The 288,358-nt window shown below is 33.9% G+C and overlaps 16 protein-coding genes and 1 long non-coding RNA gene across 36 annotated transcripts in view; 8 read left to right on the plus strand and 9 right to left on the minus strand.

The window, feature by feature from the left end:
- The first annotated feature begins 502 nt into the window (after positions 1-502).
- Positions 503-16,919, plus strand: pkp1b (plakophilin 1b). The gene is made up of 13 exons (XM_051113204.1): positions 503-796; positions 2,001-2,098; positions 4,531-4,952; positions 5,027-5,168; positions 6,270-6,474; positions 7,824-7,992; positions 10,372-10,489; positions 11,536-11,712; positions 11,855-12,025; positions 13,158-13,311; positions 13,585-13,783; positions 14,089-14,173; positions 16,316-16,919. Exons 1-13 carry the CDS (start codon positions 613-615, stop codon positions 16,388-16,390), a joined length of 2,199 nt encoding a protein of 732 aa, XP_050969161.1. The 5' UTR covers positions 503-612; the 3' UTR covers positions 16,391-16,919.
- On the minus strand, positions 16,623-25,370 carry tnnt2b (troponin T type 2b (cardiac)). The gene is made up of 12 exons (XM_051113205.1): positions 25,235-25,370; positions 24,216-24,263; positions 23,827-23,853; positions 23,644-23,665; positions 23,490-23,550; positions 23,048-23,164; positions 21,908-21,985; positions 21,558-21,665; positions 21,368-21,480; positions 21,132-21,222; positions 20,837-20,877; positions 16,623-17,458 (listed from the first exon to the last, which is right to left on the minus strand). Exons 1-12 carry the CDS (start codon positions 25,353-25,355, stop codon positions 17,413-17,415), a joined length of 873 nt encoding a protein of 290 aa, XP_050969162.1. The 5' UTR covers positions 25,356-25,370; the 3' UTR covers positions 16,623-17,412.
- A 2,860-nt stretch (positions 25,371-28,230) lies between these two features.
- On the minus strand, positions 28,231-28,860 carry LOC127167276 (uncharacterized). The gene is made up of 3 exons (XR_007827972.1): positions 28,626-28,860; positions 28,471-28,513; positions 28,231-28,324 (listed from the first exon to the last, which is right to left on the minus strand). It is a non-coding gene; the product is annotated as an uncharacterized LOC127167276 (long non-coding RNA).
- A 5,893-nt stretch (positions 28,861-34,753) lies between these two features.
- Positions 34,754-37,207, minus strand: tnni1b (troponin I type 1b (skeletal, slow)). The gene is made up of 5 exons (XM_051112827.1): positions 37,063-37,207; positions 36,694-36,825; positions 36,343-36,432; positions 35,370-35,546; positions 34,754-35,288 (listed from the first exon to the last, which is right to left on the minus strand). Exons 1-5 carry the CDS (start codon positions 37,069-37,071, stop codon positions 35,196-35,198), a joined length of 501 nt encoding a protein of 166 aa, XP_050968784.1. The 5' UTR covers positions 37,072-37,207; the 3' UTR covers positions 34,754-35,195.
- A 4,271-nt stretch (positions 37,208-41,478) lies between these two features.
- Positions 41,479-150,261, plus strand: nav1b (neuron navigator 1b). Of its 11 annotated transcripts, none has more exons than XM_051112804.1 (31): positions 41,479-41,495; positions 71,209-71,933; positions 72,085-72,173; positions 85,745-85,847; positions 92,588-92,950; positions 115,127-115,265; positions 119,742-120,045; positions 126,482-127,229; positions 128,432-128,836; positions 130,398-130,439; positions 130,522-130,676; positions 130,777-130,953; positions 132,784-132,836; positions 133,050-133,073; positions 133,296-133,373; positions 136,466-136,549; positions 137,155-137,266; positions 137,378-137,499; positions 138,821-138,981; positions 139,080-139,242; positions 139,357-139,534; positions 139,641-139,732; positions 141,159-141,254; positions 141,368-141,536; positions 142,878-143,113; positions 144,137-144,291; positions 144,378-144,449; positions 144,843-145,039; positions 145,154-145,272; positions 145,363-145,560; positions 146,528-150,261. In XM_051112804.1, the coding sequence occupies exons 2-31, from the start codon at positions 71,236-71,238 to the stop codon at positions 146,612-146,614; spliced, it is 5,619 nt and encodes a 1,872-aa protein (XP_050968761.1). In that variant the 5' UTR covers positions 41,479-41,495; positions 71,209-71,235; the 3' UTR covers positions 146,615-150,261. The 11 variants fall into 11 exon arrangements, with proteins under 11 accessions (XP_050968761.1, XP_050968760.1, XP_050968759.1 ...); XM_051112803.1 differs by lacking the exon at positions 41,479-41,495 and adding an exon at positions 52,303-52,388; XM_051112802.1 differs by lacking the exon at positions 41,479-41,495 and adding an exon at positions 53,926-54,117.
- On the minus strand, positions 43,976-49,806 carry csrp1b (cysteine and glycine-rich protein 1b). Its single transcript, XM_051112822.1, has 6 exons — positions 49,676-49,806; positions 48,922-49,031; positions 46,334-46,502; positions 46,128-46,257; positions 45,714-45,807; positions 43,976-44,257 (listed from the first exon to the last, which is right to left on the minus strand). Exons 2-6 carry the CDS (start codon positions 49,028-49,030, stop codon positions 44,181-44,183), a joined length of 579 nt encoding a protein of 192 aa, XP_050968779.1. The 5' UTR covers position 49,031; positions 49,676-49,806; the 3' UTR covers positions 43,976-44,180.
- A 1,890-nt stretch (positions 150,262-152,151) lies between the features above and the next one.
- On the plus strand, positions 152,152-167,654 carry mybphb (myosin binding protein Hb). The gene is made up of 12 exons (XM_051112814.1): positions 152,152-152,562; positions 154,752-154,886; positions 155,896-156,063; positions 158,152-158,240; positions 159,245-159,440; positions 159,529-159,668; positions 160,495-160,654; positions 161,163-161,299; positions 163,304-163,490; positions 164,875-164,929; positions 166,504-166,545; positions 167,356-167,654. Exons 1-10 carry the CDS (start codon positions 152,304-152,306, stop codon positions 164,904-164,906), a joined length of 1,503 nt encoding a protein of 500 aa, XP_050968771.1. The 5' UTR covers positions 152,152-152,303; the 3' UTR covers positions 164,907-164,929; positions 166,504-166,545; positions 167,356-167,654.
- Positions 167,655-176,069: 8,415 nt separating this feature from the next.
- LOC127167021 (synaptotagmin-2) lies at positions 176,070-217,801 on the plus strand. Of its 4 annotated transcripts, none has more exons than XM_051112815.1 (10): positions 176,071-176,371; positions 176,471-176,581; positions 202,931-203,171; positions 204,100-204,260; positions 208,047-208,178; positions 210,053-210,220; positions 211,903-212,070; positions 212,206-212,323; positions 212,408-212,541; positions 214,225-217,801. In XM_051112815.1, the coding sequence occupies exons 3-10, from the start codon at positions 202,958-202,960 to the stop codon at positions 214,438-214,440; spliced, it is 1,311 nt and encodes a 436-aa protein (XP_050968772.1). In that variant the 5' UTR covers positions 176,071-176,371; positions 176,471-176,581; positions 202,931-202,957; the 3' UTR covers positions 214,441-217,801. The 4 variants fall into 4 exon arrangements, with proteins under 4 accessions (XP_050968775.1, XP_050968772.1, XP_050968773.1 ...); XM_051112816.1 differs by having other exon boundaries at positions 176,071-176,250; XM_051112818.1 differs by having other exon boundaries at positions 176,070-176,581; positions 208,056-208,178.
- A 1,725-nt stretch (positions 217,802-219,526) lies between these two features.
- On the plus strand, positions 219,527-222,204 carry manbal (mannosidase beta like). 2 transcript variants are annotated; one of them, XM_051112829.1, is made up of 3 exons: positions 219,527-219,625; positions 219,892-220,050; positions 221,807-222,204. In XM_051112829.1, exons 2-3 carry the CDS (start codon positions 219,901-219,903, stop codon positions 221,918-221,920), a joined length of 264 nt encoding a protein of 87 aa, XP_050968786.1. In that variant the 5' UTR covers positions 219,527-219,625; positions 219,892-219,900; the 3' UTR covers positions 221,921-222,204. The 2 variants fall into 2 exon arrangements, with proteins under 2 accessions (XP_050968786.1, XP_050968785.1); XM_051112828.1 differs by having other exon boundaries at positions 219,553-219,706.
- Positions 222,205-222,855: 651 nt separating this feature from the next.
- On the minus strand, positions 222,856-233,411 carry LOC127167018 (nuclear factor of activated T-cells, cytoplasmic 2). Its single transcript, XM_051112813.1, has 10 exons — positions 233,126-233,411; positions 231,730-232,600; positions 231,310-231,478; positions 230,535-230,737; positions 229,444-229,616; positions 228,615-228,755; positions 226,771-226,826; positions 226,565-226,697; positions 225,945-226,481; positions 222,856-223,184 (listed from the first exon to the last, which is right to left on the minus strand). The coding sequence occupies exons 1-10, from the start codon at positions 233,220-233,222 to the stop codon at positions 223,138-223,140; spliced, it is 2,427 nt and encodes an 808-aa protein (XP_050968770.1). The 5' UTR covers positions 233,223-233,411; the 3' UTR covers positions 222,856-223,137.
- Positions 233,412-236,838: 3,427 nt separating this feature from the next.
- LOC127167022 (E3 ubiquitin-protein ligase RNF182) lies at positions 236,839-245,207 on the plus strand. The gene is made up of 2 exons (XM_051112820.1): positions 236,839-237,305; positions 243,352-245,207. The coding sequence occupies exon 2, from the start codon at positions 244,030-244,032 to the stop codon at positions 244,771-244,773; it is 744 nt and encodes a 247-aa protein (XP_050968777.1). The 5' UTR covers positions 236,839-237,305; positions 243,352-244,029; the 3' UTR covers positions 244,774-245,207.
- Positions 245,208-245,804: 597 nt separating this feature from the next.
- On the plus strand, positions 245,805-248,284 carry zgc:109913 (regulator of G-protein signaling 9-binding protein). Its single transcript, XM_051112821.1, has 3 exons — positions 245,805-246,677; positions 247,207-247,440; positions 247,564-248,284. Exons 2-3 carry the CDS (start codon positions 247,239-247,241, stop codon positions 248,097-248,099), a joined length of 738 nt encoding a protein of 245 aa, XP_050968778.1. The 5' UTR covers positions 245,805-246,677; positions 247,207-247,238; the 3' UTR covers positions 248,100-248,284.
- A 45-nt stretch (positions 248,285-248,329) lies between these two features.
- On the minus strand, positions 248,330-253,682 carry ube2c (ubiquitin-conjugating enzyme E2C). 4 transcript variants are annotated; one of them, XM_051112824.1, is made up of 7 exons: positions 253,577-253,682; positions 252,892-253,002; positions 250,982-251,009; positions 250,816-250,902; positions 250,492-250,696; positions 250,218-250,277; positions 248,330-248,509 (listed from the first exon to the last, which is right to left on the minus strand). In XM_051112824.1, the coding sequence occupies exons 2-7, from the start codon at positions 252,990-252,992 to the stop codon at positions 248,472-248,474; spliced, it is 519 nt and encodes a 172-aa protein (XP_050968781.1). In that variant the 5' UTR covers positions 252,993-253,002; positions 253,577-253,682; the 3' UTR covers positions 248,330-248,471. The 4 variants fall into 4 exon arrangements, with proteins under 4 accessions (XP_050968781.1, XP_050968783.1, XP_050968782.1 ...); XM_051112826.1 differs by having other exon boundaries at positions 253,609-253,631; XM_051112825.1 differs by having other exon boundaries at positions 253,520-253,623.
- A 231-nt stretch (positions 253,683-253,913) lies between these two features.
- LOC127166825 (deoxynucleotidyltransferase terminal-interacting protein 1) lies at positions 253,914-260,600 on the minus strand. Its single transcript, XM_051112413.1, has 13 exons — positions 260,203-260,600; positions 259,033-259,103; positions 258,821-258,917; positions 258,637-258,735; positions 258,468-258,533; positions 258,272-258,328; positions 256,274-256,335; positions 256,145-256,190; positions 256,003-256,061; positions 255,808-255,868; positions 255,656-255,727; positions 254,882-254,937; positions 253,914-254,797 (listed from the first exon to the last, which is right to left on the minus strand). Exons 1-13 carry the CDS (start codon positions 260,275-260,277, stop codon positions 254,680-254,682), a joined length of 939 nt encoding a protein of 312 aa, XP_050968370.1. The 5' UTR covers positions 260,278-260,600; the 3' UTR covers positions 253,914-254,679.
- A 181-nt stretch (positions 260,601-260,781) lies between these two features.
- pcif1 (phosphorylated CTD interacting factor 1) lies at positions 260,782-272,250 on the minus strand. Its single transcript, XM_051112412.1, has 16 exons — positions 272,119-272,250; positions 270,317-270,459; positions 270,111-270,235; positions 269,261-269,395; positions 268,983-269,122; positions 268,689-268,843; positions 267,751-267,898; positions 267,565-267,648; positions 267,387-267,486; positions 267,131-267,293; positions 266,798-266,973; positions 266,622-266,708; positions 266,351-266,535; positions 265,916-266,009; positions 264,565-264,740; positions 260,782-263,876 (listed from the first exon to the last, which is right to left on the minus strand). The coding sequence occupies exons 2-16, from the start codon at positions 270,438-270,440 to the stop codon at positions 263,606-263,608; spliced, it is 2,163 nt and encodes a 720-aa protein (XP_050968369.1). The 5' UTR covers positions 270,441-270,459; positions 272,119-272,250; the 3' UTR covers positions 260,782-263,605.
- A 3,054-nt stretch (positions 272,251-275,304) lies between these two features.
- pltp (phospholipid transfer protein) lies at positions 275,305-286,184 on the plus strand. 3 transcript variants are annotated; one of them, XM_051112394.1, is made up of 16 exons: positions 275,305-275,462; positions 280,236-280,367; positions 280,449-280,548; positions 280,879-281,004; positions 281,855-282,010; positions 282,148-282,211; positions 282,301-282,364; positions 282,448-282,539; positions 283,817-283,993; positions 284,078-284,137; positions 284,222-284,386; positions 284,472-284,539; positions 284,623-284,665; positions 284,765-284,828; positions 285,408-285,484; positions 285,576-286,184. In XM_051112394.1, the coding sequence occupies exons 2-16, from the start codon at positions 280,259-280,261 to the stop codon at positions 285,669-285,671; spliced, it is 1,461 nt and encodes a 486-aa protein (XP_050968351.1). In that variant the 5' UTR covers positions 275,305-275,462; positions 280,236-280,258; the 3' UTR covers positions 285,672-286,184. The 3 variants fall into 3 exon arrangements, with proteins under 3 accessions (XP_050968351.1, XP_050968352.1, XP_050968350.1); XM_051112395.1 differs by lacking the exon at positions 275,305-275,462 and adding an exon at positions 275,469-275,605; XM_051112393.1 differs by lacking the exon at positions 275,305-275,462 and adding an exon at positions 278,429-278,578.
- Positions 286,185-286,703: 519 nt separating this feature from the next.
- ctsa (cathepsin A) overlaps positions 286,704-288,358 on the minus strand; it is a 5,899-nt gene continuing 4,244 nt past the window's right edge. The window contains exons 11-15 of the mRNA XM_051112396.1: positions 288,349-288,358; positions 288,178-288,253; positions 287,988-288,077; positions 287,472-287,573; positions 286,704-287,148 (exon numbers count right to left, since the gene is read on the minus strand). The exon at positions 288,349-288,358 is cut by the window's right edge and continues 139 nt beyond it. Coding sequence (XP_050968353.1) covers positions 287,065-287,148; positions 287,472-287,573; positions 287,988-288,077; positions 288,178-288,253; positions 288,349-288,358 — 362 coding nt within the window. The 3' untranslated portion in view covers positions 286,704-287,064. The remainder of the gene's footprint in view (positions 287,149-287,471; positions 287,574-287,987; positions 288,078-288,177; positions 288,254-288,348) is intronic.

Genomic DNA, 288,358 nt, shown 5'->3' on the forward strand with positions numbered 1-288,358 from the left:
GTTATTAGTATTAATAATAATTATAATAGAAATTAATACTATTAATTTTAATTACATAATTGAAATGCTAAAAATACGCAAGATGAAAACTAATAATTTTTTGTCCCCCCATAACTATTGTTTTTACTGGAATAACTTGAGTATACCATATAATACTATATACAAGTGTATATATAGAGAGAGAGAGTCCTTTTTTGTCTTTGAGTAGCCTATATTATTACATATTAAATGAACAAAAGCAATATGCTTTTACGATGCTGTTTTTGTGAATAAATACACCCTCCGCGCCGTGCCTAACTACGTCTTTGTAATATTAAATTAAAAATCGAGCACTTTTAAAGTATATCTATTATCCTTATTAAAAGAGCATTATTTGTTCTGTAATTAAGCTTTCGTAGTGTAATCGGGAGGAGTGAGAGGAACGGAAGAACAGGTGTTGAATGGGCTTTCGTTCCCTCATCGGGCGTCATATGGGCGTGTAGGAGGGCAGGACCAGGTGAATCTCTCTGTGAGTCAAACCCTGAATCAAACCCAGAGCAGCCAGACGGAGCAGATAGTTGGAGCTTTACGAATTGGACCTCACCTGTCTCTGGAGCGGAGACAAAAGCCAAAATGATGCCCGAACCTTTAAAATCGGCTCTGTCCATCGGCGACGTGGAGGACACGTCTCTCGCTCTTCCGTCCGACCGAGAGCTGAGATCCGCGCAGCAGCGAGTTCTGGAGCAGGTTCACACCATCAAGAGGAGCAAGTCCAAATACAGCAGCAAGAGCGTGTCCGGACTCACTTCTCCCACCAGTGAGTGCACTTCAGCTCATACCACACGTGTTTTACATGTTGTTTTAAATTTGATATGGGAATACCATAGTAATCATCTTCTCTGGACTTCATTTTCAAAAGCGTTTCATGGTGTTACCCTTTTTTTCTGTGATATTTTATGGTGAAATCGAGGTACTTATCACAGTTTACACTCTTAGTAGATTTTTTTTTTAAGTAGGTAGTATGTACATGCTGAAAGGTGGGTTTAGTTTTAGCTAGGGTACCATAGTAATGTCGTGTTTTATGCATGTACTCATACCTAACCATGAAGTAATATATAAATAAAGAATAAAGGTTTTTTTTTTTTTTTTTTTTTCTCTGCCATAAATAGCCCAGATAAACAACTCCTCTCTATGTTTACTGGTAGTATATTTGCATACTGAAGGTTAAAATCTCTTGATATTTTTTCTTTTTAAATTTTTTCTCCCAAGAGAACAAAAAAAATTGACACCATAAGTGTGGAATTAATATTACGCATGTTAAATAGTTGATTTCTAATAAAAACTCTTATTATTGAATGAACCGTAATGTAGGAAATTTAATACTGTGAAAAGTGAAAATTAGTAATTGTTTTTTTTTTTTTTTTAGAATTACTTAGTTTCATTCAGTCATTTAATTGTTTCAGCTGAATAAACCATTTAATTTAGAATTACATTTTGGATGTAATAAAGTTGATTTCTAATATAAACTCATTATTTATGGCCAAACCACATATATAAGCAATGCAATACTGTGAAAATCACTTATTTTAAACCAAGGTGTTTCGGTTTCACTTAGTCATGTTAAATAATACAAAACCAGTTAATTTAGAAATACATTACACATAATAACTAGTCCATGCTTTCTAATGTAAACTCTCTTGATAAACCCGCAGGCGATTCTATAATGTAAAAAGTGAAAATGTGCACTTTTTCTTTCTAGAAAAAAACTTTGATTTTAAACCAAGGTATGTGGTTTCATTCTGTCATGTTAAATAATTTCTTTGACTTGGATCAGACCATAATAAAGTGCTTTTTTCCTCAGTAAAACTGTGATCTCTCATTTTGTTTTGGAGAAGTGCCAAAACACGTACCTTACTATATTACGTGAGGATAGTTGTAGGTTTTATATTTCTGTTTTATTAATAATTCAAAATGTCCCTGAATGCATATTTTATTTGCCATATGTCATAATTTCATTCCAGGCCCTGAAAGTGACAGCGTGTTTTACGACTTCAAGTTTTCTCCAGGCGCGTCTCTCAGCGGACCCTCGTTCAGCAGAGGAGGAACCATGACAAATGGGGTAAATATCATCAAATATGTCCATTTACTGTATTTGTTCTATGTGCACTTTGCATGTGCTCGCACATATATCTTTGTACATCTTCAGGTGTGTGTATAATTCTGAATTTCAGTTTCCCACGGTTGGGTGGATAAAGAACATTTTTGTTCATTACTCACTCAGTCTAACGCTTCTCACTGAGTCATCTTTCAGGATAACAATAGAAACATGTGAAATGTCATTTAGCTTGGTCTTAAGTCTGGTCACACGTATATTTTTCTGAATTTTAAATGCTATTCTTAAATGCTATACAAAAACAACAATAGTTACTAGGATGTGAGAGCTTAAAAACGATCCCTCAGACGTCAGTGGGTGAAAAGGAGTTAGTGGCTTCACCTAAGTTTACATAGTTAGTCTGTAGTGTGTCTGTATACGTTCACTATTATCCCACTTGCATAAAAAAAAAATCTCAGATTCGCGACGTGTTCACGTTTTCTAGTCAGTGATATGCAAGATAAAAAAGAAAAAGGCTAAATGAAACCACTCCTCTCCTTCACTTTTTATGACTCATCCCAGTGTTGTATTACAAAACGGCCTTGTTTCAAGGTATTCTGCCAGCCCTTCTTTACATTTGGGTGTATCCGCTGGAATCTTAGTGCTGTCTGCATTTTAAATGGCTTGTTTGGCTTCAGCGGAGCGAGTAATCCTGCGCCACTCTGTTACAAAAATTTTTATGCAATGCATGAATTCCTGTTTTGACATTCTGCAAAAACGGTTTTGTTTTGAATTATTCTCAGACATACTCGTATACAAATCAATCAGTTATTTTCTCACAAACGACACGCTGTTGCTTCATAGTTTGACTAGAAGGAGAGCTACTTTGCTTGCGTTTTCATCCGTGGACATATCTATAGTTATACTTTCGGGCTAAGACTCTTGTTCAGGCAAAACCGTGGCGGGGATTAAATTAAAATTATGGGTTCAGAGTCATTTGCAGTGTGTAATTATGAGATTAAAATGGAAGTATGCACAATATGAAAGCACTAGGTAAATGCACTTAATTTTGCATTATAAATTAACATTTGCGTTGGTATTTTTTGTTTTTTTTTGGATTACAAATAATAATATCAGCATGAAAATTAATTTTGAAAAATTTGTTTTCATGTCCAAATTGTGCATATGTATGGTGTTTTTTAGTCTGATAGCACTAGTTAAAAATTATAAAATGCTTTAATTATAAATTAAAAGTTGCATTTAATTTTTTGCATGTAGATTTTTTTTTAAATTGCACGTTTTATAGCAATATGACAATGCAAGTGAAAAATCAACTTGTTTTTATGTTCAGACTATGCTAATTAAAATGTTGGGTGCAGAGTTGAAGTTTTCGTAGACTAAAACTAAATCCTGTTTAACTAAAATCTAATAATACTAGTTAAAATGCTCTGTGTTGCATTTAATTCTAAATTAATATTTGCATTAATTTTTTTGTGTTAATATTTTTAATTTGAAATTATAATATTAACATGAAAATTTGAGTGAAAAATTGACCAGAAATGAAAAATGTCCAGACTATGATGTTGTCTGTGTATAATTATAAGATTAGGGAAGAAGCATACGGAGTCTGATAGCATGAGTTAAATGCTTTATTTTGAAAGTTAGTTATAAATTAAAAAGAATAAAAAATATAAAAAATATAAAAAAATAAATAATAATAATTTTGATTTTTTTATTACGAAATTGATATTAACATAAAAATTTGCATGAAAAATGAACTTTTTTAAAATTTGCATTAAATAATACATTACAATTTGCATTTAATTTTGATTGCATCCAGATTTTTTAAATCACAAATTATATCAACATAAAAAAATTTGAGTGAAAATTTTACTTTGTTTCTATTTGCATTAAATAATACATTACAATTTGCATTTCTTCGCACAATGCATTTAATATTGCACATTATATTTTATATCAGTATGAAAATGCACATGAAAAATTGACTTGTTTTTATGTTCGGACTATGCTAATTAAAATGTTGGGTGCACAGTTGTCTACGATGTTTTCAGTGTATAACTAATATCTAATAATACTAGGTAAAATGCTCTGTTTTGCATTTAATTCTAAATTAATATTTGCATTTAATTTTGTTTGCATTTAATTTTTTTGCATTAATATTTCAATATTAACATGAAAATTTGAGTAAAAAATTAACTTGTTTCTGTGCCCAGACTGTGATGTTTTCGGGGTATAATTATAGGATTAGGAATTAAGTATACACAGTCTGATAGCACGAGTTAAAATGCTTAATTTTGCATTTAGTTATAAAATTTGCATTAAATTTGAAAAATAAGTAAATAAATAAATAATACATTACAGTTTGCATTAAATTTTTTTGCATCCAGATTTTTAATTACAAATGATGATATCAGCATGAAAATTGTTTCCATGTCCAGGCTACGCAAAGGCAAGGTTATGTGCGCCAGTCCACCCACTCCCGCAGCTCCAGCGGTCAGCGGGTGGCCAGCGGCTCAGGCAAGTTAGATCGCTACTTCTACAGCACTACCAGGACCCTCCCTGCCCAAACCCGGAGCAGTAACCAACTGTACAACTACCAAGCCACCCGCAGCGCTCCAGACCTGGGCTACCAGTCCACCTCCAACGGCGGCGCCGCCACTCTACGCACCCAAACCAGCCGACAGACCTTCAGCAGGGTGCAGAACCCTCAACCTCCCCAGGGTCTCGGTAACGGCACCAGAGTGTCTAACAGCAATCAGGTCAGCACCATGCGGCCCGTCAGACGCCCGTCTTCCCTGCAGTCCAACGGAGAGTCCAGGTATTCCATGGTCAGGAGCGGACAGGCCAAGGATGTCTCTGGGTGAGTTTTGTAGGGTTACCTTGATGATGTATTGATCTGTGAATGGTCTCTCACTCACTCGTGTGTGTCGACAGGATGAACGCAGAGAGGCTCATGGCCGATATGACGATGCAAGATGCGGTCGAATATCTGTACAGCCTTGATGAGACCCACCAGCTGTGTGGAGCCGCTTACATCCAGCACAGCACCTTCACCGATGACAAGGCCAAGAAAGAGGTCTGGACCATAAACTAGCATGGTTTTACCATGTTTTTTAGACATGTGCTATAGAAATTATGTGTTTTGGGACATTTACCATGGTATTCCTTTAAATATAGTATTTTAATTACATCTAATAACATCATGGTATTACAATGGTGTTTCCGTAGTATATTTTAATGGCAATCTTTGGAATGACAAAAAGTACCGTGTTATAAACACCAAAGGGTACCATGGTATTACCATGTTTTTGAGACATTGACTATAGTATTTCTTTAAATATATTAGAGTACTGTATAAATACAGTAGTATTTGAATTATATACTAAATAAATGACTGGCCTGAGTATTTTTATTATGATGGTACAGTTTCTATGGATTGCCAAAAATGTATCATGGTGTTATAAAAGCTGCCTTGGTATTGCCTTGTTTTTAGGCATGCATTATAGAAGTTATGTTTTTTGGACATTTACCATGGTTTTAACATGATATTCCTTTAAACATATTTGATTACCATGTCAACACAAACACACTACTGTGTATATTTATTATGTATGTATATAAATACACATGTATGGATATTTTTACAAATATTTTATCGTTATATATTAAATATATATATATATATATATATATATATATAATTATATTAATAAAAATACAAAAATTGCAAAAATATATACTGTATGTGTGTGTATTTATATATACATAATAAATATACACAGTACAAACGCATATATTATGTAAACAAATACTTTTATTTTGTATGTGATATATATAATTTTTTTAATAAGCTTTTATTTTATATTTTCATTTAAATTGTAGTTTTTTGTCATTTTGTTATATGCTTTTGTCATTTTTATTATTAAAAAAAATGTATAATTTTTTTATCATTTTTATATTTCAGTTTTAGTGTTCATTTTAGTTCTTCAGATTATTTTATTTAAATTTTTGATTTTTTTTTCGTCACATTTTTGTATTTTATGTTATTTCAGCGGTTTTTCCATTAATTTTTTAGTTTCAATTTCAGTTTCATTTTAATCGTCTGATTCATCACTGTACTATGGTATCGCCACCGCACCTTTAACCGTCTCATTTCTCTGTCCGTCCTGCGTCACAGGTGCAGGCCCTGAAGGGAATTCCTCCTCTGGTCGGCCTGTTAAGCAGTCCAAGTTCTCAGGTCCAGGAGACGGTGGCTGCCGCCCTGAGGAACGTGGTCTTCAAAAACCAGGCCAACAAAGAAGAAGTGCACCGCAACGAAGGAATCACACAGGCTGTGCAGCTGCTCGGCGCTTCCAACACTGAGACACAGAAACACCTGACAGGTGGCGACCGTCTCTGTTTGCATCATGTTTATGTCACACACACAAGCGCTGATAAGAGGAATATGTCGACACAACCATTCAGAGCATGTGACAGGATACTAGACAACACTTTATGTAATTATATGATGGTTTTTAGATTAGTTTACATGAGTTTTAATGGTTCATAAGTGGTTCGTAATTCAATATTATCCTGATGAAAATTCAGCATTGCATCACAGGAATAAATTGCATTTTAAAATATATTTAAATAGAAAACCGTTATTTAAAATTGTAATAATATTTCACAAATTTTACTGTATTTTTGATCAGATAAATGCGGCCTTGGTGAGCAGAATAAGTCGTTTTTATTTAGCTTGTGTTTGTAAGTTAATGAAAATTTAACTTTGCCATTACAGGAATAAATTACTTTATAAAAAAATGTATTTAAGGACTAAACACTTATGCTAAATTGTAATACGATTTCCCATTACTGTTTTTACTGTGTTTTTGATCAGATAATTGCAGCCTTGGTAAGCAGAAGAGACTTTTGTCCAAAAAAATGTAACTTTAATTCATAAATATAGTATTGTTAATTCACATATGTTTAGAAAACATTATCTAATGTCCATTTATGCCACTTAAAATGCTAAAAATGTATTATATGCATGCGAAAATGTTCAGACGACGTGAACAAAAGTTAATTTATGCTATTTGAAATGCTCAAAATGCATTAGTATATTAGTAGCAATAACTATATGCAATAACCAAAAATACTAGGCTGTTAGAATACTATAACCTAGATTAACAAAAGCTGTAAAAATGATAATAATATTGCTCATTATTAGTTTATGATACCTAATTCATTAGCTAACATTAATTAATTTAACCTTTTTGAAAAAAATTAACCATCAAACTTATCAAGTTTTAATTCATATTTAATTTCGTAGGATGATTTTTAGCTTAGTTTTTAGCAGTTTTAATAGCACAGAAGTAGTTTTTATGTAGCTTGTGTTTGTAATTCAACATTATCCTGCTGAAATTTCACATTTGCCATCACAGGAATAAATTACTCTGTAATAACATGTATACGACATGTTGACGACATGTTAATTTATGCTATTTGAATAGCTAAAAATGCATTATTATAGTAGTATATTAGTAGCAATTAACAAGATTACTTAACAAAAATTAATGTTTGTGTTTAATTGTAATAATATTTCACAACATTACGGTTTTTACTGTATTTTTAAGCAAATAAATGAACATAAGACTTCTTTCAAAACACTTTTAAGCAGTAGTTGTTTCCATCTCAAGCTTTCTTGGATTGTGTTCGTATTAAACTGATCTGTGTTTGTGTTCTGTGGTCGTAGGTCTCCTGTGGAACCTCTCCTCCGCGGATAACCTTAAGCTAGATCTGCTCCGCATCGCCCTGCCCGTGCTCAACGAGAAAGTCATAGGGCCTTTTACAGCAAGCACAGATGATAACTCCAACACCACCCTGGAACCAGAGATTTTCTACAATGCCACGGCGTGCCTACGGTAACCTCACACCTGCTGCGTTCTGTTCTGACTGCTGTATGTGATGTGTACAAGGCAAACGTCAGCACTGACTCCGCTCATAATACTACTATTGTTGCTGGAGCCCGTGTTTGACCCTGCCTATATTTTTGCCAGTAAGCTTTTCAAAGATTTAATCTGGATTCGTATTGACTGTGGCACACCTACAGACCACCTAGCGCTTGATGTCTGGTGGAAACAAAACTGTAAATCACTTTATTGAATTGACAAGTGCTAAATTGATTGCCTGGCATTATCAAGTCAAGTCAAGTCGAGCTTTATTGTCATTCTGCTACATGTGTGGACATATAGTGGAACGAGATGTCGTATCTCACAGGAGCGCGGTGCTACATACTAGTTAAGCATAATATAAACGTACAACAGTACAGTACAAGAAAAGCAATTATAGACCTATACAACGGTTAACCATCTGACTATACAAAAACTGTAAGTACTATAACTATAATAAATAGTTGACTACACATACAAAACTAAGACAACAAAAACTTTACATAAGTACTGTACATGACATTTTACAAAAGAGACATGCAAAAGAGATATTTTGTGCATTAGATTGTGCAGAAGAGAGATTTTGAGGGAAGCAGCGCATAGTGCAGAATGATTCATAGTGCAATGCACAAATAAACATATAATCCTACTGAGTCTTTGTAGCAGCGAGTGTTTATAGAAACTGTCTAATGTACATAAGTGTGTTACTACAGGTGGTTATGCACAGTTCCTTTGAGGTGCACTTTTTTTTTTTTTTGATCTTCTGAGGATGTTGAAGTTTGCCAGATTGCTTATATTACGGCAAAACACCACAGGCAAACCATTGGTTTTTCATGCAATGATTAATTTGGCTATTTTGTTTCAATAACATGTCTACTTCAGACTAATGGAAAGAACATGTTTATTTTTTTACAATTTATTAGTTACAGGCTTTAAGTTTTCATCTTTACTTAAGCAGCACTTACAAACAACCAACTTTTATCATTTTATTCCTGTTTATATTCTGCAAGTTTTATTTTATTTTATAAATTAGCTTTTATTTTTTGTCTAAACTTCAGATTCATTTAGAGAACATGTTTATTTTTTCACACTTCATTAGTTACAGGCTTTAAAGGCTGTTTTTATTTCTACTTAAGCAGCACTTACAAACAACCAACTTTATGGTTTTATTCCTGTTCATATGGTGCAAATTTTTGCAGAAGTGCTTGTTAATGTATAATTCATCTTTATTTTATTTTATTTTATTTTATTTTATTTTGTTTTATTTTATTTTAAATTGGCTTTTTTATTGGCTTTTGCCACTTTTATTTTTTATAAAAATATTTTTTATTATTTTATATATTTTTAATAATTTTAGTTTTAGTGAAAATTTTAGTGTTAATTTTAGTATTTCAACTTATTTTATTTTAGTTTTCTAATTTTTTTGTAATTTTTTTTTTTGTATTTTGTTACTTCAGATTTATTTAGAGAACATGTTTATTTTTCACACTTTATCAGTTACAGACTTTAAAGGCTGTTTTTTTTTTTTTAGGTTTTTGCAGAAGAACTTGTTAATGTGTAATTCACCTTTTTATTTTATTTTAATTTAATTTAATTTTATTTTATTTATTTGTTTATTTATTTATTTATTTATTTTTGGCTGTTGACAATATTTTCTGATTTAATGAGTAATAAAAAAAGACATATCCAAAAACTTTAACTGTAATATGTCAACAAAATTAAACTTGCCTTTGTTTTCAGATTTCTGTTCTGGAAATGTATACAACTTAGTATGTATTTAATTACATGCCTTTAATTAGAATGCCTCATTTACATATTTAATATTTTCAAATATGTACAATGATACATAACATTTGTGTGATTAACAGTGATTAATCAAGTGGGAAAGTGTAGTTTTTTTTTTTTTTTTCCCATCTTTTCAAGTTTCATCTTGCCTTAAAACCCAGTTTTGTTTTAAAGAGATAGGTCACATAAAAAAGAAAAACCTGTCATCATTTTCTTCTTTTGGAAACACAAGAAGATATTTTAACTCATACAGGTTTGGAACAACTTAAGTAAATAATAAAGGAATTTTAATTTTTGAGTGTACTGTTCCTTTAAGTTTTCGGACCAGGTTGGTCATTTCACATGCCAATCATAAGTTATTAGCTGTGCAATATTGACATTAGGTATATTTACATTGCCTGACTGTGTTGTAAAAGTGGCAATGAAGTAATTGGCTACAATTTTTAAAGGCTCAGATGATCAAATTGCAACTCGGTTCTGTTTTCAGATTGTATTTTGCTTTTGTGAATTTAGAGATCAAGTTGACGGCAAAAACACAATATGACAATTTCTCCTGTTTGTCAACAGCAACTTAAGCGCCTCCAAACTGGCGAACCGACAAGCCATGCGCAACTGCAAAGGCCTCATTGATGCGCTCATGCGCTACACAGAGAACTGCGTCAATAACGGGATGCCTGACGACAAGGTAAACATCTGGTGTTTATACTGTATAAAATTTTTAAGGGATTGTTTAACAGGTCCGGAAAGAGTGAAATTTGCTTCTGCTGCTTTGTTTAAACTTCAGTCTTGAATGACCCTATTCTGATTATTTTAAAGCATGTAATTAAAGTAGGAAAAGTCAAAAAGTGTGGGAACCTTGCATCGGTATTTTCTCTGTAATTGTGCAGTAAATAAGATTTAAGATGCCATGAGATGCCAAGATTTTTTTCCTAAGCAAGCATCTTTTTAATCTGGGTGGAGAATGCTGGTGTGGCGGGGATGATCTAAAGGTGTTTTTATAAAGGTATTATGTAGTGGTGCCTGAAACGTTAAAACTCCCTGAAGGAAAGCGTGTATGAACACAAGGCGTTTCCAGCATCTAAATTCATGCAGTCAAACTATTGTTGTGGCTAGAAAAAACTCTGCATTACTCACTTTTAATTGATGGCCAGATTTGATCAGAACCTCGTGAGCATGTTTCAACATCTGCTTTTGGTTTTACTGGATTTCTAGACAACCAGTGCGTGTCAATTTCCTAAACAAACATTGTTACAGACGCTTAGAACAAACTTGCACGTACTTAAAAATCTGGTTGCACACGAAACTTGGAACATAACATGACCATGATTTTTGAGTGCTTGGGAATATATATTAAAAAATAGAAGAAGAAGAAAAAAAAAAAAAAAAAATATATATATATATATATATATATATATATATATATCCTGAGATCATAATTTATATTTTAAATAAATAAAATGTATTACAAATAAATTGTAATATTTAATAAAAAAATAACAAAATATTTAAATATTTAAAAATTGAATTGAAAATTTTTTTTTTTTAAAAAAAAAGTACAATATTTTTTATACCGTTTTAATTTTTGCATCCTGTGGTGTTACTAATGCTATTTTAAAAGCAAATATCACATGTAATCTTTTTAAGATGGAGTAAAACACATTACAAGACACTGCTGTTGTTGCTTAAGCCAATATTTTTAGCATAATATTGTTTTTTGTACCTGTTTTCCAGTCTTTGGAGAACTGCGTCTGCATTCTGCACAACCTCACCTACCAGCTGGAGACAGAGATGCCGTCTCTCTTCAATAAATTAAACGTACTGGCCAGTAGCACTCGCAATCGCGCCAGTGCATCGGATGTCGGTCCTATAGGCTGCTTCAGCTCCCAGAGCCAAAAACTGCAGCAGGAGGTTTGTGGTTTTATGGCTCATTAAAGCGAACTTTTCACTGTTTGACTGACATCTTAATATATTTCAGTTGAAGTGTAAGGCATTACATTGCATTGCATTACTATGGATGCCACTGATGTTGTCACGTTTGGTTGTGTTGCAGAGCGGCTTTGACTTTCCAGTGATGGAGGACAACAATCCTAAGGGTGCCGGCTGGCTCTTCCACTCCAAAGCCCTGCAGATGTACCTCAATCTGTTGAGCTCCAGCGAAAAAGATGCCACACTTGAGGCCAGCTGTGGAGCACTGCAGAACCTCACAGCCAATGATGGCATAGTAAGGCATCAGTCAGTCTGTTTTAGCCTGCACCTGGTCATAGGTTTTTTTTATTATATTTTAATAAAAAATATTACAAATATTTTTATAAATATAAATATTAATTTTAATATATTTTTAAATAATAAAACTTAATATTTTAAACATGTTTTGTTTTATTTTATTTTATTTTATTTTATTATTTTATTTTACTGTAAGATATCAGTCAGTCTGTTTTAGCATGCACCTGGTTATAGGTTGGATGCAGAGAAAATCAAAGTTTTTAGTATATTTTAAAATAATAAAGCTTTATATTTTAAGCATTGCTTATTTTATTTTGTTTTGTTTTATTTTATTATGCACCTGTTCATGGGCTGGACTCAAAAAAAAAGTTTGTTTTTTTATTGCATTGTGATATATATTTAAATAATATTTTATTTTATATTTTATTTTATTACTTACTTCATGCACCTGTTCATGGGTTGGACTCAAAGAAAATAAATGTTTAGTTTAATTTTATTAATAGTAAGATTTTAATATATTTTAAAATAATAAACTTTATATTTTAAGCATTGTTTTTTCATTTTTATTTTATTTTATTTATTATTTTATTACACCTGTTCATGGTTTTTTTTTATTGTATTGTGATAAAACGGCCTAAATATTAAGCCATTTAATTTATTTATTTTGCATACATCGGTTTATGGGTTGGGTTCAAAAGGAAAGCAATTATTTTATTTCATTATGAGAATAATTTTTAATAAATAATGTTGCATATATTAAGCATTGCTTATTTTTTTATATTTTTTTTATAGCATGCAACTGTTCGTGGGTTGAGCTAAAATAAATTCAAGTATTTTATTGTATTGTAGTTTATATACTTAATGTTTTATATACTTATAAAAATTAATAAGAATTACGCATTATTTTATAAAATGCTCCTGTTCAAGGGATGTATAAAAAAATATGTATATAAAATATATTTTATAGTATTGAGATATACATTTTAAATAATAATGGTTTATACATTAAGCTTAATTTAATTTAAATACATTTTTAGCATGCATCTCTTTATAGGTTGATTATGATTAAATAGTGTTATTTTGGGGGAAAATTCCAGGGAAATAAATGTGCCCCATATCTTATTTTCTAGGTATCGAACGTGTTGAGTCATACAATCGTCCAGAAGCTCAACGGTCTTAAATACATCAGTCCGTTGTTGCAGTCGCCCAATGCTGCTCTACAGAACAGCGCAGTCGCTCTGCTCGGGAATCTGTCCAGATCCGCACGTACAAACAAAACCATGGGTGAGTGAACGCGTGCCATCACTCAAGCATAAGACAACTTAACTTTCTAGTGTTATTGTTTGGAAGGAGTTGCATAATGGTTAACAGTCTGAGAGTTTCAGTGTTTTAACTGGTTGTTTTTGCATCACTTCTGATTGCTTTGGATTAAGATTGCAGTTTTTGTGTTCTGTCTGGTTTAGCATTGTTTTTGACACAGTGATGTGTTATTAGCATGGTGTTTTGGATGTAGCATGTGATTTGCGGTTGTTCTGATGAATGTTTTTGTTGGTGAAGCTCGTCAGACTCTCCCGCAGCTGGTCGGTTTCCTGAACTCGGGGCTCACGAAGGGCGACACCTCGCCCGAATACGACAGCAAAATGGCGTCAGCTCTCCACAGCGCACACACCATGATGAAGGTCGACCCTGATATCACCAAGAGTCTGCTCAACAACAGCCTGATTAACTCCCTCAACAACCTGAGTCTCAATCAATCGTGAGTGCACACTTCCTAGTAAACAGGGTTATTCTTGATGTATGAATTGGACTACTTTTAGGAATGCAAGAGAAAATAGTATTTTTTTTTTAGCTTTTTTCACAACACCCATTGTTTCAAAGCAGCTGAGGAAAACTGAAAAATAAAGAATAAAAAGAAAATTAAAAAAAAAGTATTTATAAGAAAAATTTATAGTAACATTATTATGAGTAATATGTTTATCTATTTTATTTAAAAAATATTTAAAAAAATTTTTTTGTGTTTTTTCAATGCCAAATGTTTGTCATTTTTTTATAATATATCAGGGGTCTGCCAAAGTCCAGCACTGCAGCAGGGGTTCTTCTTCACAGTCTGTGGTCGGAAAAGAATATTCAGAGTTTCCTTAAAAAGGTAAGACTGCAAATATAACCAATATTTGCTAGAAAAATGTTGCTAATGTAAATAAAAATACCTGGAATCAAAAATAAAGGATAGGACAATATTTGGCTGAGATCTGGGATCTGAGGGTGCAAAAAAAATCAAAATACTGAGAAAATCGCCTTTAAAGGTGTCCAGATGAAGTTCTTAGCAATGCATATTATTAATCATAAACTAAGTTTTGATATATTTAAGGTAGGAAATTTACAAATGATTTTTGGCATAAAAGAAAAATAGTAATAATAATAATTTTGACCCATACAATGTATTTAGCTATCGCTACAAATATACCCGTGCTACTTAAGACTGGTTTTGTGGTCCAGGGTCTTCAGCTGTTATATGTTTTTCTGGAAATGTAAAACGTTATGGATGATTCAGATCAGTGCTTGGTTTATTGATTTTTACTTATATAGTGCTTTATACAATACAGGTTGTTTTAAAGCAGCCTCACATTAATAAACAGGAAAATAACAGTGTAAATAAAAAAAGTCATCAATTATGAAACAAAAACTCTTTACAGAAAATAACAGTGTTATTATTCGGCTCAGTTTAGTTCAGTGTCGATGCTGCAAAGTTCAGCTGTAAGCAGCTCTGTGGCAGACAATAGAGTCATTTATTTTTTTAAATAATTAATAAATATTCAGTATTATTAATAATTAATCAATTATTATTATTAAAATAATTAATAATTAATAAAGTAATTTAATTAATTTCTTTTAGAAATATTGAGCAATATTTGATCTGTTTTTTTATTACAAAATCATTTTTTCCCAAGCCAAATGTTTCTTTTCAGCTTTTAGCAGCTCTACAGAAGATAATAGTGTAATTATTCAGCTCAAGTCATTTAATCTTGAGTATAATGTTGCAAAGTTAGTCTTGATCCAGTTTAATTCAGTTAAAATTTTGCTCACCATAAATTACAATAAAATAATTATGATTTAGTTTTTTTTATTTAATTATAAACAACATTTTATCTATTTTCATTTAAATGTTATTCTATTTTTATTCTATTTAAAATGTATTTTTTAAATGCCAAATGTTTCTCATTTTATCTTTAAGAAGACTTTTTTTTTAAAATGAATTTAATGTTATTTAATGTAATTTTATTTTATTTTATTTTATGCACCTGTTCCTGGGTTGTATTGAATAAGTAAATTTCAAATAATAACTGTTTAAATATTAAGCCATTTAATTTTTTTTTTCCATGGGTTGGACGCAAAGAAAATCTATTATTTTATTTCATTATGATAATGATTTTGAATAAATAATGTTTTATATATTAAGCATTGCTTATTTTTATTTAATTTTAATTCATATATATATATATATATTTTTTTTTTTATAACATGCACCTGTTCATGGGTTGAGCTAAAATAAATTCAAACATTTTATTGTATTGTATATATACTTATATATATATATATATATATATATATATAATAGATTTTATTTTATTACTATTGTGTATAATATTATTCAGCTCAAGTCATTTAATGTTGATTCATTTGTTAACATTACAACAGTTAAATAACTGTTGTAATGTTAGTCATTTCAGTAAATAAATAAATCTTACTGAATATTAGTTGTTTTTTAAACTCCAGCTGAGTAAGCCAAAGGTGACAGTGAGAAGAAAAACACCTTTTTGTTACCTGTATGTTAAGTGTGAATATAAAAGAAAAAAAACAACAGTTTTTCCTCCAAAGTGATTAAACCTGAAGTCAGTGAATATCAGATGTCTCATTCCTGAGGCTGCTTGTGGGAAATTACTGTGTTTAGTTTGTGTGTGTGTGTGTGTGTGTGTCAAGCGGTTATGGGTTTTGGGTGTGGTGCGGAGAACTAGCCGTGAGTTGTGTGTGAGTGCTTGCGGGTGAAAACAAGCCACACCTCACCACACCGACCCCGCAGTCGCGACAGAGAAGGGCGGCTTTGTATGTATACATGACCTGAAGAATCCAACCTCACTGGTTTCACTCAGTGATCAGACTCAGATAATGTCATTCAAGCTGTGAAGTCTGACTTTATATAAACGTATATCGGGCGTGAGGCCATGTTTACTTATATTTGCTATTGATTTGTGTTATAATACTCGCATATGTGTTTGTGTTCATCTTGCAGCAAGGCTTGAGTAAGAAGTCCTTTGTGAATGACATAACGTCGGCAGCTTTCAAATCTCTTCAGGTGGTCGACTAAGAAGCACTTTACAAACAAACTGCATTTTAATAGCATTGCATTTTAATTTTGGTTGAGTATTGCAGAAGAAATGGTAAGAATGAGCTTTATTTTTTCTTTTGGGGCAGTAGATGCTTTTTGTAACAATGCATAACAGATGCAATGACAACATGCTTTTTCATTTTTTTTGTATTTCTCAAGACCGTAGTATTTTCATTCAGTTAAGATTTTATATGCCATTGTCTTTATAATGTGTTCTGAAATGCAAATGATTTTATGAGAGTGTTACAGGTTGTTTGTGCAGGTTTAAGATATTATACTGTACTGTATGATATATTATATATCAAGTCATATATCAGACAATATGAATATATTATACAAGTATGTCAGTCAGTTAGTGAGTAATAATTTTTAGGAAGTTTCTTTGGCTCATTTTGATGTTTGTTCATCCTTACAGATATTGTGGTTGTTATGTTAAGGGTGTGGATCAATCTGTATGTTTCATCTCACAATGACTTCAAGCAAAGTTTCAATAAAGTTTTCAACAACACCAGTCTGTGTCACGCTTTACTGTTAAATATTCATAACCTAACGCCATAAGACAAACACTGGGACATACAAAAGCATATGCTGTTAGCCTGAAAACTAATTTATTCTAATATATATACTTACGTAAACATGCTTGCAATTCTCTGAATATGCATGCAATGTTTTATGTATTATGATTAATTAACATTAAATCTAGATAATGCAATTATAAATGACAGCTGTAAACATCATGCCACTTTGCACATAATGACATGCATAAAATTAACATTAAAAAGAGTCATTCATTTCAAATTATCAAATTATTTTGACAGATGTGGGCTGTTTTTTTATTAGTCACTTTAAAACCAACTTTAGTTTCATCTTTCATTCAGGCAGCTGTTTCGATTTTTTGTAGCGCTTCAGAAAACATTACACAAGAGGATCAAAATGTATATAATTATATTAAAGCATATTAGTTATGCAAACATCAGTTCTGGTGTCTTCGTGAAGCTGCTTTATTTTCGTAGTCCTCTCTTAGAGCCTCTCCTGGAGCCTTTGGTACTAAGAGAGAAATAAGAAACATTTGTAATTATGTAAATGATCAGTGCACAATTATAAAGTTGCACTATTTTATGGTCATGGCCCACAAGGTCATTTTGTCAATGGCTTTAGCCTCAGTCTTTTTAGATCTGTTTAAATCCTTTATTTTAAGATTTTTAAGACAACAGTACACTAGGTGTTAACAAAATCCAGCTTCCTTTATTTACCAGCCCCAGATTAGACTTATTTTGTTCAGGTGGATTTTCCACATGTGTGGTCTTAATCTCCGGCAGTAGCGAGGTCAGATGGATCAAATCTCCCATTCTTCTAGTGCTTAAAACGGGATCTTCCAGGAGCCCCGGGTCTGTCTGACCCTCTATAACTTCCCCTTCAACCCTTGAACAGCTGTTGGATCTGTGTTCATTCTCCATGTGCCCTTACCCATGCCAGTCAGGTAATAACAGAGAATGAATTGTTTTGGAACAGAATTTGCCGCTGTAGTTATCTATATAAATCCTTTGTTAGACACCTCTTATTCCCACAGATGAGCCTGATGGAATATCACAGTTGTATTTCGGCTCAGTTCATTACTGGGCACATTAGCCAAAACAGCTCTGCAAGTCCATACAGATTTGACGTGAGTCAGGCAGGAGTCATGCATTTGGCATGAGATGCAGTATATCAGTATATCTGACTTCAGGGTTTTGTTAAGTCCGCTGAATGATGGGTTTGAGTGCTGGAACTGGAATAGCAGTTTATCAGCTTTTATGGTGATGGTGGTCTATTATTAAACTACCGGATTTCCACATGGCTTAGTGTTGAGCAACTGGCCACACGCTTACAAAAAGTGTCTTATTTATACTACCAGATATATTTTGCAATCAAATTAGACTAGTCCCATATGGACTGTAAGAAGTTAAGGTTTGCATTACATTAAATTGTTTCTGTTGCATTAATGTGATCTGTCAGATCACATACAGTGTATATTTTTACATTTTGCACACAAAAACAGGTAACACTTTACAATAAGGTTCCTTTAGTTAATGTTAATGTATCAACTAACATGAACAAACAATGAACAATATATTTATTACTCTGTGTATTCATCTTTGTTAATGTTACTTACTGAAAATACAGTTGTTCATTGTTAGTTCATGTTAATTTACAAAGCATTAATTAATTAATGTTAACAAGCACAACTTTTGATTTTAACAATGCATAGTAAATGTTAAAATTAATATTAACTAAGATTAATAAATGCTATGGAAGTATTATTCATTCTTAGTTCATGTTAACTATTGTTGTTAACTAATGAACCTCATTGTAAAGTGTTACTGAAATTTTATATAAAAACATGGTAATACCATGGTTTTGGGAACTAACAAGATGGTATTTTAAAAATAAATACTAAATATGGTATATAAATATGATCATTTGGTGCAGGTGTTTGCTCATTTTCCTGATTATTAAATTCTTTCTGTTGCATTAATGTAATATTTTCAGACTGATTTGGTAATATTAAAATAGTTTTTTTACTTGAATAAAACAAGTGATTTTATATCAATACATTTTTAAGTTACCTGACGAAACTTTTATGGTGTATATTTTTCTATTTTGCATAAAAATGTGGTAAAACCATTTTATTGGCCAATAAAATTATTGTAATACCATGTTATTCTTTGAAATACCTTATAGTACAATTTTAATACCATGTAGTATATGAATATGATTATTCAGTGCAATTGTTTGTAACAGATTATTTTCCTGATCATTAAATTATCTTTGTTGCATTAGCCAAATTGTGTCAGATTTATTCAGTAATATAAAGTTATATTTCACAGTTATTTTACATTAATTTATTTTTTAAATTATCTGACAAAATATTTTACAGTCTATATTTTCATATTGCATAATATAAAAACATTTTATATATTGCATTGTATAAAAACATGATAATACACTGTTTTTGGACACTAGCATGATGGTATTTTTGAAGTACAGTTTAGATTAATATATTTTAAATTGACAACAAACAGTGTAAATTTTCAATTTTGCATAAAATATATTAAATATAAACATGATAATGCTGTTTTTGGACACTACCATGGTATTCTTTGAAGTATCTTAGATTGCCTTTAAATACCATATGGTATATAAATATGACAATTTAATACCATGATATATATCAAAATACCAGGGTATTACCATGTGCTACTGACATTGGACCATGCTTCTTTTTCTGTTTGCTTGCAATGTACATTGCATGCAAAAAAAAAAAAAAAAAAAAAAAATCCTTCAGCTATCTGTTTGTTTCCTTTTGCAAGGTCTCTGGCTCACTATCCAGATAAAGGTCATGTTAGAACAAAGCAGCATCTGTTATTCCACACAGAAAGTTCTGGAAATATGATGCTATGATAGATTAGCTTAGTGGCATTACGCGTCTTAGCTCGGTCTTTACCAAGGCCTTTCACACACCGAGGTCAAAACCGTGCGTTATTTCAGGACTATTGCTCATCACTATTCATATCTGAGCTGAAGGTAACATGTTTTATTGTTCAACAGATGCTTGATATTTGATATTTAACACCTGTAAGGCTAAACAGGTTTTTGGCTGTTCATGCAGTTGAATGGGGCACAAATTGGGTTTATTTTGGTCATAGAATCACACTGAATTCAATCTGAGCTACCTTCATATCACGTTGTTTGCAACATGACTTGAGTGCAATTTATATGCAAATTTCAACATTCAGCACAATGACATGATTGATTTATTGCTGGGGTGAATCATAAAATAACTTTTGAAGTGCACTATATGAGGTACTGTACAAACTGTATGTTTACAATATTCAATATTATATCCAAATGTACACTTCCATTCTTCCATTAATTTAAAAAAAAACAAACATTTTATTTAGTAAATGAAAGCATTTATAATATTACAAAATATAACTTATAATGTTACAAAAGATTTTTATTCTAATAGAAATCTAAGATTTCTAATCAGACTGTTTTTTAAGCATCAAATCAGCATATTAGAATGATTTCCGAAGGATCATGTGACACTGAGGACATGAGTAATGATGCTGAAAATTCAGCTTTGCATATAATAATATTTCACAATATTACAGTTTTTACGGTATTTCTGATCAAATAAATGCAGCCTTGGTGAGAATAAGAGACATCTGATGTTCAAAAACATAAAACAAAATAGCTTTTGAATGCTAGTGTACATTTCTAGGCCTAATGTTAAAAATATGATGTTTAGTGTCTAAAATGTGGGCCAAGTTTAATAGGTCATGTGAACAACCTCACAAAAACAGGAAAAACTCTAAACTGGGCACTTTGAATGTAGCTTTTGATAATGCATTAGTAAATCAGCTCCACTTCACAGCATCTTACTTTTTCTGATGGTCACTGACTCGATTCCTTAGGACGGTGATCTGTGAGAGATAAATCAAGTGTATGAATCAGTCTCGGTGAATCACTGCCGCACAACTTTGCTTCCTTCTCATGTCAATCAAACAGCATCTCTGGGAACCGGCCTGGATGATTGTTCTGCCAAGTCTGCACTGGGTGTGGCTGCATGTATGTATAATTGATAGTTGTATTGTACTGTACATCCCATAAACTCATCCTTTCCTAATGTTAAGAGTCCTCTAACACCATGTTAGACTTCGTCTGCGTAATACCTCACCTCGTATTTCTGGCACGTGTATCTGTATTGCATCTCGAACTTCTCGGCTTCAAGTTGACGCATCCACTTCCAGAGTTCGTTCGCAGTTTCTCTGCATGAAAGCATATGAGTAATATGAGTAACCAGTCCATGAATGTGAACAGCCTGTGGATTCATGTCACAACGCATGTAATGCTACTTCATTCTATTTCATGTTGACAGAGGTGTGCGCCGTCGTGTTGTGATAACCTCTTCACCTCAGTTTATCAGCGCTCTGGTTTTCGATGTTCAGTTCCTTACGGCGTTCGCTAAGAATCGTTTTCTTCTTCTCCCTCTCTGTTTGCTTCCTAGGCCCACCCCTCTTCTCTGTCTGTCAATTAAAACAAAACAAAAAATTTGCAATTGCAGTGACTGTGCACCGTGAGCTTTGACCTCTGAGCTCATTACCCTTTGCATGTATCCGGTGAACTGGAAGCTTGCAAGAACCTTTTTCTTCTTAGCGTCATCATCGGCCTTCCTCTTAGCCTCTTCTTCCTCTTTTCGTGCCTTTTCCTCCTAAAAGAAATGAGAATTAATTAATAATCATATTCGAAATTTCTTCCTATCTATCTTATTTTTAATGTAATTGCAATGTGCGAGACTTCTGGTGTTATTGCTTCCAGATATTGCAGCAAAAACAGACCATTATTCTGCAAAGTGGTATTTGTTGTCATATATTAATTTATTATCGTATGTTTTACCATTTACTGCACTTGGCAAGACTGATGATTAGCATCAAACCACTTTAATGAACTTACGGCTAGCTTGTTTTGACGCTCTTTCTCCCGCTCAGCGCGTATACGGTGTTGCTCCGCTCGTTCCGCCCTGCGGTTCTCCTGATGGTCACAACATAAACAGGTACATTTATCCAACTTTGAAGGTGAACTAATCATATTAAGCACATCTAAAAGCACATCTACTCAGAGTTTAGTTTGAGGCACTTGCAATGTCAGTTTGGAATATAAGATTTTTAATGTTTTTGAAAAAAAGTCTCGTTCCTCACCAAGGCTGCATTTATTTGATCAAAATACAGTAAAAACAGTAACATTGTGAAATATGGTTACAATTTAAAAGAAATGTTTTCAGTTTAAACATATATTAGAGTCTTAAGTGTCATGTAATCCTTCAGAAATCAATATGCTGATTTGCTAAGAAATATTTATATTATTATTATCAATATTTCTTAATATTTTTGTGAAAATATTTTTTTCTTCAGGATTCTTTGATAAATACAAAGTTCAAAAGAACAGCATTTATTTAAATCAGAAGTTTTTTGTAATATTATAAATGTCTTTACTGTCTCTTTTGATCAATTCTATACGTTCTTGATGAATAAGAGTACTCATTTCTTAAAGAATTGTACTGATTCTTAAGTTTTAAATGCACAGTTTCCATGCGGCTCTATTTTGTATTAATATATGTCACATCTTATCAAATACACTCACATGAGTGCAATAATTTCCAGAAAACTCACATGTAGTTTGATGTGGTTTTGTACTTTAAGCCATAATTACATAGTATATTTTGCTTAGGGGTTTTTCTTTCTGGTTTTTTTTTTTTTCTGTTTTCTACACAGATGTTCATGGAGTCATGCCTTTATTTTCAAGTATTTATTTATGTAGTCAACAGTCTGGCTCTGTGAAACCAGTCCTATTGGAAAGAGCAGAGTAAAGCACACATGAGTTTCCATGCTGGTTAGACCTGGTTTGTTGCTAGTCTAGTTTTTAGGCCAGTATAGCCTTGTTCTAGCTGGTCAACAGCATTTTTCAGCAGTGTGATTTGAACAAGATGTTTGACTGGTTTCATTATAGTTGCAGTGGATCTTTTTAAAAGTCTGTAATGTATGATAATTTTAAAGAACTGTATTTATTTTATAAGATGATTGTAAAATGTCTTACAATCCGTTGGGTGAGGCTGATTAGCTCCTCTTCTTCTTTCTTTCTGCCCTCGAAGTGAGCCTCGATGAGCGTCTGTAGCTCCGTCAGGTCTTTCTCCATACGTTTGCGGTGAATATCCTGAGGATACAGTTTTGAAGGTAATTATGTAATAGTGGTAATGTACAGTACAGCAAAAACTACTCCTAGCGTGTATTTTATGGCCGTGCATGTCATACAACACTGTTTAGCTTAGTAACAGAAAGTTCAGAGTGATTTATTGACATGACAGTTAACATATATTTGTATTGTGTAAGCATTGGCAGCATTGCTGCTACAAGGACAACAGTGCAGTTGCAGTAGTAAATAAATTAATGCAGTGTATATAAATTTTAAAAAAGTGTATACTACAATAATGAAATGAAATATAATGCACCATAAAATAAAATAGAAAATAAGTACTCACATCAAAATCAACTTTCTCTCCATCAGGAATTTTGGGAGGCACCAAAGCTGGCACAAAGGGTCTAATAATAAACAACAAAGCATTAATATACTTTTTTTCCACACTAATGGTCTTACATTTGAAAATGCATACATAAATGTAAATGTTTACTCACTTATGCTTTGGTTTTGTTTCTCCTGCATCATTCAGTTGGCAGGAGGGTAAAGAAAAAACATAAATGCATGATTTACTTGGTGGTGATTTTATCGTTGTTACTTTTAAAGGGGGTCAAAGTTCATCAGGGCTCAATTTCTAGGGTAAAACCAGTTTTAAGTGAGTCTGATGTTATCGCGTTTACCTTCTTCCCCAGGTTCCTCAGCAGCATCTACATAACAAAAGACAGTCTTGTCAGCTATGACAGCAATGTGAAGGTCCACAGGATTGACGCAAGACCCGAGAGATACAGAAAAGCCCCTAAAGACACGTCTGTTATGAGAACCTAAAAGGTAGTTTGTCTAAACCGTTTCAAAAAAATCTGGGTGGCCACCAGAGTATTTCAGCTTAAATATCTGGAAGTGCTTGAAACTTCTTAAATATGATGGATGTAGTCCATTGGGCTGACAATAGCTGTCATTGTTCTCAACTTCATCCCAAATGTGTCACTCTTCAGTGACTTTGTGAAAGTATAATTATTTGGGTGTTGTTGATTGTAGTATAAGCACTTGCTGAATAATTCTGTTTTATTACCTGCATGATGTGGATTGGGTGTTCGCTTCCCACTCGCTTCTACAAGCCCTAAAAAATAACACATAAACAGGAGGGTTTACCTGAGAACACATTATGATCATTTTGAGGTCTTGCCCTGCATATCATTACACACAATTTGTGTACATTAACTATAATATAAATTCTGAAGTACTCATATACTAAAGAAAAATTCAATTCAAGTATAAACCATTAATCTTTGTTTTAGTTACAATTTCAAAAAAAAAAAAAAAAAACTTTTTTACAGTTATTTAAAATGATACATATTTCACTTTTATTTATATTAACTTGAATTATCAATTTTTTAAAAGCACACAGCTAAGAGGGTTATTTTTTTCAAGGAAATATCTGGGTTATAGTTCAGTCCTTAATCAAAAGAAATAGCTAAGAAATTATATTATGCATAAAAAATGGCCTTATTATGGCTTAAAAATTAAACATTATTTTCATTCTCTTAAATTCATGAATGAAATGTACATTATATTTGTTTATGCAAATATAATTTATCCTTATTTTATTTTAGGATGTGATCTTGACAGACTCAATGAGATTTACCCAACAACATTGTTTGTTTTATTTTGTGTTAATTATGCCAATCCTATGGAAATGCCCTGTTTTCATGACAAAAAAAAAAAAAAAAATCTTATTGCGACTTTTTATCTCACAGTTCAGACTCTCTCCCAAGTTTGTCTCACAATTCTTATCAGAATTACAAGATATAAAGTCAGAATTGTGAGAAATAAACTCACAATCTTATTTTTTTACTCTGTTGCAAAAAAAAAATTGAAATGTAATCTTGGAATTCTGGGGAAAAAAAAAACAGAATTGCAAGATGTAAATTTGGAATTGCAGGGGGGAAAAAAGGAATTGTAAGAGCTGTGTGATGAAAAGTAACAATTACCTTTTTAATTTTTTATCTTGTGGTGGAAGCAGGCTTCCATACAAGCTTAATTTATTATTAGCTGTAGCTTTAGCAATAGCATTAGCACAAGCGACACTACCTTCCTCCACCTGCTCCTCTACCTCCTCAAGCACCTCCTCATCCTGCACCTCCTCTGTGCAAAGCAGACGCAGACAGCGTGAGAACAGAATCATGCATTTGGTTGCAAATGAGCAGTGCATGCATGCAAAGTACACACACTCTCGAACACATGCATATCTGAATCTAAATGAGGACATATGTTGTGTTTATTGTTATTGTTACTGTTTTTTAACAATATTATATATATATATAATCATTTTGTCCATTTGAGGATGTTGCTCACTACTAGGGCTAGTTTTGAACAGTCTAACTGTTTGAATACATATGAGTTGTTTGATGGTAGATGAAGGAAATCAGGCTTTATTTAAACAGTAAAGGATTAGACTCATGAACATGAATGATGTCACGTAGTGCTATTACATAATGTCTTTTGGGAAACTGCTGGTCTTGATACTCCACCCTTAAACTAATCCAGCCGCACATAAACACACCCGTCACCAGCTCCTCTGATATCGGCTTCTGCTGCCAAAGAACATGATCTCACGACACACCCACCGCTTATCCGCTCTCATTCTCCTGTTCTTTAATGGATGTAGGGTAGGTTCACAAATCAAAACAGCCGAATGTCCTCACAGAGCTGGCACTTTCACATATACGCTTCAAAACAGGAAGTTAAAATAGTAGTTTTTTTCAAAAAAAATGATCATTGAAAGGAGGTGCTTCACAGTCAGATTTATTTTTAAACTAAGAGGTTGAGTTAAATTTATAAATAAGCTCCATGAGGTTTTTTTGAGGTCAGAATGGGTACGCATTTTATGTGAGCAATTATTGGACATGTTTGACAATAACAGGTTTGGAAATGTTTGTCTATCATTATAGTTCGGGACAAAACGTTACCCTAGTAATAAACAGTTTCCCATGTGGATAAACTGTTTCCCATAAATTAAAGAAAGTATTTTAAATACAGTATACATTTTTATTTTTCTTAATGAGAATAAATATTTTCATTATATATAGGTATGATATAAATAATTGTTTATATTAAGAATTTTTATTGAGATTACTTATTTGTCTATCTATTTATAATGTTATTATCATTAATATACAGTTTTTGTTAATATTTTAAATTAGATTTTTAATTTCTTTTTAGAATTTGTGTTTTTTGTCATTTTTATTAGTTTTTTTATTGTCTTTAGTTTTTATGATTATTTTTTATTTATTTATTTTTGATAGTTTTAGTTTATTTAGTTTTTTTTTAGTTGTTTTAGTACTTCAATAAACTAAACAAATATTAGAAAACTTGCCTTGGCAGCTAGCTGAAAAAAAAATAAACAAAAATATTATTAATATGTGACCCTGGACGACAAAACCAGTCATAAGGATCAGTTTGAATCATAAATAAATAAGCTTTCCATTAATGTATGGTTTGTTAGGATAGGATTTGTTTGGTCAAGATAAAACTATTTGAAAATCTGGAATCTGAGGGTTGAGAAAATCAACTTTTAAGTTGTCCAAATGAAGTTCTTAGCAATGCATGTTACTAATAAAAAAAAATAAAGTTTTCATACATTGCCGGTAGGAAATTTACTAAATATCTTCATGGAACATGACCTTTACTTAATATCCTAATGTTTTTTGGCAAAAATCTATAATTTTGACCCATACAATGTATTTTGGCTATTGCTACAAATATACCCGTGCTACTTATGACTGGTTTTGTGGTCCAGAGTCACATATTAATAATATTTCCTTTAAGTAACTTTTTTTTTGTTTTATTTAATAACTATAACCCTGTGTATTTCTGTAGAATAACTATTTTAAGGTGACAATAAATGTACTTACTAGCTGTTTTGCAAAAAATAAAGTAGTAGGATTTGTCCCTCTAATGCTTCAAAAAGTCATGGGATGTCAAAAAAAGGTCCTGTTTGTGGAAAAGTGCCAGCTAAATTCTTCTCCTGAGCCCTTATTTGTTTCTGAGGGTCTAATTTCAGTGGGCCAAATGCACATTCCTGTCACACGGTTTGTATTCAAAATACATGTCTTTGTTCAAAGCAACCTTGTTCACTCTGAGTCTCACCTAGAAAGTCACTCTCTCCTCTACCGCTCGATAAAGCTAACATTTAACTAAGGTATCAGAGTAAAAGCCAAGAAGCCGATGTACAAACCGGATCATCTACAGGGAGGAAACCTGATTCCCATTTGGGCCAGCCGAGAGAGGGAGAGACTGAGATTGCCATTGTGCTCCAAACAACAGCTCTTCGCAACGGCCTCAAACACACGAACCTTTCTCTGCTTGAACACAGACTAGAATATTTTAACTTAAGTTACTCCAGGACAGTTTGAAGAAAAACTGCTTTTTAATCCTTATGAATAATCAGAAGAATATTCAAATGCCATTTGTTAAAATGTGTCTCTAAATAATGTTTACCTGTGTTTACACTGAGTCATGCATGCATGTTTAGTAAAATCAGTTATTAGGTGAAACATCACTTTAGTGCATTTATGCATTTGATCCCACAATAGCATAGATTTAGTTTATAGCCATAATTATAAATGTCCAAAATAATCACTAAATTTGTGTAATCAGCAAAAAGCTCGTTCCTGCCAGATAAAAACCATCATAATAATGACAAACAAATCATAATGACAAAGTCAAAACTAATAGTTAAAATTATAACAAAAGATTTAGATATCTTTTAGCCGTAATGACTTTTAATGTCAATGATGAGTTTTTAATTTCATAATTTCTTCTTTGATGTCAGAAATTTGTCATTATTATGATTTAAAGCTTGATTTTCTTTTCTTACGTTGTGGAAATCACTTCAATAAAAGCTGAAATGTTTTATGCAATCGGTCGTTTATGTGAACGTCTTTTAGAAATCTAATAAATTATGACAAAAGAGCATGACTTATTTCTTATGTGGCAGAAATGGGCTTATATAAAAGATACTGAATTATTATAATATTTGTATATTTTTTACTTTGTTTTGAGGCATTTGATTTAAAATAAGTTGGCTTAATGGACAAAACTATGGTTTTGAGATCTAACCCAATGCAGATTTGTTATTGACAGAAGAGCAAAACAGATGAAAACTTACCCTCTTGCTCCCTGCACAGAAGCAAACGAGATGGGGACAGTATTTAAACATTTGCAATCACTATAAATGTGTCACTGACTGATCATCATGCATTTATTCTCAATATGTCATACACAAAGCATATAAATGCTCTTAAATGAAGCACAAAGACACTTACTCATGCTCACCGTCCTCTCTGTATGACATGCTTGGATTAAGACCTGTTCCGTATACAGATTATGGAAGATTTTGTCAGCTTTTACAATGATTATACAAATGAAACGATCAATCCCTATCATGCTTTTAGTGGAGATGTGCAGATATTGCTCCTACCTGTCTTGAGGTTGGTCAAGATGAGTTACTCACCAGTTTCCGAAGGCTGTTTGCTCTTGAAACTGAACCCCGATGATATATAAATTGTCCCCAGATCACATGACTATATACTGTATCTAAGTAATGTTTTGTGTTAATCGAGGATGGGCTGGACGCACATGCCACTGCACATACATGCACCTATGAACACATATAGTACATGCATAATGAGAACAATAGACACATTCTCTGTGTCTGTGCGTGGTTCCTATTAATAGATTGGCTGACAACTGTGTGCTCATATGATGATCTTAGAGCTCTGACTGTTTTGGAGTGATAAATTTATACATAAAAGTTACATAACAACAAGCTTGTGAACATTCAGTCACTTTGAGTCGACCTGCAGCTCATTTCCTGTGCCTGTCTGAAGGGTCGCACCCCGCAGGTAGAATATTAACACGATGACAGTCTCTATTTAGTGAGTAATGAATGTGACAGGTGTGACCTGCTGGAGATTCTCTGCTCTTTATCACCTCACCAGGTCTCTTATTAATTTGTAGAATGCTGTTAAGTCACGTACAATGTCTAACCAGACTTTTGCACATGTATTATTTTTATGAAAAGTGCTTTGTTATTTTTTTGTTGTTTTTCAGTTCTACATTACCAGATTTTTTAACGTTTTTTTTTTTTTTTTTTTTTTTTTAAGATTTCTCTTCTGCTCACCAAGCCTGCATTTATTTGATCCAAAATACAGCAAAAGCAGGAATATTGTGAAATATTTTTACTATTTTATAACTGCTCTCCTTGAATATATTTTAAAATGTATTTTATTCCTTGATCAAAGATTAATTTTCAGCATCATTATTTTCAGCATCCTTCAGAAACCATTCTAATATGCTGGTTTGCTGTTCAAGAAACATTTTTTATTATTATTATCAATATTTAAAACAGAATAGAAATATCCAAAGATCAGCATTTATCTAAAATAAAAAGCTTTCTTAACATTAACATTTTTAACCTTTTTTTTGGAAAAGAAATGATAGAAATTAATACTTTTATTTAGCAAGGATGCTTTAAATTGTGTTAAAGTGTTGATAAAGACATTTATAATGTTACAGAAGATTTCTGTTTCAGATAAATGCTGTTCTTCTGAACTTTCTAATCATCCAAAAAAATAAAAAATAAATAAAAAAAATGTAACTCCGCTGTGTTCAACATAATAATAATAAATATTTTTTGAGCAGTAAATCAGAATATTAGAATGATTTTCTGAAGCATCATGTGACTGGAGTAATGATGCTAAAAAATCAGCTTTGAAATCAGGAAAAAATTACATTTTAAAATAAATTCAAATAGAAAACTCTTGTTTTAAATAGTAAAAATATTTCAGATTTTTACTGTTTTTGCTGTACTTTGGATGAAATAAATGCAGGCTTGGTGAGCAGAAGAGACTTCTTTAAAAAACATTAAAAATCTTACTGTTCAAAAACTTTTGACTGGTAGTATACAATTAGTTAAATATAACTAAACTGTATCTAACATGTCAGTTCGTCAGTTAAATAAAACTGGCAACTTGATGTAAGCCACCTGTCATCAATATAAAATCTGAATTTAAAAAATATAATTTATATGATAAAACAAGCTACACAAAAACTTTCAAAATCTTGATTTTTATAAAATAATAATTTAACAATATTTAAAAAAAACAAAACAAATTTTCTATAATAAAATAACATTTATAATATGTGTAAGGTATAAAACATAAATGCTAAAAATTACCTGCAGAATTAAATGCATATTATGTAGTGCTTTTAATGATAATATTATGACAAAAAGGTTTATACTTAGGTAAATAAAAAAAAATCTCATCCTAATAAAAAGACACAATTATAACAGCACAAACAATATATTATAAATTAATATAATAATAAATTACTAAAAAGGTACTCTGTAGAACTGATAGTATATTATAGCTGATAAAGAGACTTTCTGTCTTCACTTGCTCATTCAACAAGAAACATTTTTAACTGACCTGCTCTTAAATCATGTTATTTACTCGTTGTTGTTTGATAAAAGAAAGCTGAATGAAGAAACCTTACACAATGAATGCAGAACTATACTGGGTTGGAGACACTATTCAGACGGATAATCCAGCACTAGAGTAAAACGTCATTATGCTATAGTGAATACAGAGGTAATGTGAGAGACGTAAACGCAGATCTTTTGTATGTCAGAGGTGAGTCTGAGAATGGGTGAAAGTCACAAAAATGCATTGCAGCTTTCTCCTCTCTGGTGAAAAGGAGAGTTGGTCAATCTGGTTGAAATGTTTCGCCTTTCCACCTCCTTGACACTATGACCTTGTGTGCGCGTCATGGACATTAAGTGAGCAGTGTTTTGCCTTCTACAGCTGGTCATGTATGTGTTTAGACATGTTTTGGATGAATGGCCTGTTCTTGTAATACACTTTTTCGGTTTCGTGGCATCACTGTCAAGTGTTTATTTTTAATGCACTCTTAAGAATAAAGGCTCTTCAGTGGTTCTTTTTTTTTAACAGATCGTCTGCAGAGATTAAAAAGTTTATGACGTTTCATTTTCAGGTTCTTAACATCAGGGTTTCTGGGTTCTTTAAAGCTTTATTTATGGAATGTCTGTCTATCTTATCTATGTTTTTCCCCTGTTGAATCATTCGGCAAATCCCTGTTTGGTTATAATTTGAATCTTTTGAAGGGTATTATGAGCTGTTGTTTACATTAAATACAATTTTCATTGCATTCATGCTACCCATTACTTTTAATCAGTTCTTGCTTTTCCTGGGAATCAAATTGTGGTTGTTAGCGCCATGCTGTACTGTTTGAGCTGCAGGAAAGCTATTAAATAAATATAGATCATATAATGTATAAGTAAATAAGTATAGGTCGTTTGTTTTAATATATATATATAAGCTCTAGCTGGTAAACATTGCCCTCTAGCAGCTGGTAAGTGTATGAACATCAGTTTCTTGGAGGCCTGTTGGTTACCGGTGCACTGTCGGCAGACTTCCAGTGTTTGTTTGTAGCAATTATGTTGTCAAGTTTTGCAACTTTTCAGACTGACCTAGCAACTTTTTCTACCAAAAGCACCTCGCAATAAATATTTTTAAAATGTATTTGGCAAAAGGCACACATTTTCCATCTAGATTGCACAAAAAGAGGAAATTAAAGATGCCTAGCAGTACACACATCACATTGATTTAATGATCATAATAATAATAATTGATTAATTCAATAATTGTTAATTTATGACAGCTGCACCTTGTTATAGCTTGTACATGTGCGTATTGATCAGTTCGTACACTGTAAGAAAAATATCTAGAAAAATGGAAAATTCAATGCGTAATTTAAAATGCAGGTAAATAAACGTGGAAAATCAATACGGAAAATTCCTTTTTTTTTAAAGGGATGTTGTCTCTAGACCTCCTATTGTAACTTTCTGGAATAGCTGTGTTGATGGTTTGATATGGCATAAAATCTGGAAACTACCTCATAAATATTTAGTCACAAATAAAGTAAAAGAAAATTCTTTCAAACTCATTCATAAATACTATCCCTGTAACTATTTCCTTTAAAACAGATTTAACTGTGATATTGATACTCTGTGTACATTTTGTGGTCTACACACAGAAACATTTTTTCATTTATTTTGGAGTTGTCCTTACTCAGTCAATTTTTGGTCAGATTTTTGCTCATTTGTTAGAGATCATATCATGCCCAGCTTTCAGCTTTGTTTTGAAAATGTTCTGTTTGGTTTTTTCACTTACGACATGTCATTCCAGAAGGAACATTATTTGATTAATCTGTTACTTTTGCTGGCAAAGTTTAGTATACATAAATGCAAGTATGGCGATTATAAACCATTGTTTTTCATTTTGAAATCAGAAGTTAAGCAATACCTAAAATCGAATTACAATCTGACAAACAAGAAAGCTGTTAAATGTATTAATGTATGTAAACATTTTCATGTTTTTATGTAATTTTCTTTCTTTTTTTATTTTATTTTATTACTATTATTTGTTTTTATATTAATTTTTTTTTTCCTAATTCATTGTAATTTTGCATCTCCTTTTCTTTGTATTCACCTCCTGGCTTCTGTAAAATTCAGAATTTGAATGACTCAATAAAAAAAAAAAAAAAAAAAAAAAAAAAAAAAAAAAAAAAAAAAAAAAAAAAATTTAGCGACTTCAGCAAATTCCCCTGAAAATTAGTAGCAGTGTTGCAAAATCCTTTTCAGACTGACCTAGCAACTTTTTCTTCCAAAAGCACCACAATAAATTTAGCTATTTTTAAAATGTATTTGCCAAAAGGAACACATTTTCCATCTAGATTACACAAAAAGAGGAAATTAAAGATGCCTAGCAGTACACACATCACATTAATTTAATGATCATAATAATAATAATTGATTAATTCAATAATTGTTAATTTATGACAGCTACACCTTATTATAGCTTGTGCATGTGCTTATTGATGAGTTCGTACACTGTAAGAAAAATATCTAGAAAAATGGAAAATTCAATGCGTAATTTAAAATGCAGGTAAATAAACGTGGAAAATCAATACGGAAAATTCCTTCATATTAACATAGTAGACTGCGTAATTACACCCTTTTTGGAGTGTAGCACACTAAATAACTACAAATATAATTGTTCAGAATGTTCAAGTTTTACTAGTTTACTAGCTAATAAAAAAAAACTTAAATTGTAATGGTTCAAAAAGGTTTGTTTATTAATTAATTGAATTATTGGACAATAATTCAATTTTGTATTAAAATTATTTTAATTTTAATATTATATTTGCATGATTCTTTTTTTTTTACGTACAAACCTAAATTAACATATATAAAATATATATTTGACTGAGATTTGATGTAGTGACAACTCTGCGTCTTGATTACATAATGACCTCATTGCGCAATGAAATCACAACGTCATTTAGTGACTTCAGCAATGAATCAACCTTCCTTTAGCAAATTCCCCTGAAAATTAGTAGTAGTGTTGCAAAATCCGCTGCTTTTCCGCTGAATTAGGCTTCTTTCATTCTATTGCCGCGGTTTGAAGCGACTCCAATTAGTAATATTTAGCCCCTAGGATGCTAATTTTACTAGAGGAACCCCACCACAAAACATGTATTTTACCCTCCGGAATGTGATTTTTACTAGGGGACCTCCTTGAAACACAATTGGGCTAGATTTGGGTTTGTTTTGAGTACCAATTGAGTGGGTTTTGTTGTGAAAACCTGGCAACCCTGAACACTGCAGACTTCATATGTGACCCTGGACCACAAAACCAGTCTTAAGTCGCTGGGGTATATTTGTAGCAATAGCCAAAAATACATTGTATGGGTCAAAATTATAGATTTTTCTTTTATGCCGAAAAACATTAGGAAATTAAGTAAAGATCATGTTCCATGAAGATAAATATATCAAAACGTAATTTTTGATTAGTAATTTGCATTGCAAAGAACTTAATTTGGAAAACTTTAAAGGCCATTTTCTCAATATTTTGAATTTTTTGCACCCTCAGATTCCATATACTAAAATAGTTGTATCTCAGCCAAATATTGTCCTATCCTAACAAACCATACATCGATGGAAAGCTTATTTATTCAGCTTTTAGATGATGTATAAAGCTAAATTTAAAAAAAAAAGACACTTATGACTGGTTTTGTGGTCCAGGGTCACATATTTACTCTCGTCCGCCTCGTAGCGTAAAGATGCTTTACATTTCCGGTGTCTGGTGTTTCTAGTCACATTAACGTACATTTTTATATTTAGTTGCATTCAAAAGGTTGTGATTCAGTTAATTCAGTCGATCTTTCTATGGAGACCGGAACAGATGGCATCCAATCGGAAGTAATGGCGGTGCTCATCGGTTTCTCAGGGAAAAGGTGGATATAAGATCAAACAAGACTCTATAAAACACATTGAGAAAATACAATCTTTTGTTCATATGATTGTAGTGTAATGACCATAAATTTTTGATTGGTAACCTGAGAAATATGCAGCCAAACCACTAAAAAAGTCATTTTGGCCTTATCAGCACATCCTGTTTTCCAGTAACGTTACACACATCATATGTACTTTTTAAGGTTGAAAGGAGTTGTTTTTAATCAGGGTAATGAATTTCCAGTTTATTTCACTTCATCAGTCATTTTCTCCCTTATCAAACATTTGTCCAGTAAAAACATTCACATGATAAAACATGATATCTCCAGATTACACAGTTTATTTACAGTACAATGTTGATGACACTTCTAACAAGAATTTTAACTCTTTCCTACAATTTCATAACAGGGCTTTTGATTTGACATGTTCAACACTGACAAATAACTTGACAACTCCCTTTTTTCATTATGGATTTAAAGCTTTTGAGGCACGTTAACAAAATGAGGGAGTATTTTTAATCCCTGTAGTTCGGCTCATTCTGATTAACAACAGCCAATATTACATCTAAAAGCTAAAAAGGATGTGTGCTGGGAAAGTAAATATGTTTTCATTTTGAAATTAATTCTCTTGTACACACTTGCATGTTGGCAGATCTTGATTGTATTCACTTGTTTACTGTGCCGCATCAAACATTTTCTTCCTTCCTTCCATTCCAGACATGGCCTCCACATTTTTCCTCCAGTCACTGACCTCCACGGTCTTTTCCTACAAAGGAATAATACAGCTGTGAGTAATGCTAAACTCTTCTATTTCAGTCAAGATGGATGCCGTCGACCTCCAGCCCACCTTCTCTGTGTCTTCCTTCTTGACGGACTTGAGATTTGCTCTCAGGTCCATGGACACCTTGTGTTTGGAGCCCAGCAGAGAGCGCAGGATGGCGTCAGCTGAGACTCGGACTCTCCTCAGGGTGGGTCGCTTGAATTTGCCCCTCAGGTCTAGGACTTTGATGTTCAGATCCTTGATCTGTAACACGTTTGTTTAAAAGTTTCATCATTTGCAGGTTTCTACTGAGCAAGTTGGTTCCTGTATGAATAATAAGATGTAATGTCATACCTGAATAACATTCCAGTGTTATTTTGGAATAATAATAGATCCTGAACAGCTATGTTTTTTTTAAGCAATGCATAACATGAAATTTTGTCGCCTGATTTCTGTTTTTGTGTAGACGACAGCAAATTGATTTGTAATTTTGCTTCACAAATTGCAAATGCAAAGCAAATGCATGCTTGTAAAAATTTGTCCCTGGATGTTTGAGTGATGTTTTTTTTTTTTTAATTTGAACTGTTGTGCTATATTAAACATAAAATCAATGCCGAAGTCAAGACAGATTCCTACACCCTTTATTTATTTTTCTTCCTTAGCTAGTAAAGGCAATTGCAATGCATTGGGATGCATATTTATTGCCTTTTTTCTCATCAATTTTTCATATAATTTTCTGTTGTTTCTTAACGTATTTTTCACTTTTTTAAAATGAAATAATTTGTTGCAATTCATCTTGCAACTCTGGATTTGTTTTTTTTTAATTCTTCAGAGAATATGAATGGTAAAAATGCTTTCACAACCGAGGTTTAATATTAAATCAGTTCTGATTTAATACATTTGTTGGACAGTGTTTTTGTTTTTAACGTGGACTGACAAATTAATACTGGAAACTTGTTATTTTGTGTCTGATTAGGGGAGTTGCTCTGATTGTGAATTTTCTTAGACACATGGTTTTTTTGTTGTCTGAGCTATATGAAGAGTAAAACTGGTTCTTTACTTCTCTTGTGTTGTGAAGCACTTTAGCCTCAATATCATAGCGCTCCTCGTCCACCACATCGATTTTAGCATGTAGTTCCTGACACAGCTCCTGATAGAGAGAACAAATAGTGTTTATAGGCCTGCTGCCGTTTCTGCTGGTGATGAAAGCAAATTTTTGATGCCTTGATGCTTTTATATTTACAGAACAATATTATTGGTTCTTATAATGGTTCTTAAATAGCACTGTAATTTACAAAAATATTGTTTTCCTTGTTATATATTTTTGGTAAAACCATGGAACTTCTTGTAATGGATATATATCTATATTAATACATGTAGTATATGAGAGTTTTGTGAGTTGTGGATGTACCTGAAGCTCGGCGAAAGACATGCCACCAGTCTGTAGCGGAGGAGCTTTCTCAGCCAGATATCTTTCCTTTTCTACCTCTTTTTCTGCCAGCTCCTGCTCTAACTCATCCTTTGCTTTAGCTACCATAAGACTCTGATGAACATATAAACATGCACTCTTTAAGATCTAATAAATACTGCGAGCAAATCACAAAAATAGGTTTGAATGCACTTTCTAAATTTGTGGTGCATGCTTTTAAAATTTTTAAGCAACCACCCAAAACACTCTATTATAAAAAAAATTAATTAAAAATAAATGAATTAAAAATCTTACGACGTAGAGTATAATGCTAAAACAGTTGCAGAAAAATATGTTGCAATGCAATTGTACCTTTAACATCAGCTTGCGAGATGCAGAGATCTTGGACTTTTTCTGTCAAATTTGAAATAGGGATTGTTATATATAGCAAACATTTTGTAAGCTTCTCTAATTCTCATTGTTACAGTACATTCGTTTGCTGGTAGATCAGAAATAATGTATTGAAAAAGTGGCTATCAGTGGAAGCTTGTCACTCTTACCTCTTGCCTGCAAAAGAGTAAAAACACATAGATCATTAAATATCATAATTCTTATTAACAGTGAAGATTTTATAATTAAGGCATACAATGATGTCCAAAAGTCTGAGCCCACAAGAGAAAATGCTTCTAATTAGCATTCATTTCAAATTTAATACTTTTTAAAATTAATACATTTTTAATAATTTATAAATTATTTTTCAAAATGATAAATAAAGCAGATTTTTTTTTAAAGTGTATATATATATCCTTCCTTTTGATTACTTAAGATGACATAAAACTGGATTGTCCAGGTTATCCAGCATGAATTGAGAATCAAGAAGCAAGAAAAATATAAATGTTACTCATTTGCATTATTTATAATTTATAAATTAGTGACTTAGAAATAATGTTGAATCTTGATTTTTTTAAATCATAACTTTGTAATTAGTTTTTTCGGACTGTGAGTGTTGTCTCAGACTTCTGGACTCCATTGTAGTCCTAATCAGCCTTCATTAACACAGAAGCCTTGAGTTAAGACGACACAGCCGGTAAATCCAAGAATAGAGCACATTTGTCAGGACAGCCATAAGACGTCTAGGATGACGAACAGCAGAAAGCAGAGACACAATATACTCACTCGGGCATCTTTACAATGGTGATTCAACCTAGGAGATAAAAATAAAGGCATTTGTTTCCAAAGACCAGGACCATTGGGAGGATCTTCAAGAGGCTTAAGTATCAGACAGCTTTTCCAGAATCAGACGTGCTAATCAGATGTTATTATTCCTATGTTTACTCTAACAGCAGTACTCTCACGTATTTGACTCTTGAAGTTATTGCCATTATGATATATCATGTGCGTTTTAAAACAGATGAACCGATGCTAATTGATGGATGAGGCATCTGTTCTGCATCTGTTAACCACTTCAAAGTCCTGACAGTGGCTGCGCACACAGATGAAGTGCACCCATAGGAAAAACAGTGTTGGCAGACGCCTATCGTGGCGCTGTGATTTTGGCATGGTAACTATGCCGCACAGATAACAATCCCAGCTTTCTCTAACCCATATCCACTTGCAGTGCACCATAAATAGACCCACACCAGAGCTTCAGAGGCTTTAACCTGGCCCAAGTTTCCCCTCAATGATGTGAAACCGGTCGAGCGCACTTAAAAAAAACAAATACGGTAAATTATGCAATAAAATGAAAGAGTGTAGTTGAATGCCAAAGTAATATTTTCACAATCTTCTGGTTTAACTGGTGTTACGCAATTTAAATTGAGGTTTTATGCATCTCAGAATTGGAAAAGTTGAACGTACATGTTTAGATCAGATTGATGAAGTGGTGATTTTGTAATTAAATTATTTAAGAGATAAAATCAAAGTTATTTTGGGAGATGGGAGATACATAAAATTAAAAGGAAAGTTTCACCACAGATATTGACGCCCCCCTAAATAAGCGTTTTTTTTCAATTACTTTTTTTAACCATTACGTAACAGTAATACTAAATATTTGGTTACACACTTGGCAATATTAACAGATGCTGACAAGGACATGTCCATGCAATATTTAGATTTTAACTTTTTTTCTACTTAGAAATTACATATATTAAAATTGTAAGGCAAGCTATTGTTCCTTAACATGGAAGCAAACTGAATGAACTTACCTTGCGGTGCTTAGATGGTCAGAGAAATGATGCTCTAGAACAATGCATCTCTTTTTTAAGACACCCTCTTATTGTTCATCCTCGGCCTGTTACTGGATGATATTATTAGCACACACAAACACACACACATAAAGCTTTTATCCAGCACTTGTGGAGGGCTCTTGTTGATAGGCCTTGTGCGGCGCTTATCAGCCCATTAGACAGCTGTGGACTGTGGTTCCTCATGATGCTTCAAGCCTGTTGCACAACCTTATTTAGCTTACTAGAAGATAAAAGAGTTTCATTTGAAGAAATTTCCATTGATCTTTTTAACAAGTCCACAATGAGATCACTTTTATATCTCAGTCGTTGCTCCTAGACAGTGTTGTAAGAGCAAATCTTTTGGGAAAAAAAACCCTCTGGTATAATCACATTGGTTTTCGATCTGAAAGAAGTCTTTGGTTTTCCTAGAAGATGAACATTATCTCTCTGTGCATCAGTAACAGTTTGCTTTAGGGATGAACTTTACTTTATGAGTAGTTTTTGCCTTTTTCATACAGTTCATTTTAAGCACATGTGCTGTTTCTCCTCAGAAAAACCTCTACACTGTAAAATAATTTTTAATGTTTTAAAGTCAAAAAGATTCTTAGAGTTTGTTTTACAAGAAAATACTACTGTGTTTCAGTAAGCTATTTATACTTCTAAGTTTCATGTTTTACTTCAATGTTACCCCTAGACAAAAATAAATATAGTAAAATGTATTTCAAATACATTTATTTCATGCTAAGTATACTACTAAAGATATACTTAAGTATATTTGATTGTGCTAAAGTGGAACTATTGCAAGTATAGTTTAGGTACACTTTAAATATTTTGCATTTAAAGACATATTATACAGTCCTCATCAATAGTGACATTAAAACATATTTTAGGCTTAATTTTAAGAAATGTGCATTGTGCACAAGTACTCCAAATAAAGTTTAATTGCAATTTTTATATCAAGCGATATGCCAGTAAATATGTTAACAGACTTGAACTATACTTAGTATAAAATAAATACATTTAAGGGATTACTATGCGTTTTGTGGAAATAGTTTCAAAGTAAATGCTACACAATTTTTACTCATAAATTGCTAGGAAATTTCAATAAATAAATGACAAGTAACACATTGTATTAAATATTACATTTTGAGATTTCTTATAAAACATAGTTCAGTAATTTTTCTTTACAACTTTTTACAATGTACTTTATAGCTCCAGACTTACTGTATGATAAATATTGATCTCATTTGTTTATGTTTTTCGGAAGGAAACATCTAAAAGGAAGTTGATACTTAAATAACTGAGAAAAAAATGTTTCATGAAGTATAAATAAGAGAACTTTGAGCATTAAAATCTTCCTTTGAGTTTCTCCGAAGATGAACATTATCTTTCATAATCTGTTGGTCAGTACAATTTGCTTTTAGGGACAAACTTTACTTCATCGGTATGAGTTTTTGCCTTTTGTATTATCATTTTTGCATATTTTAAACACTGATTCTGATATGTTTCTCCTGAGAAAAAGCCTTTAGCATTTGCATGGGTTTCGGAAGAGATCTCAGTAATGTCTCAAAAATTGGCCACAAATCCAAAGTTTGTTGTCAAACGCCAGATATTTGAAACATATCTCATTAAATTCTTCTAAAATCAAATTTTCTGCAATCTATATTACTTTTATAGCCACAAACGTACTGTATGATAACTACTAACTAGGAGAAACATCTGAAATCTAACAAAAACTAACATGATAATTAAGTGAAGTCTCATATGCTATAAAAGAGCAACATCTGAGCATTAAAACCTTCCTTTGAGTTTTTTTTCATAAGATGAATATTATCGCTCAGAAGTCTGTTTTTCCCTTTCCTATAATCACCTTTGCAATTATATAATCATTTTATATGTGAAGGAAAGGGATGAGGTGTTTTTGTGAGATTATTTTTTTTATTCAGAGACATTGATTTACTGTATTTTTCCTCGGTGGAACCGTGCTCTGTGTTTGACCCTATGCTTGATTAAAATATTAACTGTAGACAACAGTAATCTCTGTGAGAGATTATGACAGGAATGCAAAGTTGCCCATACGTTGGCTTAGCTAAACATAGAGCGGTTAGACAGCTGTTAACGCCACTCTGGTGTTTGTGAGATACTAAAAGCTATTTTGATGTGTCATGATAAAAATGCATGCATGCAACGCTTTTATCTGCGCATACATTTTGCTGGCTTTCTCCAGGTGTGATTCACAGTTACACCACATCCTGCCAGTTATCATAATCACAGAGATTACTGGCTTCATCAGGCCTTGCTGACGTCTTATAGCTCTACTTTCAAGGCAGAGTGTCTTGAATTTGCATATAATAATAATCACTGAATTTGCATTCCTCCTTGTTTTTCTCTCTGTATCCACGTTACCACACTCTGGTTGCAGAAAGCATTCGAACAATGCCGTTTCTTGGCTGTATTGTTTTGTGTGGGTGTGTTGATGTGTATTTTGGCATCACTTTCTCTTATCTGCATGTCGAGCATCATTTCCAGGACCTGCTTTCTGGGACGCGCATGATGTGTGGGTGATCGTCAAACATGCAGGTACTGTGACATGACGCAGATGCTGTTATTGTGCCTAAATGGCTTTCTAGTTTCATCTGCAGGGTAACTAGCTGTAGAGAGCTCTAGAAGGGTCAGCCTGTGGGCAACACCTGTCCTGTTTACTCTCATGATGGGCTCTGCTGGATTTGGTTCTTGGCTGATGTGGAAACCCAGGATTATAGATGCTGCATGGCAGTCATGACCAGACCGTATTTAGAGCCGCTGTTGATATTGAACGTTGATCTGAGAGCATTTAGCTTCATTTAATATGTGTTCATGTTATTTTTTGCCTGTTGGGGATTTTTTTTTATGCGTGGTGAAGACCGGGGCTAGTTGTCACACTTTTTCCAGGGTGGGTTTATTTATTGCGAGTTTCTGTATACACAAAAAACTTGAAGTATTGTCTAAAAAAAGCTATTTATCATTTCCATTTAACATTTATAAGCAAGAACAGTTAATATGTCTTCTGATAGTGGGGCATGTTGTCACATATATGAAGCAAGATGTTGATTTGAGAACGATACCTTTTTTGAAATGTGAAATGCAATTTACATTTACATTTAGTCATTTTGCAGACGCTTTTATCTAAAGCAATGTGGGAGCAATCAAAGTCAACGAAAGTCTCCGTTACACATAGCAAGTTGTTTTTTTTTTTTTTTTTTTTTTTGCTTTTTGTTGTATAATATATAATAAATACATTAAAATATAAATAAATAAATATATATAAATAAATTTGAAGGTAATATGTATGTGTTTATTTATTATTTCTAAAGTATTTATTATTTTATTCATAATATTTTTTATTTATTTATATATTTATAAAAAATATATGTATATATTATTAATATCTATGAAATAAATGGAATAAATATAAAATAAAAAATATTGTTATAATATTATTTATTAAAATAATATTTATATTTTAATGTTTTAAAATAAATCTTAGTCTCTTTTCAAATCCAATTATGTAATTATTTTATTTATATATATATATATATATATATATAATCCAATTATGAAATTATAAACTAATAAACCTGTAACAAGCTGGGTTAAAAATAAAACGCATTTATTTTATATTATATTATATTATTAAGTTTTACAATTTATATAATATATATTTTTTATTTATATATATTTTTTATTTATAAATAATAAATATAAAATTAATTTTACATGATAAAATTGTAAAACTTAATAAAAATAATATAATATAATGTAATATAATATAATATAATATAATATAATATAATACAATAATATAAATTTGTTTTATTTTTAACCCAGCTTGTTACACGTTTATTAGTTTAAAAGATTTAAAAGGACAAAATATGTCAGTTTTGCACTGGGTATTTTTCCCCCTCAAAATCTCATCTTTACTGACATAGACCTTCCCTGTGTGACAACTAGCCCCGGTCTCTCTACTGTAGTTTAATAGAATCATTCTTCACTCTGGGTCTGTTAAAAATTCAGACTCCAGACAGCCAATTATCACCTGCTTTTTATAAACAGTTGAGCACTTGTAAAAACACAGGCCAGACGCACGTCTGTGTAGAGAGTGAGAGAACTTTTATTTCTGCCCAGTTGTACTGTATTGACCAAAGAAAAATATACAAATTGTTATTTGTGTGTTGAAAACACATGAAATTCATAATGTCACCGAAATTTCAAATTGAATTTTCACTAGTAGAACAAAATGTGGCGCCATCTGGTGACAACTCTATACTTTTTCATTGAGAAATAGTGTGTTTAATATTTTAATATATCTCATTATTAAATCAAACTGCCAAAAGCTGACATTTTTACATTAAATAATATGTGAATGTAGTATTAAATGTTACAATTTTTTAAAAACTCTTTAAATTAAACATGCAACATTTAGTAGTGAGGTCATGTGACCTTGACTCAAACACACTGTGCATAATGTGTATTTCTGCATAATATAGGCTATATTGATTCACACACTATTTCTAGACAATAGTAGGCATAAATCTGGCAATAGCAGTACACTGTTGCATTTTTAGCATAGTTTGTGTTTTTGCATCTGGCAGATGTTTAATTGATGATGATGTTTCCTCCAGCAGCTGCGCTGAGACTAGTTTTGTTTATTCGTTTTCATTGTTTAATTTTGTTTGTTAGTCTTTAGTCTCTAGATGAAAGCATTACGGTCTCTGTGATGGTGTTAGGCTTCTCTGTGAGTCTGTGGTCTCATTAGATCAGGTCCGTAACAGGCTCAGACACATAAACACAGCTTTGTTCTCATCACACTTGTGTTTTTGATGTGTGTGATGTCATGGACAATACAAGCCAGTCATCTCAGAGCGTACTCAATGCCGCTTTCAAACCAAGTCTGTTTACAAACATTTTTGACTCATGCTTGTTCAAATTACAATTGCATTTTTTTTTTCATTTTTAGTTATTATACATTAATGCATGGCATAGCCCAGTTAGAGAAAATAATAAAAAATAATAAATCCCAGTAAGCTTAAAAATAACCCAGTTTTATTATTGCAAAAATGTCAGTTGATAATAATATTTTTGGATTCATAATCAAACAGTTTATTGGATTTAGTACATACTGAGCACCAAATAAGGCACTTTTGTGCTTGTGTAACATTTATCAAACATGTTTGTCATGAAAGTGACCAGTCTGTCCTCCTGGGTTCACCAATGTCAGCTGTATTTCTACTGAGCGTGAGCCAAAGCACCAGCTCCCTGACCAAAGCCAAAGCCCTTCGGTCCAAAGTTCTTAGCATAGCACGCTGTATAAATATAAATATAAATATAAATATAAATATAAATATAAATATAAATATAAATATAAAATTATATAATTTATAGAAATATAACAAAGAAAAAATAAATAACATAAACAGGAGTTTAACTATTATGTTATTATAGAAATGTTATTAGAAATGTAAATTATATAAATGTAAATATTAATAAATAGAATATTAAATATAAATAAATTATATCAAAATAATGTTATATGAATAATAACTATATTAATACAGATGAAATAAATAACATTTATAACATAAATGTAAGTGTATTCTGTTATAAATGTATTCTGTTTTAAATAAAAATAATATATATAATTATAAATATTAAATATAAAATGTGGTCATAAATATTCATCTTAGAAATGTACAAATAACATAAATTTTATATTTAAATATAAAATTTTATCATTTATAGATATAGAAAAAAGAAAAAAGAAATAACATGAACATGGATTTTAAATATTCTGTTATTATAGAAATGTTATTAGAAATGTAAATTATTGAAGTGTATATAAAAATAATGTTATTTTAAATTATAGAAAAATAAAATAGAAAAAATAAATAACATGAACAGGAGTTGAACTATTCTGTTATTATAGAAATGTTATTAGAAATGTAAATTATATAAATATAAATAGTAACAAATAGAATATTAAATATAAATGATTAAAATAATGTTATTTGAACAATATTTATATGAATACAGATGAAATAAATAACATTTATAATATAACTTTAAGTATTGTGTTATAAATAAAAATAATATAAATAATTATAAATATTAAATATAAAATGTGGTCATAAATATACATCTTCTAAATGTAAAAATAAAATAATTGTTATATTTAAATATAAAATTATATAATTTATATAAAAAAGAAAAAATAAATAACATTTTTTACTATTCTGTTATTATAACGATTTTAACTATTCTGTTATTATAACGATTTTAACTATTCTGTTATTATAGAAATGCTATTAGAAATGTAAATTATATATATATAAATAGTAATAAATAGAATATTAAATATAAATTATATTAAAATAATGTTATTTGAATAATAATTATATGAATACAGATGAAATAAATAACATTTATAATATAAATGTAAATATTCTGTTATAAATAAAAATAACATATAATAAAATTGTAAATATTAAATATAAAATGTTATCATAAATATACATTTTATAAATATAAACATTATATAAATATTATATAATATTAAATATAAATAATATTAAAATAAATAATGGTATTATAATATAAATTGTACACATATAAATATACATTAAATAAATAATATGAATATTTAATCATATATAATGTAATTAAATATTTAATTAAATATCTATTGTTTATATTTCTATTTTTGAACAAATCCTCAATATCTTAATATTGAATAAACACACATACCTGATATTTGATACTGACCTTTACAGTAAATCTCTCCATCTTTATCTGCTAGGGTTGTGGACTCCAGACTCTTCCCACACTTCGCACATCTGAAGCAGCTCTTATGCCAAGACTAAACGAGATGAAATGTGATGCCCAAAATGTTATTTTGTCAGTCAATTGATTTTTTTATTTTTTTCTGGTCAAGTTATGCTGTGTTGCTTTATCTGAAACATCAAACATGCTTGATTTGGCAGTGATTTTGTCAGTTTTCTGCATTATTTGGCTTTTACATGAGGGCAGGTAAGGACGTGATGCTATTATGTTGGCATAATGAGAGTATTTTGGCAACCAAGCCAGAACAACAAACGTTTTCTCCAAATTAATACAGTTTGGTAAGGCCCAGGGCAAAGTGACTATCTCCACAAGTCTAGTCAAGAAAAACAAACTCACATTTCCCCCTCCAACCACCTTCTCTGCCGCGTACACGGCGGTTCCACAGCGAGGGCAAACATCAGAACCGCCGAGCTTCTGCGCAAACTTTGATGGGTTAGGGTTGTTGGTTGGACGATGGGATGTTTGTCTGTGCGACAAATTCAGAGCAGCTACTTTAATGCACATTAGTAAAGACACAATGCAAAAGAAAACATCCTACTAACCCGGCCGGTTTGATTCCCAGAGCTTCGCCCGTGTCCATGCTGAGGGTTCCCGCTCCTCCACCAAAGCCATAGCCTTTTGGGCCGTATTTCTTGCCGTAGCAGGATTTGCAGTAGATCTCGTCCTGATGCACCGCTACTGTTGTGCTGTCCAGGTTCTTTCTGCACGCCACTGCAGTGAACACAGATGTGCATACATAATCAGTACACTGTTATGCAAAGACAATTTGCTTTGTAGATCATGTTGCACTTCAAAGCAAAATAAACGCTTGCTCTTTCATCACAGACTTCTAATTCTCACAGAAACCTGATTTTTCTCAAGAGGTCATTGTACTGTAAAATCATGCTAAACTATAAGTCTCATAACTTAAAATGTCAAAAAAAAACAGCTTTTATTGAAACCAAACTACCAAAAATGACTCTGTTTGCACTTCCAGCAGCTGTTTATTTTCAGATATGTGAATGTCTCAGTAGAGCAAGTCAAGAATCAGAATATTAGAATGATTTCTGAAGGATCATGTGACTGGAGTAATGATGCTAAAAATTCAGCTTTAAAATCACAGGAATAAATTACATTTTAAAATATATTTAAATTGAAAACTGTTATTTTAAATAGTAAAAATATTTCAAAATTGTACTGTTTTTGCAGTACTTTGGATCATTAAAAAAACATTAAAAAACACTTGATTAAAAAACATATGATTACTTAATCTCAGCAGTTGTAATCAGTGATGGGCAGTATACATGTATTTGAAATACAAAATACTATTTTGCATTTAAATACATTTAATCTTAGTATTTTTGTATTTTTAAAATAACATAAAATACTTTTTGGCAATAAACCTATTTATTAAACTGCTGATTTCCTGTATCAACAAGTATACGTAAATACCGCTATATGAATAATAATTCTATAAATACAGATGAAATAAATAACATTTATAATATAAAATCAAATATTCTGTTATAAATAAAAAATATATAAATAATTATAAATATTAAATATTAAATGTTATCATAAATACACATTTTATAAATATAAAAATTATATAGATATTATATATAATATTAAATGTAAATAATATTAAAATAAATAATGGTATTATAATTATAAATATACATTAGATAAATAATCTGAATATTTAATATTATTATCTATTGTCTATCGTAAATACAAAAATACTAAGATTAAATGTATTTAATAGATACAAAATACATTTGACTTTTTCCAAAGGTATTTAAACACCTTATGTATTTTGAAAATAGAAAAATACTTAGATTAAATGTATTTAATCAAAATAGTATTTTGTATTTCAAATACATGTATTTGAAATACTGCTCATCCCTGGCTGTAATATTCTTGATCTGAGCTGTAGACACGGCAGAAAATGGCTTTTAATTTCTATACTATGACAGTTTTTGATGTAAAATATCCTTAGAACATTATGTTTGCACTTAAGGAAACATCAAAAAATGAATAAATGCAGTTCATGAACCTTTAAAGTCAATATGAAATCAAAATTGATTAAAAATTACTCTTGATACAGCAAGAGTATATAGTATATGAGCTATTAAATGGATGTGTATAGCATATCTCAGTTTGATCATGTTAGAAGATTTTTATAAGAAGTTCAACCCTGTTGAGATCTTGTTTGAAACTCTAGAGGATGCAACTGAGTACTTTTTCTCTAGAGAAACATCTGAAAAAAATTGAGGTATTCAAAACATATACACGTTCCCTACTATTTGGTGACATAATACTTATGCATTTGATGCATCATCAGTGTAAACGTGTGTGTTAGTGTCATCTACACATGAACATTCATTTGTTCCACAGATATGCAGTCAGACGCAGATGATATGCAGCCTTAAAAGGCAGACGAATCCACCGGGATGTTCTTTTGTACAGCACCTAATATGGACACACTGTTAAACAGGAAAGATTTACTCGCTGCTGAGTTTTGTATCCAAACTCATGCCAGCTTTCCAAGCACTCCAAGTACATTATAGTTCAGAAGCAGAAACCACTATTTATGATCCAACATTTTTTATTGATTTACTAGAATAACTAAAACTAAAACTGAAACAACAATGAAAAAAACATCTAAATTAATAAAAGCTATCTCAATTCTTATAAAACAGACTCATCATAAATGAGATCCGCTGGCAACCAAATGTATAACAAAGTAATCATTTCCTCTGGGTTGATGTCATGCTATCGCATTCACACCTGCCAGTTTTGTTCAAAAACAGTATATTATATTTTCCATGATATATATGACCATCTGCATGAATAATTTTCCATTTTCCGGTTAACACCCTCTCTCCGCAGGACAAACCCTCACCGCCTATTTCCACACGGAGAATCTCACGCTCACATGCACATCCTTTCTGCTTAAAATACTCCATTAGTGCACTGGAGGTGTCAGGTGAACGTCTGTGTCGATATGTGTCTGTCTCTAATAGATTTCCCCACTTGAGCTCCAACATCTGCTTCCATCTCTCACGTTAGTTCACATATTGTGATGTGAATACAGCATCAGTAACAGACAGAGTTACAGCAGGGTTTGGGTCAGCTGTGTGCGACTTACTGCACAGAAAGCAGGACTTGTGGAAGCTTTGTCCTTCACACTGAACCTCCTCTGCGAAATACACTGTCTTCTTACAGCAGCCACACTTGTTTCCTCCTCCCAGCGGCATCCTGACAGTATCAATGCATGCAGACATGAAAACATGCACAAATTACTTCAAAAATGCACATAAGGCCTCAGTGATTTTTGTCATTTCAATTCAGTTTTCTTCATTACTAGGTAAATTCTTACTGGATAAAGGATCATTTTTCATTGCTTTCAGTGTTTTTAAATTAAAATCCAAGTCTGCTGTTTTTTGGAAGTCATGGAAGAATATGCACATAATCATAATTTATGTTACTCATTAACACTTAACAGTAAGATTTCATTGGTTAGCCTTAGTTAACTACATTAGTTAACATGAACTAACAATAAAAATACTTCTAAAGCAGTTATTAATCTTCTAAATTTCAACATTTACTAATACATTTGTGAATCAAAAGTTGTATCTGGTAACATTAGTTAACAGTAACAAAGAACTGTATTTTTATTAACCAACATTAACTAAGATATAGAATGTATTGCTAACTGATAATTTATTATAGCTTATGGATTAGGCAACTTTAACCAGTTGAAGCTTATTGTACAGTGTTATAAACTCTGTACAGACTGTGGATCTGATATGAAACCCGGATAAAGGTGAAAACACGGGTGTTTTATCAGCCCCATTGTTACAAAAACATTGTTTTATGGAGAGTAATAGTAAAGCTTTTACCTGTAGTGATAGTTAGTCTCTAGAAGAGAGAGTCTGGAGTGTTGGAGAGAGTCTGAGTCCTCGTATGAGTCCAGAGAGGATGAGACTGATGAAGAGATGAGGAGCGGGAGGGAAAAGAGATGCAGGACACGACAAAGGGAGACAGAGAGAGAGAGAGAGAGAGAGAGAGAGAGAGAGAGAGAGAGAGAGAGAGAGTCATTTCTAACCTATCTGGCTCTTCTCAAATGACCATTTGACAGTTTTCTTTTATATTTATGTCTGTTATGTTATCTTTTGTCAGTTGAGCATAGCAAGTTGATACTGTATTATTTATCAATCTAGCATCAGTTTGCTATGGCCAACTAACAATCATTAGTCAATGTACGTCTCTTACTTAATCTTTAACATTTGAAATACCAAACAAACTAGAATCACTATGAATCATTTTGTATATACTGTACAGTTGATGTCGGTTATTTTCAGAACTGTAATGCTTTCAGAAAGACATGCAGTGTTGTAGTGACCCGTGAAAAATGCTTACACGTGTGTTTTGACCTTAAACGGTGTTTGTTAGGAGGACTAAAATCCCTCACCCACCTCATACCAAACACAATGAGCAACAGCCAGACCTGCTACTGGAATGCAAAACTCAGATCTTGTCAGGAAATGAGAAGCGGAAGAATGTCAGCTAGTTAGCTGGTTAAAAAATAATGCAGATTAGTCGGTTGGTTAGTTAGGGACTCGAGCTGGGGTGCATTTCCCAAAAGCATCGTTAACCAACTATGGTCGCAAGTTCTGCTGAACTTGAACTTGTTAGTTAAGAAATAAAGCCATTTAATAGCTAGTTAGTTTGTTAGTTAGGAAATAGAACTGATTGGTTAGTTGAGAAAAAATCTAGTTGTTACTTAATGAATAAAGCAGATTAGTTGTGAAACAAAGCTGCTTGTTAGTTAGTTACTTGTTAGTTAGGAAATAAATCAGATTAGTCAAATAAAGCTAGTTAGTTTTAGTTAGTTATTTAATTAGTTTAGAAAAATAAACCAGGTTAGTTGAAAAAAGGTTAGTTAATTAGTAAGTTAGTTAAAGTTAGTTAGTTAAGAAATAAAGCAGATTAGTTAGACCGTCAAAAACTAAAGCTGATTAGTTAGTTTTATTTAGTTAATTAATTAGTTAAGAAATAAATTAGATTAGTTAATTAAAAAAAGTTAGTTGTTAGGAAATGAAGCAGATTAGTTAGACAGTTAAGAAATATAGCAGTTTTTTTTTTAGTTAGTTCAGAAGTGAAGTAATACAGTTAGTTTTAGTTAGGTTTACTTAGTTTACGTAAATTAGAAAATAAACCAGATTAAGTAGTTGAGAATTAAAGTTAGTTAGTTTTAGTTAGTTAGGAAATAAAGCAGATTAGTTAGACCGTTAAAAACTAAAGCTGGTTAGTTAGACAGTTAGGAAATAAAGCAGGTTATTTTTAGTTAGTTCAGAAATGAAGTAATACAGTTAGTTAGTTAGTTAGTTCTAGTTAAGTTTACTTAGTTTCCGTAAGTTAGAAAATAAACCAGATTAGTTAGTTAAGAAATAAAGTTAGTTAATTCGTTTTAGTTAGTTAGGAAATAAAGCAGATTAGTAAGATAAGAAATCAAGCAGGTTAGTTAGTTAGTTTAGAAATAAAGCAGGTTAGTTTTAGTTAGTTCAGAAATAAAGTTAGTTAGGTTTAGCTAGTTAGATTTAGTTAGTTAGAAAATAAACCAGATTAGTTAGTTGAGAAATAAAGTTAGTTAGAAAATAAAGCAGATTAGTTAGATAAGAAATCAAGCAGGTTAGTTAAGAAATAAAGCAGGTTAGTTAGTCAGTTAGGTAGGTATTTAGTCAGGAAATAAAGCAGATTAGTTAGACAGTTAAGAAATAAAGCAGGTTAGTTTTGGTTCGAAAGCGCTTGTCTGCAGTTTTGCATGTGTCTTCCATGTTCACATCTGTGCATAAATACTACACATCTGTCCTCGCCAAGTAAAAAATAAAAGGTAAATATGGATATTGGTTTGGATTTATCACACCAAAACAAAGCCAAATCATACTGACAAAGATGTAATGTGGTAATATGATAATAAAATGCTATTCTTGTGAGATATGGTAAACAAATTGTGCCTGGTACTGTATATTTCAAAGCACTAATATTTTACCATGGTACCACATTACTCTCTGTAAGTTTTACTATAATTTAACTCCGGTTTCTCCTCGTGTTGCATGTTCACAGCTGCACATGAATATTACAGCACACATCATCCGTCTCTGCCAAGAGGCCATGAGCCTGCTGATGGTGCTGTTCCTCCGGCACAGATTCATCCGATCCAATCACTTCCTTCGATTGTCGATGAAATGAGGGTGTTGGAAACTGATCCATAGCCTGGAGACTGAGCAAAGAAAGTCCTAGCGCTCTGCTTCAGCTCTGTGTGTTACAGAAGCCTTTTTATATATGGCCCTTTGGTCACACACAGGAGTCTGTCTCCTCTGGACATCCGCTATGAGCATGAATGTGTGACCAATGCATTAATCCACCGTTGGGGAAACAGGAGGCGAGGACAGGAAGGTTTTTTTATGTAAATTTAAACATGTGTTTGGGTCTGAGAGAGAGAACGACTCGTGTGCTGTGAAGTTAATGTAACGGAAATTTAGACACTGCTGCTTCATTTATTTAATATTCGGCCTGAATAATATTGTCAGCGGCTCTGCGTCAGCATCTGTGAGTAAATTATTATTTTATATTCAATAGTGCATTAATTTCCATGTGTTTAATTATGCTGTTGGTTTTTTAACCTGTGAAAACAAATGAAATTAGTCATATAGATTTTATAAATCACTAAGAAACAAATTCAACTGTTAAACTTAAATGTGAATTGATTTTGCTTAATGGTTTGTTGAACTGGCATTAATTAAATAAGTAAACGTAATCATTTTTTAGTGGTATTGTATAATTTTGTAAGTATCATGGCTGTAGTAAAGCATCTTAAAGGGATAATTTAACTAAAAATTAGAATTAAAATTCATCATTTACTCACCCTCATGTTGATTATTAGGATTTTAAAAGCTACTGAACACAAAGCTATTGAATGGCTTCGGAGGACTAAAATATAGTCCATATACTGTACAGTTTTCACTTTTTTAGTCTTTTTGTGTTCCTCAAAAGCAGAAAGTAAGTCATACAGTTTTAAAATGACATAAGTGACAAACAGTTCATTTTTGGGTTCATTTTTACCTCTTTAAGGGGGAAATTGATTTAAGATTTGTTGCATTCATTTGGATCACTTACAAATCAGTCAATAATGTTTCTAAAATTAGTTTTGCAAAAATAGTCTAAAAAAGATAGTGACTAGGATTTTAGGATGGTTTGGGGAGCAAATAATTATGAATTTAAGAAATAGCCATATATAAATGAAATAAAATAAAAAGGAAGAGCTCATCTGCTTTTTTGCACGTGTCTTGCGTGTTCACGGTTGTGCATGAATATTATGCATCTTTAGGTAACTTGCATGTCAGTAAATAATACTTTAGAAAATATTTAAGAAAATATTGACTGGGATTTTAGGATGTTTTGAAGGCAGAAAACTAGGAATTTAAAAAATAATACACAGAAGTTGTCATAAATACAATTACAAATACAATTATTTATTTTGATTTTTTTTTTATTTTATAAATATAATTGCATGTGTTTTGCACAGCTGTGCATGAATATTATGCTGCATCTGTCCTTGCCAAGTAACAAATAAAAGGTAAATATTGGTCTTTGCGCAGTTTCAGAGAACGGCCATTAGAGGGTGCGCTCACTCTTCTGCACTGACTTGATGTATTGAGACACACCCTTTCTCGGTCGCATGCTGTTTCTCGCTTTTCTTTCACAATCACTTGCTCTTGGCCTGTAGGGCATTAACTGAAATCATACGTTTATCATAGCATCATAATTTTTGCTTCAAACCGTCTGTGCTTGAAGTATATCTTTCTAATCTAGATTCTGTTTTTCCTCCTTGTACATGTGCATTCACGATTTCTATATTTTCCCACCGCAAAACAAACAAAGCACGTGCCGAGGCCGCATATTTTCTCTGCTGCTCTTTATTTTGCGTGGGAGTCCGTCACTATAATTATGACTGTGGTCCTAATGGAATAAGCAGAGTTAAAGAGCATTAGCTGAGTAAACGTAACCCGGCTGATGTGAAACAGAGATGTGATGGTCGGCGCGTATGTGTGTGTGTGTGTGTGTGTGTGTGTGTTGTAGATGGATCACTCCATCGTGCACAGATTAGATTCAGTCCAGTAAAGCCTGATAAACGAGCGGCTGCAGCTGCAGTTCTGTCTTTAATGCGGCTGAAACTTGAGCTTGTCTGCAGAGAGACTCACCCTCCATATAAAACACCTCACACTGATGGATGACACACCACTTTATTCATCACCTTCATCATCAACATCACATGCAGGTAATAATTAGCATCTTGATGTGATGTTAATACTGTGTAATGTTGATGATGATGATTTTCAGGTTATGTTGGGGAGGATGAAGATGATGTCCAGGTTGGCCTGTCTTATTGCATTGTTTCATTATAAATTGTGATATGAAAATGAAAGTGTTGATCATGATGATTACAATTTATTATTAATAATGATAATTAAATTAATAAGAAGTCACAAATAATGAGATTAAAAGTCCAAACTATAAGATACTAAACATAATTGTCAATACCAGTACCAGTGACATACCAAATCAGAATTACAAGTCAAAAGTCAAATTACTAGATTACTAAATTACTATAATAAATTACTAGATACTACTAGTCATAATTACTTGTCATAGTTATGAGGTAAAAGTAGAAATTAACATATTAAGTCATGATAAAAAGTAAAAATTATGAGACTGAGTCTTAATGTCATAATAATGTCATGTTAATGTCAAAATTATGAGTCATAAATGTGAAATAAAAATATAATTCTAAGATAATAAATGATAAGATACTAAGTCATAATTATGAGTCAGTGATGAGATAAACAGCTGAAATTATGACAGTCAAATTTGTAAGATATTAAGTTGTGCCAAAAAAAAATTATTATGAGATACTATTTGATCTATTTGATTAAGAGATAAACAGTTGAAATTATGACAGCCAGATTTATAAAACTAAGTTATTATGACATAAAAAATTTAATTATGAGATACTAAGTCATGAGTCCGTTATGAGATAAAAAGTTAAAATTATGAAAGTCAAATTTATGAGATATTAAGTTATGACAAATAGTTGAAATTATGAGTTACTAAGTCATAATTATGAGTCAGTTATGAAATAAGTTGAAATTATGACAAATTTATGATATATATTGTTATGGCATAAAAAGTTTAAATTATGAGATACTGTAAGTCATAATTATGAGTCAGTTATGATATAAAGTGAAATTATGACAGTCAGATTTATAATACTAAGTTATTATGACATAAAAAGTTGAAATTATGAGATTGAGTCTTAATGCCATAATGATGTTATATTAATGTCAAAATTATGAGAAGTCATAAATGTGAGATTAAAATATAATCAGAGATAAGAAATTATGACATACTGAGTCATAATTATAAGTCAGTGATGAGGTAAACAGTTGAAATTATGACAAAGTCTAATTTATAGGAAATGTTATTATGGCATAAAAAGTTACTAAGTCTTGAATCAGTTATGAGATAAAAAGTTGAAGTTATGAGAAAGTCGAATTTATGAGATATTAAGTTATTATGGCATAAACAAAATTGAAATTATGATACTAAGCAATAATTATGAGTCAGTTATGAGATAAAAAGTTGAAATTATGACAGTCAGATTTATGAGATATTAAATTATGACAGAAAATTTAAATTATGATACTAAGTCATAATTATGAGTCAGTTATGAGATAAAAAGTTGAAATTATGACAGATTTATGAGATATGTTATGGCATAAAAAGTTGAAATTAGCAAGTCATAATTATGAGTCAGTTATGAAATAAAGTGAAATTGTGACAGATTTATAATACTAAGTTTAATATGACATAAGAAGTTGAAATTATGACATACTAAGTCATGAGTCAGTTATGAGATAAAATATTGAAATTATGACAAAGTCAGATTTAGGAAATATTAAGTAATTATGGCATAAAAAGTCGTAATTATGAGTCAGTGATGATAAAAATGTGAAATTATGACAGTCAAACTTATAAGATATTAAGTTGTGCCAAAAAAAATAAATTATGAGATACTGTAAGTCATAATTATGAGACAGTTATGAGATAAAAAGCTGAAGTTATGACAAGGTCACATTTATGAGATATTAAGTTACTGTGGCATAAAAAGTCAAAATTATGAGATACTGTGTCATAATTATGAGTTAATTATGAGAGAAAAAGTTTAAATTATGACAGTCAGATTTATGAGATACTAAGTTATGACAAAAAGTTGAAATTATGAGATACTAACTCATGAGTCAGCTATGAGATAAAAAGTTGAAATTATGACACTCAAATTTATGAGATACTAAGTTATGACAAAGTGTTGAAATTATGAGATGCTAAGTCATGAGTCAGTTATGAGATAAAAAGCTGAAATTATGACAAGGTCACATTTATGAGATATTAAGTAATTGTGGCATAAAAAGTCAAAATTATGAGATAAAGTCAATTCTGAGATAAAAATGTAATTTATGACAAAAAGTCATAGTTATGAAATAAAAGGACAAAATTCCTATTGTGTCATAATTTTTAATTTTACATAATAATTCTGATTTACCAAAGCATTTTTTAATGTGGTGAAAATGGGCTTAATATTTAGTATCTCATAATATCTCCTTGATAGATTTCCTTCTGAAAAAACAGCTTAAACCATTTTGCTCCAGCTTTAGTTCCAAGGTGGTTTAAACTGGTTTCAGATGGTTAGGTTGGTTAATGTTTCAAGCACACCAACTTTACTAGTGTAGTCATAATAGACAATCAGCCAAAAACAAAATGCCAGTACTACCCTGCAAACCAGAGATGTGATGGTTTAACTGGTAAACTGGCTGAAACAGCTCATCTGAGATGTTTGTTTTCAGTAGACTGGTGGTGTATGACAAGGTAACAGTGATAAAAAGTAATTTAACATTAAAAATGTAAATGCATCCTCAAGTGTAAGTGTAAGTTTGTGCCATCTGACAGGATCAGGCCGTACCCTTCACTTTAGCAGCACTTCCCTCTGAGAAACACTGTGTATGTGTGAGTGTGAGGAAGAAGGCATGAAAAATGAGGAACATTTCAGACTCATTTAAAGAGTCATTTAAAATGTGACCGCTTAACAGTTAGAATGTACTTTAAAGACTTGCTGTAGAAAGGAACAGCCTGCACATAATGATCTGAAATAACCAACGTGATCCATTTAAATCCGAACCGAACGTGGCCTGAGAGCTCTAGACATTCAGGTAGGATCCATATCCACTGCTAATGGCCCTCAGCGTGGGTCTATACCTCCGTTCAGGCTTAGGTAAAAATATCCATCCAACCTGGACGTACGCCAGCTCGTCCATTTACTAGTAAAGAGAATATGTATTTCAATAAAGGCGCTGGGAGAATATTTAAGAAGAGAGACTGGTTCCTTTCAGAGCCTGGAGAAGAGATGGTGACTCTCCTCTGAATCACTGCAATGTTGTAATTATGATACTTAAATGAAGGTTGGAAGCTTTACTTAGTATCTTGTACAGTATGCAACTAGCAAGACTGTCTACGCTGGATCTGTAACATTTCTCTGTAAGTAGATTTTTCTCTTTCGTAAGTTGGTTAACGGTGCATCTAGTTACAGTATGTATGTTATGCTATGTTAGCACATCTTGGAGACTATTACATTGTTTTTGGCACGTTTCTAAACTGCCTGTGCTAAACTAAATACACACTAACGAGCTTTAGACAGATAATGTTTACATGGCTGGCTGCAATTTGGGTTTCGAGTCTGAGTTGGATTTGCTTTCGGCAAAAACCTGTGATCTTAACATGTGCCACACTTTTTGTTGCTTGTAATTTGGTGTTTTAAAAACCACACACAGTATTAGGATGAAATCACTACCCTAGTATATGATGATGTCGTGGTGCCATGATGTCATACAGATGTAAAACATCCAGATGGTGCTAAGCTAACAGTTCAACCCTCTAGTAGGCATAAAAAATACGATGAACATGAATATTCAATAAAATACAGAATTTTTTATGATATTTTACTATTTATGTAGATGTATGTTTGTCAATGTTAAATGTAAATTTATATATATATATATATATTTATTTATTTATTTTATTTTTTTTCTTGTGTGTTGTTTATACTTTGTTTCTATAAATTTTGAATTAGCTTTTATTTGTATATTTTTAGTTTTCACTTTGATTTTAGTTAAAAGTTTTGTAATTTTGTTATGTGTTTTTGTCATTTGTATTAGTTTTTGTTGCCTTTTGAATATTACTATATAGTTTTTTAGTTGTTCAAATTTCTATTTATTTTTAATATTTTAAAATGAATTTTTATTTAATTTTTGCTAATTTTTATTACTTTAACTCATTTATTTTAGTAGCAAGACAGGTTTTTTTAATTTAAATTTTTTCATCTAATATTCATGTTTTGTATTATTTACACATTTATAAAAATTTTGAATTAGCTTTTATTTGCATATTTTTAGTTTTCATTTTGATTTTAGTTAAAAGTTTTACTAATTTTGTTGTTTTCATATTTTTATTTTAGTTGTTTAAATATTGCTATATTTTTTTTTTGTTGTTTAAATTACAATAGAATTTTTTTATATTTTATTTTTTGCTCAGTTTTAGTATGTTAACTCATTTACTTCAGTAGCAAGACAAGATAGGTTTTTTCATTTTAAATAGTAAAAAGTTTTAGTAATTTTGTTGTTTTGTATTTTTTGTTTTGTTGTTTAAATATTGCTATATAGTTTTTTTAGTTGTTCAAATTACTATAGAATTTTTTAATATTGTAAAATGATTTTTTATTTAGTTTTTGCTCAGTTTTAGTACGTTAACTCATTTACTTCAGTAGCAAGACAAAATATATTAATGTTTTGTATTATTTACATATTATTACAATTTTGAATTTGCTTTTATTTGTATATTTTTAGTTTTCATGTTGATTTTAATTAAATATTTTAGTAATTTTATGTGTTTTTGTAGTTGTTAGTTTTTGTTGTCGTTTCAGTATTACTGTATAGTCTTTTTTAAACTATTCAATTACTATATAATATTTTTTAATATTTTAAAATTTGCTTTTTTATTTTTATTTCATTTTTGCTCATTTGTAGTACTCTAACTCATTTACTTCAGTAGCAAGACAAGAATTTTATTTTAAAATTTTATTTAAAATTTTTAATCTGATCATTTGTATTTTTTTATTTGAAATTTGTTTCAGTTACTGAAAATTATTTTTAATCATTTTAGCTCTTTTTTTTGAAGTGCCATTTAGGTGTTTTTACACAGGCTCTTTAATGCTGATCAGGTGTGGCATAGATGCATTTACACAGCAATTATAGCTGTGTCTGAGCTGGCAAATTTTAGGATGCCTGCTATGCAACATTGCCACTTTACACTAAATTTTGAGCAGTCACAGAGCAGCCTTAACATAACTGTGTCAAGGCAAAAAAGGGTGCATACATTGCTTCCTTAGCGTTTGGCGTCTTAAAAAACAGTATAATGATGCTGCATTGTTTTTGTACCAGCTTTCATGATGTTTTAAATGCTGTCCAGGTAGGCAGTATACTTGCTTTTGGAACAGAACTAAATAGTCTTCCGCTGTGCATGACCTCAGGGAGCGGTGTAATGTAATACTGGTCTATATTCAATAAATTCCATCAAACAAGACAGCTGTTTAAACGTTCAGTAAAGTCACATGTGTGAGCTTTATTATCTTCGAAGTGAAGTTAGAATTGTATTTCGATTTGCGGAGCCCCTCAGGAAATGTCCTTTACAATGACGTTTAATGACATTTTGATGTTTTACGGCCCATTAATTACATTGTCCCTTACAAGATTGTTATTCCAGAAAAATGATGCGCAACTCGCATACAAATACAGAGTTACACCCATTTCAACATGCATTTACCACTAAACGAATGATATACGGTAGCTGAGGGAATTTGGTGTTGTTGCACAGTTTATTATTTTCCTGTTGGTTTAATCTAGTAAAATCAAGCCATTAAAGTCTCTGGACTCTGTTGGTTTCAGGACGCTGGTAAAGCTACTGGAGTCTGCCACAATATTGGTTTTTAAACCCTGAGCCCGTGCCTAGTTGTCAGATGACTCATCGAGAGGAAAAGTTGAGTCGTGGATTATAGCATGAGCTGATCTCTCATGAAGGCTTCCATAAACTTTTGGGCTGATCTTCAACGTCATCTAGTTTCTAGGCTTTAACGCTCAAAGTAACTTTAAATTTTCTGTCTTGAGTGTGTCTTTAGTATTGAACATTTTCAATACTAAAACTAAATTTGTACAACACAGTGTCATAATGATGGGATTCAGTAGTGATTGATATTAAAATACCTTGACAAACGCTCTCAGAAAAACCAGCTCTGTTGAATCTGGGTCAGCCGTGCCAGGGTGTGCTGGATTTAACATATTGTAGTTGGATCTAAAAGAGCAAGCCCCTCAGGGTGAAACATCAAGACTACTAGATTTGTATGATTACTACAACGGCTTTGCACTTGTTAATGCCTGCCAGACTGACAGACAGCGTTTGCTAGTATCAGTACAAAGTTTTTTAGTTCATATGTCAGATATGAAGCTCCTGTGATTTTTATTTCAATATGAATTTTATCTTGCGGTTTTATAAAACAACGAGTCTTGATCTTGTGGTCTCTGTCTTATGTCTTGAGACCGCAAGAACGTAGCTTTGGTTTGAGTTTCATTATTTAAAGTCAGGTCATAAACGAAGTCCCAGACCACAGTCTATTTCCAGCGTACTAAAGGCGATTATTACCTAAACCACTAGTTGGCGCAATATCTTTAACATTGTGCTTTGTCTTTGAAATAAACGCTTCTTTTGCATTTCTTATTACGGTGAACATTCTGGTTCTTGGTTTGGATCTGAACTTATTTTGATTCTCAAGTGGTTCTTGGTTGAAAAAGTTTTAGAATACTGATTAAGAAGAATATTATTTGTATGCGGTGTGGGCTGTACTTTCAGATGGTTCTCAAGTGAGGAGAAATCTTGAGAACATGAGCTTTAGTGAAGTCATCTGGGTGGAGTGTATTTGTTTATAGGTCTAATCAATATTTGTGTCTCTGATTGTCTGCAGACAGTAGCTCAGATTATACTGTTATGGCTCCAGAACAATTAGGACTGTGTTACTTTGTTTTGTTATAAAATTGGCCTATTAAACTACATCTATTAAAAGACTTTCCCTGACAACTTTCCCTCATTAACTTTCACTGCAGCTCGTTCTGTTGCTGAAATCAGTCTAAACTCCTGCTGTGATTTATAACGTACGTAATGTTTTGTCCAGAGAAGGCCTGAGCAGGCCAATTAAACTTCTGCTTCGGCCTGTTGCTCATTTAAAGAGAACAGTTAGGACTGCAAACCAAATTATTTTAGGGCCGGGCAATTGCTGAAAATCTGTTAGAAAATGTTCATTTAAACATAATGTAAATGTGGAAATGCTTTGATACTTTTTTTTTCATAATGTGACCAGAAAATTGAGGCTTAATTTGAGACTATAAAGACTATAAATTTACATAAAGAGACAATAATGACTCATTTTATAGTTTTGTTTGTCTTTATTTATACAAAAATAGACGCAGTGGAAATTCACTGAAAATTTACAATACATGACCAGAAAATATATGTAATTATGCTTATAAGTAACATTGTTCTTTATTTGATAAAAACAGGTGCAGTGGAATGTAATTATAAGTAACGTTATACTGTTATGCTGCCTTTTATTATTATAATATACATTTCATGGTTTTTAAGAATTGTATTTGTCATTATTTAATATAAAAACAGGTGCAGTGACAATTCTTTAATAATTCACTACATATACGTTACCAGTCAGTGGTTTTTAAAGAAGTCTCTTCTGCTCACCAAGCCTGCATTTATTTGATTCGAAGTACAGCAAAAACATAAAAATTTTGAAATATTTTTACTATTTGAAATAACTGTTTTCTATTTGAATATATTTTGAAATGTAATTTATTCCTGTGATTTTCATTCTAATATTCTGATTTTCTGATTTTTATTATTATTATATTGAAAACAGTTGAGTATAATTTTTTTCAGGTTTCTTTGATGAGTTCAGAAGAACTGCATTTATCTGAAATGACATTATAAATGTCGTTATCATCACTTTTGATCAATTTAAAGCATCTAAATAAAAGTATTAATTTCTATAATTTCTTTCCCCCACAAAAAAATAAATAAAAATAAATAAATAAATAAAATTATACTGACTCCAAGCTTTTGAATGATATAGTGTATAATGTTACAAAAGTTTATTTCAGATAAATACTGATCTTTGGATCTTTCTATTCATCAAAGAATCCTGAAAATTATTAAAGAATTGTCACTGCACCTGTTTTTATGTTAAATAATGGCAAATAAAAAGAGCAATGTTACTTATAAGCGTAATAACATATTTTCTGGTCATGTGTTGTAAATTATCAGTGAATTTCCACTTGTTGCACTTATTTTTATATCAAATAAAGACAAATACAACTTTAAATGGAGTCACTATTGTCTCATTTGTACATACAATTTTTTATGTAAATTCATAGTCTCTTGTACTGTTCATAGTCTCAAATTAAGTCATGTTATGAGAAAAGTATCAAAGTATAGCAGAAAAATATAATCAGCATATTAGAATCATTTGATCATAAGAATAAATTACATTTTAATATAAATTAAAATAGAAAACTTCTTTTAAACAGTAAAAATTTTTCACAGTTTTACTGTTTTTGCTGTTCTTTGGATCAAATAAATGCAGGCTTGGTGAGCAGAAGAGCCTTCTTTAAAAAAACAAAAATCTTACTGTTCAAAAACTTTTGACTGGTAGTGTGTATAGTGAATTATATATATATACATATATATATATATATATATATATATATATAAATGACCTATAAAGGTGTATTAGAATAATAAAAGGCAGCTAAATGTTGCTTATAATTATACATGCATACTTTTATCTGGTCATTTTTTATGTATAACAGGTGCAGCAGGAGAAATGGATTTTATTTCCAAATTGGTAACTTGGTCACTTGTCGCATTAGAAGGCAGCTGTCTATGTAGATAGTAGACAACGATATGGTTTGGAACAGAGCCGCAGTGCAGTGTTTTTGTGCAGATGGGACAGTATGCAGTGGAATGGACCATTAAGATTCCTGTGGGAAACAGCATCAAGTGTTTAAATCATGTTAGTTGTATGACAGACAAGGGTGTGGGCCGGAGTGAATTGGATTAGGAGTGACTCGCTGTAGGAAATGCCTGTGGATCGTCAGAGCCCCGTCTCGCATGCTGGATCCTTTTAGCTCACCAGCACAGAGTATTACAGCTCTTAATGATGTCATGCTATCGTGCTGTTTTCCTGATCTCAGAGAAATACACACTGACGGGGCGGTTGGAAATTGTTGTTTTTCCTTGCATGAGGTTGTTTTCCATTGATAATTGCATGCACTACCTATAGTAATTGACATTTCAAAAATATTAAATATAATTACTAGCTTTCCCGTTTTATTCCTGGCTGGTTGTTAGTAATAGTGTCTGTGCTTAAGGCAAAAGATGACTTAGGTTTAGTTTGATTTCATGGAAACGTGTACCAGCTTGTTGAATATGGATTTGAGCCCATTTAAAACTAGTATATATAATGGTATTATATAGAATTTTTATTCTTTTATCCATCAACACTGCATTTATTTGATTAAAAATCAACACAATTAATATTAGTTTGTAGTTTGAATATGTTTTAAAATTTAATTTATTCCTGTGATCAAAGCTGAATTTTCAGCATCATTACTCCAGTCTTCAGTGTCACATGATCCTTTAGAAATCTTTCTAATATGCTGATTTGCTGCATAAGAAAGTTGCTGCTTCATATTGTTGTGGAAACTGTAATGCATTTTATTTTTCAGGATTCTTTGATGAGTAAAGTTCAAAAGAACAGTGTTTGTTTGCTGTTTTGCTGTCAGTTCTAATTCACTTAATGCATCCTTGCTAAATAAAATTATATAATTATTAAATATTAATTAAATAATTATTAATTTTTTATGTTATTTTTTCCTTTACTTTATGTGTTTTATTATTTGTCTCCATCACCATATTTTTTTGGTTCTTTGCTGTCTCACCACAGGCTGTTGGATAAATCAGATCTGAAGCATCTTCTGGCTGGTTTGACCCAGACTCTCTCCTTCTCTCTCTCCCTGACAGACTCAATCTGACATAGTGAATTGGTCGTGTAGAAGTGGCAAAAAATAAATAAATTATTGAATCTGGGTCTCGGGTCTAAATTTAACAAACAAAACCAGGTCTGTTATATAAAGCCGAGACCAGTCACATAAGGACAGTGGCTGCTGCAGTATGAATATTCTGTGCTTAAGATCCAAAATCCCCTGTCCACACTGATGAGGACCAAGCCTTCATGTATTTCACAACTACTGATTAAATGTTAAGAACAAAATGCGGTCAGTGTTTACACAGGCGAAATTGGGTGGTTGCCAAGGTGTTGATACGCATTTGTTGAAATATGGGTAGTTACAAGGACATCTCTAAGTGGTTACTAGAGTATTCTAGGTGGTTGCTAGGTAGTTGCTAGTTGGTGTATGGGTTGTTCAGAGAAGCTGTATGAAAGTATATAGTTGCTAGGATTTTCAGGTTGGTTGCTAGGGCATTGCTATGGTGTTGTAAGTTGTTGTTGGGATGGTGGGAGTAGTTGTAGAGGTAGGTTGTTGAGGTGGTGGGAGTAATTGTATGGGCGTTGTTTGGTAGTTGCATGGATGTTCAAGTATATTATAGTGTTGTAGGTGGTTGCTAGGGTGTTGCTAAGTCATTGGATGATCAGGGTGTTTGCTAGGGCATTGCTATGGTGTTTTAGGTGGTTGTTAGGGTGGTGGGAGTAATTGTATATATGTTAGGTAGTTTCTATGATGATTATATATGCTATAGTGCTGTAGATGGTTGTTAGAGTGTTGCTAGGTCGTTGCTAGAATGTTCAGGGTGGTTGCTAGGGCATTACTGTGGTGTTGTAGGTGGTTGTTGAGGTGGTGGAAATAGTTGTATGGATGTTGTTAGGAAGTTGAACGAATGTTCTTGTATGCTGTAGTGTTGTCTGTGGTTCCTATGGTGTTGCTAGGTTATTGCTAGGATGGTTGCTAGGACATTGGTGTGGTATTATAGGGAGTTGCTAGTTGGGAGTAGTTGTATGAGCATTGCTAGGATGTTCAGGGTGTTTACTAGAGCATTGCTGTGTATGTTATAATGTTGTAGCTGGTTGCTAGGGTGTTGTTAGGATGCTTACAGTGGTTGCTAGGACATTGCTATGGTGGTTGCTATAGGGTTGGTAATTGCTAGGTAGTTGCATGGATGTTCAGGTTGGTTGCTAGGGCATAGCTACGGGTGTGTAAGTGGTTGCTAGGAGGTTGCTATGGTGTTGTAGGTGGTTGCTAAGGTGTTGCTAGTGAGTTCCTAGGATATCAGGGTGGCTGCTAGAGCATTGCTAAGTACTCTTATAGTGTTGAAGGTGCTTGCTAGGATGTTCAAGGCGGTTGCTAGGGCATTGCTATGGTGTTGTAGGTGGTTGCTAAGGTGTTGCTAGGGCATTGCAATGGTGTTGTAGGTAGTTGCTAAGGTGTTGCTAGTGAGTTCCTAGAATTTTCAGGGTGTTTAGGGCATTGGTACAGTGTTGTAGATGGTTGCTAAGATGTTGTAAGGGTGTTGCTAAATACCCTTCTAGTGTTGAAGGTGGCTGCTACAGTGTTGCTAGGATTTTCAGGGTGGTTGCTAGGGCATTGCTATGGTGTTGTAGGTGGTTGCTAAGGTGTTGCTAGTGAGTTCCTAGGATTTTCAGGGTGGTTGCTAGGGCATTTCTGTGGTGTTGTTAGGGTGTTGCTAGTGAGTTCCTAGGATTTTCAGGATGGTCATTAAAGCTTTGCTAAGAACACTATATTGTTGAAGCTGGTTGCTAAGATGTTGCACGGATGTTCAGGGTGGTTACTAGGGCATTGGTACAGTGTTGTAGATGGTTGCTAAGATGTTGTAAGGGTGTTGCTAAGGGGTTCCTAGGATTTTCAGGGTGGTCGTTAGAGCGTTGCTAAGTACACTATGTTGTTGAAGGTGGATGCTAAGATGTTGCACGGATGTTCAGGGTGGTTGCTAGGGCATTGCAATGGTGTTGAAGGTGGTTGCTAAGGTGTTGCTAGTGAGTTTCTGGAATTTTCAGGATGTTTGCTCAAGTGTTGCTTAGTACCCTTATAGTGTTGAAGGCGGCTACTACGGTGTTGTTAGGATTTTCAGGGTGGTTGCTAGGGCATTGCTATGGTGTAGGTGGTTGCTAAGGTGTTGCTAGTGAGTTCCTAGGATTTTCAGGGTGGTTGCTGAAGCGTTGCTAAGTACCCTTATAGTGTCGAAGGTGGCTGCTAGGGTGTTCCTAGGATTTTCAGAGTGGTCGTTAGAGCGTTGCTAAGTACACTGTAGTGTTAAAGGTGGTTTCTAGGATGTTCAGGGCGGTTGCTAGGGCATTTCTGTGACATTGTAGGTGGTTGCTAGGAGTTGTTAAGGTGTTGCTAATGAGTTCCTTGGATTTTCAGGGTGGTCATTAAAGCGTTGCTATGTACACTATATTGTTGAAGGTGGTTGCTAAGATTTTGCACGGATGTTCAGGGTGGTTGCTAGGGCATTGCTACAGTGTTGCAAGTGGTTGCTAAGGTGTTGCTAGGGTGTTCTGCCAGGTTTGCTTGGTGATTGCTGTGAGTGGGTTGCGTTATGCCAATGCAAATGAATGGTAGTTTGTTGTAACTTAATGCTGCATGCTTGATGTCAGAGGGCATGTCCTCATGAGACGGCTTTTGGCATAATGTCATGACAAACATAAACATGAGCCGCTGGCGTGAGGGTGTGCGTCTGGTTTAAGGAAACACTGTGTCAGTGTGTCTCTCGGTGAGGGGAGGGAAAGCAAACGTCTCCTGCTCTCTGTCCTTCGCATTGGCTTGTAGTGTGTCCTCGCTGGCTGTCCTATATGTCCAGATGTCTTTAGTCTCCGCCTTCCTTTGAGATTCTGTCAGACAGCAGTAAAGGTTATCACACGAGGATGCTGTAGGAATTCACTGCAACTCCCAGCAAGAGGTGAGATTTAATGGCTTGCATTCAAATTGTGCATAAAATCTGTTTGGTTTGGGCTTTTATGGGTTGTGGGTATTTTAGGAGAGATCACAGATGTGTTTATCTCTCTATCTGTGAGTGTGTCTGTGGTAGAGAGAGAATTCAATCAGCAGCTGCTCAGTAGTTGTTTTCTGGGCCACTTATCTAAAATCCTCTTCCTCTGAGCTCCGGACTGCTGTGTCATGATTACTCCGGCCTGGATGAGGCACCTGGCTCTGCGTTTGTATTGATTTATATCGAGACTAAAGTAGTGCTGTCATGTGCATGAGTTTGTTATGATGTGATTTGCTCAACATGTCTTTCTGCTGCTTTTTGTCCACTTTTTTGTGATGATGCATTAGGTTTATTTGTTGCTTATAATGTGAGAACAGAGCTAGTTGTCACAGTTTTTTTTTTTTTTTTACTTATTTCCCAGGGATAATTTATTTTTTAAAAGGTTACATCTGTGTAGATATTTCCCTTGAAGCATTTGCTGCACAACACTCGTTGATTTAACATAGTGGGGCATGTTGTCACACTATATGGGGTAAGTTGTCACAATGGAAGCTTGCTGTTTATTGACACTGATCTGAGAAAAATAACGTTTGAGTCATGAAATACTGTCTAAAGTAAAATAAAGTCATCCTACACACATCTGTATTAAATAATTAAGATAATAATTAAACAATAATTTTAATGTTAAACCGTTATAATCTTTGTAATATAATCAATGAAATATAAAAATATATGTTTAGAAAAAACATATAAAAATTTGATTTTTGGTTTCATAAATATAAGAAAAATATGACAAGTTATCAAACAAAATATCTTAATTTAAGATATGTATTTCATATAAAATCATTTGTTTATCTAACAATAATTACAAATGCATAAAAAATGTGTAATTCACAAAAAAACGAATTAATTTAATACTGTGTATCTAATATTATTTTATTTTATTTTAATGTATGAAATTATGAACAAAAAAGTATTTAAAATATGATTTTTCATGAAGTGGAGGTAGTGAAATTATGAACAATTTTAAATTAACTAATTGATTAATTAATTTTTAATTCTAATATAAACTGTATAGCATACATTATATATGTCGTTTACTTATTTAAGTTTTTTATGTATTTTATTTTTTATATTATTTTAAATTCATCAGTGAGTGCAGTGAAATTATAAATACATTTATATAAAATATTTAATATAAATTGTATAGTACAAATTATATAATGTCAATTATTTTACTTATGTAAGTTTTTATGTATTTTAATGTATTTTATTTAATATTACTTTAAATTCATCAGTATGGTGTAGTGAAATTATAAATAAGTTTATTTAAATTATATAATATAAATTGTATAGTATAAATTATATATTATAAATTATTTTATTTTAAATTCATCAGTGGAGGTAGTGGAATTATAAATAATTTTATATAAATTATTTAATATAAATTGTATAGTACAAATGGTATAATGTCAATAATTTTATTTGTTAAAATTCTTATGTATTTTTATTTTTATATTATTTCAAATTCATCAGTGAGTGTAGTGAAATTATAAATAAGTTTATTTAAATTCTATAATATAAATTGTATAGTATAAGTTAATATAATAGGTGAAGGTAATGGAATTATAAATAATTTTATATAAATTATTTAATATAAATTGTATAATACATCAGTGTGTGTATTGAAATTCTAGATGTTTATTTTAATTATATAATATACATTATGTAAATTTATTTTATTTTATTTATAAAACCACTGCTCTAGAAAGCAAGCATTTGTATAATAGGACATTTGACTCTACAGTGACTGAGATATAGCCCTTCCACATGTGACAACAAGCAGCATAATCCATTTACGTGACAGCAACATTTTAGGTCAGTTTAAGATGCTGTCTTTTGTCACAGCCAGGATGTATTTATGTACACACGCCCCTAACATGTGGTGCCATGGTGGCTTGGTCATATTTCCAAATTTGGCACTTGTCAGTGCAGATAATGAGCGCTAATAGGATGTGACGTCTCGGTCAAGTCACCAGAGCCCTGCGGGTTTCATTATCAATATCTTCTTCATCAGTCCTCACTAAGCTGCTGCTGATCTGGAATCAGGGCTCATGACCCACACAGATGTGCAGGAGTTCAAATTCAGGAATCAGGTGTTAATATATGAGCACTGTTGTAGATCTGTGTGGCTGCGAGCGATCGCTGCAGTCATGTGACTCTGTGGTTCTTATGGCACAGGATAAATCGAAACATTTAATTTGAGCAGAAGTGGACAACAGTGAGACTCTACAGGCACAATAGAGGTCCTATTATTGGGAGGAAGGGGACGGTTTTGGTGCCAGTCACTGGAAGAGCTTGAGATATGGCAGACAGGGCTGGCAGTGCATGCTGGGAGTGCCAAGTGGTGCCAGTCTGTCGTCAGACCTCTGATCAAACCCCTCCAGTGAAGAGCAGCCGGTCCGGCCAAAATGACTGCAGCGTGTCACTGAGTCCTAATTATTAGCAGCTATGCAAATGAGCTTGAAAGCAGGGGAAAGTAAATTCATTGACCACATTTATTGACTATCTATATATCTAGAAAAATGTTCAATGTATTATATAAATATCATAGATGTATCTATCTAGAAAAATGTTCCATTTATTGTATAAATGTCTTTTTATTTGTTTTTGTTTTATTTTTTGTATGCATGCCACTTGGTGATTTAATTTAATTTAATTTAATTTAATTTTATTTTATTTTATTTCATTAAAATAAAATAAAAAAGTGTTTTCATTTTATTTTTAAATAAAAAAGTGTTTTATTTTATTTTATTATTTTTTTTTATTTTATTATGATGTTAAAATATTTTTGTTTTCATATTCATAAATAATTAAAATATCCTAATTTATATATGTTTAATGTATATGTTTATGTTTCCCCAGTATTTCCCAATATCTCCACTGATGGTTGTATTTTTTATTTAAGTTTTTGTAATTTTGTTTACATTTGATTAGTTTTGTGTTCATATATGCAGGAATATTTATTTATTTTTATATTTTTTATTTATATTATGAATTTATATTTGTTATTTAGACGTATACAACCTCCATTTATTATTTTATTTTATTTTATTTTAGTATGATGTTAAAATATGATTTTTGTTTTCATATTCATAAATTATTAAACTATCCACTGATGATTTATTTTTATTTTTTATCAATTTTATTTTGTACTTTTGTGTACATTTTATGTATTTTTTATTTATATTATGTTTTTATATTTAATATATAAATTTACACAACATTTATTTATCATTTTATTTTATCATTTTTTATTATTTATATTATATTATTTATTTGATGCTCTTTACATATTTATGTACAAGAGCAAACCATCTTTGAAATTCAAAATCATTTTATTTATTATTTACATTTACAGAACATCCACTGATGCATTTTTTTTATTAATTTTTTTTATATGACGTATAAAATTATAATCACAAAAAAGTATTTAAATATGATTTTTTGTTTTCATATTAATGAATGTTTAAAATGTTCTAATTTAAGACTATATATGTATATTTAACTTAACCTCTACTTTTTAAGTTTAAATTTATCTTGTCATTTTTATATTAAATTATGTTTCGTCTCTTAATTAGTTTTACTCTGTCTTCTGTTTTTATTTTTTAATGATATTTTATTGATACTTATATATTTTTTATTTATATTAGATTTTTATATGTGTTATTTAAACTTACACAATCTCTGCTTTTTTATTATTTAAATTATGTATTTGTTACTCTCCCTTCTCTTGTACTGTAAAATTCTAAAATACAAATACTTTTATTAAACTTTTTATTTATCTTATTTATTATTTAAATTTGAGCAACCTTCAATGATGGTTTTATTGTATTTTTTATTTGATCGAATTTATTTAGTAATTTGTAATCTATTATTTATTTTAATGTTTTTATATTTATTATTTATACTTGCACAAACTCCACTGATTATTTTATTGTTTATATTATTGCATTTATTTATTCTCTCTTTTCTTGTACAATATTTATGTATGAGAGTAAACCATGCTTGCTTTCTGTATGTTTAGTCATGCTTTTTAGATAAATATGACTAAATATAGTCACATTTTTAGATAAAAGCTTAATAATTTCATTGCTGATCACATTCTCCTGACGTTTCTTCCCAGAGCTTCATCTGGTGATCTTCCTCGGCCATGAGCGGTGGTGTGAACCTGAACACGATGTCTCAGAGCGGCTCTAGTATTCCTCTGCCACGCAGCCTGACCAGCCTCTCCAAACAGGACACCAAGGGCTTCAGCGGTGCTTTACTGGGTCCATCAGCCCAAAACCAGCTGGCTGGACGAACATCCACTCTGTCTTCCTCATCCGTATCTTCTCTATCAGTCTCAAAGGAGTTACATAGAGGCACCGCATCAAGATCTCAGTCTTTACACAGAGCTCAAGGGACGTCCGGCAGCACAAGCAGGCCGCCGTTTGCTCCCCGTTCGGCCCACAGCAGCCCCCGTGTGCCCAAACGAGAGGTGATCCCATTCAGAAACAACCTCCGGAGAGGTTCGTTGCCCCAGGATGAATTCAGAGACGTGGAGAGACACTCCAACAAGAACTGGAGATCTGGACATCATCACTTTAGGAGTCTAGACAATGAGGTTGTTGAATCTTCTAGAGAGCAGCAGACGGGTCAAGCCCTTTGCAAGCCAACTAACGGGAATGTCATTTGGGAAATGTCAACTGGGGTTCATAGAGACTTTCAGAGGCAGAGGATGAAAATGCTGACTCGTGGTCACAGCGATAGAGGAACAATTGCATCTAAATCCCAGGTGAACGGCACAAACGTGTGTCCTGCAGGAAGAGAGTCTTCACGCATGGCGGCAGTGGCTCCTTTCAGATTCAGGTGAGATAGAAAATCTCACGATTTTTTTTCTCAAAAGAGACGGTAAAATGCTCATGACCTTCAGAGCAGTTCTAGAAATTATGTTTATGTGTTCAATGAAATTTGTGATCTCTCTCTTAACGTTTCGTGTGTGGTTTTGTCTGTGCCTCAGGCTGCAGGTTGGAGAAGAAACTGAAGCTTCTCTTGAGGATCTGAGCGATTGTTCCTCAGACTCTATGGAAGTGTGCTGTGAGGATTTGGGTGAGTCTCCTAAAAATACTCCTATACTCATGACTGCAGGGTTTTTTTTCTGGAATGACCTTTTTTTTTGGCCTTATTCATACAGGACTGTAGACAATAGTGGGAATAGGTCTGAGATTGTTATTAGTTTCTGATATCATCACAGTACTTTTGTATGAGGGATGCTATGATTCAGATTCAGATATAAAGCAGACGCGGGTGTGATAAATTTCAACTGGTGGTCCATGTGAGGAGATTTATGTTTTTGCTGATGTGTTTCTGCTGTCTGAAGCTCTTTTCAGATTCTTGATGGACTTAGTCAGACCACATGTAGACCTCATATATTAGGGAAAAACTGTCAGCTCGTGTTGCCAGACATGAGACAGAGACAGCGCTCTACAAAGTAGTGCACAAATATTTTTGGGTAAGATTGCTTTTGGGAGATGTGTTTAGGATGTTACATGCCTTGATAATGTGTGGAAATGTTTGCATTTCTAAAACTAGCTTTTGTATCAACAATTTGTGTGTGTGTGTGTGTGTGTGTGTGTGTATATATATATATATATATATAATTTTCCACGAAAATGCAGTGGGTGCATGTTGTAGAAAATGTCTAAGTTAACATCTGATATTTTAATATATGATATATTAGAAAAATCTATTTTCTGAGAACCCTTTTTAATTTAATTTAATTTAATTTAATTTAATTTTATTTTATTTTATTTTATTTTATTTTATTTTATTTTTTTTATTTATTTTATTTTTTTAATTTTATTTTATTTTATTTTATTTTATTTTATTTTTATTTTTATTTTTTTGCAGCCAGAAAATGAAGTTTGATATATACAATTTTAATAGCTCTTTTTTACACATCAAAAATATATTTTTAATATCTTATTTTTAATAGATATTTTTAAATTTTTCTTTTACATAATTGAAATTAAATGAATACTTTCTGATTTTTATATTAACTATTTATTTATTTATTCATTCATAGATATTTTAATACTAGTTGTTCTGGTCTTATAAACCTAATTACATTTTAATAGCTCTTTCACACATCAAAAATATATTTTAATATCTCCTTTTTAATATATATTTTTAATGATTTTTAATCGTTTTTCTTAGACATAATTGAAATTAAATTGATACTTTCTGATTTTTATATTATTGTTATTTATTTATTTACTTATTGATATTTTAATACCAGTTTTTCTGGTCTTATAAACCTAATTACTTTTTAATAGCTCTTTTTTACACATTAAAATATATTTTTAATATCTTCTTTTAAATAGATATTTTTAATCATTTTTAATCATTTTTCTTAGACATGAAAGAAATTAAATTAATACTTTTTGATTTTTATATTATTTATTTATAGATATTTTAATACCGGTTGTTCTGGTCTTATAGTCCTTATTAACTTTTTTACAGCTCTTTTTCGCACATTAAAATATATATTTAATATCTTCTTTTTAATAGATCTTAATAATTGTAATCACTTTTCTTAGACATAATAGAAATTAAATTAATACTTTTTGATTTTTATATTATTATTTTTAATATTATCATCTTTAATATCTGTTTTTTCTTCAAATATTGGTAAAATTGGTAAAATCTCAATTGTTTCTCAATTGTAGATATAATAGTGGTTAATTGGATTATGGTTTAGGTCTCCTTTTTAATCTTACTTTTTTTTTTTTTTTTAGATATTTTCATATCAGTTGTTTATTTTAAAGCTAATTGTGAATAAATACATACTTTTCAGGTCTCTTTTTGCACAATAAAAATATATAAAAATATATTTTTAGTATCTTGTTGTTAAAGATATTTTAATAGATATTTTAGATACACACCACAAGGTATGTAAAGTGCACATTTAATTATATACATATTAGTATTTGTTGTACTGAATTACATTTAATTGAACTTCCTTTCACTTTTTTTTACTTTACTATAATGAAAATTAAATTTTGAGACCTTTTTGAGACCTTTATGGTAAGTGTGTGTAAATCCTGAATCTTATTACAATTTTTTTTTTTTAGAAATGTGTAACACCATGAGTTTACAGACTGTGATCACATGTTTCACATTAATTTTCAGCATGTGCACACTGAAGACAAATACTTCAATGAGTTTGGAGTGTAAGATTTATGTGTTGTCACTCAGTAATTCTTCAGAGGGGTGTGATTTTTAATGTAGGAATGATGGCATGTGAACAAACAAACAAACAGACAAGCACAGCCATATGGTGCCACATCCTCACACAAACACTGAATGAAACACGAGCTTCTCCCAGTCTGAGTAATATATCAGTGTGGTGTAATGGCAGCAGCTGACCGGCTACAGATGCCAGCAACCCATGGGATGTTCTCATGTCTGCAAACATCTGCGCTGCTGGCCAACCACAGCCTCCGGATGGGATCCAGATGTTTGGAGAACCTTTGGCTTTCTCTGGAGAGAGGGCGGTAGTCACATGAGGACGTGCGTTTCATACTTCAGGAAGAAAAAAACGCTGAGGTCTCTCACCTAATATGTGTCAGAATCCAGCGCTGTTTAGTGTAAGTGTCGGATCATAGTGATGTATTACGTGGTATATATGTCCATAGGGAAGAAAAGAACAGATCTTGGTTTTTACCTTTTCCTTTAGACAGCTGTGAGGCTGATTAGAGACTTTTGAGATCTCTTTTTAATTGATCAGCATTGTGTTTAATGGGGAGTTTTGAAAATATCTCAGTTGTTTCATTCAAACGTAATTGAGATTAAATGAAGAATTTTCAGATTTTTTCAGTTTTTTTGTTATAAATATATTTTTAATAGCTCTCGTTTTTTAGCTACTTTCATAATTATTTATTTCAGAAATAAGATTAATTTGATACTTTATAATATACAAGTTGTTTCTTCTACACATCAGTGAGTTTAATGGAGGTTTTTGAGATATCTGTAATGCTTAATTGTTTCTGTTCGACATCACTCAGTTTTAATTGTTATAATTGTTAAAGATATTTTAATATCAGATCTTTGTAGTATCTTACTTTTTTCAATATTTTTAATATTTCAGTACTTTTTCTTAGACATAATTGAGATTGAATAACCTTTTATGATTTTTTTAAATGTGTTTTTGTATTATTATTATTATATTTAAATAGTTTAGTATCAGTTGTTCTGGTCTTATAGATCTAATTACATTTTAATAGCCTATTTTTACACATGAAAATATATTTTTAATATCTCCTTTATTTTTAATAATTTTTAATCATTTGTCTTAGACATAATTAAAGTTAAGTTAATACTTTTTGATTTTTATATGATTTATTTATTTATTTTTAGATGTTTTAATACCAGTTGTTCTGATCTTATAGACCTAATTACTTTTTAATAGCTATTTGTTACACATTAAAATACATTTTAATATCTCCTTTTTAATAGATGTTTTTAATGATTTTTAAATCATTTTTCTTAGACATACTTGAAATAAAATTAATAATTTCTTATTTTTCTAGTATTGTTATATATGTATTTATTTATTTATTAAAGAAATTTTAATTCCAGTTGTTCTGGTCTTACAGTCTTATAGACCTAATTACTATTTTTAATATTTCTGTATTTTTTCTTGGACATAATTGAGATTAAATAAACTTTTCAGATTTTTTATGTCTTTTTTTATTATTTATTATTATTATTTTTAGATAGTTTAATATCAGTTGTTATGGTCTTATAGACCTAATTACATTTTATTAGCCCGTTTTTACACATTTAAATATACTTTTAATAGCTCCTTTTTAATAGATATTTTTAATCATTTTTAATGATTTTTAATCACTTTTCTTAGGCATAATTGAAATCAAATTAATACTTTCAGATTTTTCTATTAATATTATTTATTTATAAATATTTTAATACCAGCTATTCTGGTCTTATGGGTCTAATTCCTTTTTAATAGCTCTTTTTTTACACATTAAAATGTATTTTTAATATCTCCTTTTAAGTAGATATTTTTAATGATTTTAATCACGCTAAATTAATTAGATTGTAATTAAATTAATACTTTTAGATTTTTATATTATTATTATTACTATTACTATTAGTATTATTATCATTACTTTTTAATCTATTTTTTTCTTAAAATATTGTTAAAATTGGTAAAATCTCAATTGTTTCTATTAGATATAATAGTGGTTAATCCCGTTTTTCCTTTTTAATCTTGCTTTTTATATATAGATATTTTAATATCAGTTGTTTATTTTAAACCTAACTGAGAATAAATAAATACTTTTCAGGTCACTTTTTTGCACATTAAAAATATATAAAAATCTCATTTTTAAAGATATTTTTGATAGATATTTTTAATGATTTGCAATCATTTTTCTTATACAATTTAGATTAAACAAATACTTTTCAAATGATTTAAGCTTTTAAAAGATATCTTTAATATCTCAACTGTTTTGATATTAAATTGAGAGCAAATGTAGACTTTAATCTGCTTCATAAAACAGATCAACAGTGTCTCAAACTGTGCTTAGATTTGCCAAGAAAAGTCGGCAAATTAAACATCAGAAATCAAACATTTGATCTTGATCTAGTTGAGCTGTTTCGTATTAACCTAAAACTTAAATCAAGGACTGTTTAATCTCTTTGTGAAAACAGTTCAGTTCACGGGAAGTATGTTCTTCTTTTAATGATGTCAATGGCAAAATCCCCCACAGAACGACACGGCCACTCGTGACGAGTTCAGACAAAAGACCTCATTCTTCTCAGCCCTCTCACCCTCGTCAGTAACATCAGAATTACCCCAGATGCCCCGGGACCAGCATGTGTTTGGCCAAGTGTTCGGACCCCCTGCAGGAGCGCGCCGAGCTTTTGATTGAGTCATTGTACCAAACTGGTCAGTTGCATCAGGCTGGTTATGGACGATTCGTTTAAGTCACTGCCAGGCTCCCATCAGGCTAACAAGGCTGGTTTGTGAAGCAATAAAGCCAAACAGAAAGTGGATTTGTGGCATGCTGTTACCTTATTTACGGCGGAGATGTGCTCTGTGGAGAGACTCGGCGTCTTAATGCGTGTTGTGATGTAGGTAGCAGCGTTGCTATGGTGACGCTTCTCCAGCGAAGCATTGCGGAGAACTCCATAGAGAGATGTGTATGGAATATCAGGAGCGATGATGCTAGGGACCATCTAAAAACAACACAGCGGGTTTATGGAGTGTGGACGGAGGTGTGACCAAAAACATCTGGACTCGATTGATTTATTACAGAAAATGTATTCTCACACTGAAAAACAATCCTGTTCTTAATGTATTGGTTTGTTTGTTATACTCAGGTCTAGACATATTTGAAACGAGTTTAATTTACTTGAGAAGCTAAATCTATAATCATTAGATATGCATGTTTTCAGAGAATACTCTGATGATGAAAAATGCATGTGCTTGTTAGGTATGTTTCGAAGCATGGCAGCTGGTTTGAGCTGGTTTAAGCTGATCACGAGCTGGTTATGACCATCTTAAACCAGCTCAAACTAGCTGCCATGCTTCAAAACATACCTAACAAGCACATGCATTTTTTATCATCAGGGTATTCTCTGAAAACATGCATATCTAATGATTATAGATTTAGCTTCTCGTTCCGTTGGTGTGTTTGAGGATACACTTTAAGGATAAACCCATCTAAATGTATTTTGTTTTATAATTTCTGACTGTCATTTTACAGATTTTCAGATTAAAGCAAAACTTGACCTTGACATTTGGTTTGAGGGGTTGCACAGGTAAAGTTTGTTGACAGATATATCTGAAACATTTATTGTTAATCAATATCTTGTTTTTTTTCAGGAAAACATCCTTAAAACAAGTATTATGTATTATTATTTACATAATATTATATAAAATAGTATTTAAAATTATTCAGAGAATTTATTCTCATTGCGTGTTCTATTGCCAGATTTTTAAAATTGAAATTAAATGAATACTTTTAGATGTTTATAATAATTTATTATTATTAATATTATTATTATCTTTAATATCTTTTTTTTTTTATAAATATTGGTAAAATGTATTTTAAATATTAAATATTGGTAAAATCTATTAGATAAAATAGTGGTAAATTGCATTTTGTTTTAGGTCCCTCATGTTTTTCCTTTTTTTTATCTTGTCTTTTTTAAAATATATTTTAACATCAGTTGTTTCTGATTCAGTTGTTTTCTGAAATAAATACTTTTTTACACACTAAAATATATAAAAAATATATTTTAATATATCCTTTTTTAGATATTTGTAATAAATATTTGTAATAATTTGTAATCATTTTTCTTAGACGTTTAGACATTCAGATTTATTTAACATATTTAAGTTTTAAAAAGATCTTTAATATCTCAGTTGTTTTGACCATATCTTGTTTTTGTTTTTCAGTAAAACATTCTTAAAACAAATATTATGTATCATGTACATAATATTATATAAAATAGTATAGAGAGTGTGTGTGTGTGTATTTTTATATATATATACGTGTGTGTGTGTGTGTATATATATATATATATATATATATATATATATATATATCATTGCTTATTCTGTTGCCAGATTTTTTTCTTATTTTAACAAAAAAAAAATAATAATAATTTTTGTCCGCCATTTTTTATCTTATTATACTATAAAAATATATTATTTATTTATTATAAACGCTGCAGTTATTATTATTATTTTATTTTTTTGTGTATGTTATGTTGGATAATTGGTAGAACTGAATAACCAATATATTTTTAATGTTTAAAAAAATTATATTGCATTATTGTACTATAGTGCTAAAAACAATGTTCATTGCATTTGCAATAATAGTTTGCAAACAGATGCATGTGGTTGATAAATGTGAAAACATGTTAGACATATATGTTTATCTTGGTCCATTTTGTTATGTCTTTGCCAATTTTGTGTTAGATTATTTGCATAGATAGATAGATAGATTGATAGATAATGTATGCCATTTGTGTACTGGTAAATTGTCCCATGCATACGCAATGCATTTGTCCTCAAGGCAGATTGTGAATACATAACTGTGATATTAATGAGTATTCAGCATTGGATCCTGGAAGGGGGAGGGGTGAAACAATGGGGCTGGAGAAATAGTGTATGTGAAAATACACACTACTATGCACTGGATTCAGTTTACATTCTAGTGTTGCAATTTGTCATCTCCCCCTATCAGCTCACACTTTCTGCTGAGGCAGAGAGACGCACCGGAAAATGCAACCGAGGGCGAGAGAGAGAGAGAGAAAGGGGGGAGGGACTGTTGTTGCGTGCAGCACTGCTGTCATTTGGCTGCTGCACGGCTCAGTGGCAAGACGGTCCGCTGAAGGGAGGAGAGAAAACGAGGGAGTGAGAGAAAGAGGAGAGAGAAAAGGAGAACCAGGGCGGCAGCTGCTGCAGCCTGACAGAAAGGAACGGGAAAAATAAAGGGCACACGGAATTAGCATTCGAGAAAGAGCTGCACGTTCGTCCTCTCCTCCATGCTCTCGCTCTTCTCTCATCCGGCCCTAAATGCTCTCCGGTAGAGGAAGACGCTTGGGGGTCGAATAAAAGGCAGGCAGAGCAAGGGAAGGTGCAGGCATGGCTGCCAAGAGGGGCAAATCCGGCGTGCCACAAAGCGTGGCACGGAGCGAGCTGAAGGTGTACCGCGTGGGCAGCACGGAGGGACGCATCCCGGTGCCGTCCAACCTTCGCAAACAGAGGTCCCTGACCAACCTGGCCGTGCTGACGGATGCTGAGAAGAAGATGCAACTCTACGAGCCCAAGTGGTGCGACGACATGAGCAAAGCTGCTTCGGGACACCTGAAGATGGGCAAACCCAAACCGGCGGGCGGCGGAGGGGCGGGTGGTTCCCAACTCTCTCGCAACCTGTCCAAATCGGACCACTCCCTCTTCCAGGGCAAACCCAAGACGTTCACCCCGCTCGCGGCACCTGGCGCCTTGGGGAAAGGCCAAAGTCGGATCCCTCGAGGCCCTTACGCGGAAGTAAAACCCTTGAGCAAAACATCCGATGATTGCAAATCCGACGACGATATCCTGTCCAGCAAAGCCAAAGCGAGTGGGAAGAAACCGGCGGCTGGGAGCTCCGGAGACCCGGAGGCAAAAGGTCAAGGTGAGGAAGGTGGTGATAAACCTTTCCTCAAGGTGGACCCAGAACTGGTGGTCACCGTTCTCGGTGACCTGGAGCAGTTGCTCTTCAGTCAGATGCTCGGTGAGTACGGTTTTTCCGCTTTCACGCCCACTTACTACCAGCTGCCGTTGGCGGCAAGGCACGGATCGACTGGAAAATATCCAACCGAGTACATGCTGTCGTGAATCTAAAGGTGGTCTTGGACAGCTGGACAATGCAGGGCTTTGTTCTGGGTAGCATTTGCCTTGTGCATCAGTTGTGGGCTAGATAGATTGTTCCCTGGCATATATCCAATGATTGAATGACAAAATGCTCGGGGGCGACGCTCGGCACACTGATCTGCTTTTCGACGCCTGTCTGGTGCCGTGTGCTGGTGTTGCCGCTCTGCTCTCAGTTCTCATCTGTAATGAGGTAATGGCTGCTATCAGGGACGCGGGTGGTACGAGAAAAGGAAGAGGCTGTGGAATACAAAAAGGGGGCATAATGCATTCAGTTTGTAGCTTGTCGTCAATCTCTTTTGACTGCTGCTTGATCTGTAGACGCTGAACAAAAGCATGCATGATCACCTGTCACACTGGAGATCTGTTTTTATGCACATTGTATGCAACATGAGGATTGCATGAGGTGCACTGCTTACGTCCATGGCATTAATCATGCCATAAGTTTGTTGCATTTGAAACAAATATCCTATTTTGTTTGTGCCATCTTGTAAACACAGCATGCCCTGCATTTGTGCATCAGCCCTTAAATGAATGACCTCTATTTCAACCGTGTCCAGACCTCGTATGTTTAAACAACCAATTTGGGCCTTGCAATTGTTTGCGTGGGATCCTAGATCCTTCCTCTCTTTGCATTGCAATGCACTGTAGAATTTGTGATGAGATTAAAGGCTAATGAGAGTAAACGAATGACCTGGATTAAACTGCTTATCAAAATGCTCTCCGTAGCTCTTGCTTAAAGGAGAAGTTCACTTTTAGAACGAAAATGTACAGAGACTTTACTCACCCCCTTGTTATCCAAGATGTTCATGTCTTTCTTTCTATAGTCATACAGAAATTGTTGTTTGAGGAAAATATGGACATATAGTGCCCGCGAGTTTAAATGCATCTTCAAACGATCCCAAATGCGGTTGTAAACGATCCCAGCCGAGGAAGAAGGGTCTTATCTAGCGAAACGATCGGTTATTTTAATAAAAAATAATACACTTTATATACTTTTTAATGTCTAACGCCCGTCTTGTCTTACTCTGCCTCTATATCGCTGTTTTACCTTTTTTGTTAAGGGTGTTTGATCTTCTTTGCATGTTCACTTTGTAAAGACTGGGTCGGTACTTCTGCAGCGATGTAGGATGATTTTGAAATAATTTTTGAAAATGAGGGAGAAAATATGATTGGAGTTTTTCCACATACCCTAACCCTGAGGCAGAATACACACAGTTCAGGCAGAGAAAGACGAGGCGAGCGTTTGAGATTAAAAAGTATTTAAATTGTATTTTTTAAAATGAACTGATTGTTTCGCTAGATAAGACCCTTCTTCCTCAGCTGGGATTGTTTACAACCGCATCTGGGATCGTTTGAAGCTGCATTTAAACTGCATTTTGGAAGTTCAAACTCAGGGCACCATATCAGTCCATTATATGGAGAAAAATGCTGAAATGTTTTCCTCAAAAAACACGATGTCTTTACGACTGAAGAAAGAAAGACATGAACATCTTGGATGACAAGGGGCTGAGTAAATCATCTGTTTTTTCTCTGGAAGTGAACTTCTCCTTTAACAAAAGGCTCTTTGGAATATTTCTAGCAGTACTGCATTCCCATTAGCTTTTAGAATTCCAAATTCTAATTCATTATTTTTTTTTTTAGAATTTATTTAAATTTTATTTAGTTTGGTTTAGTGTATAATTTGGGTCTAAATTATAGTAGAATCCGACTGAAATCCTGCATGCATTCTTTTAGGATTTTTAGCATGCTTTTATATACATAATTACAACCAACACTACAGTGGTTGCGGAGCCTTTCTCCTCTAAATTTAGAAGAAAAAACAAAGTGCTACAAGGCAGCTTTTTCATGCAGGATCTTTTAATCACAAGGTCTCTGTATATCTCTATATCAAAGTACGTTCTTTTTTTTATAATCATAATTACGCATAGTTTATGCTCATTTGTTCTGCATAATAAACCGATGCATAATAGACTTCCTTATGAGTTGTTCTTTTGGACCGCATGTGTCACATAACATCTGCATACCACTTTTGGTCACAAGACTGAATTAGTGTTCAGAATGGAGCATTGCTTTCCTCTGTGCATTCACAGTTACTTTTGCACTGCACAGCTGGACAAGGGTCTAAACCTCTAGGGAGACGGAAATGCTTATGGAAATATGTATGAGGGACAATAGTGTGAGTTGAGGGACAGTTAAACTTTAGGAAATAAAGGGCTAGGGCCAAATTTGGCCTCTTTGTGCCAGTCTGGAAATAAACCTAAAGATGTAAAGGAAGTTATGAGGAAGATATGAGCTTATGGAAGTCATTGGCTACTGTCAACTGTTCGGTTGAGAATGAGTAAATGATGACAGAATTTTCATTTTTGGTTAAACTATCCCTTTACAAAAATAACTTCAAACTTCAGCACTGCATAAGATACTAAGTTTGGTTTCCAGAGTTTATCTGTAATTTAATCTTACTGCACTGTTTTTTTTCCACTTGTTTTTCAGTATAAACAGGTTAAAAACGTGGAAATACGGTTATATTCAAGATTCAGTCTTTGAAAACAAGTCTTAATATCTTATGCAGCACTGATTCAAGTAAACACACTAGCAGTTAAAAGTTTTTGAACAGTAAGATTTTAATGTTATAAAGAAGTCTCGTTTGTTCACCGAGCTTGCATTTATTTGATCTAAAAAACAGCAAAAACTGTACAATTTTGAAATATTTTTACTATTTAAAATAACTTTTCTGTTTGAATATATGTTAAAATGTAATTTATTTGTGTAATTTCAAAACTGAATTTTTAGCATCATTATTTCAGCCACATGATTCTTCAGAAATCATTCTAATATTCTGATTTGCTGCTCAAAAATAATTTATTATTATTATTTTATTTTGAAAACAGCTGGGTAGAATTTTTTCAGATTTTTGGAAAAACAGCATTTATCTGACATATAAATCTTTTGTAACATTATAAATGTCTTTATTATTACTTTTCATTAATTTAAAGCATCCTTGCCAAATAAAAACTTGACCCAAGCTGACTCCAACCTTTTCAATGGTATAGTGCATTATAAAAACAAATGCTTTTTATTTTAGATAAATGCTGATTTTTAAATCTTTCTATTCATCAACCTTGAAAAGATGTTTTGTAAATTGATAATAATAATAAAAAAAATGTTGAACAGCAAATCGGCATATTAGAATAATTTCTAAAGGATCATGTGACACTGAAGACTGAAGTAATGGTGCTGAAAATGTAGCTTTGATCACAGGATATAAATTAAATTTTAAAATGTATTCAAGTGGAAAAAAATATTTTAAATAGTAAAAATATTTCAAAATTTTACTGCTGTATTTTGGATCAAATAAATGCAGACTTTGTGAGCAGAAGAGACTGAAATCTTATTTATCATCCAAATATTTGGAAAAATATGTATGTGTTATATATTGACAAACCTATTGGTAGAATTTATCAGAATTTAATTTACCTTCAAATTTACTATTGTAATTGGTTATGTGAATCTATGTCTATGTTATACATAATATTAAAATGCATTAACTTGCAGCAGTTCTCACATCTGCAGCAGTGATGCACCTTGTGACCCACAAAATCTACACATGAAGCTGTGGTCCAGTTTGCCCTTGCACATCAAAGCATATGGGGAAAAAGAGCATATATTAAATTTTAATCTCCCATGCAGTTGACAGGAGAGCTAGAGATTGCATTGGAGCACTGCACACTACTATGCTTATTTCAGTGGAGGTAGCAATGCATGATGTTAGGAAGTTTCTAAACATAAGGGGAGTTTTGTGCTTGCTTATTATTTGACCGTTACGGTAGAAAGTGACATTTTATGCACAGATGCAATGGTTTCGTACATATTTGGCCATGAAAACTAATGAAATACTGTCATCTTGTCACCTGATTTGCAAATTCCACCGTGCAAGTCTGATGTGATGTAATTAGCTAGAGCATGTGTTAAATCTCTCATGGGAATGTAGTTGATTGACATGAGTTATCTGCTGTCCAGTAATGCTTGTAAACCACCTCTCTCTCGCTGTCCGTAAAGCAGTCCAGTCGTTAATAATGTCAGACCAGGCGTCGTGCCTAACTGCACCATGGGATTGATTGGGCATGCTGTTGACATGCTGACCGTTCGCCCACGCAGGTTTTCAAGAGATTGTGTGGCAGTGAACGGAAAGCATTCGTTTATTTGGACGAAAGACGACCTTCATCCTTTGTTCTCATTTTGAATGTAGGCGATGTGATATGAGGCTGTCTGGTTCTCGTAATCTCATTTTTGGCGTTCGTCTCGTTTTGCTGCCTTCAAGGTTAATGTCGAAGACTGTTAGCTTTCAGCAGAGCCAGGTGATTGATCAAGTCGAGCTGTTTTTAACATCTGCTTCACCTTTGTGACGTCAACGAAAGGCTGTTGACTATTTAAAAACAAAGAAACTCTTTGAAATGTCAACTTCATGTTTCAAAAGGAAGTACAAACTGGTCAGACTCTTTCATGGGGCTTAATGGGAACCTGAATGGAAACTTTTGGCATTAGCATATTTGACTAATGGAAGAAATATTGGTGTGGAAACTTACAACATGTGTTGAAAGATGCTAATTGTGTGCAGATTAAAATATATTAATACACTACTGTTCAAAAAATTTGAGGTCCGTAACATTTTTAAAATTGCTTTTGTCTTTTATGCTCACCAAAGCTGTATTTATTTGCTCAAAAATATAGAAAAAATATGTAAAATTCAGAAATATTATTATGATTTACAATAAATGATTTTTATTTGAATATGTGTTAAAATGTAATTTATTCCTGTGAATCAAAGCTGAATTTTCAGCATCATTACTTCAATGTTCAGTGTCACACGGTCCTTCAGAAATCATTCTAATGTGCTGATTTGCTGCTCAAGGATGTTGAAAGCAGTTGTGCCGCCCAACATTTTTGTGGAAACATTCATGCATTTTATTTTTCAGGATTCTTTGATGAATAGAAAGTTTAAAAAAAGCATTTATTTAAATCTTTTTTTAATCTTTTTTAACATTATAAATGTCTTTACTGTCACTTTTGATCAATTTAATGCATCCTTTGCTAATTAAAAAAAATAAATTACTGATCCCAAACTTGCAACTGTAAAATAATTGGTATAAAAAGACATGAAGTGAGAGTAACTATTTTTTGCATACTTACTGTACATTGCATTTTGATTGATTGTTCGTTATGTGTGCAGATCCCGAGTCTCAAAGGAAACGGACGGTTCAGAATGTTCTGGATCTCAGACAGAATCTGGAGGAAACCATGTCCAGTCTTCGAGGGACTCAGCTCAGCCAGAGGTGAGTGAGAACCAGCACATGTTTATGGCATGAAAAATCAGAGCCAAACTAATTTACGAGGATGCAAACTGCTGCTTTTCAATGAATCGTAAATCTGTGAGAAAGCACCACAGCGTTCTTTGGAAACGATCTCCATGCACATTTGTGTCACAAAAGAGCATGAATATAAACAAGGCTTTATATTATACACAAACCATTACTTTTTCCACAACCATTCAGCCGCCCACGTCTTTTGGGAGAGTTGCCACTTCAGTCGTTCAAACACCTGGCTGCCACATTCACAAATACACAATGAGACACTTTCCATCAATGAATAACAGCAAACGCACACAAGTCAGCTGGAGTCCAGACTTTGTACAGTCAGATACACCGCAATACACAACTGGACTTTTATATTTTGAATGGTGCTTGTCCATGTAAAACTTGCTGTCACATTGCTAAGGTGTTTTGCGAGGTCACCAGGTTACTAGGATGTTCTGAGTGTTTTTTAGAATGTTTCTGTGCGGTTGCTAGAGCTGCACGATTAATCGTTAAAAGATCACAATCTCGATTCAAACGCCCACACAATCTCATTTCTAAATGACAATGAGTCCCAGTGTCTATTAAACCTTTGGAAAAGTCTTACCATAGCATCTAAATCTGTATTCGCACTGCCACTGACATAGAGAGCAGACAGTTACCTTGTGTAGTTGTTTTCAACTACAGTATTATTTCTGTCTTATAGTCATTCATATTATCATAGAAATATAGGGATTAAAGCTCATAGTTCAGATATAAACATTGATGGTCATTCATTCAAGAGATTTGTTCAAAAACGCTGATTCATCCAGTAATGAAACAAGTGAAGTATTTATGAATGAGTCATTGAATCATTCATTCAAACCACTTTTTCATAATTTTAATATTAAAATGGGGGTATTAAATGTATTATTTTAAATACATATATATTAAAATGTTTAATCATTCATGCAAATTAATTAAACACTTTTAAATAGACTGCAGCAGTTCATATTTTGTCACACATTATTTTATCAGAATCAGAATCGTAGGAGAATTGTAATCTCTATTTGATTACAGTTATCTCAGTCGTGCCGCTCCATTGGTTGCTTAACTTAAACTGATAATTTTTCATTGTACAGTATGAAAACTGTACCTTAACTCTATATCTCATTTTGTGTGTGTGTGTATATATATATATATATATATGAAGAGTTCAGATGCAAAAGCCTCTAAATCCATTTGACGTCTTTCTTTGAAAAATGCATTTTTATCAGGCTCCGATGTATAGGTTTCTTACTAAGTACCATTATTCCTGATTAGGCTAAGCCTGGGATGTTAGCGAGTTTGAAGTAAAAGTATTTGATGGACGTATTATATGTGTCGAGAGCTTTCACTCAATATCATTATCTCATTTTAGACCGAGATGGCTTTTAGGGGGGTTTGCATCTGAACTCTTCATATATATATATATATATATATATATATGTATTTTAGATGTCGACCAATGTGTGTGTGTGTATATATATATATATATATATATATATAGTAGATGTTGACCGATACGTGTGTATTTTTCAGGGCCAATGCCGATATCATTACAGATCGATAACAGATATTTTTGACTGAAATGTGTCGTGCCACTCCATTGGTGTAAAAAAAACAAACAAAAAAAAAACATTTGTGTCAAAATTAAGAATAACAAGTTCTCTGACAAAAACTTTATTTAAATGATTTTATTAATTTATTTAATTTATTAATTGTATTAAGTTATTTAAATGATTTGACAAATCGGTTTTTAAAATGACAGATACCGATAAGGGGTCATCGGATGCAAAGTTCACTTTTACATGTTGTTTGAACATTAATGTGTGTTGGCAGTGTATGTACACATCTACCCTATAAAGATACAAATCCATGCAGTGGTTTTTAATTAATCTGTAAAAATAATATCCCCTTTTTCAAATCGAGCCATTCTCAGATGCCTGTTGTTGTTGCGTCACACCCACAGAGGCCACTCCCACAATAGTTGATTGACATAAGCGTTTTACCTCAGATCAGCTGTAACAGTCCGACCTCTTTGTTTTGATGCTGGAGCAGGGATGAAAGTTAGACAAGAATATCTCTGACAGAGCGATTGAGGTGTTGTGTTGCTGGATGTAATAATGAACATAGTGGTCGTCATTTACTCCTGACATCTGAGCCGCTGAAGATGCAGTGGATTATGTTTGTTTGTGAAGGGAATGCGCCTCCCGATCTACATATATCCGTCTATGTTCACGCAAATCATTCATGATCCAGCTTCACTTACAGCAGAAGTGAGTATAAGGTTTTTTTATGAATCTCTGCAGTCACCTTTCCTAATAACATGCTAGTTAGCAGCTAAATGCAGCTAAAGTAAACAGGTTCGTCACTCCACAGAGAGGAAAGAGGGGCGGGGCGTGCAGAGCTTATTTGCATTTAAAGGAACAATCCATCAGAATGGGTTGATTTTTTGCAGAGCTGATTTTGACAAGGTAAAAAGGGTGTTGTTTTACACTACCATTGAGAATTTTTAACCAAAGTATATTATAGACTTTTCATTAAGACCCTGAGGAATAATATCAACTTGTGGAAAATGGGCATCTGATGACCCCCTTAATAACGGTGCCGATAATCGGACACGCCGACATTTGGTTGCCCCCTAATATCATTTATAGTGAGAGTGAGAGAGAAAGTGGGAGAGAGAGATTTTCATTGTAATATAATATTTTGTAATATGTAATACGTATAATTATAAAAAATTAAATATATTTTTTTAAATATAAACTCTAAATTAACTGTATGTCTTATTACATATAACTGTATATCAACTGTATAGGTAATTCTATATATATTTTATATTTATATAAAAAATGGTATATTTTTATACGCACACATACAGTATAATGTACAGTGACTTAATGTAAAACTTTCATTTTTCATTTTGTAGATAGATATATAGATTTTTTTTTAGTTTAGTTTTTTTTTTTTTTTTTTTGCAAAAATATTTATTTTATCTCAAAATAACACATCTGCAGTTTGATTGAGATTAACTGGAATGCACAATGAAGAAACATGATTTTTAAAAATGGTGAAAATCTGTTTTTGCAAATAAACTCTTCATATATTGTATATAGCTGTATATACGTAACATTTCAGTATTTATATATGTATGCATGTACATATACATATAAATGAAAATGCTTGAAAAGTTACAGAATAAGCTAGATGCTATGCTACATCCTGATGAACGATTTCTCCTTCCCCAAAGGTTGTGCTACGCTAGATGTGCTTAGCCTAGCAATTATGCTAACTTTGATCTCAGTACCTTCCTGAGTTTTGCCCCTAGAGATCTCAGCCTGTCCTTCCTCCAAACATCAAACCTTTCCCTGCAGGCTAACTATTCACTACCCTTACTAAGTTTCTAAGCTGAAGACTTTTGTAGTGGATATAAGCACGCTTACTAAACTTTCCTCCATTTTAAAAGCAGCCGTTCTATAAAACCGATGAGCTTCCACAGACTTGATGGCGCAGGCGTTAAAATGATTCATACTAGATTAACCGCACTCAACCCACAGATTCACAGCCGCACTAATGTATGTGTGTGTAATGAGCTTTTCTGTAACGCAATACTTGTTTTAGCCTTCAAGACATGAGGATGCATGAGCCAATACGACTCAAAATAGAGGTGCGCTGTTCAATTAACATTATACACCTGCTGCCCTACACAATATCTGGACTTTGTCAAAATGTGCACTTGAATTGGAAAATCTGATTAATTACTGAACCATATGGACGCTTTTAAGTTTTCATGTGCTGTTTTTGTTTAGGAAAACTGTTTGTGATGTGTCACGCTTTCACAAACAAGCCTTTTATCAATTTGGCATGTTTTGTTAATGATGTGTGACGAGTATTCAATCAGAACCCGCAACAACACAGTGTTTTTTTTAGTATCATTGCCATACTATAATAGTTTTTATTAATATTTTATATTTGTTTTTATTTTTAGATTTTCTGTTTTATTTAAATGTACTTAGTTTTACTAATTTTGTTGTGTGCTTTTGTCAGTTTTATTATTATTTTATTTTTTGTCATTCTTCTTTTACTACTGCCACAACTTCTTATAGTTAGTTATTTTAGTACATCAAGTTAAACTAAACAAAAATGAGAAATGTTGCCTTGAAAAGCAGTTGAAATAAAATAAGTTTAATGTTTTTTTTATGTTATTTCATTTCAGTTATTCACTTATTTCAGTTTTTTTATTTTACAGTACAATAGAATTATTAAAATAATATATTTCTCATTAAAATATTGTTATTTTAATAATTATAATTAGAATAAAAATTATCATCAATATACTTATTATTTTACAGCCATATTTATGTATAATATGCAAATAAATACACAAATTGTGCAGCCATTCAAGAAAAGCAAACTTGAAGCTCCTTTAAAAAACGCATTTTGCAAAAAAAAAAATAATAATAACAAAGCCTAAAATAGTCAATCAACAACAGAAAAAAGTTTTTTGCTGCTGCTGCAAAAAAGGTATTTTAATTTTAGTTGTGCTGTAAAATACAGTTATTTTTTATTAAATAAGCATTTTTTAAAATATTACTATTATAATTATGTTTATTATGTTTATTATTATTTTAGTTTTAATACATGAAGTTGAACTAGACGAAAATTGTAAAAGGTTTATTTTTTGTTAACTATAATATCCCTTAATGATACCTCATATTGTGCAGCTTGTCTGAACGATCCGACTAACAGTTCTCATTAAAATCTTGCAACATCCTAACAACTGGATAGCATTGCACAAGCAACCACTCAGAACACCTTAGCAACTGTATACAACGTCTTGGCAGCCGCTCGCAACATTATGGCATTATGGTGGTGATTTTTGCATGGGCAGACGCACTCATTTTAGCCAATGTAAAAATCTAGTTTAAGTCTGCTTTTGCCCTTACAGTCACTGTTGACTTTAGTAATGAGAAAAACCCTATAAACGTTCTTGCCACATAGTGTGCGACGTGGAGAGAGCAGGACCTTTGCTTTGGCTTCATGTAGGATGTGATGTGGCACTGAAAGCAAATGGAAGGCAGGCCATGAGGTTTGGGTGTGGCTGCGCCTCACTATGAAAGGTCCAGTGCACTGAAATAAGGCTCTGTTTGTGTTATTTTCAGATGTTTTTTTTGAAAATACTGAGAAATGAAATGTTTATTCTGACTAGAAGCTCCCATGCGGCCCTTTATCGCCAATTCAGGTCTTTCACTTGTAATGCCAGGTCTGCCATGAGAGACAGTAATGCTGCTGGATCCAGAGTCTGGATCAATCACTGCATGCCATAATCAACTCAACTGATATATAATTCAGATCCACACAAATGACAAAATTGAGTAAAACTGAAGTAGTTTTCCATTGATACAATTGTTGGACCAACTAAATAGCCTAGGACTGAAATATTAATCAAAATAAAATCACTTTTACTATGTGTAATGAGAAGCATTTATAAACCTGTTGACAACATAAATAAACAAATGATTTAATGTTTGAAAATTAAAGTAATTAAGAATTAAGCAGCAATTTTTGTATTATATAAAATGAATAATTGTTTATTTTATTATAATTTTTTTAATTAATAATATTAATCTTAATAAAAATTATCATCATAATAATAATTATGATTATTTTATAGCCATGTTTGTATGTAATTACAGTAGAATTTTATTGGCCAAACTATCCAACCCTACAAACAAGCAAAGCAAATCTGAAGTTCCTTTAAATTTTAATTGCATTTTTTATCTGAAAAAATTTGTTTTTGTTTTCTTCACCAAATCATTCAGCCCTTGAATAATACATCAAAAAAAAAAAAAAAAAAAAAAAAAATATATATATATATATATATATGTATTTATATATATAATTTATATACTGCAACAAAGGATAATCTTTTATTTTATTTTATTTTATTTTATTGCCAAAATAAAAACTTTATCATTTAATGTTTAAAAATAAAATTATTTATTTTTATTAAATACACCTTTTTATTTGGTAGTATATCTATTGTTATTATTATTTATTATTACTAAAAAATCATCATCATTATAATAATTGTTTTATATAATTTTATTGGCCACATTGTGCAGCTCTAAAAACAAGCACAACAAACCTGAGCTCTTTAAAAAAAATATAGTTTATTACATTAGTTTATTTCAGTTATTTTAGTAATTTAGTAACTAGTTTTTCCCAAATTGCTCAGTCCTAAAATATCCCATCGACAAATTATAAACAGAACTACTTGCAACTGAGTTGCACTGACCAGGCGACCCACTAACAAGAATGATACTTAATAAATAATACTTCTTTAGCTGGGTAACACTAACCGAATAACCCATTGCCAGTGTGTTTGTGTGCTTTTTATGCCTCGAGTGCATCAAATATTTCAACCCACAAGTGTGCATTTTCTGGCGTTTCACAGCTGTCTGATGAATTATCCCAAGTGAAGTGTGTAAAAATAGCTCTTCGATGTTCATGTGGTGGAGGAAGCTGTTATATTATTCAATTGAGCTGGTGCATCTGGTTATGCAATCTTCATCCTCAACAGATGAATTCTAGATGCATCCCTTTCTGTAGTAGGTCATGGATTCCTGCCCTCATTAGATTCAATGACTCTATTATGTTGTGTTTTGCATGCATCAGTAACCCTCTCTTTCCATTTACAGTTGTTTGGACAGCAGCGTCTGCTACGACAGCGACGAAACAAACGCCCGCAGCATCTCCAGCCTCTCCAACCGCTCCTCTCCTCTCTCCTGGCGCCACGGACAGTCCAGTCCTCGTCTGCAAGCCGGCGACGCGCCTTCCTCAACGGGCAGCAGCTATATGTCCGGCACCAAGGCCTCGTCTCAATACACCTCTCACACCATGCCTGCCCGCTGCTCCAGCCGTCTCAGCCACACGTCACGCAGCGAGTTCATCGAAGGCCTGGACGCCGGAGATAGCGACCTCAAGTCTGGTTACCTGAGTGATTCTGATGTACTTTGCAAGAGCCTTAATGACGACGACGATGACGACAATCTGGCCAATGGGTGAGTGCATATGCTGGTTTGCTAAATGTTTTCAGCCTGTTAAATAGGAAGCTGAAAAACATGATGTTACACTTAAAAATGGTGCAATGGAAAGTTTCTGTGGATGTTAACGGTTCATGGAACCATTAAAGTCAATAAAAAACGTTATTTTTAACAATGTACTTAAAGACTGTATGCAGACATTCATAATGTCTGATTTGAAGTATTCATAATGCTGTCATGTCAGGAATAGGACCAGGAGATACAGTATGACTGTTATCCTGTCATGTAAGTACACAAGATTAGAAAGTCAACAGTGAGTAGTGCATCAAAGAGGGGTCATGCTAATTATCCACATTACCAGAGAGGCCTGCAGAGATGCTTTGAATGATGAAATGCCTCCTGGTCCTGGCACAGATTCATAACATTACTACAGCATCTTTAGACTTTTATATAGGATGGTTTAGTTGTGGCTCAATGCCTAAAATTACAAAGTTTGTTTTTTGGTTTTCTACTCACTAAGGCTGCATTTATTTGATTAGAAATACAGTAAAAACAGTAATATTGTGAAATGTTATTGCAATTTAAAATAGCTGGTTTCTATTATAATATATTGTAAAATATAATTTATTTCTGTGATGCAATCGTGAATTTTCAACATCATTACTCCAGTGTCACATGATCCTTCAGAAATCATTCTGATATACTGATTTGCTGCTCAAGAAACATTTCTGATTATTATCAGTGTTGAAAACAGTTGTGCTGCCCAATATTATTGTGGAAACAGTGAAACATTTTTTATTTTTGTGATTTTTTTTTGATGCATAGAAGTTCAAAAGAACCGTCTTTGCTGTCACTTTTGATCAGTTTAATGCATGCTTACTGAATGAAAGTGTTAATTTCTTATTTCTTAAAAAAAAAGTCTACTGACCCTATACTTTTAAATGACTGTGCATGTTGACTGACACTCTTCAGTTCAATAATATTGATTATTAAGTTTGGGGAATTTGCGATTTGCAGTGGACAAGGTGTGAGCGTCAAAAGAGAAATGCTCAGGTCTTCAAGAGAATGTAAATTGGTTGCAGCCTAAAGTATGTATAAATATCATAAATACACATTTTTAATCTTGGTCGTACTGGGTTAGTGGTATTTGTTTAGTATGTTTTATTTTGTTCAGTCGTTTGATAGTTAGCAGGTTTCCGACAGCAAGATTGCACACACCAAAATACTAGCAAATAATCAAGTAGACATTTAGCGGACATTTTTATCATAGATATTTATCAGGTTGAATGCACTTATGAAAATAACAAAAACAATCAAAAAATTATTTAAAGTCATCATTTAGCAAATTTGCAAAGGAGTGGAAAAAGTGGAAATCAGAATTATGCATAATGAATCAGTCATACATGTGAAATCGAGCTAAGAATTGAACAAATAGCTATTATTTATTAAATAGTCTGGCTCAGATTCAGACAGGAGTCATGTGTCTGTGGCAGTTTATATGCTGATTAAGGGATAATACAAGATTTCTTCACCATGCAGATGGTTGTCAAAAGAAAAAATGCTAAGAAAAGCATCACATTTTGTGAGAAAGTGTAACATGCTTGAGTAAAACAGTCATAATTTTTGGAATCAGCACTCCGAGATTATAGAGATTTCATTAATTTTTGGATTTCATTCAGCAAATACAGTCAAACCAGATATAAATTTAGATTTTTTTTACTAGTTGGTGAAGGACACTATAGTTCATTTATGTAAGTGAAGATAGCAAAATAAACTAAACTGTGACATATTACATCTAAAAATTCTTCATACAGTGGACTACCTGTAAAATTGATGATGATTTGGGACCAAAAATTATTATGACATTTTGACCTGACTACGTTGACTAAGTGTTTTTTCTTTAATTGTTAATGTGAACTTTTACACCACAGATTGAACAAAATTAAGCATTGCTTGGTAATTGGTCAACAAAGTATTGATAGTTGTGTAAATATTGTCGTACCAACAGTTGTCTGAATTTTGGTTGATTGTAATCCATTATATACTGACATTATCAAGTTCTTGTCATATTTTATTACCATTTTTTAATTTGACTGTATGATGCAGTTTGGTATAGATCAAAGTAAATGTTGACACCTTTGTTTCCGCTCTTTTAAAACACATTGGTTTTCTTCAAAGCCAGACTTTTTCTGTCCAGCTGTAACAGTGAACCTGCATCGTTTCAGTTCACCCAGTCACCATTCATGTTGTTTTGCTAGGTCGAGCCATCTGCCAGGTATCCGATTATTCAGATAACTCAATGATTTCATTGTAATTTGCATGCTGTAGTGACCTTGTGTTCCTGTTGGACTCGGTCAGCGCGCAGCAGCGGGAGTTTGACAGCAGGTGTCTGATCTGAACCCAGTCACCTCCAGATTTGAGGACGATAGCCGCTCCTTTTTTGGCCTCGATTGTCTTTTTAATTCCTCTTTTTCAACAGAGAGTTTAAAGTTATCAGCACAGCTCACTGCTCGGTCACACACCCCCGAATACACACATTGTATTCGTACCGAGGTGATGAAATCCAGGCCAGTTCTCCTGGGCGTGAATCTGGGCTTTATCTGGGAAGCTCATGCGGAGGGATTTGGCGAGTGCCGCATGACGGTGGGGTGATCAAACCCAGCCCTCGTTCTCACTTTCTACTGACGCTTCGATGCAGTGAGAAGAGACTTACATAAGAGAGAACAGACCTCAACCAAACAGATCATCAGAGCGTTTTTGGTCATTTGAAGGAACTGTAGCTTACATTATTGGGCCAGTTTTAACCCTCCTGTTGTGTTGGGGGTCCATTTGACCCATATTGCTTGAAATACCGGTCAAACTGTTTATTTCTTCTTGAGATTTTGAGGGTATTTTTCATTGTGGGTCAAGAATCTGCATGCAAAGTTTCAGCACATAGCTGTGTTTTGGAAAGGCTGTACGATGTAAATCATATTGACACCCATTGCTGTCCATGCAACACTATGAAAAACACTAAAACATAAAATACATTATGAAATTTATGACTAAAAGCATGTGGGTCAAATGGACCCCTAACAAAATAGAAATGATACGAAAAAAGGTAATAATTATTGTTTTGTTTTTTTTGGCAAATTGCATGAAAAGTGTTAAAATTAAACTTTTTTTTTTTTTATTTATTTTAATTTTTGATTTTTCATTTTTAACTTTTTTTTTTTTTTTTTTTTTGGTTAAATTGTACATTGCTGTCAAATTGTGCTGATTTAATATTTGCCAAAATTATGTATGTATTGACTTAATTCCACTTAATTAAACTTAGTAATTGGATTTTACTCAATTCCATATGCTAAATTTACTTAAAATCTAAGTGTAAAAAACGTGCACAAGAAAAATTGAGTCCGTTTTACTTAATTAATTTTTTAATTTTTCTTTCTTTACTTTTCTTTTCCAGTCTGAAAGTATTAATTGGCATTGTAACTCCTGGTAAATTATATGACTTTTTGACATGAATAAAATATTTTGAATAGAAAGTAAATAACTAAAATAGCTATTTATCATATTTAAATAATTTCATATTTACATGATGTTAGTAGGGATATGTACAGAATTAAGGCAGATGTAAATTAATGAGTTTTACTGTATATATTGAATGTCTATGTAAACATCCCACCCCGAAAGTCTCTAAAAACCATTAACAAGGGTACTAATATTTTCAGTGTCTTTAAAACAACTTTTTTCATGTTCATAGCATCTAAGTGTAATTAAATGAATTTAAGGTTGAGCAGCAAGACTAATACAAATCTACTCAGACTAATTGTTTTGTTGAAAAGACTTAATGTAATTGCGTGGAAAAGTTCTCTTGAATTTAATTAAGCTGTTTTTATCTTTTGTGTACATGTTTATACTGCAGGCCTTTAGTTGATTTGTTTTGTACCTTTTGACAGCGAGTGGCATATTGGTGATTTGTGCAGAAGAACTGCATGGGTTAATTCACTGAAGACGAGTCTGGATGTGGTAACCATGGAGATAAACTGATGAGAAGATGGAGGGAAAAGGTGAGGTTTTCCCTCACAGATGCTTCAGTTGTGTACGATCGATTCCATGTTCTTGTGGTGTTGTGAGGGTGCATGTGAATACATGGTACTTTTGATATGCATTATGCAATGACTGATCACCATATAAGACAACAGAAGGGCTGTGATTAGTTTAAAGGTTTGTGTCAGCAAAAGTGAGAAAATAGCACAGTTTAGCAAATATTGTGAGCTGGAAGATGACAGTATATTCACTTTGGCAAGATAAAATAATCGTAGCTAAGTGAAGGTTTGGACTCCAGCTGCTGATGTTTGCTGTTCCTGCAGTTTGTGCTCAGTTTACAAATATAGGCAAAAAGCGAAGTCTGTAGCTAGACAAATAGCGTGTATTGATTGCGTCTGGCCTGAGGCGAGCGCATGCGAGCGTCTGTTGCCGTGCGCGTTCGTCCCCTGAGAGTGTCATCGGATAGTGACCCGTTCTGTTCCTATTCATGGTCAAACTCATCCTGGATCTTTAATGGTAATGCAAAGTGATTTGCTGATTTACAAGCTCTATGTTTTAAGATGTTTTTAGGACAAGTAGTGTGTTTTTCTCTTAAGGATTTACATCAGCATTAGGACAATTAAACATACTCCCACTCCCAATTTCTTGATAATGGATGTAATCTAATTTCTGCAAGGCGAAAATTCTTTAATTTAATTTAATTTAATTTAATTTAATTTAATTTAATTTAATTTAATTTAATTTAATTTAATTTAATTTATGTAAGTAGAAAATGTAAGTATTCATTTATATTGTGCGTGTATATACACCATTATTATTTATTGTTTTAAAATAACTAGAACTAGTTCTGTTATTTATCTAGTTCTAGTAGAACTAATAAAGTAAAAAAAAATAAAATAAGGTTAAAAACAGATATATTTTAATATAAAATAAATTTTAGATGGTAGTATTTTTATTTATGTTCAGTTAAATGAAAAATTTATAATCGTAGTGTAATTATCATTTATTACAAAAAACGAAAGTAAAACATTAAGATGCATTTCATTTAATGGCAGTTTCATGGTTAAAATGTGCTTAATTGCTTATCTTAATAGGCTTTATTCATTTATTTATTTTAATTTTTCATTTTGATTAGTCCTGTACTTAAAAAATTATAATATTAATAATATTTTAAATTGCAGGTATTTTGTTGTTATATATATTTAAAGCATTATGATTTAAGTAAAACATTAGGATGCATTTTTGTAAATGTCTTGGCTAAATGTGTTTAATTGCTAAAATAATTGGCTCCCAAATGCAGAATATCTTAATAGGCCTAATTTTTTTAATTAATTAATTAATTACTTTTTTTTTTTTTTTTTTTTTTAGTATTTTGGAGGTGATTTAGTTTTTTATGGCATTCACTCTTGCCCAATATGACAAATAAAGCTTATGAAGGTTACTTTAACCTTTTTTTGTGTCATCTCGTGTTCTGGTGAATAAGTGCCGATCCATGTTCTGGTCTCCATATGTCCCTATGGTACAGATCTCAGACTCTCATATTTCACCCTAAAGCCTGAACATTCATATGAGTGGACGATTTCACAATGACTCACATCAGTGCTGAGATTCCTGTTACACTGTCAGTGATGGTCAGAGCTCTGAGATGCTGAAAGATCACAGGCTGAGCACTTTGAGCTCGACCTCAATACGTCTGTCTGACATTCAGAGACTGAGAGAGAGCCGTTCGTTTGGCAGTTAATGAACTAATGATTTATACTACAACAACAACAACAGCCCACCCAGAATAATCTATTTATCATAGCTGACACATGGAAATAGTTATTGGGTCAATAGATTTTTCTATTTCTATTTCATTTACTGAAGAGAATGTGAGTAGTGTTTGCCCATGTGGGTGGTTGCTAGGATGTTGCTATGGTATTGCATGGTTGCTAAGGCGTTGCTGTGTGGTTGTGAGAGTGTTGTTAGGTTGTTGCTAAGGTGTTCTAGGTGGTTGTTAGGGTCAATTGATTTTTCGTTTCCTAAAGAGATTGTGAGTAGTGTTTGCCCATGTGGGTGGTTGCTAGGATGTTGCTATGGTATTTAGTATGGTTGCTAGGGTGTTGTTAGGTTGTGTTGCTAAGGTGTTCTAGCTTGTTGCTAGGTTCGATAGAATTTTTTTTTCCTAAAGAGATTGTGAGTAGTGTTTGCCCATGTGGGTGGTTTCTAGGGTGCTGCTATGTGGTTGCAAGGGTGTTGTTAGGTTGCATTGCTAAGGTGTTCTAGATGGTTGCTAGGATCAATACGTTTTTCATTTCCTAAAGAGATTGTGAGTAGTGTTTGCCACTGTAGGTCGTTGCTAGAGTGTTGCTGGTGCATTCTGTGTGGTTGCTAGGGTGTTGGTATGTGGTTACTAGGGTGTTCTGGTTGGTTGTAAGGGTATTGTTAGATTAGTTGCTAAGCTGTTCAAGGTGGTTGCTAGAATTGATAGATTTTTCATTTGCTAAAGAGATTTTGAGTAGTGTTTGCCCCTGTGAATGGTTGCTAGGGTGTTGCTATGGTATTTAGTATGGTTGCTAGGGTGTTGTTAGGTTGCGTTGCTAAGGTGTTCTAGATGGTTGCTAGGATCAGTTGATTTTTAATTTCGTAAAGAGATTGTGAGTAGCTTCTGCCTCTGTGGATGGTTGCTTGGGTGTTGCTATAGTGTCCTGTGTGGTTGATAGGGTGTTGCTTTGTGGTTGTAAGGGTGTAATTAAATTATGTTGCTAAGGTGTTCTAGGTGGTTACTAGGATCGATTGATTTTTTTACATGTCTTTAAAGGTTGTGTAAAAGTAGTGTTTGCCCATGTGACTGGTTGTTAAGGTGTTGCTAAGTCATTGCTGTAGTATTCTAGGTGGTTGTAAGGGCATTATTATATTAGTTGTTAAGGTGTTTTAGGTGGTTGCTAGGATCAATAGATTTTTACATGTCTTAAAACATATGTGAATTATATTTGCTGATGTGGCTGGTTGCTAGGGTGTTGCTATGTGGTTGCTATGACATCCTGAGTGGTTGCTGTAGTATTAAGGGTTGCTGTTGTATTCTGAGTGGTTGTGATGGCATTGTTAGTTGGTTGTTTACAGATTCGTTTTTTCTTTTTTCATTTCTCATTTTTATTGGCCACTGGCTAAAAATTGTGATGATCTATATTAGGTTTAGTTTTTATTTCCAGGTTCCTTATTTTTACCATAAGATATCTGCACTAAAAATATCTAAAAAAAAGGGTTAAGGGATATCTTTGTCTGGTGATGCACGGTGAGGTTGCAGTGGCGGGTTTCATCGTTCTTTCAGCGTGTCTGTGAACAAGCAGCAGTGCATGGGCTGGGATGTGTTGCCATGGTAACCCCCATCAGCCTGACTCTCGGTGACCCAGTGAAACGGTGTGTGTGACTGCAGATGGAAAATGGCTGCATAATACAGCGAGAGGCTGATGAACTGCTGTGTGCCATTGATTCTGGATGTGCTAGTAATCACTTCAGCATCGGTTTTCTTCCTGTTTCTTTTCAGGCCGGGTTTTTACAAGGCATTGGGAGTGCAAATTACGTCAGGGAAGTTATTTTGCACATCTGCAAGCTGCATTGATGTTGTAGCATAAATCGTTATTATATGACGAGTAAAAGATATCTGCATTTCTGTTTCTAATCTAGTTGTTTAATAAACCTGGCAATGTTTATTCCAACTGTTATCTGCTCTTTTACATATTGATTGTTCCTTTTGTAAGTTGCTTTTGATAAAATCATGTGCTGAATGCAGTAATGTAATGTAAGTTTACAATGAATGTGGATTTGCTGCTGTTTTTTTCTAAATCACTGCAGAAAATACTGCAAAAATGTAAATAGTTTTAAATGAAAATAATGTAAAAATACATTGTTACAATGTTACCTTATCACACAATTTTTTTTTGTGTATTGTAATTTTTTTGGTTTTCATTGTTTTTATATTTAATTATATTATTAAAAATATATTTAACAAGGCAGCGCTTGTCATGAAAATATATTAAAGTATTTATAATAATATTAATAATAATAGAATAATTTTTCTTTAATAAACAGTAATCATTATAACGTATAAAAATATATGAAAATGTATATATTTAATGTATAAATTATATTTAAAAAAACAATATATGTCATAGTAAAATATAAAAATATTTATAATAATAATAATAAAATATAATTCCTTTAAATTAATTCCTTTAAAAGTAAAAGTATGAGTCACTTCATACTTTCTGAAAAATATATTTATGCGTAATTGTATCATTTAAATTAATATTTAACAACTTAATACCTGACATTTTATCAGAAAAAATATTGTTAATGTATTTTTTTTAAGTGCAAGATTGATCACAGTATTGTGAGAAATGAGAAAAACAGCATTGCATGACATTTAAAAAGTTTATTTTTTGTTATTTTATTTATTTATTTATTTTTAAGTTCAGTTTTTTAAGTAGTTTTTGAGTATCAAACAGATTTTAGTTACCATTGTGAGCTTAAACTACAGTCAGCATAAATATTACAACCCACACGGCCTGAAATGTTGTTTTATTAATAGTGAAGTTCTGGCAATCAAAACTACTAATTTGTAACTTTAAGCTAACATTTTGCAATTTCTTAAAAACCCAGATACTTAGCAAGTATCTCTGCAACATAGGATTTTATGCAGTTTGTGATTAGGTGTTTTAAAGTCCAATTCAAAGGCCACATTCCCAAGTTTTTACAGGATGCTATCCATTAAACACAAAAGGAAAGGTGATCTCTGAGCATGTGGACATCAGCTGTCCTCCAAACAAACAAACACAGCATAAGAACATCTGGAGAGGTGTCTGGGGTCTTGAGGGATATTTTTCTAAGACTTCTTTACATACACACTCTCTTTGTGTGGTCAGGCTGAATGCTGGACGCGTCTGCATCAGTTTGTCTGTCAGTCGCGTGCATGACAGACATCACTGTGCTCGTAGCAGTGGGTGTGACGAGGGTCTTACTTCACATGTTATGACCCCTGCTGGACACATACTGTAACTGCATAAGTCTTTAGTTTAGCATGTGTCATTTTTATTTTTCAATAAATGTGAAATGCCAATCAGATGAGATTTTAAAACATGGCAAAGCACAGAACAGTGTGAAATGCATGTGTAGGACACACCCGCTGGTGAAGTATTATAACAGCTTCTGCTGTGGGCGTTTCATGTGGGTGTCAGCGAATTATCGCTATTATTAGGTTTCTTCTGTGGCGCTGCAGATCTGTGTGCTGTGCATTGACATGGAATTGCAGATAAACAGTTAAAAAAATGTGTTATCTTCATGCAGAGATACCAAAAGGAAAAATATATGTTTAATTATATTAATTAGATTTGAGTTCATTACTCAAATGAAATGAAATAGAGACTTTTGCTTAAAGATGTAGAGGAGTTTGTTTCTTCATCAGAACAGATTTGTAGAAATGTAGCATTCCATTGCTTGCTCACCAATGAATCCTCTGGAGTGAATGGGTGCCGTCAGAATGAGTCCAAACAGCTGATAAAAACATCACCATAACCATATTTTTAACTTCAAACCGTTGCTTCGAGCTAAAATATGAGTTTATAAACAATAATAATGCTTCCTCCAGTGGAAAAAGAGGTCTTGTCTGAATCAGGAAAAAAATATGCACAGATCAAACAGCTTTAAAACAGTCTAAAACAGCTTTAAATAAATATGTGGGTGGATTTTGATGTGAGAGACAACGGAGAATGAACTTTTTCACTGGAGGAAGCGTTATGACAACTTAAGGACTATGGTATTTTCGTCCACAAACGACAGTTTGAAGTTAAAAAAACAAAGTAATGATGGATTTGCATGGACAAAACACACCGCTTTTGGCTTCTCAAGAGGTTAATTGATGGACTGGAGTGGTGTGGATTACTTGTGATGTTTTTATCAGCTGTTTGGACTCTCATTTTGACGGCACCCATTCACTGCAGAGGATCCATTGCTGAGCAAGTGATGTAATGCTGAATTTCTCCAAATCTGTTCCAGTGAAAAATCAAACCCATCTACATCTTGGCCTGAGGGGGAGTACATTTTTGGGTGATCTATCTGTTTTTTAAATCAAGCAGTCTATATTTCAGAAGAGATCTATGTGCTCAGATATGCTGAAACACAAACATGTGCAATCCAAATCAGAGATCCTAATATGACCTCGAAAGTTTCTCATCAATTTCTTTCCAAAGCAAATTGGATCAGCTATCCATGTTTCAACTCTATATACTTTATTTTATCACCTATTGACTCATTTGTGAATATTTTATTACTAAAAACATTGTAGGAGAACCATTTGAGATGAAGTTGATGCATGAATGATGCATAACTGAGACGTCTCCTGAGCAATGAAGTTTTCCTCTGAGCATGTGCATGGAAAGTGTATATGCCATTTATTAATGTTTCAGGCCTGAGCTGCTGTATTGTGGTTTGAGATATTCACATAGCTTGTTTCCAGTTGTGTGAACATAACTCACCATCTTACATCTTGATCTAACAGATGCTTCGTTAAAAAGACTCTCTCAAGCACTTTGTTGCATAAAAGTCAGTCATTTTCTAGCGCAGTGCATGTGGAGAATTGATTCGTGCAAAAGCGGTTTGATGGTACTGAAGTCATTTGATTTATAGTGTAACTGAAATCTTTATTTAATAATTGTTGAAATGTATTCCTGACACGAGAGTATAAAAGTGAAAGATGTGTTATTCATGCACTGCATTGGTCTGAATCCCAGAGTCCAATTATTGTGTCTTCAGAAGCTTGTCGCACAAGCAAACAGTGTTTTTGGCCTGATGTAATGACGTAATGCCAAACAACAGAAATAAGCAGTTAATGCATATAGCTTGTTTTTACAATGCACTATTCTGTAGATTTTATTTGACTGAAACAGCATTTGCAACCTGTTTTACTTTGCACAGAGGCTTCGTTTTAAACATTGAAATTTTAAGGTATTGCATTTTAATGAAAAATAGTATGCATGGATTTAAATGCATTCTTTATAATGTCTTATTCTGAACTTATATCAAGTTTTAAAATGCATTTATAGGCTGTAAAGATGCACCCGTTTTCTATTTGCGAAAACGCTGTTTACACGTTATGATTATCCGTGTTTAGAGATGATATGCATGCGTAACCTCATGCCTGAAGGAGCGCGGGCCACACACAGTGTGTTTGGTATATATATCTGTGTGTGGTTATGTGTGTGTTTGTGTGTATGTGTGGACATGGTTCGGCACCACTGAAACCACATGAAAGAAATGCGATGGACAGCAAACGATTCATTTTACTCAGTAACTCGCTCACAGCTAATATATTCCTGCATTTCGCTGTCCTTCTCATGCTCACATGCTGCTCGCCGAGTCTTCCTTTCACCGGACTCTGGCACGAATGAAGCAGAAGCTCTCGACATCAAAGGTGAACATAGATAAATGTGTGCAAATCCTCCATGTGTATTTGCTGTGAGTTTACCGACGTGGAAAAGCCATTAAGTGGTCTGTCATGGAAAGTTAGCATGTTTCTGGCTTCAGCTGGTTCAGACACACAGCCAGAAGTTTATCTCACCAGAATTTCAGTAGAAGTAGGGTGTTGTAAATCTAAAAACTCAAAACACTTTCCATGAAGCGTGTACTGTATATGTAAGGCATTATAAAGGTATTCCCCTTACTAAAAGCTCTGCGATTTGTTGGTACATTAAGATTTCTTATATTAAATCAATTATGTTCACCAAGCCTGCATTTATTTAATTAAAAATACAGTAAAAATGGTAAAATTCTGAAATATTATTACAATTTAAAAGAACTGTTTTCTATTTCAATATAATGTAAAATGCAATTTATTCGTGTGATGCAAAGCTGAATTTTCAGCATCATTACTCTAGTTTCCAGAGTCACACGATCCTTCAGAAATCATTCTAATATGCTGATTTGCTGCTCAAGAAACATTTCTGATTATTATCCATGTTGAAAACACTTGTGCTGCTGAATATTATTGTGGAAACTGATTTTTAAGGATTCTTGAAATAGAAAGTTTAAAAGAGCAACATTTCTTTGAAATAGAGTCTTTTGCAACATAATTGATGTCTTTACTGCCACTTTTGATCAATTAACGCACCCTTGCATTAACACATCCTATTGATTTAATTTCTTATACCGTTTTAATAAACTATAATATTTACACTATCAGTCAAAAGTTTTTGAACAGTAAGATTTTTAATGTTTTTCAAAAAAAAAAGTCTCTTCTGCTCAGCAAGCCTGCATTTCTTTGATCCAAAGTACGGCAAAAACAGTACAATTTTGAAATATTTTTACTATTTAAAACAACTGTTTTCTATTTGAATATATGTTCAAATGTAATTTATTCCTGTGATCAGATGAACATTTTCAGCATCGTTGCTCCAGTCTTCATTGTCACATGATGCTTCTAATATGCTGTTCAAGAAACATTTCTGATTATTATTATTATCAATATTTAAAACAGTTAAGTACATTTTTCAGGACTTTTTTGATCAAAGATCAGTATTTATCTAAAAAAAAAGCTTTTCTTACATTATTCACTATATCATTCAAAAGTTTGGAGTCAGTGTTTTTTTTTTTTTGGGGGGGGGGGGGAATAAATTATAGAAATTAATACTTTTATTTAGCAAGGACGCTTTAAATTGATTACAAGTGATTATGAAGACATTTATAATATTTCTATTTCAGATAAATGCTGTTCCTCTAAACTTTCTATTCATCAGAGAAACCTAAAAAAATTCTACTCAGCTGTTTTTAACATAATAATAATAATAAAAAATGTTTTTTCAGCAGCAAATCAGAATATTGGAATGATTTCTAAAGGATCATGTGACTGGAGTAATGATGCTAATAAATCAGCTTTGAAATCACAGGAATAAATTACATTTTAAAATATATTAAAATAGAAAACCGTTAAGTAGTAAAAATATTTCAAAATTGTACTTTTTTTTTTGCTGTACTTTGGATCAAATAAATGTTGGCCTGTTGATCAGAGACTTCTTTAAAAAACATTAAAATCTTACTGTTCAAAATCGTTTGACTGGTAGTGTTGGTGCATTATTTTTTGTATTTTATATATGAGGCATGAAACATTCAGCTGGTCATTCAACAAGATTCATATAAATGTCATGCAGTCATGCAGTCACTGTAAGTGCAGCAGGCAGTCGTCTTCATCAGGTCCAGCAGTAATGCAGCTGTATTCGTCCTCACTGGACGCTGCTGTACATCTGGATATGATTACGGGCTGCCCAGGAGGTGGGGGTGTTTGACGGGGGTGTTGCCTGTGTAAGGGGGACTCCTGGTCTCAGTCGGATAGTTTCAATGGATGTGAGTTGGATTAAGCACGAACAAAGGCGCTATGACTGTGCGTGATTTCGCGTGACTCACTGCCGGGAGAGATCAGCGATGAATGAGGGATTCGCGCGCGGGGGAGTTTCGCCCTCTGACGACATCCACGTGTCTGAACAGGACCATGTTCTTTTCAAAGTGAGTAAAGTTGTTGTTTTTTTTTTTTTTGGCAATTATGAAAGGAAAAAATCGTTTGACAGCAATGTGTTTTCTTTTACTCGTCCCTGATTTTTTTTTTAAGGATTATCAAAGTGGATGATGTTCTGTATTATTTTTTATAAAATGGCTATTTTTAGATATAAATTCTGATTGGATAAGTTGCATTCAAAGTATAAACACACCTGTGAGCATGCATTATAGTCAAATACTGTATTAATGCATGAAGTTGCATCTTAAAGTTGCTAATTAATGTTACTTGATAAAAGAATAAACATTAAAACAACAAATAAATAATAAATGTAATAATTTGCAATGAGTTGCAATGTATTTTTAGTATAATTTATATTGCAATTTTTATATTTTCAGTTTTAATTTTAATTTCAGTTCACATTAAGTTCATTATTTTCTCTTTTTTAGTTTTTTAATTTATTTTCAATTTAATATTTTCTGTATATTTATATTTAATATTTTTATTTTCTGTATATTTATATTTTGTATTTAATTAAAATTTTATTTTAGTTATTTTATGTGCATTACGTTTATTTAATAATTTTAGTCAACAATATGCTGCTAATTTTGGTTCACATATTAGTATCTTTTTTCTGTGCTTTAGTCATTTTAATAATTTAATACATTTGTTGTACTATTTAATGTTATACATATTTTATATTTTTATAGTTTTAATATTTAATAGTTTTAGTTAACCATAACAGTGCTGCTGATGTAAGACAGTATTATTGTATTAATCATATATTGGTGCATATGCAGTGTAATATGAAAAAGGCTCTCTAAAATTCTTCTTAAAGAAGAAACAGGGCAACTCCTATTAGTTGGAGACAAACCAGAAAAGTTAACACCAACTTGCAATTGCATGTTCATGTTTACAGAGGTCAAGGTCAAGACCGCTTGTAGCCGCTAATTAGGATTTTTAAAGATCTACAAAGGCTTTTCTTCCTTTTGAAGTGTACGGATATTTTATTAGTCACGTTACTGTTGGTGTAACCGTGCTCGTTTGAATTGGTCACCTGGTAAACAGCTCAAGACTCCACATGCTCTTTCTTCCCCCTGCGTATTGTGTCACTAATGGATTGAATCCATTTTTTTTCTCTATTATGGGTGTAACCCAAAATATAGTCACAGCTGATATGAAAGCTGAACGCTGGGAGTTGTCACAAAGCCCCAGATGCTTTTCATATGGACTAAAGTTGGGAGGAGAACATAATTGCTCAATATTTCAAGCCCAACAAAACCTCTCCACCCAGAGTCATTTCTCATTTTTTAATCACAATGAATACAAATGAACCAGCCAAGCTGAACTGTAGCCAGGAGTAACAACGGTTTGAGATTCTGACATCAAATATTGTTCTTTCAGTCAAATTTAGTAAACTGAGCTGACTAGTATCTTTAAGTACATGCACGGCCCCATTCTTCACACAGACCCCAGAGGAGCTGTTAAAAGTTATCGGCCCACTGCAGCCTCTATTCCTGTCCACACTTGAGATTTTTGTGAGAGTGAAACTCAGTTCAAACATAGCAGACCAAGTTATTAAGAGTTTCTTATCTTTATTTAGTAGTCATACTGCAGACAAAAGTTTTAGCTCATTACTAGACGAACAAGAGCATCTCATTAGCCGGACTTCTCACTGCTGGCATAAAGACTAGTTCATTCATACTATATATAAAATATTTTTCACACGGATTAAATATAGAGTAAACAGTTTTATGCAGATGCTGAAATATCACGTTACATAATAATGGAAATAAATGGCTAAAAAAATGCGCTAAAAAAAATCTTCAGCTTTTACAGAAAATACTGCAGTGACTGCAAAATAATGTCACGCTGACAAAAACTTTTCACTCAGAAACTGCTAGTAAATTTCACAACTAATTAAAAAAAAGCAGCAAGTAACATTGACTTAACGTGAAATCTTGAAGTAGAAAGACTGGACTAGTCTTTCTACTTCAAGTCTGGACTAGACTTGTAAAACTTGTGCAATAATCTTTGTTTTATTTACAGTTTAGAAAAATTATTTTTTACAGTGTACATTATCTGACAGAATAAAATAATGTCAAGTAAAAAATATGAATTACTTTATAAATTACAGCGAAAAACCGTAAATGACAATGAGGAACTAAATATTGGATTAATTAATAATGGAAAACAAAGTTCTTAATAAAACTCTTTGTAATTTTACTGGAAATACTGTAATCACTGTAAAACAAAGTCACACTGTATGTAATTTTAGATTAAAAAATGGCAAATGATTTACTGTATAACTGAGGGTGAAAGTAGTAAAAAGGCAGCAAATTATGAGAATTAAATACTGCATTACTTAATAATGGAAAATAGAATTTGTAATAGAATATAAAGTAAAAGGACAGTGCATTACAGTAATTAAGTGTACGATTATAATAGAAAATAGATTTTTTCATAAAATATAATTTTTACAGAAAACACTAATCACTGTAAAACAAAGTGACATTATATGTAATTCTAGAGTAAAATAATGTCAAATATATGATTTTTGTAAAAATATGAATTACTGTATAAATAATGGTAAAAAGAAAGTGAATTATGGACATTTAAAAAAATGGCATTATTTAATAATGGAAAATAAAATATACAGTAAAAGGACAGTGAATTATGGTAATTAAATGTAGGATTACTTAATGGAAAATAGAATTACAGAAAAAACACTAAAACAATGTTGCATTATATGTAATTTTAGATTTTGTGAAATTATGGAAATTAAAGATTGGATTACCTAGTAATGGAAAATAGAATTCTTATTAATATATACAGTAATAGGACAGTTTCTGTTGCTTAATTACTTTTAATTTTGTTTTGTTTTGTTTTGTTATGCTTTAACCTGATGTTTTGTGTTTGTGTGTCTGTGCACCGTCTGTGTATGATTATTAGCCATGTTTTATGGACAGACAGTAAAGGCTGTAAACTATGCTATCTTGTAATACCTGTCACAGTCACATGGAATATCTGGCAACCACAGCTTCCTTACTGTAAATAGGACATGATTTTTTTTTTTTTTTTTTTTTGCACAGCACTGTAAAGCTACTAAGGAAACTAGCTGTATTTCTTACATTGTCGTCTTTTTCCATTTCAAACTCGTACCTTTTGGGCTGTGTTTTCTCAGCGGCTGTGATGAATGATTTCCTGAGTTATTTGGCGGTTTCCACTGAATGTTCAGATGAGATTGATGGTACCGTTGCCCATTCAGGAGACCACAGCGGTTCCTCATGAAACGTCCCTCAGCCCAATATAGAGACAGCGAGCGTTTCCTGAGAGAAGAAACAGAGCAGGACTTTTATTACTGAGCGTGAATCTGATGAAACAAAGCTTCCCTCGGCCCCTGTTCTGTTCTCAGACATCAGTCACAGCATTTATGTGAACAACATCAGCTTTATAAGCTGCATATGCACTGTCTGCAGTGTTGTTTTAGTATTATTTTTACACTACAGTATTATAGTATTTATTAATATTTTGAGTGACATTTTTATTACATTTACTTTTTAGTCATTAAGCAGATGCTTTTGTCCAAAGTGACTTACAGATGAGGACAATGGAAGCAATCAAAATCAACAAAGGAGCAATGATATGCAAGTGCTATGACACTTATAGCTTATTATTTAATTTTTTTTAATTAAAAAAATAAATAAATTAATTAATATATATGTATATATATATTTTTTTTTTTTTACTTAAAACTGTTATTTTTTAATTTTAGTATGTTTTAGAATGTGTTATTATGCTCTATATATGCTTTCATATTACATTTTTATATATATATATATATATATATTTTAGCTTTTTAATTTCAGTTTCAGTAATTTTAGTACTTTAACTTTAAATTCAGTTAGTTGCCAGTTCAACATTTCTAATTTTTGCTCTTTTTAATTTTTTTTCCAATTAATTTTTATGTTAATTTGAGCTCTTTTTGGAAATTTTGTGAGCTTTTCTTTATTATTATTATATTATTTTTTTCTATTTTATTTTTTATTTTACAACCTGTATAACCCCATATTTTATACATTTATTTTTTATCTTTTTTTTCTATTTTATTAATTAATTATTTTTTTTTAGCTCTTTTTGGAAATTTTGTGAGCTTTTTATTATTATTATTATATTATTTTTTTTCTATTTTATTTTTTTTTTACAACCTATATAACCCCATATTTTCTAAATTTATTTATTTATTAATTTATTTTTCTGTTTTATTATTATTATTATTATTTTAATTTTAGCTCTTTTTGCAAATTTTGTGAGCTTATTATTATTATTTTTTTTTTCTAGTTTAGCTTGAATTTATTATTTTATTTATATTATTTATATTTTATTGATTTTATTTATCAGTTTTAGTTTTAGTGATTTTATAATGTTTTTGTATTTTTCTTGAAATTATCTAATATTTATATTGCATTTTAATGCAATTTAAATTCATTTAAAGTAATTTAAAGATTTTTTTTTATTCACAAAAAGATTTGAATAGCTTTATGACCTGAGTTTCACACATGGGAGCACTCTTATTTTCTTTAGAAAATGTAAAAATCTTGTTCTCGACTTGTTCTTTGGTCCTTTCATTATGTAACATCTCCACATGCTAATCACAATTCCCATTCAAACGAGACTAAAACTAGCTGACGCAGACTTTGGCCGACTTTTGGCTCCAGTGTGCCACCATTACATTTCAACCGGGTGGAAATAGAAACTGATGTGGAGCAGAAAAGCATTAAGAAATGTCTTTGCGGGAGTCGTCTCTAACCATTGAGACATGTAGGCAAGTCCATTCTCTCCCCTCTGTGCCGCACAACCTGTAATTAGCACAAATTGCTGGCTCCTTAAGTTGTTCTTCCGAACATCAACAAGCCATTTTTGTCCTCTGATTCTTTGGCATCCGTAATTCCCTTTTCCATCTCCGTAGACTCTGCTGAGTCGGAAACCACAAAGTACTTTAGACTCAACGTGATGGAAGATAGAGACAGACGGACAGACCGACAGAGATCATACAGTAGCTCATTACTTATAGGTTCATTACAACATCCCATGTGTGCCATTTGCTTGAAGGTTCTTCAGTGGCTCTTTGAAGCTCCTTCGGTTCAGAAAGAACCCTCTTCTGGTCCAAAATCATCTTTAGGGTTCCTGAGACAAGCAATAATCTTGTTTTCATGTAAAAATATTTCCACATGTCCTTTACCCTTTAATGCAAGAATTATAAAATTACTGAACAATTAAAAAAAAACAGTAATGTTTTTAAAGAATTAAGTTAGCGTTTTAAAAGTTAAGAAATGTATTTATTTATATTTCTGTTCATTTTCTCTTCATCTTTTTACTTTTAATTAAAAATATAATCATACATCATCTTTTTTTCTAATCTTTTATTTAGAGCGAGTTCCACATCTGTTTACTGCATCTTTTTATCTTGTTTTTTATTTTTTTTTTAAATTAGGAACAAAATAATTCCGTCTTTTCCTCCTATTATTATTTTGAGAGAACTATACATCTGTTTTCTGCATCTTTTTACTTCTTATCAAAAATGTATTTATCACATCCTTTTTTTTTTAGATTTTTTTCTTTCATTTTTTATTTTGCAAAAGTAAAACACTCATTTATTGAACTTTTAATAAGTTTTTAGTTAGCATTTATTTATTTGTTTATTGTTACTTCTACTGAGATTAATTATTTAGAAATTTTCTAAACTAGTTATTTATGGAGTTCCACACTTGTGTACTTTGTCTTTTTTCATTTATTATTAAGAATATGTAAATTGCCTTTTTTACGATTATTTTGAGAGAATTACACATTATTTTACTTTTGAAAAGAATGTAAGTATTTATTTATTTATCTGTTCACTTCCTCTTCATCTTTTTACTTTAAAGTAATTTAAATGTAATTTATTATTCTTAGTTTAATTATTTTTACTTATTTTTAAGTTCCACACTTACTTACTTATTTATAGAATATATATATATATATATGTAATATAGTAATTGCCTTTTTTATTATTATTTTGAGAGAATTGTACTCCTTTTTACTTGTTATTAAGAATGTAATTCTTTATTTATTTACTTGCAAAATATACATATCCATTTACTTCACTGCTTTTAGTTATCAGGAGTGTAATTATTCCCAGTTTTTTTTTTTTTTTTTTTTTTTTCTTTTTTGGATGAAGTGAAACTTTTGATTATTTAATCATTCCCAACAATATAATCATCCCAAATCTTTATATTCCTTTAAAGGTTTTATTTGGAGAGATTTCTACAATAGCAGATAGTGTTGATATTGTAGAGCTGCTTAATTGATCACAGCTTGAATATATTTTAGCACAGAAAACACAATGATTGACATATAAACAGAACAGTTTGGAGAGGAAACTTTTTAAATGTGCAGATCTTGCGCAGTATTTGTGTTCACATTCACATTCAGGCTTAAATCACATCTTTGTCATGCAAGACTGAGGATGAATCATTATGATCCTAGTGTGGCTTTCTCTCTTTCAGAACAGATGGACAAACCCCAAAGCCGTAACGGTTGCCAGAAAAACCCGTTCGTAGTTACGGCACTGATGCTTTGCCATTCTTAAACTCGCTGACCTTAAAAACAATACGGTTATTTTAATCCTCTCCAGTCGTTACCCATCATTCTGTTTTGCATCTCCATCACTTCCAATGTTTTTTGGGAAGTAAAAACAATCCTGCTTCAGAGCCAGAACTGAGCTTGTGTGGTAGATTGAGTCTTTGGTCATATGGTGAAGACATCTGTGCCATTATGAGTTCCTGCTGTCTGTTCCTGGGTCAGGTAATGGAGCAGAAAAGTTCCCAATGGAAAGACAACTGACAAATGATTTCCCTCTATTCTGTCTTACTTGTTTCTCCTAGACAATATTGAGATGAAACTGAGATCAAATAATGCTATTCAGATCTTTCTCCTGAGAAAAAGATTTCAGTTTCTGAAATCTATGGAAGCTTAATTCCACCATGGAACGCAAAAATTAAACAAAAAAACCCTCACCCTAACTTTTCTCACAATTCTGACATTTTTTCTAATAGTTCTAAGGTAAAATGTAGAATTGCAAGATGTAAAGATATAAACTCAATTCTGAGAAGAAAAGTCAGAGTTGTGAAATAAAAAATCGTAATTTTTTATTCTTTGGCAAAAAAAACCCAACAACACAGAATTTAAAAAGATTTAAACTCAAAATTCCGAAATTCAAAATTGTAAACAATATGATTATGAGTTTAGAACTTGCAAGTGTGAGATATAAAAACAAGTCTGATTTGTGAAATATTGACAGTTGAGAGGGAAAAATGTCAGAATAGAAAGTCACAATTACTTTTTTTAATTCTGTGGCATAAAAAAAAAGAATTTAAACTCTGAATTCTGAGAAACATGGCAAAATTATGAGATGTAAACTTGCAATTATAGGTTTAGAACTTGCAGTTGTGAGATATAAACTTGCAACTCTGAGAAAAGAGGGGAAAAGTCAGAATTGTGAGATAGGTTGCAATTACTTTTTTTAGTTAAGTGACGGGAACAAAAAAATCTGAAATCTGAGAAAAAAAGTCAAAATTGCGAGTTGTAAACTTGAAAAAAGTTATGAGAAAAAAAGTTAATATCATTTTTAAGTTTTTTTGTATTCTGTGGATGAAAAAAATGTCAGAATTATGAGAGAAACTCTTAAGTATTATAAAAAAGTTTTATAGCTTGCAAGTATAAGAAAAAACTGAGGGAATTCTGAGGGAAAAAGCCTGAACCGTGAGATATAAACTCACAGTTGTGAGAAAAAAGTCACAATTACCTTTTTTTGGAGTAAAAAAAAGTGAGATTTAAACTCAGTACTCTGAGAAACAAGTCAAAATTAGGAGATGTAAATTTGCAATTACGAATTTAGAACTTAAAGTTGCGAAATATAACATGCAATTGATTGCAAATGAGAAAAGAAGAAAAATCAAAATTGCTAGATGAAAAGCCACAATTACTTTCTCTTTAAATCAGTGGAGGAAATAAAAAACTCAGAAATCTGAGAAAAGAAGTCCAAATTTAAGAGATGAAAACTTGCAGTAATGAGAAAGAAGTAAGAACTGTGAGATAAAAAAAAAAAAGTCACAAATACCTTTTTTCATTTTTTTGTTCTGTGGAGGAAAAAATGTCAAAATTGCAAGATGTAAATTCAGAATTATCAGTTTTAACTTGCAATTATGAGATAAAAATGATGAATTCTGAAGAAAAAAAGCCTAAATTATGACAATTTTGAGATAAAAAGCTCAATTACCTCTTTAATAATTTATTTTGTGATGGAAGCAAACGTGCATATAAATGAAAAAAGTGAGAGTAAACTCACTACTTTCTTGAGTCCAGGTGTAATCTACATGATTCATTTGTGTCTCATGTTAATTCCTTCAAAAGAATTTAAGAAGATACACCTGAAACAAACTTGTTCCTAAAATGAATCATAGCTAATATTAAGTCTACTAAACACTGAAAGAGCAAACTCTGAGCAATAATGTCTGTCCTGGGTGTGGTGCTGTGCTATCTTGCGTGATTCAACCTTTCCTTGTTTCTCTAATTGTCTTTATCTCCTGTGTTTGTGTGTGCAGTTGGGACGAGAGCAGCTCCATCAGCAGCGGTTTAAGTGATGGTTCTGATAACCTGAGCTCAGAGGAACTCAACGCCAGCTCGTCTCTCAACTCCCTCCCCACCACACCTGTCGGCTCGCGACGCAACTCCTCTGTCATGGTAAGCTCAGAGACCGGCACTGTGCTGATGAAAGATTTGGGTCTTGTTCTTGAACGTCGCTTATTTGGATTTAGTGTAACTTGGCATAAATATCTACTGGAACATGCTAGTTAATAAATCAACAAGCAGGTTTGAGACATCATATATTATGGACTAAAAGCATGATTAAATGTTCCAAGTGAGGTTCGATTCAACTTTAGATCGCAACTTTTGTAAAACATGCTGACAGTGGATGTCTATCGAGCAGCACAACTCACTGCAACCACTAGATTTGACTAAATTTCATGCTTTTTCTGTTTATTTGTACTTTGCATATTGATAAACCAATATACAGCAGTAAATAATGCACAAATTTTAAAATTAAGTCAAAAACTTAAACTGCTGTCGGTACAATTTCATACTTTTATGCAATTAATACATTTTTACTTTTTTTACTAAATGTATTACTTTCATTATTTTTTCATATGATTCATGCTTTAAGCAAGGATGCATTAAAATGATCAAAAGTGACATTAGCCAGGTTTCCATCAAGTGGTTTTTTTTTGTGAAAAAATATTTAGCGCTTCAAAATTTTTTACAGATACAGCTGGAATGGAAATGCTATTTATCTATAAAATTTCTCATGTGTTGACAAAATCTTTTTCCGTTTAACTTTAGCGCATAAATTCTATATTGATAGTTCAAATGTCACAAAAATTTGTTTGTAAGCACTTTTCTTTTGAGAAAAGGGGCTTTAACATAAATAAATGTGGTGTCACATGACAGAATTAGGGTATAGGCAGCGTCCATGTTCATGCTGTTGCTCACATTAAAGCACCATGTCTCTGTAGTTTAAAAGCGCATTAAATCATATTCATATTTTACTAAATTGTATCTAAAATTATTTTATATATAGTAAGAAAAAGACAAGTTTTTGTGCAAAAAACTTTGTGCGAGGATCATCAAATTAAGATATGTATGTTTGAAAGGTTTTCAAACATACATATCTTAATTTGATGATCCTTTAGTACGTTGCAAGTAAAAGTTTATTTATTTTGCACAAAAATTTTACATTAATTAGTTTTGTCTTGTTAGCTCATATTTTCATTCTTGTTTTGTTCTCAGTTCTGTTCTACCGTTAAATTTAAAGGATTTGTTGTGGAGTGAAATAAAATATGTTGGGAAGTAAAATAGCATGGTTTTTCAATATGTTTGGCTGACTGTATTTTATTATGATAGGCTGCGTTGTCAAGTTTGCTTAACTGTGTGCATGAGGCGCCGGCACCAGGGCCGCATTAACCATTGGACTAGGCGGGGCTGAAGCCCCAGGGCCCGAGCAGGAAGGGGGCCCGTGATTGGCTGTGGAGTAGATTGACTGAGTGCTGATCGCCAAAGCCCCACCACGTCCCCCACATAAAAACGCTATAAGGAGTTTTTGAGTTTTTCTATAAATTGCATGCATTAGCATTAGATATTAAAACATTGTGTTTGAATTTGGCTTACAAATTAAATACATTTATTCTAGATTTTACTTTTGAACAACCTGTGCACGCATCTCAGGCGATCACTGCGCCTAATATCCTCATTCACCTATTTTTAATGGGTCACAGCCATGTAATTTATTTGTAATTTAACAATCTTGTCAGTTAACAATTATATAATGTCTTAACATTCCTATTTTCAGTATAGTCTAATAAAAGTTAATCAGAAAAATAATAATAATAATACAACTGCACCTGTGTATGAATATTGCTTGATGCTCAAGTGTCTAAATAGTCTATAGGCCTAACTAAGTACAAAAAAAACCTCTTGTCAATTGTTAATAAAAATAATTGTATGTAGGCATGTACAATTAAGTAATAGCCTATATAATAAAGTTTTGTTTCAAAAGGATGAAGAACAGGCTGCTAGCCTGTGTAATTTGCGCAACAGGTGAAATTATTATAGGCAATTTATTGCAATACACCAAATCTTACATGAGAGTTCATTTGTTTAGGAATGACGTCGTCATGCACACCATTTTATCGGTAAAAAGCCAGTTGGATGGAAACAGGCTGGAAACAGCAAATTTCGATAATTTCATTTTAGTTTATTTTATGCATATTCTCTTTGTTGATAACATAACATAGCAAAAAACTGTATGGAAAACCAGGCTAGTGAAACCATTTATAACAATACGAAAGATTTCTATTTCAAATAAATGCTGTTATTTTACACTTTATAATCATCAAAGAATCCTGATAATACAAATGTATCACTGTTTGCACAAAAATATAACTGTTTTCAACATTGCTATTAATCAGAAATGTTTCTTGAGCAGCAAATTAGAATGTTAGAATGATTTCTGAATGATCATTTGACACTGACGATGAAGTAATGATGCTGAAAATTCAGCTTTGAATAATAAAACAGGAATAAATTACATTGTGCAATATATTCAAGTAGACAATATTTTCAATTTTTTCTGTATTTTTAATCAAATAAATGCAGCCTTTTTGGATTACGAAGTCTTACCAACCATGAACATTTTCCTCAAATAATTTCATGGATAAATAGCAATGAATGTTTGTTCTAAAGTGAAATATGTACATGCAACCGCTGATTAAAAACTAAAACTGGATGTGGACACCAAGGCATATATTAAAATGACTTCTGTATCTGTTTTCGACATTGTTTTTCAGTCCCTCCTCTGGTAAACACTGACATGAAATAACCTCTGAGGATTTGTTTTGTGTCGAGACAAGAGAACGCAAGACGTCTTGACAGTTTCAGGCTCTTGTTTCAGCCTGTGGTTTGGTGTTTCTGCCATCTTCAATTTAAAGTGTCTCTGGTTTGGTAGTCTGCTGTTTTTCAGCGTTATACGGATGGCCTGAACATTTCTACAGCTGATAAGACACTAAATTAAACAGTTTTTGGGTGTGTTTGTATTACACCAAGTTGGTAATGTTATAAAAGCATCACAAATAACTATTACAAATAATGCAGCACAACCAAAGTATGAGACGCACGTGTATCATATTCACCCCCTGCAGTCGAAGTCAAGCCGGGAGAGCTAGTATTTACTTTAAACCAGCTTAAAAGCCTGGCTTTGATTTTCTTGGATGAATTAAGAGCAGCTGTTTCCTATTGGGCACGTCATTTGCTTGTTTGAAGCACTCGCTTTCAGCTCATGATGAAATCGAACCTTTGTTTTCCTCGTCATTAAAGACGTAAATGTTAATTCTCGGGCTGATCGAGACAAAAAGGGTAACAATATGACTTGATAGACATTCTGTTGCTATGGTAACATCATCACAGCATGGTTACGTGAAATTTTTGAAGATGTTTTCAATGCGCCATCTGGTCTTTACTCTAAAACGGTGTGAAAAGAGAAATGTCATATTCTTGGCATTGGCAAGTGCTTCCATTGCGAGGTCCAACGTTTTTATCCACAAATGGCATGTTGTATATAATGCAAAGTTATTTCCATCATGTGCTCTGTTTCTTTCATGTCGACTGGGCACATAGGAAAGCATCACAGGATCCAAGTGTAAATGTGGGAAAGTCTTTTGGAGTAAGATTCCCTGAGCTCTGTTGTTTTTCTTCTTGATCTTTCATATTAATCTTTATGTTATACAGCCGACACAGAGGGTGGCTTTGGATTGCGGTTATTACATCCCTGATAACACAAACACACGCATCAATCATAGCGTACTTGTGTATTTCAATGTGTTTTTACTTTGGAAAAACATTACATCATAAATGAGCTTGTATGGAAATGCATGGAAATGCATATATGTTTTTGAAAGAAGTCTCTTCCGCTCACAGAGGCTGCATTTATTTGACCAAAAATACAATAAAATCAGTAATATTGTGAGGTATTTTTAGAATTTTAAATAACTGCTTTTTATCTGAATATGTTTTAACATTTAATTTATTCCTGTGATGCAAAGCTGAATTTTCAGCATCATTACTTCAGTCTTCAGTGTCACATGATAATTCAGAAATAATTTTTGAAAGAAGTTTCTTCTTTTCACCATGACTGCGCTTATTTGATCAAAATACTTAAAAAATTATTAAATATTATTACAATTCAAAATAACTGTTTTCAGTTGCCATATACATCAAAATGTAATTTATTCCTGTGATGCAAAGCTGAATTTTCAGCATCATTACTCCAGTCTTCAGTGTCACATGATCCTTCAGAAATCATTCTAATATGCTGATTGCTGCTCAAGAAACATTTCTGATTATTTTTGATGTTGAAAACAGTTGTGCTGCTTTATATTTTTGTGGAAACCATGATATATTTTTATTAATCAGGATTCTTTGATGAATACAAACTTCAAAAGAACACCATATATTTAAAATAGTATCTTTTGTAACATTATAAATATTTTTATCATAATTTTCTATCAATTTAATGCATCCTTGCTGAACATAAGTATCTCATTGTACTGACTTTTTCATATTAAAATAACTTTTCTTACTGATGTCCTGTACTCTGTGTGTGTTTAGTTGCGGACGGATGCAGAGAAGCGTTCTCTGGTGGAGAGTGGACTGGCGTGGTACAGCGAGGACAGTAAGTCCTTACGGAAGGCTGATGGGGTTTATGACACAGGCAGCCTAAAAGCAGAGCCTTCCAGCAAGTGGAGGAAAACTCGGCTGCCGGATGGTTCTGCGCACGACAAGGTGGGGAAAGGAGAGCTGAAGAAACCTCAGAGTCTCGGACAACAAGGGAGCTTCAAAAAGGGCCGCAATCCTCCTGTGGGCGTCACCTCACCCATCACACACACTTCACAAAGTGTGCTAAAAGTTGCAGGTATGTTTTATTTGATATATTGTTGTATTTTTTTTTTTTATTAAATTTGATTTTATTTTTGTTTTATTTTTATTTTGTTAGTATTTTTTGTGTTGTATTTTACATTTTATTTTGTTTTTTATTTAATATTATTTTCTGTTTTAGTGTTTTATTTTTTCTTTTATTTTCTTTTATTTCATTTTATTATTTTAATTTTGTTGTTATTTGTTGTATGTTATTTTTATTAAATTTTATTTTTGTTTTCATTTATTTTGTTATTTTTTGTTTTCTAGTTTACTTTATTTTATTTTATTTTATATATATATATATATATAGGTATTTTATTTTTTATGTTATTTTCATTTTATTTTATTTTTGTTGTTATTTAATTTTAGTTTGTTTTTTATTTTACATTATTTTTTGTTTTGGTATTTTATTTTATATTTTGTTGTTATTTTGCTTTTATTTTATTTGTAGTTTTATTGTATTCTTTCTTTTTTTCTGTTTAATTTTTTATATCTATTGTAGTTATTCTTGTTTTATTTTATTTGCAGTTTTTTTTATATTATATTTTTATTATTTTTATGTTATTTGTAATTTACGTATTTATTTTCTAAGTGTGTCTGAGTGTGTGTGCTAGTATTTAGGCTTTAGCTTTGACATAAACAGACTTTAGCTTTGACATAAACAGATATTTTATTTTGGATGTATTTCAGACATAAATTCATTAGGGGGACCTGCTTGGCAGCAAAACAAAAACGTTTTGTTCTCCAATCATGCATCTTCACTTTGTCATCCAGCATGCAGCTCCAGAAGGATTATAAATTAATGGTACTATATCATGAGCTGGAAATGAATCATTTGGACAAACTTCTTAGGTTGTTTATGTTACTGCTGTCATCCATAACCTACTGTGAATAAAGACCATGTGTGATACAGAATTTGGTGAAGTGTCTCTTCAGCAGATAATCAAACCGATGACATGTGGAAACTTTAAAAAAAACACATGGATAGTATAAAACCTCAGTCTTAACTTCAATAGTTTAAAGTTCAGTCATCATTTACTCACTTTCAAATCAATCCATGTTAAGCTTTTCTATACAATGAACCCATACACTGACCAAGGCCTTAAACAATACACAATAGCAAACCCAAAATGGACCATAAAAGAAGTCCATATGACTCATTCTCTATATTCAGAGTCTTCTGAACTCATATAATAGATTTCTATGAGATTCAAGTCATTATCCACTAAAACAAAAAACCTCCATTTTGCTGTCTCTCTCAAACCTCATTAAGTCACGCTGGTTTAGTTTTACATGAGGATGCATAAATCAGGGTGAATTGTTCCATTAACTCTTCTTCATTATGTTTCTCTATTTTCTCAAGTGCCTTAGCAGATTTCTTGAGAGAGAATCCTGTCAGGTGTAAACTTCACACTGTCTTCTCTTGATGCAGTTTACTTGTAGGCAGCGTAACCTTTCTATGCTGGATCCATAGTTTACAATGACATTTAAATGTCAGGGATGCAGTGTACTTAGAAGATAAACAGGTGCTGTATGGCATTTCACTTTGTCATACTGCTGTCCTGTCATTAAAGTACCTCACAAATGGCAAAAACATAATCAACAATTTAAGGAATTAAAAGCCTAGAGTTCATAACACTGAGTAAAATAGTTGGTTTGTGTTGTTGTTTTTGGATTGTGTGGCCACTTTGAAGTAGAATTACACTAAATAAATAAATAAATAAATACACGTTTGTATTCACACGTAATAATTTAAATTAAAGAATTAAAGAAATTACTTTTATTCAGCAAGGATGCATTAAATTGATCAAAAGTGACACTAAAGACATTTATAATGTTACAAAAGATTCTATTTCAAATAAATGCTGTTCTTTTGAACTTTCTATTCGTCAAAGAATCCTGAATATAAAATGTATCATGGTTTATATTTACGTTTATATTGAGCGGCAAATCAGCATATTAGAATGATTTCTGAAGGATCATGTGACAATTGAGACTGAAAAGAGTAAAGTTTAAGAAACTTTGAGTTGGCTTGAGAAAGCCTAGCCTGAAAGTTTGAGGCAGTTGTAAAAGTATGAAAGTTGATGTTGCTGTCATGATTTAGCACATTGCTTACATCGTTTAACATGTTGTTAGCATGTTTTAGCATGATTAGCTTGTTGCTTGCATTTTTATAGGCTGAATACAATGTGTTAACATGATTAGCAAGTTACTAGCATGTTGTTAGCATAATTAGCAAGTTACTAGCATGTTTATAACCTGATTAGCATGTTGCTAACATGTTTATAACATGATTAGCATGTTACTAGCATGTTGCTAGCCGGTTTATAACATGATTAACATGTTACTAGCATATTTTTAACATGATTAGCATGTTACTAATTTGTTGATAGCATGTTAGTATGATTAGCATGTTGTTAGCATGTTTCTATCATGATTAGCAAGTTACTAGCATGTTGTTAGCATGATTAGCCAGTTACTACCATCATTAAGATGTTGCTATCATGATTAACAAGTTATTAAGATGTTGGTAGCATGATTAGCATTTTACTAGCTTGTTGATAGCTTGTTTCTAGCATGATTAGCATATTACTAACATGTGGTTAGCATGTCACTAGCATTATTAGCATATTACTAACATGTTGTTAGCATGATAAGCGTGTTGCTTTTATGTTTCTAGCATGTTACTAACATGTTGCTAGCATGATCAGCAATTTACTAGCATGTTGTTAACATGGTTACCAGTTTAGTAGCATGTTACTAGCATGATTAGCAAGTTACTAGCATGTTTCTAACATAATTAGCACGTTATTAGCATGTTGCTAGTTATTAGGATGTTGCTAGCATGATTAGCATTTTACTAGCTTGTTGATAGCTTGTTTCTAGCATGATTAGCATATTACTAACATATGGTTAGCATGTCACTAGCATTATTAGCATATTACTAGCATGTTGTTAACATGATTAGCGTGTTGCTTTCATGTTTCTAGCATGTTACTAACATGTTGCTAGCATGATTAGCAATTTACTAGCATGTTGTTAACATGGTTAGCAGTTTAGTAGCATGTTACTAGCAAGATTAACAAATTACTAGCATGTTTCTAGCATAATTAGCACGTTATTAGCATGTTGCTAGCATGATTAGCCAGTTACTACCATCATTAACATGTTGCTATCATGATTAACAAGTTATTAGGATGTTGCTAGCATGATTAGCATTTTACTAGCTTGTTGATAGCTTGTTTCTAGCGTGATTAGCATATTAGTAACATGTTGTTAGCATGGTTAGCATGTCACTAGCATTATTAGCATATTACTAGCATGTTGTTAACATGGTTAGCAGTTTAGTAGCATGTTACTAGCATGATTAGCAAGTTACTAGCATGTTTCTAGCATAATTAGCACGTTATTAGCATGTTGCTAGCATGATTAACATGTTTCTAGAATGATAAACATGTTTAAACCAGCTAAAACCAGCTGATTCAGTAAAAGCCAGCTAAAACCAGCCTAGGCTAGTTGTCTAGATTTAGCTGGTTTAGGCTGAAAATAGCTGGTTTAACCTTGGCTGGTCTTTTAGCAGGTCTCCCAGCTTGGCCAGCTTAGACCAGCCTGACCAGATAAAAAGTGGCCAAACCACTTTAAAACCAGCCTGGGAGACCAGTCAAAGCAGCCATTCAGCTTAGGCTGGTTTTAGCTGTTTTTAAGTAGGGAGTTGTTAAGCTTTGCTATAGCAAAAAAACAGTTTAGATGCACCATAGGTCTCTTTGTGTAAAAGTTTTCACCCCCTCAATGAAAGTCTATGGGATTTTAGGTGGTTTTGATAGTCTGGCTTTCGAAAACCGTAAGATGAATCAGTTAGAAAACACATGGCAACAAACTTCAGACCAGTCTGAAGGTCTGACCCGAGTTTGACGGCTGTAGCTTTAAAGCTGTAGGAGGAGATGCTAAGTTTTGGATATAGAAAACATATTCTGAACTTTAATAATAATTCAAAATATTGCTGTTTTTACTGTATTTTTGATCAAATAAATGCAGCCTTGGTGAACAGAAGAGACTTCTTTTAGAAAGTTTGAAAACAGAAACTATATACTACAGAAATGGTAAAGACTAGTATGTTAATATGTTGTTGTATAATCAGTTGTTTCATAAAATATTTTTTCATGAAAAGTCTGCTTGAACGATCTCAGAATGGCATTTTTAAGACAGAGACTGTAATTTTGTCCAAAATAAATCATTGACAATAAGCAGGCATGTTTTCAGGCATTTCCCAGCATCCTCAGATAATGTTCTGTGCTTGATGATAGCTTCTGTCGTTAGTGTTCGTTCAGTGATTAAAGCTTCATATAAACTCATTTATCAGTAATTAGACCTCCAAAAGTCATTCAACCTCATTAGTTCCCATATTCTTGCTTGCTATTGTTGATTGTAGTATATGCAGATGTGTGCGTCGTGTTCACACGCGGCTCAGGTCACGCATGCTGGTGTTTATATCTTGTGTAGGCCGAGACGCTCTTTATCTTTGAAGTGTCTGTAATTAGATGCAGATGGGTGCTTGCCCTCGTCTTCATCAGCGATGACTCACATACTGTAAATTTAGGCCGCAGAACCTTAATCATGGCTTCAATCGGGTCTTCTCCGTGACTTCATCTCGTGTCATACCCCCAAGGCTTTCCTACTCACCTCTGTAATGATACGCCTCTGACCGCACCGAGGACGCTGTGTGTCATCTGGTGTTGCTCATGAACACTGATTCAGCTTTGTGTGTGAAAGGAAATTAAACTTTATTGACGATGAGGTTGATGTGGATATTGTGAGTTCCCACAGAAAAGTGCTGCTATGGTATGGTGATGGTATCAGATGGTGATAGCTTGGTATTTTGATGTATTGCATGCAGCTGAATGATTACTGTATTCATTTATGTGGTTTATGTATGTGATATTTCAAGGTACTTCAATAAATGGCATGGATTATGTCTAGAAACAAATGGTATTTCCATCCTAGAGTAAGATTTCTTGCTTACAGTTTGTTTTCATAGTTCATAATAATGAATAATCAACATTGCCAAGTTTCTCCGTTTTGGCTTTCACTGGGATTTGGTGTGTTGAAATCTGTAGGTTTTAAAAAGATAATTAGTGTTGTTATTGTTAACTACAGCTAAAGCAATTACTTTTTGTTAATTGAAATCAGTGTTATTTTAGTTATATATGTAGTTTAATTTTTATTTTCTGTTTTTCATTTTAATTTGAAAGTTATTTTGTTTTGTATTTTGTTGTTATTTTGTTGTGTGTGTGTATGTATATAAATAAATAAATAAATATATATATATATATTTAATTTTATTTCAGTTTTAAATTTTATTTTAAGTTTTATTTCAGTTATGTATTTAAAAGCAAGTAAAATTTTATTTATATGTTTTTTAATATATATTTTTTGATATTTTATTTATATATATACACACACACACATATATAATGTTATTTATTTCACTTTAAATATTTTTTTGATATATATATATATAATTTTATTTCAGTTTTACATTTAATTTTAAGTTTTATTTCAGTTATATATTTAAAAGCAAACAAAACTACTGAAAAAAATTATATGTATATATAAAATTTTATTTATACATTTTATTATTTTTTCTTTGATATTTTATTTATATACACACACACATATAATGTTATTTATTTAATTTTTTATATATTTTATATATATATATATATATTTAGTTATTTTAGTACATCAACGTAAAGTAAATGAAATATTTGAATAATATTTTATTTCAAGTAGCAACATTTTTAGTTTGTTTGATTTTAGCTATAATTTTAACTATAATAACCTTGACTAAAATAAATTTGAAATAAAATACATTATAAATATTAGATAAAACAATTCAAAAAATTAGAATGTTTTTGAAATTAAAAAAAATTCTGTGACAACCAACTGAAATTATTAAAAGTAAAAATGGAAATAAAGTAAATTAAAGCTAAATAAAAAATATTTTTAAAAAGTATAAAAACCAAAATTAAACCAGAAAATATATACATAAAAGCTAATTAAAAACATTAATAAATACTTTAATAGATTATAAATAATACTAAATAACACGTAAAACAACACAATTTTTAATTGAAGAGAATTTGGTTAAATTTGGTTAAAATTGTCTGAATTATGTAAAAAGTGGCATCTAATTTTAAAGAAATTTCTCTGAGCAATACAATGAAAATATTTCCCAGAAATGACACAAAACATATAAAAACAGAAAGAACATATTTAATAATTAAAAAGTCATGCAATAGTGTTGTTTAAAAAAATATATATAATAAAATAAAATTTTGTCATTTACCAGTAGTATTTCCCTCAGTATCTTCACCAAACGTATAGGCATATATGAGCGACTGTTATTGACTGTTTGCTCTCTTTCTTTACAGTTTCTAAAGGAGACACCAAGGCAGTTGACAAGGTGAAAATGACCGTCAAAGCAACAGGTCTCCAGCGTTCCCGCTCCGACGCCGGCCGGGACAACGAGCACCGCAAGCCTCCCTCAGGTCTGGTGAAACCCTCCGCTGGCAGCTCTTTCGGTTACAAGAAACCGCCGACCACCGGAAACGCCACTATCCTGACAGCAGGAGGCGCCACTATCACCAGCGGCTCTGCCACTGTGGGCAAAACCCCCAAGTCCTCTGGCATCCCCATCAAACCCATCCCAGGCGGAGGTGCACGCAAAAACAGCCTGGACGCCAGCGGCTCCGAACAGGGTTTCCTCGCGCCCAACGCTCGCGGCAGCATTCAGTATCGCAGTCTGCCACGACCTGCCAAATCCAGCGCTATGAGCTTGACAGGACGCCCCCCTTCCTCTCGGCCTGTTAGTGGCAGCATCGACGCCAGTCTCCTCACCCTTAAACCCGTACCGCCTCTGCCCAACACCATGCCCACCAGAGGAAAAGAAGGAGGAAGCTTGAAAGCTACTAGTCGCCCGAGCACAACGGGACCTGTAAACCAAACAGACCGTGAGAAGGAGAAGGAAAGGGCCAAGGCCAAAGCCGACCTGGAGATCAGCTGTCTGAAGGCCGAGAACCAGAGCGACAGCTGTGGAGAGACTGTGGAGAAGATCCATCGAGTGCGGAGGACGAGTACGAGTAAATACCCTGAACTGAGCTCTCCGACCAGCACGCCAAGGTACGATCATGTATGAATTAAAATTCACTGCAGTCAATTCATGATATTAGTAAATAAAATGAATTACATTAATAATCTAATTAATTACATTAATAATTTGCATTTCCTAATTTTTTTGCAATTATTTAGTTTGTTCTAAACTAATGACTGTTGGCTATTAAATAACATTAGTTATTTATTCATAATAAATTCTATTTTTAATTAATCAACAAATCAAAAAAATGTGTAATCAAAAATAAAATATTTTTATTTTTTTATATATTTTTTAAAATGTAAGAAAAATCTTTTAATTAAAATTTTGATTATATTTTCAATATTTTTAAACTGTAAAATAAAATGATAAAAATTTTTATTAAATGTTTGTGTGTATACATTTTATTTATATTTTATTTAAAAATATATAAAAATATAAATAAAACTGTATATACACACAAATATGTATTTACATTTTTAATTTAATTTGATTTACATTGTTAATATATACATGTATGTGTGTGTTTTTGTCAGTTTTTTTATTAAATTAAAATGTCATTTTTCTAAACTAATGACTATTAAATTATTACTATTAAAATTATTTATTTATAATAAATTCTATTTTTAATTAATCAACTAGTACAAAAGTATATATTTCTATTTTAAAATACACATTTTCCCCAATATTTTAAATAAATTAAAATAATAAAATAAAATGACTTGATTTTAAAAATATGCATTGATTGTTATAATTTGTTAAACATTTTAATAATTGTATTATTTTTCCAGCTAATGCTTCTGGTTTCTGCCAGTGTGATTGAAATATTTCATATTTCATAATAATCCATCCATTGATATTTTCAAATAATAATTGGGGACAACATTAAATTAGGTGATTTGAGTAGCTGTGTGGCACTTCAGAAATAAAATGGGGGAAAAATGTATGAAATAAAGGTTCTTTGTTTGATAAAATAAGCATAGGCGACATTTTTGCAGGAAATGCTCTGCAGAAGCGCTGTGTTTTTATATTACGCAAGTTATGCTACTCAATTATTTAAAACCCTTTCTGGAAACGGACATCAAAAGCCTTTGAGGTTGATTTAATGGTTGCCGGCATGTTCTTTTTTATTTAGTTCCTTTGGATGCGCTGAAATCCCTTCAGCACTGACTACAGAAGGTCTTTGAGTTCATGACGTTACTGATGATGACTTGGTCTTTGTCTCTAACAGGTTGCTGAGCAGCAAGTCTCTAGTTCACCCTCCCAGCTTGGCTCACCTAGACAAGGTGAACTCCAACAGTCTGGACTCCTGTATCACCATCCAAGACCTTCCTCCGAAGATCCCTCCATACTCCAAACTCCAGGACCTGGCGGGCTCCCGCGTGCCCCCTCGACTCACCCCGAGCCCAGCGCCGGTGCTCCACATTGACTCTCCCAGCTGTTTCACAGGCCAGGCGCTGTCGGTCAGCAGCTCGCCCATCCTCTACCCCAAGATGTCTGGCCTGCACCGCAGCATGGAGTCGTTGCCGCTTCATATGAGCGTCCCCACCAAACCTGATCTGGGAGACCGGGAAGAAACCAGGAGTACTGGGACGTGGGGCGCAGGCAGTCGGACGTCCATCACTTTGGGCGACAGGTTAGTTGGGGTTTGTTTGTTGGTTGCATGTTGTTTAACTGAAGCAAAGCAGAGCAAAATCAGCAAAATTATCTAGAATAATGAATGACTGAACCTAGTAAAAAATAAAAAGCGGCAAAAGTGGTCACCAACATTGTGTTTTATACAATAGGATGCTCACTTGAAGTACCTATAAAATCATTTTTGTTTTATTATAAATTGTTATATAATAATAATAATTATTATACTAAATAATAATAAAAAAAATAGAATTTTTTATTGAAATTTATTATGCAATATATTTAATTATTATACATTTAATTTAATTTTATATAAAAATAAAATAATAAAATTAATAAATATTTCTTTGACTTAATTTAAAAATATATATCAACAAATAAATTAACCGTTTATTATTATTAATCATGTAAATCATGTGAACTATTCATTATTTATTATATTATGAATGATTAATTCTATGTATTTTAATTAAATATAATATAAATATTATTGTATTTATTAAAATATAAAATACAATAAAATACAATTATTTTTATATAACTTATATTAAATAATTAACAAATCTCTCGATTGTTTATTTTAACAAGTTTTAAAAAATTATATTATTATTATCATTTAGTATTATTAATCATAATCAGAATTGTCAATTATATGTATATTATTATTTTTGTAAAATATAACATAAATATAAATGTATTTATTAAAATATAAAATACATGTATTTTTACATAGCTTATATAAAATAATTAATTAACAAATCTATCAATTGCTTATTTTAACAAATCAATTATTATTTTTAATAATTACTAATCATTAATTATATATTATTGATCATATTAAATTGCATATTATGTCAAATTTTGATGATGATAATAATAATAATAATATTTATTATTATTACAACAGCAATAATTATTACAACAACAACAATAATAATAACAATATGTATTATTATTAATTTTGTTATTATTATTGCAACCATAATAATAATAATTATATAATAAGAATAATAAGAATAATTATATTATTATTATTATTATTATTATTGTTGTTGTTGTTGTTGTTGTTGTTGTTATTATACGTTTTCTATTATATGTCATTTTGTTATGTATCACCCTTATATTCCTGTAAGCACTAAATTAACCTTATTATTAATAATAGTAATAATAAAAGTTAAAAAAATAATAATAGTAATAATAATTATAATAACAATAATTATTATTTTTTTGTGCAACAGCGCCAACAATAATAATAATAATAGTTGTTGTCATTGTTATTTTTATGTGATTATACAATATTTTATTATATATAATTTAGTGTTATGCAACACATTTACATTCCTGTATGGACTAAATTTTTCAAAAGAGCACAATAAAATATTCACAGAATACTCATGTCGTTTGCTGTGAGAGAGTCGCCCCCTGCTGGCCTGAAAGCAACACAGCAAGAGACTGAATGATTAGTTAAAAAATCAGATGAACATGGATATCAGTGTAATGCTAAGCGTGTTAGTTTGGGGTGAGGTATTTATACTGTATGTGCTGCTCTCTACCCCTCCCAGTTTACAAACTGATAGGAACACCTTTCCCAAGAAAGGATTAAGGTACATCTATTTTATCTAAAATCAACTAGTACAGCAATGCAATGTAAGATGCTTCTGACATACGTTATGCTTTCTTCCACAGTCGCTACGGCAGCGGCCAATCAGATGGCGAAGTGAGGGAACGCCGTCACTCCCACACGATCACGAGCATGACGGATTCGGAGAGCCCGCCGCAGCTGCCCTCACCGACACACATGACTCAGCCCTTCCTGGGAAAAACACCGCCGACCAATGTGGGTGAGTGAAGTCAGACACTTATCAGGTGTGGGAATCTCAGCAGATGCATATGACTGAGATAAATCACCTTTAATAATAAAATTACGCTGTGTCTCCACAGTGGCACCAATCCCGAGTTCAGGCTCCGGTTCCCAGATAACACGTTCCAACAGCATCCCGGCGAATGATATGGGGTACGAGCTGTACGGCACGTCTCCTCTGGGCAGCTCTCTGTCTCTGGCCGACCGACCGAAGAGCATGATGAGATCCGGATCCTTCAGAGAGCCTAGCGAAGATGGTGAGCCCTGGATAATGCTCAGGAACCTGCCCTAACCTACTCCTTGATTTGATGCCACATGCATACATGCATTGTTAAACTTAAAGGGATAGTTCACCCAAAAATGACATTTCTGTCATTATTTACTCATCCTTATTTCATTCCAAAGCCGTAAGAATTTTGTTAATCTCCTGAACACAAATTAAGATCATTTTGATGAAATCCAAGAGCTTTCTGAGCCTGCATAGACAGCAACGTAACTACCACAATCAAGGCCCAGAAAGGTAGTAAGGACATTGATAAAATAATCCATTTGACATCAGTGGTTGAACCATGGTTTTATGAAACTACAAGAAGAAGAAAACAAAAATAACAACTCAGTGGACTATTTTAATGATATTCTTACTATCTTTCTGGGCCTTGAATGTATCAGTTGTTTTGCTGTCTATGGAGGGTCAGAAATCTCTCAGATTACATCATGAATATGTTCATTTTTTGTTCTGAAGATGAGCGAAGGTCTTACAAGTTTGGAACAACCTAAGGGTGAGTAATAATGACAGAATGTTCTTTTTTTAGTGAACTTTAAATGTTATCTGTTGCCGTTAATGGGATAGAGAGATTTAATATGACTGTAATACCCCAACTATTCTGTCTTTTAGTGTTTTCTAGTCCAAGAATTTGATCTCATTTTTACTGCTAATTTTTACAGCTCATTAAAAGCATTATTTTTTTGTATTATTTATATACTTTCATAGCATTTATTAATATTTGAATTAGCTTTTATTTTTATATTTTAAAAATAAAATACATTGTATGGGTCAAAATTATAAATTTTTCTTTTATGCCAAAAATCATTAGGATATTAAGTAAAGATCATGTTCCATGAAGATATTTGGTAAATTTCTTACCAGAAATATATCAAAACGTAATTTTTGATTAGTAATATGCATTGCTAAGAACTTTTATTGCATTTTGAGTTTTAGTAATTTTCATACTTAAAGTTTAGTTGGCAATGCAACATTTTTGTTTATTTATTTTTATTTATGTTTCTGTCCAACTTAATTTACTTAGTTTATTTTAGTAGTTCAAATGAAACTTATTTCAGTTAGTTGCCAAAGAATTTGTTGTTGTTGTTTTTTTTTTGTTTGTTTTTTTTAATTAAGATTACAATACAATACATCATCTGAAAGCTGTCCATTGATGTATGGTTTGTTATGATAGGACAATATTTGGCTGAGATACAACTATTTTAAAATCTGGAATCTGAGGGTGCAAAAAATTGAATTTTTTACGGTAGGAAATTTACAAAATATCTTCATGGAACATGATCTTTACTTAATATCCTAATGATTTTTTGCATAAAAGAAAAATTTATAATTTTGACCCATACAGTGTATTTTTGGCTATTGCTACAAATATACCCGTGCTACTTACGACTGGTTTTGTGGTCCAGAATCACATTTATATTTTATTTCAGCTTCAATTTAACTTGCCAAAAAAAGTTGTAGATATTTAATGAATATTTGAAAATGCATTTGAAATTAAGCGTATTTTCTATTGTAATACGTATTCCTTGTCTTATTTTGAATAAATTATCAGTGCATGTCATTCTAATCAACATTCAGATATAGAAAGATTTTTCATGTTAAATAGCTTCATTCTTTATTGTCTTTATTTCATTTAGAAATAGACCAAATTAAACAAACTAAATTGGTTGCAAAGTGAGTTTCTTGTTAACTTCAGTTACAAAGCAAAAATACAACATGTGCTTTTATTTTTTAAAACAGTGAACATAAACTAAACCAAGGCTCTAGCCTGTATTTGTGTGTAATATTTCTCTCTCTCTCTCAGTTCATGGATCTGTACTGTCCCTGGCCTCAAATGCCTCATCCAACTATTCGTCGGTGAGTAGAAACTAATGCAGCATATTAAAATCGGGTTGGTTTCTGAGTTTGAATGTTTTTTTATATGAATGACAGTGAACAGAGAACAGAATCTGATGTGACCGGCTCTTTATCTCCTGAAAATTCTTTTAACAACCAGGCTTTTTTCTCTATTTCCTGTCCTTGCTCACTTTCTTGGTCTTTATCTCCAATTTCTGTGTCATGCACTCTCAGACTGAAGAGAGAATGCAAGGAGAGGTAAGAATTTTCTTGAATGGCGCTGTTGTCAGCTTGTCTTTATCCTTCGCTTCCTCTTATTTTCTGCTTTTGCTCAAGAAAAAATAATTTATATTCACTTTTTTGAGACTAATTGTTGTACTAATTCATGACATTTTAATATTAGTCTTTTTGCTGACCATTAATGTCTGTGTTTTGAAAATACCTTGGATTTTTAATGCTTCTAACTCATTCTAACCTCAGCAAATCCGGATCCTGAGGCGTGAGCTGGAGTCGTCTCAGGATAAAGTGGCCAGTCTGACCAACCAACTCTCTGCAAATGTATGTGCAAACACCATTATATACACAACTGCAGATCTAAAATAAAAAAGGCTTATTTTACTGCATGCTATTTTATTGGTATTATTTTAGAGTACCATGTTTCATAATTTCACAGTTCATAATTGCATATTATAGACTTATTAAGCATTTTATTATTTTTTTTTATTTAACACCTTTTTTTTTTTTTACATTTTATTTAATGTTTATATAATTTAATTGTATGTCATACAAATTGCATGTTTGTGTCATAGCAGCTATAAGCAAAAGTCTTCAGACTTAAATGTCCATAATACGTTGTCTGAGTTGTTTGTCATGTCAATGATGTCATCAGCATTTCTACATTCTGACACTTATCTAAACTATTCAGTCATTGCTTGTTTTCCCAGGATTATTAATTGAATAATGAGTGTTGCCATGTAATGTTGATCACTGTAATTCACACTATTTCTAGTTTTTTAAATCCAGATCACTTCCCACTACAAATTCCCACTAACCCAGCCTGCACTGATCTGCTGCTTCAACACAGCTGGCTAAAAAATACACTCACACACTGTCAAATCTGGATGGGATTAGTTTTCCCAGGGGAGTTTGTGTGATTAAACTAATTCTATAAAACACAAACTTACCTAATCACCTCAGGGAAAACTAGTCCTGTCTGAGTAGGGCTCTACAGTGTGCTTTATATGGGTGGAAACGAAAGTGCCTGTTAAACGCACTTGAGAATCACCTCTGGAGGGCCTTTAATGAAACGTTTTAATTTCTGATCCCAATGCATATTTGAATGTGTGTGTGTGTGTGGGATGAGGGTTGTGGCCCTTTAGTCCTAACAGCACTGTCCCTCTCTCCCTGGCTGATGTCCTGTCCCGGCCTCTGATGACTGACTGCTGACTGGGGTTGCTGGCTGTTGCAGGCAGGCCAGGTTTGTTGGACTGTCACTCGCAGCCCCGTCCGTCGCTGTTGCATGTGTCCCCCCGCCCTTAGTGTGGCGCTGACCGATGGTGTGGAGTGGAAGTCATTTATGTTTGCTCAGTGGCTTTCAGGTGTCATCTGGCCGAGTGTTGATGATGTCATAGTGTTGATGCTGGGTGCTGTATCAGGGAACCACAGACAAAGACAGAGTCATGAATGTGCACTAATTGAGGATTAAAAGTTGTTGTTTTTTTATCTGAACTTTACCCAAATCATTTCATTTTTTTTTTGTGTAACTTGTATTGCATAATTTTAAATATTTAGAACATCCTGAAAAACCTCTTAACAATTCCCTGGAACCCACCCAGAATATCCTAGCAATCACTCAAAACATCTTTGGAACACTTGTAATCCCATAGCAACCACCCTAGCAACTGCTTAACAACCACCCAGAACACCCTAGCAACTAAATAGCAACGCCCTAGCAGCCACTCTGAATGCCCTAGGAACTGTGTTGCCAAGGTGTTTCTATGTGGTTGCTAAGGTGTTTCTGAGAGGTTATTAGTTTGTTGCTAGGTGGTTGCTAGAGATGTGTTCTCAGTGGTTGCCAGGGTGTCTCTATGTGGTTGCTAAAGGGTTCTGAGTGATTGTTAGATTGTTGCTAAGTGTTGCTAGAGGTGTGTTCTCAGTGGTTGCCAGGTTGTTTCTATGTGGTTACATGTGCTTGAAAGTGTTCCAAGGGTGTTTTGGGTGGTTGCTAGGTTGTTGAACACATCTCTAGCAACACACTAGTAACCACTCAGAGCACCTTAGCAACCACATAGAAACACCCTGGCAACCACTGAGAACACACCTCTAGCAACACACTAGTAGCCACTCAGAATACCATAGCAGCCATATAGAAACACCTAGCAACACACTAATGATCGCCTAGAACAGCTTAGCAACCATATAGGAACACCCTGGGAGCCACCTAGCAACGAACTAATAACCACTCAAAACACCTTAGCAACCACATAGAAGCACCCTGGCAACCACTGAGAGCACACCTCTAGCAACACACTAGTAACCACTCAGAACACCTTAGCAACCATATAGAAACACCCTGGGAACCACTTGGCAACAAACTAATAACCACTCAGAACACCTTAGCAACCACATAGAAGCACCCTGGCAACCACTGAGAGCACACCTCTAGATACCACCTGGCAACACACTAATAACCACTCAGAACCCTTTAGCAACCACATAGAGACACCCTGGCAACCCCTGGAAACACATCTCTGGCAACCACCTAGCAACAAACTAATACACTTAAACACTTTAGCAGCTGCGCAGCAGCACTACTGTAGCAGCTACTGAGAATATCTGAAAAACTTTCAGAGCAACACCCTAGCAACCACCCAAAACCCTTTGCAATATCATAGCAACCACCTTAGTTACTACCTAGCAACCATCCAAAACACCCTTGGAACACTTTCAAGCACATGTAACCACATAGAAACACCCTGGCAACCACTGAGAGCACACCTCTAGAAACACTTAACAACAGTCTAATAATCACTCAGAACACCTTAGCAACCACATAGAAACACCCTGGCAACCCCTGAGAACACATCTGTGGCAACCACCTAGCAATGAACTAATCTCTCAGAAACACCTTAGCAACCACATAGAAACACCTTGGCGACCGCTGAGAGCACACCTCTAGAAACCACCTAGCAACAAACTAATAATCACTCAGAACACGTTAGCAACCACATAGAAACACCCTGGCAACCACCCACAGCAGCCTAGCGTTACGGCAGAGTTGTTTCTTCAGGAAATGTGCGTGTAGTTGCGTATGTAATGCACTAGCATGCACTGCTGGAGTCACAGTGAGTAGCATGATGGATATTGTATTTTTTATCAGGTTTATTCCATCATTTCTATTTCACACACTCTCTCTTGTAGCGTGTGTGTCGTCACATGGCAACCTCATGGTTTTGTCCCTTCCAGCTTGCAGGTCGTCCTCTATTCACCCTTCATCCATCCATCCATCCATTTCCACAGCCGTACTTGATTCCCGTCCTTTCCCGTCGCTCTTTCCTAGTCCAGATGGAGACACACACAAGTGTGTGTGTGTGTGTAATGATCCGTAGTGTGTGTCAGACACTAACCTGCACCTGTCCCTGTGTCTGCAGGCTAACCTGGTGGCGGCGTTTGAGCAGAGTCTGGCCCTCATGACGGCACGACTGCAGAGTCTGTCAGTCACTTCTGAGCAGAAGGTCAGAAACCACACACTGCAAACAAACTTTTTTGTATCACAGTTTCCACTAAAATATAAAGCAACACAACTATTTTCAACATTTATAATGATAAGAAATGTTTCTGGAACAACAAATCAGCATATTAGAATGATTTCTGAAGGATCATGTGACACTGAAAACTGGCGTAATGGTGCTGAAAATTCAGCTTTGCATCACGTGAATAAATTACATTTTACAAAATATTCAAATGGAAACCAGTTATTTTAAATTGTAATATTTTCTCACAATATTACTGTTTTTACTGTATTTTTGATCAAATAAATGCAGCCTTGGTGAGCATTCTTCTTTCACTCTTCTGACTTATTTAAAAAATTCAAGGCTTTTAAGTAACTGGTTACTAGTTGATTGTTATTACAAATCTGAATACTAAACAGTTTAATCTATGAAATAATGTAAATAAGTTCAGTTTCTATGTACTTCTGTTTTGTAAGTCAGAGATGCACAAAAGGCAGCATTTCATTAAAAATGAAATAAAAATGAATAAAATAAAAGGTTTTAACCACAAAGTGGAATCAGATATGTTCATGTTTTAACATTCAAGTATATCTTTGGCTTCATTTCAGGATTCTGAACTACAGGACCTGAGGGAAACCATAGAAGTCCTAAAGTCCAAGAACACAGAAGCCCAGTCCTTGATTCAAGGGGCCCTCGATGTCCCCGAAACCACACCCAAAGGTTTTTTTTTTTCTTCATTTATGTGCATGACATTCCTTTTTACTGGTTTTTAGACTTTTTTGTTAAACTTAATGAAAGTGTCTGCTAAATAAACACTGATTTTTCCCTCAGAGCTGCAGATCGACCGGCAGAACTCGTCAGAGAGCATCTCCAGTCTGAACAGCATCACCAGTCACTCCAGCGCAGGCAGCCTCAAGGAACAGGAGGCCAAGAAGAAGAAAAAAAAGAGCTGGGTGAGGATGTGAACAGGAAATGAACAATTTCAGATGGTTTCATCTTGGGTTCATGCTGCTCCAGACTGCTCATTTAGCTGATCTAATATATGTGATGTAGATGTAGATGGTCTGTTGCAACATTGCGATTAAGTATGACTGTGATCTCTTCCCTATGCTTTCCTGCTCCCTATTTTACAGGTCTATGAGGTGAGTTGTTTTCCCAGCCCATCCTACCCACATCCATCACAATCACAGCATACTTGATCCTTTTAAAGAAACAATCGATGTCTTCTTTGCCATTGTTATTATGTGGTCAAAAACTCAGTCAATATAAATAATTGTGCAGTATAGTCTGAGAAGTATGCTTTCAGGTTTAGAATCTGCCTCGTTTATTTAAAGGATGAGTTTGTGTTTTAGTAGAATGCAATGCAATATACTGCACAATATATTAAGACATATTGACTGAAAAATGAATTTTAATTGGTTTAAATGTCCTAATAATCTCCATCATTTCATGCAGTCTTGTTTGACATGTGCTTTGTGAATAATACTGTCATAATGCCTGAAACAAGCATATTATTACATTATTATAAACCTTGCTATGTTACTATTATTTGTATACCATTATAGTATTTATTAATATTTGGAATCATTTATTGTTATATATTTCAGTCAATTTAATTTATAATTCAATTGAATTTATTTCCATTTTAGATTTAGTAATTTTGTTATGTGCTTTTGTCATTTTTAATTTTTTTATTTGTTTTGGGGGTATGATATGATATGATATGATTGTTGGTTTAGCAACCAACTGAAACAAATAAGTTTAAAAAAAATAAGACTGAAATAGAAATAAATGTTACATATACATTAAATATATATTTAATGTATATGTAACATTTATTTCTATTTCAGTCTTATTTTTTTAAAAACTTATTTGTTTCAGTTGGTTGCTAAGCCAACATTTCTAATTTCATGTAATTTAATTTAAAAGTCATTTAATTTAATGTATATTTTTCATTTAATGTTTTTATTTTATTTTATTTATTTTTTTGTATTTTTTTTTTCAGTTACCAATTTACTAAATTACCGATTTGTAATAGTTTTTTGTTTTAGACATTGCACTACTAATGCTAATTGACTGCTTTGCTTGAAAAAAAATTCATTTTTGTGCCATCAGCATATCAAATCATATATGCCACCGCTGTGATTTTTATTTTGCTTTTTGCTGCCATTATGAATCCAAACCATCTATACTAACACTGTGAATTCATACTTGTTTTTAAAAGGCTATGAAGTAGTTGATTTAGTTGACCCATATTTTCTACTGTAAATGTAGTTGAGGAGCTCCTTCAACAAGGCCTTCAGTAAAAAGGGATCCAAAGCGCCATATGCTGATATAGAGGAGATCGCAACCCCGGTCACGTCCGCCCCATCTTCACCCAAAATCCAACATAATGTGGATAATGTCTCCGCAAAGGCCTCGACCTCAACATCAGAGTAGGAAAACCAATTGTTGACATCTACTTCACAAGATAATTTGAATTATTCAGCATCCACCTTTCATAGTTATAACTTGATGATGGTATTTACGTCAGATCGTGCGATGGCCGTGAGGAAACTGAGCAAGAAGAGAAAGTGGTGTCAGAGTTACGCTCGGAACTATGGGAGAAGGAGCGCAAGCTGACGGACATCCGTTTGGAGGCGCTAAGCTCCGCCCATCAGCTGGAGCAGCTGCAGGAGGCCATGACCAACATGCAGGTGTGTGAGACACTGTTTAGATTAACACAAATTCAAAAGTTATATTAGCTTATTAATGAGAATACTTGCGTTTTTTTAATTGCAATTTAAATCTCTTAATAAATGCATTGACAGATTACGGTGGAAAACCTGAAGGCGGAGAATGACCAGCTGAAGACGGGTGGCCCCTCCTCCAGACCCCCAAGCTCCACCTCCCAGTCCTCTGGGCTCGGTTCATTGGGCGTCTCATCACCACGGCAATCGGTGTCGTCTTTTGGCAAAACCGGCACGGGGCAAAATGATCCTTACCCAGGTCACACATTTACACACAGAGATTTCATGCATAAAATGTGTAATTTTCACATCCAAGTGCTCTTGAATTCTACACTTTCTCACTGTAGTTTCCATTCGTCTCGCAGATGTCTTTCAAAGCCCCACCACGACTTTGCAGAAGGATGAAAGTCTCGTCAGAGTGTTGGTCCGCATACCCAATCAGCATCTATTTAAAGACGTGAGTGCTTTACACAAGCATCTTCATCCTGATGAATCTGCTGATAATTAAATTCTGACTGGACGAGCCACATACTATATAGAATACTAATTTGTATTTACATACCAATGTTATTTACAATTGTCAGTGTACTATTTTTATTCTGTATATTCTATATTTTCTATATATAATGTAGCCTGTTTATAAATATTTTTAATTATATTTTATTTTTATATTTTAATTTTAGTTTACGTTTTAGTAATTTGGATATGTGCTGTGACATTTTTATTATTTTTGTTTTTTATAATATATACTCTGCCGTTCAAAAGTTTGGGATAAGTAAGATTTTTAATGTTTTTAAGGCTCTTTAAGGCTGTATTTATTTGATTAAAAATACAGAAAAAACAGTAATATTGTGAAAAATTATTGCAATTTCTATGCTTGGTTTCCTATTTTAATATACTTTAAAATATAATTTATTTCTGTGACACAGTGCTGAATTTTCATAAGTCATTACTCCAGTCTTCAGTGTGACAGTTATGCAGTTATCAGTGTTGAAACTGTTGTGATGCTTAATATTAATATTTTTTGGAAACTGTGATACTTTTTTCTTTGAGTCTTTGGTGAATAAAAAGTTTAAAAGAACAGCATTTATCCTTTCTAACAATGTAAGTCTTTACTATCACTTTTTATCCATTTAACATATCCATGCTGAATAAAAGTATTAATTTCTTTAAAAAGCAAAAACCTTTGAATAGTACTGTATGTTGTAACATTAAATTTCTATTTTGAATAAACACTGTTCTTTTTAACTTTACATTTATCCAAGAATCCTGAAAAAAGTATCACAGGTCCCAAAAATATTAAGCAACACAATTGTTTCCAACATTAATAATAAATCAGCATGTTAGAATGATTTCTGAAGGATCATGTGACACTTAAGACTGAAGTAATGGCTGATAAAAATTCAGCTTTTTTTCATAGGAATAAATTCTATTTTAAAGTATATTAAAATAGAAAACTGTTATTTTAAATTGCAATAATATTTCACAAAATTACAGGCTTTTCTGTATTTTTGATCAAATACATGCAGCCTGGATGAGCATGAGAAACATCTTTAAAAAAATGTATATGTAGTTTTCATTTATTTTATTTAAGTTTAAATAATTTAGTACTCCAGTTGTTTTATTTTCGACTTTATTTCAGTTAACAAAAACAATTATTATTAAATTAAACCATTTTATAAAAAATGTATTTATATGGTTGTTATAATTGTAATATTTTAAAATAATATTTAATAAAATAAAGACAATATTAATATTTAATAATTATTGTTTTATATTTAAAAATTTAAATAAATATTCAATTTAATTATTTCTGTAAATATGTTGTTTAACAACTGTAAACAACCTTTTGATCTTCTTCAACGTTTTAATGTCTCATTCAGGAGGTGAAACAGATTGAGTTTTTCATTGGCGCGGTTAAAATCAGCGGACGGACAGACTGGTTTTCTCTGGACTCTGCAGTTATCCAGGCTTTTAAAGTAAGTGCCATCTGCTGTCTTCAGAGTGACAGAAACATCCACACATTTAGATATAAAATAAAACATACTTTCAGGATGTGAAAAGCTCTTATCTTGTCCCCATGTGTCTGTAGGAGTATTTAGCAGTGGTGGACCCCGGATCCAGTCTCGGTCTCTCTCAGGACTCCATCTACAGCTACAGCCTAAGCCATCTAAAGAGGGTTCTGGGAGCGCAGCCGCCCGAGACGCCTCCTGTGCGCCTCTACACCAAAGGCTCGTCCTGCATCAGCGTGGCTCTGAAAGGTCAGTGTGTTGAAGTTAGTGATGACAATGGAATGGTACTGTACATGTCAACTCCAAAACTGATTTTCCACTGTTTAGAGATATTAGGGGTGTAACGGTACACGTATTCGTACTGAAATTTTTTGGTACGGATCTTTCATTTTGGTACGCATGTGCAACATTTTTTCCCCCAGGAAATTCAAACAATAAATGGCGTTTTGACAGTCTTTGATGTGGCATGACAGATCACTGTATAAACACCTCAGAGAGCTGCTTCGGGAATGGTTCAGAAAGTGGTTCAGAGAGTCGAGAGAATATTATTTCGTGAAATATTACACTTTAGCCGTTAATCTTAATTATGTAATGTATGTTTAAATTAATCTATTATGAAACATGTTATGACAGCCACTGTGTAATTGAATATATTTTAACAAATAGAAATTTTAGAATTTATGCATTAATTTAAAAACTGCATTATGTGCAATTTACATGTTTGCATACATTTATTATGTTAAGTTTTGATTATTATATTTAAAAATAAATAGTAATTAAATCTAAGTTTGGGTTAAATTGTTAATTTTAAACTTATAATGCAAAGGGCTCCCTATAGTTTAAAGCATAAGATGAAGAAAATTTTGATTATAATGGAATGTATTTTAAAAAAAAAGCGCAACATGTTCAGTAAACCACTTTTAAAAAAAACCTTAGTTTTTGCCAAACCGTCATGTTTTTGTACCGTTACACCCCTAATATATATATTAGAGTGCTCAAAGTGTTTTTTTGCAGTTCAGAAGCTAGTAAATGCTCTGACAGCATTTCTCCTTACAAACTGTGAGACATTATTTTCTGATTTCCATCTTCAATAACCGTAAACAATACAAACTCCCACAGTGTGAATGAGGCAGTGTGAATGAGGTATTTTCATATCTCAAACCCCCAGAGTAGAGCAATATAGCACTAATGTTTCTCAGTCCAAAGGCAGCCAGCAGGAGGTGTGATTGAACAGCAGAACGCTGCCGCCCACCTCCAACCCCATCATTCCTGAGCTCACATCTGATATATGACCCAGGGAATTGGGGCCATTACCCAGACTCCTCTGGGCTTGGCTAGGCGTTATTTTAAGCGCAGACTGCAATTCTGTGTTGTTTATTGAGGCGGTGTGATGCTATAGACCACCCAGACTAAAGAAAACACAGTCATTTGCCCGTTTTCTCACGGTGAAAATGTGTGTTCCTTTCTGGGTATCATTTAAAGGGTTACTCCACCCCACAATATCCATATTTAAAACGTAAGAATCACTTTAATCTAGCTTGCATTGTTATTTGCATTGTACTGATATTTCACTGTTGTCCCTGTATTTAGGACTGAAGGAGAAGTGTGTGGACGTTCTGGTGTTTGAGACGCTCATCCCCAAGCCCATGATGCAGCATTACATCAGTCTGCTGCTCAAGCACCGGCGGTTGATCTTATCGGGCCCCAGCGGCACAGGAAAGAGCTACCTCACCAACCGCCTTGCCGAGTACCTGGTGGAGCGCAGCGCTCGAGAGGTTACGCCCGCCATCACCACCACCTTCAACATGCACCGCCAGTCCTGCAAGGTACACAGAGCAGCCAAAACACAGACACCTGAATAAATGATATTCATATTTATAGATGTTCCCATAATTAATATTAACACTATCAGATGAGAACAAAACTTGAGCTGAATTGAGCTGGATAATGACACTTTGGTCTTCTATAGAGCAGTTTTCTAGCGGAAATTGAAGTCATTTTACAGTTACTGAATTTTGATGAGATTACTGAACTGAATTGAATCACTGAGGTGAATAATGAAATGATTTCTGAAGGAACATGTGACACTGAAAACTGGAGTAATGATGCTGAAAATTCATGTTGCATCAAAGGAATAAATTAAATTTTTAAAAATTAAAAAATTGTAATCAAATAAATGCAGCCTTGGTGAGCAAAAAAATACTTAAAAAAACATTTTTAAAAATTGCACCGATCTAAAACGTTTAAACAGTAGTGTGTATTAATATTATTTATATTAAATAATATTATGCAAAATAAATAATAAAAATAAAAATAATATTATTATATTATTATATAAAAAAAATAATATATTTTGTAATATACACATATAGTAAAACCATAATAAACATCTTTCTTATTTTTGAAACTTGGTATTGTGAGTAGATGACTCTTGTATGAATCAAATTTGTTTCATAATTGATAAACTTTGCATCATGGATCAGTGTTACTGAACTAAATTAATTCAGCACTGCACTGAATTGAGCTGCAAAATGACATTGTCTTCTGTAAAGCAGAATTTTATGTCATTTTCTATTTTAGGAAGATAAATAGTAAATTTAGTATATTTATGTAATACATTACTCTAAAGATATTTTTTTTAAATGAATAATGACACTTTTGTCTTCTATGCAGCTACTTTACAAGTAAAATTGATATATTTAGTTAAAAACTGATATATTTAGTAAAATTTCCAGTTATTTTTTGTTTGTTACTGTGAAGCTGCTTTGAAACAATCTGTGTTGTATAAAGTAATATAGAAATAAATTTCAAGTTGACTTGACTGTGGTTTTGTCTTTTTATCTCAATAGGATCTTCAGCTCTATCTGTCCAATCTGGCCAATCAGATCGATCGGGAGAGCAACACAGCTGAAATCCCATTGGTTGTCATCTTGGATGATGTGCATGATGCAACATCCCTCAGTGAACTTGTTAATGGTGCTTTAACCTGTAAATATCATAAATGGTGAGTGTAAAGTCTACACCAAAATGACTAGCGGGTTTCCCAGTCATTTTAAAGGTGTCAAGAGCTATTTTGTTTCTCTTTTTCAGTCCATACATAATAGGGACAACCAATCAGCCAGTGAAGATGACCCCTAACCATGGCCTACACCTCAGCTTCAGGTAGGTACCGACTGACATATACAAGGTCCTTTTGGCTTCCTGTCGAGCGTCAGTGGGAAACAGCTGTGATGTGTTGCTCGTCCAGATTGAGGATCATGTGCTTTTGTTTTGATTGCCACTTTGGGTGCTTGCCTAACACATGCTCACCTTCACACTGGTTATATATGCAAAAGGATGCCTACATTTTATATTTTATAGTGTTAAAAATGTGTATTTTATTATGCCTTGTATGGCCTAACTCACGTTTTCAACAAATAATCACAAACCATCTCGATTAATGCATCCTTGCTGGATAAAATTATTAATAAAAAAAAAAATACTGACCAAAAAAACTTTTAAATGGTACTGTATTTCTCAGTTATCATATTTGTTTTATTTATTTCCTCTATACAGAATGGTGACGTTTTCCAATAACGTCGAGCCAGCAAACGGGTTCCTGGTACGTTACTTGCACAGAAAGCTTATGGAGGCCGAGGATCCCAGGAGTGTGAAGAATGAAGATCTGCTGAGGGTGTTGGACTGGGTTCCCAGACTCTGGTACCACCTCCACACCTTCTTGGAGAAACACAGCACCTCTGATTTCCTCATTGGTAATTTCCATTATTATATCAGCACCGTATTGGATTAGAATGAAAAGGCATTTAATTCAATAACAAACTTGATGTGCCTAATAAAGTGAGTTATTTCAATCTGTGTTGCCATAGGTCCCTGCTTTTTCCTGTCCTGTCCAGTTACAGTAGAGGAATTCCGCACGTGGTTTATAGATCTTTGGAATCACTCAATCATCCCATACCTGCAGGAAGGAGCCAAAGATGGCATTAAGGTGGGTCAAAGAAAAAATAAGCAGCCATTTTACATATTGATCAGAATGCCCCTTTTTATGCTGAATGAGTGTGAATGTGTGCATCTGCAGGTTCACGGGCAGAAGTCGGTGTGGGAGGATCCGGTGGAGTGGGTCAGAGGATCTTTGCCTTGGCCGTCTGCTCAGCAAGACCAGGCCAAACTCTTTCATCTGCCTCCCCCGAGCACAGGCCCCGGCAGCCCCAGTCAACCAGGAGACGATCGGCCACATAAGGAGACGCCGCCCAGCTCCGTCGAGTCAGATCCACTGGTCAGTGTGTGGATTAGGGCCAGAATTTAAATACATAAATCTATATAGAATGTGGAGTATGTACAGTTGAGGTCAAAAGTAAACCTTGCAGAGTCTGCAAAATGTTAATTATTCGACCAAAATAAGAGGGATCATACAAAATGTGTGTTATTTTTAGAAAATAAGAAAAATGTACATTTTCATACTGTTCAAAAGCTTTTCACTGTGTTGAATGACAGCTTTTTTGTTTAGCGATAGTTATTCATGAGTCCCTTGTTTGCTGAGTCCCTCAGTTGTCCTCAGTGTGAAAATATGGATCTCAAAATCATACAGTCATTGTTGGAAAGGATTCAAATACACAAAAATGCTGAAAAACCAAAGAATTTGTGAGACCTGAAGGATTTTTCTGAAGAACAGCAGGCAGTTTAACAACTATCACTAAAAAAACAAAAAAAACAACACAACACAGTATTAAGAATGAAGCGTATGTAAACTTTTGAACGGGGTCATTTTTATAAATTCAGCTATTATTTTCTCTTGTGGACTATATGTGAATACCTTTTATGTGAAATATCTTATTCAGGTCAGTACTAAATAAAAAATAAAATTTTTTTGAATTTTGTATGATCCCTCTTATTTTGGTAAAATAATTAACACTTTGCAGATTCTGCAAGGTGTATGTAAACTTATGACCTCAACCTACAGTATGTGTGTCTAATCATTAAGGCACAAACAGGAAATGAATAGATGCAATCGGAATAAATTTAATTACTTTCCCTTGAAAAAGGGTTTACTTTATTTTTTCTATATTAAACAATAGTGAATTTATATATGCACAATTTAAAAATATTAGTTTATTCCTTAGTGGATAAACATTCATTAAAACAAGTGCTAAATATGTATTTAATAGCTTCCCCCATATCAGTGCATACCACATGAGAAACTTCTCATTATTTTCTCGCTCCTGTAATCTCAACTCTTTTCCCAGATGGCTATGCTGTTAAAACTACAAGAGGCTGCCAATTACATTGAGTCACCGGAGAAAGAAACAGATCCAAAACTCCCTCCTCTCTGAACATCCGACTGACGTCCCCGTCATCTCCTCCATCTCTCCTGCCGTCCATGTCGAGGTCCAAACCCAAACAGCTGCCCCACACCTGCAGATGACACTGTACTGTTACTATAAATGCTGTTAGTGCATTCACCCACTCGCATTTATCATATTATCCATCCCACCTTTTTTAATTTCAATCAGATGTCCCTTACAGAAAAGTATTGTGGTGGTACCGTGGTTCAGTGATGGTAATACTGTGGTACTTTCTCATATGGGTGGGTAGTTGACTTGTTCTGCAGTATGACATGCTATACAACCATTTTAAACAGCATTTTGCTCTGTCAAGGTTATGCATGCAGCATGCATAATAATGAGCTCTTATGAATCGTAAGACTACATGGAGTATTTGTACTTATAAAAACAGATTTGTTGCACCTCAGGACTTTTAAAATAAACTAGTGATGGCAAAAATAGTGGTTAAAATGATTAAAACTCATTACAGCACCTAAATCTGCACTTTTCCTTATGCATTTATTTAAACTTTTGAAAAATAGTTTAAATATTGGTGGTGATCCATAAAACTATCCATATACCATGGTGCTGAGTAAAGAACATGGTATTATCATGTTTACCATTGTACTTTTATGTAAGGGCTTACAAAAACACGATTTCGTCATGAAACGTAACGCTTTCTCCTAAAAAAAAATGACAGAAATGATCATTTTATAGCACTTCTATCTACGTATTTCTGTTTGCGGACACTTTAGTACAGATGTAAATTCTCTTTGCGGGAACCTTTACTGTTCCACTGCTGCCCGTATTAACAAGTCAACAATACTGGTGCTAAAATCACTAGTGTGCATGTGGGACTTCATCTCGTGGTCATGAATAAGAGCCAACATGGGAGATATTGGGAAATATTCTGTCTCGCTTAATGATGTAACACTTCACAGGCCACTTTTAGCCTATGCTGCTTTTTGTACGTTTCATTTTTTTTCACGTTTGAATACGGCCACAGCATAAGCCCCAGAAACACTTATGCAGACTGCGTTACACTTTTTCTTCCTCTTTCTAACACAGTGAATGCCTTATAACAGATTCTAAGTGTGCTGTCATGTTCCCTCCTCACTCTAGTCTGTAGGGGGCAGAGTTGAGCAAAGATCAGAAATGAATAGGCACCTTTCAGTTGATGAGTGTGAATCTGAATTAAATTGGCAACAGGATGCTGGATTTGAGTTTGATTTGAAACAAGTGGAATTTACTGAATTGTAGAATACTGAAATCTGTTAGATTTCATTTGATGTTGTCAAAAAACGTATTAATTAATTCTGTTTTAATTCTAAACCCTTAAATTCTGCATCCTGTTTTAACCCTGATAAGGGAAGCGTTCTCAAAACTAAAGCTTGCGTTCCCTCAAAAGTTGCCACAGTCTGCAAAAGCACCTCGCTAACACGCTGCAAAGATAATTTGCATTCGGAGAGACGTCCCGACCACAAACGGACGTTTTTGTGCACTTTGATTTACTGTAATGGTACTGTAGTGACGTTCTACTTGGCTTTGACACTGATCTCAGCTCAGGGGTTTGGTTATCTCAGGCCTCTAATTAGATTCAATACAGCCACTTTCTCAGTTACTGCTCTCTTTGTAGCAAATGGTGCAATGTAGAAAACCAAATACTCAGTGCTTTATTCAGTACGAGCCTTTTATTTGACGAGACGATCACCCCGATAAAGTGCACACGGATGTGAAGATGAAGATTATCTTTGATTATTTGGTGCTATCCAGTATCACTATTGGAAAACATGACTTGGTTTAGCAAAAATCTCACTTGACATCCTATAGCCTTAGTCTTGTGGCATTTAAGGGCATCTTTAGGTACAACCAAGTGATCATTTTATTTACACAATCCTTTTAGTGGTAGTTTTAGAGCTGTAAGCATTAAGTTTCTATAGACGTAGTTTAATCATCACACTAAAAATCCACCACGAAATTGTCGTCAAAGTAAATCAACCCTCTTTTTTAATGATAACCTAAAAACATATCAAACACAGCGTTTCTCTCAAGCTTACGATTAATATCAAAGTCGGCAGTACTGTAGAGCATAACATCCTCAACGCTCACATAGAAGAGGATTCGCTCACAGAAAGCAGTGGTGGACCAGTAATTTCCCATCTCTGTACCTGAAACTAATATCCAAACATGCATGTTGGTAAGATCTGGGCTATTAAGGTAAAATATAACTCAAATCATTCCATTCCTTTCTATTCATCTATACTGCATTATCATTACTCTACAGTGTAAATATGATTTTCGTAGTTCCTTCTTCAAGAAATGAGGGTTGTGGAGTTTATTAGCCAAATAGAGAGATTGTAATGTTCAAGATGGCAAAATGATTTTGTTTTTTTAGCCTCCTTCAGTTGCGCTGCTACTGCTGCTTTAAGTCTAATACGTGACATTTATATTTGATTACATTCCAGACATAAGACAGTGTGTCAATGGCTTTTGTTGCTCATCTGCTGAAGATCACAGTTCATTTGTTGCTGCTGCAACAAAATATTACATTTCATAACCGCGGCATGTTGGTGAATTACCACCGATATTGAATCTGGATCTAATCATTGAGGGAATACATCTCATTGGAGCAGGTAGAGTGTTTTCATCAGCAGCAAGACGTTTATTAGTGTGACTAAAGCCGCTGTGCACTGTCTGCATCATGTTCCTGGTTATTGTGCCTGTAACCGTGTGATAGCTGTGCTGTGTTGTGCAAAGTCCCATTTAATGCGACAATTCAGCAACTTTTTAGTCTACTTTGTCTGTTCTGGAATTGTAATGACAGCACATGGATGGTGACTGCATAGTAAAACTGGATTTTTACAATGATTTCACTGTCGTTAATGAGCTTTGGTTTGTCTGCATCTGTTGCCGTTTTCACTTTTTAATGCACCTTTTTTTATGTACTATATTGTTGCAATAATTTGTCATGTGTGTTAGAGTCAGGTACTCCATGGGATAAAGACTTTGAGTGATTGTATGCCTTGATGGTGCTGTCTTGAGGTCTTGGGCAACTCGTGAACGAACCTATGGATCTTTAATATCAGGTGGTTTGGTTTTATGTAAAGTATTTCAAAGAGGACCAATGGAAAATACACGTGTAAAGCTATTACAGATACAAAGTGGTGAGAAGTTGCTGAATCGTCCCTTCACTTCATGCAATGCTTGATATTGATTCAGAAGTCCAACACTATTGCATAAAAGGTAATATGACGGTAGAAGATGTAAGTAAAAACGTGCAATGGGTTTCTAAATGTCGTAAACGCATGTGAAGCAGAATTACGGATGTGTTCTACCTAATTTGGGGTCGTATAAAAGGAATGACATTGCTTTCTTTTTATTGTAATGTTCCCCCAAATGATTGTTTGTACGACTTCAGTTCCATTTTGTACAGAACGTTATAAATGTAAACATTGTACATAGCGTGGCCCTGCATTTGCAACAACAATCATTTAAGAAAAAACATAATGTCATTAAGAAATGTGGTTTGTAAGGAAGACTTGTGGTTTTGTTACCGATGGAGTGGCCCAGTACACGAGAACTGGCATGCTTCGGATGTTCGTGATGACCACCAAGACGTTGTCCATCTGTCATAATAAAACCACAACGTTCGTTAAGTGTGTTCTTTGTCGTGTCTTATGTTTTCTAAATGCTGGAGTTCAAGTAAACAGAGTACAAAATGTTTAATGTATAATGCATTTTTAATTGTTCAGAGTTAAATCTATCAAACTTTGATTTAGCATTCTGTAGAAAGTCATGGAGACACACAAATACCAGTGTTTACAGACGTAGGTAAATTTTGTACATCCAACACCCAAAAATGAAAATTCCATAATTATTTACTAAGCCTCAAGTTGTTTCAAAGCTGTATGAGTGTTTTCCTTCTACAGAACACAAAAGATATTTTGAAAAACATTGGTAACCAAACAGTTGCTGGGTAACGTAATTTTTGATTAGTAATATGCATTGCTAAGAGCTTCATTTGGACAACTTTAAAGGCAATTTTCTCAGTATTTAGATTTTGTTGCACCCTCAGAGTCCAGATTTGCAAGTAGTTGTATCTCAGCCAAATATTATCCTAACCTAACAAACTATATATCAATGGAAAGCTTTAATCTCAATTTCCAAAAATGTACCCTTAAGACTGGTTTTGTGGTCTATGGTCACATATAGTGTTGTATCTTGAGATCTTTTCTTACTTAATACAAACGTCTGCATACTGTTAAGGTTACCACCTCACGCAAATGCGTTTTTTGTGTATTTTTTGCTAATGAATATTTGGTCTTGCAAATGCAGGGCCAATATATGTTCTAACTAATCTACCTTTTATTTGTTTTCTAAAACATTTAAATTGTGTTTAAGTCATGTCATTTGTGGAATTCATTTTCTTTATGCAAAATATTTTTCATCTCATGATGTTTTGATGCTTTTGTGAGATTCGCTCTAGCATTTGCAATAAATAAAACAAACTGCTGCATATTATTGCTGTAGTTGCCACCTGATGCAAACACGATTTCTGTGTGGAGCTTATATTTAGCAAATACATTCACCTTATTTTTCCCCTAAGAGCTGGTGTGGCCATTTGTAAGTTTTATGGTTCTGGCTTCCAGTCTTATCCACCTCCAGCTAATTTTACTATAGCTGTACAAAACAGCTCATTTTGCTGATTGACATTGCAAATTAATGTGTCTTACCATATTGTTTTACTGTATAATCTTAATTATGAAGACATTGGTTTGTAGTGTAAACAGTTTTACTATTTACTGCACCTTGATATTCTTCTTCTTTCCTTATAGCAGCTAATGAACCGGAAATCCCGCCCATAGGCTTACTTCCGCCTTAAAGAATAAGGTGGATAGGGAAACAAGGATAACAACCCTGGTGAAAAAACCAGCATATGCTGGTAGGTATGTTTTGATGCTGGGATGCTGGTTAGGTAGGTTTTGATGCTGGTTTAAGCTGGTCCTTTGCTGGTTTATGCTGGTCATGTTGCTGGTCAAGGACCAGCATAAACCAGCAAAGGACCAGCTTAAACCAGCATCAAAACCTACCTAACCAGCATCCCAGCATCAAAACATACCTACCAGCATATGCTGGTTTTTTCACCAGGGAATGTACAGTATAATTGTTTGCACTAATAACCAGTGTGTTTATAAGTAAGATAATACATATACAATGGTAAGAAACACCAATTTGCAATATCCAGCAGCAAAACGAGCTGTTTTGTACAACTAACTGGATGCAGATGAGACCGGATGTCAGACCCATAACATTTACAAATGGCCGTGTCCACTCTTATGGAAAAATAAGGGTCTGACAAACTTGTAGTCTACACTTTAAAGCATTTAAATGCTGTTGAAATCTTCAGTTTGTAATTTGTGGAATTAAATCGGTTTAGTATGTACTTAAAACGCCCCTCCCCCCCACCCCTCAGTACTTGCACTCTTCATATCAGGAGTGACACTCCTGTGAGTGTATATATACAGCTGAAGTGACCATGATGCTGAGAGCTCCGTTCGCTCCCTCACTAGTCACTTGAAACTCTCGAGGGGAGGAGTTGAGGAGCACCACATGCCTTAGGCTATAAATCTGGGGTAACCCATCTTCAGACTAAGCCGAAGGACTTACTAGGTCAGAGGGATCCCTGAAGCGGACAAGCATGCCGGCAAAACCAGCCCCAATAAAGAAGTCGGCTAAGGCCGCCAAGAAGGAGGAACCTGCAAAGGCGCCCGCTCCTGCGCCCGAACCAGCGCCCGAGCCTGCGCCCGCACCCGCACCCGCACCTGAGCCCGCCCCTGCCGAACCAGCACCCGCTGAAGCTGCCCCCGCGGAAGCTGCCCCCGCGGAAGCCGCCCCGGCGGAGGCACCTCCTGCTGAAGCCCCACCCGCTGAAGCTCCACCAGCCGAACCCGCTGCAGGTACTGAGTGTATACGGAGACCCCAAACTTACACATGGATATTAAAAAGTGCATTCTAAATGGATACTTTTACTGGGTGAACTGTACATACAAGCTCTTATTCTAAGAGGAAAATCAGTCATATTTCAGTCCATTTTTTTTAAGAAATTATAATTGCATAAATGCATAAATTGCATAAAATAATTCCATATATAAATCAATTTAAATCAGCATGAATGAGTGCATTGGAGTGCTACTTTACTATTTAAATAATAAATCATTATTTATTAGCACTGATGTATAAATGGTTCTAAAAATAGGTGATTTCCTTTATGCAAAATAGATTCTTATCTTTTCTTACAGTGATTTTATAATGAAATATGACCCTTCTGTAAGATCATATGTAATAATAAATGCAAACAAACAAACAGACACTTTTAACACATGCATGTTATGTCATTTAACATTTACCTCCTAATGCATGAGAACTCAGTGCACATTGTTACTGGAGCCAAGAACTTCTGGTAGCTACTTGGAAAACGTCTGACTACAGCTGATGGTTTAAAAAAAACACCAGTGTGCGTTTACACCTGTTAACCTCTCTTCACTTCTACACTATACTGATCATACCAGCTGTTCGCTCTGACCTACTTGACGCCTATTCTGCTTCTTTTGCTCTACTTCAAGTGTGTTTGATCTCCCAGAAAACCTTATGCCTAATATTTAACTTATTTTTCTTAATTGATTTATTTTAACTTTTTAGATTTAAATGCATTTTTCAAAAATACCATGGTAGCCGTAGTTTCTCTAAAATATCATGTTACTACTGGTATTTACCTGTAGTGTAAAGTACTGTTTTGCAACTAATGCAAAATTATTAGTTGCAAAAAATTAGTTGCATGCAGTATCTGCAGAGCAGAAATCTTAACTTGAGCTTCTACAGAAGCACAATTACTATTGTGCGATCATTCACATGATAATCTGGTGAAAAGCATGCTTTTCACCACCTGTGCAATTAATATTTTAATACCAGCTATATCCACCGAGGCCTTATAAGCCAGAGGTATTTAGAGCTTGTGGCAAACGCAGGCAACTCTATTTACAGTCCCACAGAGAGCTGTAACACAATGCATGAAGAAAACTTTGATGTTTTAAGTACTGAGTCCAGTCTTTTCTAGTTGCAAGGTAAGTGTGTGATTTAGAGGAATTATTGAGTGATTTTTGGTTTTAGAAATATTCTTTATGCTAAATGAAATAATGATAGCATAAACAATATCAGACGTGCACAAAAATGAATGAATATAAATGATATTCATTATTTTGTGCACAGCTTTTATGCTATCACTAAGTTATTTCATTTCCTATTGTTTATACAAGGTTAAATATACTAAAATGCATTTGAAACAGATAATGTGCACTGTTCGTCCAGTCAGACTCCATTATCTGTGAATGCAAGGAATCTCAAAATGACCAAATATTGTTTGACATATGGATCCGTACTTGTTACTGGTTTCTATTTTTAGAAGTATATTCTGTGCATGCATCAACCCTCAAATATTTGGTCCATTCTAACATTTTACTAACATTTAAAAATGACTTGCCTGCCACATCTCATAAGAAGCTGTTGCAAATGCTGCTGAGGCCCCGCTAATGGTAATAGCAGTGGTAAGCCAATGGTAAACAGCTATTGTAAATTTATTTGACAAACTTGCACAATATTGAAAAAAGTCAGTCAACATGAGAGACAAAATGTTCACAACCAATTTTAATACATAATGTAGCATGAAAAAGCATATCCAATGAGACAACAATGTGTGTCTGTATTTATTTCATGTTGACTTTCTAATGCAATTTTCTAATAAAGCCAATGTTAGATATGCAGCAATTTTATATTGAAGGTATTGAATTTGTATACTTAGGATTATGCTAAAACCTGACTTGAGCTATTACTCCATAATGTTTGACTAAACTAATGGCTTAAGCTTTATTATATGCTGCTTTTATTAATGTGCCCTGCCTATTTAACACCAGCTGATGCTGAAGCTCCACCTGCTGAGGAAATCAAAGCACCTACACCTCCTCCACCTGCAGGTAAACCCATGGGAAATCAAAACCGCTTCAGATCATCTACGTTGTGTCATTTCCAGTTGAAACATAGTGCCTGATTTTAATTTGAATTTGAATTATTAAAAGTGTGTTTTCTTCTCCAGAACCCACCAGCGAGCCTCTCGAGCTTGGCGTTGAGGACGTCAATGACACTTCCGTCACTATCTCATGGAGACCACCAGCCACCATTGGAAACTCCGGTCTGGATGGATACACCGTGGAAATCTGCAAGGAAGGAAGTGAGTCTGTTGTGAATTTACAAAATCAGACTTCTTAGTATACAGAAGTAGGAAGACATCAAACCGTATCCAAATCCATTTGCAATAAAAATGCCTGTTTAGGCATCGTCTGACTGGCCGGCAGGGCAGCTGCTTTGGTAATAAAGCCCTCAGTGAGGATTAGGCCTAAAATCTAAAGCCTTTTCATGTTATTACGGTGGCCTGCCAAGCACTTGCATTCATTAGCATCTTGAAATGCCACCTCACAATACCTTACCTTAAATTAAACGCAGCAAAATGTTCATTAGTATTTTATTGGCTGGTCAAAGCTCTCAGTTGCACCTGTCCCCAATATGTCAACAGCAGCATGTACACCCACCTCAGTTGTGTCCCTATATGGAGTGAGGCATTTCTAGAAGTGCCACGCACAAGTCTGACGGCAGAAGAACAGGGCTAGTGCGCACATGTCAGTTGCATACGTAAATACAGTTCAACTTGCTGATACAGCTGTTGAAAGTCTGAATACCTTCTGAAAAAAGGTATATGCAATCACATATCGATTTTCTCTGGAACACTGTGAAAAACATAAATTTATGCTTTTAAAGAAAAATACTATAATAATATTTTATACCAAATTTACTCTAATTGGTATTATTTATTTAAATGCTTCCAAATGCTTTACAATCAATGTGAAATTATTTAAGTTTATGATGCAATGCAGTAAAGTTATTAATATTTTTGAGTGTTATTTAAATAACTGATGCATTTCAAAATGTTTATTATTATTGTATTTTTGTGTATTTTTTTAAATTAATTTTTAAATAAATTTTTTATGATTGTTAATTGGATACAAATCTAAAGATACTAAAACTATTAAAAGTATTACTGTTATTAAGTATTATTTAAATATCACCGTTCCAAAAGCTTTACAATCCAGGTGCTATTAATCAACAATCAATTTTATGACAGTTATTGGGATGCAAATCACATTGGATGTTCTTGCAACTAATTTTTCATGTTTCCATCCAAGCTGGTGACTGGAAAGCTGCTAACGAGGAGCTGACTGTGTCCTGCCGTTACATCATTAAGAACCAGACCACCGGTGACCGCCTGAACATCAGGGTGGTGGCCATAAACCCTGGCGGCCGCAGCCCTCCTGCCACTCTGGCCGACGCTGTCCTGGTCAGAGAGGTTGTGGGTAGGTCTTTCCTGCCCTTACCTATCTTGGAAATAATCATAACATATTTTTCTGGTTTCACTGCTTGACCAAAATGAATGCACTGGTGACGTAAAAAAATGACCAAGCAAAAACTGCAAGCGTTATGCATTTTTAAAGTAGACGCCAAATGACATTAAATTAATGTTTATGAGCCAAGCTGAAAAGTTTCGTAATGTATACCCTCTCAGTTTTTTTAGAATGTTCTTTCCGCCCTGCATCAAAGCCAGTTTTCCTTAGACATAATTACTGTAATGTTGGGACATAGAGTTACTCAGCCATTGCTGCTTTAAAGATCGGGGGCCAGGTCTTGAGTCTCAAGTATCCCAGACCTCAGAGCTATCTAGAGAGGTGAAATTGTTACCACTTCAGCCCAACACTCATGCTGTTCTACAGGGCCCCCTAATTGGCTCTGAGAAGTTGCCAGTTGTGAAAAAATAAATCTACCTGACAAGTGTCTGGCTTTAGTGCAAAGAGGCATTGCCTTACAAACCTGCGCAGATCAGACAAAAACTTAATTTTGTTAAAATTAAAGTATGCTACGTTGGACCGCGTTATCGTAGCCGTTATGTAAACTAGTTTTCGTGTACGATTGCTTGCAGTCAGTTTACATACTCCAAGAGTGTCCGCCGTCTAAAGAAAGAAATCATAAATGTAGAATGGAAAGTGAAGGGGGATTGGAATGTAACTTGAATCCGGTCTACGCAAAAGAGGGGGTGGGAAATTTTGGCAGATCTCCAATTAAAGTTCTCCTTTCTGCATTCCCTCCAATGCACGGAGGCATGTCATGAATTGTCTTTTCCAATAAGAAAACTCTGTTGCACATCCTTGGAAAATAGTTAGTTGGTAAGTGCTGTGCATTAACGAGGATTATGTGGAGAAGGTTTTACATGGCTTCAAAGCCATTGACAGCTACCCGCCTGGACCGGTGTCAAGCTACTTCCTTTCAGAGCGATGGCGACAAGTGTGAATGGGTCGAGTCGGAGGGTGGGATACATTTCCCAAATGTTCTCGCACTGCATGAGGAGTCAAGTGGCATCTAAGGTTACCCTGTGAGACTTTTTAGCTCGCTAGAGATGCTATGTTTATTTAGAGGCATGCTGTAGCTTGTAAAGAGTTAGCATTCGGCTAATGCTTCAAGGAGTTTTCCAGATACCAATTCACTGTTTTTAATATGCATTGCATTGCTGATTATTAATTCCATTTATGTACTAAAAAAAGCATTGTAGCATTGACTAGCATCTTTTAGAAATGAATGCTAAACTCCAACTCTTAGATGCAGCCTTTGGAATTATTGGTAATTCAGCAGTTTTAATGTAACTAAAGCTCACCATCATAAGTTATTAGTGGCTGGGGTGTTATAGGACTGATCTATTTAAAGCCGTGATGAGTCCAACAGAGCCAGTGCTAGCATGTTGGCTAGCTCAAGGTCTATCATCATAAATTACTCCTCGTAATGTGTTTAGTCTTTGGTTTCCTTCTGCGTTTAACTTCTGCATATGGTTTTGCAAAAGTTTTTGGTATTTTTTTTGCTGTAGTCTGTTTAAACAACATAAGATGCAACATAACAGGCTGACTGCAGCTAAAGATGAAATTACAGTTAGCTGGCACTCTGGAAGCCCGGGTCACGTTAAGGTTAGCAAGTCAGTTTTCTGGCTCAGTAAATAGTGCCATCCCAGCTAACACAGAATGTTCGGTCAGAACTTAGGGTAACATTCTGGGAAGGTTCTCTCAGAATGTTAATAGAACGTTTATTGGTGCAACATTTTTTAAATGTTACTACTTGTTTCAGAATGTTCAGAGAACATTCAAATGTAACGGTTTTCTCGATATTTTGATTCAAGATTTTCAAATCTGGAATCTCAGCCAAATATTGTCTTATCCTAACAAACCAAACATCGATGCAAAGCTTATTATTCAACTTTCACATGATGTATGAATCTCAAATCTCAAAAAATTGACCCTTACGACTGGTTTTGTGGTCCGGGGTCACATATAACCCTGCTTATTGTGTTTAAAAGCATACTGTACAATGTAATCATATTATATACCATTTTTTTCTCCTAACAGATCGCCCCAAAATCCGTCTGCCACGTTTCCTGAGGCAGCGCTATGTGAAAAATGTTGGAGAGAAAATCAACCTGGTTATTCCCTTCAGTGTATGTAATCTCTTGACAAATGTCAAGTTTACTGAAAATGCATGATTATAGCCAAACTCTTTCAAAGGTAGCTACATTTATGCTTGCTTATTCATACAACAGAAAAAATGGCTAAACACATACTTTAACAGGACATGGGCTAAATTTGGAATAAAAATACAAGTAATATTTTAATATGGAGTAATGTTACCAACATGCTACTCTTAATCAAGTAGTGTGCTTCTCCATACTTGCAGTTTTATTACCTGTCAAAACATTTTCTTACTAAAACCGGAAGCTGCATTCGATATCGCAGGGCTTGTACTATTTTTTTGTTGTTGCTTTGAGTAGCCAGAAGCCTTGTTTACATCACAGCCAAGATGTACAGTAGGATTCATAACTTGGTAACACTAATCACACCCTTATATAAAAAAAGTACACTTTAGCATTTGTTGAAAAAAAGTAATTATTACAAATTACAGAAATAATATGCTTTATAAGAAGGTACTTAAGTGTGAATTGAATGTAATGTTAATGTAATGTAATGCATTTAAGTGAAATAGTTAAAATATATATTAAATTATCTTGTTATTATATTATATTATTAAATTATCTCTAAAATATGGTTATAGTGTATTGCCGAATGTACTGACAAGCATTTAAGGTAACCTTAATTTTAGTAAATTAAAAATAGTTTTACTGTAGATGTAATATTGAATAACACCTACAGTTAAATATGCATATTTTGATGTGTTGATGAACATACTAATGCACATGTTAAGATTTTAAAACAATAATTTAAAATGTAGTTTAAAGTAACTTTTAATTTGACATTATTACTAAGTGTAACTTACAAAAATGTGCTTATGTGTGTTAAGAAGCTGTCAGAAAAGTTAATTCACATTGAATACAAAAAAAAATCACACCTCTTTTTCAAAGGAAAGAATTTCAATGAGTATATCTGGTAAAAGTTGATTTTGTTAATTAATTTGCAGGTTAACCTGTCTTTATTTTCTTACCTACAGGGCAAACCACAACCTGTTGTGTCATGGACAAAGGATGGCCAGCCTCTGGATACTAAAAAGGTGAACATCCGCAACAGCGACAAGGACAGCATCTTCTTCATCCGTGCCGCCGAGAGAGCCGACTCCGGCGTGTATGAGATGTGTGTGAAAGTGGACAGCTTTGAGGACAAAGCCCAGGTGACTCTGCAGATTGTTGGTAAGTGTTCGTACACAGCATGGACCTTGGTTTATATTAGTTTTTGAGGGTTGTATTTTAACAAATGTCTTGTTGACCTGTTTACCAGAGTTGCCCGGACCTCCAGCCAGCGTCAAGATCGTGGACACCTGGGGTTTCAACGTTGCTCTGGAGTGGACCGAACCCAGGGATAATGGAAACACAACAATCACCGGATACACCATCCAGAAGGCTGACAAAAAAACAGGGGTAGAGGCTCTTTTAAAAATTACAACGAAAAAATTCCATGGTATTACTGTAAGATTGCAAAACCATTTTTTGGACATTTACCACGAAGGTGCCATACTTTTACATGGTAGTCTTGAAAGTGCCTTGAAGTACCATGTAAATGCCATGCTATATTAAAGCTTAAAGGGCCATTCACAAAGAATGTGTCTTTTGTCTAAAAGCACGAGACGCAGCGCTCATGAATGTTTTTTTAAAAAAACAGCACAGAATGTTTCCTCCGCCATATTGCCATCAAATAAAAATGTTGCCTTGCCAACTTGCTACTGTAAACAAAAGCTCAGTGCTGGCCCCGCCTCCAGGCTCTTCTAATTGGTCCATTCTTTTGGAACTGACATTGATAAGCAGCGCTGTGTGGAAGAGTTGAATTCGACGTCTTTAAAAGGCAGCACAGTGTGAAATGACTAGTACATGTTTATGTAGAAAAACAAAAGCATTATGTGCTTTTGTTTAACAGCCCTTAAGTGTTTCTTAGTGTTAAAATATCATTTACTATTCAAGCTCAACATGCAGAGACAGCTATAACTGTGCTGTTCATAGTTTCAATTACATTACATTTTTTTTGAGGCACCCATCTAGTCCTCCACGTCAACGCTGCTTTGACCAATGGCGTGAGTTAGGGGCAGGACTAAGTGTTTATTGTATGCATGTTCATAAAACTTTTCTGAAAACTTTGTTTATTCACCTGCTCCTTTCGGTGGCACTAGTCAAATTATCTTTTTAATGTGAGTTGTACGCTGTCAGTAGTTGTGTCTGGAGTTTACTGAGCTGTGCTGCTGTCTCTCCACAGGACTGGTTCACAGTACTGGAACATTATCACAGAATGAATGCCACTATTTCAGACCTGATCATGGGTAACACCTACATCTTCAGGGTCTTCACTGAGAACAAGTGTGGATGCAGCGAAGAAGCCACGGTTACAAAGACCTCAGCCACCATCCAGAAGACAGGTGAACCAGCTTTTCTGCATTTGTGTTTTATTTTTAATGTTTTAATTTTAAATTTTGTTTATAATTATAATTATAAAAATATTTTTGTAATTTTATGTGCTTTCATTATTTTTTTGTTTATTTTTTTAATAAATATTACTATTTATTTATTTATTTATTTTATTAGTTGTTTATTTTATTTATTTTAGTTCTGTTTTTCTTTGTTCCAGTTAGAAAGGCAACATTTCTCATTTTAGTTAGTTAGTTTGTTTTGGTATTTTTATTTTTAGTGAATGATAATAACCCTGGTCTTATCATTTGACATTTGTGCATTTGGCAGACACTTATTTTTAACTTGCATTCAGTTTACAAATATTTACGTAAAATTCCTTGCATTCCCTGAGAACTGAACGCATGAAACCCACCATCTGCTGCAAGAAATCACTGAGAAAGTCTTACAGTGTTCTTCAGTCATTCAGTGGCTATTATTGTTATTCTTGCTTCACTGATCTTCATGGTGTGTTTTTAGGCATTGACTACAAGCCTCCAGAGTACAAGGAACACGACTTCAGCGAGGCACCCAAATTCACTACGCCCCTGGCAGACCGCAGCACTACTGTCGGCTATAACACCAAGCTGCTTTGCGCCGTTAGGGGATTCCCTAAGGTACATGGTTTTCATGCATCCATAAGCAGAACCAATGTTCTGGAAATAGTTCTCAGAATGTTCTGGCAATGTTCTCTCAAAGTTAAAAACAAGTATTCTTCCAGTAACATTAATAGAACGTTCATTTAAAGTTTTAAGGTCTTTAACATTCTTTTCTTAACGTTTGCATAAAAACGTATTTTATACATTGTTAATGGACTGTTTTTCTGAAATATTCTTAAATGGTTTTTAAATGTTACTACTTGTTAGTTTAAAATAGTTTAAAGAACATTTAAAAGTAACATTCCCATAATGTTTGCAAAATTCTAAAATGGAACATTCTCTTAATGTTGTTTCTAACATTGCCATAACCAAGAAAAACTGTTTTTCTTGCTTATGTTATATAAAAAAAGTCCTTTACGTAGAAAGCTTATAATTATTTTAGTTTACCTAAATTAATCAAACTTAAATATGCATGCATAACATGCTGCAGATGTCCCATTTAGTGCATGTGCTGCATGCTGTATGTATGCATTTTTACAGTCGGATGTTTTTTAAGCTGCATGCAACCGGTGAAGTTTAATTCACTTGTTTTAGTGCACTGTTTGATTGATGGGTTAGTCTACAGATGCAACCCGGACAACTTAATTTGTGTTTACTCTGCAAATGCAATATTGCCACATGCATTTCTGACTATATTTGCATGTGATTTGAGACCGCTTGGCGCAAAAAGGCTGCTGGACCTTTTCAGTCGACTTAGGATCAGATCACCAGAACCCCTCCAGGTGTAAATAACGTCTGACTCCAATATCCATTAATCATTATGAGCAGACCAGCCTCACGCAATTCACTAATGTGTTGGATTATTGTAAAGATGCTGTTGATAGGTATTTTGTAATAAAGTCTGTGACAAAATCAACACTTAATCCATCAAGATTGAGTGTAGGAATCCGCCACTAACATGCCACAAGAGATAGTGCAACTTCTAGAGGGGAAAGATAACTAGACGGGGGAACAGCGTGAGCTGGATAAGTGGGATTCCTACATCACTATGACAGGATGAGCTTCTAAACACTGATATGGGGAGGCCATGACACTGGTATCAGACAGACGCATGAGTGAAAGTGTCCAAAATTAACACTCACCTAGCGCCAAATGCAAGTAAAAATAGCTTTGGTGGGTAAACAAAACACCCAGTGGATGCAAACTTTATAAGGAAATGTGACTTAAGGCATGTTATATTGTTGTGTATCTTTTAGCTTAATGGAAAGCGTACCAGTAGCAGTTTATCTGAGATGCCTAGTTTTTATTATCAGTGCATAAATGAAATATTTCCATTTTAAGCCTCCAAAACAAAATTGTTCTCAGTTTGCTTCCACTTTTCATCCATAAGCAGCCTTTAAAGTTGTTCAAAAGAAGTTCTTAGCAATGCATATTACTAATCAAAAATTAAGTTTTGACATATTTACGGTATGAAATTTACAAAATATCTTCATCTTCATCTTTACTTAATGTCCTAATAATTTTTGGCATAAAAGAAAATTTTGACCCATACAATGTATTTTTGGCTATTGCTACAAATATACCTGTACTACTTAAGACTGTTTTTTGTGGTTCAGGGTCACATATTTTAATAATCAAAAGATCCTTTTTCTACTATAAAGAACCTTTTGATCAATAGAAACATTCCATTGATGTTAAAGGTTCTTTTTTGGAACCATTAATGACAATAAAGAAGCTTTATTTTTAAGAGTGTAAGCCTTTTTTCATAATTTGAAGTATGTTTTAATAATCTTAAGAACCTTTTTCACTATAAAGAAACGTTTGTGCAATGGAAAGCTTCCATGGATGTTAAAGATTCTTAATGGAGCCATCAATGTCAATAAAGAACCTTAATTTTTAAGAGTGTGACTCTAAAAGTTGCGGAAAAAAATTGCAAAATAGCTCTTTCTAGTGTTTGTCCATCTTTTTACCAATTATAGACTGCAAATGTAATATTCTTATTGTTTTCTGACTTCTTTGCAGCCCAAAATCGAATGGATGAAGAATCAGATGATCATTGGTGACGACCCCAAGTTCAGGCAAATCAACAACCAGGGCATCTGCTCCCTAGAGATCCGCAAGCCCGGCAACTTCGACGGTGGCGTCTACACCTGCAGAGCCAGGAACGAGCACGGAGAGGCCTTGGTTACCTGCAAACTGGAGGTTAAACGTAAGTGACTATCGTGGACTTGAATCAAGTGTGTTTTTAAGAGTCGGTCATATGATTTTGGTCTTTTTGAACATGCAAAAAAGTACTTCCAGTCATGACGAGTTAGGGTTGCCAGGTTTTCACAACAACACCTGCCCAATTGCTACTCAAAACATGTCCAGTCTCCGTTCTGGGGGGTAAAATACACGTGTTTTTGGCTGGGTTCCCCTGGTAAAATTCGCATTCCAGAGGTTAAACATTAGGTTATTGGGGTCGTTTCAACCTGTGGACGTGAAAAGCAGCCTGCGGCAACAGTGTTAAAATAGCATAATTCTGCGGGAAAATCACAGACTTGGCAACACTGGTCTCAGTCTTGACTGACAGCATTATAAGCCAACTAGAGGAGAGTTTTTCATGATCATGGAAATCATTTAACACCAGGGAATTTTAAGACTGTGATTTCAAAGCCCAGAAACATAATGGAAATGTCTATAGAGACTAAACGCTTTATCTAATTAGACTCAGCTCCATAATATTTCATGGGCTTGACTAATTCTTGAGGAGTGCGATGGCTGTGAAATCATTTTCTAAAAGTTATTATGAATGACTGGAAAAGTGTGGCATTTCATTGGTCTAAAAAGACCGAATTGAATTATGATCCATTAGCAGACATGAATCAAAGGATTTAAATATTCAGAAGGACTGCATATTATATTTGGTTATAGGCAAAAACAGAGAATGTAGATTTGAATCTGATCTTTGTAAGTGTAGATTTAGTCATGGCTACATTTAGGGTGATTTAACATCATGCAGACGTGTTTGACTGATTTAAGAATGAAACCAGGAGCATTTTGCTGATTTTGAAAAGAAGTTTTGTATGTTAGAGAGGAAATTGAATCATGTGGATTCATGGAATGATATACAACACTGTGATTTAAATACGTAAAATAGATATCTAGGTCTATCAGATGATACTGTAATGATAGTCAAATGATCTTTAGTGTGTTATAAACAAGCTTGTATGATCATTCCTAAGCCCAGTTATCAAATGGAGCATCACTTTATGGAGGTCTAATATCAGTGTAATCCAATCTAAGCTATGCTAATACAAATGCTTAACCTGATCCAGGACCTGATTTTATGTTCAAGTTTGCACTCCACGTGTGTCTTTACTGAGTTGGGCAGTTTTACTGTTATTGTAAAATGATTTACAGCCTTTTGAAAGCAGAGAAGATGAACATGTCAGATAGAACAAGAGTCTGCACATGTCTGAGATAAAACTCAAGTGTCGCTGGATGGTTAACATGCATGTTTGTTTGGGTGATAAGTTTATAGACATTTGTCCTATGCATACTGTTTTGAAAGCCAGTGGACTGAACTGCATTCTTGTTGTCGTTCCCAACAGAGGCTGTGATTGCTGATGCCGATAAGAAATAAGTTTAACACCCACATTCATACAGGTCAGTCTCTATTTTTAGATGTGTCCAGGGCTGTAAAGCACCAGAGTGATTTTACTTTACTGCTGTACTTAAATATTACACTACTGTTCAAAAGTTTGAGGTCAGTAAATGTTTTTTGAAAGAAAACAATGATTTTATTCAGTAAGGATGCAGAAATTGATCCTTACTTAAATATTATTACAATAAATTGATCAAAAGTGACAGTAAAGACGGTATTACATAAATTTCTATTTCAAATAAATGCTGTTCTTTTGAACCCCTGAACTTGATGATTCCTGAAATAAAATGCATCACAGTTTCCACAAAAATTTGAAGCAGCACAACTGTTTTTATTAATAATCAGAAATGTTTCTTGAGCAGCAAATCAGCATATTAGAATAATTTTTGAAGGATCATGTGACACTGAAGACTGGAGTAATGATGCTGAAAATGCAGCTTTGAACACAGGAATAAATTATATTTTAAAATAGATTACGAAAGAAAATATTTATTTTACAATTATAATAATATTTCACAATATTTCAGATTTTACTGTATTTTTTAAGCAAATAAATACAACCGTGGTGAGACTTCTGAACTCTCATGCATTTCCAAAGCAAAAATGATGTACTGTATTTTACTCCTTATTTCATTTTATTTTTGACACAACTATGTGACCCTGGACCACAAAACCAGTCTTTTTTTTTAAATTAAGATTTATACATCATCTGAAAGCTGAATAAATAATCTTTCCATTTATGTGTGGTTTGTTAGGATAGGATAATATTTGGCCTAACTATTTGAAAATCTGGAATCAGAGGGTGCAAAAAAATCTTGAGAAAATCGCCTATAAGTTGTGCAAATGAAGTTCTTAGCAATGCATATTACTAATCAAAAATTAAGTTTTGATATATTTATGTTAGGAAATTTACAAAATATCTTCATGGAACATTTTGACCCATACAATGTATTTTTGGCTATTACTACAAATATACCTGTGCTACTTATCACTGGTTTTGTGGTCCAGGGTCACATATAGACTTACGGTACTAATATTGCAAAAAACCTCATAAAATACAAAAAATAAATAAATGAAACATGATACGTAATTAACATAATACTTGGGTATAATTTCTCTGGTAATGTTCAAGTTAATGTTCAAATCCTTATTGTCACAAATAATGTGCCACAAAAGAACAATTTTGAGTTTTTGCTTTGGAGAAGGAGCTTTGGATTGCCTAAAAGAAATTTGGTCTCCATCTATTTGGGTCTTGACAAGACATCTGTCTTCCCCTCCAAGCCTGACCTTACATGGGGGACACTAAACTTGGAGATTGCGGCCCCTGCTGCTGGAAGTGTCCGGGTGGCAATTCCCCATAAATTAAACTCGTTATGACTCTATACGTGTACCACCGGAGAGACTAAATTACATCCGCCTGAATGTGCACCGTTAGACCCTGACGAGTCCTCAGACATCTACTGCTAGATCTCACCACAGAAAACAGTAAAACAGAGTTTGTGTTGCTTGGAGTCTTAGAACTATTTCAGGCCGACTGACACCTGTTCCTTGTTCTTCCTCTCTGCATGCACTCTAGTCCCAAATAAGGAACAGAAAAATGTGGGATCCCTCTCAAAAGGTGAGAACTCCGTCTAGAATGTTCCAGCTCTAACATCAGTTCTGATAAGCCTCTTTCAAAGCTATTATAAGACATATATACAGCAACCACATATCAGCTGAATCCTATATTAATGCAAAAAGTTGATATCCTGTTTGTTGGTGGAAGAATTGTTTATTCTAATTATTATTATTTTTAATTATTGACATTTGTAGAACAAATTATTTAATTTTTCCTCCTAGTTAATTTTATTATTAATAATAAAAAGAATAAACAAGTATTCAGCCATGGAATATAGTTCATTAACCATTTTAATGGTTTAAAGGAGTGTTATTTTAGTATTACTGATATACTGTTATAGTTTTTAATGTTAATATTTTATAATTTGATTTTTATAATTTCTGTTTTCACTTTCATTTGAGGTTTATTCATTTGTTTGGTGATTTAATTTTTATGTATTTTATTTTTTTTGTTTAGTTTTACAATGGTTAAGGCTGTAAATAGTTCATTTTATTGGTATCACTGATATGTGCTATTGTAGTTTTTGTTAATATTTATATTATATAATATTTTTAATAATTAGATTTTATTTTTATAGTTTTACTTTGACTTTATTCATTTGTATTTTATGTATTTATTTATTTTTATTAGTGTTGATCATATGTCCACATATTATTTATTATTATGAAATAAGTTATTTATTTTTTTTTTTTTTGTTGTTGTATATTATTTGATTTAAAGCAACTTAGTGCTGTAATATGCAGATTAAGTAATATGCAGTATGTAATTGTATTATTATTAATTATACTTTTTTTTATTTCACTTTTGTAGGATTGTGAAGACGTCTTTTGCTGATGAGAAAAAAAATCATGTACATATGAAATAAAAATATATATAAAAATAGACATTTTCCTCCTTTTTCATAATTTAATGCTTGGCCTCATTATGAAAAAGCACATATATTTATTATATGGACATTTACATCAGCAGTTGCCTGTGACATGTATCGAATCTTGTCTGTTTATCGGCGCACATACTCGTACCTGACTGAGTCCAGTGATGTAACTCGGATCAAGTCCCATCCGGACCAACAGGAGTGTTTGTTCAATTAAACGATAGCCTTTCACCCACATGATGTCTTTTGTCATTTGTCATAATGTCAGCGCACCGAATGTAACATTTACAGGAATGTTCAGGATTCAGCAGGCCGAGTGACCCTGAACACTGTCTACGGCAGAGCCTTGGAAGATTGAATAGGGTGACATTCATTAGTATGGAAATTATTTCTTACGATGACGCAAACTTTGTACAGACACCTTCTCAGCCAGTGGAAACTGGACTGAGAGCAGACAGGTTACTGAAGGTCACACACACACACACACACAAGATAAATGTGTGTGAGAATGTAAAGACTTTGAAAGACTTAGAAAGTGCTATGTGTGATGTTCATTATCGACTTCTCGGGGTTCCTGTCAGAGAAACCTAAAGCCTAGTGCTTATTTAGTTTGGCCAGCATCATGAAGCCCTGCGCCAACACATAAGTAAAGTCACTGATGCAGATGTCTGCTGGAGTATGAAAAATAAAACAAATTTGGTGAGGTTTATGCTAAATAATAATGCATACAGTGGTTAATGAGAAATTTTGACCTAACAATGGAAGGCTTTTTATGTAGTTGACCCTGAGCAATATGATTTTTACCATCCCAGTGGATCTCATACTGTAGAATGGCCCTAGATATTTTGCCATAATGTTTGAAATTTAAGTGCAAGTCTAGCGATATCACGGTGAAACTGCAGGGCTGGATTTAAGGTTAATCATTGTGTTTATTTAGACTTCTTGGGTTGATGATAATGCTGGACATTTCTAAAATGTTTGGATATTCACGTAGAACGCATGTAAAGTTACATTGAATTTAATGTACTAGTTAGTATACCTCGTTTGTTTAACTATCCTTATTATTTTTGACGTAAGACTGGGAGCGGCCATATGTAATTTGAATGTGCCCGACTTCCGGTGTCATTCCTTTCCAGTTATTTTACCTGTACAAAGACAGAGCGTTATGCTGTTTTATAGTACAAACTGGTATTTGTTTTTCACATTATTTTAATTTATTATTGCAATCATAAATACATTTTTTGGCTAATAAAAGAGACGTCTTGCAGATTCACTGAAAATAGTTTACGTCAGCGTTGCAAAATAAGGGGAAATCATTTTTGCTTCTATATAGTGAATTTCTCAAGTCAGTCTTTTTCAAGATTTTTATATATGGATGTTTATATTTAAATTTTTAAATAATTTTACTAATAAAAGACTAAGATGCTTATTACAAATAGAACGTGTTTGCCATGCAGTGTTTAGATGTGTATATATTTCTAAACAGTAGATGGCAGCACCTTTACTGTTTTTAAACCTGATTTAACTATCAAACAAGCCTAGACTTTACTCAGCATATTCTGAGCAAAGAAACCAGCCTAGTCCAGATCTGTGGTAATAAAAAACTCTGGCTTTGTTCCAAACCCTACACAGACAGCACAATGAAGTCTGGCCTTAGCATGTTGCTAGATCAAATGCAAAATTAATATTATGTACAGCAAGTAATGTATGTACAACATACCACATACTGAGAAAGTGGGGTAAATAATCAACATTTCTCATTTCTCCGTCCACTATTTGTTTTTCTTACTAAACTGCATTCTGGGCCCTGGTGAAAAAAACAGCATATGCTGGTAGGTATGTTTTGATGCTGGGATGCTGGTTAGGTAGGTTTTGATGCTGGTTTAAGCTGGTCCTTTGCTGGTTTATGCTGGTCCTTAGCTGGTTTATGCTGGTCCTTTGCTGGTTCATGCTGGTCCTTGGATGCAAACCAGCATCAAAACCTACCTAACCAGCATATGCTGTTTTTTTCACCAGGGGGATTGCTTCCTCCATGAAGACAGGGTGATGATATCTCAAAATGTGGCATATAGGCAGCGCATCAGGTTTTGGGACAATCAGCGGACAAGACAGCAGCCCCCTCTGCTGACCGTGTCCAAAACATTAATTTACACACAATAATTAAAACTGCGAACAAGCCTACTTCTATATGAAACCTGGGTCCAAAGTATGCTAGTACACAACCTTGAAGTACAATATAAATATCTGATACCATTACTGTATAAAATAACACAGTGCATTTTTATAGCTAGCAAAATGTTTTTGAAAGAAGTCTCTTACACTCATCAAGGCAGTAATATTGTAAAATATTAATCAAATAGCTATTTTCTATGTGATTATACTGTAAAATGTAATTTATTCCTGTGATCAAAGCTGAATTTTCAGCCTCATTACTCCAGTCTTTAGTATCACATGATCTTTCATTGCTGCTTTATATTTTGCACAAACTGTAATACATTTTGTTCAGGATTCTTTCAAAAGAACAGCATTTATTTGAAATAGAATCTTTTGTAACACTATAAAAGTCTTTACTGTCACTTTTGATCAGTGCATCCTCACCTCAGAGGTTTTATTTAATTTTGTTAAACCAACCTTTAGCATTCCTGGTCACTGAATAATAGTTTGAATAACATAAAGAGTGTTCTAGATTCAGAACACTACCAGAATCCCTCACCACGCTTGCTTTACCTGCAAACCCACACAGACACTTGACTTATTCAGTGCAGACTGAACTTAGAACTTTCTTTTGAGCCTAAGTTACTCTGCAGTTTGATTGAATCTGAAGCTGACTTCATCTGTGGATTTTCACAGCTGCCTGTGCCATATGAGTCTGCTGGGTTGGAGGTCACAGTGCACAGTCTGTTGAGACGGTTATTTTCTACACCGGAGTGCAGAAACTTGAAGAAATGCCAATTTGAGCCTAGAGACTGGGACCTGAATCTGAAACAGGAAAGGATCTTGTCAAGAAATCCTAAAGGAATGCTGCTGGATTGCTAGTGGACATTGCATGATTTGGAATTAATCTGCATAAAAATCTGAAGAAAAAAAAAGGAGCATCTTGATTTACATATGGATAGTTCACCCAAAAATTACTTTCTTTCAGGCCATCCTTGATGTAGATGAGTTTGATTCTTCATGAGAACAGATTTGGAAAATGTAGCATTCCATCATTTGCACACCAGTGGATCCTCTGCAGTGAATGGGTGCCGTCAAAATGAGAGTTCAAACAGCTGATAAAAACATCACAATAATCCACAATTAATCCACACCACTTCAGTTCATCAATTAACATCTTGTGAAGCCAAAAGCTGCATGTTTGTAAGAAACAAATCATTAAGATGTTCTTAACTTCAAACCATTGCTTCCAGCTAAAATGCATATTTATCTCCTGATTCAGACAAGATGACTTTTTCACTGGAGGAAGTGTTATTACGGATTATAGACTCATGTTTTAGTTGGAAGCAACAGTTTGAAGTTAAAAAAGCCTCACTGGTGAATTTGTTCGTTTTAAACACAGATTTTGGCTTCAAAAGATGTTAATTGATGGAATGGAGAGGTGTGGATTACTTGTGGATTATTGTGATGTTTTTATCAGCTGTTTGAACTCTCATTCTGACGGCACCCATTCGTTGTACATTCAAGTTCTACATTTTTCAAATCTGGGTTTGGGTTAAAAATCTGTGCTTCTTACATCCCCCTTTAATATAATACATGCCACTGAAATTATCACTAGTCTTTGTCAATAAAGTCATCCTCCAATCTTTAACATCCGCAACCTTGCAAATGCAAAACCAGGATACACATCTAGTTTCCAAAGCAATTCATCCGTGATGTACTGTAATCTGATAACATATGCAGCATTCCTCACAGAGATGAATGATGGAGCCGGCTGTATTGTATCAGGTTTATGGTGCTTGTCATTCCGGCGGCGTCACTATTGTGGCATCGCAGCTGGACAAACAAATGATGCTCAATGGATGTTCTGTCTACTGCAATAAGATTTGATGATATAGAGAAGCACAGACAGAGCGCTCAACTGAATTGGAAAGCACGTAATGCAATAAAATTTCATTGAGGCTTGCTGACAACAGACTGACATTTATTTCTAGAATATGTTTTGCATAAACAGTCTATCAGTGATGTTTCGTAATGAGAGAAAGTCTTAGTCAAGGCCTAACTTCAAACTGGAAAAGTGCTCTGGGCGGTTGATAGGCAGTTTCCAAGATGTTTGGGTTGTTGCTAGGCGGTTTCTGGGCAGTCAAGAGGTGTTCTGAATGGTTGTTATTTTAGTATTATTTATTATTTTGAATTAGCTTATAGTTATATTTTTGATTTTTATGTTTTAGTAATTTTGTTATGTGCTTTTGTAATTTTTATTGTTTTTTTTTCTATTCTATTTAGCTTTTTTGTTTTAAGTTTTAGTTATTTTAGTACTTCAGCTTCAATTTTATTAGTTGCCATTTTATTCCAGTTAGTTTTTAAGTGTCTGAGTTTTTTTATTTAAAATTCTGTTTTAATTCTATTTTATTTCAGCAAAAAGGAATTTTAATAATTGATGCGTTTTAATGAATGAATTTAAATTAAATTTAATTTAATTTAATCTAGGAAGTCTAGATTTAGAATTTTTATATTACATTTCTTAATATATTATTTTTATATAATATACTCTTTTATGTTTTTTATTTAATTTTAGTTTGTTTACAAATTTTTAATGTGCTTTCTCATTTTTATTATTTTATATATATAGACCATTTCGCTAGATGTAAACAACACTGGTCCAGAAGTGCTTCCTGTTTTTTTTTTTTTTTTTTTTTTTTTTTTTATTTCACATATACAAATACATCATAAAGGTGCTAACGTAACATTTTCATCCAGTCAAATGTTATGTTGGTTGTATTTTTTTGTGATGTTTGTGTAAAGTAAAAAAAAAGAAACAAGAAACAAGTGTATCGGGACCAGTATGTTTACATCTAGCGAAATGGTTTATATATCTAATGTATTCGTTTTTTTAGTTTTAGTAATTTTAGCCACAGTTTGTGGTTAAACTATCATAATTAAGTATACAATACTCTAATAACTTGCATCTTTCCTCTGGCACTCCACAACATTTGTACGTTTAAATTAAGAGCTGGAACCAACGTACATTTTCTTAATGCATCCAAGGAATTCTTGCTCTGTCATGCAGCCTGAGTTTTCTCCAGTCAAATATATAGCGCTGGCCAAAAGCTGCATCCCACTTTGCCAAAGGAGAGCTCTGCAGGCACAGAAACAGGATGACTTGGAAATCTGCCACAGCCCGGAAGACTCTTCTGCTGCCTCAATAATAATAAATCCAATCATAGAGCCAGTCCGCTACACCCGTTTGACATTCATAAAACCCGTCTGACACTCTACGGGTCTCTATGTAGGTTATTATATTGCCAATTTTCTAATGCACCATATGTTTGCTCTATGCATTCCTGACAAAAACACAAACATGTAAAGGACTATAAGCATTAGTTTGGTCTCCTTTTACTTGATGCTAGATATCAACATAGCACCGACACGTTAAATTAAATCCCTGAAATGGTAGAAAGTTACACATACTGTGCAACTTGCAGTCTGTTTTTCCAATCTGAAGGAATTCGCAATCACATAGAAAGAATCCAGGCATAGCGGCTCGACCCCTGCGGCCAGAGGCCTGACTTTATTTCATTGATTTTAGATGTTGACGGATTGGACTCCATCAAACCCATTTAATTAGTATCGAGGCACCAGGCTGCAAATGGAGATAGACTAAAGGGGGTGGGGGACTGAAATCATTCGGCTGATCTGTTTTAATATCATACGGCACGGCTAACCAGCACCTTCTAGAATTAGATAGAGAAACTACATGAGTTTGTATTCTACTTTGGGGAGGAAACACAGCACAGTTCATTAGACAGTGACGCTGAGAGTCGGTCTGACAGTGTAAGATATGGTGACTGTGAACTGCTTCTATTATTATGAGGTTGTGGAGTGTGTGGACGGATTGCTCTGCTGGAGAGTGAGTTCTACAGCTCGTCCCATCAGTCTTTAATAATTTACATAGAGCACATTAAGTTACATGCTGCTGGAGCACAGCAGGCTGGAGTCAGAGCAGGGCCAAAGAGTTATTATATTTACTGCAGACACGGAGCTTTAAAATATGCCATTCATTTCAATGTCATCTGGTCGGTTTTGTGCAAACTCCACCGGAAGTATGCAAAATGGACGCAGCCATCTTTAAGGCACTCAGGATTAAAAATTACATACAACATACACAATATAATAGTCTAATATATATAATAATTTGGTGCCATTTAGAAAAGCTTTAAACAATGTAAGAGTATAATTTTGTGAATGGCTATGAATTATAACCTTGTAGATAACCCAGATTTAACAGATCAGTGAAGCACCATCATTCAACTGGCATGTATGTTATTGTTTTCTGATTAGCAAGTTGGGTATCATAAATGTTACTGTCAGTGCTAAATAGCCTTTACTGCCTTGCCGGTTAAATACACATAGTTTAAAATACAACTGTTGTTTTCGCTAAAGAGTGCATAAAATTAGTGATGGAAAAAGCAAGGCTTGTCACTATGCTGAAATCTGCTGGTTTAAGTTGTGTAAATACAATGAGAACACAAAATTAAAAAAGTAGCAATTTAACATTAATAGTAGCGTATTTTATTACTTTATAGCATTTTTTAAAGACTATTAGTGACCCTGGACCACAAAACCAGTCTTAAGTCGCTGGGGTATATTTGTAGCAATAGCCAAAAATACATTGTATGGGTCAAAATTATTGATTTTTCTTTTATGCCAAAAATCATTAATATATTAAGTAAAGATCATGTTCCATGAAGATATTTTGTCAAATTCCTGTAAATATATCAAAACTTAATTTTTGATTAGTAATGTGTATTATTAGGTATTTCATTTGGACAACTTTTAAGGTGATTTTCTCAATATTTTGATTTTTTTGCACCATCAGATTCCATATATTCAAATAGCTATATCTCGGCCAAATATTGTCCTATCCTAACAAACCATACATCAATAGAAAGCTTATTTCAATTTCGAAAAATGGACCCTTATAACTGGTTTTGTGGTCCAGGGTCACATTATAGAAACTTGTACCCAACGTTTATGAATTTAAACAATACACTGACTGTTTTAGGGGTTGCGTTTCTGAAATGCAGGGTTGCCAGGTTTTCACAAAAAAAAAAAAACAACTGTCCAATTGTTACTCAAAATTAACACAGTTGCCTTTTGGAGGGCGTCCCCAGTAAAAATTGCATTTCAGGGTGTAAAATACACCTGTTTTGGCGGGGTTCCCCAGGTAATATTGCATTTCAGGAGCTAATTATCACGTTATTGTGGAAAAGCGCGGACTTGGCAACACTGCTGTAACGCAACTTTGTTAGGAATCCTCGATCACGTAGCTCTGACTCACTGATTCGAAGCAAAAGATTCATAGGTTTCGACGATTCGTGAAGAGTTGTTTCGAACGGACCCATAAAACGCCGCACAGTGATTCATACGAACCACTGCGTTTGAGTTATGATCGGTTACTAAATTAATCCAATGAAACGAATCAATTCTCTAAAATGAACACACTAGTGAAGGTTGGGATCAGCTTGCGAAAAAGAGTGAATTTTTGTTGTTGTGTGATGAAGGTTTTAAAAACGCTTTTTAAAACGTCTGTTAAAAACGTTGTTTTACCAGGGTTCACCACTGTATTACCTGCTGAGGCGGGAATCTCAGTCATTTAAATTTCAACGGTTATAACGACTGGTCTGTCTAAAGACCGTGCTTTATGGAGCTGTAAGTATTGTTTTTGTTCAATTTTGATGCCAGAACATAAAAATAATCTCGGTAAATGACCTATAATTTGGACTTTTATAATATGATATTTTAGTTCTGTTTACGAAGTAGCTAACGTTATATCTGAAATCGATGAATTATGACCTTGTTTGATCAATTCCTAACCTTACAGAATTTTGCAACTTCACCAGCAACATTTCGTAAAAATATACTTAAAATGTAAATGTATAATTATTTTGTGATGTGGACAGCCAGTCAGTACTGACTTTTACACTTTTAACTTTTACACTTACAACTTACCAACTAAGGTAAATGTTTAACTTTGATTCAGTTCAGTGAAGTATTCTTCAGAAACCATCGTTTAATTAAAAGAACCGGCTTATCGGTCGCGTTTTCAATTCACTGAAAAGAATCAGCTCATAAGAGTCTTTTTTTTAATCAGTACTCGCTTTGCAATTGTAGCTTTGCACAGTGAACAAAGATTTATTATCATTATTTCGGGGTACACGCTCTCTTTATTCATTCACATTCATTACAGCAAATTCATATTCATAACTCAGATTAAATATGTAATATATTTTGTTATTACGCTAAAGATTCATCAGTGCAGTGGCGAGAACTCATCCCCTAGAGTCCACCGCATCTTTCGCGCTTCTCTCTGTAGCTCATTGATTGGTTACTGCGCCTCTCTCTCGCTCCGCCCTCTGGCGTTCTCCTCCCTGTTCCTCCTCTCACTCCATCCTGCCTGATTTTCATAGCTCAGCATTCTCCTTACATGTAGTGTAGGTTTTAAAAAGCAGGAGGGGTGGGATGGCTTTCAGAGTGTGCCATGAAAAAACAGCCTCCTCACCCAATTGGAAATGGGAGGAGTTTTTACTGAGCCGTGATTGAACCAATGACAGCACAGTGCCGGGAAATACAGCAGTGAAACACCAGGGGCTGTGGTGCTGAGCAACGATTGCAGGGTGTGAGACTAGAAATGTGTGTGTGTGCATGAGAGCATCTCCGCATCTGTCCCGATCCGAGCTGTTGTGTGTGTGTGCCTGTGTGTGTGAGCGTGGTGGAGCGTAGAGGAAGACATTAGGGGTGTGTGTGTGTTTGCACAGGTCTGATATTTCCAACAGAGCCAGAAGAGGATAAGCCAAAAGTCTTGATTGTTGTCACTTTTCTTTTTTCTCCCCCAAGCTCTCCAAGTGCCCTGCGCGCTCTGCGAAGTTTCTTTCCTCAACCCCCCTCTGCATCACCACCCTCCTCTTGGTGCAGTACATCTCCATTGAGGATACACACGGTACAGAGGTAAGTACAGTATCCCCCTTTTATGATAAAGCATGCCTTTAATAACATTTTAATGCTTAGATAGGAGCCTGAATGTAGTCTTTGAATCACTGCAACAAAAAAATCAGGGAGAGGCGGCGTGCGGCAGAGACGAGAGAGAGGAAGATCTTTGTCAGCGAGTGGAACTTTCTCAGTGTGCAGGAGAGTGCGAGTGCGTAGCGTCCTAGTGCTGCAGTATCACATTACATAATAGTGGCCGATGTGCGTAGAATATAACTTGAGAGTCTCATAATTTGTACACACAATACACATCTCTTAATAACTCAGAGATGCGGTCTGACACATCACTGCTGCCTCTGTAGATTGAGTATGCATGATCATAAAACACAATTGCAGGTGTTTGTGCACTTTTTGCAAGTTTTTTGATTGGTTTATCTGTATTGAAACACTACAGCATTCTCCTGAACTGTTTGAATTGCTAGCACTAGCTGTTTTGCAGACTATTTAGGGCTGAGGTCCAGCGGAGAGCTCGTTATTGGCCGTGCGGCTGCTGATCGTGGCATCTTTTTGCTGATCAAGCTATTCCGCCGACAACCGGCACAGATTTACTCGTCCCATCTGCTGGTGAAGGATGTTATAAACCTGATTACCTTCATGTTTAGGTGATGTGATCACCTTTTTTTTTCTTATTTAACATTTTATTATCCCACACCGCTGATTGGCAGGTGAAACGAACTGCACTGAGGTCAGTTCCAAAAGTCGAACGCTGTGTGTTGTGTTCAGTCTTGCGTGTACCTTCACTTCTCAAAGGCATCCCAGCAGGGCTGATAACAGGAAAAGGCAATTTAAGAGGTAATCTCATTGATTGCAGTGGCAACCAGGTGAATAGCGCTGGTGAGAGACAAATGCAGACAGATAGATGACAGGGAGGTGCCCTGGGCCGCAACGCTTCAGCTAAGTGCTTCGGGTCAGTCCTTGAGAGCTCCACATAATAACGGCACTCGTTTAGATTCAGAGTAGACCTCGCTCTACTCAAAGCAGAGGTGAGACAGAGGAGGCATCGCCGCATTGGACACATTCACACACACACACACACACACACACACACTTGTGTGTGGAGTCTGTTCAGTGGAGTGAAACCGTTTCTCCTTCCTGTAATAAATCATGCTCCCTTACTGCTGTACAGGGGCCGGTAATGTTTGAAGAAGAACATTGTCCCTTTTTTTTGTTTTACAGTAATGGATGGGACTTAGGTAATAATGACGCAGTATCAAGACTCATAACTCAACGGACTCCTAATGCGCCATTATTATAAAGAACATCTCCCTCGTCCTAAGCTTGTTCTAGAATTTACTGATTTTTCTTATTTGGAGTATCGGTGACATACCCGATTCCGAACCTCTTATTTTTCTATCTATATCTGTTGCTCTCTAGAGTGCCGTACATTTTTAAAAGAGGATATCTGCTTGATGGTTCATGAAATTGAATGGTCTTTGCCTGCTGTAATCGTGTCTTGCTGAAATTGGGATGCGTTCACATAAAGCATAAGGGTCTCCCTGTGGTTCTTATAATCAACATGGTTGAAATGACCGTCGGCACGTATTAAATGCGTTCTTTTCTTTCTTTATAAGCTTATATCATTACTTTTATAAAAGGCACAATAGGATATCGTTATTGCAGCAGGGTCAGCAGGTCGCATAGTCAAGATATAAACAGTACAGTTAGCTATATTTGTGTAAGCATACACGTCTGAGAATGTATAAACAGACAGGCTGATATATTGAGTGTCAGATGATTTATTTAAGATTATTGGCATCGCCTGTTGTAGTTTTACCTTGTGTCAGTTTCAGCATCATCAAACAATGAATAATTAAATAATTTTTGTTTTTTCTTTTGTGAATTTTGAGTAAATGAAAATGTGCTAATCATTATTTTTTATTGTTTATTTGATTTTATTTTAGATTGTCCATCCTGAAATAAGTGTTAATATTTTATTTGATTTTTCATTGCACATCCTGAAATGTGTTATTTTATTTTATTTTAATTATTTTCCATTGCCCACCCTGAAATAAGTGTAATTTTATTTTTTTTTACTTTCCATTGCCTATCCTGAAATATTTTATTTTATTTTTATTTTACATTGCTTATCCTGAAGTAAGTGTTTTTTGTTTTTTTTTCTTAATCTGTTCCCCACCCTGTTCTCTAGATATTGAGCCAAGCCTTTGGAACACTATATGCAATCAAAATGGCCACATAATACGTTTGTCATAACTCAAAGGTTCTCTAAATGTACATTTGCCAGGTTCAATATTAATAAAACAATTGATCTGTCATCAGTGAGGCTGCACTGAAGGAACCATGAACAAGCTGTTTAAATTGGGCATGTTTGACCAAAAAAGCCTTTCTAAACAGATTTTCTTTTTTTATCACTTCCGGTGTTCGTACAGCTGCATTTTGAACTGCGTAGTAAAGGTGTGGTAGTATCATGTTCTCTCTCTCTCTCTCTCTCTTTACCTATCTATCCATACCTTCTCTTTTCGTCCCGATGCAGCTTTGATTTAACAGCATCTTCGCTGTCACATCAATCACTCCTCATGGAATGGCTTCATAAACTCTGAGTGCTCAGCGTGGGCAATGCAGAAATACAATTCCTTGTTTCACAATTCAAGAGCTCAGTCACACCAGCTGTTTGGGCCACTACATATGTTCATTCACAATAACAAAAGAGAAGCTCTGCGGTTAGAGTTTGTTTGATATACTAATGGATGTGATTGTCACTGCAGTGTTTAGGGAAAGCCAGAATATAGCCAGCAAATTAGTGGTGGGGATTTGATTCATTCCAGTGAGTCGACTTTTTTGCGATTCATTCAGTGACTTTCTGTCTATTGTGAATCAGTGAATCATATGCTTAACATTCATTCTAAAACACAGAGTCATTCACTACTGAAACAAGTCTTATTGTCCTTTTTGAAAATGTATATGTTACAGATCTACTAAGTGATTCTAGAAGAGTTTTAAGCATGTTTCAAGCATTTTTTCCCCACACATAATTTAATAATAATTATATTCAATAATATTTTTCACGCACACCGTTAAAATTGAGATATTTAAATCTTTGATGTGTCACTGCATGGAAGTGAACAACATTGATTCATTCACATGATGTGAAATACTGACTCGTTTATAACTAAAATGCCAGCTCCAACACACAGGGTTCGTACAAGGTGCTTAAAGTACTTAAATTTGACATTTTTCAAGCTTGGTACTGTACTTGAAAAGTGCTTAAATAATTGAAAGACAATGGATCTATGAAATAAGTCGCATGTCACAAATCATTTGATTCAGATCGGTACTTTGGAGCACGTATCGTGAATCATTTGATATACATTAGAACTTAAGAGTGGGTTCTTGAATTGAATTGATTTGCGATCCACGATTTGCGCTCTGAGTCCTGATCTCTAATGATGGTTCACGAATCATTTAATTCAGATCTGGACTTCAGGGTAGTTTTGCAAAAAAAAAAAAATTCTGTTTTTTTTTCTTAAACAGTAGAAAACATAAAACCATAATTGAGATCTCTGACTGAAGTCCTTGGAAATCAAAAAGGTAGTGCTTGAAAAGTGCTTGAAAGTCCTGGAATTTTATTTTACAGTATTTTTATGAATGCTGCACACACGAAAGGTCGCATTTAAGCAGCGACCTCCCCCTGTCCGTCAGATTACTCAGAACTGATGATAGAGCAGCAACAGAGTTTGACGTGGTTGTGACAGCTCCATAACATAATATTAAGTAAGGACAACCAAGGTGCTTGGCTGGTAGATTTAGTGCCCTCAGGCTGCGAGATGTTACAGCATGCTGACTGAATCAGATGTGGAAGGTGTGTGTGTGGGAGAGTTAGAGAACAAGAAAGCAATTTTACAATTCTATGATATTGACCCTTGCTAAGCCCCGCCCCCTTTGGTTTCCATTGCTTGCTCAGCAACGCTTTATAGAACTGTAAATAGTGTAAATAGTGTCATTTCCAGTAAAATGTGCACATAAAATGGTAAAAATAGAATAAATATTATTTTTACATGGTCTGTGTGAATGTTTGTCTTGATAGAAATGGTTAAATTATACAGTAAAATGGACTTCTATAAAAGTAGACAAAGTTTAAATTTAAAAAAATTAACAATACACAGCCTTTTAACATTTTCTTTGATAATTTAAAGGTATTTAAACCCACAGAACCTTCTTTCTATAGACATTTATTAGAAAAGAGCAGAATTTTGTCTGATAGTCTTGCAGACGACAGGATTGGTCCGTTACATTTTAAAGGCGGGACTTAGCAAAGAATCTTTAATATTTCAATCTCTTCTTAATGATGCCATTGCAGTTTTGGTGGTCAAACTGATGGACGGGCATTGACCTTGCTGCATTTGTGGTTCTCGTAGTCAAAGTGAAATGTATTGTGAAATAACTCCAGGCACTGGTGGCACTTGGCTTTATGCTAATTTGAAAATACTGTCTTTTTGCGTGTTCGTGCGTGATGCAAATTATGAATGCATTCTTATAAAACTTCACATATTGTATTTGCAATAACATAATCTTGCAGCAATAATTTGTCAGGTGAAGCAGCGGTGCTGTAAAATGAGGCGTGAATGATAGCAAATGGTTGGGTGGATGACTGTGGGCCACAGCGCCTCAGGCTAACACATGCAGACTGCTGCACACTGCACAGCTACTGGTGCAGTGTGTGTCCATCCCTCCGAGACACACACACACACACACGCGCACTCATACACATACACGAGTATTGCTCAGAAAGCTCTTCTACACTCCACTGCCAATTCTGACAAAGACAAACAGAGCTGAAGTTTATGTTGCTGAATTACACAGTTTGTGTGCGTGTCTATGTGTGTCTGAGTGTGTGTTTGTGTATAAGAGGGTGTTTATCTATCTATCTATCTATCTATCTATAATTTTTAGTTTTCTTTCAGTCATTTTAATTTAATTTAAGTAAAAGCTTTTGTCATTAGTTTGTTTTTAAATATTCTTACATTTTATTATTAGTTTTTGTTTCAATGTTATTAAATATATTAGTTGTTTTTAAAAATATTCATAAATACTTTTTTACATTCTAGTAACGTCAGTACATTAACTTAGTTTATTTAATGTAAAAGTTTCATAAAAGTTTTTTTCAGTTTTTTATCTAAGAATTTATTTTATTATAATTTATTTTCACTTAACTAAAAAAAATTAAAATGTCCAAGATGAATTTGTTTCTTCATGGAAACAGATTTGAGAAATTAAGCATTGCTCACCAATGGATCCTCTGCAGTAAATGGGTGCTTACAGAGCTGAAGTTTATGTTGGTGAATTACACAGTTTGTGTGCGTGTGTCTATGTGTGTCTGAGTGTGTGTTTGTGTATAAGAGGGTGTTTATCTATCTATCTATCTATCTATCTACAATGCTACATTTCTCCAAATCTGTTCTGATGAAGAAACAAACTGATCTACATCTTGGATGCCCTGAGGGTGAATCAGTTTTCAGCAAATTGTCATTTTCGGTGAAATTCCTTTAACAATAACAACACTATTTGGGACACGTAATCAACCTCATCACTTTGTGTGAAGTTCATGTAAACATTACGTTCAGAATATTCATGATTTTACACTGAATTGTGAGGGTAGCTAATGTAAATGCCATTTTACAGAGCAACCAAACAGTCCTGATCCCAGCACAAGCTGATCAATACTAGTGCGGCTATTCGATGCAGTCCCCAGAGACCCCTGAACGTCTCTGATAGATGAGTTATATTGTTTATGCACATCACACCAAACTCCTCAATGCACTGGTTTGAACCTCTAATGGAAAAACCTGAGTTAAGTAACGTAATTAAGCTCACATAAGATGTGAAGCCAGAACTCTTTGCATGATAAGTGGGAGTCTTATCCTGAGATGAACAATATGTTGCACTTAATTAAAAACACTTTGTTATTCTCATTTCCTACCGCAGCTTGATGCATTATTCAGCGCAAGTGATTATGATATGAAATAGTATGTATAATTGCATAAGCATACATTTGTTAAAGTGTGTTTTGTTTGTAGATCCTGCATTTCATTTTCACGTTGGAACAAGTTGGATTCAAAATTTAAAATATTTAAATGTTACAACCTAGATGCACTGTGAAAGTGGCGTCTGCTGCAGACAGGTTTAGCACTGCGCTTCAATTCGGCGTCCGCTTTTATGTTGGCTCATTAATGAATGATCGATGATCCGTACTGCTGCATGATCAAATTACCAGCTAGAACCACAGGCTGATAAAACAAGGTGCTGGAGAGAAGGAGTTCATATATTCTGATGCTGTAATAGACCAATTATACTGCTCTACTGCCCCCTCCTGGTGCTTTGTCATCAGGGACCAATAATAGCAGTGTGGCCTTCAGTGGTTGACATGATAGTAGTCGAAGTTTTCCTTTATATGGTCATGCTTGTGAAATCTGGTTTAAAATCGGTTGTTTGGAGAAGCTGTTTACAGAAATCATCAAAGAGAGTTCTTTAATATGTCAGTTGTTTTTCCTAGACAGCAATGAGATTTAATTCTTTCAAACCACTTTGATTTCAATTAAACAAATTGATTGAACATGAAAAGGGTGGAATAATCCCACATGCCGTAAAATGTCCAAGATGAATGAATGAATTTGTTTCTTCATGGAAACAGATTTTAAGAAATGTAACCTTACATCACTTACTCACCAATGAATCCTCTGCAGTGAATGTGTGCTGTCAGAATGAGTGTCCAAACAGCTGATAAAAGCATTACAATAATCATTTTGTTAATGTTAAGATTACAGTAATTTTTTACACCCAGTATACGTTTGCAACCATATAGCAATGCATTTTGTCAGAAAACTTTCTTAGAAGCAACATCCTGTCCATTTTTTTTGGATACAAATGCAATAGATTTGTAAATGAAGCACAGCAGGTTTATTTGCTGCTAAAGATAGAGAGCACAAATGCCAGGTGATTAGTCAATGTGCTTGTTTCTCAGTGGGTCGGATATTTTCTGGGGTACTCACTCACACTGACCTAGATTTGGATCATTTGGATCTCTGTATCCGGTTCAGGGAAGGGAAAATTTAGCTATATCTGCCGCCCACCTTTCTGAACTCCGCCAGCCGATCAAACTATTTTAGATGCCTGTGAGAGAAATATAAATTGTGAACTTGTGTGTTTCTCAGTGCATACAATTGTTCAAATGCATGTGTGCCAGAGATTGTTTTATTACTTTGTGCGTGCCACTCACACAATCATATTAGGACCCCAAGGGGTCATTGTTTATAATGCCTGATCAGAAGAATCTGTCACGTCTACATGTTGTAGCTGATCACATAAATACATAAAAAAAAAATATATATAAAAAAAAAAATTTTTTTTTATATATGTTTAAAATTAAAAATATATATTTTTAATATTTATTTATATAAAATTGTAAAAAAAATTTGTTTTACAAAATTGTTACATTTGTTTTTTTTATTTTTAACTTGAATTTAATTATATTTCAGTTTTAATAATTTATTATATAATTAACTACTTGATTTATTTTCAGTTGTTTGCCATCTTTACAATTTTTTTGTGCAAGTTTATTTTTAGATTTACATTTTTTCAATTGCCAAAAACTGTTTTTGTTTTAGTAAAACACTAAACTGTGTTTCGGTCAGGCTTTAACACTGTGGATTTCTAGATACATTGAAATCATTCAGAAAATGATCGTCATATTATACACATTACATATTCTGCTAAAATTAATAAAATGTAACGCTTTTCACGCGCAGGTCAAAGCGGCACATGCCACTCGTGTTGAAGCCCCGACGCGAGTCATGTGTAAGGGCCTTTAGAGAGCGTAGATGTGGGCCAGAGTTTCTGACTGGCCTAATTTGTTCGACCTTCGCGGGGGAGAGAAAGGCACTGCGGAGGAGAGAACAGACTTGTTAAAGAGACCCGCTCCCTCACTGAGAGGCCGTGACTCCCCCCGCAGGTGCTCGCAGTCTCTCACTTCAGCCTAATCTGAACGTACACTCAAATGTGTGCTACTGCAGCTAATTTGCTCTTATGGCTTTACTAAAGGTCTGCTGACTCACTTGTTCACAGTATGCGCTGAATAGCTTGATGAGTACCTGCTATCCTTGGGGTTTCCTAGTCAAAAACACTTGCTACTGTCAGCTGTAATTTTTTCAATGTTAAAATTCTCCTATTCAGGTTAAAAGTGCAGAGATTATTGTAGTTAAAACAAAGTGAAACTGAAACTAAAAGCATGAAGCATTTTTGTTACTTGAAGTAACGAAATAAGTTTAACAATTAAAATTAAACATTAAAAAAAAAATACTATATAGACAAAAAAATGTATTGAGAAACCAAATATGTAGGCATTTTATCTTAAAAACTGCATCAAGCCAGCACGTCCAGTCCCGTATCTGCCCACATCTATCAGGGTGAACTGTGCCATTTGTACTTTTCCAGCAACATGCCAAAATTCTGACAAGGGCATCAGTGATATCAGGTTTACACTGCCACTGCAATGTGTTGGAAATGCAGCAGTGAGTTCAAATTGCCTGTGCTGCAGTCGTCAGTTCAGTTTGAATTAACGGGGAGATCGGAGCTGACAGGAGCAATGGCAGTGAAACGCCCTGAAAATGACAAGTCAGATAAGAGGAAAGTCAAATGACCCCATAACTTTTAATGACCACATCAATAATTTTCATCCTCTGAAAGCAGAGCATTGTCTTTACGTCTCCAGTGTGAAATTAAGACACAACAATGTCCCTTGAGAACGTGATGTGTGTGTTTGATTCGTTTCTTAAAGGGACAGTTCACTGAAAAATTATAATCCAGTCATTTACTGTCAACCTGTTTGAATTTCTTTCTTCTGTAGACAACAAAGAGAGAAATTCAGACTATTGTATCAGTGTGATTTTAGTGAAGGTTTAGTATTGTTTATGTGCTATTGTAGTGTTTATACAAATTTTAAATTAGCTTTTGATTTAAAATGTTCAGTTTTCATTTTAATTGTTGTTTAAGTTTTGCGCTGTGTTTCTTTTATTTTAAATATTATATATATATATATTGTTTTTTAGTTAACAATAACAACACTATATTAGGGTTAATAAAAATAAAAAAAGGTAATTGTGGCTTACAGTGTCACAATTCTGCCTTTTTTATTGAAATTTCAACTTTATATCTCACAATTCTGACTTTTTTTGTGAAAAAAAAAGTTTATTCAAACTTTAAATTAGCTTTTATATTATATTTTCATTTTCCATTTTAATTGTAGTTTAGATTTTGTGCATTTTTATTAGTGTTTCTTTTACTTTAAATATTTATTTTTATATTTGTAATAAATATCTAAATTATAGTTTATATGTTTATTACGATATAAATAAATATATATATATATATATATATATGCATATATATATATATATATATATATATGTATATATGGGTTGATAAAAATAAAATAAAAAAGTTAATTGTGACCTGCAGAAGATTTTTGAGGAAAAAATTCAGAATTACAAAATATAGACTTTAGAGAAAGGTTGTGAGTTTATAACTTAAAGGAAGCAATTGCCTTTTTTTTGTAATTACGTGGTGGAAACGGGCTCACACAAAGTATTGTATGTCTTCTTTTATGGTGCTTTTGTGTTTCACAGGAGTAAAAAGTACAGATTTGGAGCAACAGAAGGTGGAGTAATTGATCACATGATTTTCGTTGTTGTCTGAACTATCCCTTTAAATTATTTCAGCCTTACTGTGATGCTGTCAAATACAAATTTTAACATTGGCCCAAAAGTTGTTTTTCAGACAGAATGACGCACAAGTTACCTTTCCCCAAAGGCGTATCTGTTTCCTTCAGCAGGTCTGCAGTCTTCTTGGAAATGGATTTCGTTATCAATCAAAATAACTGCACAGTGGGTCTGCAACAACAACTGGCCAGACGTGTGCTGAGTGTTTATAAATGGATTCAATCTGGAATGCCTTCATTTATCTAGTCATTTATAGCAAAGAGATGGTTCACTATGATTTTCTCGTTTTTGACTTTGGCCAGTCAGTAACCACCTAGCAATCAATGCTCTCTCTCATGTACAGGCCACATAAAATGAAATTCCTTGTAAAAATCTGAATAAGACTGCTGACCCCTTTAAATCTCTTGTTACTAGGCAAAAGGAACTTTATATTTCATACATACTATTAGATCAGTGTTTAGAGCCGCAGTGTTACTTTTGCAGCATTACCTTTGACCGGAATTTTACCAGAAATAGCAGTTACTCAGCTAAACTTACCAGATTTCTCATTTGTATACAGATTTGCATGGCACACGCTGTTGGACGTTTGGACGTTGAAATTACAGTTCAGTGTTTGCATAAACACACCGTTTATTTGAGTTTTTACTGGATGTAATGCTCGAATTGTACATTAGCATGTCTTTGTACAGCTTTTTGTTTAACAAAACATGTCATGAAATCTGTATTCATTTACAGAATTAGCCAGCAGATGACTGTTCTGCAAGTTGAATACTTTCTTATTTGTAATTTTCACTTGTTTTATAATACAGATAATTTGAAAGCAGCTTAATTAAGCAGATAAGTCTGCTTTAGTACCACAAGTGAAAGATGACAATGGTAAAGAAAAAGATACTTTTTAGGCAATGATGTTTGAAAGTCTGTAAAAGTGGGACGTTCTTGTTTAAGAATGTCGGACAAAGTATTTATAAAAGGATATTTATCAGCCGTAGTTTGATATTTCCTGATTTGCTTTGTAAAGCATCTTTAGGCTGAAGAGTAATTGAAGTAGAAAGCCCAATTATTGATCATGTGGTTAATTAGAGCAAATGGGCTCAGGCCAATCTGTCTAGTCACATTCTGATGAAGAGTGTGTCATTATTACGCAGCGAGTTGAAAGTGTTTGAGCTTTGACATAACATCCACCCCATAATCAAAAGAAAGAACTAATGTGTAACATGTTGCTTAAAGAAAATGTTTAAAAATATGCTCAATACTTTTACACTGATTTAAATGCTCTGATGAGAATCACTAGTGATAATATTAACAATAGGAATGCTTTTGCTTTTATATGTGTGTATATATGATTAAATAGATTTTTATAATTAAATGTTTAAACGACTATAAACTGATTTATTAAACTATTTATTAATTGTGAATTGGTACCTGTAACCTGATTATTTTTATGGGATTCAATCAGTGTTTTAACAGCTAATCTATTAATTTAACTGGATAATCCTGTGTCAGAATTTCCAGTGAAGTGGTGGCTTATCAAATCTAATTGCTTTGATTAAGAAACAATGCCTGGTTTTTACTGCAGCGTGATAGATACTAAAGCTGTGTATTCTCTCGATAAAAGCAGCACTCCATGTAGAGGCTGAGAATGAATGAAGCTCTTCAGCCTTTCATACAGATTCAATTACAGTACAGAGTAATAAAAATGTCATGCAAATTTTCTAATGCTGACTCATAATGGACGTTTTGTACTTGCACTGTATTTGACTTGGTTTCTGACATCCATTTCCCTTTGTTTCAGAGGGCGTGTGATGCTACTTTGCTACAAGCACACCGTATTGAAGTGTGAAATTGATTAAATGAATACCAATTAGGAAATGACCTCCGTGAGCATGGCAGATCAGTGTTTGATTTTGAAGTAATGCTTGTTATATTAGGACACTGCTTGAAGACTTTCAGCTTGGAAACAAATACTAGAATGACGTTTTGTTTCTTCCTACATTATGCTCCATCTGTATGCTGCTAAAATGAACTCTAAACATATTTACAGATGTAAAAGTTCTTTTCTTTTTGTGAAAATGGACTCTGTTTCAATAGGAAATATGTCAACCATGCTTTTCCAGTGATAGTGTGGTGCTACACCTGACCGACTAATGCTTACCTAGCTTACTGTGTTAATGAGCCATGAGTGTGTGTGTGTGTGTGTGTTAGTGTGTGAATGAATCACTCTGCACGATGCGCCCTCTAGTTTTATATTTCCGGTTAAACCCCTGCATTGCAGCATTACTTGCAGAAGCAGAGAGAGAGAGGGAGAGTGAAAGAGAGAGAGTGAGAGTGAGAATAAAACCTGGTCTAAATCACATCAGAGAGGAGCCCTTACTCTACTGAAGTTATGTGCCATTCAAATTGAGTTGAGAATTGCCTTTTTAAACCCAGTTAAAAATGTAGAAAAAGATGTAGAACTGTCATTTGAATTTGAATATAAGGAAGCTGAATTGAACTGCTACGTTTTGTTTTTACCCATAGATAATGTTAGTAATCATTTTTTAAAATGCCACCTACAGATATTTGTGTACACTTCATTGTAAATTAATGATTTTTATATTTAATAAATATATTTATATTTATAGATTTCTGTATGCATAATAATAATAATAAAGAAAATCAGAATATTATAATGATTTCTGAAGGTTCATGTGACTGGAGTAATGATGCTAAAAATTCAGCTTTGAAATCCCAGGAATAAATTACATTTTAAAATATGTTCAAATAGAAAACTGTTATTTTAAGCAGTGAAAATATTTCAAAATTTTACATTTTGGATCAAATAAATGCAGGATTGGTGAGCAGAAGAGACTTCTTTAAAAAACATTAAAAATTTTAACTTTTGACTATATTGTAGTATTATTTTAATATCTTTATTTATTTATCTATATTTGTTTATTTACTAATTCTTAATATATATTTTAAATGAAAACAATGTGGTGGACATTTTGTGGCAAAATTCAGTTTTGTTGATAGCTGTTTTAATGGTTTTGTGTATTCTATATACCAGGGAAATGGGGATAATTAGTCAAACCTAATGTTTGACTAATTATTTTTGTTTCTTGTGTTGGACTATTAAGGTTTCTCTGGTCTGACTATGTACTGAATTTCTTTAAATTGTAATTCAGTAAGGTCCTCCTCCGGTCATCATTTCAGATTCGGATTTAACATCCAGTGGCTTTAGGCAACTGAAAACTCAAATTCACCCTTATGAACTGAACAGGAGCCTGTTTTTAATTTCTGAGCTCTGCCTTTTAGAATCTACCATGCGAAATACCAGCGTACCTCTTTAACCTCCATGTCAAGCAGTTTGTTTCAAACTCCTGCACAGTCATGGACTTGCAAAAGCAGTAGTTTAAGGCCCTTGTTTGAATCTGCATTAAATATTCAAACCGTTTTCTAGGCTGAGTGAGCTTGTGTGTTTTTGAATACAATTAATATGTATGGGCATCTGCTTACATGCTGGTTTGGGAGTGTGTGTGAATAGACTTCAGGAAGATCAATAATTCAGTGCATCCCGTGGTATCCCAGCTACTTTTACAGTGACCTCTCCCCATGAAATCTTTATGTATGTGCCACACTGCGCCCTACCATACCTGTGATTCATATGTAACGTTACATTCATACTCTATGCAATTATGTGAGCACAAACTATTTTAGCCACACAGTATTGGGAAACAGAAATGCTAACTGCTAACAGATCTCTTCTGATTGTTTTACTGTCATGGCTGACTATCAGTTTGAATGATCATCATGTTGAACATGTTAGTTAGTGTTAGTTAAATTTAGCATTTTCCATTCCTTGCTCATCAGTGGATCCTCTGCAGTGAATGGGTGCCGTCAGAATGAGAGCTGATAAAAACATCACAATAATCCAATAGTAATCCACACCACTCCGGTCCATCAATTAAGATCTTGTGAAGCCAAAAGCTGTGTGTTTGTAAGAAACAAATCCATCATTAAGATGTTTTTAACTTTAAACTGTTGCTTCTTGCCAAAAAATGAGTCCATCCCCTGTTGTCCTCTCACATCCAAATACACCCATTTGCTTGATCTGTGCATATCTCTCTTCTGATTTAGACAAAATGACTTTTTCACTGGAGAAATCAGTATTATGGATGAAATAACACAAAAACACATTAAATATGTAAAACAGGGCCCTGCCCTTGCAAAGCATTGCCGTCTGCATACTTAGAATGTGTTTTGCGCTTAGTATGCGATATTCTATACTGTATCTAAACACCAAAATAAGTACAGAACTGTACAAAATATCTTCCAGCAAGTTTTGCTGCAGTATACCTGCATCATATGTGTCCTGTGGGCCTGAAGCAATACTGAATGTTTTATTGCTAGTGCTGGTTGAGGCGGGCATCATTTTTATCACGATCATATTTGAGGGTTAAGGATTTAAACAAACCCCTAACAAATAAGTTTTACAGTTTTGTATAATTTGTTCTACAGTGTAAAATTCTTAGGATTCACCTTTGCCTCTTTTTTGTGTACTTTATGAAGCGCAGGTAGATACTGTTCAAACTGGGTTTTCGTGGTGTAATCACGGTAGGACTTGATGCTTGAACCAGAAAATTCACTGCCTAAGGGCTTCTGAACCAAACAAATTACATCAATTAATCCAGCTGAACTGAATGTAATTGCCTTTGTGAGTATGATGGATGAAAAGCATATTGTTTCCGCTTTCCCATTGAGGAGTTTGGATGTTTTTATGCTAAAATATTTTGAAGTTTTGTGCACACTCACTCACACAAAATAGCGTAATTGTGACCGTTACATAACATGATTTAGTTATTTTACTAATCTAATATAATGCAATATTTAACATTAATTTGATATGTACATTTTACGCAGTATTAAGTAATTTTTAATTAATATGCATGCATGCAGAATTTTAACACCTGGTATTCAAAAAAAGTCTTAGCTCTGTTGCATTGCGTTTCATCATATTTAAATATATTCCACAGATTTTTGCGTCAAAACAGCACAGAAAATTAGAAACAAGTGCAGATTCTGTTTGGGATTGGTGATATGTCATATTTAAATGCAACAGAAAGAAATGAAGAAAGAAAATAAAATTTGAGCAGTTTGTGTGTCTCCTACGTTGTCATGCCATAATTCGCAAACATCCTATTTAACATGACAGAGTGTATGGGGCATTTTAGTCATTCTTCCTCAGCTTGTGTCTGATTGGACCAGTCATGCACACATCACCAAATGCTCCAGCACAGCCGTAAATCCACCCAGCTCAGGATAGCCTATAAATCATGTAACAATCAGTGAAAGAGGTTCTGTCGCAGTGACAAAGGTTTTTTTGTCTTGGTCATAAATGGAAATGTGGTTGTGTTGAGTGACCAATGAGAGCAGAAAAATTTGGTACGTTATCTTGTGTAAGTTCAGTTTAATTATTGACTATATTAGACCTGCACTGCACAGATTATTTCCTACAGAATTATGCCATTTTTCCACCACAGTGAGTGCAAAAATGAGAAAAAAGAGTGCCGACTGCCGAAGGTGATGTAAGTGTACTCTATCGGCATAAGTGCAGTTATTTCATGACCAAATAACTGGACAATGGTTAACTGTATGATGTAACCATAAGTCATTATCTTGAATAGAAACAATTAAAGATGGGACTTGAATCTGTGACACTTACTGTTAATTCATGAAGTCACGTCTTCCTATGAAATCATACGCTTCTCTAGAGCTAAAATTGGGACATTTTGTACAATTTTGGGTTAATTAGATGGACTCAAGCTGCTAGATTCATGTATCGTTGTCTATATAGGTCATTTTTTGGGCTGGATGTAGGTTAGATTATTGTCAGGAAATTAATATCTTCCAGCAGGAGCTTTACGTCTACAGTGATAATTGAGGGTTATTGTATTTCCTGATATTTAATAGCCTTCACTAACTGTAGAGTTCTTGAGTTTAATACTGACTCGCTCAAATTATTGATTCAGCTTTGGTGCACAAACATCAGGTTTCATAAAAAAAGGCAGTACCTGGAAGCACTGCTCAGTTTGCATGGGTTAAAATGTTGGATTGGGGATATCAGACCCCATCTGGCATGGCCCAGCTGGGCTGTGTTATTAATGCATGGACCCATGCCACCTCAGCACTTATTACATGCACGCTAGAGTATTCACGTACAGAGGATTTCCCAAGAACCAACAGACAGGTTTTATGTGGAATTAAGGTTAATAATGCTACATATTGGCCAGTAATTCAGAGACCGCCATGAAAATAGCCCTGATGCTGGCATGGCGTTAAAAAGTGAATAAATAAATAAATATTGGCAAATATATTGATATTTGTCATGTTAAGATTGTTTTAAATGTGACATTAAAAAACACACAGAACTGCATTTTTTCTGTCAATATTTGGCAGTTTTTGAAATCGTCTTGGCCAGTTAACAGAAAGGTTGTGATCCTGTGGCAGTTCCAATTGTCTTTTCTTTTTTTTACTGAATTTAAAACAACTGTTTAATTTGACCAATTTTGTGTGCATCTCATATGCAATTTTTAAATTATATTATGCATTGCTTCCCAGCTGATCTTTTTTTTGTAATAGCTGATGTGAGTACTACTATAACATAGCGGCTCAATAATGCTTTTTTTTTTTTTTTTTTTTTTACATATCTATTATAATCCATTCACAATACTGTCATCTGATTTTGAAGGGGAACTATCATCACTATTAATCAGCCGAAGAGAACACTGTTATTGTTCAATACTGATAATATTGACAGATTAATTAACTTGTCTGTGTATTGCTATTATATTTTGACATTATATCAATAATCCTGCTCTTTAACAGTGTTATTTTAGTATTGTATATATAGTATTATAATATTCAATAATAATTTTAATGATTTATTATATTTTTATATTTTCAGTTTCGGTTTATATTTTATGTGCTTTTATTAGTTGTTTTTTTTATATATATATATCTATAGCTTTAGGACTTTTTGCTATATTTCACTTTTCTTTTTTTCATCTATTTTTTCAGTTTTTATTGTAATATTTTTATTTTGTTTTGTTTCAGGTTTATTTCCTTTTTTTTTTACAATAATTTTAGCTTTTGTTAATAATAAAAACAGTGCTGTATATTTAATGTCATTGTCTTTGGAAAAAACTGTATCCGTTGACCTCTGCTGTGGGCATTTGCTGGTTTTGAGCTGGTATTGTGTGAACTTGCTGTTCTCTAATCTTCATCAGTGCTGTCAGTGCTGTATTCCCTGTGCGCTCTAGCCAGGGCTTTTTTCCCATCACTCACTCTCTCTCTCTCCCCTCTCTCTCTTTCTCTCTCTCGCCCCCGCTGTTGTTAATTTCTCTGAATAATCAGTATTGACATCAGCTCTATTGCTGCGCTGTCAGCTCTCTATTGTGGGAGATCACAGGGCACTGCAGCCTACTGGGCAATGAATCTTTCATTCATATCCATCTATATTCATGCATATTTTTTTATTCATCCTTTTTCCTATTGTCTGGACTCAAATGAGCTGAGGAAACTCTTCTGCACAGCACAGGATCTGATTAGTAATAGAGTTTACTATTACTACTACTGCTTGTACTGCTTGTAATGTACATAGGGATTTGAGTATTAATGTCAGCATGTAACTCATCCTGTTTGTTTTATAGCCATGAATGTTTAGGAGAGGTATGCTGTTTTTTAATCCAAATATATCAGTACAATTTTCACCTAGCAGATGCTGAAAAAGCCCCTAGGCACACACTGAAGAAGGACACAACCCATATCTAGAGACCGGAATATCACAGAGACTTGCAAGTGCAGGACTTGTTTCATGCAAGACAGTAAGACACCACCTAGCAACCACTCAGAACACCCTAGCATCATGGCGATGAGTTTTGCACAAGAAAGCACTACTCAAAAATAACCCTAACACCCTAGGAACCACCTACAACTCTTTAGCAACATTCTAGCAACAACCCAGAACAGCCTAGCAACCACCCACAACTCCCTAGCAACAGTCTAGCAACCACCCATAACATCCTTGCATCATGGCGGTGAGTTTTGCACAGGAAAGCACCACTCAACAATGTAACACCCTAGCAACCACCCACAAATCTCTAGCAACACCTTAGCAACCACCCATAATTCCCTAGCAATCATCTAAAACACCCTAGCAACCACCCACAATTTCCTACAATTATAGTTGTGAGTTTTGCACAGAAAAGCACCTCTCAACAGTCCAATACCCTAGCAACCACCCACAAAAACCCCTAGCAACACCCTAGCAACCACCCACAATATCCTAGCATCATAGTTGTGAGTTTTTTTATAGTACAATCACCACTCAACTACCATCCTAAAACCATAGCAACCACACACAACCCCCTAGCAACCACCCACAACTCCCTAGCAACAACCTAGCAACCACCCAGAACACTCTAGCAACCACCCACAACATCCTAGGCTCATGGTGATGAGTTTTGCACAGGAAAGCACCACTCAACAATAACTCTAACATCCTAGTAACCACCCACAGCTCTTTAGCAACATCCTAGCAACCACCCATAATTCCCTAGTAACCACCCGAAACACCCTGGCATTATGGCGGTACGTTTTTCACAGTAAAACATCACTCAGCAATCTAACACCCTAACAACCACCTACAAAACCCTAGCAACACCCTAGCAACCACTCAGAACACCCTAGCAGCCATCCTTAACATCTCAGCATCATAGTCGTGACTTTTTTATAGTAATAACCCTAACATCCTAGTAACCACCCACAACTCTTTAGCAACATCCTAGCAACAACCCAGAACACATTAGCAACCACCTACAACTCCCTAGCAACACCCTAGCAACCACCCACAACATCCTAGCATCATGGCAATGAGTTTTGCACAGGAGTTTTGCTCAACAATAACCCTAACATCCTAGTAACCAACCACAACTTCCTAGCAACACCCTAGCAAGCACCGAAAACACCCTGGCATTATGGCAGTGAGTTTTGCACAGGAAAGCACCACTCAACAATCTAACACCCTAGCAAACATCTACAAATCCCTAGCAACCACCCAGAAAACCCTAGCAGCCGTCCTTCAGCATCATGGTAGTGAGTTTTGCACAGGAAAGCACTACTCAACAATATAAAATGTAATATAATACAATATAAAAGCTAGTTTATTTACCTATTAGCCTACTTCCCATAATATTTAGTCTCTCTTGCCTGCCATTCAGCCATCAAAATCAGTTTGCCCCAGGAACAGTTAGTGCTTAAAATGCAACAGAACACAGGGTTCCTGGCACATGTCGAGAATTGCAGTTGATTAAACACTCACTTAACTTATTTTAGTCAGAAACAACAATTTATAATCGCTCATGCCAGCACTGCTGCCCTCACCAAAAATTCAGGACTAGCTGTAACCGTGGCTATTTTTATGAATATTTCCATAATAATGTGACGCATAATGTGAAGCCGCCTGGCAAAATGTCACATGGTTGACGGTAAATGCGCCACACAGTTTAGATTTCTTTATTTTGTTTTTCCTCTCAGGATTGTGTACGGCGCATCTCCTGGTTTATTACGGACCGGCCTCGTGAGACGCGCATGAGAAATTGCATCGTATTGTCTTTATTATTCTGTTTCCCTCCCACACGCCACACAAGTTTCGCTCAACACCTGGACAGTTTCCCCCTGACATTTCAGCAGCCAAACCCGAGCAGTGTCCCTGAGGGGGGGACGATTTTACATATTGATCAGTGGAGATTGTCCTCCACTAGCGGTTCAGGGCGTAGCACACTGCATTCGTGTGAGCAGAATCTCTAATGAGAGAGAGAGAGGGAGAGACAACGAGAGACAGGAGAGAACAAGAAGAGAGGTAGTAACGTTAAACGGGACAGAAGAACAGAAGAGAGTTCAAAGGTAGCGACAGAGCGACTATGAGCTAAAGTTGAAAGAGGGAGGTTTGTGTCTAATGATAGAGCGGGGAGTGTGTGCGCCAGCCAGACTCAGACTGTACTGCAGTGGGGGGACTGCAGGTTGTGCAGATGCGAGTGGGATCGTGGGATGCGCTATAGCCTGTGAAGCGTTCTGCTGCTCTCCTGTTTTGGATGGGTTGCTCCATTAGGGAGGACAGAACTATTGCCTGGTAAGGGCTTTCCCATTTCTGTAAGACCCCACCCCCCGATCGACTCCATCCGAAAAGCATGCTAACATTTTTCACGCTGTTCAATAGTGGTTTGCGAGTACAATAGCAGGTTGTTTTCGTTTCGCCTGCTGCATCGTAAAGAGTTTGCCTTCACTCTCTGATTTCAGAAGTGAGTTTGAAGCGGGACATGAATGCATGAAGCCCTGAAGATCAAGTTACTTGATGTAGAATCTTGCGTACATGATGTACTGAAAACTACAAGAGAACAAATCAATTGCTAGTCTTACCCCACTTGAATCAAGCTACATATATTTGAGACAGAGCGAAAGTTGTTTTTACCCTGCTGAAATTATTTCATCAACATCGCTGCAGGCTGGTTTGTGTTAGTTAAATTTGCAAAAGTGTTTTTAAGGTTAACTGCATTAAATCTTTGAAAGATACCATATTTATATAGTTTTGAACTGTATTTTCTGCTTTGTTTTCCAAGTTTTGGCTGTAATAAAAAGAAAAGAAAGAAACTATACTTATAAGTTGAATTGGTGAAAACTGTGATTACAGATCATTTTTTAGTTTTTAATTTAGATTGTATTTTTTTTATATAATTTAACTTTTTATTTTATTTTACGTGTTTATTTATTTATTTATGTATTTATTTATTACGCTTGTTTCTGTGCAGCCAGTCATAGACTGACATGGCTGCAAATTTATTTATTTATTTTATGTTTTTGTTGATGTTTTCTGTACAGCTATTCATGGACTGACACTACTGTATTTATTTTATTTTCAAAAGTTTACATATATTTCCTTTAATTTTTTGATGTTTTCTGTCCAGTCATATACTTTTTATTTTATTTTATTTTATGTTGTTTTATTTTGTTATTTTATTTTATTTTATTTTCAAAAGTTTACGTATATTTCCTCTAATTTTTTTATGTTTTCTGTCCAGTCATATACTTTTATTTTATTTTATTTTCTATTTTATTTTCTATTTTATTTTCAAAAGTTTATGTATATTCCCTCTCTTTTTTTTTCAAATAAAATAAAATTAAATTAAAAAGTTCGTGTTTTCTGTACATATCCGGTCGTGAACTTTTAAAATTTATTTTATTTTATTTTATTTTTTTATTTTTTTCTTATTTAGATAAATCTGTCCCTAAACATCATGTAATTAAAAAAAAAACCCTCTGCTTTTACACGTCCGTCAAAACAATCTTTTCCTTGTAGTAAGTATGAGAACACTACATATGGTAGTGACCAGCTGTGTGGGTTATTTCAGATGGGTAGTGTTGCTTTGCTGGCTTATTGGACTGGTTATTGATTTTTCTATAATCTGGCTCTTTTCAGGATTTGCAGGACTGTCCGTCACAGACCTCCTCAGGAGAAAACAATTTACAGATATTCCAGAAACAGCGTTTCATTGAGATGCAGTGAAGGTGTTGAGAGTGTGAGATATCTTAGATAACCAGGCTCAGTACAGATGGCATTGCCAAGGGTGTAGATACTACTGTAAATGGATATTATCAGGGTTGCGTGAGGACAGTCATCATGCTAGCGGCTGTGCCAGTGAAGCAAATGCAACTATCTGTCTCCATTCATAAGACGAGACGTTTATGAAGCTCTCTGCTTGTGCGAGGATATTTCTCAGGAGAGAGCAAATGCTAACAGGGTCTTTAAGGCAGTTAAGAAGTACATAAAATAACAGCATATCAATGACAGAGCACATAAAGATCACTGCTTGTAGGTTGAGCTTTACCTATAATTTGATTTGCCTTATTGTAGATACGATTTCTAACCTTATTGATTTCCTCATGGATTTGTTTCTCAGGTTTTTCCACACCAGCAGAAGCAAAGTCTCGCTCTGCAGGCTCTAATTTCTTCGGTTTCCAGGTCGGTCATGATCTAGACGAATGTATGTCTGAATCTAGAGTGTGTCCCCGTAGCAGACACACATAATCAGGGTGAAACTCTACGCGCCGAATGACCGCATATCCCAGTTCTGTCCTATAATCTTGGGTGCTCTTTTGTCTCCACAATTCAGACAGATCACAGCTCCAGTGTTCATCCTCTTCAGACCCAGCATATCAGTATAGATTTACATGTATATTTCATGCATTTGGTATTCTTACAGTGCATTCATACTATATATTTTATATTTTTGGATATGTGTGTATGTATGGATGGATCGATAGACAGATATGATCCAAAAGTATTTAATTTGCACCCGAAAGCACTATTAAAAAATAACCCTAACACCCTCAAGTATTTAATAAGTAAGTTTTAATTATAATATACAGTCAAATAATTAAAATATATTAAAGGTTTGTGGCTGTGTGAATCAAAAATGTTTGTGTGCGAATCAAAATATAAAAAAAAAAGTATGATATGTAAGTTTATGTGATCATTAATTTATCAATATTTTAAAATGTGTTTAATGTAATATATTAATATATTTTGTTATTATACGCACACACACACACACACACATTAATATATAATGTTTAATACATGATATTTTAGATATTATAATATAGAAACGTTTGTGAATCAAAGCCTATAAATTTGTATTTAAAAAAATAAATACATGTAAATTATATATATTTATAAATATAAATATACATAAAAGGAAATAATAATAATAATAATTATCTCACATATAAAAATATAATAAATATCTAAATATCATAATGTCTTATTATTATTTATTTATTTATTTTATGTTATTTGTACATATATTTCCTCTTCATTTTCTGTATATTTGGTCATGGAATTTTTTTACATTTAATTTTTATCTTATTTTATTTTATTTGTTTCCTGTATATATGGTCATGGACTTATTTTACTTACTTTATTTTGTGATTTTATTTTATTTTATTATTTATTATTTTATTTAAATTTATTTGATCACTAATTTATCATTATTTTAAAATGTATTTAATGTAATATATTAATATATTTTATATTTATTTCATTTGTATTTTATATATTATACACACACGCTGTATTAATATATAATTATAATAAATGATAATTAATTTATAATACAAAATTATAATAAATATCTAAACAACATAACCACATTTTCTTTTAATATTTATTTATTTTTGTTGTTTATATTTTGTTATATACACACATACTATATTAATAATATTTAATTCATAATATTTTATTTATTAAAATATAAAAGTTTGTGATTGTGAAATCAAGCCTATAAATATATATAATGTGCTTTAATCAATAAAAGAAATATCTAAATAATACAAAAATATATTAAAAATAAAAAAAAACAATGTAAAAAAGAATATCTTATTATATAATGTCTAAAAATTATAGGATAATATCTAAATATCATAATGTCTTAAGATTTATTTATATTTTTATTTATTTATTTTTGCTTTGATTTGAAGTTTTATATGTTGTAATTAATCACTGAGCTGTTGTGTTAGTTCAAGAATTTACTGAAGAGTTCTGTAATTCGTATTGGGAAAATGGCCAAGCCCCCCAGACTGATCAAAAGCCCCGTACACACACCAGCCTTGGCGGAGTGTCCTCATAACTATCAGGGTGTGAGCGTGTAAAGGCCGCTTTCATCACATGCTCTACTCTTGGGGAACAGAGATGGTGACACAGCGTTGTCAGTCAATAAAGCAGCTCTGAGCACAAATGTCAGTGGCACGCAGCAGGTGAGCTCTGCAGAAACTGAGAACAGCGAATAGATGTCGAGCTACTCCAGAAAATCAATGCATCCCCTCGAACGCTGGTATCATCAGTGATTGCCACCTAAATAGTGCAGATTGGTTTTGCATGTATTGAGGGGTGGAGGCTGAGGATCTTGTCATTTTGGAGATTTATCCAGCATGGATTGGAAGGGAGATGTGCATTTGCTAAATCAAGCCCATTTGATTCTTTCAGAGAAGAACAGAGTACAAATGACAGTCAATAGCTGGCTTTGTTTAGATTGGTATTGATTAGTATTTATGGTTGTTTATTGGCGGGTGGCGAGGAAGGAGGCAATTGCAGATTGTTTTTCTCGAGCATAGCTCAGATACAAGAGCAGAAAATCCTGGAAAGCAGAAGTCAGTGCTGTGACAGAGACCATATATAATGTATAAATTTCAGCAGACTGAAGAAACTCTCACATATAAGCACAAACGCAAACACTATGCTTTGATTCTGTTGTGCATTGCACTGCAGTTTTATTAACAAAAACTCAAATCTTTTGTTTTTAACCAGTGCACAGAGAGCTAATTACCTTAAGTGTTAATTAATAGTGTGTGAAATTTTCATTTGAGCAGTTTTCTTCATGTCTCATTTGCTAAGGCTAAAGTAAATCTCTAGGTATGACTGCCTGCATTGATCATAGAAAAAAAACATATCAGCCTACCACTAACAAGTATGCATTTATTCTTATTCAAAACGTACAGAATACATTAGTGTCCATTAAAAACAATGCTTTTATAAGCTTTAATAAGCTACACCTTCTGAGTAGTGTGATTTCAGTAGCTATGTGCATAGGCTTGATCAAAAAGTCTGAAAGTCTTATTCTATTTTTCTTTCCTTTTTTGTGGACAGCGAGACCAGTAAAATGCCCTTCTGCTTAGGTGAAGATTTAATAAGTATTACATTAAATAATTAAATAATAATACATTGAATAACTATTTAAAAAATACTTAATTTTAATATTTTAAGAATTATTTTAAATTAAACATTTATATAAATATTTGAATAGTAATTATATTAAAGATGTTTTAATATTTTAATTATTTTTATAATATAATAAAAAACTAATTAAATAAATGTTATAAATAATCAGATAATCTTTATGTAGTTAATACATACACTACCAGTCAAAAGTTTTTGAAAAGTAAATTCATTAATGTTTTTTAAAGAGGTCTCTTATTTAATCCAAAGTACAGCAACATTTTCACTATTTACAGTAACTGTTTTCTATTGTAATATTTTTTTAAAATGTAATTTATTCCTGTGATCAAAGCTGAATTTTCAGCGTCATTACTCCAGTCACATGATCCTTCAGAAATCATTCTAATATGCTGATTTGCTGTTCAAGAAACAGTATTATTATTATCAATAATTAAAACAGTTGAGTATATTTTTCCAGGATTATTTGATGAATAGAAAGATCCAAATATCAGCATTTATCTGAAATAAAACGCTTTTAATAATAATAATAAATGTTTTATGAGTAGCAATATTAAAAAAAGCAAAATATTAGAGTGATTTCGTAAGGATCATGAGACTGGTGTAAAGATGCTAAATTCAGCTTTAAAAATCACAGGAATAAATTACATTTTTAAAATATGTTCTAATAGAAAACAGTTATTTTAAATAGTAAAAATAGTTCAAAATTTTACTGTTTTTGCTGTACTCTGGATCAGATAAATACAGTACAAATCTTACTGTCCAAAAACTGAATTTTTAAAACTAGAGTGTGAAAAACTAAACTAGAATGGTTTTATACAGTTAAGCATGTGTTTTCTGTGTTGTAAGATTCTAATCACATCCAGTGTCTATGCATCTTTTCGTTTTTTCAAAAAATCTTGTTATTTAGATAAAGTTTAGCTAGTCTATCCACCAGCAAAAATAAATCCGGGATCTAGTTTCAGACCTCTTTATTTATCATTTAATCCACGTATTTATCTTCATACATATCAGAGGTCCTTGTTAAGACTGCATCATCCTGCTGTTTCATTTCATATTAAATATTATCTAGCAGAATGTACAGACTGCCAGCAGAGCTGCCCTCATTTACAGTCATAAGTTTTATGGCTTTTCATTCACAAGGTTGTGAGAAGCTATCTGCAGTGACAGCAGATATTATCTGACATTTTGGAGGTGAATGCTGCAGTGAATGTCAAATCAGAGACAGAATTGTCTCCTATACCAGGGTGCTCTAGGTAACACGAGGAATAATGCTGTTTTATTAACCTAACAGAAAATTGGTGCAAAATTTACAGGAAAGCACTGAGGCGTCCCAGGACAAACTGTCTCATGTTTTGTCCTGCAGTGCGGTGTTCTGTCGTTTATCTTGCGCTGCATCCTTTAACGCCCTGAAGCTCTGACACTTTATTTCTCCCTTTCATTATTTAAATGCAAGGCCATCCATTTTGTTATTAAAAAGAGCCGTCCATGTCGATTCTGAGAGGTTTCAGCCTTGTGTTCTTTTCCCTTGTGCTTATTTGTTTTTTATTCAAGCTGTTGGTTTGAAGTTTCTCATAATAATAAATATACTGTGAAAATTGCATTTGAGTTTTTTTTTTAAAGCTGCAAGCCGGTAGAACGCTGATGTTTTTGAAGGCTGCGATTGTTTTTATCATCCTTAAGATCAAAAAGCATTCTAGACTTCAAGTCATGTTTTTAGATGTGTTTGGTCTTTTCAATGCTGTTAAACTTTTCCAGGGTCCGTGAGTGGTCGAGCCAGAGATCATGAAGTGGAACCTCTTCAAAAAGAAGCCCGAAGCCATGGTGGGCCCGGAGCCCACGGGACTCGGCGGCACCCACCCGTCGCACACCATGACGATGGCCCCAGCCGTGTCCACACCTGCAGACAACTCCACCGAGTCCGAGGGACCCGTCAACAAGAATGATGTCTTTGAGGAAATCAAAAGCAAGTTCCTCAATGAGATCGATAAAATCCCATGTAAGTCCTCCTGAGATGTTTTACAGTCCGAGATAGATCAAGAAAATCAATAATGTATCATTATGCTGAAGATGTTTAATGGATTTAAACACTGGGAAAATTGTCTGTCACCTATATATCTGACCAAACCGACCTTCTTTCTGATCTACAGTCAAAGTGCAATGCAGTAAAGGTTAAATTAAAGAAAATTTGCTGAGAATTTACTCACTTTATCAGAACAGATTTAAAGAAATGTAGCATTCCATCACTTGCTCACCAGACGATCCTCTGCAGTGAATGGGTGCCGTCAGAATGAGAGTCCAAACAGCTGATAAAAACACCACAAAAATTCACAAGTAATCCACACCACTCCGGTCCATCAGTTAATGCCCTGTGAAGCTTTTTTTTAACTTCAAACCTTTGCTTCCAGCTATCTAAAGTATTACTTTCTCCAGTGGAAAAAAGTTGTCTTGTCTGAATCAGGAATCAGATCAAGCATTGTTTATAAGTGAAAACAGTCCAAACAGCTGTTATTTCCCTATGGCAGATTATGAACCGGATGTCTAACACATTACCAGAAAACAGCTTACTTCTGCATGGAAAAATAAGGTGGATAGACTCATATTTTGTCTAGAAGTAATGGTTTAAAGTTTAAATGTCTTAGTGATGGAATTGTTTCTTACAAACACACAGCTTTTCACTTCACAAGATGTTAATTGATATACTGGAGTGGTGTGAATTACTTGTGGATTATTGAGATGTTTTTATCAGCTTATTCTGACTGCACCCATTCGCTGCAGAGGATCCATTGGTGAGCAAGTGATGCAATGCTACATTTTTGGTTGACATTTCAAAAATCACCTTTAAGAATCAACTCTTCAGATGCAGCTTGGTGACAATCTGTCATCTGAATAAATCTGTTTGATTTTTATCCTGTGATGCTCTGCAGTGCCTCCATGGGCGCTCATCGCCATCGCTGTAGTGGCTGCCCTCCTCATCCTCACCTGCTGCTTCTGTATCATTAAGAAATGCTGCTGTAAGAAGAAGAAGAACAAGAAAGGAAAAAAGGGAAAGGATGGCTTCAACATGAAGAACATGCAGGGTGGAGATGTATGTAACAGAGCTTTCATTGGCACCCAACATGACAGCATTACATATTGTAGCTAAAACAAGTGATGCACACTTCCAACTGTTTGATTTTAGAATAAAACTAGATGATATTAACTTCTGTATTAGCTGGGCACATCAACAAAAATTAGTGCTGCATCATTAAGAAATGAAAACAAGCCTCAGACCACTTTAGTGTGGGTTGCACTGATAATGAAGGAGAGTCTGTTATGTGATTAGCTTCATGGTTTGCTTTATTGTGTTCGTGAGTAATGTGAGTGTTTTGTTTTCTTTGAAGAGAAATGATACACTGGATGTTCTAAAACAAGTGTGCTGCTCATGTGATTTGGATCATAAAAAGATAGGAGCTGTAAAAATCATTCTACGAAATGAGTGGCTTTATGTCAAGTATTTCATGTATAGTATGTACCATAGAACAACATTACAGAATTCAGACAAATGGTACAATTGTGTGTGTAATATTGTTATCATCAAACATTTATTATTATTGATTAACTTACATTTTATTGCAACTTTACATTTTATAATCAAAATTACAAATTGTAACTTTCAAAGTTGCCTCTCAAATTATGCAATTAGTCATTCAAGTCAAGTGATTTGTTGCTTAATGATTCAGTGGTTTTGAACAAATTGGTTGAGTGAATGATTCAGTGACTCAAACACAGCAACTTGATTTGTCACTGAATTAATCAGTGCTTTGAACAAATTGGTTGAGCGACTGATTTACTGACTCAAACACAGCAATTTGATTTGTCACTGTATGAATCAGTGCTTTTGAATGAATTGTTTGAGTGAATGATTGAATGACTCATGTAAACAGTCCTTGATTTGTCACTGAATGAATCTGTGATTTTGAACGAATTGGTTAACCAAATGATTCAGTGACTTATAAACACAGAAACTTGATTTGCCACTGAATGAATCAATACTTTTGAACAAATTGGTGGAGTGAATGATTCAGTGACTGTAACACAGCAACTTGATTTGTCACTGAATGAATCTGTGATTTTAAACAAATTGATCGAGTGAATGATTCAGTGACTCATAAACACAGTTACTTGATTCGTCACTCAGTGAATAAGTGCTTTTAAACAAATTGGTTGAACAAATGATTCAGTGACTCATCAACACAATAACTGGATTTGCCACTGAATGAATCAATACTTTTGAACAAATTGGTGGAGTGAATGATTCAGTGACTGTAACACAGCAACTTGATTTGTCACTGAATGAATCTGATTTTAAACAAATTGATCGAGTGATTGATTCAGTGACTCATAAACACAGTTACTTGATTCGTCACTCAGTGAATAAGTGCTTTTAAACAAATTGGTTGAACAAATGATTCAGTGACTCATCAACACAATAACTGGATTTGTCACTGAATAAATCAGTGCTTTGAACAAATCGGTTAAGTGAATGATTCAGTGACTCATGAACACAGTAACTTGATTTGTCACTGAATGAATTTCTGCTTTTGAACAAATTGATTAAGTGAATGACTTAGTTACTTGCTTAAGACAGTCACTTAATTTGTTGCCAAATGCATCGCTTAATTGCTTTTGAATCAGTCTGAACAACAAAAAGAGTCATTAAAAATCTCCACTATTAATGCAGTACTACTTTTCTAGCAAGGATGTACATTTTGAAGAAACACAATATATATATTCAGATTTTATCATTAATATCTAAAATATTAGATTTGTTACCCAAAAGTCTTATTACAAAGTTTCCAGAAACATACCATTACCCTGTTACTTTAGCATGAGATAGCATAATGAAATTTAGCAACACTTTTTGGTCTACAGTCTTACTGAAATGTACTGAAAAGTCACTCATTTCATAGTTTGATCCTTAAAAACTTAATGCCAGAACTTTATTCCAAACCTCTTTGCATACAGATTTCTTAAACATGGCAGTGTGTCATTTCTCAAAATGGTGCTCTTGGTGTTGTTTACTGTCTTGACTGTCTTTCGTTCTGTTTTTTGGTGTGTCGTGAGTTCAACCTCTCCCTCTCTCTCTGCTCTCCTTCCTCCCGCTATGTGTCTAATGCGCCGCATTTCTTGACGCTCATGGGCGTCGGCGCTACGGTAGGTGGACGGATGAACGGCACAGCTGTTTGGCCGCTGAGTGCTAGCACCGCGTGGGTGGGATTGGATGGAATGGCTGTTGTAACTTCCTTGTTTTAAGCCTTTTGTACCTGCTGCTTGACAAGAATACAATTAAAAACAAAGGAAAGTTACAATGCAAATGGAAACCCTACTTAAGTGGACCAAAAATGATCATAATACAATAACAAAGAGTCATACTTGTGTAGGAAGTGTGAATGGAATAACTAATTATTAACTCACTAATACTGGCAAGATGTTTGGAGTTAGTAAGAGACGACCCACAAGACTCACAATGAATGCATGTGTTAAAGGGCATGGCTTTTTTAACTGCACTAAAAGTTCTGATAGTAGTAAACCTTAACTATGCGCTTGTCATAAAAGCTCATGTTCTATGATCATATAATCGATTCAGTTTAATGTAACCAAAATATATGAAGTCCTAAATTGTTTTAAAAACATATGGAAATTAAGAATTTGTTTGTAATATTAGCAAATATTCTGCTGTGCCCTTTAATTTGTTGCTATATGGATATGGTTAGGAACTGACTTGAGAGTGACAATTTTTTTGGTGGCACATTAAAGCATCTATCAAAAAATCTTTAAATCTGTTTACAGTCCTCATTTTTTTTTCTTTTAAAAACCTAGGTATTTTGAGCCCTAAATGATAGTGTCCTCAAGATGTAATGCACAAGATTCAGTTCATATGGCATAATTCTGTTATGCATCATCTTCGCATAAAGTGAAACCAAAAACTATTTAGACACTTCAGGCACACTTAAAAATGCTCAGTTTAATCGCATTAGATAACAAAAAAATACTAAATCAGGTGGCATTTGAGATACAGATGATGCTTGATTTGATGTGCTGCTATCTAATTCTTACCTAGTTTTTATTTTCTATTTTTTCTTAAAATGTTTCATGCATTTTTATTATATTATCATAGTTGATGTTTGTTATTAACATTGAAAACCCTTGTTCTACTGCAGTGACTTTCAGACATTTTGAAGTGTGTTTTAGTGTCCAAATACTTTTTGAGGTCACTGCATAATGCTGGAATTGTGACCTATTTGTGGAAACAAAAAATGAATTCTGCACATTATAGATTTTTTTTTATCTTCCTGCAGTTTGGATGATGTTCAAAAACACACAAGAACGACATGTCAGCATTTCATATGCCAGGAATAGCACAAAGGAGTCTGTTCTTCTTTTAAAAATTGCTGTCATCACTCATTCCCTGGAGTATCACTGACGAACAGTTAAATTTATCATGCTGATGAGAAAACGCTTGCACGCCAAATTATGCATATCAATAAAAGCTCTTTTGTTTTTCATTTACTACCAAACCTAATTTGAATATAGAGTCAAAACATAAATTTATTAAACAAGAAATTAATCTCTGGAAAGGCAAGATAAACAGAAAAAGTGTCACCAATAAAAATTGTGAACTCGAGTCGTTTGCAACATCCAGCCCTGAATGACAACATTACTTCGAGTCCGCTATGGCAGATAACTAGTAGGTCAGGCCAGGTAAAAGCATCTCTCCAACCTTACTGCAACTGACCGAGCCCTGAGCTTGTGGCATGCTTATAGACAGGAACCAGATATGCTTCCGTCCCAGACATCAACTCGCTAAAACAATTTGCCATTTGCCCCACAGAAACTTCAGGACGATGACGATGAGGAAGGAGAAACCGGTTTGACGGAGGAGGAGAAAGAGGAAGAGGAAAAAGAAGTGGAGAAACTTGGAAAGCTTCAGTATTCTTTGGATTACGACTTCCAGGATAACAAGGTTAGGAGAAACTAATGACATTATATGCTGGACTATAAACTAATAACACCTCCCTGTATCATATTTGCTGAATGAAATCCAATACTTGGTTCATACTTAATGTGTTTGCTCAAGCACATCACATTTTGTCACAAAAATGATGCTTTTTGTTGCATTTCGACAACCATTTGTAAGGTGAAGAAACTATATTGTAGACTGCTATATGTTCAATTCTCAGCCCATTTTCACATGTATGAATTACTCTGAAGACATTATTTTATGCAAACATGACTACATAAGAACAGTCACAGTCACTTGTTTTTTATTTCATGAATGTGTTTATGTAAAGGTGTTCAACAATAAATGGAGTATTTGAATAAATTGCCACTTTTTTGCATATTGTAAGTTAAGTGATACCTTTTGAGTACCTCTTTTGGTTGTTAAAACCAAAATTTGACATTTAACTGCTTTGGTTATTTTGATAAGTGAGGTAAAGCTGATACAGCTTATATATATAATTTGAATATTTGTCTTTTATTTTGTGAAAAGTTTTTATTGTACGTTTTTACTCACTATCATCATTAGGTAGTAATTAATTTTTTAATTAATTTAATTATAACTAATTAAAATTAAATAAAAATAAAATAATTAATTTTGATTATTTTTTTCTTGTGAATATGTTGTTTTTTCATGCAGGTGTTTTATAAACTGTTTCTCATTTTAAAATATTTTTTGTTTGTTTGTTATTTATTAAGATGCATTTGGCCACAATTATATGATTAAGAAAGAAAGTTTTGCAGTAATTAATAAGTTTTTTTTTTTAATTCTCAGGAGTTCTCGTTTTGTGTCCCGCTGAAAAACTAACAGCATGTTTGTGTTTGGACCGACATGAGACTGAGTAAATAATGACAGATTTTTTATTTTCCAGATGAATTATTCTTTTAACTAATACATCTCTTTAAAGTTTCTTGTATGATGATCTCAGAGAAAGTTTGCGCTCATGCTGTGCTGTATCTTTTACTAATGACAATGTTTAACAGCACGACTCAGCATCTGCTGAGTCACAGCTGTAGGTGAAGTTGCTTACGGCTCACCAAAATGAGTTTAAACAAACGTTAATGACAGTGAACCGTTATTCTTACTATTGGTTTTAATGCAATCAGATCCAATTTTAATATGCATAAAGCCACAGGGTATCACAAGAGTAGTGTTACACTGGAACAGTAGATTGAAAATCATGAAAAAGACATGTACTGTACAACGGTTTAGGGTCTGTAAGTCTCTTCTGTTCACCAAAGCTGCATTTATTTGATCAAAAATACTGTAAAAACAGTAATATTGTGAAATATTATTACAATTCCAAATAATTGTTTTCTGTTGGTATATATGTTAAAATATAATTTATTTCTGTGATGCAAAGCTGAATTTTCAGCATCATTGCTGCAGTCTTCAGTGTCACATGATCCTTCAGAAATCATTTCTAACACCATTAAATAACATTTCCGATTATTTTTCAGTATTCAAAACAGTTGTGCTGCTTCTTCTTTATTTTGTACTATTATAAGTGTTGTTACTGTCACCTTTAATTACTTTTTTAACAGTAGTGTATATATAAACAAGATTTTCAGTTTATAATTCATAAAGTCCGACAGGCATTTCACAACCCTTTTTTGTACTGTCATTTATTGTATTATAGCACATCCCAAAGGAAAACTGTATTGTAAATTTCTCAAGAAAAATCTAAGAAGCAGGAGGCTCTTTTTGCTCTTTATTTAATCTCATTTAAAATATGCCAAAGAGATCTCTTTTGGGATTTTATATTATTCCTGCAAGATATTCTTTCCATTCATTGTATCTCTTCTCTTGCTTATATTTTCCTTTGTTTTTATCCACAGCTGACAGTGGGAATCTTGCAATGTGCCGATCTGATTTCCATGGACTCTGGTGGAACATCTGACCCTTACGTTAAAGTCTTCATCCTACCAGACAAGAAAAAGAAGTATGACACCAAGGTGCACAAAAAGACCCTCAACCCAGTGTTCAATGAGTCCTTTGTCTTTAAGGTAAGCTGTTTACTATTTTAAAATGACTCATAAGTCATTTTGTTGGTCAAATATAGATGCATAAAGCATATTCTAAATCAAAATTTTTGATAATATATAATAAAGCTTGTATAATCAGTAAAACTCTGTCTCTAACACATTACATGTATTGAAGAAAACAAAAATACTGATGTGCCTCCAGTGATGTTGGTCTGTCATTAGTGTTCATTGGCTGTTTTCTGCAACACCAGCGTTTTGGTCCTAATGCTTCCAGCAGCTCCTGAATGAGCTTTAGTTTCTCGGAGTCTGTAATGAGCTCCAGAGGGGCCGAGCATCCTCTGGTGGACACTGTTAGCTCTAATAGTCTCACTCTGAGAAAAGTGATCTAGGACAGGAACAATTGGGCATCTTCAAAGCTCCCAGCCTTACAGTGAGAACGGCTGACTGTGTTTCTAAAAATGGATCGGCCGTATCTGCACACTGTACGAGCGAGAGGGAGAAAACAAAGCCAAGTGAGGAGGAGGTTTTCTCATGCAAATGATGAGAAAAATAAGTACAAGAACACATGATTAGAAAAATCAACTCGAAACTGAATGTAGTTTTCTGTAAAAATGCTAAAATATATTTTAAGATATTAACTATTGGATTATATATTCATATTTTATATTTTAATATTTAAAAAAATAAAATAAAGTTTATAGACTTTGATTCACATAGTCACACATATTTAAATTAATTTATTATAATATTTTAATATTTAAACAAACAAAACTAAACTAAAATAAATGTTATAGGCTTTGAGTTAGACACGAACATTTAATATACTATTAAAATATTATACAATTTGATTATGTATTATAATTAATTAATGTTTTATAATTTAATATTTTATAATTTATATTTTAATAATTGTATGTTTTAAATTTAAAAATGAAAAAGGTTTAGTTTAGTTTTTTATATTTTAAAAATAAAATACAATTTTATTTTATATTTAAAAATTGTTTATAGGCTTTAAAAATGTGTAATAATTTTTAATATATTTTAGTATATTACGTAATTTGGTTATGTTTTATAATTTCATATTTTAATTTTAAGAAAATGTTTTTAGGTTTGGTTTGCATTAGTCACAAAGTTTTAAAATACTTTAAGATATTAAAAAACATTTATGGTTTGGTTTCACAATCTCACATTTTTATATATTATATTTAGTATAGATTATATAATATATTATAAAATAATATTAATTTTGTATTTTAATATTTTAAAAATAAAAGCTTTAGTTCAGTTTTTTATATTTTAAATATAAAATTTTATTTTATATACAAAAATGTTTATAGGTTTTAAAAAATGTTAAATAATTTTTAATATATTTTACAAATATTACACCATTTGATTATGTTTTTTAATTTCATATTTTAATTTTTTTTAAATGTTTTGAGGTTTGATTTGCATTAGTCACAAAGTTTTAGTGTACTTTAAGATATTCAAAAACATTTATGGTTTGGGTTCACAATTCACTTTTTATATATTATATTTAATATTCTATAATATATTGTATAAAATAATATTAATTTTATAATTTAATATTTTAAAAATAAAAAGGCTTTAGTTAAATTTTTATTTTTTATTTTAAAAAATGTTTATAGGCTTTTAAATCCTTTATATACATTTATGTTAATTCTTCTTAATGGTTTCCATGTTAGATTCCGTACCAGGAGCTGGGAGGGAAGACGCTGGTCATGTCTGTGTACGACTATGATCGATTCTCCAAGCACGACATCATCGGTGAGGTTAAACTTCCCATGAACACTGTGGATCTGGGACAGCCCATTGAGGAGTGGAGAGACCTGGACAGTGCTGAGAAGGAGGAGGTGATTATTATATGACCTAATATTACAATCTGTTTTTTTTTGTCCAAGACAGATTTGAAAAGAAAGCGAGCGGAGATGCTTTGGATCAGTATCTTCAAATCATAAATGACTGCACATTGGTATCTTTCCATACAGCCGGAGAAGCTTGGTGACATCTGCATCTCTCTGCGTTACGTTCCTACTGCCGGCAAACTGACTGTTTGCATCCTCGAAGCCAAGAACCTGAAGAAGATGGACGTGGGCGGCCTGTCTGGTGAGAACAAGCTGGGATATATGAGACCAGCAAAATGCATCTCATATGTTTGATGCAATTAACTCGACATTTGACGTTTTGCAGACCCGTATGTGAAGATCCAGCTACTGCAGAACGGCAAGCGTCTAAAGAAGAAGAAGACTACGGTGAAGAAGAACACACTGAACCCGTACTACAATGAGTCCTTCAGCTTTGAGATCCCTCTGGAGCAGATGCAGGTACATTTTAACTTAGATTTTTTTATTATTATTTGTTTTTTGGAAGAGTCACATCACATAACATAAAATATTTCACATTCATCACTGCATTTCTGTAAATTTTTCCAAAGAAAAATGAAGACAAAATAAATAAAAAAAATCTAGGGAAAAAAGATAAATATATGAAGTAAATAAAAATAACTGTAAAGGAAAAGAGAAAAGGGAGATTTAATATATTAGTTTAGTATAATTATAATATAATTCAGTCAATTTTTACATTTTTTTGTTGCAATGTTACAAAAAAATACTTAAATATAAAAACTTAAATATAAAAAATATAATTAATAACTTGTATAGTTGGTGTCACAGGCTTTAAACAAATTCTTTGTAATTCTTAGAAGCAGCTTTAATTTGATCTTATTTTATTTTTCGTTGTTTTACTGCATTGCATTGCTTTGCATTGCGTTAATGTAATCAGAATTCAGTGGAAAAACAAAATACAAAAAATCAAGGGAAAACAGATAAATATAGTAAATAAATACAAATAACGGTAAAGGAAAAGAGAAAAGGAGATTTCATATATTATTTTAGTATAATTATAATATGATTTAATACTTTTTGACACATTTTTGTTGCAAAGTTACAGAAAAAAATACTTTAAAAAAATGTAATATAAAAAATACAAAATATAATTAATAACATATATGAATTCATGTATAGTTGGTATCATAGTTGGCTATAATTCTTTTTGTTTTTTTCCTAGCAGCAGCTGATAAATATTGGTATCTGTAATAAACAGGAATGTGTTGTTAAGGTGAATCCTGTCCTGGTTACATTTCACCACAAAATCAGAAGACACAAAGTGTATATTGCATTAAGAAATGTTTAGGACTATTTTATTTTATTTTATCTTATTATTTTATTTTATTTTATTTTTTATTGCATTGCATTGCATTAATTTGCATTAAAGTAATGAGAATTCAGTGGAAAGACAAAATACAAAAAATTAGGGGGAAAAGATAAAGGAGAAAAAAGAAAAAGGAGATTTAATATATTAGTGTAGTATATTTATAATATAATTTATTACATTTTGACACTTTTTTTGTTGCAACTTTACAGAAAAAATACTTATAAATATAAAAACTTAAATATAAAAAATACAAAATATAATTAATAACTTCACAAAATTCATGTATGGCTATACATTTTTTCCTAGAAGCAGCTGACATTATTTTAAATAAATATTGGTAATCTGTAATTTTGTCAAAAAAATTTTTTTTTTTTGTTTTGGGGTATAAAACCCAAATTAAGTACATCAAAAGTCAATGGAAATGTAATATCCATATTTTAAAATTTCATGGACATTCACCTAAAAGGATTTAATTTTATTACAACTCCAAAAAATAATGTAATATATTTTTCTTAAAAGAAAAATATCCCTCCAAATAATGTTAAACCAAAATTTCTATCAGAATAATGGTTGAATTTAATTTACAATTTTAACATTAAAATATATTTATATCTTTAAAAACCTTCTTGACTACAAGTTCTTGAATATACAATAAAAACAGTAATATTGTGAAATATTAATACAGTTTAAAACAACCGTTTTCAATGTATTTTGAACAGTGATGATGTTTTTACCACCAGACTTCACAATACACAAGAATTGCTTCGGCTATACGATTTTCTGTTTTTCTTTAGAAAATCATTGTGGCGGTGACGGTCTTCGACTACGATAAGATCGGCAAGAACGACGCCATCGGGAAGATCTTCATTGGCAGCAAAGCCACAGGCACGGCGCTCAAGCATTGGTCCGACATGTTGGCCAACCCACGCCGCCCCATCGCCCAGTGGCATCCCCTCCAACAGGAGGAAGACGTCGACGCCGCTCTGGCTGCCCTTAATGCCAAGAAGTAACTTCTCACATCTCAGCCTGACTAACCAACTAACTAACCAACCCGCCACTGCATGACACCCCACACTCATCCGTACGCGCTCTGCCAGTTTGTTTCGCATAATCACCAACGAAAATATTCTAAAGAATATACTTGAAAAGATGAACAATATCACGTTCGCCACATAGCGTAAAATCGAGGCAGGAGAAACGGACACGTTTGGTCCAAAAGAACATTTGCAAATATCATTGTGCACCAAAATAGCGAAAGCAAGATGGTAATAGGAGTAGTAGCCAGCAAAGAGTGATATTTTACACACCGTTTTCTACTTTGCAGCCAAATACACAATAAGCATATACAAAATCAGTAAAAACCAACAATGAAAAGTGTACAGAAATCAGTAGACACACATGAAGAGACCATTTTTGCAACAATTTGCCAACATGTCACATTATTTTACATTTTTAACTAATTAACATTCTAACAGGAAGGTATTGTTGTTTGTCGGATATACTGGTTATGCTGGAATTTTGTGCCTAATCATAAGTGCAAATGAAAGTGAGTTTATGTTAGTAATATCTACACATTTGCACAATTACAAAGCAATGATCACATTCACTTAAACATCCCGGGAGAAGCAAGCAAAAGGTGTAGGACAGATTTGTTTACATTGCTGATGGGTAAATTAGGCCATTCGCTCATAAGACACATCACAACATATTGCATTTGTGTGCCCAAAAGAAAGAAGATTCAGGTTTATGGTTTTTGTAATGTGCATAAGTGGGCTAATAATTCATGAAATGTTGCAATAAATATTCAAGCGTGGTTTACTCAGTCAGTGTAATACTATAGACACATCTCTTTTACTGTAATGATGCAATTACAGTGCCAAATCCAGACGTATACGTGTTTCTCACATATAGAAGATCCCATCTGGCCAAACCCTACAGGCACTAAAGCAGGCTGTGAATGTATCGTGGGATCACACAAATGAAATTTGCACTCAGTCGGTGTGTCCTTGAGAGCTCACTGTTGTATTTTCACGATCTCGGCCTGTTTCACATACATTTTAATACCTGGTTGACGTCACTGCCGCCTTCGTTCGGAGCTCTAACTCATTTAGTAAACTCCACTCTCCGAGATGCCAAAGTATTAACTGGAATGGAATAGTAAGTGGCGGTGAACCGGGCGTGTGGTTACCTATACTAAATAAAAGCAATCCGAAGCGTTCAGATCCACTCCAGCTCCATCCCCAACAATGCTTGTGTACATATGCATTGATCAAATTGGTTTCTACAGCATGTACCTATAAATTGATGTACATAGAAGCATGTTTTAAAGATAGAGCATAATTATATTGTGTATGTGTGGCATTTGTCATTTTGATAATAAAAATGTAGAGGAAAGAAAATGCACTGAATGCACATTTTATGAAATTTCCCTCAAAGGGCGTAAGACATTTAAGAATATATTAATATAGAGTTTTTCAAAATACTTTTAAATTTGCAACAGAGAATTAAGAGCTGTGTGTAACGTGAGTGTTAGACTCATGCTTGTGGTGTCCGTTTGACTTCATTTGCATTTATTTACCTTTTTTGTCCATGTGTTTGTCACGTTTCTGTGTTTATTCTGTCCTGTTGATGTGAAAATATGAAATAAAAATGTTCAGGTTGTGAATTTTACAGGAATGTCTTGTTAGGGTGAATGTCACAAAAAATGTCCAGGTTACATTTCACCACAAAATCAGAAGACGCAAAGTATATTTTGCATTAAGAAATGTGTAGGAGCATTTTATTTTATTATATTATATTTTATTGCATTTCTTTGCATTGCATTGCATTACAGTAATTAAAATTCAGTAGAAAAATGTGCTTACTTTTTATGACAATAATGCAAAAGGTAGTAATTGTCCTAAAATATTCTTCGTTTTCTCGCTGTGAAATATGTCTTTTTTATTTCTTTTGATTTTGGGGTGAGCTGAACGTTGTTTTGTGAGATTCACCTGTTAATGTACAGTGTGTAAAACCACTTGCTGAAACTAGAAGCCATATGCATGGGCCCTCGCAAGAGCTCATCGTTTCCGGACAAAACAAACACCTCAACAGCAATCAATAATGTTAACCTTCACGCATTTGAGCCAAAATGATGTGAGAGCAACTGTCTGTTCAAAGACGGTTTTGGTTTTGTAATTCTTCACAATAATTGAAAGGATTTATGAAAGTGATGCCCTCATGTTTATAGTACGACAACTGACATAAACAGCGTATTCACATAATTGCTTGCAAATAAATTATTAAAGAGATGTATTATCATAATTATGGTGATCCAAATGTACAATGGCATGACTTTATTATGCAATATGTGTGCAGTTGACAACCAGCCCAATAGATCTCTGGTGTTTATTTGTAAATTTATTTTTGAAATGACTTTGTGTATGATTTATGCTGTATATTTTCACATAATTGATGCTTCGTTTTCTTCATTTTGGAAAATGACTGATCAAATGGCATCGCTAAGGTGTTTTATTTTCGTATTTTAGACGGGGGCAGCTGAATGTTTGTCTAAATCTAAATCTATAGAGGCCAGGATGGATAATTAATAATGAATAAAGATAGTCTATTAGTGGCCATTCAGATGTGTTCTCATATTTACTGTTTTTAATTCCTCCATCGAGTGGTCTGTCTGTTGTATGTAATCATTTATTTTCTATGACTTTGGTTGAACAGCCTTGGACTGTCTACTGCTACTTACGTAGGAATATTTGTCTGCTTCTGTGTGTTGTACTTTGCAATAGGACCAATGTAGAATAATGTCTTAATGTTTCTTCTGTGGACGTGAATCAAACTGCAGGGCTCTTGGTGTTCCTCTGCAGAGCAAGCAACAAAATCCCAGTCTTCCCTGGGACACTGTGGATGCCAGTCGACTGGCCCCCCTTCCCTTTCTGTGTTGAGACCGTTTTCCATTCGTTGCATTCTAATATCGGACCGTGTAGTCACAAAGACCTTCCCGATGCAATACTGCCAACATCTCGGCTTACTAACATCTCCTAACACTCCCCGTCCATCCCACCGCGGCCGCCGTGTAAAGACTTTTCCAAAGAACTGACGCCTTCCTTTTGCGTTCGTCCTGTGTGGAGGTTCCAGTGTTGTCGATTCCTTTCGTGGATGCTTTGGCATGCTTTGAAATCCCCTTCTACGAATTAACACGTCGGCCAGGGAAGAAAAAAGAAAGCCTTCCTTCTGGCCAACTCTTGTAGCTTCTTGTCATCCTGTACAACCAATGTGAAAACCTTGATGAAAACCCACCAGTAGAACGTCTACATGCAGATTTATCCATGAGTTATCGATTAGTTAATCATAGGAAATAAAGGTCTTTTAAATATATACTTTGTTTGGAGTGCTGTGTCAGTTTTTGAAATTAAACATCAATATCTGATGAGTGATTGAATGATTACTAGGCTATATTCATATTCAAGATACTTTTAAGAATAGCATGTTTTCACCAGTGGCCAGTTGCATAAAAGGCCTATACTAGTTTTAAAAGTTAATCATCTGATTTTATCTTTAAGACTGGTCATAACTTTTTAAAAACAGCTTGGCCTACACTGTAAAAAAACAATTTGTTGAGTCAACTTAAAATAATTTGCCTTAAAATTTTAAGTTCAGTCAACTCAAAAAAAGTTTATTCAACTTGAAATGTTAAATTATACTAAGTGACAACTTAGATATTTGAGTTGAATCAACTTCAAATTTTAAGGCAGCTGGGTTACTTACCCATCTGTTAAGTTTAGCAAACACAAACATCTAAGTTGTTAGTACAACTTAATATTTCTAGTTGACTAAACTTATTTTAGTTGACTGAACTTAAAATTTTAAGGCAGCAGGGTAACAAATTATTTTAAGCTGACTCAACAAATTGTGTTTTTTATTTTTTAGTGTAACTTGAATTCAAAAAATGAGACTTGGCTAACTGTTAGTTGGTCAAACTACTTCTTAAGGCACAGTCTTAACACAGTGGCTAGGTTTATGCAACTGGCCCCAGAACAATATAGATACTGGTCATGTCTAACTTAGTCATGTTTTTGTTTTTAAAGTTTTTGATACTGGCAAACTAGTCACTGAGTGGCGAATGTGCTCTCGCTAATTTCTCATGAAAAGATAAACATACACTACCGTTCAAAAGTTTGGGGTCAGTACATTTTTATTGTTTCTTTTTTTTTTAAGAAATTAATACTTTTATTCACCAAGGATGTATTAAGTTAATAATTAAAAGTTTATTAAAAGTTAATAATAAATAATTTACCTTGTTATAAAATATTTATATTTTGAATAAACACTGTACTTTTTAAACTTGTTATTCATGAAAGAATCCTGAAAAAAAAAAAAAAAATCACAGGTTCCAAAAAATATTTGGCAGCACAACTGTTGATATTATCCAACATTGATCATTCTAATAATAAATCCGCATATTAAAATGATTTCTGAAGGATCATGTGACACTTAAGACTGGAGTAACAGCTGATAAAAATTTAGCTTTTCATCACAGGAATAAATTCTATTTTAAAGTATGTTAAAATAAAAAACATTATTTTATATTGTAAAAACATTTTGCAATATTACTGTTTTTTTCTATATTTTTAATCAAATAAATGCAGCCTTGATGAGCATAAGAGACTTCTTTAAAGACTATTACAAGTCTTACTGACCCCAAACTTTTGAACGGTAGTGTATGTCCTGAAATCTGCATAAATTGTTAAAAAAAATATAATGAATAATATTAAGTATAATTATATAATACACTATAAAATATATTATTTTTCAATGGTAAACACGATCGTTACTTAATCGGTGAATTTTGATTCACTGTGATTGGTCCATCAGGACTTCTGCTGAGAAAAGTAACACGCATCATAAAGCCCGTCCACTTCAGAGACGCGCTAAACAATCATTTACACGTGCAATACGGTAAATCTTAAAGTAAAAGGAACGGTATTGAATTTAAATAAAACACTGAATAATTACAATATAAGAAGTGTTTTTTAAACTCGCCTTATCTGCCCATTCTACCGTAATTTATATAATATTCCTAAGATTTCTCCTCCCGTGCGGCAGGTGGCAGTAAAGCCCTATGAACCCTAAATACTGAAACTCAGTTGGTTACGAGGGAAAACAGCGGATGTGTTTATCCTAAATCTGACAACTAACGCAGTAAGTTTGCCGTTTTAACAGACTGTTTTAGTTATTAGCACTTGTCCATAACACAGGAAAGGCTACGATTTATATCTCCAGGTAATTAGTTTGTTGTATTTGTGTGTGATTTATATATGCAGTGATGTTTTAGTGCATGCAAGTGACGCGTCAGCGCCGAAACGCTCCTGTTAAAATCAAAACCTGCTGTTAGTTTTGCCCCGTTTAACTTCTACTGCGTTGTCTGTACGATATTTATGTGAGCCTTGGTTGTCGTTTTCCCTCAGCTTCGCATCATGTCCGCAGATCTGGATCTTTCTCCTCCGGAGGTTCCCGAGCCCACTTTCTTCGAGAGTCTCCTGCGTTATGGATTGTTTCTAGGAGCCATTTTTCAACTTATTTGTATTTTAGCAATAATCATACCCACATCCAAGAGCCACGAACAGGTGAGGACAACTTACAGTGTCTGTAGTATCTACCTTCGGTCAAAGTTTTCTGTAAAATGACCCAAATATAGAATCTGACCTTTGTGAAACAATTACACCACTTACTATTATTATATTTGCATGTCTTAAAATGCTTTTATTTTTTCTCGAGGGCATGCATTGTAACATTTTTGACATTTTTTAACAAATGTTTTTGAACAGTATTTTTAATGTTTATTAAAGAAGTCTCTCCACCAAGCCTGCATTTATTTGATCCAAAACACAGCAAAAGCAGTACAAATATTTTACAATATTACTGCTTTTGCTATAATTTGGATCAAATAAATGCAGGCTTGGTGAGACTTTTTTAAAAAACAATAAACATCTTACTGTTCAAAACCTTTGACTGTTAGTGCAATATGTGACCCTGGATCACAAAACCAGTCATAATCAGATTTATACATAATCTGAAAGCTGAATAAATAAGCTTTCCATCGATGTATGGTTTGTTCCGATAGGACAATATTTGGTCGAGATAAAACTATTTGAAAATCTGGAATCTGAGGGTGCAAAAAAATCAAAATATTGAGAAAATCACCTTTAAAATTGTCCAAATAAAGTTCTTAGCAATGTATATTACTAATCAAAAATTAAGTTTTCATATATTTACAGTAGGAATTTTACAAAATATCTTCATGGAACATGATCTTTACTTAATTTCCTAATGATTTTTGCCATAAAAGAAAAAACTAAGATTTTGACCCATACAGTGTATTTTTGGCTATTGGTACAAATATACCCCAGCGACTTAAGACTGGTTTTGTGCTCCAGGGTCACATATGTTAAAAAAGTTTCTACACAATCCTTTTTAAGACGCTATAGTGAAAACCATTGGTTTTATGCACTATTTTAAGATTTTGGGCTATATGGTTGGTATAACATGTCGTCTTTCAGAATAGTGGAAAGAAAACATCCAAAATACACATTTAAGTGCTTCTTTTGTCACACTTTATGTGTTTATGGTTGTAGATTTTAATTACAATACATATCTTTAAAAGCCGTTTTCTCCAAATGTGACCCTGGACGATATGATGATATTTGTCTGAGATACAACTATTTGAAAATCTGTAATCTGAGGGTGCAAAAAAGTCAAATTTGAGAAAATCACCTTTAAAGTTGTTCAAATGAAGTTCTTAGCAATGCATATTACTATTTAAAAATTAGGTTTGTACATATTTACGGTAGGAAATTTACTAAATATCTTCATGGAACATGATCTGTACTTAAAAACGTAATAATTTTTTGGCATAAAAGAAAAATTGATCATTTTGACCCATACAATGTATTGTTGGCTATTGTTACAAATATACCCGTGCTGCTTATGACTGGTTTTGTGGTCACAAATGAGTTTACAGTTTTATTCTTGTTTATATTATGAAGGTGTTAACAGACAAACAAACTCCTTTTTTCCCCTGGCTGTTCACAGTATTTTCTGATTTATATCTCCTCTGTAAAAATCTTTAATATGTTAAATATGTTTGAACCTTTACCCAGTCTTCATATTTCCATTTTGGAAATGTATGCAGATTAAAGCATATTTAATTAGATAATGGCTCACTTGCATAATTACATTTTTAGAAGAATTGTAATAGCACACAGTACTCTAATGAATCACCTGGGGAAGTATGGTAAAATCTATCGGTTAAATGTTTAATCTGTTCATCTGTGCTGTCCTGAAAATTCAAATGAATTCATTTTGTGAGTTTTCTAACTCTAGGTGGAGACGCCGGAGCCGGTTGACGCTCGCAGCTCTGAGCAGAACCGAAAGCCGAAGGGACCCGTTCAACAAATCCGACAGAAACTGAAAAAGGAGAGCAAGAAGAAGAGATAGAGAATATGTGTGTGTGAGAGTGTGAACAGTGAAGGTGCAGCCGTGAATGTGTGTGTCTGACAAACTTTCTAATAATGGATTCACTTACAGCATTAAAGGATGTGGTTTGAACAAGACATTGTTCAGCCTTTAGATCATCTGTTTTTTTTGTATTTTGCCATGTCTTTCAAAACAGTGATTTTATGTCACATTATGTACGTATCATTGTTTTTGTAGTAATATTTGGTGTGATTTTTTTATGCCAGTTTTAAGTACATTCATCTGAATAAACTGATGACTATTTATTCTTCTTGTCTCTTTCTTGATTATAATTTTTTTGTGCTAATACAGTCAAAACCCTATGCACACAAGATATTTACGGGAAAAATATTATTTTCTCAAACAATCGTATTCCCAAAGATATGTTCTTTTATTTTCTTAAGGTTGTTCTTAACTTTTTTTCTTCGTTCTAAATGGGCTGTTCTTAAATCTTAAAGTGGTACTTTTACAAGCAATGGGAATCTCTTATATAACAGATAATTGTCAAACAAGCTCAGTGAACACTAAAAAATGGTCATGACATGCTTGCTACTTAAGCGTTAATGGATAAATGTGAGATGTATAAATGTGAAGTTTGAATTTGATGTTCTCAAGCACTTGAAAACTAAAAACTTGGTGCAATTAGAAAAAATTAAAATGCAAATTGCTCATGTAATTTCTATAAACTATGAACCACTATTTTGCATTTTAAATATTACAGAATAATGTTATGTCAAAAAAACTATTTATTGGCTTTCATTTATGAAATGTTTTTTTTTTTTAATTTTAAGGACTCAAATATAAACAAGAACTATTTAAATGATTGACTCAGCTGTTAGACACCCAATATTTACATAAACTATTAGCTACTAACTAATCAACATCCATTTTAGCATTACTATTCAAAAACAAAAAGCCACTTTAAAACATTTTATTTGAAATGCACATTGATAAATATGTCTTACAAAGTCAATTTTTGAAATAAAAACCATTTGAGAAAATAGGCATTATATATTTATATATATATAAACAACACTAAAGCACACTGATATTGTCTTAACATGATCTTATTAGTCATCTTTTTGTGTACAAATCATAGATATGAAAAACTAGCCATTTAAATAGATATCAAAGACGTCTTCATCTGTGATGACGCTGTATGTCGAGGGAGGATGACGATTTATTTTCCACGATTGACATCAGAGGTTATTTTTATGAACAAGGTCCTTTTTTATAACAGCATTCACTGTAAAATAAAAAACAAAATCATTAGTGGTGTTTAGGATTTCTACCAGTCTTAAAGTCTTATTTCACTCTTCCACAATTAAAAAAATCATTAATTTTTAAAAAATTAAACATTTTTTTTCATTATTCATTTTATTCATTAATTAGAGCAGAAAGTCTTAAATTCAGAAAGTCATTCCATTAAATGCCGCAAAAATATCTTTAGATGTTAGTATTGAAAAACAAAAATATTGACATAGGATATATTTGCATGAGATGCAAAATAAAGATGAATTATTGTTTTCCGAGAAACTAAACGAGTTTATGCTTACACAAGAACAAACGTCTGTCAATGAGATATAAAAACTTTGTTTTGATTAATTGTCTTGCGTCATTTTGTGCATCTCAACTTAAGAATCTTTAGACATTTTTACTGGAAAAAACACAAAAAAACAAAGAACATCACTTTTTTGCAGTATGATCAGAACTTTTACAAATTTTTGCTAATGCAACTCTAAATGTATAGTGTTGCCTTCAACTTATTTCTTTACTTAGTCTTAAATATACCTTCATAACACATGTAGAAACTGTGTTTGCTAAAGTGTGCATTACTATTACTATTACTCATCATTAAAGACTAAGTATTAAACTTCTGTTCCAGACATGAATGAGTTTATATGCTGTTACTTTACTAAGTGATCAGATGCACCATGAAACGTACTAACAAGACTTTAAGGCATTTTATGGCGCATCATCATCACACAGCCGAGCTGAAATGCACGGACAGTCACTGCAGTCTGCGCCACAACAGAAGCAGCAGTACACTAACCATCCACTAGCTGGCAGCAGAGAGTGTGACCCGCTCACCGCGACCCTCTCATGCTTTATTTGGTCGCGCTTCCTGTTGTTCTGCTGAGACAAGTTAGTGGGCTAAAAATGGAAAGTTTTCCGTCTAAAATTAGATTAGGGGACACGAGGGGTAGCGTTTACAGGTATAATCAGCCTGAAATAGAAGCTGAAGCGGGGGTGTGGTTCTTTGTAATGCCCACGCAGCCACCGCAAATAAAAAGTACATTTACATCTGTGGTGTAATATTACATTAAAGTTTGGCTCACGATATTAACAATACCAAACGCATGAATGAAGATCACGTTTAGTTTAGTTAGTGACTGCATGCTTTCCAGAGAGATCGATAGTGTGTCCTGTTTGTCCCCGTGTGTGTTTTAGGTCTGTTAGAGCTCAATATTTAACAGGCTCTGGCAGAACTGAAGCACTGACCCATATACAGCCGCCTGATAAAAGCGGCATACATTAAACACAAACACACACACACACACTATACATCTCAAATCATCTGAAACAACAAGTGATAATTATGTTAGAATTTAGTTTGATAGTTTTATATTAACTGATAAAACTAATCTAATAACTAAAATTAAATATGGTTATTAAAATTATAGTCTAAAAATATACTTTTCTACCATATACACTCATAGAAATTTATAAACAAAATCATATAAACTAAGATCTTGCTAAAAAAAAAAAATTAAAAAACATATTTAAAATAAAAGCTAAAAAAAATCGGCAAGTAGGTTTAAAAAAAAACAAACTAAAAACTAAAAACTGTTCGAAACTCAGCTGCTGAGAGGTTGTTTTTTTTGTTTTTTTTGCAGTTGCTATTGTGTTCTTGTTCTTGTCATGAGTGGTGTTGTTACATTGTTGCTAAGGTGTTCTAAGTGTTTCTGCATGTTGCTATGTACACCTTTGATTTGAAGGAAAATAGTACCTAAAAATCAGTGTATTTACAGATTTTAATGAATTTAAGAACTACAATCCCATGCACTGTGAATGATGTAAACAAACTAAAAACAATACATATGAATTTATTATAAATATTATACATATGAAATTTTATACACTACCAGTCAAAAGATTTTTTTTTTTTCCAAAGATCTATTTTTTGGCATTTTTTGCCTTTATTGCGACAGGACAGATCAGAATTGACAGGAAAGTGAAGTGGGAGAGAGGGATTTGGAAAGGTCCTCGAGTCGGGATTCAAACACAGGATGTCGGCGCCGACATGAACAGTAAGATTTTTCTTCTGCTGCTTTTCTCTTTTGCTCACCAAGCCTGCATTTACTTGATCCGAAGTATGGCAAAAGCAGTAAAATTTTGGAATATTTTTTCTATTTAAAATTACTGCTTTCTATTTGAATATGTTTTAAAATGTAATTTATTCCTGTGATCATATCTAAACTTTCAGCATCATTACTCCGGTCTTCAGAGTCACACGATGCTTCAGAAATCATTCTAATATGCTGATTTGCAGAAAGAAATTATACAAGTTAACACTTTTATTTAGCAAGGATGCTTTCAACTGATCAAAAGCAATGATAAAGACATTAATAATGTTACAAAAGATTTCTATTTCAGATAAATGCTCTTCTGAACGTTCTACTCATCGAAGAAACCTGAAAAATTCTACTCAGTTCTTTTAAGCATAATACATGGTTTTTGAGCAGCAAATCAGAATATTAGAATGATCATGTGACTGGATCATGTGAATGCTAAAAATTCAGCTTTAATCACGGAAATAAATAACATTTTAAAATATATTCAAATAGAAAACAGTTCTTTTAAATAGTAAAAATATTTCAAAATTGTACCGCTTTTGCCATACTTTGGATCAATTAAATGCAGGCTTGTTGAGCAGAAGAGACTTCCTTAAAAAACATTAAAAATCTTACTGTTCAAAACCTTACTGAACAATAAGTGTACAAACCATCATCCAGATAGGCCTGATCGAGGTTCTCCTGCTTGATGGTGACTCTCACAGGACTGACGTTTCTCTGGTGCTGCACGGGCAGGTATGTTTGCTGATGGCTGCGGGCCGGCGGGGATCTCCCTGTGGTTGGGGACGCCCTTGAGCCGTACGCCTTTTGATGGGCCGCAGCAGAGCACAGCTCTGAGACATCAAGGGTGGGAAACAGAGAGGCAGCCGTTTGGATGCTGTCGCCCGCTATGGTGTGCTGGTAGGTGCTTGGCACAAATGCAGACACAGGGGTCGCGTGACCTACTGCGTGAGCCGGGGAGCCGACGAGAACTCCTGGCACCGTGTGATCCAGCGGGTAGCGGATGGGTGCGTGTTGTGGGGCAGCAGGGTACATGCAGTGACCTCGCTGGTACGACGGGCCGGTCGGCATCATGCAACCATCTGGAAGATGGCAAGAGGGAGGAGAAACGCCCATGATGGGATGCATGGCACAGCCTAATTGTGCATACTGGTATTCTTCAACCGGCTCTGCTTTAATCTGTGGCACTGGAGAAGAAAATCCAAAACATTAGATCAGTCTTAAAACTAAAAACTGAGGTATCTGTTTATTTAGCAACTGAAGGTTTCACCTGAGAGGGGCGTGTAGGTGAAATTTTGAGGCTGGCTGCATTTCTTCTTCCCATTGACTACGTGAAACTTGACTTTGACCGGGTGGTATATGCTGGGGTCTCGATATGGAGGGATTTCCAAGAACAGCAGGTTCTGATAAGAACACAACTTGTGTTAAACTTTTGAACAGTTTTATTGAAGGCCATGTATCGCAAAAAGTACTTACAGACGTGCATTTGTCTCTGTAAACTTTCGCCTCAGACTCCCATATCTGTAAGTCAACTAAAATGATGAAAAAAAGCAATAAATAACATTAGACAATCTAATATATTGTTTATAAGCAACAGCATATTAGAATCTGCATTTTAGCTGACGCTGAAAATTCAGCTTTGCATCAAAGGAATAAATTAGATTTTAAAAGTTATTTTAAATAGTAATAATATTTCACTTTTTTAATCAAATAAATGCCGTCTTGGTGAGAGACTTCTTTCAAAAACATAAAAAAAATATCCTACTGACCCCAATCTTTTAAGTGGGTAGTGTACTTTTTTTAAACTTGGAACTAATTTACTTCCGTTCACAAACACACGCCCATGTGCATTCTCACTATTTAATGCTGGAAGCCACAACAAATATGTTCTACATGGGCAACAGAGAGAAAGTTTCATGCATAGTGGATGAAACTCCCACTCTCCTGCAGTGTTACTTCTGCTCTGCAACCCTCACGTTGAGTACAGGAAAGGAAAGAGACTCTGTGCTTGTAGATGCTATCTGTGCAGAGCATAACCACATCCTCTCGCACCACACTGCACACCTAAATGGAAAGTGCAGCTAAAACTTTGCTTGCGTCAGAAAGTGTAGGCAGTCTCTATAGGATGTCAGGGTGAGTCATGGCTGATCTATGCTATTGTCCTCAAGTTCTGTGACACTGAGATTTCGTTTAACCTCTTGCTGGACGCTGCCATTCAAAAATAACCTTGACGTTTTGGACTATTTCTGGTGCTTCCATACATAATTTTTTATTTTTATGCATCAACTTCCATATGTATTTGAATGTTTATGTACATATAAAGCACTTTGCATTTTGAAACTCATCTTGCTACCTTTGTGACTCTTAAATAATATGATGTTATTAAAGTTGCATGCATAATAATTATAAAATAATGAGCATATAGAGTCAAGCATGCAAGCAAGACACGACAACTCCCCAAAAGTATTTAATATCAAACACCAGTAAACACGGTGTTTGGTATATAATTAAAGCCTTAACGTTATGTATAGTGCGTAGGTGTTGGTTCTGAGGCTTCTGACGTCTTTAAACACTGACAGACAAACTGGCGGCTATGTAGATGTGTGTGTGTGTGTGTTTATGCAAGCTTTGCAAGGCTTATCTATTTTTTTCACTCTTGTGTTGTTGCAAAGGTTGGCCAAACCATATTGCAGTCTACCATGCAACCCAGAGCCTCTTGACTCTAGCCTGGACCACCATTTTTCAGCATATGCAAAGCATATCAATACGACTTCAAACAAATCATATGCTAATTTTCTGCACAGATGGCTGATAGTGCTTGGAGAAGTCAAATATTAAAAGAGTTACATGTCGATGGCTGGATCTGTTAACACGCTGCAGCACAAAATCAGAAGCCGCGGATCTACTTTCACCCTTTGTCAGCTTTTTGGAGAGTTATTCATCCATGCAAAATGAGATTAACATCTCTCTAACTGAATTTACACCTTAACCGATTCATTTTTTACTGAAACCATAAACGTAACGTTGACGGTTGTGTGTCTTTCAGCATAGTGAGTCACATTTGGATTTAGACACCTAAAGTCTAAACATTATTGCATAAAAATGACAAAATATAAAATCAAGTGTCTTTAATGTTAGTTTATCATCTGACACAAAGACATTCAGTCATTTTTAGGTGTGTCCAAATAGTTTTTAGAGCCACTGATGACCTCTCTGCTCTCTAGACGCCCACATTAGCCACTGAAATACACATTGGTTTACCATTGCACTTATAATAAAAACAAGTACGACCAAGCCTCTCACTGCAGAGTTTTACTCACCATGCGTTTTCTCAAAGAAGATGACTTTGGACTCTGATGTGAAGTTCTGGCCCCTAAGGATCATCTGCAGTCCACCCAGAACCGAACAGTGGTCCAAGTCCTGACGCTCTACCGCTGGATGCTCGTGAGCGGACCTTTGAGCTGTAACAGAACACAGAGCATTCATACATTTAATATTGAAAATGTGATATTTCAACATTCTGATATAATCAGCATCATAACTGTGCCTGATTGGCCAAATAACAAATGCACAGTTCCAAAACCTACAGATTTTTGTAGTAAATATTAAATGTGACCCTGGACCACAAAACGTAGGGTAACGTTTGTAGTAGTAGTTCCATGAAGATATTTTGTAAATTTCCTACTGTAAATATAGCAAAACTTAATTTTTGATTAGTAATATGCATTCCTAAGAACTTCATTTGGACATCTTTAAAAGCGATTTTTCTCAATATTTAGATTTTTTTGTACCCTCAGATTCCCAATGTTCAAATAGTTGTATCTTGGCCAAATATTGTCCTATCCTAACAAACCATACGTCAAAGGAAAAATTTTTAATTTCAAAATATTAATACCTCATGACTGGTTTCGTGGTCTAGGGTCACAAATAATATAAAATATGGTAAAATATTATAATTAAATCTAAATGTAAGATATAAATAAAAATATAAATGTAAAATCTAAAAAAATTAATTGTAATAATATTAAATAATATACTTATTATAATGGGGTAGATTATAAAATGTAAACTGATTTTATACATGCAAAAACATACATTAAAATGCATGGTTAAAATAGTGCGTTTGAAATTAAAAGTTTCAATGCATACAGCATTCAATAGTCTGCGAGGCCACTTGGAGAGAAATCCACTGCCCTCCGGGTTGAGGAACGTGGACACGGAAGACCAGTCTCACTCGTGTGTTTTTCCGCCCCACATCCGTCTCTCCTTTCTTAAGCTCAATGTCGGCATTTCTCAGTTTCAGGATACCAGCACAGTCGACTCTAAAAATGTGAAAGAATATTTAGCAGGCAAATCACTGGTTCTTTTATCACTTCCTCTTCCTGTTTTATCAATTACGGGCTTTTTTTATAGCCTAAGAATGGAAACTATCGACTACCTATGTAAATAAGATATAATTTGGCTCGTAGAATACTTCTCCAGGTTTATTATTGAAAGTCAGTTTTAGGCACATTAAAGACTACAAAACCGCTCCTGAATATTTTCACAATTATTGCCCAAAAACAATACTATCCAATAGAAGGGAGTGTTTATACACTATATGTGACCCTGGACCACAAAACCAGTCCTAAGTAGTAGATACCTGTGGCATTTGTAGCAAAAATACATTGTTTGGGTAAAAATGATCAATTTTTCTTTTATGCCAAAAATCATTAAGATCATGTTCCATGCAGATATTTTGTAAATTTCCGACCGCAAATATACATCAAAACTTAATTTTTGATTAGTAATATGCATTGCTAAGAACTTCATTTGGACAACCTTAAAGGCGATTTTCTCAATATTTTGATTTTTCTGCACCCTCAGATTCCAAATTTTGGAAAAATTTGACTCTTATGACTGGTTTTGTGGTCGAGGGTCACATATTGGGTAAGTTGTCACTAAGAAAAACTGCCATAATAAATGTATATAATGAAGCTATTTAATGGCTTCAGCTACATTTAAACAATTATATAGTATAAAACTTCATGATGCAAATTCATGACACAAAAAATGTAAAAGCTATTGTTTTTGTCAAAAGAAATGTTAAATAATAAATTAGTTTGGAGGATAAAGTTCACACAAATGATCCAAATTTACACTTAAAACCACTGCTGGATTTGTGCTACTGTATATCGGATAACTTCCCCGTTGTGACAACTTGCCCCAGTCGTCTATAGGTGATGTTATCATGCTCTTACACAGCTCTCATGTTCTCCTTGGGCTCCAATGGCACCTCTAGGATCTTGGTTCCATTCAGCGTTCGTTCCTGACTGTTGGTGGTGACGGTCTTGCCGGTGATGCGGTGGACCTGGTAGAAGGCGTGAGGTCTGAGGTTCCTGTCGTCAGCCGTGCCGATGAAGACCTGTAGAGCCAGCGGCTCCGTCCCGGTGTACCCTCGCAACTGAGACAGTTCGTAAACCACAGTTTATATCTGTACGTGCTTAACACTAGCATTTAAAAGTTTGATTGTGGTTGCATTTAGTGTTTTGGTTATTTTTAGTGGATGTGTGAAGTCATTTATCTTAATTCTCAACAGTAATGATGCGGATACTCCATTTGAGATATGCACACTAGCTGAGTGAAAGGTTTAGTCAGTGTAGATGATATGACATATTGTCTCAGCGATAGCCACGACAAAAACACGGATCCTCATTTCCCTAAATGTGGACACAGCACTTCATGATGTAACAGGGAAATAATGTCACCACAATCATTGCATTATCTCTCTCTCTCTATCTCCTCGTTGTTTCTCTTATCAACCTCTTCACTGACAGTCGTCTCAGTTTCGCCGACACACTTTCAATCGTTCTCACAAGCGTTCACGCACATTTTCACACACAGCGTTTCTCGAGAATTGTTATATTCGCTCACCACGCATCCTTACAAAACCAAACAAAACCAACCACCCTCCGCCCTCCACCCTCCCACGCCTTTGACTTTTCTTCTAAATACAAAGCACTGTCCTCGTTTTACCTGAACTAAAGGGTGGCCTCCGGCAGATGCTTTGACGGCCCCTCGGCTGCCCTCTGTCTCATAGTGGGCCCGGTGGTGTTGTCTGGGTTGAACCTCTATCCTCAGCTCATACTGCTCAGTGCTGCTGGGAAGAGGCCAGTCCAACGCAGGCAAGGCGGTCATCGGCATACTAAGAGATGAGATACTGTTTAGTCACAATAACCATCAGATCACTTGTTTAGTAACTTAATAATAAGCAGATTCTGGGAATAAAAATGCATAGGGGTCACAGATGTAGATATGCAAACATTTTAATGTGATGCATGATGATTCTAGTTCATATTGAACCTATACTTTTACGAGTGTAAATAAGTGTTAAATGAACAAACGTAAGGTTGTTGCTTTGTCACTGGACCGATTTATTGATCGATTATATCATACCTACAAACCCCTGCGAGAGCCTGACTGGACCAGTTGGCAGGCATGTAATAGCACGAATCCATAGTGTATTCTTTTTTCACTTCCGTCACAGTTGGGAACATGCCCGCCTGGCTTTCCGTGTACACAGAATACTCTAGATTAGGTCGGACGATCTTAGTAGGGATTGGTTTAGTCAAGCTGTTGCTGAGGCTGCTCATTGAATCCTCCAAGTTCGCCAGCGGATAGAACTCGGCGGGCTCGTCTCGGGCAAAACGGGGGCTTTGAGATCTCTGGGTCTCGTACTCTGCGTAAGTGCGTTTCCCCTGCGGAGAAGCCGAGCGGGAACGTGGAGAGGTGGGGCGGCGGTCCAACACGGTGTCTTCTGTGATGCTGGTGCGAGGGGACGTGTTGGGAGAACCCGAAGCTTGGATGGCCTGCAGCATGGGGCAAAGGACTGCTTCGGTCACCCCGACTAGGCTTCCTTCACCAACTCCAGGAGAGATGCAGGGGGAGTATGTTCCAGGTGAATAGCCATCCGAATGCCAGCTAGTAGAGGACGTGCTACTAGCCGGACTGAGGCACTGGTTCTCTCTGTAAGGGATGTCAAGCATGGGCCGACTGATGTTCACAGGGTTGGTGTGGACATGGTCATTATGGTAGAGGTCAGGGCAGGTGATTTCAATTCTCGGGCCATTGCCTTGGGGCGCTCCAGGGTGGCTGCCATACAAGGAGGAGTGTCCGAGAGACTGCCTAAGCTCAGATTGGCCGTAGGTGAGAAGGTCATCGTTGGGGAGACGATGGGAAAGCTGTGGCACAGGCTCCTCATCGTACAGATGAACAATTGGAGAGGTTTGATTCGCACCGTGGTTGGAGGGGATGCCAGTGTCATCAACTAAAACAAATTCAAAAAACACATTAATAACCGTTTCACTACATTTCACCTGTGTATATTTAGATTTATAATCAGCCGGATGTGTACAGAAAGTTTCCTGTAAATAACTAGGCTCCAACACTAGAGAACTAAACGGTTTGCTGCAGTGAAAGTTTCCACTACATCTTTGGTTTCACATAATGTGTGTAACCTACTTTTAAACCTAACTATGCATCTCCAACTCTGCAAAGCAAAACAGTACCATGGTAATACCATGATAACACTAATAAAATAGCAGGCTAATTGCAGTTGTTCTTTTAATAATCTTGGAGTAGCGTGTTAGTAATAATGCAGTACCACGGTATGATAAAGTGTATTTACTAGTTTTCCTTTTGTAAGGAAAACGATTAATGACGGTTATTTGTTTTGTATGCACTTAAAATATGATAAATCATAAAATGACATTTAAAAAAACAGTTGATATGGGAGGAAAGACTGTGAAAAGTTAAAAATGATGATGAGTAATAATTAATGATATCCACTAACCTTGGTCATCCTGGGGCAAGTCAGGTTGGTTATACAGAAAAAGTAATGGAAAGTCCAGTTCTTCTTGACCGTCGAGATTTTCGTATAAATTACTCATTGGACACGTTTTTAAGCAAACCTTCCCTCGCTGAAATTAATTTTAAAAGTCAAAAATAAAGGAAAAAGTTGCAGTTAATCGATCCCAGGACAGTTTTCTCCGAGATAATAACGGTTATCGATAGTTAGTTTAGTTTCTAGGGCAACGGAACGAACTGTCACTCAGCGCACTCCCGCTCTACTAATGATTCGAGTGCGTGTGAGAGCGCGAGAGATGCTGAGCAGCTTCCTGTTTGAAAAGAAACTCCCTCACAAACCTCTGCGTCTGAAACCAGAATACAACAAACATGTATGTGATTATTTCGTCAGAAAGTTACCGAAATTGTTCTCAGAACTGCTAATGAGTAAAATCGGTTAGTTTTAACACGTAGAGCAGGTGTCTATTTACTGTAATAAGTAGCACTAACAGTCTGACGACCTCAACCTCAGATATAAACAAAAACAAACAAACAAAAAAAAGCTCAACCTTATATTTACTTAATCTTCTTAATCGCATAGACATATTTTAATTGGTTTTAAATTAATCAGTAAAGCCCAAAACATATTTTAAGCATAATTTTATGCTTTCATTGTGCTGCTTGTTTATTATCGTTTTAATAACGTTTTAGGCCTTAATGGTTAAAGTCTGTTATGGGAAATAGCCTGTTGGAATAAATCTATTATTTCAGACTCTTAAAGGCACCGCGGATATTTTTAGAATGACAGGTGCAAATGATGCGAGTCTTTTTGTTTTTATAGTGATTCCTGCCGTTTACACCTGTCCATCCTCGTGTCACCTTATAAGGGTCGGTGTTCCTTAGCAACAACAATGGCGCCATCTGCTGGACTGACCTTTGAAAGCGTCGCTTTCATCAAAATGAGTACTTGACATGACATTTTAAGGAGTGACAGCAGTGACAGATCACACTGCATGAGAAAGTGCACAATTAAAAATCCATTTTCAAAGCACAGATTTAAAAAAAAAAAACCAGTCTGTTTGTATATTTATGTATGTACACTACCAGTCAAATGTTTTTGAACAGCAAAATGTTTCCTTTCTGTTCACCAAGCCTGTACTTCTGTGATCCAAAATACAGCAAAAGCAGTAATATTGTAAAATATTCTTACTATTTGAAATAGCTGTATTCTATTTAAATATATTTTAAAATGAAATTTATTCTTGTGATCGAAGCTGAATTTTCAGCATCATTACTGCAGTCTTTAGTGTTACGTGATCTTTTAGAAATCATTCTACTACACTGTAAAAAATAAAAAACACAATTTGTTGAATCAGCTTAAAATAATTTGTTACTCCGCTGCCTTAAAAATTTAAGTTCAGTCAACTAAAATAAGTTTAGTCGACTTGGAATGTTACGTTGTACTAAGTAACAACTTAGATATTTGTGTTTGCTAAACTTGACAGATGGGTAAGTAACCCAGGTGCCTTAAAATCTGAAGTTGATTGAACTCAAATATCTGAGTTGTCACTTAGTATAATTTAACATTTCAATTTGAATAAACTTTTTTTGAGTTGACTGAACTTAAAATGTTAAGGCAGCCAGGTTACAAATTATTTTAAGTTGACTCAACAAATTGTTTTTTACAGTGTACACTGTAAAAAATAAAAAACACAATTTGTTGAGTCATCTTAAAATAATTTGTTACCCTGCTGCCTTAAAATTTTAAGTTCAGTCTAAAATAAGTTTAGTCAACTTGAAATGTTAAGTTGTACTAAGTAACAACTTAGATATTTGTGTTTGCTAAACTTAACAGATGGGTAAGTAACCCAGCTGCCTTAAAGTTTTAAGTTGATTCAACTCAAATATCTAAGTTGTCACTTAGTATAATTTAACATTTCAATTTGAATAACTTTTTTTGAGTTGACTGAACTTAAAATTTGAAGGCAGCCAGGTTACAAATTATTTTAAGTTGACTCAACAAATTGTTTTTTACAGTGTATGCTGATTTGCTGTTCAAGAAACATTTATCATCATCATTATTATTATCAGTATTTAACCCTTTAACTGCCACTCCCATTTTTGAACACAGACATAAAAATGCACTATCCAGACTTAAATTTTTATAATTCATGAATGAAAACATTTTGTAATATGATTTTGATGTACATTTTCCATGGTGATGCAATATCTGATTTTAAAATGCCTTTCAAGGGATGAATTTTGAGATTTTAAGTTTTGAGCTGATATATAATTTCTTATGATATTTAAAGCATGATGGGGAAAAAGGCAATGAAGAAAGTCTTTTGTGACAAAGGTCAGAACTCATGTTATGATGTCGATTTTTAATCGGCACTCGACATATATTAATCTATTACTTTTCCTACATAATTTCTAACACAAAAATATGGTAAAATATCTATTTAGGAGTCTTAGACCTTTCCAACGATGTATAGTTTGTCATGATTAGGATTTATTTGTAATATAGTGAAGTAAAAAAGGGGCTAAAACAGTTAAGTACATTTTTTTCCAGGATTCGTTGATGAATAGAAAGATCCAAAGATGAGCAATTATCTCAGATAAAAAGCTTTTGTAACATTATACACTACACCATTCAATGGGGCAGAAATTATAGAAATTAATAGAAATTAATACTTTTATTTAGCAAGGATGCCTTAAAGTGATGATAAAGACATTTATAACGTTACAAAAGATTCTTCTGAACTTTCTACTCATCAAAGAAACCTGAAAATTTCTACTCAGCTCTTTTCAGCACAATAATAATAATAATAATAATAAATGTTTTTAAACAACAAAACGGAGTATTAGAATGATTTCTGAAGGATCATGTGACTGGAGTAATGATGCTAAAAATTCAGCTTTGAAATCACAGGAATAAATTACGTTTTAAAACATATTTAAATAGAAACCAGTTATTTTAAATAGTAAAACTGTTTCACAATTTTACTGTTTTTGCTAAGCTTTCGATCAAATAAATGCTGGCTTGGTGAGCAGAAGAGACATTAAACATAAAAATCTTACTGTTCGAGTACATGCTAAAGTATTGTAAATTGCTAGTAAATTTCACACACACACACACACACACACACACACAAAAACATTCAATTAAAAATTAAATTCTGAATTAAATCTATTTTATTGTAACCTCCAATAATCCTTGTTTAATTACATGTTAACAAATATAATAAATAATTTATAATTATTAATGTGCAATTCGACTACACATTTATATACAGAAAACAATGTAAATAAATAAAACTGTGTTTTTTTTTGCTTTAGTTCTATTCATTTATTTCATGTTTTATTTAATGTTAACCCCCAGCATTTAGGATCATAACAACATTACTTTTTTCAGATTCAGTGTATTATTTCCTTGCATCCCTGCCATGCCACCATCTTTCTCCGCTTTATTTCACAGCTGCATGCTTTGAGGGTCATTGTCAATGCTGTTACCATTATGCTTTTATGACAGGTTGTTAATCTAGTTGTTTTTGCTGTGTCATCCGCCATGTTAAGTGATTCAATAAGGTAATTTCACAGTGTTACTGTCAGGGGTGTTACAGGTTCCCAAGTGTAACACCACTGACAAAAGAGCATCCAGACAATGATAAAATAAATGTATTTCTTAAAACACACTGACCTTGTCTCAAGAAAAAAACAATTAATTAATATTATTGCACAGTAGATTTAATATGCGCTTGATGAGTTTATTTTTATCAATGCACGTCAAAGCAATTGTCAAATTATCCTCGCGTGTCTGAAAAACACAAACGAATCAACGTCAAAGGAGCCTGTCTATCATCACCGTCTTCGCAGTCCAGTGCTCACGTGAGTCCGGTAAGAGAAAGTCAAACGCGTTAGTTCGGTGGACACCGGTCGGAGCCCGCGCTGGCTCCTGTTGCCACAGCAACCACTGAGGAGAAATCCGTGCAGCTTCTGATGCTGTAGCATTACCGCAATGAGGGGGATGTAGCAGTTGTGGTCAGACAGATGGGACCTCAAGATTGACTGTGACTCACCACAAAGCGACGAGAAAAGGAAAATGTGGCGGTAATAGCGATTCTTGCATTGCACTGGAGGGACGAAGCTGGAAATGACGGCTTTCGAGCCGCAATCAAGACCTGAGGGTGAGTGTCATTGGCGATAACTGCGGATTATAAACGTTTACGGCTTGTGATATAAACCTTGAGTCTGGTCTTTAAATTATGAAGTCAAATCAAATGTTTATATGCGTTTAACGCATAATCAACGTTTCAGCGCAACGCATTCGATTGACATCTACGACGCCGCGGAGCGCGACTTTTTTCCAAAGGCAAACATGTGAGGAAAATTAGTTTGAATAATTAATTAGATTTATCCGAGCTGTCATTTAAATACTAAAACGGCTTATGAGTTAAAAAAGCGACGGCGCGGTGTAGAATCATCCATAACAAAACAATCGTATGGCGCGACAGATTTCGTTATTTATGCGATTAGCCGCTACTTGTGTTTGTTTAATGCAAAAACTAGAATCGTTTTATAATATCTGTGCATTTGTTGTTTGTCCGTTGCTCTAATAAAACCCACTCGCATCGATGAATATTGAATACCTGTTGGATCCTAAACCATAAAAATATAAAAATAGCAGCTACTAAATATTTTTGTAGCTAAATGATGCAAAATAGTGATCGCTGAGACTGTTCATTGATGCTGAATTGTATTAGTTCGATTAGTAATATGATGAAACAGTCTCTTACTTTAAGGTTTTTATAAACAGCTCATGTAATTAAACATAATTTCTATAGATCTTGTCATTTATGGTTAACCTGACGTTACTGGCTCCATGACAAATTCACATTGCACTTATTTCTCAATAATTATATCTTTAATATTTTAACTGATGGATGTGAAAATTACTCGAGCTCATTCTGAGAATGAGTCTGCACCCCAAAATGGTTAATAAATAAATTATATTATGCACAAATCAGTTGTCAAGAGCTGATTGAATGATTTGAAGAGTTATTGTATTGAGCACGATATCTAGCAGTATCAGACTTCTCACTAATGAACTGTGAATACAGTCATTGAGAGAACTATGGAGAGAGAGAGAGAGAGTGAGTCTTAGCATGTTATATAATGTCTTATGTGGAGGATGAATTGTAATTACCTCACTGAAAAAGCCTCTCAAACGCCATCATTAATAGAGTCTGCCACTTTAAAGAGACAGTGTTAGATGCAAGACACAAGCATGTTATTAAAACTATAATGCATGTTTAAAAGCATCAGAAGGATGCAATTCTGGCTTTCGTGAAAAGTATGCGAGAGTGTTCTAAAGATGGAAAGATTCTAAGAAGTGCTTTGCACCTCAGCCCCGATTACACTTATTTATGGCGACAGCGTTCAGCCTTGGCAATGTTCCCGATTGCGAAATGGCATGTCTTGGCCAAACCCAGCGGTCACTTGAGGATGGGTTGATCATTTAGGACTTTTAGTTACATTGCAAAATATCTCTACTGCAAATCTGGGCCCACAGATGTACCCCTTCTTCTAGGACTCAGAAAGGGTCACTGTAAACTAGGCCACGGGTTACCTGTGTGGGTTGGACTGTTTTATACCTGCGCTTCAGTGAATAGAACGGCTAACTCAAATGTGAAATCACCACTGAGCTGTCACACTAAATCAGGAACAACAACTACAAAAAACAAGCATTTTTTACTGCATAGCCAGAAGTGACATAAAATAAGGCTGTGCTTCAAAATGAATTTGGTTGTAAAAGAAACCTTATAAGCTGCACACTATATTTAATAACAACTCTTTATTATTGTTTTCAAAAGCTGAACTGGTCAGAAAATATATCTGTAATGCTTCTATTGCAGTTCATCTTTGTTACTTACCTTGTTTTGCTGGACAGTCTGATATCCTTCCATTCAGTTGTCAAGACAAAGGTACATTTAGTGCTGATGTCTGGACAGCTCCGCTGGGTGCGATGAGGTCCTGTCAGTTCTGGCAGAAATTAAATTACTGGTCAGAATGAATTGATAGGAGGTTTATTTACCTGTATTGTGCATTTGGCCTCTTCGGTTTTGCACAGAAATCAATCGTAGATGCATTGCTGGCTGATAACACACCTCATTCCTGTCAAAATGACAGATGCCAAGATGCCAAAATTAGGTTCACCCTGTCTTAATACTCATCCTTGGTCTTATTTTGTAGTTAAATTATACATTCATAATCATAATATGAACTAACTTTTTGTCTGACATGACCGGGCCACATAACTATTTCCATTACCGTTGTAATGTAGCCTTTCTACAATCTTGCCAATAGTTCACAGTAATTTAAAGCTATTTACTGAAACAACAGGAAATAACAATAAATTTGAAGCACTGTTACCAGTGATATATGAGGGAGTCACTCTTGAGGATGAACTTGACCTTTAGCTTTCATGTCTCATTCAAAAAGCCTGCTCAAATATGTGCTGGTGGCCTTTCAAGAGGGTTCCTGATGGATAAAATGGATAAAAGTCCATTTTTAACTAACTGAATATGAGTTAGACTTGGAAACACATCACATTACAGAAATACAAAAGGTTGTAAATGCTATTTGGTAGGAGTCGATCAATGATCAGTGCCGATATTAAGCATTTTTATGGTTATCGGCCATCTTCGAAACCCGTTTACTGATAAAATAATTTAAAAGCAGTTTAAAAACTTTTTTTTTTTTGTCAGAAATACAAAAGGATGTACACGCTATTTGGTAGGGGTCGACCGATTATCGGCACAGATATTAAGCATTTTTATGGTTATCGGCCATTTTCAAAACCAAATAATTTAAAAGCCATTTTCAAAACCGATTTTCTGATTAAATAGTTTAAAAGCATTTAAAGAAAGTTTTTGTCAGAAAGAAAAAAGGTTGTAAATACTATTTGGTAGGAGTCGACCAATTATCAGTGCCCATATTAGGCATTTTTATGGTTATCGGCCATCTTTAAAACCAGTTTACTGATAAATTAATTTAAAAGCATTTAAAGAGTTTTTTTGTCAGAAATACAAAAGGTTGTAAATGCTATTTGGTAGGGGTCGACCAATTATCAGTGCCGATATTAAGCATTTTTATGGTTATCGACCATTTTCAAAACCAAAATATTAGCCATTTTCAAACCAAATAATTAAAAAGCATTTAAAGAAAGTTTTTTTGTCAGAAATACAAAAGGTTGTAAATGCTGTTTGGTAGGGGTCGACTGATTATCGGCACAGATATTAAGCATTTTTATGGTTATCGTATCAGTCATTTTCAAAACCGATTTTCTGATTAAATAGTTTAAAAGCATTTAAAGAGTTTTTGTCAGAAATAAAAAAGGTTGTAAATACTATCTGGTAGGGGTCGACTGATTATCGGCACCGATATTAAGCATTTTTATGGTTATCGGTATCGGTCATTTTAAAAAACGATTTTCTGATTACATTTTTTAAAAGCAAAACTTTAAAAGAACGTTTTTGTCAGAAACCTTGTTTTACATTTTGACATTATGCATTTTTACACCAGACAGAAAATATCGGTTATTGGTCTGCTTGATCTGTAATATTCAGTATCGGCATCAGCCCTGAAAAATATGTATTGGTCGACCCCTAATATTTGGATTCTAATTCTGCTACTAGTAGAGAATATTGTTGCTTTTGGGTTGAAGATTTTATGATTTTCCTCATTCTGTCAGTTTTAAATGCTCCTTTGCAAGGAGACCTGCACCTTCCTGCAGAATTTAGTTTCAGTCCTGTTACCCTCCTGTAATTCTCAAGCATCAATTACATACTAATGTGCATTTGTGACACTACTGCAAAAAAGCTTCCTGCCTAGGAACTGAAAAAGAGAGAAAGAAACATGACGCATCCATTTTATTCTGACCAAAATCACTTGAACGCACACCACGTCATAACTTGTATATAGGAACATCCCAGAGGAACTATGGTGGGCATGAGGGTGGTCCGTTTTCTAAAGGTCATTGCACTTTGGCATGTTAAACATCCACTGTCAATGCAAATTTTAATCTGAAAACATAAAACAAATGGGTGTACTCTTGTTCATTTTTAAGCCATACGTAGTTATTTCTTGTTTTTAAAACAGGCTTTATTGGCATATATAACTGAGCTACTCAGTCAGTGGTTTGTAAGCGTCGGTTGTCAACCTTTAGTTATGCATCTAGGGTCTAAACTCAGAGCTTCATTATCATTAGTCTTTTTTTCTCACATTTAAACTTAACATGAAGTTGTTATTGCTGCTAAATTAGCTAAAAATCAAGGTTTATACATTCAAACTAACATTGAAAATAAGAAGCATTTCAGAAGGTCTGCATGCTCTTCAAAAGGCTGACGTAAACATTGGAGCAGGCAGGTGAACTGGTATTATTTATGTAACCCACAGCACCAGGACACAGATGGTGTTTTCCTGTGAACGCCCCTTGCATCTTTATTTCCGCTTCTCACACAAACACATAGCCTACACACAGACGCAATCGTCTCCTGCGGTTACTGGCACTACAGGTCACCAAAGCAAGATGACAAACACCAACTGACACTTCTCATCATTATCGCTATTCAAATTCAATTATTTTAGAAACAAGACACTTTAGATATCCTGAACGCACAATGGTTTAAGTAAATAGAAATTGATTTTTCATTACAGACCTCAGGATTGAGAGTTCATGAGTGAGTATCACAAAACATGTGCATTTTACCTCAAAATAAGAAAATTACATTTATTTTTAGACAATTATTTTAGGACCACTAAGATTTTTTGCAATGACATTTTCATGACAACTAAGCACATTTTTGTCCATAATATGTAATAATAATAAAGTGGGGTTTTTTTTTTTGAGGCAAAGTGTCATTCTGACATTTTTTTTTTTATAAGACATGGTCTGTAAATAGCAGTATTAACTAATTTAGGCAGATGCATATGTTTGTCATTCCAGGCTACGCATACTCGATTTCTTGCCAATGCTTTTTTAAAGCCAACATGATGATAAATTCAGACCCAGCCTCTGAATTTCAACATCACACAAATTGCATTTAAAAATAGCACGTTCTTCATCTGAATAAAGGTCTTCATTTACAAGCCTCTGAGAACTGCAACCATGTCTGCAGCCAAGTATAACACAGTTAATATATTCCTCTGCAACTGCATTGATTACTCAGCTAAATGTAGATGCGCCTTTAGCATGTATTGACTCGCTGCCGTTTTAACGGCAAATAAATTCTATATGACGGTTGCGTTCTTTTAACCTTCGCTCCTCTCGCTTCATCTTGGATGTCAGTTTTGACCCACTAGCTTTTATTCAACAGACTCTGCTGCCATTTACATGACCTAGCTGAGGAACCCTTAGAGACAAGCTGCCATACAATGTCAAAGTCATAATTTCAGCGCATCGCTGCGTCCTCGACTGTTGGACATGAGTGTGTGTGCGAGTGTGTGACAGTCCTTATCACAGTCATCAAGGTTGGGGGGGGACGCTGTATCCTCTAGCACCGCACGCATGCTATTTATAGACCGGCTTCAAATTCGAACAACCTGCGCTTTGAGACATGGAAAGAGAGAGGAGGAAAAACAATGAAATGTTTCGTAGTGGGAAATTAAATTTGCATGTTTGCCGCTCTCGTTAACATCCACTTGCATCACTTGTTTGCCTCTCTGTCAGATCGGAGTGAGTCACGTCCGCAGGGAATCAGGAAATACAGGAGCTAATTACATATATAATCAACTTTATATGGCCTCCTGCTTGAACGCTTCACCACGCATCTGAGGATCTCCTTTAGCGCTATTTTAGCCAATCAATGAAACATACATCTTTGCTATTCAAAAGATAGCTAAAAGTATTTGACATTAAAACAGTCAGGCACTAACGTAAATATTGTGAGGAACAACTAAAACTGTTTTTGCGGGTGGTGTGCATGCTTTCCATCAAACACACCCACCCCTATGTTGACATCTATATCCCTGATAGGAAGGGCTTGATGAATGCAAAAGGTTTTTAGTGCTGCTGGCTCAATGACACTAGAAGGGTTTTACTCACAAAGGTAAGTGCAGATATCAAGCTATTCCCTTTCGCGTTCTTCAGATCTGCTGCAAAGTGTTAACATTTGCAAACAATTGCATTCTCATCTAGATAACTCCTCTCTCTCCTCTCTCATTTTGTTGCAGAATGAACAAAGAGCCTCAAGAACTGCAAGGACAATATGAGCATTCATAGTCGAAGGTCATAATCAAGTGTAGCCATTACTGGAAGAAGAAAATATCTGGCAGCGTACAGGATGATTCTGCTGACTTGATCTGAATCTGCGATTCTTCCAGAATCAGCTATGGATAACAAGGCGAAAACACGCTCTGGGTCTGGACTCATTCTGGACTAATTTCAAATGAACTGGCAGATGCTTGACAGCCCTGCTATGGAATATTTTTGGACTTTTTTGGTGTCAACTGACTTGATTTCTTTATTGTCTCTTCAGTTTTGTCTTGCACTAAACAAAGTAAGTTTTTGAGTCCAGACAGTGAATGAAGATCCTCATTTAGCATGCACTGAATTTCCGTGTTGTTGTATTTTAGCATAATCTGTTTGTCGTAAATGCATCAGGGTGTCATATCATGGACATATGTACAATGTTAAGCTTTCCGTAGACTTCTAATCAGCATGTTCTGCAAGCTCTAGAAAAGATGAATTTAACCAATCCCTGTTGGTGAAAATCAAACAAAGCAGAAAAACAAGGGCTACAAGGACGGTGCTCAGGTGCTGCTCCTATAGCATACTAAAATTTGCTTAATTTGAGCATTTGCACCTGCTTCCTGGCTCTTCTCAGCTGTGTCCGCGCTCCATCTCTCAGGATGAGCCAGAAGTCAGACTCGGAGACTGAGGGCTCCCAGGCGCCGGTGATTTATACTGTGGAGGAGCTGGAGTGCAAGATCTGCTACAATCGCTTTGACACCCGAGCCCGCAAGCCCAAGGTGTTGAGCTGCTTGCACCGCGTCTGTGCCAAATGCCTCAAGAAGATGGTGGAGCTGGACTCGTCTCCGAGCATCATCAGCTGCCCCTTCTGTCGGCACGAAACTCACGTCCCCGACGAGGAGATCTGGTTGCTTCAAGATGACAGCAACATTCTGGCTATCCTGACTTATCAGGATCGGGCACGGAAGACCGGCACCACACCCAGCGGCGAGGTCCTTTTAACGCCCAACAGCCTGAGTGGAGGCGAGCAAGCCCACAGCTCCTCCGATTGCCTCGTCATCACAATCATGGAAGTCCCTGGAGAGTCACAGTCCTCTGACTCTATGAGCATGTTGAATATGGTACGCTTGTACCGGCCAGCCAGCTTGGACTCCTTGCCTTGCCACCTCCCCGTGCAGAAGTGCCGGGCTTGGACGTCTCGTTCGGTTCCTCGCTTTCTGATGGGTTTCCTCTGCCTGGTCTATTTTAGCTCGCTGCCACTTGGAATCTACTTGCTGATGATTCAGCAGCTCACGATGGGGGTGATCTTGGTTAGCCTAGTGCCCTCCACCCTGGTCCTTTGCGTGTTCTACGGCTTCTGCCAATGTCTGTGCCATGAGATCATGGAGGCCATCGCCACATAACATCCCTTGCTGATCTTTGGACTAGCGAGACCTGTAAACAAACAAAAGCCAAATGACTGATGCATATCTGCTATTCCCAGACATCCCGTTTTTTTTCCGCCGCACCAGATTATACCAGCATCTACCAGTGAACTTCTTGTAACTCACCTCACGTTGTACGCAGGGCCAACTATACTTGACTTTGATGCAAGCTGGAGGTATTGATTTGGGACTGCATCAGATCGCTGTGGTTTTGTATTGTGTCTAGCTCACCTGATGGGTCTTCAACAACTGTGATATAAATAACACGCAACAGAGAATGAAGTCCTTCCACACTTTAATATGGAAAACCACAGGATGTGTTCGACAATACTCTAGATGAATTTCTTCGTTTTCTGTTATCTTATGAATATCTGTGGTATAATTTCAATCACTGTCTCAATGTTCTCGTTGAAGTTCCTAGTTGCCTTTGTAAGGCATGTCAATGGCCAAGCTGTAACGTATATGTAAAATAAGTGAATTTGTGTTTGTCATTGCTATGAGAATGAACAAATACTTTAAAGCAACCTGTTAGATATTCAATAAAAATACTTCCATATCTAACAGAAGTCTAGAGTAAACTTAAGTACACTTACCATGCTTGAACACTAGAGTGTTTTCATGACAAGTCATCAATTGGCGGCACTGAATATTTTGCTGACCATCGCTGCTCAAAATGGTCAATTATTGTTATGTTTTGAGCTGTACTAATCGGTCGGATCAGGAAAAAAAAATTGGAGTACTATAGCCTGCCAAAAGTTAGGAGAAGACTGCAAATAACTGAGGAACAAAATGGGTTTGTGGTTGGTCAAACTGAACCAGGATTTCCAGGGAAAGAATCGTGACAACATTCGTGTTTGTTCTTATGATTTCCAGTCAGGTAGGTGAAATATTAGGCTACTATCTGAATTAATACTGCTTGGCCGTATCTTTACCACCAGTTAACTTTAGTTTGTCAAAATATTGCGTCCTTCTCTATATGATTTAACAGCTTCCATGCGTTTTTTTCTAGCATAAATTAGCAGAACAATTTATTCAGTAGTACATTAACCATGCAATCAATGCTGGAAATTCGCCAGTATGGCCACACATGCGGGTAACTGACCAAATCATGACTCTATAGTTCTGGACAAGGACAACGAAAAAAATACATTGGGTTTTTATTGCAACCGGCGTGCTAAAATATAATAAACTTAATTAATGAATCGTACTTAATACAAAAGAAATACTCCACATCATAATTTTGAGTGTGAAGCAGGTTATAATTATGACTGAGGAATTGTGTCACTGCCTATTACAGGTTTGCTGTTTTGCTAACTGAATGAACTAATATTACTGGTGTTGCTCAGGAGACTTGACTCATGGGAGCATACGTGTTGCATCAAGCGACACACAGCTTTCAAACAAGCCCAAGTAACCCCAAGGGAGTCAATAAAGGATCCCCGTCTGTTCCTCCACAATACCATACCACTCTCCCTGTGGACAATTAACTTCACATAAACCACTGTGCACAGCACACACATTATTACACACACACACACACGTATATACAGACAACCGCACGTAGAAAGTCATTATGCATGGACCTCTTGATCGAATACCTTGTCCTGCATGCATTTCTGAGAATGAAAGAACTTTGACATAATGATCTACAGCGCAAGGTATTCTGGGAGCATGGGCTACAAGGTTTGGGCCTAATTTTAACAAGTGTCCCTGAAGACCTCTATAAAAGCTTTGGAAAAAAGAACATAGGTGAGAGTACAAATACAAGGAGCTTGGCAGAAGTGTCTCAAACGGATATACTCATGCTGAGAAGCAAGACTGTCTAAACAACTTGTTTCAGAAGGATATGAAATTATACAGATTTCTTTGAGGCTCGGTTACCAGTAAGTGGCTTTTTTTCTTATATAAAATTTTTGGCTTACAAATCCAAATAGATGTAGGCTTTAACTTGAACATCACATCAAAATGATATCAGAAATAAGGTTGAATATGAAGGTGTTTTAAAGTGGTGCAACAGTTCTTAAAAAAGAATTTTAATAAATGAAGGCAAAAAAATTCTGTTTAAGCAGAATAAATGTTTATGGTCTAGTCCAGGGGTGGTGAACGTCAGTCCTGGAGAGCTGCAGCCCTGCGGAGTTTTGCTTCAACCCTAAATCAAATGGACCCGAACAAGCTAATCAAGGTCTGAAGGATTACTAGAAAGCTACAGGCAGGTGAGTTTTAATTAGGGTTGGAGCTGAACTCTGCAGGGCTGCGGCTCCCCAGGACCGGAGTTCACCACCCCTGGTCATGTCATTTAATTGGGATTAGATTAAACTACAGACCAAAACTACGGTGGATTTAATTGAAAATATTTTAGTTCAAAATAGGACAGGCCAATTTTAATACGGAGACCAACTCTTAAATATTCAGGAAAGTTTAGGTCGGTCACCACAGGAGTGGTAATGAATCGCTGGCGGCAGTCGGTAGTGGAAATCCAAACCAGAAAGAGGCAGGTGAATGAATGCGAGCGGGCACAGGCCGCCCTGAGCAAAGTGACAGCCTGCTTCCAGCAAATGGCCACCTCCTTGGGGAGCAACATGGATGGGAGCTTCCTTAGAGAGGAGCTGGAGGAAACCAGGACAGTGGCTCATAAAATATGCTCTGGTAAGCAGGAAACAGTTTGTGATGCAGAAATTTTACATTGCCCTTTCAGTACATTTCTGCACTGCAAAAACTAGCCATATTCAATTACGCCACATTCATGCTGTTGATTGCCTCATGTTTCAGGGCTTCACCGGAGGCTGCTAAGTCTGCTGATAGAAATGGAGCAAGGACAAGAGGACAAAGAACAGGTTGAACGACTTTGGGTGATCTTCTTGTCCAGCTTAGAAAACTTCCAGCAGGACCTTAAGAAGGTCAAAGTCTTGCAAGAGATATTCCCCCTAACCCAGCGCAGAGATCGACAAGCCCTCGTCAACGCTGGTTATGCGGGTGGAACTTCGGAAGTAGCCGCTCGGGCAGCCATGGTGCAAACGCCATGGTTATCCGTAGAGGAGACTGCAAGCCCAGACCTGAAGAACCACATTGGGGAGATTGACGTTCTGCTTGAAGAAATGCTTCAGAGAGTTAATGTTCCACTGTGGTCTGTTGAACCCACACAAGAAGCCTGGGTAGAAGGAGTTTCTACTCAAGATGGTGGGCAAGACGAGGATGAAAGCTTGGAGGACATCATGGAAGTGGAGGTGGTGTCTCAAAATAATACATCGGGCTGTTGCAATCACCACAACTGCAAAGTAGGCTGTCTGCTTTGTCTTCTTAGCTAGGTTCTGGAACTGGAGCATTTTTCCAACTTTTTACAAGAACATCGTTACAAGAAGTTGTTGACAATTATACTGTGTAAACCTTTCAATTCAATGCAGATCATTTTTCAGACTATATCTTACCGGGTCAGTAATGCACTACATTGCATTATAAATATTAAAAATAAAACAAATGCAAGTGTTTAACATTCTGCTCTTATTTTTTTTCCCGTCCAATAATTAAGGACACAGACTCAATTCAATCAGCATTTTATTCAAGCAGTTTTAATACAACATAGAAATAATATACACACAGACCCATTACAGAAAATGTACATTATTATGAACAAGAAAACAGACACAGATAAAACAAGAGGCAGACGTGTGCGATCATGGTCAGTTCTTGTAGGTTGCGTGCAAATGGGCTTTGAAGGCTGCAACGAAAGTGATTTGAAACATGTTTATAGCATAATTCACCAAAACATTCAGCTAGAAAGGAATTCTCTAAAAATACTTAAGCTTTAAACAGGGTTCGTACTAATACTGTAAAATGAAATTCCAGGACTTAAGGACTTTTTTTGATTTTGAGAACTTTAATCAGAGATGTCACTTATCAAACAAATGTCTTATCTTTAAAAAAAAAAAAAAGAAAATATTAAGTGAAGCACATGCAAAGTATCACTACTACAGAATTACAAAGTATACTACACTTTTACCACAGTAAAACCACAATTAATTTAAGGTATTTGCGTGTATACTTTTTCCTTTTTTGTTTTTATAACAAATTTAAAAAAAGGTTTGTGAAGTCGTTCCAAAATCCTGATCTGAAACAAATGATTCACGATCCGTGCTCTGAAGTTCTGATCTAAAGCAAAAGATTTGTAAACCTGCTACAAAGTTTCAGATCAGGACTCAGAGTGCGCATCATGAATAATCTGACTTAGATCAGAACTATACACAAATCACAAATAATTAGATTTAGATTGGGACTTCAAATTGTGTATCGTGACTCATTTGATAGGAATCATTCAATTTGCAAAATGATGCACAAACCCGTTCAATCCAAATCAAATGATTTGCGATATGCGAAGCTCCGATTCACGATCAAATGAATCGAATGAAGTCCTGATTTAAGCGAAATGATTCGTGAAACCGCTCTAAATCAAATATGAAACAGATGATTTGCATTGCACAATCGAATTGGAGTACTTTGAAACAGTGAATCATTGGGCAACGCAATGGTTTAACTGATTCAGAGTTTCGAAGAGCTTCATTTTACCCATCACTACCAGGACTCGAAAAAGGGATGCCTGAACCCAAAGCGCAACGGTGTTACATGTCTACGCGCTGCCCACTAGACTAGCGGTGCCGCACATTGGTATTTGATGTTAACGGGGAGGAGAATGCCGGTTCACAACAATTAAAAAAAAAAAAAAAAAAAAAAAAAAAAAAAAAAAAAAAGTCTACTGGCACCTTCTCCATTTTTTCTTGTTGGTCTTGTTCTTAACAGGTCTCGCTACTGGCTTGTCATTGGTCAGCTATCAAAAAGCCGCTTGACGTAGGGTTTTTTTTTTTTTTTTTTTTTTTTTTTTCCAAAAAAGTTGAACTTTTTTCAACTTGAAGAGAGACTCTGAACTGCAGAAAAAGATGCAGGTGGTTGTTTAAAAAAAAAAAAAAAAAAAAAAAAAAAAAAGAAAGAAAAAAAACGCTCAGGACTTTTTTTGAAAACACCGTTTACTCCACAGGATTATAATGTAAAACAGACGCTGCCAGTTTCAAAAAAGCCAGGTGTGAACATGTCCTAAAATGATTCACTCACTCTTTCTGCATCTTTAGCCATGTTTATTACTACTACTGGCTTAGCTTGCTAGTTTTCTAACATTAACTGAAGCAAAAAATTTATGAAGCTTCTTGAATTTTGCATAAAAATATCTTACTGAAAAAAATTAAACACTTATTTCATAGATACATTGCCTTTCAATAATTCAAGCCATTTCAGTACCTCTTCAAGAATATTGCCATTTTCAAGGGTTTTGAGGCTCTTAAATGTCAAAAAGTCAAATTAAAGTACTTCCAGCACTTTAAGCACCTTGTACAAACCCTGTTTAAACAACTGCTTAATTTTTGCATGATCATTTTTACCTTCTTGGTCATCCCATAGTTCAGCAGCTGCAGAGTTCATTGGACTATCATTGTTGGGTTCTAAAAACAAGGATTCATGAGTACAGTGATCCAGACAGGACAGACAGTAAATCAGTTTAAAAACCAACAAGCTAAAATAAAGTATCCTAGAGCGGATTGAAATCATGTCACAAAACTTGTTTCATAGTGTGATTTAATATCGATTAAACAACCCAAAAGTTGTGGCCAAATTCTAACTCAAAACAACATTCTGAAAATGCTCAGCATTACCTACCTCCTAATAAACTCTGAATGGACAATAGTATGGAGCGAACATCATATAGTGCAGACCACTTGTCCTTCAAAATGTCTAGGCAGATAAAACCATTCTCATCGACATTTGGGTGGAAACAAGCAGTGATGAATTTCACCCGAGGGGCGTTGTAGGGATACCCGCTAGGAAACTCCAGTGAAAGTTTGTACCTCAAACCTTCATAAACCTAACCAGGGAGAAAAAGGATGACTTTAAATAGAATCTTCCAATTATCTAGATTAGTCCGTCGTATGCAAGAATCCCATTTCCGGACATCACAGAAAAGAAAACAACAGTTGTTCCTACCGTTCCTTGAGCTCCATCTATTGTGCCAATCCATTTGAAGAGATTGTCAGACTCTGGAAATGCTGATATGCCCTTGTCTCCTGACATCTGCATTGGACATAAAGCACTGACTTAAACTACAGTTAAAGAAACCAAACATAACACCTGCTGTATATAAAAGCCTTACCATTAGTGTCATCAGCTCTTGCTGAAGCCTATGGAAGAAGAGGGGAGACGCCGAACATGAATAAAAATTAAAAGAACAGATACAAGCACAAAACTTAAAGTATGACTTTAAATGCCAGACTTGGTCTTTTAAGGTGCCAAAATTAATATAAAAACAGTATTAAAGGAGAAGGTCACGTCAAGATTAAAAATTTCCTGATAACTTACTATGTCATCCAAGATGTTCACGTCTTTCTTTCTTTAGTCGCAAAGAAATGAAGGTTTTGAGGAAAACATTCCCAAATTTTTTTATATAGTGGACGTCAATGGTGGCCAACAATACAAAGTTTCAATACAGCTTCAAAGGGCTCAACACAATCCCAGCCAGGAAATAAGGGTCTCACATCTTTTTTTTTTTTAAAGAAAATGATAGATCGTTTTGATAGATAAGACCCTTATTCCTTCCCTAAGATCATATAGAGCTGCACTGAAACTGCAATTTCAACATTCAAACAACTTCTCCTATACGGAGAAAAATCCTTTCTTCAAAAACCTTAAATTCTTTACGACTGATGAGAGAAAGACATGAATATCTTGGATGACATGGAGGCGAGTAAATTATCAAGAAATGGTCTTTTTTTGGAAGTTAACTTCTCCTTTAAGAGCAGTGAAACAAACTGAGAAACTAGCGCCCCCTAGGCAGAAAAACTCCTAATGGATTTCCATTGAAACTACAGTACTTTCTAGCTCTCAATTATGAATACCAAAAACACAAATGTCCCTGTTGGACATCACAACACATTTAAAGGGCTGTTTAAAAAAAAAACAAACAAACAAACAAACAAACAAAAAAAAACACATGGAAAGAGAATCTGTGTATTGACTGATTACATGCAAAGTTTACATGCAAACTGAATACTTTTGGAACCATTTTGTTTGACAGAAAGGAAAAAAAATAAAATAAAATAATAATAATAATAATAATAATAATAATAATAATAATAATAATAATAATAAATTATGGAAATAAACGCCAAAATATGGAATGACACTCCGAACATATGGAATGAAAGGCAGAATATTTGGAATGAAAGTCAGAATATATATCTAAAATGAAAGTCTGAATACATATAGAATCTAAGTCTGTATATATGGAATGTAAGTCTGAATATATATAGAATGAAAGTCTGAATATATGGAATGAAATTCTGAATATATAGAATGAAAGTCTGAATATATGGAATGAAATTCTGAATATATGGAATAAAAGTCTGAATGTATGTGAAACTGTGAATATATGCAAAGAAAGTGCAAATTAAACAAATTACATTAAGTTGAAACTACTTTTTGAAAGATTATTATTATTATTTTTTTTTTTACAGTGCAGTTTGGAGTCACATCATCTTGAGGATCATATTTCCATTATTGCAACATTCTTAGTGCATCAGATTTCCTTCAATAGCTACAAATTTTGTTCCATAAATTCAGACATTCATTTTATATATTCATACATTTATTCCATATATTCAGACTTTGATTCTATATATTCAGACATTCATTTTATATATTCATACTTTCATTCCAAATATTCTGACTTTGATTCTATATATTCATACTTTCTTTCCATATATTCGGAATTTTATTCCATATATTCAGACTTTCATTTCATATACCTTTATTACAAGATCAATAAACAAGTGTACTTACATTGAGAAGAGTAGGACCCTAGTTCGCTTGATATCATTTAATTTCAGTAACGTACAATACACAGTATTTCAATACAAATACTGTTAATACACCGTTTCCAACCAAATCGAAAAAGGAATAAACAAGAATTGATGAAATCCGACATGCATTTTTTTTTCTGAGAATGACCAGAGTGCAGCTCATATAAGAGTTCAGTACACTTAAACGAAATATCGGCAGTCAAACCTTTTAGTGACCGATCCTTTCGACACGTTTCCGCTCGTCTCGCTGCCCTTCAGCGCTGCTGTTGACGAGGCTGCTGCGGGATCCATATTCTGTGAGGCCATCGCGTCAGATCTACGATGGTTTGACAAGAGGAAAAACAATAGTTGTTTGTTAAAATGCGCACCTCTTAACAACGGTTTACAATACAGGAAGCTCGTTTACGATGTATACTTGCGATAGTGCGCTTCAACCTGGCTAACTAACCGGCAGACGAATCGAAACTGAATCGAGTAAATGGAAACTTGAGGCTTAAAAGAATTTGTTTTTATAAACAAAACTAACATGACTGAAACTGCCTTGATTCCGTCTTCGTATAGTAAACTGCTTCTCATTTGGATGTGAGGTAAAGGGCTATAGGCCTAACGTTACTCAAAATAAAGCAGACAGTGATAACCTAAACAATCGACATATTAAACTAACGCATTAAAGCATACATATCTCTGTCACCTAAAGCCGAAAAACAATCAACGACAACAAATGTAAGTTACACTCGTCAGTTAAGCTATCGAGTTAGCGAATGAGCTAACAATTAAATAATATAAACAAACGAACTACACCGCAACATAAAAATAAAAAGAATATAGATTACCTACACACGTGTACAGTAAAAACCGTATTAATTAAATTATATGTTACGTTATATTACCGGCTGTGTTCAATGCAGTCGACAACACTAACCGATTGCTGAACGAAATTTTTAAATCACATCCCGCCCCCCTGTTTAAACTTAGGTTGCCAAACGGAATTCTCCGCCTAACTACCCTTTCAGCCAATCAGAAGCACAGATTACGAACAAAGCAATCGCATAGCAACCAATAAGCACTGGCGCTAGGCACAAAACACTTTGATTTGATTGGTTGCTACAGTCAAGTGGGCGTGTGTATAACCGTTGACTAGTTTCAGTCATTCAGTGAATCAAACGAACTCTAGTTTTACTAGTTATAAGTTTGAATTATTCATTTAAAAAAACACCACTTAGCACAAAACTGTTTATTGGTAAATATAGTTGCATACATTTATAAACCGTTCTACATTTTCAGTTATAACAGACAATAGATGAATGTAACAGGTATGAAATTTATTTTAAAAATAATTTAAATACCAATCCCCACACTTTTTAATAAGCTATAAAATCAGTCAATTCTAAATTTTACGTTTCATTTTTGTAAAAAAACAGTAAATAATATAAGGTAAAAACATCACGGCTCATCGTATAGTTCGGCTGTGAATGTAAACAGCTTTTGTTTTGTTCGAACAATGCAATATATTAAAAAAAGGAAAAATAAGGGGGCTTTTAAAGCAGATATTACAAACAAAATTCATAAAATTATTTTAAAAAACAAGACAAAGAATCATGGGAAACACACTCACACAAAAACAAACATACAAAATGTTCATTAACCACAGTATTTTTTAAAAAAAATCATTAAGGCTCTATATGTGCCTTATTAGATATTCAAGTCTTTTAAATACAAAGTCAAGAAAAAAGCACGCATTTGATAATAACGATAAAAAAGGGAAATCAGATTTAGACCAGTTTAGACAATAGCAGATGCAATGAAATGTGGAATTTTGATTTGCCAAGTAAACCTCCAACACAACAATTTCTGGGCAACTTGATCATAATGCCTGGGTCTACAGTGAACATCGCACAAACAAAATAAACAACAAAAAGTTACAGTTATGTTAAACTGGCAACACTCAAGAGTGTCCGTGGTCCAACGACTTGCCTGACGAGGTTGGCGTTAGTTACATGACAACATCGTTTTCTGTTTTCTGTGCTTCCATTGCCTTCTGCATCTTCTCCACCATCCATATGGGCACTAGAAAAGGTTTCAATTCATCCAGCTTCAAGTCAGGGCAGTCCCTAAGATTCAGAGAAAATATTGTGATGCATGTTGTATATAAAATTCTTTCATAAGTTTTATTTAGTAAGAAAACATTAATTTACTTGTAGTCTTCACTTCGGGCAAGATCAAGAATATCCTCTTCTATAAGTAGATAGGCCTGAGAAGAGAAACAGTTTATGATTATTTAATGCTTTACTTTTGGAGTCGTTTATTGCTTTATTAAAGGAATAGCTCAACCAAAAATGAAAATTTTACTGACCCTCAAGCCATTAAAAATGTAGATAAGTTTGTTTCCTCATCAGATTTGGAGAAATGCAGAATTATTTGCTCACCAATGCATCCTCAGCAGTAAATGGGTGCCGTCAGATTAAAAATCCAAACAGTTGATAAAAACATCACAATAATCCAACAGTAATCCACACCACTCCAGTCCATCAATTAACATCTTGTGAAGCCAAAAGTCGTGTGTTTATGAGAAACAAATCCATCGTTTTAACTTTAAACTGTTGCTTGATATTATTAAGCAGTATTATGGATTGAGGTCTCGCATTTTAGCCAGAGGCAAATGTTAGAAGTTAAAAATGCTCACAAGCACGTAGCTTTTGGCTTCTCAAGATGTTAACTGATGGACTGGAGTGGTGTGGATTACCTGTGGATTATTGTGATGTTGTTTAGATTGTCTTGGATTCTGACGGCACCCATTCACTGCAGAGAATCCATTGGTGAGTAATCGATGTAATGCCAAGTTTTCCAAATCTGTTCTGTTTAAGAAACAAACTCATCTACATCTTAGATGTCCTGAGGATGAATTTTCATTTTTGGGTCTTTTATAACATTCAACACATGTTTTGGAAACACAAACACAATGTACTCACCATCTTTCCTCCAGTAGCTCTCATGTGCTGTCTTTCTGAAAGCCAGTGTTTGTCCTGAGCATCAGCAGCATACTGAAACAAAAAATATTACGGTTACCTCCATATGAACACAGAAAAGGCTTAATGAATGCTCAGAAAAAGACTAAACGTACCTTGAAGAGCTCTGCATGTTTGATGTAGATTCTTCCTCTTGTACCTCCCATTCCCAAAGCCCTGAAATTATATCTACTATCAGTATTCACTGAATGTATACAGGCAAATGTTGTTCGATTAGGCCCGTTCTTGTCAGCTATTATGAAATGTATAGTGTAATATAATATTATTTGAGCAAATCTCTGTACACTTACTTATTTGCTCTGGATCCCAGAACGAACGTGCTGTTCTCATTCAGTCTGGATGGGTCCCACTATACACGCATCAACACACTTACATTAACATCATATAAACATTTCAATATCAATTATGATGCAATTTGCACATAATAACTACCTTAGGTCCTTCTCGCTTTATTGGCTCGGATACTTTGAGTTTTGCTCTGTGGAAGACGTTTTAAAATTTCAAAAGCTTGAATCTTTAATATGAGGAGACATCCGATAAAGAAAACATAAGGACACTCACGCAGTGCTGTACTGGGCCGGTCTGTCGTACTGTACAACTGTACCAGGAGGACGACCTTTCCTCTGAAAATAAACATTAGTAAACATAAACTTTCTGTATTTATAGTTGTTGGTGTTAAAATATGTTTGAAATATTAAGGTCATTATTTTTATATATACAGGTGCATCTCAATAAATTAGAATGCTGTGGAAAAGTTGATTTATTTCAGTAATTCAACTCAAATTGTGAAACTCGTGTATTAAATAAATTCAGTGCACACAGACTGAAGTAGTTGAAGTCTTTGGTTCTTTTAATTGTGATGATTTTGGCTCACATTTAACAAAAACCCACCAATTCACTATGTCAACAAATTAGAATATGGTGACATGCCAATTAGCTAATCACATCAAAAGAGTGTCTCAGTTTGGTTCACTAGGCTACACAATCATGGGGAAGACTGCTGATCTGACAGTTGTCCAGAAGACAATCATTGACACCCTTCACAAGGAGGGTAAGCCACAAACATTCATTGCCAAAGAAGCTGGCTGTTCACAGAGTGCTGCATCCAAGCATGTTAACAGAAAGTTGTGTGGAAGGAAAAAGTGTGGAAGAAAAAGATGCACAACCAACTGAGAGAATCTTGTCAAGCAAAATCGATTCAAGAATTTGGGTGAACTGCACAAGGAATGGACTGAGGCTGGGGTCAAGGCATCAAGAGCCACCACACACAGACGTGTCAAGGAATTTGGCTACAGTTGTCGTATTCCTCTTGTTAAGCCACTCCTGAACCACAGACGACGTCAGAGGTCGTCTTACCTGGGCTAAGGAAAAGAAGAAATGGGCTGTTGCCCAGTGGTCCAAAGTCCTCTTTTCAGATGAGAGCAAGTTTTGTATTTCATTTGGAAACCAAGGTCCTAGAGTCTGGAGGAAGGGTGGAGAAGCTCATAGCCCAAGTTGCTCGAAGTCCAGTGTTAAGTTTCCACAGTCTGTGATGATTTGGGGTGCAATGTCATCTGCTGGTGTTGGTCCACTGTGTTTTTTGAAAACCAAAGTCACTGCACTCGTTTACCAAGAAATTTTAGAGCACTTCATGCTTCCTTCTGCTGACCAGCTTTTTAAAGATGCTGATTTCATTTTCCAGCAGGATTTGGCACCTGCCCACACTGCCAAAAGCACCAAAAGTTGGTTAAATGACCATGGTGTTGGTGTGCTTGACTGGCCAGCAAACTCACCAGATCTGAACCCCATAGAGAATCTATGGGGTACTGTCAAGAGGAAAATCAGAAACAAGAGACCAAAAAATGCAGATGAGCTGAAGGCCACTGTCAAAGAAACCTGGGCTTCCACACCACCTCAGCAGTTCCAAAGATCTGATCACCTCCATGAGTAATTAAAGCAAAAGGAGCCCCTACCAAGTATTGAGTACATATACAGTAAATGAACATACTTTCCAGAAGGCCAACAATTCACTAAAAATGTTATTTTTATTGGTCTTATGAAGTATTCTGATTTGTTGAGATAGTGAATTGGTGGGTTTTTGTTAAATGTGAGCCAAAATCACCACAATTAAAAGAGCCAAAGACTTAAACTACTTCAGTCTGTGTTGCACAAAATTTAATACACGAGTTTCACAATTTGAGTTGAATTACTGAAATAAATGACCTTTTCCACGACATTCTAATTTATTGAGATGCACCTGTATATAGTTTAGGGTTATTTGTTTTAAAGGAAGTAATACTTTTATTTAGCACAGATTCATTAAATTGATCAAAAGTGACAGTAAAGACATTTATAGTGTTGCAAATGATTTCTATTTTCTATTTCTATTTTATAAATACTGTTCTTTTGAACTTATACATTCAACAATTCAAGAGCATATCAGCACATTAGAATGATTTCTGAAGGATAACGTGATGCTGAAAATGATCACATAAATAAATTACAGTTTACAATATATTCACACAGAAAACAGTTATTTTAAAATGTAATAACAATTCCAAATAAGTAATTTTTTTTTACCTTTTTAGGGATGGGGCTGTCCCTCTGACCAGAGGTGTCGTCCGGTTGCCGTGCACGCTTTGGAACGAACAAACAGGAAAAAAAAAAACAAAAAAAACACAACAACTTAAAACAAAATAAATAAGAACTTTTTGCTAGTTCTTCACATAAGCATGCAGGTTATCGTAGAACTGAATTAACACTGCATAACATTTACCTTCATTGTTGGGTCAACACTAGGTTTCAGGGTTGTTTTATCTGTTTCAGGAAAGAGCTGCTTTGCCTAAAACGGAAACAGAACATTTCCAAACATTTAACTCAAAGGTTGATTCACCACTAATACAGCATATATATATTTGTAAATATGTGTATAAATCATGTTTTACATGTTCAAGGCAGTTTCTGCAAGCATCTCTGATAAGTTGGTCAGGCTGGACGTCTCCTCCAACATTCTCTTTCACATTGCTGGCCGCCTTCTCAAAAAACTGCAAAAGAAGAGTAAAAAAAGCAATTAAAGCAATTTAATCACATGTGATAAGTCCCAAAATAATAACATGATTGATTATTTACCTTCATATATTTCCTAAACACAGCACGGATGTCTTCGTTGAAGCTGGGCTGCAGAACGTTCCGCAGAAGATCCATGGAAATGACAGGATCTGTATAACTACACGCAATGACACGCACAATAAAACACAGTGACAGATGTCTTATAGCATTTTAAACTGTGACAGGAGAAAGTAGTCTAATGAAAATCTTGAAATACCCATTAGTGGACTTACCTAACCGTCATCTGTGAGCGTCGTCCTCTGCGATGCACCTGTCTGTGTTTGATCATGATGTTCCAGGGATTCTGCCATTCAGAAAAACATATTTTCACAACATACAGATAAAGTGTAAAAGGCCATAAAAAAGGATGCAACAGCCAAGATCAAATCAGGACAGCCTTCTTGCATGATTAATAAATAATTTATAATTTCAAGTCCATGCATGTAATTGCAAGGATGGTTTGACTATATACACTACCAGTCAAAGGTTTCTGAACAGGAATATTGTAATAGTATTGAAATAGTTTTACTATTTAAAATAACTGCTTTCTATCTGAATGTATTTTAAAAAGTAATTTATTCCTGGGATCAAAGCTAAATTTTCAGCATCATTACTCCAGTCCTCAGTATCACATGATCCTTCAGAAATCATTCTAATATGCTGATTTGCTGTTCAAGAAACATTTATTATTAATAATATTTAAGACAGTTAAGTAAATTTTTTTCAGGATTCTTTAATGAATAGAAAGATCCAAAGATCAGCATTTATCTAAAATAAAAAGTTTTTCTAACATTATACACTTTTATTTAGCAAGAATGCTTTAAATTGATCAAAAGCGATGATAAAGATATTTATAATGTTACAAAAGATGTCTATTTCAGATAAATGCTGTTCTTCTTAACTTTCTATTCATCAAAGAAAACTGAAAAAAAATCTATTCAACTGTTTTTAAACAAAATAACAATAATAATAAATGTTTTTGAGCAGCAAATCCGAATATTAAAATGATTTCTGAAGGATCACGTCAATTCAGCTTTGAAATCACAGGAATAAATTAAATTTTAAAAGATATTCAAATAAAAATGTTTTTTAAAAATAAAAAATTACTCTTTTTGCTGTACTTCGGCTCAAATAAATGCACACTCGAAAAGAATAAAGAATACAAAATAATTATATAAACATTACTGTTAAAAGAATTTAGCTGCTTGATAGTGAAGGAAATGATGTCACAGTGCAAACATTTTTAATTGTCCTAAAACTGTTTTCTTTGTGCACAGTGTTTTCTTTTAGATATTTGGGGGTCAAATATGACCTGGAAAAGTTCTTGACAGGTTTCAGTTACGGTGCATATAGAGAATGGCGATGGTGGTGATGATGCAGATGATGACACGAGTTTGACTCACCACTGTTTGTACCTGCTGCTCAGTGAAATCCTGCTGGAGCCAGTCCCTGCGTCCCTCACTCCTCTGGGCCCCCATCACTCACAATCAATATATGCTCAGCGGATCAATGAAGATCGATACAAACGCTCCAGGGGTTTCAAGATGTTGATCGGTAAGTGTGCACTTCACCGCTGCGCCCTGACAGCAACTCAATGCAGTCAGATAGCTAGCGAGCTAACTCAGACCCTTTAAACTTCACTCCAGATGGGCATTGAGAATAACCGGTTTAACGACACGAGTTTAGAAACAATTAAACGATCAGAAAAAACACTGTTTGTCAAAGTTCGAGGGCTCGATGAATTGTCAGTCGCTTCCTCAAGCAATAACGCAGTGACGTAAACAAAATCGTAATCGGCTGTTGCTTTCGGTGGCGAATTTCAAAATAAAAGTCTGTGCGCATGCGCGTCCACGCAATGGGCGTGGCCACGCTTCAGAGTCCCTCACACGAAGCGAGCGGCCATCATTGTTGTGGCACGAAAGACGACTCCAAGGTATACCAGATGACATATAGTATAATAAGAAATGCCAGAGATGGTTGCGTGATTTCAATATTTTACTGAGAGCTTTTCTGATTCAGAGGAAAATCTTTATACCACTTTAGGTGATGGGAAATGCCACAACACTGATAATATACAGGTAGAAGAAACAAATTATATAAGCACAGACATATTTACATTCACTGAATCTTTGTCTTTATCAGAATAAGATTACAGGGGAGACATTCATGGCATTTTAGAGGACACTGAATCAACAAACGCAATGGCGACCAAATATAAATCAATCAACATGACTGATAAATACAAATCGGTTAAAAGCCTAGTGTGGCAAAGCGTACAACTAATTAAACAATACAGATCTGTACAATTTATAATTTCTTTTTCTTTTTTTTTGTAATGAAAAATATCAGGTCATGCAAAATAAAAACCCAAACATACCTTTGTAAGAAAACAAAGAACGAAAAGAGAATTATAAAAATAAAGTTATGGATAAATGGATGTTTTTGCTGGTTACACTTGATGCATTACTGATGCAATCGTACACGATTCTACTTTTAAGATACAAGATAAATTCCTCCTCTTTTAATAACACTTTGGTTTAGTTTAAAACAACTATTTCATAAATTCTATAATTCATAAACAGTTATTCAGAACCAAAACGTTAAATTAAAATTAACAAAAAGCATGGTGAGAAAGACATACTTTGTTTTCTGTTCAAATAAACGCACAACAGCCGTGTAGGAAAACAACTTCATAGCCACGTTCTGTACAACATCTACAGATTTGCTGGTGATCCGCTCTGGGATTAGGAAATCCAACAAGTGCCCAATGCTTAAACCAAGGGTTATATTGGATTTTATAAATGGCAAGCTGGGTTACATTACACGTCAAACCACTGGAATGCTTTTAAACTTAATATAAAAGCCATTTCCCCAAGTTTGGCTACAAGACAATGTAGTCTACTGAAAAAAAAAAAAAAAAAACAAAAAAAACAAAACAAAACTATACTTACAGATGGAAGTGATTGGGCTTAATAAAGTGATAATATATAATATTAATTTCTACATACGTATTAGCATGGCAAAAATAAACAAACAAAAAAATAATAAAGAGCCACCATTGTAGTGTTAATAATCGCAATATTTGAAGTCCAATTGTGGCAATAAATCCATCAATAACGTTTCTTTTTTCCTTTTTTAAAATGTACATTCAAAACGCTGCCCAGTGATACGATTTAAACCAATGTCATGTAAACAAATTTCTATGATTAGAATAAAAACAAAAAAGTCGACTTTTAAAGCACTTTTCACATACACGAAATCAAGGCAATAGCAACCAATTTTAATAAGTGGGTGCCAATGCTGTTATTAAAGGAAGAATAAGCCACTCGTTTACTGCTTTGCTTGGATTTCCAGGTGTCGTTGCTCTCAATTAAAAAAACACCCGAAATGAGAGGTAGACTCACTGGAGAAAATCGAGGGGCGTACGCCATATTTACCAGCTAATTCGTTCTCAATAAAACACCACAAACAGTTGGAATAATGCTTTCGTAATCATAACTAAGAAGAAATTTTACTCTTCTTTTTTCACTTGCTAGACCTAAATGCTACAACTGATGTGACCCAGAATGCCACATTAGGATTTAAGGTTCACACAGGCTTGTACTGTACAGAAACCAAGAACGCAATAAAGGTAGAAAATCCTTAGAGTTCGACCATTTCAGATTTGCTATTGTGTTCTGTACAATATTTTAGAAACGAAAGAAAACGCACTGGCTTTCACTGCAGATTGATGACTGGGTGGAAACTACATTATAAATATTTTTCTGCTTCTTTACTGACCTTTTGTTATTACATATAGTATATATTCTGACATGAAGAAACCAAACATGACCTCTCAACTCAAAGAAACGCCTATGAATGGGTTTAATGTGAAACGACGCTAACGCATGTCATGATGAAGGCATTTAAACATAGCTGCCTGATCGCCGATCGTCTTCTAAATCATCTAAAACAACAATATACAAGCGGTGCATAAACTCACTGACGGCTTCGTAACCTGCCAGTGAGAAAAGCACAAAGTTAAAGAGTGAATATCACAAAACCGGTCTTATTTCAACCCAAAATCAAGAAATATGCTATTTTATTTTGCTGAAAAGAAAACGAAGCCTATTTGAAAACTTAATTTTTTGGTATTTTTATTTACCATTATGTAGGAAAAAAAAAAAAATAATTTACTACTCTAAGCAAAGATACCCCAATGCTAAGGGTTGCATTGTGTTTAATTTAATTTAGGCTGATTTTATTCACTTTTTAAATATCATTGCAATAGTAACTTTTTAACTGTAATACAGTATTACTGTATAACAAAATGTAATTAAAGTTCAATTACCATTTAGAATAATGAAAACTACAAAAACCCAATGAAAATGGGGGAAAAAAATGCTAATGAAGGCTTTATGCTTTTTCTTTATGCAAAATATTTTTCTTTTGATCTTGGTGTGAAATGACACGTTTCAATGGGATTCACCCTAAAAAGGCCAACAAAAATAAAAAAAGAATAAGATATACTTGACTACATTTATCATCTCTTTAAAAAAAAAGACAACAAAAAAGTGACCAAACTATCAATACGTTGATATAAAACCCAACAGTTATGATAACATAACTCAAAAACCTAAAACAAATAATATTAAATAATAGAGGCGGAAGAAAGTAAACAAATATGGGTCTGTCTGTCTTCTCGCGTGAGCATTTACATGCCCAGTGCCCATCTAAACCCAACAGCGCAATATTAAACCTCTCATACAATCATAGACTCTTTCCCATGAACATACATACACGTGGCCACACGCCCAGCGCCGCGGTCTAAATGTTTGTTGTGTCCGGTGCAGTCTTGTCAACAGGACTGCTGTTGTCTTGACTCCTAGCCGAGCTCCGCTCCACTACTGGTTTGGAGTCTTTGTCTCCCGTACTGGTGGAAGAAGGACCAGGTGAGGGCAGAGAACGGCCGGAGACTTTATACGCCGCCAGGATCTCCTGGATTCTCTCCGTGGTGGGCTCCCATTTGCTAAAGCCAGCATTGTTTTGGAGGAAAATCACTGCCGTTCCATGGACAGACTTGTAGTACATCTCTTCTCTGAGAGACACAGAGGACATAAACATGAGTTGCGGAAGCAAAACGTGAGTTAGAGGAATAGTTCACCCAGAAATAAAACCCTCAGGCCATCCAAAATGTTTGTTTCTTCATCAGATTTGGAGAAATATAGCATTCCATCACTTGCTCACCAAAGAATCCTCTGTGGTGAATGGGTGCCGTCAGAATGAGAGTCCAAACAGCTGATAAAAACATAACAATAGCCCACAACTAATCCACACTACTCCAGTCCATCAATTCATGCTTGCATATAAACATTGCTTGATCTGTGCAGATTTCCCTCCTGATTCAGATGAGTCAACTCAGAAGAAATTATTTAACTTGCAACTTTTGCCTTCACAACTGGAGTGATGTGGATAACTGTGATGTTTTAATCAGCTGTCTGGACTCTCATTTTCAATGGCACCCATTCACATCCATTGGTGAGCAAGTGATGGAACGCTACATTTCTCTGAATCTAATAAAGAAAAACTCATCAACATCTTGGATGGTCTAAGGGTGAGTACATTTTCAGCAAATTTTCTTTTCTGAGTTACCTATTCCTTTAATGTTTATGGGACATAATGTCTTCAGTGGCGAGTGCAGCTTAAAAGCACTTCTGGCTAGCTTTGTGCAGTGAACAAGGAACTAAAACCACAAGAACAAGAAAACAGACAGACAAATGTCCGACCTTTTGCAGATGTGCTGCGAGCCGCTGCGGTACTCGTGCTCGAAGGCAGACACGATCATCTGGTGCCTGCGGAAGCGGCTGGCCTCCATCCGTGTCAGGGCAGGGGTCGGCGGGTCACGCCACTCTGGCACAAAGATGATGAAGGACAGCGGCTCGCTGGAGTGTTCCAGAAGATCCTGAGTAAGATGGAGAGAGAATGACAATTTTAACATCTACAGTTGAGGTCATTTGCAGAACTTGCAAAATGTTAACTATTTTACCAAAATAAGAGGGATCATACAAAATGCATGTTATTTTTTGTTTAGTACTGACCCGAATAAGATATTTCATATAAAAGATGTGTACATATCACCCACAAGAAAAAATAATAGTTGAATTTATAAAAATGACCCCGTTCAAAAGTTTACATATGCTTGATTCTTAATAGTGTCGTTACCTGAATGATCCACGGCTGTTTTTGTTTGTTTAGTGACAGTTGTTCATGAGTTCTTCAGAAAAATACTTCAGGTCCCACAAATTCTGTGGTTTTCCAGCATCTTTTGTGTATTTGAACCCTTTCCGACAATGACTGTATGATTTTAAGGTCAATCTTTTTACGCTGAGCACAACTGAGGGTCTCATATACCACTATTACAGAAGGTTCAAACACTCACTGATGCTTCAGAAGGAAACACAATGCATTAAGAGCCGGGAGGTGAAAACTTTTGAACAGAATGAAGATGTGAACATTTCTTATTTTGCCTAAATATCATGTTTTTCCCCCCCCATTTAGTACTGCCCAGCAGAAGCTACAGATGGTAGTTACATGTTTCCCAGAAGATAAAATAAGTTAATTTACCCTGATCTTCAAATTCAAAAGGTTTTCACCCCCGGCTCTTAATGCATTGTTTTTTCCTTTCTGGAGCATGAGTGAGCATTTGAACCTTCTGTAATAGTTGCATATGAGTCCCTCAGTTGTCCTCAGTGTGAAAAGATGGATCTCAGGACAAACAAGGGACTCATGAACAACTATCACTAAACCCCACAAAAAGCAGCTGTGGATCATTCAGGTAGCAAAGTATTAAGAATCAAAAATCATTTTATAAATTCAACTATTATTTTCTCTTGATGACTATATGTAAACGTCTTTTATGTGAAATATCTTATTCGGGTCAGTACTAATTAAAAAAAAAAAAAAAAAAAAAAAAAAAAAAAAAAAAAAAAATCACATGCAATTTGTATGATCCCTCTTATTTTGGTAAAATAATTAACATTTTACAGATTTTGCAAGGTGTATGTAAACTTTTGACCTCAACTGTAGGTAAAGATATTCCAATCTAATGGACTTGGGATGACGTTAAAAGACACATACCTCAAAGTGTGTCACCATGGCATCCATGAACTCCTCACAGAATGGAGGGTTGGCCTCAAACGAGCCACTGGCCGGAGAGAAGCTGAGAAATGGCCTGTAAGGACAGAGATGAGTGATACAGTATAGCAAATTAACTTCTCTGAGAGAAGCCATGCTCGCTTTTATAAAACAGCAGTAACAGAGTAATTATAAAAGTCAGAAATGTTAGGATTAAACATACGATTATTAATAAAATAGTTGTATAATATTTAAATTAATTCGTTAAATGTATTAAAAATGATAAACCTAACATTAAATGTCATTTTATAATTCACTTATTCAATAAACAAGCATCGTTCTAAAATAAGTCAATCCTCAAAAGCTGTTGGATCATCACTTTATTGCATTTTCAAAACTGTAAAAATAACATTAATGACTGAGAACACATTTACATACCCTCGAGATCCAAAGAAGCCGTCAGTGTCTGGAAAGGCGGAGCAGAACTGCTTGAAGTAGCAATTTAGAGGAGAAGCGAAGCACTCGAATGTCACTCCAAACTGTTTGTGGAGAGCCTCAAAGACTGGAACAGGCAGCGCCCCCTGCAGACCAGACCCCTCGTTCACACCGGAGCCAAACATCACCTGTGATTCACAAGGGGGCGGAAACACAAGCTGATGCTGCATTCGGCTTCTTGATCGGATACCAATGCCTGTAGCTTGAGTATTACCTGGTATCTTTTGATAAGGCACCACACACGAGACAGGAACTTTTCAAACCTTGGGTCATCAATACAGCTGTACCGATATAGGAGTTCCTATTTGTGCCAGAGACATAAACGCAACAATTGAGAATCCAATGCATCCAACCTTAATCTGTTTTGAGCTAGTCTTAGCATGTACACACCAGTTTGTTAAAATGACCGCGGTTGACCTTCACCATTTCCCCTTTATACCGCAAGCAGGCAACGTCATTCTCAAAGTGCAGCTCAACGCGCGGCTGAGGAGGAGACGGGATGGACAGTCTGACTGGATAACAATACACCAACCGGTCCTGGACCTCCGTCGATTCCGTGCCGTCCACTTTAAGGCAAGAAGAATAAATCAGAAAGACTCTAAAGTCAAACCTAAAGTGAAGATGTGCACAAGGGCCAAAAAATTCATCCTATTTTTGGATTTGGTCAATTTTTGTCCAACAATAAAACCCTCACTGGACATTTTCCAGATCTCCAAAGACTACCTGAGATGTTGCAGTCTTTAAGCAGAGTGAGGTGAGCCTGACGTATCCTGCGCACATATTCTGCAGAAATGTGGTAGATCTTTGAACAGATGCCCTCAACGGAGTCCTTCGCCACGGATGCCACGTGAGGGCCGCACTGCTTCCGTAAATGCTCGAGTCGATCCTGAAGAAAAGATAATGTTACGGTCATGCATATGATGTTTTGGAAATGCTGTCTAGGTAGGCAGCTCTGAGCAAAAAAAGGCAGAGAATGTACCATGTAATCCTCCTTGCTGGCAGAATGGTCTCGTCTCAGCCAGTTCATCGTGTCCTCGACGTTCCACTTCACTACCTTCCGACTGTCAGGAGTTGCATTTCTGTGCAAATGGAAAATAAACTTTATTACAACATTCATGTTCATCTCAAAAATCCCAGTAACTGACACGAATAATTACCTGGAGTCAATCATTTTCTTGGCCGCTTCTGCATATTTAAACAAGAGTTTCCTGGCCTCTTCCTTGTATTTGATACGAGAGAGCCTGAAATTTGTTTGCAATGTTAGAAAATCATTCAAGCAATTCCATATTGAATTATACAACACAAAAATAATGACGAAACGCTGAACACATATGTTGTAGTACCTGATAGGGATGTCGTTCATGATTTCTCTGAACATGGATGGGGAAATGACCGGGTCGCATTCGCTTGGCAAAAGCGGATCCAAACCTTTATCCACCACCTTTCTCTCTAAAAGCCAGCGGTTGAAGGATTCCCGTGGGGGCTCTATGCCTGAAAAGAGTCAGTCAAACATTTCTATCAATTATTTCTAAACAATAATCTATAAATTATATTTATAGCATTTAAAAGTTGGGGGCCAGTAAGATTTTTTACTGTTCTTGAAAGGATCTTCTGCTCAAAAAGGGTGCATTTATTTAATTAAAAATACAGCAAAACATAAAAATATGAAATATTATTACAATTTAAAATAACTGTTTTCCATTTGAATATATTGTACAATGTAATTTATTCCTGTAATGCAAAGCTGAATTTTCAGCATCAATACAGTCCTCAGTGTCACATGATCCTTCAGAAATCATTCTAATGTGCTGATTTGCTTCTCAAGAAACATTTCTGATTATTATCAATGTTAAAAATGTTTTTGTATTTTCGGATGAATGGAAAGTTCAAGAGAACAACATTTATTTGATTTAGAAATTTGTGACATTATGAATCTTTTTTGTCACTTCTGATGCATGTAAAGTGTTCTTACTGGATAAAAATATTAATTTGATATATTAATACTCAATCTTTATTAAACATATCAGACAGAACTAAGCTGCAGTTTCGATATTAGAAGTTTCCTTCCGGGAGCTTTGGAATTCACTCATAAAACCATAAACGCTAACCCAGCGCTGGGGACTATTTAACAATAATTTACAAAGCTACTTCACTACATTTTAACAGCATAAAAGTAGCTCACCTGTTTCAAAACCAAAACTATACAGTGCTGTTTTTGTCAAACAGACATTTATAATGGGCACATATTTAGTCAAACGTGAAAGCAGGGGTGTGCACATACCCTCACGCTGAGAGCACAGCTCGTGGTAGTGCTGCCTCAGTTTGGTAGTGAGTTGAGCTCTCTGCAACTCGATCTCAGGGTGTGGAGGGAGGTGGTCTGCCGGGGCTCGCTCGCGGATCACAGCGTTGGTCTGAATGTCCAGGTCCCAGTACACCCTGTAACACAAAGACTAGTTTAGACATGTCATGTCTACAGGATATCTGAAAACACTTTTCACTTTTACATTCAACCATTTCGTCAATGCTTTCAGCCAACGCTACTGATAAATGTGGAATAAACAGAGCCCATACTCACACAGAGGGCCGGTACGGAGCAGGCGCGGGTACGCTGGTCTGGCCTTGTTTTTCATCTGTGGTGTTGACCCAGGGTTTGACTCCTGGCGTGCTGGGAGAAATTGGGATAGTGGGAGTGGTTGGAGTGGCTGGAATCTCAACCTGAAATCAAACAGAAATCAAAAAAAAAAGATTTGGTAAAATATGACCAAACAAATCTACAGTTGTTAATAAACAGATTTTTGCTTTGTAAGCATCAAATAAGCATACTAAAAAAACCTATTACAAAAGAAAACAGACCTTTGGCCTCTTGAAACTGTTAGGGCCTGCTTGAGCGTCCTCCGATGGATGTCTTTTACGCTGACCATTGCCCAAACTGGCGTCGCTTATCGCCTCGCCAGAGGCTGGAGCCGCGTTCAAGCCCAGAGGATCCGACTAAAACAACAGGACTATGTTGTTATTAAGTAAAGTTATTAAAAACTGTGTTTGGAAATTGAAATAAAATAAAGTATTCTTGGATGACAAACTTAAATGAACTTTAATAAAAAAAAAAAAAGCTAAATACAAATATAAAAAAAAAAAAAAAAAAATTCAATTGCAAACAGTTATTGAAACAACTTCAAAATTAATATGAAACTAAAGATATTAAAAAAAACTAACTCAAAATATCATTAAATATTATAACAGTATATAAACAATACAATAACACTCATACAGAAAGTATTATAACTAGAAAAATGTATCTAAACAAAACCCAGAAGCACAAAACACAATGCAATGACAAACAAATTAAAATCAACACTGAAAATGTAAAAACAAAATATGATTCAAAATGTGAAACTACAATAGCATATAAAAAGTAAAATAACACATATTGTGCAGTATTATGTAGCATATCTAAAAAAATAATAATAATAATAATAATAATAAAAAAAAAAAAAAGCAAAACAATAAACCCAAAAGCACATAACATAATGCAATTATTAAAAATAAAATAAAATTGAAATGAAAAATGAAAATAAAAAATCTAAACATATTTATAAATTATAAAGGATTGTGTATTAAATCTTAAAAAAAAACCCTTTATAAACGATAAACCCTATTTTTTCCCCCAAACTTCATAATAACTGGCTCTGAAGACTGAACTTACAATGACATCATGCTGGCCCAGGACAGGCATCTCCCACAGCGACTGGTTAGTGAATCGATTAAAGTAATACGGCCGATTCTCCCTCTTACTCCAACATTTCGACCATCCAGCCTGTATCAGCTCATCTGAAAATCAAACTAAAAATCAGACACACAAAAGACAGCATCTGAGTCCCATCGTTCATTTACAGTATCTTAGATACACACCTGGCAGCTCTTGGATGGGTTTGCTGGTCGAGGGTGAGAAGGGAGCCGCCTGCGACGTGGACCCGGTGGGCGACATGACCATTGCCGAGTCTGCCTTTATTGTTCCGTGGTTTTCACTCGTCATAGCTCCTCATTTGTCCTGTCTTAAGATATAAAAGTTTACGTCTTTACAAAATGCAAGCGTTGCAATTCTGAAAGCACTAAATGTGGTGTTTGGGGTCCCAAAGACCATGTATAAAAAATGAAAGAGTAATAAACGCAAACTAATTTTCACATTCTAAGCTTAGATTGTGATAAAACAGAAAATTAAACTTTAAATAGCAAAGGTATGGATTCATCTGAAGGACATATTAAAATAATTATTTATTAAAATAATTCATTTATTTCCCACAGATTCTTGGGGTCTTGGCCCAAAAGGCATTTTAGACCTAAGAAAATAAAGACAGCTTTTTTTTTTTTTTTTTGGGTGGACTATGCCTTTAAGTCAGCTGAGGTAAACATGAAAGAAAAACTTTATGAAGAAAAACATAATGAAAGTGAAACTTCTGATCCTCCGTTTATTAAAACATTCACTAACAGAGTTAAAAAGTGTTTCAAACAATCATCTCATTCATAAAACCAAGCCATGACTGTGCCAAATACCAAAACAATATTAATGAATATAGTAACTACACATTAACACGGTATATTTCAAAGCATCATAGTATAACTACACAAATGAAAGTAAATGAACTGATCCATGATCAGTGCTCTAAAGTTTTACACACTTAAGGATTTTACAGTTTTACTGTAGTAACAATAATTGTATTGACTACGGTATTTTAGCAAAAACAAAAGATTACCGTGGTGTTTCTGTATGGGATTTCCAGTACCTTGTAAATAATATGGTTTAAGGTACATAAATTTGCGTGTATGTAAATATATATACACATATCTACATATATGTCTACTATGTACTGTAACGTTACGTGGCACTCTGAGGAACTTGTAAGAATACCATGGTACTACCATGGTAAACGTAAGGAAATGGCATCATGCTTAAAATGACGCTGGCCCGAACTGGCACTGACAGAAAGTAATTTATCGTTCATTCTCAGAAAAGCCCCGAAGATGTTTTTCCACAAATAAACGTTACAAAAAGCACTACGGCGGTAACATGGTACAGTGACGGTATCGGACAGTACTATGCTTGTACCACAGTATTACCGTGGGTTTTTTTGTTTCGTAACCCCAGGTATCAGACCACACATCATGTATCTATCGAACGCGAATGTGTTTACTGCGTTTATCGTCGTTAATAAGAGCGCAAATGAGCGAAAGAAGGGCACGCATGCGCCTGCTACGCCGCCCACCCCAGATCGAGCCGCCCGAAAACAAACCCGAAGGAGGAGGAGAAAAACATCCAACAAAGAGCTACGGCAGCGCAAGCCGATGTGCAGGATAGAGCGGGTAAAATAAGACCAAGTGGCGGAGCATCCGGCTTGATTTGGGCACAGAAAGGACGGGGATACATAGGGCCATCACCACAGTGTGTCAAACTGCTCATTTATTGAGTTTAAACCCCGTCAATCTTCGACCGTTGCGACCACAAATTTTAGGCGCGCACTTTTGCTTCGTGGAAACGGTCGACAAGATGGCGTGCGCTCTCGCTTACTAGGCGCCGGACTGAGTGCGCAGTATAATGGCTGTTTATTGCGTGCATTACGCGCGTATGCAGAAACCGCGGGGATATTATTGTGCCCCGTGCACTCCGCCACACGCCTATAGGTCTAGTGCTGCTCTTCAATGGCTGAATCCCTTACCTTGGAGAGGTTTGATCGGAGTCCTCAATAGGCTTTGCGCTATTCGGTTCGGACCCGCCTCCGCCTCTCCCTCCCCACCGACTCCGCCATCTTGTATCGGGCACTCGGACGCGGTTAATGCGCATGCGCGGGTCCGCGGTGGAAGTCGTCAAATCCGAGCGGCCATTTGTAGAGAGGCAGTCATTCATTCGGTTTACTGTGAAATTAAATAAACATAAACACATAGTTTTATTTATTCACAGGAAACTGTGTGAATGTTATTGTTGTCCTAAAATGTTTATATATTTACTTTTACGTTTATATATTTTACGATTAAAATCGTAATGTCAATTCCCTCCTAGTATTTCAAGTTTATTTGCAAAAACAGATAACTTTAACGTTTTTTTTTAAATCATGTTTTTTTATGTTATCATATTTTATTGTGTTAGTTAGCTGTATTTAGTTTGAGTTATTTTTACTTAATCAAAATAACCCAACTGCAGTTTGATTAAGATTAATTGGAATGAAAAAATGAAATGAAATTATCTTATGAAGTTGTTATCTGTTTTTTTTTTTTTTTTGCAATTAAACTCTTATAATTTAAATCTCTTTATATTTAAACTCTAGTATTTCAGTTTTAATTTAAACAGTTTTAGTACTTTTTAGGCAACATATACGTTTAAAAATTTCTACATTTTCAGAATCAGAAATCAGAAAAAATTTCGTTTTTATTTATGTTTTTACATCTAATATTTATTTTTAATTTATTTCAGCTTTAATTCAATACTAAAAAATGATATTTAATGTTTTTAGCTAATGCTTAGTTCCACTGAAATTAAAATGCCTATGTTTTGAATTATTATTTGAATTTTCAATTATAAGTTTTAAAATTGTCATTATTAATATGTTTCAAATAAAGCTGTGTACATCATTGTTTTCTTGTGAATGTTTGCTTATGAACTTTGCCACACTTCCACTTTTTAACATCCTACTTATATCATTACTTAATTTGAACTATTGTGAACTGCACAGTTTGAATTTGGCTCATTTCCCATTTGTACATCATGCCATTTGCACTATATTGGTCATGTGCACTTTACTGCCCTTTGTACTTTATTGGTCATTTGGACTATATCATTTGTGACCCTGGACCACAAAACCAGTCTTAAGTCGCTGGGGTTTGCCAAAAATACATTGTATTGCCAAAAATACATTGTATGGGTCAAAATGATAGATTTTTGTTTTATGCCAAATATCATTAGGATATTAAGTAAAGATCATGTTCCATGAAAATATTTTGTAAAATTTCTACTGTAAATAAATTTAAACTTTATTTTTTCATTAGTAATATGCAATGTTAAGAACTTTATTTGGACAACTTTAAAGGAGATTTTCTCAATATTTAGATTTTTTTGCACCCTTAGATTCCTGGTTTTCAAATAGTTGTATCTCGACCAAATATTGTCCTATCATAGCAAACCATACATCGATGGAAAGCTTATTTAGCTTTCAGATGATGTATAAATCTCAGTTTGGAAAAACTGACCCTTATGACTGGTTTTGTGGTCAAGGGTCACATTTATTTTGATTTAAATGTTATATTTCTGTTTTCACTTCTGGTTAGATACTGACAGTGCTGTACAAAAACATTTCTAATCTATATAAATATAAATCTATACAGTTTTAAAATGAATGTCAAGTTATTTATTTAATTCAAATTCTTTAAAATTAAATGGTAAATTATGAATTTATTAAAATGGTTTATTTTATTGTTTATTATTTATGCATTTATTTAATTAATTATTTAAAAATATTTTAAAATTAAATTTAATGATTTTTGTTTTTATTTGTTTCAAATCACCTAAAATGTAATTTATTTTTAATTATTTAAAATTAAACAAAAATATAATTAATTAATTATATTATTTATTTATTTTTAATTATTCAAAATGAAATGCATTTACTTATTTAGGTAAGAACAAGTTTGTATGTCAGTGTTACTGTAGTATTATTTATTTATTATGGAATTTATTAATAATTTGAATCCAATTTTATTTTACATTTTCAAGTTTTAGAAATGTATGTGCTTTTGTCATTTTTATTAGTTTTAGTTAATATATATACATATATATATATATATATATATATATAAAATAATTAGTTTCAGCTTTAATAATTTTAGTACTTAAACATAAAGAAAGCATTTCTAATTTCCATTAAAGTTAAGTTTTTCATCACTGGGAGAAAAAATTAAATAAATAAATAAACATTTTCACGCAGAAATACATTTCACAAACAATTGCAAAGAAATGGCAAGTAACACTGAATGTGAAATTTGAAAAACATGAAAAACAACAACAACAGTATTTTCTTGCAAAATATGCTCCAATACTCTTTGTTTTATTTACAAGTTTATGAAAAATATTTTTTACCGTGTATACATTTTTTTTTTTTTTCATTTAATTTCAGTTAAGAAAAAAATGTCTTAATAGTTTTAGTAAACAATAACACCGCTGCTGTATGTTCTTAAATCACGAAGCCGTTCATCCGGACTGGTGGTCTGCACAATTCAGCTTTGCGCAGACTTCTGAGGTGATTCTGGTTTTTGGTGGGAGGAAAACCAGATCAAAAGTTCCCTGACAGCACTGAGCCTAAACTTGTGCTACTCACAGACCATGTGACGCATTTCCTTGCCCACTCTTTTCAAACAAGTTTTGAGTCTTAAAAAAGAAAGTTTAATGTGCTCACCCCATAATTGGTGGGCAAAAGCTTAAAATAACATTTTTTTCTGAACTTGATTCTCCGATGTGAGCTCCACCTTGGTCCTCTGTGGTTTTAAGTCAAAGCCATTTCTTGCATCATGTGATTCTATGAAACCTTGTGACATGGGCTTCTAAGAAGTCATGAACTAATTTAAGGTTTAGTCTCCAGAAATTAAAGGGTAAAGTGCTGGATTCTGTTTAATGCAACCTCAGGCCACCACTCCACCACTGGAAATAATGTGAACTTTTGGAAATGCTGCAAGTATGCTGTTTGTACACAATTAAAATGCCACAATTCGTTGTTGAGTGTTGATCTTCTGGAAAATGTTTTCATTGCACATTATCATGATTATGAATTCCAGCCATCATTGTTGTCACAAGGTCGTATATGGCATGAGGCGAAAAGGAACACCCTTTCCCAACCTGCCCTTATAAATTCTGACTGCCTATGAAGTGGGAACACAGTGAACCCAGACTAAAAGAGGAAGGATACAGCAGTGAGGATTCAAACTGGTGCATTTCAGACTGCAAGACTATCTGCTTCCTCTAAGAGTTCATATCTGAGAAACGCTGAAGTTACCCAGTCTGCATTTCCACACTGCTGTAAGTATTCAATTATTGAGAAAGGCAAAGGGATTTGGGGAGGGAAATATGGGAATAAGTTTGCACAAAATTGTGTACAAAGTTGATGTTTTCATTTTGTGGCACCACTCAAAAGGGAACGAGAGCCTCCAGGAAAAATGGAGGTAGGTTTATGTTTCTATCAGGCTATATGGAAATTTTCATTTTTCATTTGGCAGCCGGACATCACCTGTACTCTGGATTTATAAGCTTTTTTTTATATATGATTTATGTAGTGTCCTTCATCAAGTGGCTCCTGACTAGGAAATCTGCATGTGAACTAAGTAACATATCAATTGTGTTCATATTTGTGTTTAAACAACGCTACATAAGGAGGATTTTACTGTTTAAATTATGGCTCAACACTACTAGTTAGTTTTACATAACTGCGGCACATTTTATATCATGTGGCTTTGCCCTTTGACCCAAATTTACATAAAAATATTCTGAGTTTGCTATTGAATTAATAATTATATAGTACTATATTATTATTAATTTATTCTAAATTGTTTAAAATTTAATTAATTATTTATAATTAAATAATGCATTATTTAAAATGTAATTAAAATATTGTTTATTTATCAAATGTATTAACAACTATTTAAAATGTAATGTGTATTTATTAAATATATTTAAAAAATGTATTACAATTTATTATTTAAAAATGCATTATTTATGTATTAAAATTTTAAATAAAATTATTTTGAAATTATTTACAAGTGTAATATAATAATTTAAAAGTAAAAGTATACTTTTATATATAATTTAATTTATAAGTATAATTTAAAAGTACATTAGTTGCTGTGCAGCTTTGTGAGCAAAACTGTTTTGTAATTATTGTACATAAATATTACATTAAATATTTTAGTAATTATATAGTATTATTACTATTATTATTATATTTTAAATGATTTAAAATAGAATAAAAAACAATTGCTTATTAAATAAATGTATTTATTTATTTAAAATAAATTAATAAATTAAATAAAATGATCATTTATTCTTTTAAAATATGTATGTTTTTACTTCTTTAAACATAATAAAATAATAATTTAATATTTTTATAATAATATTAATAATATTAATATTTAATAATAAACTATGTTTTACCTATTACAATTATATATTTTAAAATATTTAAAATGAAATAAAAAATATTATTTATTTATTATTATTATCATTTGTAAAAAAAACAAACTGTATTACTAATTTAAAATAACATTGACACATTTTGTGCGCTGTCCCAGTGGGAACAAAACATAGTTTGAATACAAAGTTGGTGTCATTTTGCTTGTATAACATTGTTTTAGTTATTATGTTTGGGGTTTTCTTGGGGTATTGACCTGGAGAAGCAAACTTGTGTTTGTGAACTGTAGTAACCCCATTTCCTTCTCAAAACAAACATCATCTTATGTCCGAAAACACTTGTGAGGAGCATTCACAATGCAAGCGATTTCCACATGCACTGAATCTCATGCCATTTCTATTTCTTGTTCCCCCAAAAACTTGATTCATTCCAGAAAACACTTAAGTTTCACAAAGAACATGTTCGTCTTTGCTTAAACGCAAAGACATGTGGCTTTCATTCAGCATCATTTTGTGTCAAAGGTCGCCTATCGGTATTGCACACGGACAATGCGTTTGCTGACAGACATTGTCTCAGTGAAGTAATTACCTCTTCATGCTTAAAAAAAGTTCCCAAGCCCACAGGGTTTTTATACAAAATAAATGAGGCATTTGTAAAATCTTTCCGCCTGCCTGAGACCGTCTTCTTTGAAGCGGGGGTAAATCAGCCGGACCCCGGGGTCAATGACCTTATAAAGCCCATTTGCGGGACGGTTTGTTTTGATCCTGTTTGTTCCTGTTGGTTATATCTGGGTGACTAAAGACAGCTGCCTCCAGCATCACACACACACATGCGACCTCCAAGAGAGCGACCGCATTCAAGCTGTTGGCCACTGCATCTCTATTATACTGAGTAGTAATACATGAAATGTTCATATGTTATTGTAGTTACTATTATTTAATTTGTTTGACTAGTTATTTTATGAAATAGCAAATATAAAATATAATTATTATACATCATTATTGCATCATTATTAATAATTATACAATACTTTAATAATATTATTTATTTTAAATCATTTAAATTATTCAAATTCAAATTATTTTAAATTAAATGTTAAATTATGAATTAACTTATAACAATTATATAATTATTACATTTATTACATTAAATGTATTTTTATTTTAATTATTTATTTATTTGTAATTTTTGAAATGATTCAGTTATTTGCTTATTTTTTTGTTTTTATGTTTTAAATCATTTAAAATTATTTACTTATTTTTATTATTTAAACTTTAAAGTATAATAAAATGTATTAATTAAAATTATATTATTTATTTAATTATTACATTTTTATTTGAATTGAAATTGTTTTAATTATTACATGTATTTGTAATTATTTTAAATGATTTAAAATTAAATGTAGAATTATAATATTTATAAAATATTTATATAATTTATATAATTTTTTTTTATAAATATGTTATATTTTTAATTATATTAAAATTAAATGTATTTCTTTGTTTATTTATTTTAAAATTATCATTTAAATGTGCATATATATATAAATGGTTGCAGTGCTGCCTGTATCCTAATGCAAATTACTGTAAATTACATACTAGGTTTAGTGATGTAAACAAACCCCAAAATGTAACTCATCCCAAACCATTTGAACAGTACATGAGTGAAAAACACCAGAACAGCATTGCAACTCAAAACACTTTGCCAAAAAACTCTCAACAGCACAGCGACACCATAGAAACCACATAATAACGTTCTCTTTGGGGATGCTGTAAATATACAGTCTCTCTCTCTCTCTCTCTCTCTCTCTCTCTCTCTCTCTCTCTCTCTCTCTATCACTCTATCTCTGCTGCCTATTCAGACGAGGAACACAGTCTCTCCTCCTCTGCACTATAAACACACACACGCAGACACAGACTCTTCACACACACACACACACTGCTACAGAGACGAGAGACGACAGACTTGGACTTCTTCTTTCTCTGGATATTTTCTTACAAACGCTTGAAAGGCAAGGCCATTCTCTTATTTGCTTGCGGTTTGCATATATTCAGCTGCCAGTGCCTATTTTGCTGCTGCTGCACTAGAGAAGCTCTTTGGTGCAGGAGAGAAAAGCTGCACCATTAGTAAACAGACAGTAACTCTGATGTGATCTTTTAAACTAATGCACAAGAAAGGGTTTTGGTGCACTAGTTTTTGGACTTGAATTGAGTTATTATTATTTTTGAAATATATTAAATGTAATAAATAAATCCATCTTTATATAAATGTATTATTTATACTTTTTAAATGAATTTATACTACCTAATTTAAGTTTAATAACCTAACTTATATTTCTTCTTATTTACTGATTACTTATTTATTTATGGAATGAAAATGACATGAAAATTGAGAATATAAATTAACCTTTTCATTTATTTATTTATTTTAGGGCTGTCAGTGGATTCAAATTTTTCAATCTAATTAATTACATGATGTTTCAATTAATTCATCTAATTAATCGCAAATTAAGAGACATTGCTCCCAAAAGATAATTATTATGTAAAGCATCAAACAGACATTACAAAAAGTACCTTCAGCAAGAAATTATTTGTTTAATAACATTTATTTTATCTAATTCAAAATAGAATTTATCACACATAAACATTTAGGCTGCAACAGCCTAACGTACACTATGGAAAAGAAGATAATTTGAGAAATGTGTCAGTATTTTTTTGGGATTGTATTCCATACAATGTAAGTCATTGTTAGCCAAAACAGCTTTGTGTTCAAAATACCTTCTTTCATGTTCCACAAAAGAAAAATTATGACAGATTTTTTTTTTTTTTTTTTTTTTTTTTTTTTTTTGGGGTGAACTATCCCTTTAATGTTTTTATTTTTATTCCTCTTAGCCTATTATCTATCATTATTATTTTTTAAAATAAAATTTTACTCTAAATAAGAAACTAAATCTGGATCAAATTTGTCAACAGTCAACTGTATGAAATATAAAATGATGTACAGTTCTGGGGGCGGGGCCAGTGCGTTAACTATTTTAATATTTTAATTGCGTTATATTTCATAACTAATTAATTATGTAAACGTGCTAAACTGACAGCCCTAATATATTATTATTATTATTATTATTATTATTATTATTTAATGATCCTGGAAAAAACTTTCACTCAGAAATTAATAGTAAATTTCACAAATAATAATAATAAAAAAAAAACATATATAAATAATAAATTAAAAAAACAGAATTTTCAAGTAGAAAAACTGAAATAGCATTTTATTGTTAAACATATATATATATATATTTACGTAATCTTGTGTGTGTGTGTGCACCTGGTATTTATCACGTTATGGGGACCAAATGTCCCCACAAGGATAGTAATACCAGTAAATTTTGACCTTGTGGGGACATTTGTGAGGTCCCCATGAGGAAACAGGCTTATAAATCATGCAGAATGAGTTTTTTTTGAGAAAGTAAAAGTGTGCACAGTCTCCTGTGAGGGCTAGGTTTAGGTGTAGGGTGATAGAAAATAGGGTTTGTACAGTATAAAAACCATTACGCCTATGGAATGTCCCCATAAAACATGTAAACACAACATGTGTGTGTGTCTGTGTGTGTGTGTACAACTTAAAAAAATAATTCTACAGTGTGGTTCACCCTCTTCCTTGTGTAGTTTTTCAGGTCTACTGAGGAGTAATGGGGCTGCTGAAAGTCTCTATCATCTTTCTTCTTTCATTAATCACGATGACTTTAGCAGAGCCGCCTGGATGCAAGATCCGCATCACCGACAGAGGACTGGAGATGTGTAAGATTAGAAAATAAGAAAATATTAAATACTTTGGTAGTCTATAAAAATTAAAGTGGCTTTTCTCTGACATCTTTACAGTGAAGACAGAGACAAAGAGGTTCGTGGAAGAAGAGTTGAGTAACATCACCATGCCAGAGATGCGTGGTGAAGAGGGCCGTTTCCAGTACACCATCAAAGAGTATGTTTACTTTACTTACTGGGTTTCCACTGTCATATAGTCATGTTCCAAACAGCGCCGTCATGTGGTCAAACACACACAGGGCTGAAAAGCGTCAGAGTTGTGCAACATTCAGAATAGAAATAAGAATGCCTTTTAAATTCCAATTCAGTTCCTGATTTTGAACTGAGGAATCATAGAGAATGTAGAACTGCAGTTCGAATTAGAATGAAAGAAAGTAGAATTTACACTATCTGAAATTCAAAGAAATTCAGATAACTGCCATCAGATAGATAGCAAGTACATAGATAGCAAGTTTCAATAATATCTGTGTTTGTAATGTTTGTTCAGTGTGAAGATCACGGAGCTGAATCTGGCGTCTGACCTGCGTTTCCAGCCTGATGTGGGGCTGCTGTTCGAGGTGCAGAACTCCTCCATCACCCTCAACTTCCAGAGACGCATCCTTTACTGGCTCTTGTGAGTCTGAACACTTCTGCAGAAATCAAAGACATTTATGATCTGAGGTCACAAGCAACTAAATGAAATGAATTAATACTTTCATTCAGCAAATCTGCATTAAATTGATCAAAAGTGACAGTAAAGACATTTAGAATGTTACAAAAGATTCTGTTTCAAATAAACGCGGTTCTTTTGAACTTTCTATTCATCAGAGAATCCTGAAAATAAATATGTATCACGTTTGCCACAAAAATATAAAGAAGCATAACTGTTTTCTACATTGCTAATAATCAGAAATTTTTGTGGCACTGGACCACAAAACCAGTCTTAAGTAGCACGGGTATATTTGTAGCAGTAGCCAACAATACATTGTATGGGTCAAAATGATCGATTTTTCTTTTATGCCAAAAATTATTAGGATATTAAATAAAGATCATGTTCCATGAAGACATTTTGTAAATGTCCTACTGTAAATATATAAAAAAATTCTCAATATTTAGTTTTTTGCACCCTCAGATTACAGATTTTCAAATAGTTGTGTCTCAGCCAAATATTGTCCTATCCTAACAAACCATACATCAATGGAAAGCTTACTTGTTTAGCTTTAGATGATGTCAGTTTAAAAAAAATGACCCTTATGACTGGGTTTGTGGTGCAGGATCACATATCAGAATGATTTCTAAAGGATCATGTGTCATTGAAGACTGGAGTAATGATGCTGAAAATTCAGCTTTGCATCACAGGAATAAATTACATTTTACAATAGATTCACAAAGAAAACAGCTATTTGAAATTGTAATAATATTTCACAATATTACTGTTTTTACTGAATTTTTCATTATATAAATGCAGTCTTTCTCTCCATTAGTTATGATGAGGGAGCCATCAACGCCTCAGCCGAAGGTGTCAACATCTTTACAGTCCTCCATCTCAGCAAAGACAGTGAGGGACGTCTCAAGATCTCCAACGTCACCTGCGATGCATCCATCTCCAAGATGAGGGCCAGATTTGGCGGGACCTTTGGGTACTTGACTCTGTATTGAATTTTGAGCATTGCAAGTGACACGTGACTGTGTCCTTGTGAATTAAATACATAGTTTGCTCAGCAGTTTGCATGTCTGTCTGTTATAAGGCATATTCACGTGTCTTAAAATATTACAGGAGGGTTTATGATTTTATCGGAACGTTCCTGACTACAGGAATGCGCTTCGTCTTGAATAAACAGGTTTGTTTGCTTTTTAAAGATATTTTAACTTTAATGACATTATAGCACATTTTAATGAAAATTAATGTTTGCTTATTTATCTCTGTTAGATTTGTCCTGCCTTGAATCATGCTGCACTGGTTTTGGTTAACCAGCTACTGGAAACAATCCCTGGTTAGAGAACAATTCTGATCACTGTAAAACTGTTGATATATTGATCTGGCAGACTCGTGTGTTTACATGAATGTGTTTTTCAGTTCGTACGGAGGTGGACAGTTATGTAGGCATTGATTACTCACTGCTCAGTGACCCCGTGGTGACAGAAACTAGCCTCGATATGGATTTTAGGGTGAGTGATAGATGACTAGTTACTGAACTTGATATGCAAGTTTTTGGGGTCAATAATTCATTACAATTTTTTACAAAATATGAAGCAGCACAAGTGTTTTTAACACTGATAATCAGAAATGTTTCTTGAGGAGCAAATCAGCAGATTAGAATGATTTCTGAAGGATCATGTGACACTGAAGACTGGGGTAATGATGCTGAAAATGCAGCTTTGATCACAGGAATAAATTACATTTTACAATATAGTACAACAAAAAACAGTTATCTTGAATTGTAATAATATTTAATAATTTTTGATGTATTTATGATCAAATAAGTGCAGCCATGGTGAGCAGAAGAAATTTCTTTTAAAAATTGAAAGTGACAGTAAAGACATTTATAACCTCACAAAAGACTTCTATTTCAAATAATTGCTCTTTTTAAAAAATTTCTATTCATCAAAAAATTCTCAAAATAAAATGTATTAGTTTCCACAAACATATGAAGCAGCACAACTGTTTAAACATTAAAAATATATATTTATTGAGCAGTAAATTAGTATATTAGAATGATTTCTGAAGGATCATGTGACACTGAAGACTGGAGTAATGATGCTGAAAATTCAGCTTTGATCACAGGAATAAATTACATTTTACAATATAGCACAACAGAAAACAGTTATTTTGAATTGTAATAATATTTAACATTTTTTTAATGTATTTTTGATCAAATAAGTGCAGCCATGGTGGGCAGAAGAAACTTCTTTCAAAACCTGAAAGTGACAGTAAAGACATTTATAACCTTACAAAAAACTTCTATTTCAAATAATTGCTGTTCTTTTAAACTTTTTATTCATCACAAAATTCTCAAAATAAACTGTATTAGTTTTCAACAAACATATGAAGCAGCAAAACTGTCTAAACATTAAAAATAATAATACATATTTATTGAGCAGCAAATCAGCATATTAGGATGATTTCTGAAGGATCATGTGACACTGAAGACTGGAGTAGCGATGCTGAAAATTCAGCTTTGATCACATGAATAAATTAAATTGTACAATATATTCTGATAGAAAACAGTTGTTTTACATTAAAATAATATTTCACAATATTAATGTGTTTACTATTTATATGCAGCCTTGGTAAGAATAAGAGACTTTCAAAAACATAAAAAAAGTCTTACACTGACCTCAAAAAACATGGTATTTTCTTGCCCCTTGAAGTCCATTTTCTAATATATATTTAGAAATTTTAAGGTTTAAATTCAGTTTTTTTTCTCTCACCTTTGTCTACACAGGGCATGTTTTACGATCTTAAGAATGAGAACGAGACCCTCGTGAACTACGCTGTGAATCCTGTAGTGAGAGAGTATGATCGAATGATCTATCTCGCTCTCTCCGAGTACTTCTTTGACAGCGGCCTCTACTCTTACTTCAAAGGCGGGCTGTTCCAAATGACGATCGCAAACGAGCGAGTGAGACGCCATCGAATACATTTCAAGGCCGTGATAAAAAAAAAAAAAAAGACAAAATTAACTATCATTCAACTCATTTTTTAGATGCCGAAGGACTTGGAGATGCTCCTCAGAACTACCTACTTGGGTACAATCATGATGCTGGTGAGCAAAACTAGAATGCATATATACAACCACATAACAACGCCCTGGGAAGCATTTATTCTCTGTGTTTGTCTGTCCTGTCAGAACCCGACTCTAATGGAGCATCCACTCTCGCTGGAGTTAGAGGTCACATCTCCTCCTCGCTCCACTATCAAGACCTCGGGTGCCAGTGTATCCGTCAACTGTAACGTCAAAGTGTTGATTCTTCCTCCAGGAAAACCAGCAGTCCAGCTCAGCAGCATGACCATGGTGAGAACTATAATATACACAATCAAATAGCTAATTTTATAATGAACGGATACTGTAAATGTGCCTAATCTCACCTTGTTTTTAGGAAGGGAAATTCAACGCAAAAGTATCAATGAAAGGCAAGCGCCTGGCCATCCATTTAGATCTGAGAAGGTGAATATGATGCACGAACGCTGAACTGTATATGACATTTAACTCATTTTAACACTGATTTTAAACTAAGAATCTGTTTTCAGGTTCAAAATTTTCTCCAATCAATCTGCTCTGGAGTCTTTAGCTGTAAGTTTGCGTTTTCACATACGAATATATTTGATGCAAAACTAATCAAGAGCAGAATTGAATGACTTATTCATAGCAAAATGAATATTTTTCCTTTAGCTAATTCCACTTCAAGGTCCATTGAAGACAATGCTGCAGATATCAGTGGTGCCTCTCATTAACAGTAAGTTAGTGGTTATATTTAATTTTTTTTAGTATTTTAAAAGAAGACTTTTTTGCTTGCCAAGGCTGCATTTATTTAAAAATTCAGTAAAAACTGTAATATTGTGAAATATTATTACAATTTAAAATAACCATTTTCTATTAGAATATATATTAAAGTGTAATTTATTCCTGTGATGCAAAGTTGAATTTTCAGCATCATTACTCCAGTCTTCAGTGTCACATAATCCTTCAGAAATTATTCCAATATAAGAAATATATATATATATTTTTTTTAAATCGGTGTTGAAAACAGTTCTGCTAGATATTTGTGGTGGAAACCCTGATAATTCTTTTCAGGATTAATTGTTTTAAAAACTCTCATTTGAGAGCATTTATTTTAAATAAAACCTTTATACATTATTAATATTTTTAATGTCACATTTTATCAATTTAATGCATTGGTTATTTGAATAAACATTTAAAAACTATACAAAACAAAAAAAAAACTTTTACTGACCTCAAATGTATTTCATTTTGGTAAAACATCAGAAAAATCAGAAATGTGGTGCATCTTAATGTGTTTTGTGTTTGATGTAAGATTACACAAAGCGAGGTGTGCAGATCCCTCTGCCGGACGGGATAGACTTCATCGAAGAGGTGGTTGAGTATCACAATGTAAGTGGCTGTTGAAACTTTTAACATCTTAAGTGTAAGATACAGACACTTTCGTATGTTCAGCTGTGATTCTCTATCTTTGATTTCACAGGGCTACATCATCGTGGGGGCAAACCTACACTTTAAAACAGGCCTGAGAGAAATAATCGAGAAGAAGCTGGCCGGTGAAACAGACAACTCAATTTAAAACGGGGGGGAAAAAAAACAGTGCAAACATTACTGCATGTTCAAAGTCATGCACAGATACTAAAATATGGAGCAATAAATGGAGGTTTTAAAAGAGAAGAACTAACCTTCCAGCAGAAGCATGATGTTTGTTAACTGTACAAAATGTTTAATCCTCAAGACCTGCTATCGTTACAGTCAACATGAACTCTGAATTCACCCCGTTTACTCTCTGAATACACTTTTTGAATTTCTGAATTTGCACTTTAACATACAATGATGATTTTTTTCCTTATATCCCTAAAATAGTTAATGCAATAATCTATTTAAGAATGCAAATGATCAAACTTGTTAGCAAAGGATGCTTTCACTATTGCTTAGGAATTTCACCTTTAGCACAAATTGCAGTTACCTCTATTTACACTTTGTGAAAACAGTATTTATCACTCTTTGCTCTCAGTGTAAATACAGTCTAACTTTTTACATTTGGTGTAAATAGCGGTTGCATAAAGATTACACCAATATAAGCAAATAAGTATATATATTTACATAAAGCAGCATTACTTTATAAAGCATTTAGATACGTAGAGATGCTCTTGAGGATGGTATTTCAGGAGAGCAGATCCCCACAATCCACTACAGATTTACATTCAGACCTGAATATAAATCAATGCATTAGTTGCAAATGACATTTTTTAACCACATTTCAGAAGTAAAATGGGTTGCAAATGCAGGTTCATGTTGACTTTAAGGTATTGCACAAGTGTCTGATTCCCGAAAACACATATACAGATCTTATATTGTGTGCTTAGATGTATAAAACTAATTGTATTTGTACTTTTAGTTGAATTTTATGTATTTTTTGTACACGTTTTATCGTATATTGATTGTTTGCCATCCTCATTTGTGAATGAAATCACTGTACCTCTTTATAAAAATGACTGGTAAAAATCAGATGTTGCCGTTTTTTTATCTTAAAACTTGTTTAGTTCATCATTGAAATGATTAAATGAGTTTAAATACACTTTTTAAAAATAAAAGATCACAGAAAAACTTAAAATCATAGAAATTTTAATTTAAAAAAAACTGGGGGGAAAAGAGATAAAAAGGCACAAAAATGATTCCCTTATGAGCACAAAAAGTACCAGAGATCATATACATAACTTTAAACCACAATCAAAGAACACCTTAACAAAGGTATACAATTAGCACAGTGAGGAATTAATACCTTAACAGATGACAAAATAAACTGAATAATAAAAGCTACAGTTTCATGTTTAATAAAGACATAAGCTAAAATTGTGCAATAAACAGTAAGCATTGATCGGAAGCATTTTATCAGTGTGACAGTGCAAATTCATATTCAAAAAAAAAAAAAAAAAAAAAAAAAAAAAGTTAAAATCCCTGAGTGTGTTCTAGTAAGGTTGTTTGGTGATGAAGCGACTGAACATTGTGAAGGCCGCTATGGGTTTGTCAGTGGGAACCATGTGACCTGAACCCTGTGGAGGACACAGATAAATACAATTTACAAAAAGTTCACTGAATACAAAAAAAAAAAAAAAAAAAAAATAATAATGAGTTCAAAAAAAAAAAAAAGCTCTCATATTAGATGGAGGTCACAGATAAAGTAAAACTAGTTTACAATAGCAGTGTATGCAGTTCTCCATTCTAAACCCTAGTAAGCTGCCAATGGTGCCTAAAATGCTGTTTATGTAGGCAGCTCGGGAGACATTTGAAATAGTCATGTCATTGCTTTCCCAATTAATTTAGCTTTTTAATCAGTCACAGAGAAAGTGTACCATGGGTTTTACTGCAGTCTTACCTTCACTGTGAGGAAAGCAATGTGGCTGAATTCCTTGACAAAGCCGCCGATCTGCTGAGTTTCACCATTGAAATAAATCCAAGGTCTGCGCTGCACCTGGACCTGTTGGAGAAAATGAAGTAAGAGTGAAATAAATAAAAGTAGTCTTAGACTGCAAATACAGGCTGTCTGTTACATAATCACACAAAAATGGCAAATGCTTTCTCAAAAAAAAAATAAATAACATAAAATAAAATAAATAAATAATTAATAACATTAAGAAAAAAAAAAAAAAAAAAAAAAAAAAAAAAAATAAAAATAACATTAGTAAAATTTTCTAAAATGTGAAATATAATAATAATAATAATAAAAAAAAAATTATTATTATTATTATTATTGTTGATGATGAATACAAATAATAAATAATAAAATTAAATAGTTTAAAAACAACAACAACAACAACAACAACAACAACAACCCACACATCCAGACCAAGACTTAAAGTAGGACACACAATATCAGTGGGCAACAACTGACCTCTTGCTGGAGAGACTCCACAAACCACTCGTCTCCTAAGAAGTTGCAGGCCATGTCTACATCTCCATTATATACCAGCACACGGTATTTCTGTTTAAAATAAAAAAAAATACATTTTTTAAATATATATAGAAATCAACAAGAACTGGTAAATATTTGATTCATAACTATTTAAATTCCCATCACTCACTAGTGCTCCAAGAAGCTTCAGGTACTGTTTCTTCACGTCCATGAACAGGCGGTTGTAGTTCAGATTGACTTCAGCACTGCAACAAACAACCGGGCAACTTCAAATGAAGCTCCAAGACTAATTACCATTATTAGAAAACACATTTGGATTAATAAAGTCCATTCAACACACCTGCACATGA

The sequence above is a fragment of the Labeo rohita genome, chromosome 6 (genome assembly GCF_022985175.1).
Source record: "Labeo rohita strain BAU-BD-2019 chromosome 6, IGBB_LRoh.1.0, whole genome shotgun sequence".
NCBI classification, from domain to species: Eukaryota; Metazoa; Chordata; class Actinopteri; order Cypriniformes; family Cyprinidae; genus Labeo; species Labeo rohita.

Excerpts from the sequence above, each read along its gene's own strand:
- pkp1b (XM_051113204.1), top strand. The coding sequence starts at position 613 with ATGATGCCCGAACCTTTAAAATCGGCTCTGTCCATCGGCGACGTGGAG. Across the intron at positions 2,099-4,530 it reads GAGGAACCATGACAAATGGG|GCTACGCAAAGGCAAGGTTA; the intron begins GTAAATATCATC and ends TTCCATGTCCAG. Across the intron at positions 13,784-14,088 it reads AACCTGAGTCTCAATCAATC|GGGTCTGCCAAAGTCCAGCA; the intron begins GTGAGTGCACAC and ends ATAATATATCAG.
- tnnt2b (XM_051113205.1), bottom strand. The coding sequence starts at position 25,355 with ATGCACTGCTCATTTGCAACCAAATGCATGATTCTGTTCTCACGCTGT. Across the intron at positions 23,165-23,489 it reads GAGAGAAAGTTGATTTTGAT|GATATTCACCGCAAACGTAT; the intron begins GTGAGTACTTAT and ends CTGTATCCTCAG. Across the intron at positions 21,481-21,557 it reads TCACCGGATACATGCAAAGG|ACAGAGAAGAGGGGTGGGCC; the intron begins GTAATGAGCTCA and ends TTTAATTGACAG.
- tnni1b (XM_051112827.1), bottom strand. Across the intron at positions 36,433-36,693 it reads TGTCTTTCGCCGAGCTTCAG|GAGCTGTGTCAGGAACTACA; the intron begins GTACATCCACAA and ends TCTCTCTATCAG. Across the intron at positions 35,289-35,369 it reads AGAAGGAAGACACAGAGAAG|GAAAAGACCGTGGAGGTCAG; the intron begins GTGGGCTGGAGG and ends ATTCCTTTGTAG.
- csrp1b (XM_051112822.1), bottom strand. The coding sequence starts at position 49,030 with ATGCCGCTGGGAGGAGGAAACAAGTGTGGCTGCTGTAAGAAGACAGTG. Across the intron at positions 46,503-48,921 it reads CAAGTCCTGCTTTCTGTGCA|TGGCGTGCAGAAAGAACCTG; the intron begins GTAAGTCGCACA and ends TGTTCACTGCAG. Across the intron at positions 45,808-46,127 it reads AGGTGGTTGGAGGGGGAAAT|TCTTGGCATAAGAGCTGCTT; the intron begins GTGAGTTTGTTT and ends CATCTCGTTTAG.
- nav1b (XM_051112804.1), top strand. The coding sequence starts at position 71,236 with ATGAGCGGTGGTGTGAACCTGAACACGATGTCTCAGAGCGGCTCTAGT. Across the intron at positions 133,374-136,465 it reads CCAACCAACTCTCTGCAAAT|GCTAACCTGGTGGCGGCGTT; the intron begins GTATGTGCAAAC and ends CTGTGTCTGCAG. Across the intron at positions 139,733-141,158 it reads ATCAGCATCTATTTAAAGAC|GAGGTGAAACAGATTGAGTT; the intron begins GTGAGTGCTTTA and ends TGTCTCATTCAG.
- mybphb (XM_051112814.1), top strand. The coding sequence starts at position 152,304 with ATGCCGGCAAAACCAGCCCCAATAAAGAAGTCGGCTAAGGCCGCCAAG. Across the intron at positions 152,563-154,751 it reads ACCAGCCGAACCCGCTGCAG|AACCCACCAGCGAGCCTCTC; the intron begins GTACTGAGTGTA and ends TTTCTTCTCCAG. Across the intron at positions 159,441-159,528 it reads GGTGACTCTGCAGATTGTTG|AGTTGCCCGGACCTCCAGCC; the intron begins GTAAGTGTTCGT and ends CCTGTTTACCAG.
- LOC127167021 (XM_051112815.1), top strand. The coding sequence starts at position 202,958 with ATGAAGTGGAACCTCTTCAAAAAGAAGCCCGAAGCCATGGTGGGCCCG. Across the intron at positions 208,179-210,052 it reads ACGACTTCCAGGATAACAAG|CTGACAGTGGGAATCTTGCA; the intron begins GTTAGGAGAAAC and ends TTTTATCCACAG. Across the intron at positions 212,542-214,224 it reads TCCCTCTGGAGCAGATGCAG|AAAATCATTGTGGCGGTGAC; the intron begins GTACATTTTAAC and ends GTTTTTCTTTAG.
- manbal (XM_051112829.1), top strand. The coding sequence starts at position 219,901 with ATGTCCGCAGATCTGGATCTTTCTCCTCCGGAGGTTCCCGAGCCCACT. Across the intron at positions 220,051-221,806 it reads CATCCAAGAGCCACGAACAG|GTGGAGACGCCGGAGCCGGT; the intron begins GTGAGGACAACT and ends TTCTAACTCTAG.
- LOC127167018 (XM_051112813.1), bottom strand. The coding sequence starts at position 233,222 with ATGAGTAATTTATACGAAAATCTCGACGGTCAAGAAGAACTGGACTTT. Across the intron at positions 231,479-231,729 it reads GCTCTCGCAGGGGTTTGTAG|TATGCCGATGACCGCCTTGC; the intron begins GTATGATATAAT and ends CTCATCTCTTAG. Across the intron at positions 226,698-226,770 it reads ACAGAGACAAATGCACGTCT|AACCTGCTGTTCTTGGAAAT; the intron begins GTAAGTACTTTT and ends TGTTCTTATCAG.
- LOC127167022 (XM_051112820.1), top strand. The coding sequence starts at position 244,030 with ATGAGCCAGAAGTCAGACTCGGAGACTGAGGGCTCCCAGGCGCCGGTG.
- zgc:109913 (XM_051112821.1), top strand. The coding sequence starts at position 247,239 with ATGAATCGCTGGCGGCAGTCGGTAGTGGAAATCCAAACCAGAAAGAGG. Across the intron at positions 247,441-247,563 it reads GGCTCATAAAATATGCTCTG|GGCTTCACCGGAGGCTGCTA; the intron begins GTAAGCAGGAAA and ends CTCATGTTTCAG.
- ube2c (XM_051112823.1), bottom strand. The coding sequence starts at position 253,262 with ATGAGAAGCAGTTTACTATACGAAGACGGAATCAAGGCAGTTTCAGTC. Across the intron at positions 250,903-250,981 it reads AAGAGCTGATGACACTAATG|ATGTCAGGAGACAAGGGCAT; the intron begins GTAAGGCTTTTA and ends TGTCCAATGCAG. Across the intron at positions 250,278-250,491 it reads CATTCAGAGTTTATTAGGAG|AACCCAACAATGATAGTCCA; the intron begins GTAGGTAATGCT and ends CCTTGTTTTTAG.
- LOC127166825 (XM_051112413.1), bottom strand. The coding sequence starts at position 260,277 with ATGGGGGCCCAGAGGAGTGAGGGACGCAGGGACTGGCTCCAGCAGGAT. Across the intron at positions 259,104-260,202 it reads AGCAGCAGGTACAAACAGTG|AATCCCTGGAACATCATGAT; the intron begins GTGAGTCAAACT and ends TCTGAATGGCAG. Across the intron at positions 256,336-258,271 it reads ACAGCCCCATCCCTAAAAAG|AGGAAAGGTCGTCCTCCTGG; the intron begins GTAAAAAAAAAT and ends GTTTATTTTCAG.
- pcif1 (XM_051112412.1), bottom strand. The coding sequence starts at position 270,440 with ATGACGAGTGAAAACCACGGAACAATAAAGGCAGACTCGGCAATGGTC. Across the intron at positions 269,123-269,260 it reads ACAGTTTCAAGAGGCCAAAG|GTTGAGATTCCAGCCACTCC; the intron begins GTCTGTTTTCTT and ends GTTTGATTTCAG. Across the intron at positions 268,844-268,982 it reads GCTCCGTACCGGCCCTCTGT|GGTGTACTGGGACCTGGACA; the intron begins GTGAGTATGGGC and ends TTTGTGTTACAG.
- pltp (XM_051112394.1), top strand. The coding sequence starts at position 280,259 with ATGGGGCTGCTGAAAGTCTCTATCATCTTTCTTCTTTCATTAATCACG. Across the intron at positions 283,994-284,077 it reads TGACGATCGCAAACGAGCGA|ATGCCGAAGGACTTGGAGAT; the intron begins GTGAGACGCCAT and ends CTCATTTTTTAG. Across the intron at positions 284,387-284,471 it reads AGCTCAGCAGCATGACCATG|GAAGGGAAATTCAACGCAAA; the intron begins GTGAGAACTATA and ends CCTTGTTTTTAG.